Below are 243793 nucleotides of genomic sequence, written 5' to 3'. Positions count from 1 at the left end.
GTCGAAAATGTCATGTGCAGTCTTGAAAAATCAATAATAAATAAAAAACATTAATTAAAAAGGTAAATATATAGAATGCCTGATATATTTAAAACTCAAAAATCAAACAAGTAAAAGCACTAGAAATCGGCAGTCAATCATCCTGCATTTTCACAGTATAAGGTGAATTTGTGGCCAGTAGATGGCACCGGCGGCCTAATTACAATAGTAAAGCAACACTTTCACAGAGGACCGCTAGATGATAGCGGCCGTAAATAGAATCTACCACCGTAACCAGTATGAGATATTCGCACGGATACATGTGGCTGCACGCTCCTGAGTGTGTATGCTCCGTGGTAACTTAGAGTGCTGAATGAAGAAGATCGTCATCTATCGGTGAGTAGATGGGAATATTGGAGATAGCAGTAGTAGTGGTGAGAAATATATATATATATATATATATGTGTATATATATATATATATGCGTGTATATATATATATATATATATATATATACACTGTATACCTCACTAAAGGATCTTGTGCGGCTGAATTAACATAATTGAATGAATGTAAAAAACAGAGGACCTAGTGTAATGACCGAGAACGCTGTAAAAAGGGGATGTGAGTAAATACATGAAAGAATGTTATGGAGACTATATGACAGAAAAAACTATTAAAGGGGATGCAAATGCTGTAGATAATTACATGGGAGGATATTATGAGAACTATGTCACAGGGAATATGAATGCTGTAAATAATTACATGGAAGCATGTTGTGGCACTTGTGTATTGGGAGAGGAAGTATAAGATTAAATGGGAATTAATTGATAAGATCACTCCCGAGAGTTCATTTAGGCCCGAGAGCACCCAGGCAGCAAATCCAATATATTTCCTTTCGCTTCCGTTGTTCAAACCTGTTTGCTGCTTCTTTCGGAATTCTCTCCAGAGGTGTGATCTTGTTCGATGTTCGTTTTCGTGCGTGGCAATTGGCACAATGTCGGGAGACTCCATGCAATTGGAACTTGCTCCTGATGTTGTAGAGATGTTTGTTTAATCTATTGTGCAGGGGTTGAGTTGTTCACCCTACATACTGCAGAGTGCATTGGAGAACATATATCACATAATCAGTTTGACAGGTAAGATGAGTATTATTCTAAATGTTTCACCTGTTCTTTTTGAACTAACTGTAGTTAGAGCGTTTGTAATTTCCTTACAACATAAGCAGTTTTTTCTCTGTTTTAGTAGTAGCATCCGATTGTCCTTTGGTATCCGGCTGCTGTTAATGAAGCTGGCTAGGTGCCAGCAGACTTTTAAGGTTTGGTGCACGTCTATATGTAAGATGTGGTGCTGTAGGTAGAGATTCCTTAAAGGGGTACTCCAGCCCTGAGACATCTTATCCCCTATCCAAAGGATAGGGGACAAGATGTCTCACCGCCGGGTTCCCGCCACAGTGCCAGCTCACAAACAGCGGAGTGGCGACCACAGGGCTGGAGTATCGTGACATCACGACTACAAGATTGCAGGGGTCCCCAGCGGGACCCCCGTGGTGAGACATCTTATCCCCTATCCTTTGGGGATAAGATGTCTCAGGGCTGGAGAACCCCTTTAAGCATCCTGTTGGAGCACATGCCAATGAGTTTTTAGGATGTTTTTAATATATGTTATTTGGCTATTAAAAGTGGTAATAAATATGGCAGTATATTTCTAATCATCCAGTGAATTTGACTGCACTGTATCCTCTTTTTGTTTTGACTTTGGGTTTATACATCTTTATTGGTTAAGTTGTTTAGACCTATCAAAGACATTTTCAATGATTTGCTGGGGATATTTTTGGGTCTTAAAATGTTCCCTAACCCCTCAAGTCCCAAGGCATGATGCACGCTCAACAGGTGAGCGCTCAACATATCCTGTGATGTACCCACGGCTAATGCCGGACATCGCCAATTGGGCTGATGACTGGCATTAACCCTTTAGACGCAGTGATCAAACTTGATCGCCGTGTCTAAAACAAAGTTGCCGGCTAGCTCAGTGGTGCTTGCAATAGGCAAGGAGGATCCCTAACTGCCTCCTCACTGTCTGATCGCCGAATGACTGCTCCATGCCTGAGATCCCGGCAGGAGCAGTCGAGAGGCGATAACACTGTGTAAGAGATCAGTGTATGCCATGTTATAGCCCCCTATGGGGGCTATAACATTGCAAAGAAAGTGTAAAAAAAATGTTAATAGATGTGATTTAACCCCTTCCCTAATAAAAGTTAAAATAACCTCCCTTTTCCCATTTAAAAAAAAAAAAAAAAACTGTGTAAATAAAAATAAAAATAAACATATGTGGTATTGCTGCATTCAGAAATGTCCAAACTTTAAAAATACAATGTTAATAAACCGCACGTTAAAAAAATTCCAAAGTCCAAAATAACGTATTTTTTGTCACTTTTTATATAATGAATTCTTTTTATAAAAAGCGATCAAAAAGTCCGATCAACAATGGTATCAATAAAAACTTCAGATCACGGCGCAAAAAATGAGCCCTCATACTACCCCTTATACGGACAAATATAAAAGTTATAGGGGTCAGAAGAGGACATTTTTCAACATATTAATTTTGGTGCATGTAATTATGATTTTTTTTTATTAGTAAAATAAAATAAAACCTATATAAATTGGGTATCCTTGTGACCGTATGGACCTACAGAATAAATATAAGGTGCAATTTTTACCGAAAACTGCATTGCATAGAAACATAAGCCGCAGATTTTGTGGTGAAATTATTAATAGTATTTCAAAGTAAAATTGTTGGCGCAAAGAACAAGCACTCATATGGATTTGTAGGGAGAAAATTTTAAGTGTTATGATTTTTAGATGGTTAGAAGGAAAAAATAAAAGTGCAAAAATGAAAAATCGCCAAAGAGGGAAGGGGTTAAGGATGCATTAATTTTTTTGAATACGGCGGTATTGGCTAAAAGGGATGTTTTGTACCCATTTTTATAATGTCCACTAGAGAATTCCAGGTAGCTATTGGCATCAACAGACTTAAAATGGGTAAAAGTATAAAAAGAGCAATCATTGTGAGAAATACTTAAGTCTAAAAACTTAATGACTTCTGAAGTAGCTTCCGTGGTGAAAGAAATTCCCCAGTTGTTATTATTGAGGGATTTTAAAAGCAGACCCTCAGAGCCTGTAGGACCATCCCAGATAAAAAAAAAAACAGGTCAGCAATAAAATGTCTATATAAAATGATGTGGGGAGACAATAGTGGATTGTTCCAAATTAATTTTTGCTCAAAGGACCCCATGAAAAAGAGTAGCGAAAGCTGGGGCCGCTTTGGCCCCCATCGCTGTGCCGATTTCCTGGTGGTATATTTATTTGTTATAAGTAAAATAATTCTTTTGTAAAATTAATTGCAGACAGTTTATTAAAAAAATCTTTATGATGGCCACTAAGACTGGAATCATGGTCAAGGAACTCCCGTACACAGGTCAGGCCTCTTTTGTGATCAATATTACTATAAAGGGCCGTGACATCACATGTCACCAGCATCCATCCCGGTTTCCAAGGGATTTCCAATAAGGATTCAATAAGATGGGAGGAGTCCTGTAAATAGCTGGGGAGTGCTAAAACATACTCCTGTAAATAAAGATCCATGTAGTGGGCCATATTGCTCATTGTAGAATTTGAGCAAGACACGATTGGCCGACCAGGAGGATTATTTAGATCCTTATGGATTGCCTGCAAAAAATAAAAATACAGTTTATTTCTGTTTTTGATTGTGATGCATTTACATTCTTATTGCGTTAAGAGACCCTTGTCAAATGCTTCATTGATGAGAGAGTGTAGTTCATTTTCTAATTTAGGAAATGGGTCCATGTCCACTACCGCATAGTATTTTTCATTAGAAAGGATATGGTCTGCCTCCTTCTGATAATAATCCAAGTCCATTATCCCCAAACCGCCCCCTTTATTTGCGGGGTGGAGTACTATATCTTTATTGTTTTGCAAATTTTTTAAAGCTCAGAACCGGAGATATTCTGTTTATATGGCGGATTAGTAGATGCTAGCTTTTTAAAATCAGAAAACACTAATTTTGAAAAAAAACTCAATGCAAGGACCTTGCTTGTATACTGGGTAAAATGATGATGGTAATTTGAGAGATTGATGTCGTGTAGTGGGTAATGTCTTTACATCCTGATGGCCATTATCCCCATCTTTATTACTGGCGCTATTTGCATTGGTATTTTCATGCTCCATACCGGTTGTGTTTTTATTTTTATATTTGTTGTTTTTACTGTTGGATTGTTGAATGGAAAAAAAATCTCTGCAGGGTTGATTTCATAATAAATTTGTTAAAATCCAAGAACAGCTGAAAATGGTTCACAGCTGCAGTCGGGCAGAATGACAGGCCCTTTTGAAGCAAAGATGTTTCACAGGGTGTGAGATTGTACCTGGATATGTTGTAAATGTATACTAAGTTAGTTTTATTTCTTTTTATTATTGATGTGTTCCTGTTTGTACCTTTTTGGCCCTCTCTGCATCCTCGAGTTCTTCTTTTTTTCTTTTTTGGCTCCGTGGGCTGGAGAACTGAGTAATGCTCTGGTTTCTTTTTGGTCGTGCTCCTAAAAAAGAAGAATCACTAGTTAATGGAGTTGAATGCTCCACTCTTACAGGCAGAATAGTTGCTTCAACTGTGAATGGTGCATTATATGTGTGGTTATCAGTGTTATCTATGATCATGATGACGCTGGTGTCTGTCTCTACTTCAGACTCAGATTCCGAAGGACTGCTAGAAATGGTAGTGCCTGGTGATAATGCTGGCATTGGACACACTGAGATGTCCAGACGATCAATACGATCAATGTTTTGTGGTAATGGAAAATCAAAACCGAAAGACCAGGGAGTCAGGAGTTTGTCTAGCGCAGAGAGGAACCATCAGGCAGCCAAGTAAAATCAATGGATTTATTAGATGCAACGCGTTTCGCTGCACATGCGCAGCTTCATCAGGCATGACAAGAGAAGGCTGGTAACAGATATATATACCTCCAGGAATTAACCATTAGAGTACTTTTTGAAAGAGTTGTTACATAAAATTACAAATCCACATATGAATGTGACAATGTATGAAAAATATATAAATAGATATAAATAAATATAAATAGACAAAAGTCGCAAAAATAATAATGAAACAATAATGTAAAAACACAATGGAATCATATAAACATATATATATATATATATATATATATATATATATATATATATATATATATAATACAATTATCGCATGTGGTGTGAATATACCACCACAAGGAACTCAAGCAATCACACCGCCTAGTCACCGGTGCGGCATTCAACAACGCAAGTTGGATATTATTTTAATATATATAATATAAGAGACCTATAAGGTGCTATATATGTTAGTTCAAAAAAGTAAAAAATTGATTTGTATATCACTGCATTATTAAATGAAAGGTAAATAAACAGTGCGATAAAACAAATCGCAACTGACCAGAGGGTGATGTATGAACACTATTTAGAGAGAGTGAAAAAAATTAACTAGAATAACTAGTGCGGTATTGAATACAGCACCCGGCGAAAACGCAGGGTGTGAATATTCGTAAAGATCCAAATTTACAAACCTTATAAAAATAAAAAATGCTGTATGCAGAAAGGAAAGAAAAACAAAAAGCAGAACATGGATAATAAAACATAAAGAATAATAGATACCCAATGGGGCGCTCCAGGATGAACAGCACCGAAGGAACAACGAAAAAAACGATCAAGATATAATATTTTGGAGATTAGTACATTGGAAGAAATGGAAAGTTTTTAAACCCTAATTTATCAGATTATTTACAGTTAAATAATATATTATATATATTAAAATAATATCCAACTTGCGTTGTTGAATGCCGCACCGGTGACTAGGCGGTGTGATTGCTTGAGTTCCTTGTGGTGGTATATTCACACCACATGCGATAATTGTATATATATATATATATATATATATATATATATATATATATGTTTATATGATTCCATTGTGTTTTTACATTATTGTTTCATTATTATTTTTGCGACTTTTGTCTATTTATATTTATTTATATCTATTTATATATTTTTCATACATTGTCACATTCATATGTGGATTTGTAATTTTATGTAACAACTCTTTCAAAAAGTACTCTAATGGTTAATTCCTGGAGGTATATATATCTGTTACCAGCCTTCTCTTGTCATGCCTGATGAAGCTGCGCATGCGCAGCGAAACGCGTTGCATCTAATAAATCCATTGATTTTACTTGGCTGCCTGATGGTTCCTCTCTGCGCTAGACAAACTCCTGACTCCCTGGTCTTTCGGTTTTGATTTTACTCTTACCCAGGAGGGCTGCAGTGGACCTTCTTCTTTACTTCTTCTGCACTTTACCTTGTTGTGTGTGGGCGCACAACCAACTTTGGTAAGCGGCTTGGGAATTACCGTCCCCTACCCCCACCAACAAGATCTACTGATCCCGCACATGAGGCGCCTTCCTCCCTCTCTCTTGTGGTAATGGAAGAATGGATGTGGAAAGAAGGGGAGGGGGGAAGGATACATTTTAAGGAGTTGGATGGCTCCAGACTTGTTGGAAGGGCACTTGGATAGAATGGTTTTGATGGCCTGTAAGTAGAGGCTTCTTGGAGTGCGGGGTGTGCCAAATTTTTCTAAATGTCTAGAAAGTGGCAGAGGTATACCTACAATGTTGGTATGTCATTCAGTAGGTGGAGGTGATTCCATTTTATTAATAGATGTGACACTCTCAACCAGCTAATTCAGGTGAATCAGTTGTGATGGTTTTTTGTTGTTATTTACTGAAGGATTGTAATGGTGTGGTGGACCACCGGGTGTAATGACGGGACCACGGGTGTAGCGGTGTGAGTGGTGGGATCCGGTCGGATTAACCCCGGGGACTGGATGGTATTAACCCCTATTGTTCGTGACGCCAGTGTGGTTTCAGGTTCCGGAACACCACACGCCCTGATTCTCCACTATCCCAATTGCTAGATGTGAAATGAGACTCCACAACCAGTTATGGTCAAACGGAGGCTTTACTGAATATGAGACAGGTGTAATTATCTTCAGAATTCCCAGAGACGTGGCCAGGACCCAGAGGACCTCGCAGCTTGCTGGACCAATATACTTGTAGTTAATTTGACTTGAAATTAGACTTGACTTGACTATGTGCAGGACTTGACTATTTGTAGTTACAGCAGACATAGACTTGAGACTTACTAGAATGAATGTAGCTTTTGGGGACTTCCAGATGCTGTTCATTTGCACTGAGATCTCTGGTGGTTGCTGTCTCAGTAAAGACTGATGGTACAAGAGAGTGAATTGTAATGGCTGCCCCTTTATATAGTGGGGGACTGGACTAAAGCCCATTGGTCAAGCTGATGGTCATCGGTTAAGCCGGTGGTCTCTGTGAGAACATGGGACAACAAATCATGTGACTACATAACATAACATGTGACAGACTTACACAGGTCCTTGAGACCTCCCACAAGTCTTTTGTACTACCTATACATAAGGATGCTGTCTAGGCATTAAAGTGATATACACAACATTATGGAAACAAGAGGGGGAGACCTTGCAGGGGAGCCCCCAGGTCACTGAGGGTCACAACCTGACAAGGCCTAAAGGTAGTACAAGACCATGTCCTGTACTGGGACATTACAATGGTAATGATGAGAATCCGCCTCCCTGTGTTGTGAACGGGCATATTTATATTTACTGTTAGTAAAATTTCTTGTAGATCCCTTTTTATTTGTGTCAGCGCTAGTATCACTAGCCCCTTGGTGTGCATGAGGATTATTATGTTTATTTATTTCTTCATCCGAGTTGGATCTATTTTTATGCCAGGACCACGGGTCCGCCGAATTGTAATCCATTTTGTCCCTATTATATTTATTAGCTTTTGTTTCAATTAGATATGTTTCCAATTTAATCAGTCTACTGGATATATTATGGTTAATCTTGTTAAAATCACCATGCATATTAAACCGTTTTAAGTCATTTTGCAATGTAACAATCTCTATATTAAGTTTAGTGCAATGGGTTATTCTTTCATCACAAATGATTCTTAAAAAGTGAAATGTACAGCTATCTAACAGAAAGTGCCAATCATTCACATAGTCCATATCCTCAGGGAACATGAGGTAAAAAGTCAAACACAACCGACGAGGTGTAATTTTCTCTCTCAGATACCATTCCAAAAAGTTGTATAGTACTTTTCTGTCTGACCACAGTGCTCTCTGCTGACACCTCTGTCCATGTCAGGAACTTTCCAGAGCAGGAGAGGTTTGCTATGGGGATTTTCTCCTACTCTGGACAGTACCTGACATGGACAGAGGTGTCAGCAGAGAGCACTGTTGTCAGACAGAAAAGACATTCAAAAAGAAAATAACTTCCTTTGGAGCAAACAGCAGCTGATAAGTACTGGAAGGGTTAATATTTTTAAATAGAAGTAATTTACAAATCTTTTTAACTTTCTGGCACCAGTTGATTGAAAAAAATGGTTTTACACTGGAGTACCCCTTTAAGGCATACTGACTCTTACCAAGTTTTAAGGTATTGTAATGAGCTGTCTTCAGCACCTGTGCTAATCTGGACCAGATAAAAAAATCTAGAGTGGCTCATGAAGGAAAGAAGAGGCCCCACTACCAATCCTGCCTTTCATCCCATAAGAATCCAGGCATGATAACAGGACTAACAAGTTCTCTAGCAAGCTAAGTCATGTCAAGGATTTTAAAGGGGTACTCCGGAGGAAAACTTTTTTTTTTTTTAAATGAACTGGTGTCAGAAAGTTAAACAGATTTGTAAATTACTGCTATTTAAAAATCTTAATCCTTTCAGTACTTATTAGCTGCTAAGGAAATTCTTTTCTTTTTGAATTTCTTTTTTGTCTTGTCCACAGTGCTCTCTGTTGACACCTCTCTCCATGTCAGGAACTGTCCAGAGTAGCAAAGGTTTGCTATGGGGATTTTCTCCTGCTCTGGACAGTTCCTGATATGGGCATCAGGTGTCAGCAGAGAGCACTGTGGACAAGACAAAAAAGAAATTCAAAAAGAAAAGAATTTCCTCTGTAGCATACAGCTGCTAATAGATACTGGAAGGGTAAAGATTTTTTAATAGAAGTAAATTACAAATCCGTTTTACTTTCTGGCACCAGTTAAAAAAAAGGTTTCCACAGGAATACCCCTTTAACTAATTTCCCTGTGTCACCCAGCTTTCTCTATATGAGATATGTATCTTCTGACACCTGGTTACTACACATACAGGTATCTTGGGGAAGTATAGTGATCCCTGACCACCATTCCTGTCACAGTCTCACACCTGCCATATAGTAGCATTGCTATCTCGGAATAAATGACTGCGCCCCTAGACAACGTGTTACTAATGTTCATGTGATGTCACTGATTCTCTCCCAGTGTTGCAATCCAGTGTCTGTTCTATTTTGTTGAACTTTGCCCTTGTGTTTTATCTGCTGGAAAGTTTCAGAGTCCATTACATTCTCCTGAAAAATCACTGGGCTGCGAAGAAACATCTCGCCCTCTGTCAGGGGATCATAATGGATTTTATATCTAATCTCGGCGCTGGCGCTTTCAGGTTTGTCATTTTCTGTTCAATTGTAATGTAAATTGTGTTTCATGTGTCACAGTTTCTTTAGAAGTAAGCTGTATATTATCTGAAAACCTATCAGGATCAGGGGCTTAACTATAGGAGGGGGAGACCAGTTATATATGTTATCGGTGATAGTTGGGGGGGGGGGTATACATGTTTTCAGATTTTTTTCCCTGGGGCCTAGGAGCTTCAAACTAGGTACCTTCAGCATGACCAAATTTTATTTTTTCTTTTGTCACCCTATTATGAGCCTCCTTTAGACGGTTATAATGACCGATTGTCAAAAAAAAAAGCATTGGTATAAAATATATATATATATGTATATATGTATATATATATATATATATATATATATATAAAGGAAAATAAGAAAAATAACCCATTCAAGAGTTGCATTTATACAACGGACCATATCACGCGTTAGCGCTTCTTCAGGCCCCATAATGGGGCCTGAAGAAGCACTAACGCGTGATACGGTCCATTGCCCGGTGGTCTCCCTGCATGTCCGCTCTTCCCGTCACATGGTATCCTGGTGGATATGAATAAAGAAACCCTGATGCAGTAACACGGTCAGTGCTCCGTTGCTTTCTTTTTTCTATTGAGAGTTTACTCTAGCGACTGCATAACGTTGTAGCACTGCCCCATCTGCTGAACATACGTATTCCAGCACAACTGCATCTATTGCTGCATTATAGGCTCACCTGAGTTGAACATAGAAAGGTGCGGTGTCTCCCCCCTCTCTCTAGACTGTGTTATAGTGAAGAAGAGTTGCAGTATAAGATGTGTCCAGGACACTATGGGTCAGGATATATCTGATGTCATTGGTGTCCTCAATGTGTAATCTGCTGTGGTGGTCTCTGAGGACAGCCTCAAGGCAGGGATTATTAAGAAGCTACAAAACATAAGGTTATGAGGTTAAGGTTAAAATGTTTTATACAGAGTTTCATGGAAATCCCCAAAGTCTTTGCTTATACAGTCAACTCTGAATCTTAAAGGGGCTTCCATAGGAACCTTGGTATTGATGGTCTATCAATATCAGATTGGTGGGGGTTTGTCTCCTGACACCCCTCCAGCTGTTTCTAGAGACCCCTCAGCCTCATAAGTGTTTTTTGCCTACCTCTGGATCAAGTAGGACAGGAGGGACACAGTAGGTATATAGGTTGATTTTCATGAATGTTTGTTTTTTACAACCATACGAACTGTGTTCCTGCTATGTTACTATGAAGCATTATTAGCTATTTATACTCAAAGAAAAGTCATGAAGAAGACAGAGGGGTCATCTACATGTAATTGTTAAGCTGTATCTGCCATTAAGGACTACTGTACTGTATTTGTGTCTTCTAGGTCTGTCTCATCGGTAGGCTCAGAGATAACTCGGAGAGTGAAGACAGTCTCTGCACCACCACAGAGACCCTTCCGTGTATGTAGTCATGACCGATCTGTACGTAAAGGAGTCATTGCTGGCACCCTCCGAGAACTCATAGCAAAGGTGATTTACAAAAGCTCAAGGGACCTATTTAGGTTACATGTTGACACACACGTTTTATATCACAACAGTATATGGGGCAGTTTAAACGTTAACATACTTGTAATATCCCTGTCGGTGTAGAATTTTCTGTGGTTAAAAGGGGGGTTGTCCCACCAAGTGTAATATATGTACTTATATAGTGCTTGCTGAGACAACATATAACCCAATACTTTCAGTTTATTATTGCTTGTTCAAAAGGTTTTCCTACCTGTTTCCCCCTTGGTTACGTTCCACAGCACTCCTGAGAAGTTTGGGTCACCCATGCTCAGTTTGTTTTCCTGTTCCCCATCCTGTGCAGTCTTCTCTTCTGCTCTGTCAGTTTGCCTGGCACAAGCAGTGAGCACTGAAGATTAACCTCCCTTCCTGCTCTCACAAGCTGTCACTTCCCTCTCCTGCTCAGTCAGTCTCCCTCTTCCTCCATCCGACATTCTAACAAACTTATTGGCCCAGATTTATCAAACTGTGTGAGAGAAAAAGTGGAGATATTTTCCCATAGCAACAGCTTTCACTGGGAAAGTGAAAGCTGAACTGTGATTGGCTGCTGTGGGAAAATCACTCCAGTTTTTCTGTTACACAATGTGATAAATCTCCTCATATAGAAGGAGATTTATCATTCTTTTCCAAGGTATGGCTTTTATATGGCAATTTTTTGAACTTACTTTTTCGGGTGACACCCTGACTGGCCTGCCTGGCTCTTAATAGCTGCACTCCAACTATCCCACAACAACCTATCCACCCTCCTCGGAAATTAAAAAAATATTAAAAACATGCTATGCCGCACCATGAATATCTAATGTTAAACCTAACCAAAAAGCTTGAGGGTAATACACACAGGTAATGTAACATTTAATTCAATAGGGTCCTGTGGTAAATTACGTCAATAATGAAACCAACAAAGAAAATAACCACTCTAAATAAACAAATAAAATATATATAACAAACTTTATTAATATTCATCAAAAATTCATGTATAAAAGCAACATGGCATGGACACAAAAGAAAGGTGGGAACCAGGGAGCAGGGGGGAGAGAACAGAATGCTGGATGGTGATCCAGCACATATGAACTACACCACAGTTAGGGTGTGTTACAGTAGTAAGAGGTGTGTAATACAGAAAAAATTATGTGAATCACAGAAAAAAATTATCAAGAATGGCAGAGTAAATGGAGGGAGCCAGAAAGCAGTGCCAGCTGCCGTCCAGGCTAATAAGCCACAGGTTACAACAGAGAAAGGTAGGTAACAAAAGGTAACAAGAGATAACAAGAAGCCCCCACACACACTCCCCGGTAACCCACCAAACCTCCGACGCATTTCGCCCAGCGGGGTCTTGTCCAGGAGTCATGAATATCTGTAGGCATTTTGTTTAATTTTGAGGCCGCATTTTGTGACGTTGGTGGACGGAGTCTTGCGTCGCTGCGCTGAGGCCGGAGTTTACGTCAGGAAGGAAGACAGGAAGACAGCACAGCACCAACAGGCACATAAACAATAGTGAAGCCCCCCAAAAAACTTCTCTGTACGTTATGTGCTCCTGTTATGTGCTCCTCTCTGGCAGTGAGCAGTGCTGGGTTTGTCTGTGTTCCTGCTGCAGTTTGAGATTTAGGACTCCTGCATGAGTCTGAAATCTATAAAAAAAAAGACTGGTAGGGAGACCCCTAGTGGTCATTTTTCAAAGTGGAAAATTAAATAGAAAGAAGCATATTTTTTTTAATAACATGCTATTGGAAAGTTATTCTGCATACATTAATCTATAATATATCAAAAGTTTTTTTGATGAAAGGTACCCTTTAATGGTATAGGGAACTAATGGGCTAGTGCAGTGGTCTCCAACCCACGTACTGCCAGATGTTGCAAAACTACAACTCCCAGCATGCCCGGACAGCCGTTGGCTGTCCGGGCATGCTGGAGTTGTAGTTTTGCAACATCTGGAGGTCCGCAGGTTGGAGACCACTGCACTAGCCCATTAGTTCCCTATACCATTAAAGAAGGGAGGGCTCAATATTCGCGAATATGTGCATATTTGAAGAGCAGAGAGGGATTCAGTGATCACTGTGATGTGTAAAACATGAAAAGCAGAAGACTTGAAAAAAGCTACACTCACCCACTGAGAAGTATTTGCCAAACGATGCTTTATTCCAAGTGTCCATACAGCAGACGGCAAGTCAATAGCTGGAGGTGCGGGGAGCAAGAGCCAAAGCTCACAGGTGCGGGGGGCGTACCACTAGACATCACTGTGATGTGTACTGTGAACAAAGAAAAAAAAACAAATATTCGTAATTGCGAATATATAGTGCTATATTCGCAATATTCGCGAATTAAAATAAAAATTTCAAATATTTGTGAGCAACACTAGTCGTCAGTGCTTAGTGCTTGTGTCAGACTTCCCAGGAGCGCTGTGGGACATAGCCCAGGACACAACATTGATAACAGGGCATGCACATGGGCAACAGGTAGGGGAATAACTTTTGAACAAGGCAATAGACAAAATGTAAAGTATTGGGTAAGATTGTTGTTTCAGCAAGCACTACATAACTACATATATTACAATTGGTGGGACAACCCCTTTCATATATGGTATCTCTGGAGGTCAATGATGTTGAAGAAGATTAATATCCAATAACAATAGTAGCCTAGTTCATTACATGATATTATTATTATTATTATTATGATTATATGGTTTAGGAGACATAGTTATACAGGTAAAGGAATTTATACTAGTATTAAAGGGGTTATCCAGGAAAAAACTTTTTTTAATATATCAACTGGCTCCAGAAAGTTAAACAGATTTGTAAATTACTTCTATTAAAAATATTAATCCTTTCAGTACTTATGAGCTGATGAAGTTGAGTTGTTCTTTTCGGTCTAAGTGCTCTCTGATGACACGTGTCTTGGGAACCACCCAGTTTAGAAGCAAATCCCCATAGCAAACCTCTTCTACTCTGTGCAGTTCCCGAGACAAGCAGAGATGTCAGCAGAGAGCACTATTGCCAGACAGAAAACAACAACTCAACTTCAGCAGCTGATAATTATTGAAATGATTAAGATTTTTTAATAGAAGTAATTTACAAATCTGTTTAACTTTCTGGAGCCAGAAAAAAGTTCTTTCCTGGATAACCCCTTTAATAGAAGTACTAAATATTGCACAGGGATTTTAAGGGATCAGGCATAACAGTTTATGTGTAAATCTATAATACAGACGTATGAGTGACCATTAGTATGAGTGAACCCATGAGTAACTATGAGTCATTATAGGATGAGGTGTCGTTATGTGACATCACATGACATTGAGTAGCTGTAAAATCACTATTAGATATTAATAGATAATGTTACAGTTATATTAAATAAAGCCAATATACTCAACTCCAAATGAATAAATGATACATTCTAACTTATTGAGAATACATTTACTTATTTTCCTTTTGATTTTTGAAAGAAAAGAGTAATCGGAATCGCACATAAGCACTGATTTTCATTTTCTATGAATCTAGGATGCCAATATTCCATGTGTTGTTATCATTGCTAATGAGTGAAATATCCCACTTGCCCCCCAAAACATGCAATCCTTTTACCTTAGTCTCATTCTCACTTTTGGATCAGTTTTTTTTCATGTATGATCCATATCTGAAACAGAACATAAACACATAGGATATAGAAACAAAGCATGCACACTTCCATTTTGCTAAAAAACAAAACTAAGAAATAAAAAATACTGATCAAAGGGTTGTAATGAATTTGCCTGGCCTGGCCCCAGCACAGCCTTTGGTGGCAGCGTGTTCCTTATTGTCTTGATGATGGCCCTGCATGTCTCCGGGCCATTCTATACTGTTTGACATGGCCAACCCTGCCAATGAAAAGGTATAAGTTCTGGGCCAATCAGCTGTGGCATTGTTGATCTCACCTTCCAGTGGCAGGAAATTTTAACCTCTCTGTGACTTTAGCCTGTCCCTTTATTAGCATTTGTATCCACCTGACCTGACCCTTTGTCTATATTTTGACTATTCTTTTGCCTCCGGATTATCTACTTTGCTATCCTCCTGGTTTGACCCTTGCTTGCTTGACTTTGATTCTAGTTTTGATTTGTACTGAATGGCCCTCTAGGTTTTAACTTATTGGCTTTTTGCTTGTCCACTTGTCCACTATTTTTGTACTTTAACTGCCTGTGTGTTTCTGATCTTGTCTTTCTGAATTTTGTGATGCCCCTTGCACTTATTCCTGTGTAGGGGCTGTTGCTTAGTTGAAGGCCAGAGATATTGTTGGATTATCCAAGTAGGAAGGGACAGAGGTTTGGGGTGAGCTAAGATCTTCACTACCCCCTACCTCAATGTGACAACTGAATAGGGCCAAGGGCTCCCCCCACACACAGGTGTATATAATGATAGCAAATCCCAGACTGACGATGGGTCTTATAACCCAAACACCAGTCTAACTTGTCCTAGGCTAGGCCCGTCACTTAATGTCAATTCCCATCCAGTTAAGAGGCACCTGTTGACCTTTTCTTGATATCAAGTAAGGCACATAGTCCTGGAAAACACAACTTGGAGACCATCGGACAGCACAATTCTAAACTCTTTTTCAACAATGTGGTGGAGGAATATGGTTAGAGATTCTTGGCATTTGTGATAATTTAGGCCAAGATCACACATGGTACTTTAGCACCATTTTTAGCCAAAACCTGGTGTGGATCCAAAACTTAAAAAAATATATATTTATTTTTTATTTTTCTCTGCACCACTACTGGTTTTGGCTAGAAACACTGTCCAAAATGCTTCGTGTGAACCCACTTTGCATTCAGTTTACAGAACTTTGCATTGGGCACATTTTGAAAGGTGACATAAAACAATGACCATGACCTGAATATGAATTCATAACAGGCACATGGAAAGAATCACCCTCTAAAACAGTGGCTGTATCTACCAAATAAAGCACAAAAGTCATGTTTTTACCAAGTCCTTACTACGCAGTGAATACTTTTCACATTCAGCACACTTTTTCCTCTCTTCCAGGCTATGGATGCTCTCTTTCTAACAGGTATTGTGACATTGGTGTTGGAGGATGATGGGACAGTACTGGAGACGGAAGAATTCCTTGAAACCATTGAAGATGGTTCAGTTGTTATGGTTTTGGAAAAAGGACAAAAATGGATGCCGAGAAAGGTGACCTTTTTTGTATCTATTACTGACTGTGCCAGTTTGCTAATCTTTAATAAGTTACACCATTAGCCACTCCATCTAATAGTGATACAGGAGTCTTCCTCTCTGAGTTATTCAACATTATGTAAAATTATAATTTGCACAGAGAAATCATCAGAAACAAATCCCCCCCCCCCTCCAAATTGTGCAGATTTTGGTGTGAATCGTTGTTGGTTTGCTGTGATAAGTTTTAGAATGGAATATGCAAAATATAAAATAAAATAAAAAACACAAAAAACAATAAGGTACATATTCAAATACAAGTACCTTTTATAATAATGTAATCCATTTTACACTTTTTTTGTGTCCTTTTTTCATTCTCACTTTTTTTTTCGTGTCACCTTTTTTTTTTTTTTTGCCCATTTTTTTGTTTCATGCCAAAATTTTCATGTGATTTAAAATACATGCTGGATTTTTGGTGGCTGTATAATGACAATTTATGTAAAATCCAGAGTGCAGGTCAATTTCTATTACGTTACTTGTGTAATATGCCAGAGCATATCCTTATAGTTGATTTTTGAGACAATCTCTTGCCTTTAGGGTTCATATCTTTATAGGTTCTTTCCCAAACATTGATAATGTTGATTATATTTTCTGTATGCGCATGGACATGGAGCGTGGGCCATTGTGTATGGTAGGACTAAGAAACCGCAGTCTGGCTCTAGTCCTGAATATCAGATTTGTCCAGATAAGCAACAATGTATATTACAATGCAATATCAATGCAGAACTAGGCAAACAAAGAAACGTTTTTCTCCAGCTTTATGGTTACAATGAAAAGAAATATGGAAGTCTTGCTTTAGCATTCCATTGGGGAATTTAGCTGGAGTGTGATGTGTATAAAGAACAATCTAATTTCTTACCAGACAACTTCTATGTCAGCAATTCGCAATTCTTTGTTTTTCCTACAGGGTGTGTTGTCTTATTCTTTGCAACAAGAAAAACCAAAGAACAGTCGGGATATTGCACGAATCACATTTGATGTATACAAGCTAAACCCCCGTGATCTGTTTGGCAGCCTAAATATAAAGGCTACCTTCTATGGCTTGTACTCCATGAGCTGTGACTTCCAGTGCTTGGGACCAAAGAAAGTGATCAGGTCAGTAAGTAGAACAAATACTGAACAACAATATAAACCTGATGCACAGAATCCAATTAAAGTTCCAGTTAAAGGGATATTTTAGGATTTTTTTTCTTTCAGCCTTTAACCCCTTAAAGTCTCAGATCACAGGAAGTTCTTTTCTTTTTGAATTTCCTTTCTGCCTGACTACAGTGCCCTCTGCTGACACCTCTGTCCATTTTAGGAACTGTCCAGAGCAGGATAGGTTTTCTATGGGGATTTACTCCTACTATGGACAGTTCCTAAAATAGACAGAGGTGTCAGCAGAGAGAACTGGGGTCAGGCAGAAAGGAAATTCAAAAAGATAAGAACTTCTTGTGGGTCGTAAAGCAGCTGATAAATACTGGAAGGATTAAGATTTTTTAATAGAAGTAATTTAAATCTGTTTAACTTTCTGGCACCAGTTGATTTAAAACAAAATGTTTTCCAGTGGAGTACCCCTTTAGGCTAAGTTTCTACTTGGTTTATTTTTTGAAAAACACCAAGAAAAATGCCAGTTCTGCTGCATGGCATTTTTTTGGCCAAAAAACGCTGCGGCCAGATGTTAACTGTAAATCAATGAGAAATCACAAAATTCTTATTCCACTTGGCGTTTTTCACTTTGGCGTTTTTAAAATCCTTTTGGCGTTTTTTCACTCTTTTCTTGCGTTTTTGAAATCGTTGGTAATCGCAGCATGTTGAGCCACTGGCATTTTTTTTGTCAAAATTGTGGCGTTTTTCTCCCATAGAAGTCTATGGGAGTGAAAAAACGCCAAGAAAAACCATATGTGGGTTTTAACTTTGGAGTTTTTGCAGGCAGTTTTAATTTTTTTTTGGGACTTGAGCGATCCAAAAAAGTGATGGAGATACCTTTTTTAATAAAATGTTGTAGGGTACCATTAAAAAATAAAAATAAAGATACAGTAGTGAAGGGAAAAATTGTATCTAACGAAATGTATCTTTTTTATTACAAAATTTGTATTAATTTTTAAACAGGGATCAATTTATGTGGGCAGGCGGGGACCTGCAAATGTAGCCGACAATAATAAAAATGTAGTGTGTGTGTTTTTCACTTTATTTTCTTTCTTTTTTTTTGCTTTTATTTTTTTGGTAGTACTACTACTCCCAGCATGGAACACACTGTTCCATCATGGGAGTAGTAGTACCTGTACTAATTGACAAATTGCCCGTTGCGATCCTCCTGTTTAATGTATAGATGCGGTCGCTATGGTCCCCTGCACTGACGTATATATTCACCTATTCATATTTCCCGCAGAGAGCTGTGATTGGCCAGATGGTTCCAGTCAATCACAGCTCTCTGTGATCTTTCCTCAACTGCAGGTACTACTCCCAACATGGAGCACACTCTGCTCAATGCTAGGAGCTGTAGTACCTGCATTAATAGACAGATTGCAGCGAGTGTCAGAAGTTACACTTGCTGCGATCTGTCTATTAATGCAGATACTACAGCTCCCAGCATGGAGAGGAGTGTGCTCCATGTTGGGAGTAGTACCTGCAGTTAAGGACACATCACAGTGGATGTCACTACTGACACCTGCTGTGATCGTCCTGTCTATAGCAGAGATGGAGCGGCTCTATACAGTGCTCGCATCCCTGCTCTGTACTCCGGCCGGCCACTCATTGATATTTCCCTCAGAGCTGTGATTGGCTGCAACCATCTGGCCAATCACAGCTCTGGGTGGGAAATATGAATAATGTTCTATTCACATCACTTACCGGAGTACAGAGCAGAGATGTGAGTGCTGTATAGAGCCGCATCTCTGCTATATATATAATGGACGATCGCATCGGGTGTCAGACTGACACCTTGGGCGATATGTCTATTAGTACAGGTACTACTACTCCCATGATGGAACAGTCTGTTCCATGCTGGGAGTAATAGTACTACCTAAAAAATTTAAAATATAGAGAAAAAAAAGTGAAACACACACACTGTATTAAAAAATAATAAAACTATTGTTATAAAATATATACATTTTTTTTAATAAAATTTTTTCCATCACTGCTGGATCCTTTTTTTTTTTTTCTTTTTTTTTGGTACCCAACAAATTTTGGGTACCAAAAAAAAAAAACTCCAAAGGTGCCAAAAATGCAATTTCCACACAAATGAAAAAATGCCAAACGCAGGAAATTGCACTGGCGTTTTTTTTTCAGGCGTTTTTTCATGCATTTTTTAATGCCAAAAAACGCAGCACAAAAAAACAAGTAGAAACTTAGCCTTAAGGACTCAGCCCTTTTTTTTGCAAATCTGACCACTGTCACTTTATGCATTAATAACTCTGGGATGCATTTACTAATCATTCTAGTTCCGAGACAGTTTTTTCGTGACATATTCTACTTTATGTTTATTTATATTTGTATCATTTCTTGGTGGAAAATTCCAAAATTTCATGAAAATTTGGAAAATGTAGCATTTTTCTAAATTTGATACTCTCTGCTTGTAAGGAAAATGGACATGCCAAATAAATTATATTGGTTCACAAATACAATATTTCTACTTTATATTGCCATCATAAAGTTGATATGTTTTTACTTTTTGAACACACTAGAGGGCTTCAAAGTATAGCAGCAATTTTCTAATTTTCCACGAAAAATTCAAAATTTGAATTTTTTAGGGACCAGTTAAGTTTGAAGTAGATTTGAGGGGCCTTTCTGTGAGAAATACCCCCTAAATGACCCCATTATAGAAACTGCCCCCCTTACAGTATTCAAAATGACATTCACAAAGTTTGTTAACCCTTTAAGTGGAGGAGAACAATCTAAATCTGCATTTTTTACACTAACATGTTCTTGTAGCCCAATATTTTTCATTTTTACAAGAGGTATAAGGAGAAAAAAAAATAAAAATGTTTTCTTGAAATACCTCATACATTGATGGAAAGTGCTCTGCAGGCTCGCAGCATGGCTCAAAAGGGAAAGAGCAACTGTGGGATTTTGGAGAGCGAATTTTGCTGCCACGGTTTTTGTGGGCCATGCTGCATTCAGGAAGCCACCATGGTACCAGAACAGCATAAAAACATCCACATGGTATACTATTTTGGAAACTACACACCTCAAGGAACGTCACAAGGGGTACAGTGAGCCTTAACATCCCACAGTGTTTGACGGCTTTGCATTGAAGTTGGACGTGAACATGAAAAATTTGATTTTTAACAAATGAAATTTTTCATTTTCACAAGTGGTAATAGGAGAAAATGCCCCCCAAAATGTAAAACCCCATTTCTTCTGAGTATGGAAATACCTCATTTGTGGACGTAAAGTGCTCTGTGGTTGCACTTCAATGCTCAGAAGGGAAGGGGCAAAATTTGGCTTTTGGAAAGAGAATTTTGCTAAATCCCGAGGGTTCCAGAACAGCAAAAAAAAAAAAAAAAAAAAAAAGGGGTACAGTGATGACTCTTTACAACTCACAGATGAGGACTTTTCGTTAGAGTTGGACATGAAAATGAAAATTAGATTTTTAACACTAAAATGCTGGTGTTACCCCACATTTTTCATTTGCACCTCATATGTGGACGTAAAGGGCTCTGCTGGTGCACTACAGGTCTCAGAACAGAAGGAACGCCATTGGGCTTTTGGAGAGAGAATTTGGCTGGAATAGAAGTCGGGGGCCATGTGCGTTTACAAAGCTCCATGTGACCTCATTTTGGAAACGACACCCATCACAGAATGTTATAAGGGGTGCAGTGAGCATTTACACCCCACTGGCATTTGACAGATCTTTGGAACAGTGGGCTGTGCAAATAAAATAAAAATAAAAAAATTTCATGGAAGACTGTTCAAAAAATCTGTCAGACACCTGTGGGGTGTAAATGCTCACTGCACCCCTTATTACATTCCGTGAGGGGTGTAGTTTTCCAAAATGGGGTCACATGTGGAGGGGTTCACTGTTTTGGCAGCATGGAGGCTTTGTAAACGTACATGGCCTTCAATTCCAGCCAAATTCTCTCTCCAAAAAAAACAAATTTTGCTCCTTCTCTTCTGAGCATTGTAGTGCGCCGCAGAACATTTTACATCCACATCCTTACTGAGAAGAAACAGGGTTACAAATTTTGAGGAATTTTTCTCCTATTTACCTTTGTGAAAATGAAAAATTTGGGGTAACACCAGCATTTTAGTGAAAAAAATATGACATTTTTCATTTTCACATCCAACTTTTTAAAGAAAATTCGTCAAACACCTGTGGGGTGTAAAAGCTCACTGCACCCCTTATAACCTTCCTTGAAAGGGGTGTAGGGTGTAGTTTCCAAAATGAGGTCACATGGGGTGTTTTTTTTTTGTGCTTTTGTCAGAACAGCTGTAAATATCGCCACGCCTGTGCAAATCACCAATTTAGTCCTCTAAAGTACATGGTGCGCTCTCACTCCTCAGCCCTGTAATGCGCCCGCAGAGCACTTTACATCCACATATGGGGTATTTCCGTACTCAGGAGAAATTGTGTTTCCCAAACAGGGTGCCTCCAGCTGTTGCAAAACTCCCAGCATGCCTGGACAACAAAAGGGCATGCTAGGAGTTGTGTACCTCCTGCTGTGGCATAACTACAACTCCAAGCATGCCCTTTGGCAGTCAGTGCATGCGGAAAGTTTCAGTTTTGCAACAGCTGGAGGCACACTGGTTGAGAAACCCGAGTTAGGTTCTGTTACTTAACTCAGTGTTTCCGCACCAGTGGGCCTTCAGCTGTTGGTAATCTACAACTCCCAGCATGCACTGACAGCCAAAGAGCATGATGGGAGTTGTAGTTAGGCAGGGTGTAACCTGCGATCTTAAGTTGTTAAACCCATGATGCCAAGTTATAATATGTTCCTATTACCTTAGTACACTGCTTTGTCCTGTTTTCATGCACACGACCCACACCCAGAAGTTCTATAATGCAAGTCTTTTTATTGTACTGTTGTCTCTGACCTTTTCCCAACATTCCAATGGGCTAGAGACAATGGGGGGTATGTATGAAGGATTTTACCCTGTTTTTTTGACTGTGATTTGTCTCAAATTTCCTTTTATGTCACTTTTTGCGACAAACAATTGCGCCAAATGGTTTAGAACAAAATCACTGATTTCTCTTTATTAGTCGTGATTTCAGTTACAATCATTCTTTGGTCTGGAATTCATTAATTGCGACTTTTCAATTTGGTGCAAGTTTAGGCGCAAATACCTTCATTTAGGCGCAAATCTACACCATGAATAAAATGACAGAGAAAATAGCGACAACAATAGAATGTCCCAAAGTCAGATTCACTGCCTGGAATTTACATTTGTAAACATCCATGCCTTCTTCTTTACTTGGTAGATTTGAAACCTTCCCTTGGCCATTGGTGTAGCTATGTGAGGGCGGAGCCACAAAGGATGAGGGGCCAAATGTTAGTCATAGTTGAATATAACAGGATATATAAGGAAAAATAAATTATATACCGTATATACTCGAGTATAAGCCGACCCGAGTATAAGCCGAGACCCCTAATTTCAACCCAAAATCCCAGGAAAAGTTATTGACTCGAGTATAAGCCTAGGGTGGGAAATACCTCATCCCCCCCTGTCATCATCCAGACCCGTCATTAACATCCTCATCATCCCCTTGTCATCATCCCACACATCCCCCCTTCATCATCCCCTTATCATCCCACACATCCCCCCTTCATCATCCCCTTGTCATCATCCCACACATCCCCTTATCCCACACATCCCCCCTTCATCATCCCCTTGTCATCATCCCACACATCCCCTTATCATCCCACACATCCCCCCTTCATCATCCCCTTGTCATCATCCCACACATCCCCTTATCCCACACATCCCCCCTTCATCATCCCCTTGTCATCATCCCACACATCCCCTTATCATCCCACACATCCCCCCTTCATCATCCCCTTGTAATCATCCCACACCCCCCCCCCTTCATCATCCCCACCCCCCTTCATCATCCTCTTCTCATCATTCGCCCTCAGTGGTCTTCAACCTGCGGACCTCCAGAGGTTTCAAAACTACAACTCCCAGCAAGCCCGGGCAGCCATCGGCTGTCCGGGCTTGCTGGGAGTTGTAGTTTTGAAACCTCCGGAGGTCCGCAGGTTGAAGACCACTGCGGCCTTCAACATGCGGACCTCCAGAGGTTTCAAAACTACAACTCCCAGCAAGCCCGGGCAGCCATCGGCTGTCCGGGCTTGCTGGGAGTTGTAGTTTTGAAACCTCCGGAGGTCCGCAGGTTGAAGACCACTGCGGCCTTCAACATGCGGACCTCCAGAGGTTTCAAAACTACAACTCCCAGCAAGCCCGGGCAGCCATCGGCTGTCCGGGCTTGCTGGGAGTTGTAGTTTTGAAACCTCCGGAGGTCCGCAGGTTGAAGACCACTGCGGCCTTCAACATCATCCAGCCCCCTCTCACCCCCTTTAGTTCTGAGTACTCACCTCCGCTCGGCGCTGGTCCGGTCCTGCAGGGCTGTCCGGTGAGGAGGTGGTCCGGTGAGGAGGTGGTCCGGGCTGCTATCTTCACCGGGGGCGCCTCTTCTCCGCGCTTCCGGCCCGGAATAGAGCCGTTGCCTAGACAACGACGCATCTGCGTCATTGTCAAGGCAACGTGACTATTCTGAGGCCGGGCCCGAAGCGCTTAGAAGAGGCCTCCCCGGTGAAGATAGCAGCCCGGACACCTCCTCACCGGACCACCTCCTTACCGGACAGCCCTGCAGGACCGGACCAGCGCCGAGCGGAGGTGAGTACTCAGAACTAAAGGGGGTGAGAGGGGGCTGGATGATGTTGAAGGCCGCAGTGGTCTTCAACCTGCGGACCTCCGGATGTTTCAAAACTACAACTCCCAGCAAGCCCGGACAGCCGATGGCTGCCCTGGCTTGCTGGGAGTTGTAGTTTTGAAACCTCTGGAAGTCCGCAGGTTGAAGACCACTGCGGGTGGGGGGAGTTCACTCGAGTATAAGCCGAGGGGGTGTTTTCAGCACGAAAAATCGTGCTGAAAAACTCGGCTTATACTCGAGTATATACGGTATAAATATTATCACCACACATATTACCGTCGTACTTTTACTGACCAAATCCAGCATACTGAGACCAATATTACCAATAATACCAGTATACAAGGAGGATTATTATCACCATACATATTACCATCATACGGTTACTGACCAAATCCTGTATACTGAGACCAATATTACCAATAATACCAGTATACAAGGAGAATTATCACCACCATACTTATTACCATTATACTTTTACTGACCAAATCCTGTGTACTGAGACCGATAATACCAATAATATCAGTATTCAAGGAGGAATATTATCACTATACATATCACCATCATACGGTTACTGACCAAATCCTGTAAACTGAGACCTATATTACCAATACCAGTATACAAGGAGGAATATTATCACCATGCATATTACCATCATACTGTTACTGACCAAATCCTGTATACTGAGACCTATATTATCAATAAATAGCAACATTTACCCCCCTTCCATAGTGGTAGACATCAGCTCTACACAGGCTTTGTAGTGATTACATACAGTTACATCTGGTGTCGCCCAGGTGATGTCATCTCTGATTTGAGTCGTTCACTTTCCTTTTTCTTCTCTATCTGACCCAGACCATCATGACAATTTCTTCCAGCCACAATTCGTTTCCATAGCACCTGCCAGACAAACATTTTAGGCTCTGCATCTGGTATCTTTCTTCCAAACAGCAATAATAACCCTATGGTGTCCCACACAGTAGGGTGGGAAGATGAGTGGGATGGGAAAGAGTAGGTAGGTCCCCCATATTAGGTAGTTAGGCTGATCCAGTAGGTAGACAACTCCCTTCACTTAGTATTATCAACCCCCTCCCCTCCCTTGTTGGTAGTATTTGCAGCCCCACCCCTGTAGATAGTATTTGCAGTCCCCCTTGGGTATCGTGTAAGCAGGCTCCCCACCTGTAGGTAGTATTGGTAGCCCCCCCAACTGTAGGTATTAAGTAGCTCCCCTGTATATATTAGCAGCACCCCATATACAGTTGCCCCCTGTATAAAGTAGCCCCACCTGTATACAGTAGCCGTATACAGTAGCCTCTCCTGTATACAGCAAATTCCTGTGTATAGTAGCCCAACCTGTGTACAGCAGCTCCCCCTGTATGCAGTAGCCCCCCTGAAGGTAGTAAGTAGTCCCCCTTGTTTGTGGTTGTAGCCCCCTATGTATGGTAGCACCCCCCTGTATATAGTAGCCCCCTGTATATGGTAGCAGCCCTCCCCCTTCTTTATGGTAGCAGCCCCTCCTGTAGGTAGTAAGTAGCTCCTCCTGTATATAGCAGCCCACCCTGTGTACAGCAGCTCCCCCTGTATGCAGTAGCCACACTGAAGGTAAGTAGCCCTCCTGTATATAGTAGCCCCCTTGTATATATTGTATCAGCCCCCCTGTATATGGTGGCAGCCCCCCTGGATATGGTAGAAACCCTCCCCCTTCTATATGGCAGCAGCCCTCTCCACTTATATAGAAGCCCTTCCAGTAGGTAGTAAGTAGCTCCCCCTGTATATAGTAGCCCACCCTGTGTACAGCAGCTCCCCCTGTATGAAGTAGCCCCCCTGAAGGTATGTAGCCCCCTGTATATAGTAGCCCCCTTGTATATATTGTATCAGCCCCCCTGTATATGGTGGTAGCCCCCCTGTATATGGTGGCACCTGTATATAGTAGCCCCCTTGTATATATTGTATCAGCCCCCCTGTATATGGTGGTAGCCCCCCTGTATTTGGTAGCAGCCCTCCCCTTTTATATGGTAGCAGCCCCCCCCCATATATAGAAGCCCCTCCTGTAGGTAGTAAGCAGCTCCCCCTGTATAAAGTAGCCAACCCTGAAGGTAAGTAGCCCCCCCTGTATATATTGTATCAGCCCCCCTGTATATGGTGGCAGCCCCCCTGTATATAGTAGCCCACCCTGTGTACAGCAGCTTCCCCTGCATGCAGTAGCCCCCCTGAAGGTAAGTAGCCCCCCTGTATATAGTAGCCCCCCTGTATACATTGTATCAGCCCCCCCTGTATAAGGTGGCAGCCCCCCCTGTATATAGTAGATCCCCTGTATATAGTAGTAGCCACCCCTTCATATATGGTAACCCCCCTTATATAGAAGCCCCTCCTGTAGGTAGTAAGTAGCTCCCCCTGTATATAGTAGCCCACCTGTATATTGTAGCAGCCCCCTTGTATACAGTTGCCCCCCCCATATATAGTATCCACCCTGTAGGTAATAAGTACCCCTCTGTATATAGTAGCAGTGCCCCCCCCTGTATAAGGTGGCAGCCCCCCTGTATATAGTAGCCCCCCTGTATATAGTAGTAGCCACCCCTTCATATATGGTAACCCTCCTTATATAAAAGCCCCTCCTGTAGGTAGTAAGTAGCTCCCCCTGTATATAGTAGAACACCTGTATATTGTAGCAGCCCCCTTGTATACAGTTGTCCCCCCCGTATATAGTATCCCCCCTGTAGGTAATAAGTACCCCTCTTTATATAGTAGCAGTGCCCCCCTGTATGTGGTAGCAGCCCTCCTGTATACAGTAGCCCCCCTGTAGGTAATAAGTAGCCCTCCTTTATACAGCAGCACCCCTGTATACAGTAGTCCCCCTGTATATAGTAGCCACCCCCCGTAGGTAATAAGTAGCCTCCCTGTACATAGCAGTAGTGCTCCACCCTGTATATAGTAGCAGCACCCCTCCCCATAGAGTAGCCCCCCATGTATCCTAGCATCCCCCCTGTAGGTAATAAGTAGCCACCCCTGTATATAATAGCAGCACCCCTCAGTATGTAGTAGTGGCACACCAAAATACAATAGCCCCCCAGAGAAAGTAGTCCTCTGTTTATAGTAGCAGCCCCCCTGTATATGGTAGCAGCACCCCTGTATACAGTATCCCCTCCCTGTAGGTAATAAGTCCCCCCCTGTATATAGTAGCAGCACCCCCATATATTTTAGCAGCCCTCCTGTATACAATAGCCCCCCTGTAGGTAAGAAGTACCCCCCACCCAGTATATAGTAGCAGCGCCCCCGCGTATGTGGTAGCAGCCCCTTGTATACAGTAGCCCCCCATAGGTAATAAGTAGCCCCCTCTGTGTATAGTAGCACTACCTGCTCTGTATATAGTAGCAGCCTCCCTGTATACAGTAGACCACCCCCCATAGGTAAGTACGGTAAGTACCCCCCTGTATATAGTAGCAGCCCACCTGCATACAGTAGCCCTCTTTAGGTAATAAGTAGCCGACATGTATGTAGTAGCAGCGCCACCCCTGTATATAGTAACCCCGCTCTGTATGGTTGTTGCCCCCCATATATAGTTGCCCCCTCTGTAGGTAATTAGTAGTCACCCTGTATATAGTAGCACCCCTCCTGCAAACAGTAGCCCCCCTGTAGGTAATAAGCAGCCCCCCCTGCATATGATAGCAGACCCGAACTTCCCACACCCCCTAAGCCAAACCACCCCCCACTTCCCCTCCTGTGTGCAGCATCCCGTTGCAAATATTAGAAAAAACAGTAGGACAGATCCACAGCATGGTTGCTCTTTACCCTCTTCCTCCTCTGCGCTCCAGCGCACAATGACGTCACTCATCTGTACTAGAGCGTAGAGGAAGGGATGCTTAGACACTGAAGGCAGCCACAAGAGTGATTGACAGGGCAAGGAGCCAATGGCTCTTCGCTCTGTCAAACTTAGAACTGAGCGTTGTGGCAGCCCTGCAGGTGATGTGTCACTGACATAGGACACATCACCAGTTGCGGCCTGCAAGGGAGGGCCTGCTTTGGTGGCCCAGCCCACTGGACAGCCCGGCTCACCAGGCAAATTCCCAGTGAGCCCGATGACCAGTCTGGCCCTGGTTACTTCTGAAACAAAATAATTTTTGGAACGCTTGGAAAAAGCCATTACATCTTCTGATACCTCTGTGTGCAGATGAACACCGGTAGGCATCCACCAACAACCAGGGATACTTGATGCCGCTTTATTTTAGTGTTAAAAAGAATACAAAATCAGATGCAGTGTGGTTTTAAACAAGCTGTTGGTTACCATGGGTTACCACATGTTGCCGTCACTTTCACATTACTTTATCCTTAAAATTGTTTTTTGTAATACTGGTTCGTGAAAAACTTGTTCAAAATGAACCGAACATTTTCAAAAAGTTCTGCGAGCCTGGCAAACCAAAATTTGGAAAAGCTAGCTCAACTCTAGTTGTAATGTAACAAACCAGTAAAAACACCAAATGGGGTCAATGTTTTCACAAGGTATTGTATACTACTAGGGTATAAATGTTCTCTTTAATTTAGTGTTTCCCAACCAGCGTTGCAAAACTACAACTCCTAGCATGCCCGGACAGCCAAAGGCTAGAAGTTGTAGTTTTACAGCAGCTAAAGGCACACTTTTTGGGAAACACTGCCTTTATAGGATAAGGTTAATGTTCTGGACATTACAATTGTTTATGGTTTTCATTTGTATAAATTCTAATTATTTTTGGGCTTCTTATATTTGTGTAATGTTTTTTTTTTTTTTTTTTAACAGGGAGTTTCTCCGGCTTCTGTCAGCAGCTTTGAATGGAATAGGAAGATTATTGCTTTCTGCCTCCGGGGTGCTGAGGCGGCTGCTGGAAGGTGCCGATCAGTGGTCGAATCGAATCTGTGAATATGAAGGCTGATGCCTGTCCACATTTCATGTAGTTCCATTATTGTAGGTAGTCACTGGCCTTGTTTTATCAACTGACACATCGACTCTTCCACTAAGGCCTTCTACACAGGGCAGTTATACAGTCTTTAGGGTATAAGCGTCTGATTGTGGGGGGGAGGGGACTCCCGCAATCAGACACTTATCCCCCATCCTGTGGATAGGGGTTTTACCTATTGTCTTTCTGCCTATAACATTTATGAATGAAATATTTGTTATTACAGATTTTTCTGTTGTGTAAATCTGGCCTAACAATGTAACAATCATTTGAGTTCACTTAATGCACTCTGGTAACAAAAAAAAAAGTAGAATTATGAATTGGAAAACATCTGAATCTTGTTGCCCATCTTATGTGTTCTTTATTTGTAATTGTGGTGTTAAAAAGCGCTGTTCTCCTTTAAAAAGTCAGTAATGCTATGTTAATGCTCTTTAATAAATTATTGAAATTTAAAATGCTGACTGTAAATTTTTTTCCCCCCCAAGGTTCTCATGATATAGTAAGCCGTAAATAGAACAGTGAGAACCTGTAAAGACAAGGTGTTCACATGTAAGAAAATAATTAAAATGTCTACACTTCCAGTGGATTCCTAAAGATCAACTCGTATTAAAATTTCATTTTTTATTTCTTTTTTATTTCTATTTCCCAAAGAATAGTAAATTCAATCTTCCATGCTCATAGTACAGTAAATCTGAGTTCCGTGGCAAACAAATAAAGATGAGAAGGACATTGGAAGTCTATGAGACACGGTAGTATATAATGTTTAGGGATATTCAGAAAAGATCAAGATACTGACATAAATCAAAACCAAATAAGCAAAAAGCGGTTCTCTCAGGGATGTGTCACTTGGGATTTGGTGGACCAGTCTTTCTCCAAGTTGGTACGAAACTTGTGGGTAGACTGGTCCTTAGAAAAATCCTGAGACTATATGATCATATGCATGCAGGTTCCAATCCTCCAGGAGACGAAGAGCCTTGGCCTCTTTAGATCTTTTATTCATAATGATAAGTTTAATAGAAAAACTCCATTTAGGGTAGGGTCAGTCAGTAGAGGGAGCGTCCTTCTTTTAGTGACTGTGATGCAGGATCCAGGCTCCAAACCTTACTGCACACACAGGAGATAGACCTGTATGTCTGACCGTACCAGATCCGCAGAGGATTTCCCGCAGTGTGAAATATGTTGCGGATGCGATGTGCGTGACCCTACCCTTATAAGGGATTTTGTTGTCACAGTGACCTATCAGCAGGGGTTTATGCAGGGCAAAGTTGAAGGGGTTGGGGTTGTATTCAGAGCAGCGGAATGTAACTGCTGCAAGACAATTGCTCTTGCTGGTAAGTTAGAGGAGGAAGAAGCACTGTCCGATGCTACAGGAAAGTCTGAAATTTTTGATACAATTCCAGGTGGTAAGTCAGAAGAAAGGGGCCACATCTGTAGAGTAGGCTGGAGCTCATTGGCCCCATTTTGGAAAAAATTAGGTTATTTTAGTCACTACAAACCTCTTTTTGGCCCTTCCCATGGTACCAAAGAGTTGTCTAGAGATTCAGACAGAAAATGGGAATAGGTTGTATAAAGTGTTGAGTTGAGCTGCTACTTTAGCGGGGAGCAGAGGAGCAGAAAGACTATGGGGGAGATTTATCAAAAACTGTGCAGAAGAAAAGTTGCCCAGTTGCCCATAGCAACCAATCAGATCGCTTCTTTCATTTTTAACAAGGCCTCTGCAAAATGAAAGAAGCAATCTGATTGGTTGCTATGGGCAACTGGGCAACTTTCCTTTGCACAGGTTTTGATAAATCTCCCCCTATGTAACCAGCAAAATGCACATCCGGCAAACACCCCTGAATCTGCATTTTTATATTGTAATACTGATATGACACTTGTGATCAAAGCAGCTTACTGCTTTCTGAGTCTTCAGTTCCTTAAAGCGTACTTGTCTGATCCCACAAAAGAAAACTGTTATATGTTACTGAGTAGCTCATTCTGATCATGTACATGTAAATTTTATGTCTACGTCCTATATTTCTCTCAAAGTTACCTTTTATTTACTTGCTAATCTTGCTCCCTGTATTTTCAAGGCTTTCAGAAGAAGGTGGTGGGTCCCTCTCTTTTCCTCACTGTAGTGACTCCTCCCCCTCCCTCAGTCTGCTCTGACTCACTGATCTCCAGAGCGAGCCAACTAAAAACTACAACTTCCAGGATGCCCAGACATCTAAGTTAGAGAAAGAACATCTAGATGAATGTGAGTAGAGTGGTTGAACAATTACCCCCCCCCCTCCCTCCCCCCTGTGCTCAAGGAGCTCCCTCCAGTGCTGTCAGCTTATCACAAAAGTCACAAATAAAATAAAGTCCTGCACAGAGTTGGGCACTGATTTGTTACATTTGTGATAAGAGCTGCTGTGAGGCACTGGGGAAACAGCTGATCGGCCCTTATGGAGTTCAGAGCAGTGCTGTCAGTATATCACTAAAGTCCCGGACTGCCTGTAACAGACGATCAGCTGTTTTTGCCCTGTGCCAAACTTTGCAGCCACAGAGAAGAAATAGTAAAAAAACTGTAGCCAGTAGAGAACCTTACAGGAATATATAGTTGTGTCCCCCTGAGGTGATGCTCCTTACCCTGATGCTGTGGATCCATGCGCGCTCATAGGCAGTCAGACAGGCCAGGAGCACAGCAGAGGCTAGTCCCGGCTGCAGCCTTGTCAATCAGCTATCTGGGTCCATGACGTGTTCATGACCCCTGGACACGCTGTGCTGCTGCAGGACTCATCAGTGTCCCAGGAGGTATGGGGACCCCTTGTGGCCTAATTTTCAAACCAGTTTTCTTTAATAAAATGTGAAAAAAAAATGCCATAAGTATATTAGAAAAACTATTGTTTTGTCAAGATACATACATGTTTTTGTATCTGACAGTGCCCATTTCAGATGGGTTGGCAGATGTTATGTTTCATAAGTTGAATCATGACTATATACTGCTATAAAATAAAAGGGAAGGTTTACCAAAGTCTGTTCTTTTTTATTCTGGCATATAGTCATAGATTCATAAGCTAACTTCAGGGAACAATTTTAAAGACAATTGCATTATACAGCATTCGCACTATGATATATTTGTCTCATTTTTAGACTGTCTAATTGAAATTTACCCTGTCTCAATATCAAACAGCATTGATAAATCAGAGCCAAGGTCTTTTCATGGATCTACTAGAAGAGCACTCACATATCACTAAATTCCACTATTAATAGCTGCCCACTTGTCGGCTATTAATGTCACTTGAGGTTCCTAGCAAGGAGCAAGTTTGAGTCAGGAGCCCACTTCATACACACTTAGCAGCATCATAAGGGATTTGGGGTAACCAAGGGGTTAAAGGGAACCTGTCACCCCTTTCATGCTGTCTGAACCACAATACATTGAGGTGATCCCCGGTAGCTTCTGCCTGCCCCATCAGCCTTGATTGATAGATCTCTCCCTATACTCAAACAGATAGATATCAATGAAGACTTAGTGATGTGTGAAGAAGCAGCCGAGGACTTACCTGATGATTTGTGGTTCAGGCAGGATGAAAGTTTAAAGGTTCCCTTTAAAGGAGTTAGCCAGTGATTTTTTTCTATTTTTTATTTCTACCCTGGCTGCCACAATAAAACTTTAACTTACCTTCCGCTGCTCCCCCAGTGCTGTTCGATTTGTTCTCCTATCCTACAGCCTTGATTTTCTTCTGGCTCCTGGGGCCCCAGACCTAACTCTGCACTCAGTTAATCTCCAGCCGCAGTAATGTCCCTCCTAGGCCAGTGATAGGCTGAGCTGCAGTATCATGCCAGCCTATCACTGGAGCAGTGTAATGGGTTGGGCCCCAGAAGCTAAAAAAATAAATAAAAATGGTCCGGAGGACGAAGTTCGATATTGGTGGCACCAAGCGATAAGTTAAGTTAAAGTTTATCATTTTTATTGTGGCAGCCTTGGCAGAAATAAAAAAAAAAAAATGAATGGATTACCTCTGTAAGCTCATGTACAGTATCTCACGTAAGTACACCCCTCACATTTTTGTAGAAAAAAATACAAAACATAAGTTGAAGGGGTTATCCACCATAAAGTGATTTTAGTAGTACGTACCTGACAGAACTGGGTATTTTCTGTTGAATTCCATTCTCTAAACTACACATCCCATAGTTCCATAGTTTGTAAGTATGAGGTCATTTTCCTCCTTCCCACACATTAGCCACCACACCCATTGAAACTCACCTGTGATCCCTTCAACCAGGTGCCTACAGCTGTTGCAAAATGATCTCTCTTACACCCAGCAGTCACTCCACCCGTTGAAGGAGGATAGGCTCCCTCTAATCACCTGACTAGTGATGTCATGTCTGGATGCACTGCAACCTGGTCCCGAGACCTTAGTAATTTTGTATGCTGTTAAAAATAACCATTGGGGGATAATCATAGAAGAATTGTGAGACCACCATCACACACAGGTACAGACACTATATTATGAGCTACACTAACTTTACAGCCCCTGAAGCATAGTCAAATAAAAAAAATCCTGGAATACCCCTTTAATGAAAATACAACACACAGACTTGTATGCACAACAGTATTTATTAGATAATAAAGTACAAATTCTGTTATCTCTAAAATTAGCAAAAGTATAGTAGAAAACATACTTCTTTATGTTACATACTTGCCTAAAAATCAAGAGGAAAACATTGTGTGAGGGCAACTTTTTGTAATATTTTGTTGTGATATACTGTTAACATTTTTGTTAGAAATATGGGAGAAAACATGATAAGGGGAGGGGATTTATTAACCTAATTGGCATACAAAAGTTACAAAAATTTGCAACTTTTCCTCCTTTGCATGTCTCACATTACCTTATCAAAAAATGAGCGAGGCTTTGTCAGCCAAAAATTTGGTAAATTTATTTGTACAATAATGTGTTTTCAGTTAAAACTGCATGTAAAATGCTGGCCTTTAATACATTTCTGTAATATATCTGCTAAGAAACAGTAACAAGCAATAACAAAAACCACTTTAAAGAAAAATGAAATCAGCCATATATGCAATACATAGGTAACCGCAGGAAATTTAGGAAATCCTCCAGTCACTATTCTTCAGGTGTAGATGATTTCTCAGTATCAGCTGTAAATGAAAGAAAAAGGAACATATTGTAACAAGTAATTTATGTTATGGTTAAAGGGGTATTCCAGGAAAAAAAGAACTTTTTTTAATATTAACTGGCTCCAGAAAGTTGAACAGATTTGTAAATTATTTCTATAAAAAAATCTTAATCCTTCCAATAATTATCAGCTGCTGAAGTTGAGTTGTTCTTTTCTGTCTGACAACAGTGCTCTCAGCTGACACCTCTGCTTGTCAGCAGAGAGCACAGAGAGAACAGCTTCAGCAGCGGATAACTACTGGAAGGTTTAAGATTTTTTAATAGAAGTAATTTACAAATCTGTTCAACTTTCTGGAGCCAGTTGATATTAAACATTTTTTTTCCTGGAATACCCCTTTAAATTTAAACAAGTTAGAATTGTTTCTCCTTACACTCGTGTTGCTTTTTTCCATTTAGCGCTTATATTTTATATTTGAACTAATATATATTTTTCTCTTTTTAAAGCTAAAAAAAAATGCAATACAGATAAAGCTAAAATGCCATATAATCTAGACTAAACACAACACCCCGATCACTTTTGCAAAACTTGAGTGCATCATGTAAACTGTTTTTGATGTATACTGCACCATATATTAAGTGCACGCTCTGTTAAAGTGTTGGGAAAAGTTATGAATTTGTCTATGATTTATCAAAACTGTCTTTTTTTTCCCCATAAAAGCTCTCGTAAAATGAAAGCTGAGCTGTGGTCGATTGCTGTGGGCAAAATCAGACATATTTGGTTTTAGGCAGAATAAAGGAGATATCCAGTGCTGAAAAACATATCCCTTATCCTTAGGATAAGGGATAAGTTTCAGATGGCAGGGGGCCCGACCGCTGGGGCCCCTCACGATCTCCTGTACCGGGCCCGGCAGCCCGTGGGAAGGGGGCGTGTCGATCACCCCATGAAGCTGCGGCTGACACGCCCCCTCAATACAACTCTATGGCAGAGCTAGGGACCTTCTTTCCACAATCTCCGGCTCTGCCATAGAATTGAGCTTCGTGCAGTGGCTGTCGGGGCCCCGTACAGGAGATCACGAGGGGCCCCAGCGGTCGGACCCCCTGCCATCTGAAACTTATCCCCTATCCTAAGGATAGGGGATAAGTTTTTCAGCACTGGATATCTCCTTTAATAAACCTGGGTCATGGTTGTGTGCCAGGTGGTCAAAAATGTAAAAAATCATTACTACATTCGTTTTGCCATTTTTTTTTCACACGAAACCTGCATAGCCAATAACCCCATAACAAAACCGCATCAGTTTATGTTAATATTTGTATGGTCAACTGGCTATGGGGCACACAACACACGCCACCCCCCCAATGTGACTGCACTCAGGTCAGTTTCACTGTACTACTTGTCCATTTTGCTGATATTAGGGATGCAAGCTCTGGCTTTACTGTGGGTCAATGAACTAGCAATTGTCAGGACTTGTGCATGTAATATACTCATGTGAAGCCGGCCTTAGGCTATGTTCACCCACAGGCCCTGATAAAAATGGTGTGTTATAACTGTTGGTCCTTTTTTTCCCATGGTATTACGCCACTTTACAAGGGTGCGTGGTGCGTCGTCACATCTTCAGTCCTGGAAACAAAGAGGTTTCCAAGACTGGAGACACAAACACCCCCCCCCCCATAGAATGCGGGTGCTGCACATACTCCCCACGATCAGACATCTTATTCCCTATCCTTTGGATATGGGATAAGATGTATTTGGCCGGAATACCCCTTGAATTCTTTTTAATAACAAAACAATAAATCAGTGTGACGCAATGCTAATTCAGAATTCTACTTTGAAAATTGTACAATATATCTACAAGAAAAGAAGTGTGAACAGAAACAAATGTAATGCTAAAGAGCAGGAATTATTTTTAAGTTGAAAAAAATATAACATTTTAAAAATGTTTTAATTTCTAAATAATATGGAAGGAGATTTATCATTCTTTTCAAACGTATGGCTTTTACATGACAATTTTTTTTAACGTACTTTTGCTTACATGCGACCTATGTAGCCTGGCACTAAATAGCTGCTCTCCAGCTATCCCACAACAACCCATCCACCCTCAATTAACCCCTTAAGGACCCGGGGTTTTTCAGTTTTTGCCTTTTCGTTTTTTTACTCCTTACTTTAAAAAAATAATAACTCTTACAATTTTGCACCTAGAAAATAATTGTGAGACAAAAATGAAGAAAAAATGCCTTTTTGTGACTTTTGGGGGATTCCGTTTCGACACAGTAAATTTTTGGGTAATGACACCTTCTCTTTATTCTGTAGGTTCATACGATTAAAATGATACCCTACTTATATAGGTTTGATTTTGTCGTACTTCTGAAAAAAATCATAACTACATGCAGGAAAATTTATATGTTTAAACTTGTCATCTTCTGACCCCTATAACTTTTTTATTTTTCCGTGTATTGGGGGGGGGGCTCATTTTTTGTGCCGTGATCTCAAGTTTTTAGCGGTACCATTTTTGTATTGATCGGACTTATTGATAGTTTTTTATAAATTTTTTCATGATATAAAAAGTGACCAAAAATACGCTATTTTACATTTTGGAATTTTTTTGCACGAACGCCATTGACCGTGCAGTTTAATTAACAATATATTTTTATAATTCGAACATTTCTGCACGCAGTGATATCAGATATGTTTATTTTTATTTACACAGTTTATTTTTTTTTTTTATGGGAAAAGGGGGGTAATTCAAACTTTTATTAGGGAAGGGGTCACATGATCTTTATTAATTTTTTTTTATTGTGATAGGTCCCAGATCTTTTACATTGATCAATTGTTTCTCATAGGAAACCATTGATCGATGATTCTGCCGCTTGACTGCTCATGTCTGGATCTCAGGCACTGAGCAGTCATTCAGCGATCGGACACCAGGAGGTAGGTAAGGGACCCTTCTGTGGTCATACAGCTGTTCGGGATGCCGCGGCGATCCCCAACTGCCCACTGAGCTAACCGGTAACATTTTAGTTTCAACTTTGGGCACTGCGTCTAAAGGGTTAATAGCACGTGGCACCGCGTTATAGATCGGGTGTGGACTCAGGATGTACACGTATGCCCTGGGTCCTTAAGAGGTTAAAAAATATTCAAAACATGCTATTCTGCACCATGAATATCCGTACTCTGGAGGCTTATTTGCTTCATTTTGAGACCACATTTTGTTGAGTCTTGTGTTGCTGCGCTGGGGCTGGAGTTTATGTATGGAAGGAAGACAGCAAAGCACCAACAGGCACATAAACGATAGTTTATGTGGTGCGGAAAAATTAAACAGGTTTTTATTCTTACTAAACACTTTACAGCCACGGGCCTCAGGTACAGCACGGGGGGGGGGAGGGGGGGGGGGACACTATAAATACCATGTCCTGAACCCTGCCAGTCTTCACCTCCCCTCCACACACACACACACACACACACCCCCATTGTGAGTTCTAACCCTGTACTGTTCTATAATTGTACATTAACCTTGTACTGTGTATTATCCAACTACTATGACATCGCTGTGTGTGTTACCTCTGTACTGTGACATCACTGTGTATTATCCCTGTACTGTAACATCACTGTGTGTATTATCCCTGTACTGTAACATCACTGTGTATTATCCCTGTACTGTGACATCACTGTATGTGTTATCCCTGTACTGTAACATCACTGTGTGTATTATCTCTGTACTGTAACATCACTGTGTGTATTATCCCTGTACTGTAACATCACTGTATGTGTTATCCCTGTACTGTGACATCACTGTGTGTATTATCTCTGTACTGTAACATCACTGTGTGTATTATCCCTGTACTGTAACATCACTGTATGTGTTATCCCTGTACTGTAACATCACTTTGTATTATCCCTGTACTGTAACATCACTGTCTATTATCCCTGTACTGTAACATCAATGTGTGTATTATCCCTGTACTGTAACATCACTGTGTGTATTATCCCTGTACTGTGACATCACTGTGTATTATGCTTGTACTGTGACATCACTGTGTATTATCCCTGTACTGTAACATCACTGTGTATTATCCCTGTACTGTAACATCACTGTGTAGTATGCCTGTACTGTAACATCACTGTGTATTATCCCTGTACTGTGACATCACTGTGTGTATTATCCCTGTACTGTGACATCACTGTGTGTATTATCCCTGTACTGTGACATCACTGTGTATTATCCCTGTACTGTAACATCACTGTGTATTATCCCTGTACTGTGACATCACTGTGTGTATTATCCCTGTACTGTGACATCACTGTGTATTATGCCTGTACTGTAACATCACTGTGTAGTATGCCTGTACTGTGACATCACTGTGTATTATCCCTGTACTGTGATATCACTGTGTGTATTATCCCTGTACTGTGACATCACTGTGTATTATCCCTGTACTGTGACATCACTGTGTATTATCCCTGTACTGTAACATCACTGTGTAGTATGCCTGTACTGTAACATCACTGTGTACTATCCCTGTACTGTAACATCACTGTGTGTATTATCCCTGTACTGTAACATCACTGTGTGTATTATCCCTGTACTGTGACATCACTGTGTGCATTATCCCTGTACTGTAACATAACTGTGTGTATTATCCCTGTACTGTAACATCACTGTGTATTATCCCTGTACTGTAACATCACTGTGTATTATCCCTGTACTGTAACATCACTGTGTGTATTATCCCTGTACTGTAACATCACTGTGTGTATTATCCCTGTACTGTAACATCACTGTGTGTATTATCCCTGTACTGTAACATCACTGTGTATTATCCCTGTACTGTAACATCACTGTGTATTATCCCTGTATTGTAACATCACTGTGTATTATCCCTGTATTGTAACATAACTGTGTGTATTATCCCTGTACTGTAACATCACTGTGTGTATTATCCCTGTACTGTAACATCACTGTGTATTATCCCTGTACTGTAACATCACTGTGTATTATCCCTGTATTGTAACATCACTGTGTGTATTATTCCTGTACTGTAACATCACTGTGTGTATTATCCCTGTACTGTAACATCACTGTGTATTATCCCTGTACTGTAACATCACTGTGTATTATCCCTGTATTGTAACATCACTGTGTGTATTATCCCTGTATTGTAACATCACTGTGTATTATCCCTGTACTGTAACATCACTGTGTATTATCCCTGTATTGTAACATCACTGTGTATTATCCCTGTACTGTAACATCACTGTGTATTATCCCTGTACTGTAACATCACTGTGTATTATCCCTGTATTGTAACATCACTGTGTGTATTATTCCTGTATTGTAACATCACTGTGTGTATTATCCCTGTACTGTAACATCACTGTGTATTATCCCTGTATTGTAACATCACTGTGTGTATTATTCCTGTATTGTAACATCACTGTGTATTATCCCTGTACTGTAACATCACTGTGTATTATCCCTGTATTGTAACATCACTGTGTGTATTATTCCTGTATTGTAACATCACTGTGTGTATTATCCCTGTACTGTAACATCACTGTGTGTATTATCTCTGTACTGTGACATCACTGTGTGTATTATCCCTGTATTGTAACATCACTGTGTATTATCCCTGTACTGTAACATCACTGTATGTATTATCCCTGTACTGTGACATCACTGTGTATTATCCCTGTACTGTAACATCACTGTGTGTATTATCCCTGTACTGTAACATCACTGTGTATTATCCCTGTACTGTAACATCACTGTGTATTATCCCTGTACTGTGACATCACTGTGTGTATTATCCCTGTACTGTGACATCATTGTGTATTATCCCTGTATTGTAACATCACTGTGTGTATTATCCCTTGACATAATTGTGTATATTATCCCTGTATTGTGACATAACTGTGTATATTATCCCTGTACTGTGACATCACTGTGTATTATCCCTGTTTTGTAACATCACTGTGTATTATCCCTGTACTGTAACATCACTGTGTGTATTATCCCTGTACTGTAACATCACTGTGTATTATCCCTGTATTGTAACATCATTGTGTGTATTATCCCTGTACTGTAACATCACTGTGTGTATTATCCCTGTACTGTAACATCACTGTGTGTATTATCCCTGTACTGTGACATCACTGTGTGTATTACCCCTGTACGATGACATCACTGTATATTATCCATGTACTGTGACATCACTGTATATTATCCCTGTATTGTGACATCACTGTGTATATTATCCCTGTACTGTGACATCACTGTGTGTTTTACCCCTGTATGATGACATCACTGTATATTATCCCTGTACTGTGACATCATCGTGTGTATTATCCCTGTACAGTGACATCATCGTGTGTATTATCCCTGTACTGTGACATCACTGTGTATTATCCCTGTACGATGACATCACTGTGTATTATCCCTTTATTGTGACATCACTGTGTGTATTATCCCTGTATTGTGACATCACTGGCTGTATTATCCCTTTATTGTGACATCTTTGGGTGTATTATCCCAGTATTGTGACATCACTGGCTGTATTATCCCTGTACTGTAATGTCATTCGGTGTATAATCCTTGAACTGTGACATCTTTGGGTGTATTATCCCTGTTTTGTGACATCACTATGTATTATCCCTGTATTGTGACATCACTGTGTATTATCCCTGTACTGTAACGTCATTCGGTGTATAATCCTTGTACTGTGACATCACTGTGTATTATCCCTGTGTTGTGACATCCCTGTGTATTACCCCTGTACTGTGACATCAGTGTATTATCCCTGTACTGTGACATCACTGTGTATTATCCCTGTACTGTGACATCACTGTGTATTATCCCTGTACTGTGACATCACTGTGTATTATCCCTGTACTGTGATACCACTGTGTATTATCCCTGTACTGTGACATCACTGTGTATTATCCCTGTACTGTGACATCACTGTGTATTATCCCTGTACCGTGACATCACTGTGTGTATTATCCCTGTACTGTGACATCACTGTGTATTATCCCTGTACTGTGACATCACAGTGTGTATTATCCCTGTACTGTGACATCACTGTGTATTATCCCAGTACTGTGATACCACTGTGTATTATCCCTGTACTGTGACATCACTATCTATTATCCCTGTACTGTGCCATTGTCACGATGCCGGCTGGCAGGTAGTGGATCCTCTGTGCCAGAGAGGGATTGGCGTGGACCGTGCTAGTGGACCGGTTCTAAGCCACTACTGGTTTTCACCAGAGCCCGCCGCAAAGCGGGATGGTCTTGCTGCGGCGGTAGTGACCAGGTCGTATCCACTAGCAACGGCTCACCTCTCTGGCTGCTGAAGATAGGCGCGGTACAAGGGAGTAGGCAAAAGCAAGGTCGGACGTAGCAGAAGGTCGGGGCAGGCAGCAAGGATCGTAGTCAGGGGCAACGGCAGAAGGTCTGGAAACACAGGCAAGGAACACACAAGGAACGCTTTCACTGGCACTAAGGCAACAAGATCCGGCAAGGGAGTGCAGGGGAAGTGAGGTGATATAGGGAAGTGCACAGGTGAACACACTAATTGGAACCACTGCGCCAATCAGCGGCGCAGTGGCCCTTTAAATCGCAGAGACCCGGCGCGCGCGCGCCCTAGGGAGCGGGGCCGCGCGCGCCGGGACAGAACAGACGGAGAGCGAGTCAGGTAGGGGAGCCGGGGTGCGCATCGCGAGCGGGCGCTACCCGCATCGCGAATCGCATCCCGGCTGGCAGCGGAATCGCAGCGCCCCGGGTCAGAGGACGTGACCGGAGCGCTGCCGCGGGGAGAGTGAAGCGAGCGCTCCGGGGAGGAGCGGGGACCCGGAGCGCTCGGCGTAACAGTACCCCCCCCCTTGGGTCTCCCCCTCTTCTTAGAGCCTGAGAACCTGAGGAGCAGACTTTTGTCTAGGATGTTGTCCTCAGGTTCCCAGGATCTCTCTTCAGGACCACAACCCTCCCAGTCCACTAAAAAAAAATTTTTCCCTCTGACCTTTTTGGCAGCTAAAATTTCTTTGACCGAGAAGATGTCCGAGGAGCCGGAAACAGGAGTGGGAGGAACAGATTTGGGAGAAAAACGGTTGAGGATGAGTGGTTTGAGAAGAGAGACGTGAAAGGCATTAGGGATACGAAGAGAGGGAGGAAGAAGAAGTTTATAGGAGACAGGATTAATTTGACACAAAATTTTGAAAGGACCAAGATAGCGTGGTCCCAACTTGTAGCTAGGGACACGGAAGCGGACATATTTAGCGGAGAGCCATACCTTGTCTCCAGGGGAAAAAACGGGGGGAGCTCTTCTTTTCTTATCCGCGAACTTCTTCATGCGTGATGAAGCCTGTAAGAGAGAATTTTGGGTCTCTCTCCATATGATGGAAAGGTCACGAGAAATTTCATCCACAGCGGGCAGACCAGAGGGCAAGGGAGTAGGGAGGGGGGGAAGAGGGTGACGGCCGTACACCACGAAAAATGGGGATTTGGAGGAAGACTCAGAGACCCTGAAGTTATACGAGAATTCGGCCCATGGGAGGAGATCTGCCCAGTCATCCTGGCGGGAGGAAACAAAATGTCGCAAATAATCACCCAAGATCTGGTTAATCCTTTCTACTTGTCCATTGGACTGGGGATGATATGCAGAAGAAAAATTTAATTTAATCTTGAGTTGTTTACAGAGAGCCCTCCAGAATTTAGACACGAATTGGACGCCTCTATCCGAGACAATCTGCGTAGGCAACCCGTGAAGACGAAAAATGTGTACAAAAAATTGTTTAGCCAACTGAGGCGCAGAAGGAAGACCAGGAAGAGGGATGAAATGTGCCATTTTGGAGAATCGATCAACGACCACCCAAATAACAGTGTTGCCACGGGAAGGGGGTAAATCAGTAATAAAATCCATACCAATCAGAGACCAAGGCTGTTCGGGGACAGGCAGAGGATGAAGAAAACCAGCGGGCTTCTGGCGAGGAGTCTTATCCCGGGCACAGATAGTGCAGGCTCGCACAAAGTCCACAACATCCGTCTCCAGAGTCGGCCACCAATAGAAGCGGGAGATGAGTTGCACAGATTTCTTGATACCCGCATGACCTGCGAGATGGGAGGAGTGACCCCATTTGAGGATTCCGAGGCGTTGGCGAGGAGAAACAAAGGTCTTTCCTGGAGGAGTCTGCCTGATGGAGGCAGGAGAAGTGGAGATCAGGCAGTCAGGTGGAATGATGTGTTGCGGAGAGAGTTCAACTTCTGAGGCATCCGAGGAACGAGAGAGAGCATCGGCCCTAATGTTCTTATCGGCAGGACGAAAGTGAATCTCAAAATTAAATCGGGCAAAGAACAGAGACCACCGGGCCTGGCGAGGATTCAGCCGTTGGGCAGACTGGAGGTAGGAGAGGTTCTTGTGGTCGGTGTAGATAATAACAGGAGAACTTGATCCCTCCAGCAGATGCCTCCATTCCTCAAGTGCTAATTTAATGGCTAGAAGCTCTCGATCCCCGATGGAGTAGTTCCTCTCCGCTGGAGAGAAGGTCCTAGAGAAAAAACCACAAGTGACAGCATGCCCGGAAGAATTTTTTTGTAGAAGAACAGCTCCAGCTCCCACTGAGGAGGCATCAACCTCCAATAGGAAGGGTTTGGAAGGGTCAGGTCTGGAGAGGACGGGAGCCGAAGAAAAGGCAGACTTGAGTCGTTTAAAGGCGTCTTCTGCTTGAGGAGGCCAGGACTTGGGATCAGCATTTTTTTTGGTTAAAGCCACGATAGGAGCCACAATGGTAGAAAAATGTGGAATAAATTGCCTGTAATAATTGGCGAACCCCAAAAAGCGTTGGATAGCACGGAGTCCGGAGGGGCGTGGCCAATCTAAGACGGCAGAGAGTTTGTCTGGATCCATCTGTAGTCCCTGGCCAGAGACCAAATATCCTAGAAAAGGAAGAGATTGGCATTCAAACAGACATTTCTCAATTTTGGCATAGAGTTGGTTGTCACGAAGTCTCTGAAGAACCATACGGACATGCTGGCGGTGTTCTTCTAGATTGGCAGAAAAAATTAGGATATCGTCCAGATATACAACAACACAGGAGTATAACAGATCACGAAAAATTTCATTGACAAAGTCTTGGAAGACGGCAGGGGCGTTGCACAGTCCAAAGGGCATGACCAGATACTCAAAGTGTCCATCTCTGGTGTTAAATGCCGTTTTCCACTCGTCCCCCTCTCTGATGCGGATGAGGTTATAGGCGCCTCTTAAGTCCAATTTAGTGAAGATGTGGGCACCTTGGAGGCGATCAAAGAGTTCAGAGATGAGGGGTAAGGGGTAGCGGTTCTTAACCGTGATTTTATTAAGACCGCGGTAGTCAATGCAAGGACGTAGGGAGCCATCTTTTTTGGACACAAAGAAAAATCCGGCTCCGGCAGGAGAGGAGGATTTACGGATAAAGCCCTTTTTTAGATTCTCCTGGACGTATTCGGACATGGCAAGAGTCTCTGGGGCAGAGAGAGGATAAATTCTGCCCCGGGGTGGAGTAGTGCCCGGGAGGAGGTCGATAGGGCAATCATAAGGCCTGTGAGGAGGTAGAGTCTCAGCTTGTTTTTTGCAGAAAACATCCGCGAAGTCCATATAGGCCTTAGGGAGACCGGTTACTGGAGGAACCACAGAGTTACGGCAAGGGTTACTGGGAACCGGTTTTAGACAGTTCTTGGAACAAGAGGACCCCCAACTCTTGATCTCCCCAGTGGACCAATCCAGGGTAGGGGAATGAAGTTGAAGCCAGGGAAGTCCAAGGAGAATTTCCGAGGTGCAATTGGGGAGGACCAAAAGTTCAATCCTCTCATGATGAGATCCGATACTCATAAGAAGGGGCTCCGTGCGGAAACGTATGGTACAGTCCAATCTTTCATTATTTACACAATTGATGTAGAGGGGTCTGGCGAGACTGGTCACCGGGATGTTGAACCTGTTGACGAGAGAGGCCAAAATAAAATTTCCTGCAGATCCAGAGTCCAAGAAGGCCACTGTAGAGAAGGAGAAGGCAGAGGCAGACATCCGCACAGGCACAGTAAGACGTGGAGAAGCAGAGTAGACATCAAGGACTGTCTCACTTTTGTGCGGAGTCAGCGTACGTCTTTCCAGGCGGGGAGGACGGATAGGACAATCTCTCAGGAAGTGTTCGGTACTAGCACAGTACAGGCAGAGGTTCTCCATACGGCGTCGTGTCCTCTCTTGAGGTGTCAGGCGAGACCGGTCGACCTGCATAGCCTCCACGGCGGGAGGCACAGGAACAGATTGCAGGGGACCAGAGGAGAGAGGAGCCGAGGAGAAGAAACGCCTCGTGCGAACAGAGTCCATATCTTGGCGGAGTTCCTGACGCCTTTCGGAAAAACGCATGTCAATGCGAGTGGCTAGGTGAATAAGTTCATGTAGATTAGCAGGAATTTCTCGTGCGGCCAGAACATCTTTAATGTTGCTGGATAGGCCTTTTTTGAAGGTCGCGCAGAGGGCCTCATTATTCCAGGACAATTCTGAAGCAAGAGTACGGAATTGTACGGCATACTCGCCAACGGAAGAATTACCCTGGACCAGGTTCAACAGGGCAGTCTCAGCAGAAGAGGCTCGGGCAGGTTCCTCAAAGACACTTCGGATTTCCGAGAAGAAGGAGTGTACAGAGGCAGTGACGGGGTCATTGCGGTCCCAGAGCGGTGTGGCCCATGACAGGGCTTTTCCGGACAGAAGGCTGACTACGAAAGCCACCTTAGACCTTTCAGTGGGAAACAGGTCCGACATCATCTCCAGATGCAGGGAACATTGGGAAAGAAAGCCACGGCAAAACTTAGAGTCCCCATCAAATTTATCCGGCAAGGATAAGCGTATCCCAGGAGCGGCCACTCGCTGCGGAGGAGGTGCAGGAGCTGGCGGAGGAGATGACTGCTGAAGCTGTGGTAGTAACTGTTGTAGCATAACGGTCAGTTGAGACAGCTGTTGGCCTTGTTGCGCTATCTGTTGTGACTGCTGGGCGACCACCGTGGTGAGGTCAGCGACAACTGGCAGAGGAACTTCAGCGGGATCCATGGCCGGATCTACTGTCACGATGCCGGCTGGCAGGTAGTGGATCCTCTGTGCCAGAGAGGGATTGGCGTGGACCGTGCTAGTGGACCGGTTCTAAGCCACTACTGGTTTTCACCAGAGCCCGCCGCAAAGCGGGATGGTCTTGCTGCGGCGGTAGTGACCAGGTCGTATCCACTAGCAACGGCTCACCTCTCTGGCTGCTGAAGATAGGCGCGGTACAAGGGAGTAGGCAAAAGCAAGGTCGGACGTAGCAGAAGGTCGGGGCAGGCAGCAAGGATCGTAGTCAGGGGCAACGGCAGAAGGTCTGGAAACACAGGCAAGGAACACACAAGGAACGCTTTCACTGGCACTAAGGCAACAAGATCCGGCAAGGGAGTGCAGGGGAAGTGAGGTGATATAGGGAAGTGCACAGGTGAACACACTAATTGGAACCACTGCGCCAATCAGCGGCGCAGTGGCCCTTTAAATCGCAGAGACCCGGCGCGCGCGCGCCCTAGGGAGCGGGGCCGCGCGCGCCGGGACAGAACAGACGGAGAGCGAGTCAGGTAGGGGAGCCGGGGTGCGCATCGCGAGCGGGCGCTACCCGCATCGCGAATCGCATCCCGGCTGGCAGCGGAATCGCAGCACCCCGGGTCAGAGGACGTGACCGGAGCGCTGCCGCGGGGAGAGTGAAGCGAGCGCTCCGGGGAGGAGCGGGGACCCGGAGCGCTCGGCGTAACAGCCATCACTCTGTGTATTATCCCTGTGTTGTGACATCCCTGTGTATTACCCCTGTACTGTGACATCACTGTGTATTATCCCTGTACTGTGACATCACTGTGTACTATCCCTGTACTGTAACATCACTGTGTATTATCCCTGTACTGTGACATCACTTTGTATTATGCCTGTACTGTGACATAACTGTGTGTATTATCCCTGTACTGTAACATCACTGTGTACTATCCCTGTACTGTGACATCACTGTGTGTATTATCCCTGTACTGTGACATCACTGTGTATTATCCCTGTACTGTAACATCACTGTGTATTATCCCTGTACTGTGACATAACTGTGTGTATTATCCCTGTACTGTAACATCACTGTGTACTATCCCTGTACTGTGACATCACTGTGTGTATTATCCCTGTACTGTGACATCACTGTGTATTATCCCTGTACTGTAACATCACTGTGTACTATCCCTGTACTGTGACATCACTGTGTGTATTATCCCTGTACTGTAACATCACTGTGTATTATCCCTGTACTGTAACATCACTGTGTATTATACCTGTACTGTGACATAACTGTGTGTATTATCCCTGTACTGTAACATCACTGTGTATTATCCCTGTACTGTAACATCACTGTGTATTATCCCTGTACTGTGACATCACTGTGTACTATCCCTGTACTGTAACATCACTGTGTATAATACCTGTACTGTAACATCACTGTGTGTATTATCCCTGTACTGTAACATCACTGTGTATTATCCCTGTACTGTAACATCACTGTGTATTATCCCTGTATTGTAACATCACTGTGTGTATTATCCCTGTACTGTAACATCACTGTGTATTATACCTGTACTGTGACATCACTGTGTATTATCCCTGTACTGTAACATCACTGTGTATTATCCCTGTACTGTGACATCACTGTGTATTATCCCTGTACTGTAACATCACTGTGTATTATCCCTGTACTGTGACATCACTGTGTACTATCCCTGTACTGTAACATCACTGTGTATTATACCTGTACTGTAACATCACTGTGTGTATTATCCCTGTACTGTAACATCACTGTGTATTATCCCTGTACTGTAACATCACTGTGTATTATCCCTGTACTGTAACATCACTGTGTATTATCCCTGTATTGTAACATCACTGTGTGTATTATCCCTGTACTGTAACATCACTGTGTATTATACCTGTACTGTGACATCACTGTGTATTATCCCTGTACTGTAACATCACTGTGTATTATCCCTGTATTGTAACATCATTGTGTGTATTATCCCTGTACTGTAACATCACTGTGTATTATCCCTGTACTGTAACATCACTGTGTATTATCCCTGTACTGAGACATCACTGTGTATTATGCCTGTACTGTAACATCACTGTGTGTATTATCCCTGTACTGTAACATCACTGTGTATTATACCTGTACTGTGACATCACCGTGTGTATTATCCCTGTACTGTAACATCACTGTGTATTATCCCTGTACTGTGACATAACTGTGTGTATTATCCCTGTACTGTAACATCACTGTGTATTATCCCTGTACTGTAACATCACTGTGTATTATCCCTGTACTGTGACATAACTGTGTGTATTATCCCTGTACTGTAACATCACTGTGTGTATTATCCCTGTACTGTAACATCACTGTGTATTATCCCTGTACTGTAACATCACTGTGTATTATCCCTGTACTGTAACATCACTGTGTATTATCCCTGTACTGTGATATCACTGTTTATTATCCCTGTACTGTAACATCACTGTGTATTATCCCTGTACTGTAACATCACTGTGTATTATCCCTGTACTGTAACATCACTGTGTATTATCCCTGTACTGTGACATCACTGTGTATTATCCCTGTACTGTGACATCACTGTGTACTATCCCTGTACTGTAACATCACTGTGTATTATACCTGTACTGTAACGTAATTCAGTGTATAATCCTTGTATTGTGACATCATCCCTGGCTGTATAATCCCTGTATTGTGACTAGTGATGAGCGGCATTGGCCATATTCGAATTCGCAATATTTTGCGAATACAAAGATGAATATTCGTCCTATATTCGCGAATTTCGCGTATTCGTTATATTCGCATATGTGAATATTTGCATATTCGCGTAGTCAAGGAAGAAAACAGTGAGGGGGTAGGCAACTTTACTATTGGTTGCTAGGGATGTTGTTGCTAACCTCTGACAAGTGTATTTGAATCATTCTAATTGGCCCACAAGTGAAAAGAAAGAAAATGCGCATATGTGAAAAAACGAATATTCGCAATTTCGAATATATAGCAAATATATATGCAATATTCATGATAAAAATTTGAAAAGGGAATATTCGCTCCCAACATTATTGCTGTACTGTGACATCACTGGGTATTATCCCTGTAATGTAACGTCGTTCGGTGTATAATCCTTGTACTGTGATATCATTGGGTGTATTATCCCTGTATTGCGACATCATTGGGTGTATTTTCCCTGTGTTGTGACATCACTGGCTGTATTATCCCTGTACTGTAACGTCATTCGGTGTATAATCCTTGTACTGTGACATCACTGTGTATGTTATCCCTGTACTGTGACATCATTGGGTGTATTATCTCTGTACTGTAACATCACTGTGTATTATCCCTGTGTTGTGACATCATTGGGTGTATTATCCCTGTATTGTTACATCATTGGGTGTATTATCCCTGTACTGTGACATCACTGGGCATTATCCCAGTACTGTGACATCACTGTGTATTATCCCTGTACTGTAATGTCATTCGGTGTATAATCCCTGTACTGTGGCTGTATTATCCCTGTATTGTGACATCATTGGGTGTTTTATTGCTGTACTGTGACATCACTGTGCATTGTTATATTTCATATGTAGGGGGCACAGGGCAGGAGGCATTATTACTATATGTGATGGACACACAGTGTTTTGCATTTCAGAGGTATGGTGTATCATATAAAGTTTACTGTGTGGCAAGGTTATATTCAAAGGCGCAGTGTGTAATAGTATCAGATTCAGAGAGTACAGTGTGTTTTAGTGTTATATACACAGAATACAATGTGTGGCAGCATTATACTCAGAGGGTATAGTGTGTGGTATTATTATATTCTGAAGGTACAGTGTGTGGTAGTATTATATTCAGAGGGTACAATGTGCAGTAGTATCATATTCAGAGAGCGCAGTGGGCAGTAGTATTCTATTCAGAGAGTACAGTGTGAACCAGGTTTATATTCAGAGAGCACAGTGTGTAGTATTATATATTTTGAGGGTACAGTGTGGGATAGTATTCTATTCAGAGGATAAAGTGTGTGGCAGGTTTATATTCAGAGAGCACAGCGTGTGGCAATATTATATTCAGAGGATACAGTGCCTGGCAGCATTATATTAATTATCATTTTCATATGGAGGATCAGACTCTACTGACAAAGTGAGGAAGCATCTGGGCGTCAAGTTCAGCAGAGAAAAGATTTAGCTGTACCTGGCGGTATGTACCAGCTGAATTAGATAAGGAAAGACTATAAAGAAGATGTCACCTGTAATCACTGATATCATTGTGTATTCTCCTCACTATAGAGAAGACGTCACCAGTAGTCACTAATATCATTGTGTATTCTCCTCACTATAGAGAAGACGTCACCTGTAGTCACTGATATCATTGGGTATTCTCCTCAGTATAGAGAAGATGTCACCTGTAATCACTGATATCATTGTACATTCTCCTCACTATAGAGAAGACGTCACCTGTAGTCACTGATATCATTGTACATTCTCCTCTCCATAGAGAAGACGTCACCTGTAGTCACTGATATCATTGTGTATTCTCCTCACTATAGAGAAGACGTCACCTGTAGTCACTGATATCATTGTGTATTCTCCTCACTATAGAGAAGACATCACCTGTAGTCACTGATATCATTGTGTATTCTCCTCACTATAGAGAAGACATCACCTGTAGTCACTGATATCATAGTGTATTCTCCTCACTATAGAGAAGACGTCACCTGTAGTCACTGATATCATTGTGTATTCTCCTCACTATAGAGAAGATGTCACCTGTAGTCACTGATATCATTGGGTATTCTCCTCAGTATAGAGAAGATGTCACCTGTAGTCACTGATATCATTGTGCAGTCTCCTCACTATAGAGAATACATCACCTGTAGTCACTGATATCATTGTGTATTCTCCTCACTATAGAGAAGACGTCACCTGTACTCACTGATATTATTGTGTATTCTCCTCACTATAGAGAAGACATCACCTGTAATCACTGATATAATTGTGTATTCTCCTCACCATAGAGAAGACGTCACCTGTAGTCACTGATATCATTGTGTATTCTCCTCACTATAGAGAAGACGTCACCTGTAATCACTGATATAATTGTGTATTCTCCTCACCATAGAGAAGACGTCACCTGTAGTCACTGATATCATTGTGTATTCTCCTCACTATAGAGAAGACGTCACCTGTAGTCACTGATATCAGTGTGTATTCTCCTCACCATAGAGAAGACGTCACCTGTAGTCACTGATATCATTGTGTATTCTCCTCACTATAGAGAAGACGTCACCTGTAGTCACTGATATCAGTGTGTATTCTCCTCACTAAAGAGAAGACGTCACCTGTAGTCATTGATATCATTGTGTATTCTCCTCACTATAGAGAAGACATCACCTGTAGTCACTGATATCATTGTGTATTCTCCTCACTATAGAGAAGACGTCACCTGTAATCAGTAATATCATTGTGTATTCTCCTCATTATAGAGAAGACGTCACCTGTGATCACTGATATCATTGTGTATTCTCCTCACTATAGAGAATACGTCACCTGTAGTCACTGATATCATTGTGAATTCTCCTCACTATGTCCTATCAGTTGTAGTCACTTGATAGTTCTGCAGAAATAATGGATGAAAGAACACCTCCCAGCATACCCTTACCGCTGTTTAGGTCATACTGGGAGCTGTAGTTTTACATGGTAAAAACATTTTAGCACTTTTCCATTACGTGGCAATTGGTATATTTGAATATTATACTGACATTTTTTTTCTGCAATGTGCTTCACCTCTGGCATCCTTCAAAACAGGCTATAAGATTACTTTGGGGAGTGTTATATGGGGTGACACAATTTTCTACCGCACCGATTGACTCCAACTCTAGCAATGCCACTGCGTTCTAAGGCTTTGCGTGACTGTGCCATCACACAGAAGCAGAGAATGGTTGGAGCGGAGCAGAGGATCATGTTTCTGGTCTGAGCTGAAGTAAAGTCAGTAGCAGCAGAGTAGACTAGAGAGGCCAGAGAAGAGTATGAGTTTCATAAGATATATGGGGGAACTGTGTATATGGGTGCACTGTATATATATTGAGCACTATATGGGGGCACTGTATATATGGGGGCAGCCAGCAGGGGCACTGTATATATGGGGGCACTGAATATATTGGATACTATATGGGGGCTAGGGAAACTGTATATATGGAGCCATGGGCATTATAGGGGCACTGTATATATTGAGCACTATATGGGGGCAAAATGTAACTTTGCTTGTGTAGGTAAAAATCCTTGCACCATCCCTGTGTATATGCTGTGTGTGAGCCTATCCTAAAGCATTGCCTGCATATATATGTACTTACCATCTGTCTCCTGAACTTTCCAAGGTAGCAGGTCCATTGTTGGCATATCAGTGCAGTCAAGGAAATCTTCTGGGTAACTGTTGCTTAGAAAGACGTTTTGAGGGACTTGTTTTATGTTGGTATTAGCACATATGATATGGGCCAGAGTCACGCTCTCTATTGATCTTCTTTGGGCTGGACTGAATACTGAAGGATTTTCATAGAAAAACCTAGAAAATAAGAATGGACAGTCATATATTTTGTGGTCAGTTGTGGTCAAATATTCACACACACATTTTGAGAGGCTTTTTTTTCTTCAATTGCATTGAATGTCTAATCGCAGGGTAGTCTGACCGCAGGCACCCCTACGATTTCCGGTACGGGGACCGGCACTGCCATGGCTCTATGCAGCTAATGCTCGTCTCATCCACCTCACTAAGAGGTCGACAGACACGCCCCCTCCATTCAGCTCTATGGTAGAGGTGGGGATTCAGGAATGCTGCATCTCTACTTCTCCCCCAGAAATACATGGATGGGGTGTGTCAACTGTGGCATCATGCTGGGGCCCACACAGAGCCATGTGCAGGAGATCGCGGGGGTCCCAGCAATCAGACACTTATCCCCTATCCAGCGGATCGCACTTATTTTTATTTGTTATTACTTCTTTATGTAATTCTACTTGCTTGAAAGGGACATGTTTATGGTTATATACTTATTGTAAACCAATAGAGGGCGCTGTGCTATGGCTAAGAGCATGACACATTCTTTATTAGTCCAATAGATGGCGCTGTTTGCGCTTGTAGTAATCCTCTATATGCGCACACTCTGGGACTCCTGGTCACGTGCCCTCCATTGCTACGCAGTGGTTGGACACGCGATCATGGCCCCGTGCGTGACGCTCGCCGGAAGTACGCGTTGTGTTTCCTCATCAACTGGTTCCGGGTACCTCAGTCGCGTGATCCCGACGTCATACGCCGGAGGGTCATGCGTATGCGCTCCCGGACCCAGTCTGGTGACGGACACAGACACACCGCGTTGTTCATCCTTCACATCTAAGGTACACAGCTGTTTTGTATCTGTAATCTTACATCTGGGGCGTGATTGGGCACTGCCTATTATGAATATGTACCACTATCATGATGAGACCACTCCCGGAAGAAGGACGCAAGTCCGAAATGGACATAGGGGTAGACGTCTCTCAATTGTACTTTTTGTTTACACATGTCGGTATTTGTTTCTGCTATCTTGTGACTGTGCTTTACTTATACACTATGTGATTGTACTTCATGCACTTTATCTGGATATAGCACCTTACTATCATTATGCTGCTATAGTTAGCTACCATTTCCCCTCCATTTTTTTTTTGTTACATTGATATTTATTTGTAGTCTTAAATTGAGAGATGTTCCATATTTGTCAGACGCCATTCCTGTCTTTTATTTTATATTTTTAGTCAATAGAATTCTTTGTTATTTGCATCACATTGTTGTTTGCCACTGTCCTTTAGCAATGTAGGGTGTTTGTCTCGGGAACTGCACAGAGTAGAAGAGGTTTGCTATGGGGATTTGCTTCTACTCTGGACAGTTCCCAAGACAGGTGTCATCAGAGAGCACTTAGACAGAAAATAACAACTCAACTTCAGCAGCTCATAAGTACTGAAAGGATTAAGATTTTTTTTTATAGAAGTCATTTACAAATCTGGGAAAAAAAGAGAGTTATGTGTGCAGCTCACAACCAGAAAGTCCGAGGTATATGTGGTTATAAGGGTCAATCCCCACCGATGAATGCAAGAGAAAAGGAATAAATTGTATTAAACCCTCCTCAAGGACCTCACCATACCATTTGGTACACAATGACGATAGTTGGAGACAGTTTGTATGAGACAAATGTATAAAATTTTTTACACAATCATAAAACAATTGATCATAAATGAAATAAAAAATAACAAGTAAGATCTGGAATAAAATGGTTAGAATGTTGCACTACTTGACTATATCTAGAGGACTTTAGTTGCCCGTACCATTCCAACAGCCGCAGGACTTCATTCTTGGTCCGTCAAATAACGGGACCAGCGGCCGGAGACCCGGTGAGATATAACAACATCACACTGTAGGTGGCTAATTATAGTCATCTGAGAGACTGACCAGTATCTATTATATATTCATCTTTCAACAGCATATGCTGAACTAGTGGTGTGAATCGCCAAGAATTTGGCGATTCGATTCGAATCGCGATACCAGTGTGGCGATTCGATATATCCCGATATATCGCGATACCGTCTAGGTGACGATACATCGTGATATATCCCGATTCTGTTTAAAAAACAATGTCTTTTACGCTTTTATTAAAACTTTATTTTTATTTTAATTATTTTTTGTACACTTTATTAGTCTTTTAGGAATCATTAGATTCCTCAGACAGATGAATAGAGTTCTATTGAACTCCATTTATCTGCGATCCATTGATAGAGCCTGGTCCAGCCAGAATCTATCAATGACCGAGCCACGGAGAGCATACACATCTCCCTTTAGACGCCGCTGTCAGCTTTGACAGCGGCGATCTAAAGGGTTAATAGCCAGCCGCAGCGATCGTCGCATGCTGTTAGCGGCGGCCCCCGGCTACTAAGAACAGCAGGGGGCTGCAGAGTATGGAGCGGGCACGAGTCGGAGCCCGCTCCATACATCCAGAGCGCCGCCGCCGTGTCAGATCCGGCTGACAAAATGTGCAACTTGTATCTCCTGATGCCCGGGACATGCTTTCTGTGCATCAGGAGATACAAATTCCACATCACTAAAGCGATTTTTCACTTGCCGATACTGAATCGATTCAAAATATTTTTGAATCGATTCAGTATCGGCAAGTGAAAAATCGCGATAATCGCGGGAATCGATTTTTTCTTACATCCCTATGCTGAACTACTTTATTTTGCCGGAGCATTTCAAAGTGCCGGTTAATCAAAATTGCCGGATTAACAGATAATACCACCATTGCAAACGGGATATAACCATCATTAGCAGTGTTTTATTTTTACCATTAGGGCCCAATGGTAAAACATATAGTAAAGTAGAGCAACATTCTAACCATTTTATTCCATATCTTACTTATTATTTTTTATTTCATTTATGATCAATTGTTTTATGATTGTGTTACACATTTTATACATTTGTCTCATACAAACTGTCTTCAACTATCGTCATTGTGTACCATATGGTAAGGGGAGGTCCTTGAGGTGTGGTTAATACAATTTATTCCTAATTTACAAATCTGTTCAACTTTCTGGAGCCAGTTGATATATATATATATATATATATATAAAAAGTTTTTTCCTGGATAACCTCTTTAATTTCAATGGAATTCCACAGTCCCATTCACACTGCAGAATTTTCACTGCAGATGTTCCGCGGCTAACAGTCCACATTTCGCTTTCTGCAAAAAATAAGTCATGTCTTAACCTCTTAATGACCCCCCTCTTAAGGCCTACCTGTACGCCCTGTGCCCGCTCCCCTGCTATGACGTGAGGTCAGTGATCGGGGTGATGCCTGGTATTAACTCCTTAGACGTGCCGATCAAAGTTGATTGCCGTGTCTAAAATAAAAGGAAAAGCTTCCTGGCAGTTCAGCAGAGCTGATCGGGATCACTGCGGTAAGACCGCGGTGTCCCGATCAGCTTAGAGAACGCGAGAAGGGTCTCCACCTTCCTCCTCGCTGTCCAATCGGCGATCTACTGTTCGATCCCTGAGATCCAGGCTGGAGCAGCAGAGCGCCGATAACACTGATCAATGCTATGCTATGGCATATCATTGAACAGTGTATGCAATCAAAAGATTGCCAGTTATAGTCCCCTATGAGGGCTATAAAAGTGTAAAAAAAAAAGTTTAAAAAAGTTTTTTGCAATTTAAAAAAAAAATGTAAACAAAAATAAACATAAACATATGTGGAATCACCGTGGAGCAGCAGAGCGCCGATAACACTGATCAATGCTATGATATGGCATATCATTGAACAGTGTGTGCCCCCTATGAGGGCTATAAAAGTATTAAAAAAAAAAAAAGTAAAAAAATATGTTTTTCTCCATTTAAATAAAACATTTTTTAACAAAAATAAACATATGTGGTATTGCCGTGTGCATAAATTTCCCAAAATATAAATTTATAATGTTAATTAAACCGCATGGAGGAGAAAAAAACGAAAGTTCAAAAACCGAAAAACCCTCTGTCCTCAAAGGGTTAAATTTTGGCGGAATGAGCTGCGGAAGCTAATTAAAGTCAATGGGTTTTTTTTCTCAGGCTAAATGCAGAATTTGTGCGTATTTCGTGCGGAATTCTCGTTGATGTCGTGCAGATTTTGAGAAACATAGAACTTTTATAAGGACAAAGCACTTTTTCTTCTGTGCACTGTGTATTCATGCAGAATTCATGCAGAAATTACACATGAATTCCACAGAATTTTTCCATATGATTGCAAGGATCCAGAATTCAGGCCAAGTTACTGTGGCCGCGGAATTGACGCATCTATGTGGAATTTCTGCCATCTGAACATAGGCTTTGTCTGAAAAAACTGAATATTTCCGATAATAGCTTTAGAACAGTTTCAATCAGGAATGTTGCAGGCACATTTTTGTGTTTTGTGTCTGTAATAAGCTAGGTTTTTTTTTTTTGCCAGCATTTCTTTCCCAGGGAAGAACAGCAGAAAAACTGCAACAGTTTTTCAAGTGTTTTTGTGTTTTTTAATGGAATTTTTTGCCATTTTTGTCTTTGTGTGGAAACTCTTAAACAAAAAAAGAAAATTTAATGCTAAACCCACATTGCTTATTTAATGGTGTTTTATTTTAAATTTTTTTTTGCAATACCATAGACTTAAACATACGGAGGGAAACATAAGAAATGTCACCATAGAAAAAAAAAACATAATCTCAACCTGCTGCAATTATGAAAATCGTGCACTAAAAATGCTGTAAAACGCCAAAAATTATTATATATATTTTTTTAACCAAAACGTTTTTTTCTGTGTTTTTTTTTTACGCAAGTGGAAACTCAAGTTGCGAGTTTTGGCGTGATCGTGGGTCAGAAGACTCAAACTGTGACATGATAGGTAGTATTCTCATGGCTGCAGCCCCAGCATATTTACTTATTCTTTTGCTTCACCCTCATCACTTTGTAATGTAAGGAGAGAGGACACCAGTCAATGCATGCCCCATGGGAGTACTACACTCTTGATACTTCTTGTAATACTCTGCATCTACAAGAAGCCTGCTAAAGTAAGGGGAGTGAAACCTTAAAGGGGTATTTCAGGAAAAAAATATCTTTTTATATATCAACTGGCTCCAGAAAGTTAAACAGATTTGTAAATTACTTCTATTAAAAAAAAATTAATCCTTCAAATAATTATCAGCTGCTGAAGTTGAGTTGTTCTTTTCTGTTTGACAACAGTGTTCTCTGCTGACATCTCTGCTTGTCTTGGGAACTGCACAGAGTAGAAGAGGTTTGCTGTGGGGATTTGCTTCTACTCTGGACGGTTCCCGAGACAGGTTTCATCACAGAGCACTTAGGCAGAAAAGAACAACTCAACTTCAGCAGCTCATAAGTACTGAAAGGATTAAGATTTTTTAATAGAAGTAATTTACAAATTTGTTTAACTTTCTGGAACCAGTTTATATATATATATATATATATATATATATATATATATATATATATATATATATATATGTATTTTCCTGGATAACCCCTTTATTGTGGATCGTAGACATGTCCAAACCCCTGTTACATACAAGCATCCTTATAAGCTCTACACAGCCTTTACTCTTGCCCGCATTAATCTTCAGCACGATCACCGACACCTAGAGGACACGGAATCAACTTTAGTAATGCACTACCACACACATGAGCTAATGCAGCAGAAGAGGAGGAACCCTATCCCATAACCCAACCAGATTCAAATATAAAGGGTGCCACGTCGTTGCCAGCCACCCCCTACTACCAAGGCATAATGGAAATTCACTCTGCACAGCGATCTATCAGTAAATAGGTCAGGCTGACAATGTGTCAGCCCAGCACTCTTAAAGTGCAAGAAGCTGAAACAAGGTGCCGCCTGCCACATAAATCCCTACACCCAGAGCTGGATGTGAGCCCTATGCCTAGTGCTGGTGGTCCGCTGAAGGCAGGAAACTCCCTTCCTGTAGGTGACTAGTCACCAGGAGAGTATTGACCTGGAGGACATGACCTGTCCTTCTCCCCCAGCAAACCTTTGCACATAGATTACTGCTAATAGTGATCTAATGCCCAGCAGGGAGATTTCTTTTTTTTTACCTTTGATTGCTTATGAAGTTCAATGCATAACTATTGGATTGCATTAAATTATCACATGGGAGCAGAACAGGTAGGATCCTATCAGCTCCAGGGACAACCCCTTCAACAGCGCGTGTAAGCTGAAGATAGCAGCTGGCACCCACCATGTAAGGAGTAGACTCAGCTTCTAAGCTGACTACCAACCCATGGCATAACTGTCTGTCACGGGTCAGGATGTGAATGAAGGATTTTTCTGTCCTTAACATAGGTATTAACCCCATAAGGACCAAGCTCATTTTGACCTTAAGGACCAGGCCGATTTTATTTTTGTGTTTTTGTTTTTTCCTCCTCGCCTTCTAAAACCCATAACTCTTTTATATTTCCTTCTACAGACCCATATAAGGGCATTTGCTTGACCAATTGTACTTTGTAATGAAACCTCTAATTTTACCATAAAATGTATGGCGAACCCAAAAAATTATTTTTTTAGGGAGGAAATCTAAATGAAAACCACAATTTTGCACATTTTGGAGGGTTACATTTTCACACTGTACACATTATGGTAAAATGACATGTGTACTTTATTCTGTGGGTCAATACGATTAAAATGATGGAAAATCAGTAATATAAAATCGCCCTATTTTGACCACCTATAACTTTTTCATGTTTCCGTATATGGGGTGGAATGAGGGCTTCTTTTTTGCGCCATCATCTGTACTTTTTATTGAAATGACATTTGCATATATAAAACTTTTAGATCACTTTTTATTATTTTTTTTGGAATAAAATGTGTCAAAAAAGCAGCATTTTTGGAAATTTTTTAATTTTTTACATTTACGCTGTTCACTGTACAGGATCATTAACATTATATTTTGATAGTTCAGACATTTACACATGCGACGGTACCAAATATGTTTAAAACATTTTTTTTACGCTTTTTGGGGGTAAAATGGGAAAAGGGACAATTTTCGTTTTTTATTGGGGGAGGGGATTTTTCACTTATTTTTTTTACACTTTTTATGTCCCCATAGGGGCCTATCAATAGCAATCAGTTGATTGCTAATACTGTTCAGTGCTATGCATAGGGCATAGCACTGATCAGTGTTATCGGCGATCTTCTGCTCTGGTCTGACGGCTGGAGGCAGGTGAGGGGACCTCCGGTCAACATTACAGATGATTGGATCCCCACGGCAGCACTGCGAGCGATCCGATCATCTATTTTAACATGCGCATTGCTGCAGATGCCGTGATCTGCATTGATCACTGCATCTGAGGGGTTAATGACAGACATCCGCGCGATCGCTGATGTCGGCCATTACCGGCAGGTCCTTGCAGAGTATGACGCGAGCACCACTCTGATGCTTGCAGTCATACACAGGATGTAAATGTGCGTCCTTGTGCGCTAAGTACCGCCGTACCAAGACGTACATTTACGTCCGTGATCGTTAAGGGGTTAAATACTAGATATTTGGAGATATGACAGATGGGATCCATACCAGCCACCAGAATGGAGGCCTCAGGTAAAGTTGGAGTTTAGGAGTAGCTTTTGGGTATACACCCTGCAGCACAATTCAAAGACCATGATGAAAACAGTTGAGAGATGTACCCCCACAGCCTGATGCTGGGAGCTGTGTATGACTTACAAATGGCCTCTATGCTTAAAAATGCCAAGGCTTATTTTATTTTCCAGTAGATTTCCCACTAAATTTGGTCGTTTTGATTAGCATCACCCGCACTACAAGTCTGTGTGACGGCTTTAGTGCGGGTGATACTGCTGACAGATTTCCTTTAAAATTCAAATTAAAGGGATACCACTGACATGAAAGAAAGAACAACTTTCTCCATTAATATTACGGTATTGTATGGATTATTGAATTAAATCAATACAATGAAATATGTAAACATAGGCAGGCATCAGATTGCTTCAAAAAGCAAGTTTTAATTGGGCCTGCAAGTGGACATGTGGCTGAGCCGCTCAAGCGCCTCCAATTCACTAAAATTCTCAGTCTACCATCCCTCTCCTTTCATCTTGAGTGACAGCTGGGGCTTAGTTTACAGTGTCAATCTCAATCTTGAATTAACACGAGCTACATCTCAAAATCTGTCCTCAGCACTGTAAACCAAGCCCAAACTGTCCCTTATGAGAAAATGGGAGACAAATGAATTGGTGGCACTTAAACAGCTAGGCCACACCTCAAGGACATTTGCGGGTCTGAATAAAATTTGTATTGTAAAGTGATCCAATGACCTAGAGGATGTTTCAACTTGATTTTCAGGCAGCTATCTGCCACAGGCCCCTATTTTTTTCTAATGCCCTAAGAGACTTATTTTAGATAAAAAATTATATATATATATTACAGAAAATTGATACATACCGATCTCCGTCTCTAGATCTACGGAACTGGTCTCCAATTATACAAGATAACAGCTCTCCAGTCCTTCCTCCAGGAACCAAAGGCTCAGAGACTCCTCCAACCCAGAGATCAATGTTTTCAGGTGTCCCATACAGTTCCATTAGCTTTTCAGCAAGCTTTCTATTATTCATTACGATGGCCAATTCATCTACATTTTGTGGTGCAGAAAGATTGCAGAATCGTCTCCATGCATTGTATCCTTGCGTAGTAAAAAAAAAAGGAACATTCCTTTATAATATGGGTACAGTACATTTAAGCATTAAATCTAAGTTATGACAATTTGGGCTGTGACATATAGGAAATGTGCTCGGGGAAGGAGGCCACACCCCTCCTAAGCTCCATCCCCCTTTTTTATTCAGAGTAGTGAAAGCAGATTTCTGGCATACAGGGATTGATAACTCCCCACCCTGCAAATGTAAATCTACTAGGCTCACACTATTCTGCCAAGCATAGGAGAAATGGGACTATACCAAGTCAAACCAAAATCTTTATCTTTTTACAAAATATTGTTACTACCTCTTGTCTAATTAGGTTGTATACAATGAAGGATTATATTAGTATTTCATTTTATTAGATTTTGATGTGAAGTTAGGGTATGTTTAAACTGAGGAATTGGCACGCAATTGCGTGGGGGGATTTGCGTGTCAGAATTCTATGGTGGGAACCCCTAACATTAGTTTGAATCAGTCTTCCGCAGACCCGTTCATACTCCGGAATTTCAGTGGAGGACAATTCCGCTGCGGAGTTTGATCCGCGCAAAGAAAGAACATGTTCATTCTTTGCACATTAGTCCGCGAGCATTGCATTGCCCTCAATGGGGATGGTGCAGGGACACGCGGTCATACTGCTGAAATATTTTGGCGGTGACAGCCAGATGGAATCTCCGCTTGCGGGTTTATATTAAACTTTCCAATACTTCCTCTGTATTTGTCATCTCTCCCAATATATTTTTCCTTTTCATTTATTATTGCAATGCTGCTGAACAATTCTTACTGTACCTGGTAATCCATGTTCTCGACCTCTCTGCATATTAATAGCAGCTAGATCCAGACCAATATGATTGATCTGAATAAAGAGACGATCCCTCAGTTCATCAACCACCATCTGGTTCTGGGCATTTAGTTTGGCTTTATTGGCCATCATACCACGCATCAGAGGATCAATCCCTCCTGCATAAAAGGTATAATGTACATTAGCAGAATACAGTGCCATATGATAAGTACATGAACAGCATCCATTATTGAGCACCATTGAGTGTATTGAAGAGCACATTTAAGTTACCTTGTGTCAAGATTCTCCATGGGGCAAAGAACATCTGATGGAGTGGGACTGCTGGCTCTGGTTCATAGGGAACGTAACCTTCTGCCAACCTATATACAAATGGTTGGATTAAGGTATGGCCCATTCTGAAGGCGTTGGTGAAGGCATTTGACACTGCTGGATCTTCATCTTCATTGTATGATTTATATTCGGGTACAAGTTTTTCCTTGTCACTGCCCAACAGCAGTGGCAGCCAATCTTTATATGCTATTTTCTATCAACCAAAAAGAAAAATTTCAGGTACAGTACTTGGGAGAGATTTACTATGATTGTCTATTCTCCACAGTGCTTTAGACTAGAAAAGTCTCTGAGCCTGTGTCTATTGTCTGCTCAATTTATCAAACGTCACATGTCGTTTTAGTACATTTTGCGAATGGACTTTACTGTCTATTCTCCACAGCTCTTTAGACTAGAAAAGTCTAAAAAAAAGTCTCAGAGCTTGAGACATTTATAAAAAAAAGTCTCAGAGCGTGAGACATTTATAAAAAAAAAAAATCAGAGCTTAAAGGGGTGCTCCACCCTAGACATCTTATCCCCTATCCAAAGGATAGGGGAAAAGATGTCTAATCACGGGGCTCCCACTGTTGGGGAACCCCGAATCTCTCCTGCCGAGTCATCACTGCACAGAGCTAAGTTTGCTCCGTGCGTGATGACTCACGATACAGGGGTCAGAGTATCATGACATCCCGGCCCCGCCCCCTCATGACGTCACACTCTGCCCCCTCAATGCAAGTCTATGGGAGGGGTGTGGCAGCGGGACCCCCGCGATCAGACATCTTATACCCTAGCCTTTGGATAGGGGATCAGATGTCTAGTGCAGAGTACCCCTTTAAGACATTTATTTAAAAAAAGTCACAGAGCTAGGGACATTTATAGAAAAAATGCTCAACATCAAACATACCCTCATACCATTCCCTCTAGATTAGCTTTACACTTCAGGCTCTATGCCTTCACCACCTGTAGTCTAAATATTCTTCTCATGAGCTACCATGGTAACTAGCCTCATGACATCCATATCCTTCATGACTTTACAATGCTTTGAAAACATAACATTCTTCTCCTCATCCTACCATAGCCTACATATTCCTTCTCCTCATCCCCCATATCCTCCATAACATTATTTTTCCCTACAAGTGTACCTGCAGATTGGAACATAGCCTTAGGCAAAGTCATTACTCATCAGCATAGTAGTGTTGCGGATTTCAAAAAGGGGAGAATAATGACAACATGTGTAGAGGAAGAATGGTGCAGTTGACCAAAGCAACCAGATTGTTTGTTTCATTTTTTTTTTGCTTGCCGGTCTCAACTAAATTTCAAAAATGTTTAAGAAGGAATCTGATTGGTTGCCATGGGAGACTGCACCCTGCCTCCACTAATTGAGAATTCTCCAAAGAGGCTTAACTGCACCATGTGCATGGTGTGAATTCATATGCTTTATTCCAATCAGCCCCCAGAGTGAAATTGAAATACTAAAATCTAAAAATCCAAAACTGAAAATTTGCATCAGACATCTCCAAGGGAAACAAAAATGAATCAAACATTTTTAAACATTTGGAATCATTGGGATTAAATTGCATTATTTTAAATTATAATATATTATAGATTATATTACCCATCAGATTAAAACTAACATGTCATTAGAACCTTAAACTGCACTGTCGAATTGTACGTCCCAAAAAAATAAAAATGTAAATAAATAAAAGGCTAAAAGGCTTCCTACTATTTAGATTGGATTTCCGCCGGGTCTGACATGGTCTGTCATTACTGTGTATTTTCAGTTGATGAGACTTTTGTAAAACTTTCCAATAAAAGTCGCAGTTGATACATTTCTGACCACTGCATTTTATGCTCTATTGTAGACCATTATACTATTTCTGTGGAGAAGGGCTCTAAAGCAAAAGTTGCATAAAAGTCTTAACTAAAAAGACTGAGACTTTCTGAGAGACAAATATAGACGGTCTAAACTGGTATACACAGTTCGATAAATGGCCCCCCTTATCTGAACAGTAGTATAACTGTAGGAACATAGCTTGCATTCACAACTTGGCCTCCGCCTCTGAAATCCTATATACCCAAGTGCCACACAAGAGAAAAACTGCATCATTTTGTACTTATTGCTTGTATTTTGCTACAGCATATATACAATATACTGCACCTGTATCATGCTTCCTATTATTTTGCGGGCTCCTTCGTATAGTTTTTCTCCATTCCATTTTGGGTTCATTTCATGCAGCTCTGTAGCGATACGGTTGTGTTCTCGCATGAAGACAGTATGGAGCACTGTCAGCCCAGGTTGCTCACTAACTCGAGTGTCCCCTGAAACAAATGTAACCCATTACCAAACGGCACAAAGATTGTACTGATTTCTTCAAAATACAGCACTATACCTGTCCTTAGGTTGTGTGTGGTATTGCAGCTCAGTTCCATTGAAGTAACGGTAGACAAGTATAATACCACTACACAAGTGTGTTGTGTTTTTGGAAGAAATTATACTCTAGCTCTGTTTTCCCTTGATAGCTCCTTTAAATTTGGTACGTGGGACTGAGAAAAAAGTTTTTCTTTGATTTTCTGAAACAGTGCTACTCAGCCAAGCTGCCACACGTGAGAATGGGAAAACACTCAATTGCACCACTGGACCTTGATATACAGGGTGGGCCATTTATATGGATACACCTTAAAAAAATGGGAATGGTTGGTGATATTAACTTCCTGTTTGTGGCACATTAGTATATGTGAGGGGGGAAACTTTTCAAGATGGGTGCCATGGCGGCCATTTTCAAGTTGGCCATTTTGAATCCAATTTTAGTTTTTTCAATAGGAAGAGGGTCATGTGACACATCAAACTTATTGGGAATTTCACAAGAAAAACAATGATGTTCTGTATTTTAACATAACTTTATTCTTTCATGTGTTATTTACAAGTTTCTGACCACTTATAAAATGTGTTCAATGTGCTGCCCATTGTGTTGGATTGTCAATGCAACCCTCTTCTCCCACCCTTCACACACTGATAGCAACACCGCAGGAGAAATGCTAGCACAGGCTTCCAGTATCTGTAGTTTCAGGTGCTGCACATCTCGTATCTTCACAGCATAGACAATTGCCTTCAGATGACCCCAAAGATAAAAGTCTAAGGGGGTCAGATCGGGAGACCTTGGGGGCCATTCAACTGGCCCACAACGACCAATCCACTTTCCAGGAAACTGTTCATCTAGGAATGCTTGGACCTGGCACGTGCTGAAGTTTTTTCCAGCAAGATGGTGCACCACCACATTATGGGTGTTAGGTCCGAGCATTCCTAGATTAACAGTTTCCTGGAAAGTGGATTGGTCGTTGTGGGCCAGTTGAATGGCCCCCCCAGGTCTCCCGATCTGACCCCCTTAGACTTTTATCTTTGGGGTCATCTGAAGGCAATTGCCTATGCTGTGAAGATACGAGATGTGCAGCACCTGAAATTATGGATGCTGAAAGCCTGTGCTAGAATTTTTCCTGCGGTGTTGCTATCAGTGTGTGAAGAGTGGGAGAAGAGGGTTGCATTGACAATCCAACACAATGGGCAGCACATTGAACGCATTTTATGAGTGGTCAGAAACTTGTAAATAACTCATGAAAGAATAAAGTTACGTTAAAACAAAGCACATCATTGTTTTTCTTGTGAAATTTGCAATAAGTTTGATGTGTCACATGACCCTCTTCCTATTGAAAAAACAAAAGTTGGATTCAAAATGGCCGACTTCAAAATGGCCACCATGGTTACTACCCATCTTGAAAAGTTTCCTCCCTCACATATACTAATGTGCCACAAACAGGAAGTTAATATCACCAACCATTCCCATTTTATTAAGGTGTATCCATATAAATGGCCCACCCTGTAGATGGTGTTAAGACATGCCAGTAAGGAAGATTTCTGTAGGTAATTAATGATTGAGGCACAGCTTTGGTACATATTTCATAGTATCACCCATCGTCACCGTAAAGGAAATTTGTCATTAGTGTCATCTGCACTAACCTGTCGGTACAGACAGGTAGTACAGGTGACATTGATGACAACCATACTTACCTGGTCCTGTCCTGTGGTTCTCTGACTGTCCTTTTTGGTATCTTCAGCTACGGGCCTAACTTAGAGCATGGATGGAGCTTAAGGACGTCACCTCTGCTGTTCTCTACTGGGTCCCACTGCAGCAGCGGTGATGTCACTAAGGTCCACCCATGCTCCAAGTCGGGCCTGGGGCTAAAGATATCAAGCAGGGCAGCCGGGGCACAGAAAGGGACCAGGTGAGCATTGGTGTCATCAGTGTCACCTGCACTTCCTGTCTGTACCAACAGGTTAGTGCAGATGACACTGATGACAGATTTCCTTTAAACACGTTTAAGACAATTGCTCTGACAGAGAAAACATCTGGCAAACTGAGGCAGCTATTCTTAGGGGTACTCTGTTGAAAAACAATTTTTTGTAAAATCAAGTGGTGCCAGAAATTTAAACAGATTTGTAAATTAATTATATTTAAACATATTAATCCTTCCAGTACTTATCAGCTGCTGTATGCTCCACATGAAGATCTTTACTTTTTGAATTTCTATTTTGACTGACCACAGTGCTCTCTGCTGACACCTCTGTCCATGCTAGGAACTGTCCATCGTAGAATAGATTTGCTATGGGGATTTGCTCCTGCTCTGGACAGTTCCTGACATGAACAGAGGTGTCACCAAAGAGCACTGAAAACCAGAGAGCACTGTGGTCAGACGGAAAAGAAATTCAAAAAGACAGGAACTTCCTGTGGAGGATACAGCAGCTAAAGGGTCGGATTTTTTATTTTATTTTTTTGATGGGGTACTCCTGTGGAAAACTTTTTTTTTATTTTTTTAAATCAAGTGGTACCAGAAAGTTAAACAGATTTGTAAATTACTTCTATTAAATAATCTTAATCCTTCCAGTACTTATTAGCTGCTGAATACTGCAGAGGAAATGGTTTTCATTTTGGAACACAGTGCTCTCTGCTGACATCATGACCACAGTGCTCTCTGCTGACATCTCTGTCCATTTTAGGAACTGTCCAGAGTAGGAGAAAATCCCCATAGCAAAAATATGCTGCTCTGGACAGTTCCTAAAATGGACAGATATGTCAGCAGAGAGCACTGTGGTCATGATGTCAGCAGAGAGCACTGTGTTCCAAAATGAAAACCATTTCCTCTGCAGTATACAGACCCTAAAAAGTACTAGAAAGATTAAGATTTTTTAATAGAAGTAATTTACAAATCTGTTTAACTTTCTGGCACCAGTTGATTTTAAAATAAAAAGTTTTCCACAGGAGTACCCCTTTAAATCAACTTGCGCTAGAAAATTTAAACAGATTTGTAAATTTGGTGGCCCAGTACAGGAGTTGCACCCCTGTACCCTTGCTGCCCTGTCAGGCAGCCTCCCTACAGTGTCCCCTGGGCCCCCCTGGATCTGTTCCCCTTGCATATTCATTTGTATGTGTGTTATCTCCTGTAATATACCTGTAATGTGTTATAGCTTTAAGAATACAGTGGTCCCTCAACAAACGATGGTAATTCGTTCCAAACGAGCCATCGTTTGTCGAATCCATCGTATGTTGAGGGATTTGTGCAATGTAAAGTATAGAAAGCTGTAATCACCTGTCTCCGCCACTCGCGATGGTGTCCCCGCCGCTCCCGATGGTGTCCCCGCCGCTCGCCATGGTGACCCCGGGCCTCCGCTGGGCTCTCCTGGTCATCTCCGGTCTTCTGCTGTCTTACGCAAGGCCTTACTGGGCCTGCGTAGCGACGTTATTACGCCGCTGCGTACGCCATTCCTAGTGGATGACGTGCTCAGCAGCGTATTGACGTCATCGGAGAGGGCCGAGAAGACACCGGAAGACCAGCGCTGGACCCTAAGGGCACCCTGGAGCATCGTGGAGGGGTAAGTAATACTTACTGCACCACACAGGGAACATTAAGCTGCTATCCGGCAGCAGCTTAAGCATTTTGCGCTGCCGGATAGCACTTAATGCGATTGCCCCGACATAAAAAAGCATCGTATGTCGATGTTGACATCGACATGCGATGGTCTCTGAGAGGCCATCATATGTCGATTTGATCATATGTCGGGGCCATCGTAGGTCGAGGGGTCACTGTAGTTGACATGTGATTAACCTATTTTCATGTGATTGTAAACCAGTGAGGTATCAGTGACCATGTGACCTAAGGGTGACCTATGGGACTCCTCCTAGTCTTCCCCATATAAGCCCTGGGTGGAGCTAGCTCTCTTAGTCTTTGCTGAGGAACAGTGAGGTCAAGTCCTAGGTGTGTGTCTGGAGTCCAGAGGAGGTTTAAAGTCAGTCAAGCAGCCACAGATTCTCAAGTCCATTGCCCCACAGGTCAAGTCAAAGCCTGGTAAGATACAGAAGGGGTGAAGTCAGTCATAGTCAAGTCAGTCTAAGTCATCCCTTCTCAAGTCAGTGTGGCCTGCATTCAAATTGTCCAAGTCCACTATAAGCCCCAGCAAGCCCTAAGGTCTCTTAAATCACTGATCACCTCCGTTGGCTAGCCAAGCTGTATAGACTGTTACATCTGTCTGACTTAGTAAATCTGCCATTGTTCTGTAACTTGGCATCGGAGTCATAAACCACGCCCTAGCGTCATGAACACAAGGGGTTAATGCCATCTGCCCCTAAGGTAATTCCATCTGCCCATATCACACCCTCACCACATAAATTATGTCTATAAAACATTTTAATCCTTCCAGTAATTATCAACTGCTGTATGCTCCAGAGAAAGTTGAGTTGTTCTTTTCTGTCTGACCAGAGTGCTCACTGTTGACACCTCTTTGCCAGTAACTGTCCAGAGTAGGAGCAAATCCCCAGAGCAACCCTCTCCTCCTCTGGACAGTTACTGACATGGACAGAGATGTCAGCAGGGAGCACTGTGGTCAGACTGGAAAGACTTATCAGCTGCTGTATGCTCTAAAGAAAGTTGTATGAGTACTGGAAGGATTAACATTTTTAAATAGAAGTAATTTACAAGTCTGTTTAACTTTTTGGCACCAGTTGATTTAACACATTTTTTTCCCCACTGGATTAACCCTTTAAAGGGGTTCTCCGGTGCTTACACATCTTATCCCCTATCCAAAGGATAGGGGATAAGATGCCTGATCGCGGGAGTCCCGCCGCTGGGGACGCCCGTGATCTTGCACGCGGCACCCCGTTTGTAATCAGTCCCCGGAGCGTGTTCGCTCCGGGTCTGATTACGGGCGACCACCGGGCCGGCGGCATGTGACATCACGCCTCCGCCCCGTGTGATGTCACGTTCCGCCCCTCAATGCAAGCCTACAGGAGGGGGCGTGACAGCTATCACACGCTCCAGGGACTGATTACAAACGGGGTGCCGCGTGCAAGATCACGGGCGTCCCCAGCGGCGGGACTCCCGCGATCAGGCATCTTATATCTTATAAGATGTGTAAGCACCGGAGAACCCCTTTAAAGTGTAACTACAAAGTTAGCAGGAGGGCAAGATATACTTAAAAAAAAAACAGCAACTCTGTAGCCTGCTTCTTAAGCGTGCGGTTTACTGAATTGCTGACAGTCCCATGAACTGAGGCTGTTTTTATACTTTTAGTCCATTCGGATATATGTTTTTAATGCTTTCCTTAAACAGCCTGAATACTTTATGTATATAAATACTTGCCTGGGATCCTTCAGTAGGCTCCTTGCCATCAGGGAAATCTATCTGCATCCCATTGATCAATTCACCCAGGTGCAAATTGGGGGACAGATGCTCAGAAACCACTTAGATGCTGCAGATCAAATTTGCCCATGGCATCCAAGGAGTTAAACTACAAAGACAGTGTGTTTCTCTGCTCCTGGTAGTTAGAGCAGGAGCATTGCTGCCATGCAACAGCTGAGCTCCCACAGTATTTGGCACAGTAGGCCAGTGATGTGCTGTTCCTTCCCCACCAATAAAATAAGTATTGTAGTCAATAAGGGATTCGACATTAACCCAGGGGTTTAATAACAGATGGTTAGATATTTAATTCAGTTAAACACATAAAGGACCTGGTAAACTCACCTGCCAGGAAACAGGGAAGTCCTAATATCTGGTTGGTCTGTACACACAAATCATTTGGATCTTCACCAAAAGGCAGGAATGGCAAACTATTATCCATGAAATTCTGATTTACTGCCAACAGACCGAGTTGGTTTGTGTTGTTGCGAAGCGCAGTGGCTACTTTGAGTTCACTACCATACACTTGGCTGCCATCAACAAATGCCGTCAGGACGTTGATCTGTTCACGAACTGGAGTTACCAAACCGCACGCTGGGGCTGAGCGAAACATTGGGATGCACTCAGCGCCATTAACATATCGAGAATCATTTAATGGAATCTAAAACACACAAAAAATATGTCCAATGTTACCAGATTCAAGACTTAATGGGGGTTGTCCAGTGAAAATACACGGCTGATGTGGTGGCCTGTAGTGGAATTTGTGTGTCCAGTGGGTGGACAAGAAATCAGGAGGAAATCAGAGTCACCACCACTGACAATTGATTAACAGATTTTTAATCAATTGCTTTGGATGAAATATTTATTTTCACACATACTTTTGAAATACACACATTATTTTTCTGGGATACCCCCGTTAAATGTGATACACAATGTTATGTGAAGTTTGTCCTTTTAGTAATAATCAGTAGCTATATCTTAGTACTGTATTAACATAAAGTGTGACATTTAAGGCTAAGTTTCCACACAGCCTTTCTGGCCTTTTTCTTTTGTTGGAAAACTGTCACTGCAGTTTTTGAACCAAAGTCAGAAGTGGATCCAGTAGGAAGGAGATGTATAAGTTCCTCCTTTATATTTCCTATTCCCATTGAATTCACTTCTAACTTCTGGCTCAGAAACTGCAGGATTGTGCAGAATGGGATACTGTACATGTAAATACACCCTTACCGTATGTTCACTCGGACGGATTTTTAATTTTTTTTATGCCCAGGGACATGCTCTCAAATCACCGAAGTGCAAGTAAAAAGTGCAAGTGTTCACACTAGAAACCATGCACAAGGATGCGATCCATCGCAAGCCCTTCTACAACAGGAGAGAGGCCCCCCAACAAACCAAACCCTTCACCTCTGGGCCAAAAGGCACCTGCAAGGTTCCAGGTACGATGTCCCCTTTCGAAAAAGCTACTCAGGGACCGAAAAGTGTTCCTGGCGAACAACTAGGTGTTAACCAATTTGCCACAGAAGAACCTGTAAAACCGGGGGCATGGCAGGGAGGTGAGGAACCTGATAACCACCCCTAGACCAGCAGGAGGGACACCCAGAAAGGCCACCGCACCCGTACCAAATCCTAGTGTACATAAAAAGAACACAAACATGAGCACAGTGACAAAACATATAAAATAAATAAGTGGATGTGCACAGTGTGATACTGCCCGGACATCCGGCTGGATGTATAAAAATTCCTCTGCAGATCAACAGCCAGAATGCCGGAATGCTAGAGGTGAGTGCTTAGAAGAGTAAGAGAAAAGGTGGGTGCTGCTTGCCATCAGTCAAGTGGGGTTGCTACTCCCAAGTGAGTTCAGGCACCCTGGGGTCACCACTCCCAGGGCACTTTTGCACCTCGGCCTTCACTCTAACCGAACCTTAGGGCGAGATCCAGAAGATACAGGTCGCTTCACGGCCCGCCACCTGGCCATACAGTCGGCGCTGGTACACCTGCACCATTCTGTGTGGTTCCCGTATCATGTCATTAAACATGGGCACTGTCATTAAACAGGATTTGTAATTATTTTATTTATTTGATTCCTCATGCCAAATAAATAACTTTTATAATTGGCTTCCATAAATAAAAATAAATAAAAAAACAAAACAAAACATTATATGTTAGTTTTTTGGCTGCATACTTCTGGCCACTAGGGGTCTCCCTTCTTTGCCAGAACACATTCCATCTGGTCAAAATCTCAGATTTTGGTCTCCTGCTTGTAATGGCAAAAGTCCAAACTCAGGAAGTGTTTCTCTGCACTGAGATTGATTGACAGTTGCAAAGAGCCTCACCGAAAGCTGCATAGAGCCTCACTGAAACCAGCTGCACAGACTAAAAGCAGAACAGAGCCTCAATGAAAGATACACATTGAAATATGCTGCACAGAATTTGAGGTCTTCTATTCATCACAGCACTGCTACAATGTGAGGGCGAAAGTGGTCCCCCAGCAGGTTCAGTGATGTCACACCTGCTGGGAAATGCCCACTTTCTTCTGCTGGAAGATTTTACTATATGAGCAAGAAGAAAAGTAAGATACACAGCTTTTTAAAGCTCTGAATTTTTTTAAGGGTGGGAGGGGTGTTAGGAGTAGTTAAAGAACATAGCCTGAGTTTGTTAAGAAACAAAAAGAAACATAGCAAGCACAACTTCCTAATACACCGGTGCACACTGCTGTTGTAAATACAAAGTATACAGAAAAGAAGGTTGCAGCAGCACTATTGGTCAAAAAATGGAGACTCAGCGCACTTTTTGACCAAAACGTGTCCCCCATCCACCATTCGTAGGTGGCCTCATTTCGGATGGGACCCTAAAACTCATTTCACTCACCTCTGCTGGGCATATGGCCTCTGACTGGGTGACATGCTGGATCCACTATCAATTTAAAACCTCCTAAGAAAAAGGGGAGGGGTGCACGGCTAGAGAGGGTGACCCTCCTCCTAAATTGCACAGCAAAAACAAAAAGAAACATAACCAGCACAACTACCTAATACACGGGTGCACGCTGCCCTGGCAAATACAGAGTATACAAAAAAAAAAGTTTCAGCAGCACACTTGGTCAAAAAATGGAGGCTCATAGCACACTTTTTGATCAAAACGTGTCCTCCATCCACCATTAGTTTGTTTGGAAAAGTTTATTAAGTGACAGGTACTCTTTAATGCATTTTCTTACATAGAGCCATTTTGATAGTTCTATAGGGCAGGGTTGACCTGCCCTGTGATAACTTTAAAATCTGTTTTGTGTGACATTTGTGCTACGTTTTTTGCGGAACTTCACAATAAATCAGTAACCACTGCACAATGTGTTTTAAATAAGAACACTTAATTGAAATAAAATTTAAATGTTCTAAATTAAATGTTGCAGAAATTTTGCACGGGGCCAGCATGCGACAAAGTTAGACAAAGAAAGCTGTCTAAATGGTTTATGGTATAGGCATCCATTTTGGTGTATATATTGATGAATTTGATGTTCCCACACCATTTGTTTTTTTTCACATGCCTTGTGTGTATATGTTTTTAGGGAAACGAGTTATTGTTGTATGTGTATATCTATTTGTTACTTGCTGCATTTGCTGGTATCGGACATTGAGGAGTGTGTATTTGAGGCAGGTTCTATAAGTAACAAAGTGGAGCTTTTGCTACTAGATGGCGAACAATTAATTCAAAATTGACAACAAATGTGGCTGCATTTCCTGTAAAGGCTTTTGCACAAATGTCTGCCACACCTAAATAGAAAAAAAAGTAAATGTAAAAAAAAAAAATAATAATAAAAAAAAAAAGAATTAGTGAAACTTTGGCTACTGCTTTAACTACTGGCTATTAACCTGCATGCACTGCTCAAAAAATAGAGGGTACACTAAGATAACACATACTAGATCTGAATGAATGAACTAATCGTATGAAATACTTTCATCTTTACATAGTTGAATGTGCTGACAGCAAAATCACACAAAAATTATCAATGGAAATCAAATTTATCAACCCATGGAGGTCTGGATATGGAGTCACACTCAAAATCAAAGTGGAAAACCACACTACAGGCTAATTCAACTTTGATGTAATGTTCTTAAAACAAGTCAAAATGAGGCCCAATAGTGTGTGTGGCCTCCACGTGCCCGTATGACCTCCCTACAATGCCTGGGCATGCTCCTGATGAGGTGGCGGATGGTCTCCTGAGGGATGTCCTCCCAGATCTGGACTAAAGCATCCGCCAACTCCTGGACAGTCTCTGTTGCAACAGAGATGGAGCGATATATGATGTCCCAGATTTGCTCAATCGGATTCTGGTCTGGGGAATGGGCGGGCCAGTCCATAGCATCAATGCCTTCCTCTTGCAGGAACTGCTGAAACACTCCAGCCACGTCCTGCACGGTGTTAGGCTGTAAGCACAACCCCCATGTGTGGACATTGGGCCCTCATACCACCCTCATGGAGTCTGTTTCTGACCATTTGAGTGGACACATGCACATTTGTGGCCTGCTGGAGGTCATTTTGCAGGGCTCTGGCAGTGCTCCTCCTGCTCCTCCTTGCACAAAGGCGGAGGTAGCGGTTCTGCTGCTGGGTTGTTGCCCTCCTACAGCCTCATCCACATCTCCTGATGTACTGTCCTGTCTCCTGGTAGCACCTCCATGCTCTGGACACTACGCTGACCAACACAGCAAACCTTCTTGCCACAGCTCCCATTGATGTGCCATCCTGGATGAGCTGCACTACCTGAGCCACTTGTGTGGGTTGTAGACTCAGTCTCATGCTACCACTAGAGTGAAAGCACCGCCAGCATTAAAAAGTGAACAAAACATCAGCCAGGAAGCATAGGAACTGAGAAGTGGTCTGTGGTCACGACCTGCAGAACCACTCCTTTATTGGGGGTGTCTTGTTAATTGCCTATAATTTCCACCTGTTGTCTGTTCCATTTGCACTACAGCATGTGAAATTGATTTTCAATCATTGTTGCTTCCTGAGTGGACAGTGTGATTTCACAGAAGTGTGATTGACTTGGAGTTACATGGGGGGAGATTTATCAAAGTTGTCTATATAGACCAAACTCCAGAGCATTAGGCCGGTCTATTGTGCGCCTAATTTATCAAAGTTTGCACGGCTCTTGATAAATTCTGCGCGTGGACTACTTGATCTATGCTTTAGACTGTATTTAAACCTGCAGCATGGTCTGACATTTCGGTGTACTTTCAGCCGATGCGACTTGTTGCTGAAAAGTCGCTTTTGATAAATTCAGCACCAATGCAGTTTTCCATCTAAAATAGACTAGAATGCATCACGATCTAAAAATCCTCTAAAGCAAATGTTGCAAAAAAGTCGCGCATATATAGACTGCGGCTTTCTGTGTGATAAATTTAGATGGGGAAAAAAAACAGTCTTAATCCTTTGATAAATCTCTCCCATTGTGTTGTTTAACCCCTTCCCGCAAATGGACGTTTATGAACGTTCATTTTTCCTGTGACTTAACGCAAATGGACGTTCATAAACGTCCAATACATTTTCTATCACCATGTACGTTTGCATGGTGATAGAAACATCATTGCAGCTGTTCTGGACAGCTGACCATTGACACTATGCAGCAGGGGACCAATCAGAATGGTCCCCTGGTGCTGATCGTTGTCATTAGTTTGTCAGTTAGTGCCTGACTAATGACAATGACTTGTGGGGTTCCGGGCTGATTGGGTCTCTGGTGACCCGATAGCCCAGAAAATAGGGATAATCAGAGCTGTCAGAGACAGCCCCGATCATCCTAAGGGATAGGACGCGAGGTGACAGCTGCCACCTCGCTCCTATCCCCTGCCAGTAGTCAGTTATGACAACTGACCAATGGCAGGAGGGGGCAGGGGGATTACCATGGAAATCCCCACTCTGCCCACCCCTGGATGTTGGGTAGAGCAGGGGGAGAAGATGGCGGCGGGTACCGGGGGATCTGTGACCATCGGCGGGATCAGCGGGTGATCAGCGGCGGCGGGATAAGAGGTAAGGAAGCGACGGAGGCTGTGAAGGTAGCAGTAAAGATCGCCGTAAAGCGATCTTTACTGCTGCCTTCTAGGGGTTACCAAACTACAACTCCCAGCATGCCCAGACAGCCTTTAGCTGCCTGGGCATGCTGAGAGTTGTAGTTTTGCAACATCTGTAGGGCCACAGTTTGGAGACCACTATATAGTGGTGCCCAAGCTGTAGCCCTCCAAATGTTGCAAAACTACAAATCTCAGCATGCCCAGACATTCCAGACATGCTGGGAGTTGTAGTTCTGTAACATCTGTCCCTTCAGATGTTGCAGAACTACAACTCCCAGCATGCCTGGAAAGTCTGGGCATGCTTGGAGTTGAAGTTTTGCAACATCTGGAGGACTACAGTTTGGACACCACTGCACAGTGGTCTCCAAACTGTGGCCCTCCAGATGTTCCAAAACTACAACTCCCAACATGTCCTTCCGCTGTCTGGGCATGCTGGGAGTTGTAGTTTTGCAACAGGTGAAGGCACACTGATTGGGAAACACTGAGTTAAGTATCAAACTCTCAGTGTTTTGCAACCAGTGTGCCTCCAGCTGTTGCATAACTACAACCCCCAGCATGCACGAATAGCCAAAGGGCATGCTGGGAGTGTTAGTAGTATGCCTCCAGCTGTTGCATAACTAAAAGTCCCAGCATGCCCTTCAGTTGTCACTGCATGCTGAGAGTTGTAGTTTTTGCAACAGCTGAAGGCACACTGGTTGCGAAGTTTGTTACCTAACTCAGTGTTTCGCAACCAGTGTGCCTCCATCTGTGGCAAACTACAACTCCCAGCATGAACTGATAGACCGTACATGCTGGGAGTTGTAGCTTTTCAACAGCTGGAGGCACACTGGTTGGAAAATACTGAGTTAGGAAACAGAACCTAACTGAAGATTTTCCAACCAGTGTGCCCCCAGCATGCACAGTCTGTCAGTACATGCTGGAAGTTGTAGTTTTGCAACAGCTGGAGGTTTGCCCCCCCCCCCCCCCATGCGAATGTACAGGGTACATTCACACAGGCAGGTTTATAGTGAGTTTCCTGCTTCAAATTTGAGCTGTGGAAAATTTTCTGCTGCAGAAAAATTCCTAGCGGGAAACTCACTGTAAACCTCTGCCTGTGTGAATGTACCCTAAAAACACTACACTACACTAGCACATAATGAAGTGTAAAACACAACATATACACCCCCTCACACTGTCCCCCCCCCAATAAAAATGAAAAATGTATTGTGCGGCAGTGTTTCCAAAACAGAGCCTCCAGCTCTTGCAAAACAACAATTCCCACCATTTCCGGACAGCCACTGACTGTCCAGGCATGCTGGGAGTTTAGAAACAGCTGGAGGAACCCTGTTTGGGAATCACTTGCATAGAATACCCCTACGTCCACCCAAATGCAATCCCAAATTTAGTCCTCAAATGCGCATGGTGCTCTTTCACTTCAGAGCCCTGTCGCATTTCAAGGAAACAATTTAGGGCCACATATGGGGTATTTCCGTACTCGGGAGAAATTGCACTACAAATTTTGTGGGGCTTTTTTTCCTTTTACTCCTTATGAAAAGGAAAATTTGGGGGCTACACCAGCCTGTTAGTGTAAAAAAATTTAAAATAAATTTACACTAACATGCTGGTGTTGCCCCATACTTTTTATTTTCACAAGCGGTAAAAGGAAAAAAAGGCCCCCAAAATTTGTAACACCATTTCTCCTGAGTATGGAAATACCCCTTATGTGGGCGTAATATGCTCTGCGGGTGCAAAGCTCAGGAGTGAGAGCTCACTATGTACATTTGAGGCCTAAATTGGTGATTTACACAGGGGTGGCTGATTTTACAGCGCTTCTGACATAAACGCAAAAAAAGAAATACCCACATGTGACCCCATTTTAGAAACTAGACCCCTCACTGAATGTAACAAGGGGTATAGTGAGCCTTAACATCCCACAGGTGTTTGACGAATTTTCATTAAACTTGGATGGGGAAATGAAGAAAACATTTTTTTTTCACTAAAATGCTGGTGTTACCCTAAATTTATCATTTTCAGAAGGGAAAATAGGAAAAAAGATCCCCAACATTTGTAACCCCATTTCTTCTGAGTAAGAACATACCCCATATGTGCATGTAAAATGCTCTGCGGACGGACTACAATGCTCAGAAGAGAAGGAGCGCCATTGGGATTCTGGAGAGAAAATTTGTCCGGAAATGAAGGCCACGTGTGTTTAAAAAGCCCCCATAGTGCCAGAACAATGAACCCCCCACATGTGACCCCCTTTTGGAAACTACAACCCCTCATGTAATTTAATAAGGGGTACAGTGATCTGTAAAAAGCCAGTGGGGTGTAAATGCTCACTGTACCCCTTATTACATTCTGTAAGGGGTGTAGTTTCCAAAATGGGGTCCACTGTTCTGGCACCATGGGGGGCTTTATAAACGCACATGGCCCCTGACATCCATTCCAAACAAATTATCTTTCCAAAAGCTCAATGGCGCTCCTTCTCCTCTGAGCATTGTAGTGCGCCAGCAGAGCACTTGACGTCCACACATGGGTTATTTCCATATTCAGAAAAAATGGGGTTACAAATTTTGGGGGTAATTTTCTCCTATTACCCCTTGTAAAAATGTAAAATTTGGGGGAAAAAACTGCATTTTAGTGACATTTTTTTTTCATTTACACATCCAACTTTAACAAAAAGTCGTCAAATACCTGTGAGGTGTTAAGGCTCCGTGTACCTCTTGTTATGTTCCTTGAGGGGTGTAGTTTCCAAAATAGTATACCATGTGTTTTTTTTTTTGCTGTTCTGGCACCATAGGGCCTTCCTTAATGAGACATGCTCCAAAAAAAACATTTCAGCAAAATTTGCTTTTCAAAAGCCAAATGTGACTCCTTCTCTTCTGAGCATTGTAGTTTGCCCACAAAGCATTTTACATCCTAACATGGGGTATTTCCATACTCAGAAGAGATGGGGTTACAAATTTTGGGGGGCATTTTCTCCCATTACCCCTTGTAAAAATTGTAAATTTGGGAAAAAAACTGCACTTTAGTGAAAAAACTATTTCTTTCATTTACACATCCGACTTTAACGAAAAGTCGTCAAACACCTGTGGGGTGTTACGGCTCACTGGACCCCTTGTTACATGCCTTGAGGGGTGTAGTTTCCAAACTGGTATGCCATGTGGGGGTTTTCTGCTGTTCTGGCACCATAGGGGTTTCCTAAATGTGACATGCCCCCCAAAAACCATTTCGTAAAAACTCACTCTCCAAAATGTATTATTGCTCCCTCCCTTCTGAGCCCTCTACTGCACCTGCCGAACACTTGACATCCACATATGAGGTATTTCCTTACTCGAGAGAAATTGGGTTACAAATTTTGAGAGGATTTTTCTCCTTTTACCCCTTGTAAAAATTCAAAAACTGGGTCTACAAGAACATGCGAGTGTAAAAAATGAAGATTTTTAATTCTCTCCTTCACTTTGCTGCTATTCCTGAGAAACACCCAAAGGGTTAACACACTTACTGAATGTCATTTTGAATAATTTGAGGGGTGCAGTTTTTATAATGGGGTCATTTTTGGGGTATTTCTGATAAGAAAGCCCTTCAAATCCACTTCAACCCTGAACTGGTCCATGAATTCCGATTTAGAAAATTTTGTGAAAAATTGGAAAATTGCTGAACTTTTAAGCCCTCTGATGTCTTCCAAAAGTAAAAACATGTCAACTTTATGATGCAAACATAAAGTAGACATATTGGGGGAGATTTATCAAATGATTTAGGCTGGTTTTTCCTGTCTAAATTTGTCGCACAGAAAGTCGCAGTCTAAATATGTGCGACTTTTCTGCGACTTTTGCTCTAGAGGATTTTTAGAACATGATGCATGCTAGTCTGTTTAAGACTGAAATACATTGAAAAATGCATTGGTGCTGAATTTATCAAAAGGGACTTTTCAGTGACAAGTCGCATCGGCTGAAAGTACGCCGAAATGTCAGACCATGTTGGAGCAGGTTTAAACACAGTGTAAAGCATAGATCTCAAAGTCTGTGCACAGAATTTATCAAGAGCCTTGCGCCTTTTGATAAATTAGGCATCATGCCAATCTGAGGAAGGGTATGGACCTGAAACGTGTCATTGGTACAATAAAAAAAGGATTAACTTTTTATCTACCTACGTCTAAGTGAAATTTGTTGGGAAAAGCAGCGCCTAAGAGGGATCTCCTTTTTCTCGGTTTATCTTGCACTCTTGGTGGACAGACGCCCATCTGGATCCACATCCCGATGGCAGTGCAGCATTCCCGGCATTACCTCATCATCTTATACCCCAGACATCGGGGTGATATGCGCATACTATTGCGCTCAAGGTGAGCTCAATACCAGCACCTTTTTATTTTCTCTTGCACCTTAGGATAATGCACTAGACGCCCTGTGTGGTCCTTTTTGTTTTCTATTTCTATTTTGATAAATTAGGCGCACAATAGACTAGCCTAACCCTCTGTAGTTTGGTCTATATTGATGCAGAACATAGACAGCTTTGAGAAATATCCACCCTTGTATTTGTGAGTCAAAATATAATATATTTGGAATGTCTATTTCCCTTAGAGAACTTCAAAGTTAGAAAAATTTAACATTTTCAATTTTTTCATAAAATTTTTGAATTTTTCGCCAAGAAATGATGCAAGTATCGACAACATTTTACCACTAACAATCTCGGAATCAGAATGAAAAGTAAAAGCTTCCCAGAGTTATTAATGCTTAAAATGACAGTGGTCAGATGTGCAAAAAAGGCTCTGGTCCTTAAAGGTGTACTACCGTGCTAACAACTTATCACCTATCTAAAGGATAGGGGATAAGTTGCCTGATCGCGCAGGGTCCCGCGGCTGGGGACCCCCGCGGTCTCGCACGCAGCACCCCACTCTCATCAGGCCCCGGAGCGAACATCTTCTCCGGGTCTGATGACTGCCAATCACGGGGACGGAGTATCGTGACATCACGGCTCCGCCCCCATGTGACGTCACACTCCACCCATCAATGCAAGTCTATAGCAGGGGGCGAGACAGCTGTCTCGCCCCCTGCCATAGACTTGCATTGAGGGGCGGAGCGTGACGTCACACGGTGGCGGAGCTGTGACGTCACGATCACCGGCCCCGTCATCAGACCCGGAGCAGATGTTCGCTCAGGGGCCTGATGAGTGCAGGGTGCTGCGTGCAAGATCGCGTGGGTCCCCAGCAGCGGGACCCCGCACGATCAGGCAACTTATCCCCTATTCTTTAGAAAGGAGATAAGTTGTCAGCACGGTAGTACCCCTTTAAGGTCAAAATGGGCCTAGTAGTTAAGGGGTTAAGTGTTCCCTTTATTTTTTTGAGCAGTGTATATTTACTATCTGACCATTTTAAAAACTAAAAATACTCTTTAATATACATTCATATGTGACAAAAAAATACCTTTATTGGGAAACATGGGTGCGCCTGCACACAGCTGGTTTCACAATCAACACCTTTAAAAAAGGTTGATTTTGAAGGGATGTCAGGAGAGAGAGTTACATCGTGATCCAACCACTGACCATACTGCATGAACACGAGTGATCTACCTTCATCCAAGACCAGTGACTCAGTTGAGAACTTCACAATTTCATTTGACACTTTCCGAGTCTGTTGAAGAACATCTCAGTTAATGGTATATCATGGGGATGTGTTAGATCCTAGCTCACTAATAAGCTAAGTTTCTGTTTTCATTTAGCTTTAAAGAGAATCAGTACGTTGTTCGACCGCTCTAAAACCAATATGTTGGTTGATAGTATTGGTTAAGAGCTTTTAAATAAAGTGTTACTAAGGGTCTATTTACGCGACAAAATTTCCACGTGCGGAATTCCACACAGATTTCACATGCAGTTTCCACCTTAAATTAAAGGGGTATTCCGGGTTTATACATCTTTTCCCCTATCCCCTAGACATTAATGGAGGGGGCGTGACATCTTGGAAGCAGCACTCGGCACAGAATGTCGGGGGCTGCACCGAGATCGCGGGGGTCCCCAGCTGCGGGACCCCTGCGATCAAACATCTTATCCCTTATCCTTTGGATAGGGGATAAGATGTATAAACCCAGAATACCCCTTTAAACCCTTAAGGACTCAGCGTTTTTCCGTTTTGCCACTTTCGTTTTTTCCTCCTTACCTTTTAAAAATCATAACCCTTTCAATTTTGCACCTACAGACCCATATGATGGCTTGTTTTTTGTGCCACCAACTGTACTTTTTAGTGACATCAGTCAATTTACCAAAAACCTACAGTGAAACTAAAAAAAAATTTATTTTTTGTGGGACAAAATTTTAAAAAACTAAACAAAAACACCATATGTATCTTTTGGGGGCTTCCGTTTCTACGCAGTACATTTCTCAGTAAATTACATCTTATCTTAATTCTGTTGGTCCATATGATTAAAATTATACCCTACTTATATAGGTTTGATTTTGTCGTACTTCTGGTAAAAATCATAACTACATGCACGAAAATGTATAATGTTTAAAAATGTCCTCTTCTGACCCCTATAACTTTTTTATTGTTCCGCTTATTTTGCGCCATGATCTGAACTCTTGATCGGTACCATTTTTGTTTTGATGGGTCTTTTTGATCTCTTTTTATTAATTTTCGATGGTATAAAAAGTGACCAAAAATACGCTATTTTGGGCTTTGGAATTTTTTTTCTTTTTACTTGTACGCCATTGACCTTGCAGTGTAATTAACTATATATTTTTGTAGTTCATATATTTATGCATGCGGCGATATCACATATGTTTATATTTATTTTTATTTACATAGTTTTTTGGGGAGAAAAAAGGGGTGATTTAAACTATTATTAGGGAAGGGGTTAAATCACATTCATTAAGTTTTTTTCTTTACACTTTTTTACATTTGTATAGCCCCCATAGGGGACTATAACATGCAATACCTTGATAGCATACACTGTTCAATGCTAAGCAATAGCATTGCATTGATCAGTGTTGTTGGCGCTCCATTGCTCCAACTTGGATCTCAGGCATGGAGCAATCAATCGCCGATCGGATGCCGAGGAGGAAGGTAGGGACCCTCCTCGGGTGTCCTCAGCTGACTGGTTTCACCGCAGTGGTCTCAATCAGCTCGACTGAGCTGCCTGTAAGCATTTTTTAAAATTTTAGACGCAACGATCAGCTTTGATTGCCACTGCTAATGAGTTAATACCGGGCATCACCGCGATGGGGGATGTCCGGTATTAGCCACGGGTCCCGGCCATTGCGAAGTGCCGGGCACGACACACTATGACCAAATGACCCTGTGTTAAAGCCCTGCGTCCTTAAGGAGTTAAAGCCCAATAGACTTTTATGGGATTCTGCACTCCCATTCATACTTCCTAATTTCCGCACGGTTTCCGCACCAAGTTCGCACCAAATCCGCATAAGCCAGAAGCCACCCAAATGAATGCGTAAGCTTAATTGGTGCGGAATTGGTGCGGATGTGCGGAAATTCTGCCGTGTAAATAGACCCCTACTCTTATTGGTGGCGTGGGTTGAGCGTTCTGTCTTTTCAAGCTTTTATTCATGTTGCTCTCCAACACACATTGTAGACGGGGAGCCAGCCTGCCAAGCTCCCCTGCCTCATCAATATAAACTTCCCAGCCCGCCCCTCCCATGAAGAGTAAGTGACCCTTCATTTTAACCCCTTAAGGACCCATGACGTACCGGTACGTCATGAGTCCGCTCCCGTTCTGTAATAGCGCCATAGCGTGTCGGGTCCGGCCTCTAACAATGGCCAGGACCCGTGGCTAATAGCGTGCAGCACTGATTGCAGTGCCGCATGCTATTAACCCTTTAGACACGGCATTCAAAGTTGAACGCTGCATCTAAAGTGAAAGTAAATCATTGCCGGTTAGCTCAGGGGGCTGTTCGGGATGTCCGCGGCGAAATCGTGGCAGCCCAAACAGCTGAGACACAGCAGGAGGGTCCCTTACCTTGCCTCCTGGTGTCCGATCGCCGAATGACTGCTCAGTGCATGAGATCCAGGCAGGAGCAGTCAAGCGGCAGAATCATCGATCACTGGTTTCCTATGAGAAACCAGTGATCATTGTAAAAGATCACTGAGTGCAGTGTTATAGCCCCCTATGGGAGCTATAATACTGCAAAAAAAAAAAAGTGAAAAAAAGTGAATAATGATCATTTAACCCCTTCCCTAATAAAAGTTTGAAAAATGAATAAAAAGCGATCAATAAGTCTGATCAATGCAAAAAGGGTACCGCTAAAAACTTCAGATCACGGCGCAAAAAATGAGCCCTCATACTTCCCCATACGTGGAAAAATATAAAAGTTATAGGGGTCAGAAGATGACAATTTTAAACGTATACATTTTCCTGCATGTAGTTATGATTTTTTTCAGAAGTACGACAAAATCAAACCTATATAAGTAGGGCATCATTTTAATCGTATGGACCTACAGAATAAAGAGAATGTGTCATTTTTACCGAAAAATGTACTGTGTAGAAACGGAAGCCCCCAAAATTTACAAAATGGCGTTTTTTTTTTAAATTTTGTCTCACAATGATTTTTTTTCCATTTCGCCATAGATTTTTGGGTAAAATGACTGAAGTCATTACAAATTAGAATTGGTGGCGCAAATAATAAGCCATGATATGGATTTTTAGGTGCAAAATTTAAAGAGTTATGATTTTTTAAAGGTAAGGAGGAAAAAACGAAAATGCAAAAACGGAAAAACCTCGGGTCCTTAAATGGGCACTGTCATGAAATAAAAAAATGAATATGCTGTAGTACTTAAGTACTACATCATATCTCTAATATACTTTAATTAAAAAAAAGTGATTTTAAACCAGTTTAAATCACTTTTAAATGTGGCCACTAGGGTTCGCCCTCCTAGTGGCCGAATGCATTCGGCAGTGACGTCACTACAGAATTTCGACTCATTTAAGCCTGGCAACGAGTCGAAATTCAGTCACTGCGGTGCTGGCTCCCACCTTTCAATCAAACAGGCGAGAGCGAGCACGTTGATAGCTGGGGCTGCGCGCATTGGCCAGCTCCACTGGCCTCGCGAGCAGCCCCGCCCGCCCCTATTACCCTGTCCGGAGGCAGCGCGCGCACTCATTGCTGCGCTGAACCTCCGGATGAGTATGTCTGTTCTGAGATCTTATAATACCGGTCTCGGGTCTCGGCTGTAATATTGTGTACGGCAGGCCGGCGATGCTCCTCTACTCCTCCTCCCTGGGTAGCACATGCACAGCTAAACAGGGAGGAGGAGACCCCGGAGCTGCCTGCAGTGCTATTGGCAGATCATCTATGCACAGGAGCGCTGCATAGACGATCTGAGGGCGGAAGCAAGCGCCCAGCAAGGCGTCAGTGATGTCGCGCCTGTTGGGAAGCGCTGCTTCCTGCCCTGCTTTGTAGAGCAGATTTAGAAGCACTAAATCTGCTCTATTAAAGCGATAAAAAAAATTGTTGAAGCCAGGTAGGGGGTTAGGGCTAGATTACTACTAGGTAGGGACATATTAGATTATATAGTACTTGGTGGGAGCTACCCTTTAAGGGGTTAAAGCCCTTTACCCGCACTATAACCCAGTATATTAGGTTAAGTACAGGTGAACAGCTGTCAGATTCTCTTTAAAAATGCAGGTGAGAATTGTTTTTAGTACTCTGTATGTTTTTATCTATGTGTATTTTTAAAGGAGTAGTCCAGTGGTGAGCAACTTATCCCCTATCCTAAGGATAGGGGATAAGTTGCAGATCGCGGGGGGGGGGGGGGGGGGTCTGACCGCTGGGGCCCCCTACGATCTCCTGAACGGAGCCCCGACAGCCGGCGGGAAGGGGGCGTGTCGACCTCCGCACGAGGCGGCGGCCGACACGCCCCCTCAATACAACTCTATGGCAGAGCCGAAGCGCTGCCTTCGGCAATCTCCGGCTCTGCCATAGAGATGTATTGAGGGGGCGTGTCGGCCGCCGCCTCGTGCGGGGGTCGACACCCGCTATCTCGGCGGAGAGCCGGGGCCCCGTACAGAGAGATCGCAGGGGGCCCCAGCGGTCGGACCCCCCGCGATCTCAAACTTATCCCCTATCCTTAGGATAGGGGATAAGTTTTTCACCACTGGACTACCCCTTTAAGAGATACTCCTCCTAGTATGATAACTGGGGGTCCCAGCAGTGGATTTTGCTTTAGAATTCACAAAACTAAATCAGAACTAGTGTTGAGCAGCATAGGCCATATTCGAATTTACGATATTTCGCGAATATATGGACGAATATTCGTCATATATCCGCTAAATCTGCATATTCGTAATATTCGCATTTTATTTTCGCATATGCGGAAATTCGTGTATGCGAAAATTTGCACATGCGAACATTAGCGTATACAAAAATTCAGCATAAGCGAAAATGCGCATATGTGAAAATTAGCATATGCTAATTTCCGCATATGCGAAAATTCGCACGCCAGTCTCACACAGTAGTATTAGAGCCTTCTTTACACCACACAAGCTGGAAGCAGAAAGGGATGATCACTGTGATGTGTACTGTGAAAAAAAAAAACTAATATTTGTAATTACGAATATATAGTGCTATATTCGCGAATATTCGCAAATTAGCGAATATGCGATATTCGTGAATAAAATTTGCGAATATTCGCGAGCAACACTAATCAGAACCCAGCAAACTAGGGTTACTTGGTACATCATTTTTACCAATGGTAGAGTAAACCCATTGATGGGACGGCTTTGAGTCCAGCCTCGTGGCAGTGATACACCATCCTCATATTCTGCGCTGAGAAGACGTCTGTAACCAGTGTTGGATGCGCCAAGAATAGGATTCTTTCTGTAAAAGATATGATAAAATGGCAAAATGTATTTTATGCTGGTACAAAACTGCAATATAGATTTTGAATCTCACTAAAATTGAAGCAGAAGAATCTATATATATATAACTCGGAGATTTATCAAAATCTGTGCAGAGGAACAATGGTGCAGTTGCCCATAGCAACCAATCAGATCGCTTCTTTCATTTTTCACAGGCCTCTTTAAAAATGAAAGGAGCCGCCTGATTGGTTGCTATGGGCAACTGCACCACTCTATTTACTTATATGTCAACAACAAACATAGGATAGGTGATTTAACCCGTTCTCACCCCCATTTGCCAGGGGCGGGGTTTATGTTTAAAGTTCAATACAAGTCAATGGGAAATATATGTTACTGCCTAACTTCCAAGCGGCTGGAGATATTTCGATAATACTTGGTCACATGTTACTTATATGTCCACTTAAAATATAGGATAGTTAATTTAACCCTTAACTACCCCCAACTTCCGTACGGCTGGAGATATTTCAATACCTGGTACACATATTACGGGTCGAGATAGGAAGTCGGGATGGGAGGACAGGATAGGAGGACGGGATAGGAGGACCAGGATAGGAGGACGGGATAGGAGGTCGGGATAGGAGGTCGGGATAGGAGGTCGGGATAGGAGGTCGGGATAGGAGGACGGAATAGGAGGTCGGGATAGGAGGTCAGGATGGGAGGTCGGGATAGGAGGACGGGATAGGAGGTTGAGATAGGAGGTCGAGATAGGAGGACGGGATAGGAGGACGGGATGTGAGGATGGGATATGAGGTCGAAAAATGATTTTAAGATGCAAAGGAAATTGTACATGGACAATGGACGGCATGTACCTATAGGCTTTAAAAGAACAAACAAAACATAGTCTACCAGTAAATATGTCTGGTCTGGTTTATGCCAATATACATTTTATTTGCAAGACACAAGTGAATAGTCAATCATACCTTTGTGTCCTACAGATAAATCATAAACCAGTGTATAGCAGACAAAGTAATGACCAGTGTTTCCCAACGAGGTTGCCTCCAGATGTTGCAAAACTACAACTCCCAGCATGCCCGGACAGCCTTCGGCTGTCCGGGCATGCTGGGAGTTGTAGTTTTGCAACACCTGGAGGCCCCCTGGTTGGGAAACACTGGAATATACTATGCTTGGTCTATTAAAACCTAATAGAGATTTATTAAAACCCGTGCAAAGGAAAATTTGCTGAGTTGCCCATAGTAACCAATCAGATTGCGTCTTTCATTTTTCAGAGGCCTTGTTAAAAATGAAAGAAGCGATCTGATTGGTTGCTATGGGCAACTGGGCAACTTTTCCTCTGGACAGGTTTTGATAACTTTCCCCAATGGTGCCTGCACACCACTGTACAGTGATCCCTCAACTTACAATGGCCTCAACATACAATAGTTTCAACATACTTTTCCGGACCATTGTAACCAGACTCAACATACAATGTACGGACTGTCCAGATCTGCAAAACATGTCAAAGTCTGGAAGAACGGACCAATCAGAATGGGCATTCACTGGTAAAACACCTATATCACTGAAGTGTATGCACTGAATTCCTGTCTGGTAGTGCCCCCGACAGTACAGGGAGGTATTACATGTTCTGTACTACTACTTGCTTTTGAGGTGTTGTAGACTTCTATATGTGTATTTACTTGTATTTACACTTTATTACTCATTACCTGTTATTACACTCTCCTGTGATGGTCCGGTAGGGGGAAGTGTCGCACACTTGTGGCAGATGCTGATAGGCACATCCAGTCAGACGAGAAAGAATAACTTTTTGTTTTTCTGTTAGTGCATCTGTGGAGTAAAATGTGCACATTGATAAAATAGGCAAAAAGCTAATTCAGTAAAAGTGCAAAGAGTTGTCTTCTTGAATCTACAAACTTGTTTCTTAGGTCCTTTTCACATACATTCTTTGCACATATCAGACATATATATTAAATGTATACTTTTTAATGTAGAAAAAAATACCGTTCTTAAATATCCAGTCATGTTTTTCAACATTTACATTAAAGGGGGACTCCAGTGGAATGGAATTCTCTCTCTCTCTCTCTCTCTCTCTCTCTCTCTCTCTCTCTCTCTCTCTCATATCAACTGATCTCTCTCTCTATTTTTTTTATATCAACTGATCTCTCTCTCTCTCTCTCTATTTTTTTTCTATATCAACTGATCTCTCTCTCTCTCTCTATTTTTTTTATATCAACTGATCTCTCTCTCTCTCTCTCTATTTTTTTTCTATATCAACTGATCTCTCTCTCTCTCTCTATTTTTTTTCTATATCAACTGATCTCTCTCTCTCTCTATTTTTTTTATATCAACTGATCTCTCTCTCTCTCTCTATTTTTTTAGTGTTGCTCGCGAATATTCGCAATTCGAATATTATTCGCGAATATCGCATATTCGCGAATTCGCGAATTTCGCGAATATAGCGCTATATATTCGTAATTACGAATATTGTTTTTTTGTTTTTTTTTTTTTTTCTTCACAGTACACATCACAGTGATCATCCCTCTCTGCTTCCAGCTTGTGTGGTGTAAAGAAGACTGTAATACTACTATGTGAGACTGGCGTGCGAACATTCGCATATGCGAAAATTAGCATATCTAATTTTCGCACGTGTTAATTTTGCATATGCCAATATTCACTTATGTTAATTTTCGCATTCGCGAATTTTTCGCATACACGAATATTCGCATATGCGAAAATAAAACTAGGACATAACGAATATGCGAATATTCGCGAATTCGAATATGGCCTATGCCGCTCAACACTATATTTTTTTTCACATGGAGAAGGAGAAAAGTCGGCACTGCCGCACTCACGATTCTGCCGGAGTTACTGGATCACTGCACCTTCACGTCCAACTGCCACAAATCCGGTGCTCAGTCCGCCATAAGCATAAGCGTAGAAAACTTGAAAGAAGAGATCGCAGACGGCACTCACGGAAACAGCAAGAAGTTTTATTCGGGATCGCTGGTCCACGCAACAACAACGACAGGTAAGTCGACCGGTTTCGCGCTACACAGAGCGCTTACACGTGACCTCTATCAGAGGTCACGTGTAAGCGCTCTGTGTAGCGCGAAACCGGTCGACTTACCTGTCGTTGTTGTTGCGTGGACCAGCGATCCCGAATAAAACTTCTTGCTGTTTCCGTGAGTGCCGTCTGCGATCTCTTCTTTCAAACTATATTTTTTTTTATATCAACTGATCTCTCTCTCTCTCTCTATTTTTTTTATATCAACTGATCTCTCTCTCTATTTTTTTTTATATCAACTGATCTCTCTCTCTATTTTTTTTATATCAACTGATCTCTCTCTCTATTTTTTTTATATCAACTGATCTCTCTCTCTATTTTTTTTTATATCAACTGATCTCTCTCTCTCTCTCTCTCTCTCTCTCTCTCTCTCTCTCTCTCTATATATATATATATATATATATATATATATATTTTTTTTTTTTTTATATCAACTGATGCCAGAAAGGTAAACAGATTTGTAAATGACTTCTATTAATCGTAACCCTTCCAGTACTTATCAGCTGCTGTATCCTACAGAGGAACTTGAGTTGTTCTTTTCAGTCTGACCACAGTGCTCTCTGCTGACACCTCTGTCCATGTCAGGAACTGTCTGGAGTAGGAATAAATCCCCATAGAAAACCTCTCCAGTTCTGGACAGTTCATGAAATGGACAAAAGTGTCAGCAGAAAGCGCTGTGGTCAGACTGAAAAGAACAACAACAAAGGGCTCAACCTCCTCTGGTACATATAGCAGCTGTTAAGTACTAGTAGAATAAGGATTTTTTTTTTTTTATTAAGGGGGTATTCCAGGAAAAAAAAATGTTTTTATATCAACTGGCTCCAGAAAGTTAAACAGATTTGTAAATTACTTCTATTAAAAATCTTAATCCTTTCAATAATTATCAGCTGCTGAAGTTGAGTTGTTGGTTTCTGTCTGGTAACAGTGCTCTCTGCTGACATCTATGCTTGTCTCGGGAACTGCACAGAGTAGAAGAAGTTTGCTATGGGGATTTGCTTCTAAACTGGGCGGTTTCTGAGACACGTGTCATCAGAGAGCACTTAGAAAAGAACAACTCAACTTCATCAGCTCATAAGTACTGAAAGGATTAAGATTTTTTAATAGAAGCAATTTACAAATCTGTTTAACTTTCTGGAGCCAGTTGATATATAAAAAAAAGTAGTTTTTTTTCCTGGATAACCCCTTTAAGTAAAATCTGTTTAATTTTCTGGAATCAGTTAATTTTGAAAAAGGAAAAAGAAAGTTTTCCACTGGAGTACCCCTTTAAAGATCAAAGGGGTTTTCTGGGACTTTTTAATTGATGGCCTATCCACAAGATAGTCCATCGATCCCTTATCGATGGGAATCTGACACCTGGCACTCTTAAAGGGGTACTCCACCCCTAGACATCCTATCCCCAATCCAAAGTATAGGGGATAAGATGTCTGATCATGGGGGTCCCGCCGTTGGGGACCCCGGGATCTCAGCTGCAGCACCCACTGTCATTACTGCACAGAGCAAACTCTCTCTTTGCGGAATAGCGGGTGATACAGGGGCAGGAGCATCGTGACGTCACGGCTCTGCCCTTCGTGACGTCACGGCCCAACCCCTCAATACAAGTCTATGGGAGGGGGCGTCACGCCCCCTCCCATAGGCTTGCATTAATGGGGCGGGCCATGATGTCACAAGGGGGCGGAGCCATGACATCACGATGCTCCAGCCCCTGTATTGCCTGCCATTACGCACAGAGCGAGTTTTCTCTGTGCAGTAATGACAGTGGGTGCTGCAGCTGAGATCCCGGGGGTTCCCAGCGGTGGGACCCTGCAATCAGACATCTTATCCCCTATCTTTTGGATAGGGGATAAGATGTCTAGGGGGGGGGGTTCCCCTTTAAAGATCAGCTGTTTGATGCCTTGCACTATAGTATATATGCACTATAGTGACTATACAATGAACGGGGCCAGGAGCTCTGCACCATTCATTGCATAGTGGTGCTGCTGGGTAACTGCAGTTCAGCTCCCATTTAAGCATCCGCTTATATCTGTTTCTTTTTTGTGTGTGTGTGTGTGTGTGGGGGGGGGGGGGGTTCAAAAGTATATGTTTTTTAACTCTAGTCTTGCATCTTTTTGTTAATAAAGTTGAAATCATATGATTGTCCAATGCAAGTCTATGGATACAATTGACTACATGTATGTATTCTGTTTACATAACATGTAAAAATATGAAAATATAAAAAATCTAAATATGATGCAAATACGGTCAAAATACAAAGCACATGATAAACTAATGACCGTTCTATTGTATCCCCATCAGAGGCAAAACTTGTAGCCCCAAGGTCCAGTGCCAAATATTTTAAAGGGCCCTCACATAGCATGTACTATTTAGTGTAGGAACACACAATGCAGATACATTGCATATTTTCTGCAGCAGAAATTGTGCCAACGGTCGAACTGGATCCAACTGAATAGAGAAATATAATGGAATGTGTTATCCTTCCCCTCTCCAGTTGGATTCACTTCTGCCTTTGGCACATTTTCTGCTGTAGAAAACATGTAGGCTATCTGCAACGTGTGTTCCGGCCCTTATGGTGTCTTTGGCACAGTGGCCTTTGGGTCTCCAGAGCTAGGGGGTGACTGCCATCTCTGCACTGCCCTGTTCCCCATGTGTAATACCTGAGGCATTCACGGAATCTTGATGTTTTGCTTTCAGAGCTTCATTTACAAGTTGAACAGTCACATCCATGTAATCTGCTGATCGGATGATGTTTCTAGTTTTTCCTACTGGTTGCTTGTTAAATGCCATCATATCTTGATAACTTATAGTTCCTTTTTTCATTCGTGTCTTTAAACTAAAATTATGTTGAGAACATATTGGTTGTAATAACATTTAACTCAAAAGGCATAGAAGGTGGTCTTATATATGATATCAGCAAGAATTCAAAGAGCCCCATATTCTCACATTCTTCAGGCACATAGTCCAGAACCATAAGGTGTTTTTACATCTTCTTTAAAGCCACATTCGTGTTTGACAAATAGGACAAATAATATGCAGGCCTGTTTATGTCCTTAAAGAGGACCTGTGGTCAGTATAAAAAATTACCGGTATATATTTTTATATCATTTTGTAGCCACAGATGACTTGATTCCAATACTGTTTTCATTTTGTTGCTACGTATCCTAATCCTAAGGGATTTTACTATTTAGTTTACAATCTGCAGTTTTTCCAGAATGGTTAGGGTGGTTTCTTCATTTTAACAAGGGGTGTGACTGCTAGGCATAGGGGGTGTGAATATGAGGCTGAGGGGGCATGAATAACATTCGGGGGTGCAAATATGATTCTGAGGAGGTGTGTATCAGGCTCATACCCCCGTAATATATTTTACCATTTACAAATTTTTTCTGGCACACAAAAGTTGTACACACACACACACACACACACACACATATATCTATATGTATATACATCTTAAAATAAGTATTGAACACGTCACTATTTTTCTCACTAAATATATTTGCAAAGGTGCTATTGACATAAAACTAGATGTTGGTAACAACTGAAATAATTCATACATGCAAAGAAACAAAAACAAATAAGGTCAAATTAAATTATGTGTGATAATGTGAAATAACACAGGGAAAAATTATTGAACACATGAAGAAAGGGAGGTGCAAAAAGGCATGGAAAGCCAAGACAACAGCTGAAATCTATCAGTAATGAAAAAGGAATCCAGCCAATTGTCAGTGCAAATTAAGATCAGTTGGTTTAGTCCCAACTGATAGCTACAAAAAGGTCTCATTGCTTATGTGTCACAGAAGACACATCTCATGATGGATAAAAGCAAAAAGCTGTCTCAAGACCTTTGCAACCCAATTGTTGCAGGTGTATATCTAAGCTTCTAAATGTTCCAGTGAGCACTTTTGGGGCAATAATACAGAAGTGGAATGTTAATCATTTTACCATAAATTTGCCTTAACAGAAAAGTGAGAATAATAATCAGAAGAATCGTCCAGGAGCCAAGGACCACTTGGGAAAAGCTTCAAAAGGACCTGAAAATAGGAGGTACTGTTGTCTCAATGAAAACTGTAAGTAATGCACTTCGTCACCATGACCTATATGCACACTCACTACACAAGACTACCTTACTCAATAAAAAGCATGTCTAAGCACATTTAAAGTTTGCTGCACAACATTTGGAAAAGCCAGTGAAATACTGGGTGAATATAGTGTGTTCAGATGAGAGTTTAGATGCCATAATACACATCATGTTTGGTGGAAAAATGGCACTGCACATAACCCTAAAAACACCAGACCAACAGTGACGTTTGGAAGTGGGAACATCATGGCGTGGGGCTGCTTTTCAGCAAATGGTTCTGGAAAATGTCACTTAATTTAAGGATGGATGAATAGCAAATTTACAAAGACATTCTTGACAAAATATGCTGTCATCTATCAGGATGAGAAAGGGAAAACGAGGGTGGATATTTCAGCAAGACTATGATCCCAAACAAACAGCCCAGGAAATGGTTTCAAGGAAAGAAACTAAAGTTGCTAGAATGGCCCAGCCAATCATCTGACATAAATCCCATTGAAAATCTATGGAAAGAAGTAAAGAGCATGATTTATAGAAGAGGCCCACAGAACCTTCAAGATTTGATGAATTTTTGTCACAAGAGAGCAAATCACGCCACTAGTTTCTCCTTACAAAAAACTTTGTTTAAAAAGCATTTAAGCAAAGTACTGAAATAATATCAGTAAGTATGTTCAATACTTTGGTTAAGGCTTTGGTTTCTTTGTATGTATGGATTACTTTGGATGTTACCAACATCTGATGAAAATTTCATGTCAATAGCACCTTGGAAATATATTTAGTGAGTAAAATGGTGACTTGTTTAGTACTGGTGAGAGAGAGAAAGAGAGGGAATATGCAAATCACACCACCCTTTCAGGTTCCATTCCCTAATCATCATTAATGGGGATCTGCTCAAGGAGAGATACCCCATTCAGCTACACCACAGACCTCTCACAGCTAAGCCAGATCACCCTGCTATGTAGTGATGAGGGGCAACATTCCGAAACAGCCCTATCTACAGGTGAGTACTCTTTCCTTCTGGCTTGGCATTAAATCCCAATCAGTTTCTAAAACTCTGTAGCTGGAGTGAAAAATTGGTTTTCTCTACCAAACTTACGTTTCCCTAGTCTTTAAGTATGCTGCGTCCACAAGCATCTTGGCTTCTTTGGCACAATTCATAATAGTTGAGTCCTCTAAAGTAATTCCTTTATCTTGATAGAAGAAAAAGAAAACAGTCAATCCAAAGAAATATATGATGCAAAGTTTATATTAAATACCAATATACCATACAATATCCTTCAATAAAATATATTGTACAATGCAATATACTGCAAAGTATTCAAAATCCAGCAATACAATATACTGTACAGTTCAGCAGTGCAGTCAAAAGAAATATCTAATATAGAGCACATAAGCTATTTTTATGAGAAGTGTTCAGTAACAGCATACAGCTAGTCATATAACCCTATGTTCACTTCAATGGACATGTAAATTAAGCTTTTGGTAGAGTGAAAAATTACTTTACCATTTGATGATGTTTAAGAATCTATCCTGAAATGACAGGTCTTTCAGCATACTCATATGTGTTACATTATGCGCTCGGGCCACACACGCTGGCCGTGAGCGCATGGTCCCCTTACCTTCTGCTGCCGACGGGGCTGGGACTCGACTCGCGGGACATGCCCGCATGCGAGCCCCAGTCCGTCACTCTCCGGGTGTTTCTCCTGCCTCTGCTTTTCTACTCCGGTGCGTGTGTCCCCGTTCTCTTGCTCTTGTGACTTGACCTTGCTCCTCTGCCGCCTGCCTACTGAACTTCTGCTTTGCTTTGACTACGCTACTGTGCCGCCTGCCCTTACCTTCTGCTATCCAGACTACGAGTTGCCTTATCCCTCCTGTGCCTTGCATCTCCTCAGCCGCTTGTGTGGTCGAGCCATGCCAGGGGTAGCGAACTGGGTGCTGCCTGCAGCAGCAAGTCCATCCCGCTTTGCGGCGGGCTCTGGTGAAAACCAGCGGCACCTTAGACCCCGCTCCCTGGTATGGTCCGAGTCATCTGCCACACAGGTCCAGCGGATCCACATCCACCGGGGTTCCTGTCTTCAGAAACTTGAGTGTTACAATATGATGGTCATAGACATGAAAGCATGCTGACCAAACAATTATTCAGCTGACGTCTATGTATCCTGACTCCTCCTAAACATACAGGTTTGGCCCTGTTAATAATGAGTTTAAGATGCAGGAAAGTGTCTCATTGGACCCTGTGGAATGACTAAGAAGAACAATGTACATATTACTTATTAAAGGGGTACTCCACCCCTAGACATCTTATCCCCTATCCAAAAGGATAGGGGATAAGATGTCAGATCGCGGGGGTCCCGCTGCTGTGGATCCCCGGGATTTACCATGCAGCACCCACCTTTAGCGGCTTCCGGAACCGCTGGAGGTCCTCAGGCTGATTCCATCTCGACCACGAGGACGGAGTATAGTGACATGACGGATCCGCCCCCATGTGACTTCACGCTCTTCCCCCTCAATGAAAGTCTATTGGAGGGGCGTGATAGCTGTCACACCCCCTCCCGTAGGCTTGCATTGAGGGAGCGGAGCGTGACGTCACACGGGGGTGTAGCCGTGACATCACTTTGCTCCGTCCCCGTGATCGCCAGTAATCAGACCCGGAGCGAACGCGCTCTGGGGACTGATTCTAATGGGGTGCGGCGTGGAAGATCATGGGGTCCCCAGTGGCGGGACCCCCGCGATCAGGCATCTTATCCCCTGAGGCAGTTTAGTAGAAAGAAACCAGTGGTGTAAAGACGCTTTTATGTGTCCCGCTATGGAAGGTATTCTGGTACTTAAAGGGGTACTTTTTTTTTTTATCAACTGATGCCAGAAAGTTAAAGAGTACCCGTCAGATCCAACAATTTTTTTTAACCCCTTAAGGACCCAGCCATTTTACACCTCAGGACCTGGCCTTTTTTTGCACATCTGACCACTGTCATTTTAAACATTAATAACTCTGGGATGCTTTTAGTTATCATTCTGATTCCGAGATTGTTTTTTCGTGACATATTCTACTTTAACATAGTGGTAAAATTTTGTGGTAACTTGCATCCTTTCTTGGTGAAAAATCCCCAAATTTTATGAAAAATTTGAAAATTTTGCATTTTTCTAACTTTGAAGCTCTCTGCTTGTAAGGAAAATGGATATTCCGAATAATTTTTTTTTTTATTCACATATACAATATGTCTACTTTATATTTGCATCATAAAATTGACGTGTTTTTACTTTTGGAAGACACCAGAGGGCTTCAAAGTTCAGCAGCAATTTTCCAATTTTTCACAAAATTTCCAAACTCACAATTTTTCATGGACCAGTTCAGGTTTGAAGTGGATTTGAAGGGTCTTCATTTTAGAAATACCCCACAAATGACCCCATTATAAAAACTGCACCCCCCAAAGTATTGAAAATGACATTCAGTCCGCGTTTTAACCCTTTAGGTGTTTCACAGGAATAACAGCAAAGTGAAGGAGAAAATTCACAATCTCCATTTTTTACACTCGCATGTTCTTGTAGACCCAATTTTTGAATTTTTACAAGGGGAAAAAGGAGAAAATGTATACTTATATTTGTAGCCCAATTTCTCTCGAGTAAGCACATACCTCATATGTCTATGTAAAGTGTTCGGCGGGTGCAGTAGAGGGCTCAGAAGCGAAGGAGCGACAAGGGGATTTTGGAGAGTACGTTTTTTTGAAATGGTTTTTGGGGGGCATGTTGCATTTAGGAAGCCCCTATGGTGCCAGAACAGCAAAAATCCCCCACATGGCATACCATTTTGGAAACTAGACCCCTTGAGGTACGTAACAAGGAATAAAGTGAGCCTTAATACCCCACAGGTGTTTCACGACTTTTGCATATGTAAAAAAATTTTAAAAAAATTTCACTAAAATGTGTGTTTCCCCCCAAATTTCACATTTTTGCAAGGGTTAATAGCAGAAAATACCCCCAAAACATTGTAACCCCATCTCTTCTGAGTATGAAGGTACCCCATAAGTTGACCTGAGGTGTACTATGGGTGAACTACAATGCTCAGAAGAGAAGGAGTCATATTTGGCTTTTTGAGAGCAAATTTTGCTCGGGGGCATGTCGCATTTAGGAAGCCCCTATGGTGCCAGGACAGCAAAAAAAAAAACACATGGCATACCATTTTGGAAACTAGACCCCTCGGGGAACGTAACAAGAAATAAAGTGAGCCTTAATACCCCACAGGGGTTTCACGACTTTTGCATACGTAAAAAAAAAATAAAAAAAAATCACTAAAAGGTGTGTTTCCCCCCCAAATTTCACATTTTGCAAGGGTTAATAGCAGAAAATACCCCCCAAAATTTGTAACCACATCTCTTCTGAGTATGGAGGTACCCCATAAGTTGACCTGAAGTGCACTACGGGCGAACTACAATGCTCAGAAGAGAAGGAGTCATATTTGGCTTTTTGAGAGCAAATTTTGCTCGGGGGGCATGTCGCATTTAGGAAGCCCCTATGGTGCCAGGACAGCAAAATAACCCCCACATGGCATACCATTTTGGAAACTATACCCCTTGAGGAACGTAAGAAGGCGTAAAGTGAGCATTTACCCCCCACTGGTGTCTGTCATATCTTTGGAACAGTGGGCTGTACAACATTTTTAATTTGCACAGCCCACTGTTCCAAAGATCCGTCAGACACCTGTGGGGGGTAAATTCTCACTGCACCCCTCATTACATTCCGTGAGGGGTGTAGTTTCCGAAATGTTGTCACATGTGTTTTTTTTTTTTTTTTTTGCATTTGTCAAAACCGCTGTAACAATCAGCCACCCCTGTGCAAATCACCTCAAATGTACATGGCGCACTCTCCCTTCTGGGCCTTGTTGTGCGCCCCCAGAGCAGTTTGTGCCCACATATGGGGTATCTCCGTACTCGGGAGAAATTGCGTTACAAATTTTGGGGGGCTTTTTTCCCCTTTACCTCTTGTCAAAATGAAAAGTATAGGGCAACACCAGCATGTTAGTGTAAAAAGTTTATTTTTTTTACACTAACATGCTGGTGTAGACCCCAACTTCACCTTTTCATAAGGGGTGAAAGGAGAAAAAGCCCCCCAAAATTTGTTAGTCAATTTCTCCCGAGTACGGCGATACCCCATATGTGACCCTAAACTGTTGCCTTGAAATACGACAGGGCTCCGAAGTGAGAGCGCCATGCGCATTTGAGGCCTAAATTAGGGATTTGCATAGGGGTGGACATAGGGGTATTCTACGCCAGTGATTCCCAAACAGGGTGCCTCCAGCTGTTGCAAAACTCCCAGCATGCCTGGACAGTCAACGGTTGTCCGGCAATACTGGGAGTTGTTGTTTTGCAACAACTGGAGGCTCCATTTTGGAAAGAGTGGCGTACCAGGTGTTTTTCATTTTTATTGGGGAGGAAGGGGGGCTGTGTAGGGGTATGTGTATATGTAGTGTTTTTTACTTTTTATTTTATTTTGTGTAAGTGTAGTGTAGTGTTTTTAGGGTACAGTCACACGGGCGGGGGGTTACAGCGAGTTTGAGCTGCCGCGCAAAATTTGCTGCATTGCAAACTTGCAGCCCGATACTCACTGTAAGCCGCCTGCCCATGTGAGTGTACCCTGTACATTCACAGGGGGGGGACCTCCAGCTGTTGCAAAACTACTACTCCCAGCATGCCTGAGAATGTTTGGGAGTTGTGGTTTTGCAACAGCTGGAGGCACATGGGTTGGGAAACACTGAGTTAGGAAACAATGTTTCCCAACCAGTGTGCCTCCAGCTGTTGCAAAACCACAACTCCCAAACATTCTCAGGCATGCTGGGAGTAGTAGTTCGGCAACATCTTTAGAGCCAGATGTTGCCGAACTACAACTCCCAGCATGCTTGGAGTTGTAGTTTTGCAACATCTGGAGGACTAGTTTGCAGACCACTAATACAGTGGTTCCCAATCTGTGCCCTTCCAGATGTTGCAAAACTACAACTCCCAGAATGCCAAAACTGTCCAGGCATGCTGGGAGTTGTAGTTCTGCAACATCTGAAGGGCCAGATGTTACAGAACTACAACTCCCAGCATGCCTGGACAGTAAGGGCATGCTGAGGATGTGTAGTTTTGCAACATCTGGAAGGGCACAGTGGTCCAAAAACTGTGGACCTCCAGATGTTGCAAAACTGCAACTCCCAGCATGCCCAGACGCCAAGGGCTGTCTGGGCATGCTGGGAGTAGTAGTTTACAGGGTCCTATTACAGCAATGCATGTCGCTTTACGGCGACGTGCATTGCTGTAAAGGGCCCGACCGCGGCTGAAGATCAACTCACCTGTCGCCGCCGCCGCCATCTTCACCGCCGGGATCCGGGTCTTCAGGGACGAGGTAAGTACCGGGGCCGGGCCCCAGCACTCCCCCGTCCCCCGCCGCGTCCTCCGGTCTTCCTCCCGTCCTGTCCCGACTTTCAGGGGCCGGGCAGGACGGGAGGAAGTAACCGCCCCCCCTCCTGCGATTGGTCGGTTCACTAACCGACAGATCGCAGGGGATCGGAGGAGGTGGCAGGCTTGCCACCTCGCTCCTAGTCTTCAGCATGGTCCTGGCTGTCTGTGTCAGCCGGGATCATGCGAAATTACCGGGCGGTCGGGTCCCAGAGACCCGATCAGCCCGGTATCGCCGCAGATCGCAAGGGCGATTTCCCTTGCGATTTGCGGCGATCGCCGACATGGGGGGCCTACATGGCCCCCTCGGCGTTTGCCCTGGATGCCTGCTGAAGGATTTCAGCAGGCATCCAGTTCCGATCTCTGCCCGGCGAGCGGCAGAGACCGGAAAACGCCAGGACGTACGGGGACGTCCTGGGTCCTTAAGGCCCAGGGTGCGAGGACGTCCCCGTACGTCCTGGGTCCTTAAGAGGTTAATATATATCACTCAGTACCTAATCCTATTTTTTATGTGTCTAGCACCTTTATTTATATTTTTTATTACACTTTTAATTTAACTCACTAGTCTGAATTTCTCTCAAAGGGAGAGGGCATAACCTCACTGTGCAGTTCTCCGCCCCCTCCCTCAGTATGCTCTCTGCTCACATCCCTTCTAGCATTAGCAAAACTACAACTCCCAGCTTGTCCTCACTGGCAGTAGCGGGACAGAAGCTGACAGTGGGAGGAGTTTTCCTCCAGCTGTGAGCTCTGCACTCACAGCTGTCAATCAAGGAAGTGTGTCCATGACATAGGTGATGATGCATGGACACAGCAGGACTAGTATGCGTCCAAGCAGGCAGGGAGGGCAGTTGTTTGACTGGCTTTTTAAGTATGAAATACTGACAATTTTCTAATGAAAGCAATTGAAAAACCTATTGGTTATACATGCTTTACAACATATCAAAAGTTTTTGTGCCCATTTAAACAGATTTGTAAATGACTTGTTTATAATAATTTTAATTCTGCCAGTACTAATTAACTGTTGTATGCTACAGAGGAAGTTGTATAGTTCGTTGTATAGTTCTTTTCTGTCTTACCACAGTGCTCTCTGCTGACATTTCTGTCCATGTCAAAGACTCTCTGGAGCAGGATAGGTTTGCTATGGGGATTTGCTCCTACTCTGGACAGTTCCTGACATGGACAGAGGTGTCAGCAGAGAGCACTGTGGTCAGACAGAAAGGAACAACTCAACTTCCTCTGAAGCATACAGTAGCTGATAAGTACTGGGAGGATTACAAATCAGTTAAACTTTTTGGCACAAGTTGAAGTAAAAAAAAAATTGTTTTTCACCGGAGTACCCTGTTAAATTGCCCCAGTTACTTTCTGCAGAGCACCTGCAGTTACCACTAGGATATTCTGTTTTAAAAAGCTCACATTATGTTCAGTACTATAGATACATATATCTAACTATATATATATATATATATATATATATATATATATATATATATATATATATATATATACACACACACACACACATGTAAATGGAGATTAAATGGGCACTGTCACTTATAAAAACTTTTGACATGTCCTATCAACGTGTCAAAAGTTTTGATCGGTGGGGTCTGAGTGTTCTACCTTCGCCTGTCAGTAGAATGAGCCTGGAGCATGTTCTGGCTCTGTGTCACGTGATCGAGAAACAGAAAAGCACAAGGCACACACAAGAACCTATACATGTACTTATTTATTATTATCTAATAATAGCCTATGCTTTACTATACAAGCAGAAAAAACATTCCAATAGTGTGGAGTGCTTCAATAACTTTAAAAAGACATAGTATATTTGGTGGCTATTTCAGTAGGTCTTATTCTGAATTTTTCTATTTTCTCTTTTTACATTTTATTTGTGTTTCTTTTTTAAAAACTTTTTTTTTTTTTTTAAATCAACTTATGCCAGAAAGTTAAACAAATTTGTAAATTCAACCAACAAATTTAGTGGGAAAGGGGAGAGCACACAGGAAGCAACTTCACCTTCCACGACCTGCAATTACGTCTTTGGCGATCTATATCTATGTCTCCTGAAGGGTGCACATACATATGTATGAAGTATCAATACACGTACGTGCCCCTTTGTTTATCTTAGATTTGTAAATTACTTCTATTAAAAAAATCTTTATCCTTCCAGTACTTATTAGTGGCTGTATACTACAGAGGAAATTCTTTTCTTTTTGGATTTCTTTTCTGTCTGACCACCGTGCTCTCTGCTGACACCTTTCCAGAGCAGGAGAAAATCCCCATAGCAAACATATGCTACTCTGGACAGTTCCGAAAATGGACAGAGGTGTCAGCAAAGAGCACTGTGGTTGTGACAGAAAAGAAATCCCAAAAGAAAAGAATTTCCTCTGTAGTATAAAGCCGCTAATATGTACTGGAAGGATTAAGAATTTTTAATAGAAGAAATTTACTAATCTGTTTAACTTTCTGGCACCAGTTGATTTAAAAAAGGTTTGATTTAAGAAGGGTTCAAGTCACTGTGTCTTAAACTAAAACTGTAGGAACCCTCTAGAAAAGAGTTGTGTCTAGGCTTAGCCCAGCCCTCCCATAAGTAGTAGCTAGTCAGTTTAGTGAGGAGTTAGGTGTGGGAGAGAGAAGAATAAGGATCTGGAGAATGTCTGTCTGTGGAGAAAGACTATAGGAGCCTATAAGGAGAGACAAGCCATGGACATCCCAACGGCAGACTAGGTAGGCCACAGGCAGCTGAAGGGCTGCACATTTAGAGGAGCTACACCCCACGGCTGGGAACTGTATTATTTTGAGACTGACTGGAATCTTATTATTGAATCCAATTGAATACTAGAAAGAGAAATAGAATTTGGATTTTAGTAGACCTGCTCCAGCCTCAGCAAAAGCTAATTAGAACTTTAATAAAGACATTTGGGCATTTTTTTGGTATTGAAAATACACTTTTTTATGCAAAGGATTTGTGATAAAATTTTACAATCTGCAAAAAGCCTTTTTTTTTTACCCATCCATGGGTCCGTCGTAAAAATATGTCTATCATTTTTTTGTTTTATAGTTTGTGCTGCCCATGTGCCAATAGGTGATATATGCAGTGCAGACAGCCTCTCCTGCCACAAGCAGTCTGAATTAAAATGAGTAATTACCTGTTAAATCCTTGGCTTCTCCAGCATGTCCATGTCCAGCTCCTGTCGTTTTCAACAAATCATCATTTATACAGCATTTATCATTTCTATGATACTAGTAAGTACAATGTACTATGTAATCAAAGCATTTCCACAGAATCAGCTGGTGGTGATATAGGTGAGAATTGGGATTTCTTTATAGGCTGGAAATGTTTTCCATTGACAAAGGCAAATTTTGAAAAGCGCACAAATTCACTTTTTAACTTAGACAGTAGAATGTGTAGCTGCACCCCTGAATTAAACATTTTACCAAACTAAGAAGTCACAGAAGCCTGAGGTGCACACATACCTTATAATAAAGCTGATTCGGCCATCTGTAAAGGGCAGCTCTATTCCCGTTCTCCACCCACAGGCAGCTTCTTCCAACTCTCCACCGACAGATGATGTTGTTATAAAGAAGGGCCAGTCATGTTTTGCCACACAACCCTTTTGTTTTGGGAGGGATAAGCCAGCACCAAAGCTGTCTGGCTGAAGCTCCATAAATGAACAGTGATGTTACTGGACCTTTCCCATATATCTGTTAAATGAATGCCATACTTTGGCATTCGTCACCCCTAGGCTAATATGGTAACTATTTAACTGATCCTTTTGTTTTTTTTTAAAGGTATGGATTAGCGTATAGTCTACTACATTATTTTATATTTCGTTTTCTGTGGTATACTCAAGTACACAGGCCAAACAGTGGACAAAAGGACCTTCATCTAACAATAGACCCTAAGAATACTCTTAGCATTTATGTTGGGAGCCTTCCCAAGGACATACTAAATGTAGGACAAAAACTTGATGTGAATGTAACCTAACTGTAGTACCGCTTAAACTTATTTCACACATGCAGTGACAATATTATATGTTGTTACAATTTTATCTAAAGCACCCGGTGGGGGGCACTGCTTGTTTGCCTAAAGCCATCCATTTAGACAAGCGTATGTGTAGTTATCTATAGATATGCTACACAGCACAGTATATAAGTATCTTAATAGTATCTCCACACCCAACACAGCAGTCCTTTAAGGAGATGTTACAAATGCTTACTTCCCTGAAACAATGTCTGTACACCCTGCAGCCAATCAGTGGCCTCAGTGGTAGGTGGCACTAGATCACCAAGGCCAGTGGGGGGTGGGGGTATGTCTTCACTACAGCCATGTGATCAAAGCTGGTGGGGAGGACCAGAGTGGTGGTGCTGATTGGAGTAATGATGAAACAGGTGAGTAAAGCATATTTTTTGTTTTTATCACAATAACAGGATGTAAAAAAAAGTTTCCGACCACTGGGACCCCCCACGATCGCCTGTAGGGGGCCCTGGCTCTTCGCATGAATGAAGTGTGTCGACCACGGCATGAAGCACAGTACATGCATCTTTATGGGGGAGCTGGAGATACAGCGTTCGTGAATTTCCAGCCCATAGAGATGCATGAAGGGGCCCTGTTGACCACTGCTTCGTGCTGTAGTCAACACACTTCATTCATGCGGAGAGCAGGGGCCCCGTACAGGGTCCCAGCGGTCGCCCCCCTCACAGTCTAACTTGGGATATGTTTTTTTAACTAAAACACAAAAAAATGTGCAACACCTTCATTTCAATGGAGCAAGGTTACCATACCAGGACCATGGTACTGTGAAGCAAAGGAGCCACATTTTGTTCTTAGGCAATAACCCATTTAGAGAAGGAACCAGAGTCTGAATTGTTTTATGACATAATGATGATTGTATTACGAGTCTGTCTGAATTTTATTATGATGTTATAGCCCTGTGTGCTCAACAAACCTGTTTAATAATTCTATATTTTACAAATAAATCATCCAAATGAATTATATTTCTTAGTATATTTTGCTCTTAATTTATTTTCTATATATTGTAGTGTAATTCAAACAATATAAAAAGAGGTAAATTACCATGATTGGGAGCAGAATCTGACTCTGTCAGTATACTTGCTAGCAGAAACACAGCACAAATATGTAGAAAATTCATTGTGAGAATGACACCTGGAAAGATACGCAAAGTAATATAAATATACTAGTCATACATTGATCATTGATGCTCAGTATACAAGATACTGAGCATCACTTACCTTCCTAAGTCTGCTGTAAAAATGCCCAATTCACTTTGTAATTTATAGGCACTGGAGTAGTTAGTGTATACAGATACACCCCAGGGGCAGGTCTTTACCTATATCACTGTGCCAGCCAAACAGACTGAGACCTGGCAACACTAGATTAACATGCGATGGAAAACAGTAGATCTCTATCTCTACATGAGAATGAAAAAACAAAAAACAAAGGAAGAAGTATGTGGTAATAGTACAAGAGGTCTGTGTAGCTTGGTAATACTTTAATAATAAAAAAAAAAAAAATAACAAAACTCAATGTAAATGATATAAAAATTGAGATTATCCCAAGGCATAATTACCCCCCTACCTATAAGAGAGATGATAGCTAGCTGATTGATTAGGGTCCGACTTCTGGGGCACCCAATGATCTCAATAATGGAGGGCACTTGTTCCCCTGCACCGTCCATGCCTGGTCAGTACTTCATTCATTCTCTGGGGGACTTCTGAATATTGTAAAGTGCTGGGCTCGGAAACCTCATAGAGAATGTTGCCTTCTCATGCTCGGTGGTCTTGGATTTATGAGTGGGACCTACTGGCTCGATGGTATGAATTGACATAGTCATAAGGCTGTAAAGAAGACACTAATTTACAGAGATGTCCCTTGCACTTAGTGAAGTCTGTCTGGGAGTAAGGAGTGTGCAGCCATCTTGACTGCAAGTGACTCTATCTCCTTTATGACTGACTTTATCTATTTTTCATATGGCACGAATACTCATCAAATACGTTTTCCTGAAGAATGTGCCATCGCTTGGAACATATGAAAACATAATCAGAATGCAATTCCTCAGATGTATATGTGGTTTCGGGCTAATGGCATGTATGTTGACAATGGGTGAAGTGTCCTGGTTAAGTGTTCATGACGCCAGGAGTGTTAACCAACCACACTTTTAAGGATGAAGTGGTTGCCAGAGCCAAGCCAGTGGATTACCCATTTAAAAGAAAATTACAATATAAAGACATTAAATAAATGGAAATACATCAAAATACATTATAACGCATATAACATGTAAACCTGAGCAGGTGTCACGATTCGGCTTCCAGGTAGTGGATCCTCTGTGCCAGAGAGGGATTGGCGTGGACCGTGCTAGTGGACCGGTTCTAAGCCACTACTGGTTTTCACCAGAGCCCGCCGCAAAGCGGGATGGTCTTGCTGCGGCGGTAGTGACCAGGTCGTATCCACTAGCAACGGCTCACCTCTCTGGCTGCTGAAGATAGGCGCGGTACAAGGGAGTAGGCAGAAGCAAGGTCAGACGTAGCAGAAGGTCGGGGGCAGGCGGCAAGGTTCGTAGTCAGGATGGGTAGCAGAAGTTCAGGTACACAGGCTTTGGACACACTAAACGCTTTCACTGGCACAAGGCAACAAGATCCGGCAAGGGAGTGCAAGGGAGGAGACTAGATAAAGGCAGGGAGCAGGTGGGAGCCAATTAAGCTAATTGGGCCAGGCACCAATCATTGGTGCACTGGCCCTTTAAGTCTCAGAGAGCTGGCGCGCGCGCGCCCTAGAGAGCGGAGTCGCGCGCGCCAGCACATGACAGCAGGGGACCGGGACGGGTAAGTGACCTGGGATGCGATTCGCGAGCGGGCGCGTCCCGCTGTGCGAATCGCATCCCCAACGGCCAAAACAGTGCAGCGCTCCCGGTCAGCGGGACTGACCGGGGCGCTGCAGGGAGAAAGACGCCGTGAGCGCTCCGGGGAGGAGCGGGGACCCGGAGCGCTAGGCGTAACAGTACCCCCCCCCTTAGGTCTCCCCTTCTCTTTGTCCGGTAACTGCCTCCCCTGGGATGAGGACACCGGGAAAGAATGGAGGGTTTCCTCAACGGCAGGCAGTACAGCAGGAGTGGGAATGGGGAGGGAGGGCAGAGGGCGAGGCCTGGCACGGGGCAGTGTGACACCAGGACGGGGGCCATGGGGAGGCACAGAGGCTTGCCTGATGGGACTGGGAGGGGGGGAGAGACACTTCCTGTGGCAGGCAGAGTCCCAGTTCCTGATCTCCCCGGTGGTCCAATCAATGGAGGGGGAATGAAGCCGGAGCCAAGGCAGACCGAGGAGGACCTCAGAGGTACAGTTGGGGAGAATGAAGAACTCAATCTTTTCGTGGTGGGGTCCGATAGACATCAGGAGGGGTTCTGTGCGGTAACGCACGGTGCAGTCCAATCTGGCTCCGTTGACCGCGGAAATGTAGAGCGGTTTGACGAGACGGGTCACCGGGATGCTGAATCTATTAACAAAGGACTCCAACATAAAATTCCCGGAGGCACCAGAGTCCAAGCAGGCCACGGCTGAGATGGAGGAGTTGGCTGTAGAGGAAATCCGCACGGGCACCGTGAGACGTGGAGAAGAAGACTTAGAAGCAAAAGATGCCACACCCACGTGAGCTGGGTGCGTGCGTGCGTTTCCCAGGCGTGGAGGACGGATAGGGCAATCCACCAAGAAATGCTCAGTACTGGCACAGTACAGACAGAGATTTTCTTCTCTACGGCGATTCCTCTCTTCCTGGGTCAGGCGAGACCGATCCACTTGCATGGCCTCCTCGGCGGGAGGCCCAGGCGAAGACTGCAAAGGATGCTGTGGGAGAGGTGCCCAGAGATCTAAGTCTTTTTCCTGGCGGAGCTCTTGGTGTCGCTCAGAAAAACGCATGTCAATGCGGGTAGCCAAATGGATGAGTTCTTGGAGGTTGGCAGGAATCTCTCGTGCGGCCAGCACATCCTTGATGCGACTGGATAGGCCTTTTTTAAAGGTCGCGCAGAGAGCCTCATTATTCCAGGATAGTTCAGAAGCAAAAGTACGGAATTGTATGGCGTACTCGCCAACGGAAGAATTACCCTGGACCAGGTTCAGCAAGGCAGTCTCAGCAGAAGAGGCTCGGGCAGGTTCCTCAAAGACACTTCGGACTTCAGCAAAGAAGGACTGGACTGTGGCTGTGGCAGGATCATTGCGGTCCCAGAGCGGTGTGGCCCAAGACAAGGCCTTTCCTGAAAGAAGACTTACTACGAATGCCACCTTAGACCGTTCTGTAGGAAACAAGTCTGACAACATCTCCATATGCAGGGAACACTGAGACAAAAATCCACGGCAGAGTCTGGAGTCCCCATCAAATTTGTCCGGCAGGGACAAGCGGAGGTTAGGAGCGGCCACACGCTGCGGAGGAGGTGCAGGAGCTGGCGGAGGAGATGGTTGCTGCTGTAGCAGAGGCAGAATTTGCTGTAACATGGCGGTCAACTGCGACAGCTGCTGTCCTTGTTGGGCAATCTGCTGCGATTGCTGAGCGACCACCGTGGGAAGATCAGCGAGACTTGGCAGCGGCACCTCAGCGGGATCCATGGCCGGATCTACTGTCAACGGCTCACCTCTCTGGCTGCTGAAGATAGGCGCGGTACAAGGGAGTAGGCAGAAGCAAGGTCAGACGTAGCAGAAGGTCGGGGGCAGGCGGCAAGGTTCGTAGTCAGGATGGGTAGCAGAAGTTCAGGTACACAGGCTTTGGACACACTAAACGCTTTCACTGGCACAAGGCAACAAGATCCGGCAAGGGAGTGCAAGGGAGGAGACTAGATAAAGGCAGGGAGCAGGTGGGAGCCAATTAAGCTAATTGGGCCAGGCACCAATCATTGGTGCACTGGCCCTTTAAGTCTCAGAGAGCTGGCGCGCGCGCGCCCTAGAGAGCGGAGTCGCGCGCGCCAGCACATGACAGCAGGGGACCGGGACGGGTAAGTGACCTGGGATGCGATTCGCGAGCGGGCGCGTCCCGCTGTGCGAATCGCATCCCCAACGGCCAAAACAGTGCAGCGCTCCCGGTCAGCGGGACTGACCGGGGCGCTGCAGGGAGAAAGACGCCGTGAGCGCTCCGGGGAGGAGCGGGGACCCGGAGCGCTAGGCGTAACAGCAGGCAAAGTAAAGTGACATTCACCTGACAGGGCAGGTGGACAAGCATGTTCTGCACCGGGATACCACATATAAGGTACTGGGGGCAGTTTTTAAGGTAACATAAAGGTGATAGATTTTCTTTAGGTGGCAATTTACTTTTAATAGCTGTTGGCAGACTGCTCGGATGCCTGTAATGAATGCCATATAGTGGTGTCCATCACCCTTAGGCTGATATAGTATGTGTGGTGAACCAGGAGAGTAACGGTGACTGGGGTGTTGCAGTGGTAGTGTTGGGTCTGATGGTATTAACCCTTGAATGTCGTGACGCCAGGGTGAGATTTCCTCAATAGCAATGCTCCTACCGCCAACCGTCCCACAAATGGCAGGGAAAATAAATGTCCACAGCAGATTTTAGGAATAAACTGAAGAAACTTTACTTTATGAAACAGTCTTTAACATAAGTCTTTTCAAGAGAGAACCGGGATACAGGTTCCTCACAGATTTGCTGGGACTTTGAAGCAATGAGCTTTTAGGCAGACCACTGTGCTACTAATTTAGAAGATTTGAGCTCATAGTAGTCACACAGGATTTGATAGATTAAGCTTTTTAACTCACAGTTTAGTGGCTGCATGTTCTTAGGCTTTGGGCCTACATCAATTATGATTTCTGCTGAGATATTTGTGCTTCTTTAGTGTCCAGGAGATAAGAGATTAGAGAGAGAATTTAGTGGCTACAGCCCTTTATATAATAAGGGGCTGGACTAAGCTCATTGGTCAGCAAACCTGTAAGTTATGGACCCAGTGAACTCTGGGTACATCACATGAACTCTAAGGTCCTTGTACATTTTAGACATCACAAACGTACATCATGTGACCACTAAGGTCCTGTACATATAGGTTCTATACATTAAATGAATATAAACACACTTTACATGAGACGACCAAGAGTAAGCCCTGCAGGAGAGCCCTATGGGAATGAAGGGACTCTAGCTGAGGGGACTTTAGACAAGGGACAGGACAATGTCCTGTACCGGGACACCACATAAGTTTTCAACAGGATCCTATCTATGAAAATACTGTAGCAAAGCCTACTATGCTATTTCATTCTTCATTTTCTGCAGTATAATGGCATACACACAGATGGGGGCAAGAAGGATATTCCTTTGACCTTTATCTGACAAATGGACCCCCTATGGAACTTTCCTGACATACTGTACATGGTAAGTGTAGAGGAAAAACCTTTAAAAAACACAATTTATTAGCGAACAATCATCTCAGGTCTACATTTTATACTTGTTTGATTCACACATTCCTATTTTCTTTATTTACTAAGGCCTAAAAGAGCTGCCTCAGCTGCTGCTCCTATTCTAAAAGAGTATGGGGACATATTGTACCCTGACATGCCCAAATAGGCCAAACATTTCTTTAAAACATGGCAAAACCAGTACTAGAAAAAAACTAAACTGATGCTGACAAAATACCTGCCTGTCTGCACTACCTACTTTCCTGGCTGTCTAAACACACACCTGCCTGCCTGCACACCTACCCGCCTGCTTGCATACCTACTTTGCTACCTGCCTGCACAAATACCTTGCTATCTGCCTGCACACCTATTTGCCTGCCTGCACACCTACCTTGCTACCTGCCTGCACAGCTACCTACCTGCCTTCACGCCCAACTTGCTACCCGACAGCACAGCTAACTACCTGCCTGCCTGCACAGCTACCTACATACAGGCCTGCACATCCACTTGCCTGCACACTTACCTACTTTCCTGCACATCTACCTACCTGTGCCTGCACAGCTACCTCCATACAGGCCTGCACATCTACCTGCCTGCACATCCACATGCCTACACAGCTACCTACCTGCCTGCACACCTACCTACCTGACTGCACACCTAGCTATATACTTGCTTGCACCGCTACCTACATTCCCCTTCCTGCACAGCTACCTACCTACCTGCATGCACATCTATCTACCTACCTGCCTGACTGCACACCTAGCTACATGCCTGCTCAGCAACCTACCTACCTGCTTGCACACCTACCTATCTTCCCTATACCTACCTACCTATTGGCACTACCTACCAAGGGGCACTATTTACTACTAAAGTGGGTGTCCTATTCTGTGGGACACAGTAGGAGGCATGTCTAAGCCACTCTTTAGCCATTCCTCTCCAGAGCTCTCTGCAATTGCCTAAGTAGACCTTCCATCCTGGCTTTTCATCTTTTCCGATGCTAAGGTGGAATAAAGAGCAAAGTGAGCAGTTTAAATTAAAGGAAACTTTTTTACAGTAAATTCCAGTAATTTCTTGGTTCTGAGCTTCCTTGATCACTAGAAAGCAAGTACCATTACAAAAAAAAAAAAAAAACACAAAACAGGAGGAGAAAGTCCACCAGAAAAAGATGGAAAAACTAAACAAGGAGTGGGAGACCTACAGAAAGAAAATGCACTCAGAGTGAGGTACATAAATTAGAGTGGACCCCTTGTCCCTTGCCCCCCTTTAAATGAAGGGTTGGAGCCTTTTACATGCAGTAACCATTATATGTAGAATGATCCTTAGGAATCATTGCCTAAAGCAAGCTATCCACTTAAAGTAAGTTAAAGGGGTACTCCGGTGAAAAACCTTTTTTTTTTTAAATCAACTGGTGCCAGAAAGTTAAACTGATTTGTAAATGACTTCTATTAAAAAATCTTAATCCTTCCAGTACTTATTAACTGCTGAACACTACAGCGGAAATTCTTTTCTTTTTGAAACACAGAGCTGTCTGCTGACATCATGAGCACAGTGCTCTCTGCTGACATATCTGTCCATTTTAGGAACTGTCCAGAACAGCATATGTTCTCTATGGGGATTTCCTTTTACTATGGACATCTCCTAAAATGGACAGAGATGTCAGCAGAGAGCACTGTGCTCATGATGTCAGCAGACAGCTCTGTGTTTCAAACGGAAAAGAATTTCCACTGTAGTATTCAGCAGCTAATAAGTACAGGAAGGATTAAGATTTTTAATAGAAGTCATTTACAAATATGTTTAACTTTCTGGCACCAGTTGATTTAAAAAAAAAGTTTTTCACCGGAGTACCCCTTTAAACCCACCAATGCAAGGATTACAAGACACTGCCAGTGGAGACCGTGTCTTGTACAAGATGTTGTAGGTTGCATGTATGTTGTTGGCATGTGCATGCATTTCAATCTAAATGTATACAAAATGTTGTATTCCAGCGTGCCCTTTTGTTTCCCGGTGGACAAATTATGGACTGATTTCCCTTTCTGACTGAAAAACATGGACATTCTTTGAATCTCTGCTGGATTATAGCAGGTTTATTGGAGTCAGGGCAGGTTTACGGGATTCAGTTTACAGAGAGATATCCAGATAATTGTCTTATCCAAACATGTGTCCTGCATGCTCTAATATTACTTATCTTTGGTGCACTTGGACTGAAGAAATGATAATTAAAATCCCAAATCATAACACCCTAAACAATTACCCATTTGCCTTGATAAAGCCTCAGCTATGGTGAAAGGTCAAGGGGGTGTTTGATTTAGGATTAGAGGCTGAGGTCAAAAGGGAGAATGAATACACTTTGTAATATCTTCAAATGTCTTTTTCTCATGGATTTATTATTAAAGGGGTACTCCGGTGCTTACACATCTTATCCCCTATCCAAAGGATCGCGGGAGTCCCGCAGCTGGGGACGCCCGGCATCATGTACGCAGCACCCCATTTGTAATCAGTCCCCGTAGCGTGTTCGCTCCGGGTCTGATTATGGTCGACCACAGGGCCGGCGGCGTGTGACGTCACGCCTCCGCCCCCGTGTGACGTCACGCTCCGCCCCTCAATGCAAGCCGACGGGAGGGGGCGTGATCCCCAGTGGCGGGACTCCCGCGATCAGGCATCTTATCCCCTATCCTTTGGATAGGGGATAAGATGTGTAAGCACCGAAGTACCCCTTTAATGTATTCTGAAGTTCACTAAGCCCTTGACATTATAGTCTTCTGCATTTTCCTTATTGTCACTGATGGTTTAAATCGGGTGAGAATGTTGGGTTTAGAAAATAAACATTAAAGATTTGCTATAATCTTTTGTTGTCATTGATGAATTGTTAAAGCATTTTTGAGAGCAAAGTTATCTAACACCCCTAAGTTAACACTGTCAAGTCTGATAGTAGCCAGCCATGTTGAACAAAAACAACATATTTCAGGTTCCTACTGCAGTGGGAATAGGAATATGTTTTCACTATATAAATGAATAAAATAAATAAACAAACAAATAATAGCTTGTCTAGAAAGACATTGATGATAACAAAGATATTGAAGAAAACCGCAGGACTCTTTAGCCTCAACATAGCAGCAAAAAAGCTACCTTGCATAATGGTCTTAATAGATGTTCAAAGAAATAATTTCAATAATAAAGCAATGTACAGTGGTCCCTCAAGTTACCATATTAATTGGTTCCAGGTCGACCATTGTATGTTGAAACGATTGTAAGTTAAGACCATAAGTCTATGTAAACCTGGTAAATAGTTCTGAAGCCCCAAAAAGTCATCCAAAAAAGTGAGGATTAAATAAAAATAAGTAGATAACTAATACAAATAAAGCATGTCCTTACATATAAAAGTAAGAAAGATCTGCTGGGAGCTGTAAATCACTGTCTATGTAGAGGACAGGAGCTTCTTCAGGGTCGTGTACAGTACACACAGTGTCCCAAAAAAGTAAAATGGAGCAGGCCTCACCTAGTGTTCAAAGGAGAAGCAACCCTGGCACAGGTAAAGAGTAGTACAGAACATGTAGTACCACTACTGTAGTGAGGCGCTACCAGACAGACAGACAGTTCCTGCACTTCAGTAATACAGGGTTTTTACCAGCGAAACGCCCATTCTGATTGATCAGTTCCTCCAGCCATTGACACTTTCTTCAGATCTGGGCTGTCTGTAGCATTGTATATTGAGTAGGGTTTCAAGTTACAATGGTTACGAAAAGACCATTGTATGTTGAAAATATTGTAAGTTGAGAGACCACTGTACTAGAGAACACTAGACATAGCCAAACTGCTAGACAATGTTGGAAATGTAGGGGTTCTCCGCCCCTAGACATCTTATCCCCTATTCAAATGATATATTGGCATTTCGCGATTTAGCGAATACTTAGAATATAGCGCTATATATTCGTAATGAATATGATGCGTACAACAATGAGGTATACTGTGTAAATAAGCAAAAATGCAAATATTGAGGAATATCGGCACTTCCACAGGACACTGCTCCCTCCCTTCTTTTAGCTTTAGATAGGGTAGGTGAGTTTAGAAGATTGGTTCTAGTGTAGGATATAGTGTTAATTACTTGAAATATATAATCACGCATGCGCACTATACAAATTTCATTACGATTTTCGCATGGAAAAAAAGTGAACGAACATAGCGAATATGCGAATTTTGCAAACATTGGACGAAAATTCGACCATATATTTGCAAAATATCGCAGATTTGAATATGGCCCCTGCCGCTCATCACTAGTGGCGATACCACCACATATCTTTATGTTTATTTTTGTTTACAGATTTTTTTTATGGGAAAATGGGGGTTATTTAAACTTTTATTAGGGAAAGGGTTAAATCACATTTATTAATGATTTTTCTTTACTTTTTTATAAAAAATGTTGTCCCTATAGGGGACTATTAATTGCAATCATTAGATTGCATACACTATTCAATGCTATGTCATAGCATAGCATTGATCAGTGTTATCGGCACTCCATTGCTCCAGCCTGCTGAGGCTGACTGGAGCCTTAGAGAATTGGTCGGTTGTCGAGGAGGCAGGTAAGGGCCCTCCTGCTGTCCTCTCAGCTGATTGGCACATTTGATTTTGGATGTGGTGATCAACTTTGATTGCGCCGTCTAAATGGTTGATGCTGGGCATCAGCCTGATCGCAGGTGTCCGGCATTAGCCACAGGTCCTGGCTGCTGATAGCAACTGGGACCAAACGAATATGAAGCAAGCTCATTTCCTGAGCTCACTTCATAGACCTGCTGCACGGCCTCACTGTATATATACAGTGTTAAGGGGTTAAGCCGTGGCTTAGCGCTAGCCTCACAAACAGCTAGCGATAACCCACAATTATTACCCCAGTACCCAATGCCACAGGGGTACTGGGAAGAGCCGGTACCAACAGGCCCGTATCATCACAAATGGCGCTCCTGGGCCTGAGCGGTAACAGGCTGGGGTTATTTAGGCTGGGGAGGGCCAGTAAGAATGGTCCCCGCCCACCCTGGTAATATCAGGCTGTTGCTGCTCGGGTTATATCTGGCTGAGAATGAAAATACGGGTAACACCACACAGTTATTTCATAAATAACTAAAAAAAAGTGTGTGGTTCCCCTATTTTTATTCTCAGTCAAATACCAACCAAACCTCAACAGCCTGACATAACCAGGGTGGGCAAGGACCATTGCCACTGGCCCTCCCCAACCTAAATAACGTCCGCCTGTTACCGTTTAGGTCCAGGAGCCCCATTTTTGATGCTCTGGGCCTGTTGGTAATGGCTCTTACCTGTGGCGGTGGGTACCAGGTTAATAATTGGGGATTAGCACTAGCTGTTTTTGGGGCACACGTTAAGCCCCAGCATAGTAATAGACTCCATCTATAAGACAGCTTCCACTCTAAAGCCTGTAAAGTAAATAAAAATAAAAAAACAACACGTTTAAAAAACTGTTATTACAAAAAGGACTCCCCCACATGCCATCATTAACAATTTTGCTAATATTAAACAAAAAAAAATGATGGTCAACGACGTAGTCCACTAAATCCAAAGTAGCCCTCTACATACACGGATCTGAAATGAGAGGAAAAAAACAACAAAAATAGGTCAATACATTTATAGCGCTAAAGTCGACCAAGTTCCAGCTGTTGCTAAACTACAACCCCCGTTATTTCCTGACAGCCTTTGGTCAATGGTGTAAACCGCATGGCCAATGGCATGCACGAAAAAATACCAAAGTCCATAATTGCGTATTTTTGGTCAATTCATAGATCAGAAAAAAAAAAACAATCAAAAAGTCTCAGGAAACAAAAATGGTACTGATAGAAACTACAGATCATGGAGCAAAAAAATGAGCCCTCATACATCCCTGTATTCAGAAAAAAAGAGTTATAGGGTTCAGAAGAATATTTTAAGCACACTTATTTTCATACAAAAAATTATAATTTTTTACAAGTAGTAAAATAAAACAAAAACTACTGTATATAAATTTGGTATTTTCATTGTATGGACCTACAGAATTTTTTACTGCAATATGCACTGCGTAGAAACGGAGGCCCCCAAAATTGCAAGAAAGTTTTTTCCTTCAATATTTTGTTTCACAAATATTTTCTTTGTTTTAGTTATTGATTTTGTGATAAAATAAGTAATGTCATTACAGAGTAAAATTGGTGGTGCAAAAAACATGCATCTCTAGGTTGAACATTGAACAAACTGATGTTCTTAAGGGATTCATAGTGAGGGGTGGTGGAATTGAAAAACAGTACACTTTACAGTAAAACTGACATGTTCTCTTTAGTTTGTTGGTCAATACAACTGAAATATTTTTACATGCTTGTCTGTTACTGTACTACTTGTAAAACTTTTTCAAATAAAAGAATGTGCTTAAAATTGCTTATTGTGACCAGGGCTACAGGGCTACATGGGGCTCATTTTTTTTGGGCCATGGCCTGTAGTTTTTTTTTTTTTGGTACAACTTTTTGCTTTTATGTGACTTTTTGATCATTTTATATTCCCTTTTATTCTGGGGTATGTTGCAATTTTGGACTTTGGTTTTATTTTACATTTTACATGACCATTATTTTATATTTTGAAAAGTTGGTTGTATATTTAAAAAAAAAAAACCTTATTAGGAAAATGAAAAAAGGGTGTGATTAAATTTTTATTGGGGAAGATTCTTATTGATATGTTTAATACCTATTTATATCTTTTTAATGTTTAAGTCACAACATATTACTGTTCAATGCCATGCAATGATCAGTCTATTTGTCAGACTATACAAGAAGATCCCTTGAGAGCGGAACGGAGCAGGTAAGGAGACCTCAGGCCTCCATCTTCACTCATCGGACTCCCGCAATCGCACTGCGGGTGGTCCGATGAGTGTCTCCAAAGCCCCTAACTGCTTTAGATAACTTAGTCAGCATTTATCACATTATCTAAAGGGTTAATAGTGGGCATCAGCGTGATCCCTGATGTCCAACATTAGAGTGGAGATTCAGGACATAAATGTACCTCATGGTGCGCTAAGTACCAGAGCATCATTATGGGTCCTCTAGGGGTCAAAGCCTCCACCATTGCAGTGCTCAAATGATCCCACTAATCTCAGCAGTCCTGTGCAAAACATGGAAGCATCACCACTGAGGCCAGTGATTGACTGTAACAGGCCCATGGTTGTGTATGATGTAATTGCTGCCATAGAGTAAAAAAAAAGACTGTTGGGGGATGACTAATGAAACGGTGCTGGAGCTAAAGAGATATTTACCAGAGAACCATTTTTTTTATTATTCTATCACATGTTCTGCTATTATGCAAATTTTTTGGGATATTTACTTTCATAATCTCCCTTATAATATTACTCTTCATGAATTAAACCATTGTAAGTACCATATACAAGTTGGCAATGGTCAATGTATGGAACAGAAACAGAATGTAAAAACACTGAGTCTTTGTATCATGCCAACTGAACAAATGCATCTATTCAATACTAATTGAGCTAATATATCTGGGGAAATTTATAAACCATATTTCCTGCTGATTTGCTCAGGCTAGAACCTTGTTATGTAATATTGTTAGCAATAATAATTACTCCCCCTATAGCAGTAGGAGAAGACAATGCTGGACTGAGGAGAGATATGTAGCATTAAACCCCTACCTCATGATTACCCTGGTAATAGGATCAGACTTCTAAATTTGCCCTTTTTTTTTTTTTTTGCATTACATTCCTCATTGTTTAGCATTGGCAAGTGTACACACAAATAAAAAAAATAAAACTGGCCTTACTTATCTATTGTCTCTAAAAAAAAATATTAACAATTCACTTCTCTGTGTGCAGTGTGCATGTTTGATTCTTCTGTTACTATAGCCTCTGTCTTTAGATGAGTTATCCATGTTCAACTTAAAAAAATATGTGGTGTCCCGGTACCGCATCTTATACGGTACCTATGTAAGCGTGGGTCCCCATAGCCAGAGTCCCTAGGACATAGGGATCCCTGTGATGTAGTTTACCCCTTGTCGCCTCTATTCCAACTCATAGACCAGTAATTTATGTAAAGGTAATGTAAATAAAGTAATATAACTGTAAATAAATGGTTAATTACTGGTTCCATTGCGTTGCAGGACCTGCGGGTCACATGACAAGGTAAACTCTATGGTATTAAGCTTAAGGACCTTTGGAGGCCCTGTGACTTAAGCAATCCCATTACTCTCTGTAATGGTGAGTGACAGATGTTCGGACCAATCGGATTCACCCTGCCCCCTGCCCATATAAGGGAGCAGCGGCCATCTTCTCTCTCTCTTGCTCCTGTACTCCTGACGTGGAAAGACCTGTACAGCAACTAACACAGTGAGTTAGGCCCGAGCCTTGCGGCAACGGCTGAGTTATTCAAAATATAGAGTGTATCAATTCCCAGACACTCTGCAGCATCACCGGACCTAACATAACCCCTAAATCCGGACGGATCTGCAATATCTAACCTAAATTCAGAGACTTTCTAAATAGCTCAAGGTCCGCAACAACTGTCAGTCACTAAGCAATATAAGGACTGTTTGTACGAGACTGTTACTGTGCCTTGGCTGTATCGCAAGCACTTAAGTAAAGTTGTTCAAGTTCAAGTTCAATCTCCTTGTGGACCTTCAGTCATTTCATGCACCACCACTACCATACACCCCCCAAGGGCTACCACAAAGCCTTTTTGTCGTTGCACGAACAGTATTCTGGTGTGTGCCTACTATTGCCACTAGTGAAAGTGTACTCCCCCCCAGAAAACGAGCTTTATTTATGTGTTGCAAACCGTGTTGCTGTGTACAGGAACGGTGCTTGTGGTGCACCATACAAGGGGGCCAAGAGAAAAGTAAGGGGGATGTGAAGATCTGTCTACAGTTGAAATGTGTAAACTGCGCAATGAGTTCATGCTGTGATCCTCTGGTCCGGTTGGCACAGGCGGAGCCGAACTGCTGCCGGAAAAGCGCGCAAAGAAAGCCTGCGCTGCGCCCCGCCCCTGGACGTGGAAGCCAAGTTGCTGTATCCCGGCGGAAAGGGAACTCAGAGATGCAGGAAGGGAGGGACCGGACCGGAAGTAGGGACCGGAAGTAGGGGCTGCACCGATAGCATCCTTCCTGCCCAGCACCATTTTGGAGAAGCCTACTATAAAAGACGACACGCAGAGCAACCTCTTCAGTCTGCAGAGAGAGCCGGAGAGTACAGACATGGCGGAGAGCAGTGTTCCACGTGGTCAAGTTGGCAAAATGGTGCCGGAAACACGGAAAGTGGTGGCAGTCGCAGCCCAACTTTTTCAAGAGCTTGCTGACCGTCTGCAGCGGTTGTCATTAGATGAAAAGGGGGCCTGCAATCTTCCCCCCACTGCCTGATGATGACGACGATTGGCCAGAGACACCTCCAGCGAACAGTGCAGGGACACCTGGAGGTGCATCACCAGTGAGATTGTCCCTTCACCACAGAACCTGGGAGTCTGCTGTGAGTACCCCGCCAGAGGCGGCCTATCTTCCTCCTCCAGCCCTGAGGTCATTCCCCAATGAAGCTTGACAAGTGCACGACCGTGCTCACCAAAACTGCCGCAACGGGTGTTCGAAGATGAGCCGGAGCTGATCGAATACATGCACAGAGTACTTCAACCGTTACCTGGGAAAACACTCCCACCAATCCCAACTGCAGGAAGGGAAAGGGCCGTCAAGAAGCCGAGCTGGCCGAAGTGATGGAAAAGTTAAAGGCACGACACAAAGAACTCTATGCTCCAAAGCACATACAATTGCCTTAGAATACCAAAGAAATGGAGGCATTGTACATTCGTAAATGGGATCACCCCCGAGAAGGAGAGGAGCCATTAGAAAGGAGAAGAGCAACTGTGGCCAAGTTCAGCAAGGTCAGAGGTTATGGGACACTCCTTGACTGCCACACTGGGCAGACCATCCTCGTAAACCGGCGAGCAGTGCAAAGGCCATATCTCCATAAGAAGTTCTACACCTTGGAGGTGGGTGAAATTGTGGAGTTCACCCCCGTCCAGAGCCTTCGTGGAGAATGGGCTGCAGCGGTCACAAGACCAACAGCCCCAACACAGCTTCCTTTCAAATATTTCCCGTCAACGGATTGGAAGTCCGATCCCTTCGACTTGAGGCCGAAAAGGTCTGCTCCTAAAGCCTCCACCAGCGTACCCAAGGAGGAGGAGCCTAAAGAGTCAAGTTCATCATCTTCTATGTACAACAAAGAATCAAGTTCATCATCTTCTATGTACAGTAAAGAGTCAAGTTCTTCATCTTCTTCATACCGTCGAGAGTCAAGCTCTGCACAGGGTGAAGAAAACAGGCCAAAGTTGCGGCCACCCAAGTCGGTACCTAGGCCCTCTCAGAGCAGTGAGAGTTTGTCTAACCCTGGGGTACCCACAGATGTACCAAGGCCCTCTCGGAGCAGTGAGAGTTTGCCAGTTCCTAAGGTATCAACGAAAGGGTCATGGGTTGCTCCTAATTTGGAGATGGTGCTCAAGACTTATTGCCCCACTGTGATCCCGGCTAGTAAGCCTATAACCCCTTCTCAAGCTGCCTTCCACCACTCCATCCTCACCAATGTGGTGTGGAAAAGCTATGTCAATTCTAATCCTGCCCCTGATGTTGGCAGATATAGGGGAACCAGGAGAGGCACTACAAGAGTAAAGAAGAACATCTTCTTTTTTTTTTTTTTTATTTAATTACTTCTTTTTATTTTACATCACAAAACAGAACAGACAAAATTACAGACCATGCAGTTATACAAGACCAAACAGAAATATAAAATACAGGGTTCTATTTATTATCCTATATCTCTCTATATTAATTATTAACAGCATAGAACCCAAAGGATACCTGTCTTATAGTTACCTATGTACATACCCACTTCATACCCCACCCACCCACCCCTTCCACACAATCCTTATTCTAGTGCCATGGAGGGAAAAAAAAAAAAAAAAAAAAAAATATATATATATATATATATATATATATATATATACTTTTTTTTATATATATATTCTATTCTCTTCACTTGGAGATATTATACACCATTAAGCCAGCCTGCCCATATTTGAGAAAACAAGTCACTACATCCTCGCTTAAGATAAATCCTCTCCCAAGATATAACTCTTTCCATTTTTAATCGGAATTCCTCTATGGTTGGAGCTTTTGCTTCTTTCCAGTTCCTAGCTATAAGAACTCTGGCGTTAAATAGTAATCTGCTTAAAATAGTTTGTGTAAATTGGCCTAGCTCATGATTATCAACACAACCCAAAACCCAAATTTTTATATCTACCGGGACTTTAATTTTAATTTTTTGCTCAATATGTTCCAGTATTTGCCTCCAATACCTCTGTATCTCTAGTAAGCTTCAAAATGTATAATAGGTTTGATAAAGTTGTATAGGAAGCTAGAAGCTAAAGTATAGATAGCTTCTTTAACAGTCTAGATAGCTTTAAATGTCTAGATAGCTTTAAATGTCTAGATAGCATTAAAATGTCCAGATAGCATTATATGTCTAGATAGATTTCTAATAGCCTAATCCAGATACTAGGAGAGGTATCAAAATAATGTAAATGTGTTTAGTCTACTTAGGATGTATAGCAAAAGTACAGATCATCCTGTTCTATAGCATCCTGTTCTAGTCCTAGTCCCTCTGTCTCAGGGGACAGACGTCGAGGCCGACTTATCTTAAGTAAGGGGGTTTGTGGTGTCCCGGTACCGCATCTTATACGGTAACTATGTATGCGTGGGTCCCCATAGCCAGAGTCCCTAGGACGTAGGGATCCCTGTGATGTAGTTTACCCCTTGTCGCCTCTATTCCAACTCATAGACCAGTAATTTATGTAAAGGTAATGTAAATAAAGTAATATAACTGTAAATAAATGGTTAATTACCGGTTCCATAGCGTTGCAGGACCTGCGGGTCACATGACTAGGTAAACTCTATGGTATTAAGCTTAAGGACCTTTGGAGGCCCTGTGATGTAAGCAATCCCATTACTCTCTGTAATGGTGAGTGACAGATGTTTGGACCAATCGGATTCACCCTGCCCCCTGCCCATATAAGGGAGCAGCGGCCATCTTCTCTCTCTCTTGCTCCTGTACTCCTGATGTGGAAAGACCTGTACAGCAACGAACGCAGTGAGTTAGGCCTGAGCCTTGCGGCAACGGCTGAGTTATTCAGAATATAGAGTGTATCAATTACCAGACACTCTGCAGCATCACCGGACCTAATATAATTCCTAAATACGGACGGATCTGCAATATCTACCCTAAATTCAGAGACTTTCTAAATAGCTCAAGGTCCGCAACAACTGTCAGTCACTAAGCAATATAAGGACTGTTTGTACGAGACTGTCACTGTGCCTTGGATGTATCGCAAGCACTTAAGTAAAGTTATTCAAGTTCAAGTTCAATCTCCTTGTGGAGCTTCAGTCATTTCATGCACCTATCGTTACTGGGAAGGGCGGCGATAAGCCGGAGCATTGCCTCAACATACCAGCCCTCAGCCTGGCATCACGAACTATAGGGTTAACATTAACCCCTCATATACCGATACCATACCACCACTACCATACACCCCCAAAGGGCTACCACAAAGCAATAAAATAAAAAACACCAACAAACAAATACCATAGCCCCTTAATGGGGTACTCCACTCCTAGACATCTTATTCCCTGTAAAATGTCTGATCGCTTGGGTCCAGCTTGTAGGACCCCCCCGTGATCCCCAGGCCGGCACTGCAACGTTCTGAACATGGAAGCTTGGGGATTCAGTGTTTGTGATTTCACGTCAGGCCCCCCTTCCATTAATGACAGCTGTGTACTAGCCATAATGCCCACTCCCATAGACATGAATGGAGCAGGCGTGGCTTGACATCACAAACACAGAATCGCCAAGCTTCTGTGTTTAGAATACTGCAGTCCTTAGGATAGGGGATAAGATGTTTAGGGACGGAGTACCCCTTCCTCCTAGCTTTTAGTAGCCATAACTCTTATTTTTGCATCTATACACTCATGAGGGCTTGTTTTTTTTTTTTTGGAGGACCAATTTTACATTGTGATGACATTCTTCATTTTTCCTTAAAATATGCAGCAAAACTGAAAACAAATTATTTGCGAGCTGAAATTGAAAAAAAAAATGCTATCAAACTAATGTTATTTTGCTTCTTTAGGTCAGTACTACTACAATGATATTCAAGTTAAACAATTTTTAATGATTCACTCATTTTAAAACATTACGTTTTTGAAAAAAAAATGCTAAAATGCTTCTTTCTCATGTTAACATACTTTTTACCACCCCCTCCATCTCCTGCTCAGACTTTTTTCTCTGAAAATCAGCTCAGCTTTGTCCCGTGTCTACAAGATAAGCAATATAAGTCTATAGGTAGGAGGAGGGACCTACAGAGCAGAAATTTGCCTACAAATACTATATACAAGTTATATAATGAAAGCTTATCCTGAAAAGTCACCTGAAATGACTAGTATACTTTAAAATTGCCATGTTTTGACCCCTATCACTTTTTTTTTCTGCCTATGGAGCTATCCAAAGGATCTCCGGGCTGGCAGCGGCGGCATCCGGAACAGTCTATGGGAGGGCGTGTGACGGCTAGTACATAGGTGTCAGGTTTCCTCCCATAGACGTGAATGGAAGGGGTGTGTAAGATGGCATCACCAGTCATTCGCTTTGTGCACCGAATGACAAGGGTGCAGCAGTGCCACGCCTCCTCCATTCATGTATATGGGAGGAGGCGTGACGACTATATCCCGGTTGCCGCCACTGCCGGTCCGGAGATCATGTGGGTCCCCTACCCTAAAGGAAAAAAATTTCATTTCCTCCTTGGGTGCTTCATGTATACAAGCTAAAAGTCTTCTGTCCTTTTTAAAGGGTTAGTCCAACAATTAAATTATTTTTAAAAACTAGTCAGGGTGGGATAAAGTAAAAAAAAGAACCCACTTCTACCTTCCTTGATCTTGTGTCCCGCTGTAACAGAGCTTTACTATTCGGTGCTTCCGGATTTGGGGATGTGATGTTACACACCCGCTCACCCAATCAGCGGCTGAGGTGAGACATAGCTGCGGCCACTGATTGGAACAGTGGGCATTTATGTGCGAGGCAGAGGACCTATATAATATTAGGGAGGTGCTTTTAATGTTATGGCTGTTGACTGGTGCTTGCAAGGCAGCCACAATTGGCTTTTTGGCAATTATTACATTTGCATACAGGATTTTCTAAGGTCAAAAATTAACAAAAGGCTGTTATGATGAAATAACACGTGAAAACCGGATTGCTTCTTGCTATGGCAACTTCCTCAAATGGTACTTGTCAGATATTTCATCAGTATGTCATAGTCAGTTTCCAGCTGTTAGGACTGTGCCAAATATTCCTTTCTGTCTGTATTTTTAGGTTGTTAAAGATGTCACATATGCTGAGGAGCAAGTACAAATTTATTTCAAAATACATCCAAGCAGTGTGTGTTACTTCTACCTAGCGTCATTGGGAGCATGAAATCATATCCAAAAATTTACACAGGGATCTGCAGGGTTTAATTTTTTTTTGTAGCAAACCCAATAGTAGACTTGCCATAAAGGTCTATTCAGACATTGCATTTGAGGTGCAGTCACACAGCCAAAAATTAATCAGCAAAAAAAGTTTTGCAATACAGAGGTTCTGAAGCTGGTACTGTCATGAACGGGGGACAGGGAGAAGTGAACCCTAAGCTGTCCCTAGAAACAATCTCCCTGCCTAAGAGCCCAGACAGCCTAGCGGTGAATAACAACTAGAAGCCGGTCCCTTCCTGCACTAAAGTGCAATGGCATCAAGATCAACAAAACAAACAGAACTGTACATAGTCGGGGAACAGGTCAGGAACATAACGGGAATACAATAACCAGAACAGATATCTAAACACTAACAAGCAAGCTATAGCATACTAACAAAATGGGTTAGGAAATCAAGAACACTGTTCAGACTGGACTCAGAACAAAGAACACACTAGACTACAAACAAATACAAGTTCAGAGGACACAGATCCGTGTTAATATACAGAGTACACTATAGATCAATGGTAATTTACAGAGGACACTATAGATCAGTGATCATGTACACTATGATCAGTGACCATGTACTGAAAACACTAAGGATCAGTAATCAAGAACACACTAGACTCCCCACTCCAAACATCATGGGACATCAGTACCAAAGCCAAATAAACTCCTAGCCAGCAGCCACTCTCCACCAAGTGATAAGAGAACTGGCCTAGAAGGAAACAGAGATACTAAATACAGTAAACACTGTTACAGGACTGATATAATACACAGTGTGAACACAGACTAGGATATATAAAGATGAATGCAGAATGAACATACAAAATACTAAAAGCTGACAAATGTACTAAAACTAAGTAGGATAAAATCATCTATATCTCAAACAGGACAGGTAACCATGGTAAAAACTCAGGAAATATACTAAAACAGACAAAACATAGCTAAGGTGCATAATAAACCAGACATAATCAGAGTAAAGCTCAAACCAGCAGAGAATAGCACATAAAGAGGCCTTTTATACACTCCCAGGGCTGGAGGGTTAACTCTTCCGAAACCAGGGAGAATTAGCCCAGAAATTGTTCAGACACAAAAACAACGTCTGAACAGGACCTAAAACCGAAAAAGGCAAAAACCACAGAAACGGACAATACAGGAACTGGTGACATTTCTTAACACTGCACATATTATCTGTAAAAGTACATGAGGTTACAGCATGGTTTTTGGCTGTGTAGCTGAAACACAGTGTATGGAACCTAATGGAAAACACGTTATAGTTGTTGAACAGTGCCCAGGAGACAAAAAGCAAAAGAGAGCAATGGATTGATGTCACACATGGCATTTTCTGGAAAAACAGCAGCAAATCTGCACCAAAAAAAAAAAAAGTAAATTCGGTGCAAATCTACTATTGCAAATCTTCCTATGATTTTGCAGTGTGGAAAACCTCCAGCATTTCCAACTCATGCAAAAGTAGATTAATGCAATAAAAAAAATATATATAAAACCAGATGTGCAAAATTACATAAGTGACAACTTATAAATAACCAATAAAAAATGTCCATCTTATTTTTTTTTTATTATTATTGCCCCATGCCCCACTTACATCCGACTACCCTTTTTGCTTGAAGCCAATAGATAAAAAAGACATGGGCTGGACTTATTTGGGCTCTTTCCATACTGTGGAATGCCCCCTGGGCACTTAAGCCTCATTTAGATATTAACAAATAGGCTGCTGCTGCACTTCCTGCTTTGTCAACCCTATCCACAGCCGCGAACCCGCTGGTAATGGTGGACATTCACGATATGCATAGCACTGAACAGTATTAGCAATCTGATGATTGCTATAAATAGTCCCCTATGGGGACTAAAAAAGTGTCAAATAAGTGTAAAAAGAATAAGGTTTAAAAAAAGGATTTTTTTAAAAAAAGCCCCTCTCCCAAGTTTTAAATCACCCCGATACCTGCACTGCTGCTGTGTGTAGGGCTATGTCCGTGAGTCAGACGTGTACCTCTGCTATAAGGCTGTGCGGCATTCAGACACACGAAAACATCCACCTCCTTAAGCGGTGCTCAATCCTTCCAGCATTGCATAAACACAGTTCATAGAAGAAAAGAAAATGAGGAGGCACTCACGTACAGTTTTGTGGGAATCGGTTTTCTTTATTTTCGGTGCAGCATTGGACAGCAAACGTGGGACGCCAGAGCGAAGGACAGCGGACCGTGACAATTGTTTCACGCCCCTCTGGGCGTTTCTTCAGACAAGTCCACCTCCGGATCTTCGTGCAGGTAAGTACTCTCACCTTGCCTGACGTCACGGAGGGGAGGTAGCTATTACATACATAGACAAATTAAAAACAAGATACCGTAAGTGCGAACAAACTTCAATACATGGAATAAAACATGTTATTATAGAAAAACACTAAGGTCTAACCAGTCATTAAGTCCCAGATTACCTTGGGCGTTCATTTCTAAAATGATCTTGGCTTCTCGTTGCAGTCCCCACCCGGACGCCCCATTGTGTCCGGTGTGGGGACTCTAACGGAGCCGATCTTCAAATTTGTTGACTGGCTCCTTCACCCGCTGTTGGGAGAAATCCCATCATTGGTGAAGGATACCAATGAGTTTTTGGTTACACTGGAGGGACTCTCGCTGCCCGTGGATTGCCTTCTGGCATCTGTGGACTTCGAGAGTCTCTATACCAGTACTCCACAGATGGAAGCTGTGAAAGCAGTGCGTGAGTTACTGACACCGTCCGGTAAAAGTGAGGCCTATAGTAACTTCATTTGCGACTCCCTGGAACTGATCTTGACTAACAACTCCTTTAAATTCGGTGATCAATGGTATAGCCAAACCGGAGGAGTTGCTGTAGGGACGCCAGTGGCGTGTACACTGGCCAACCTATATGTAGCGTTATTTGAAAAAAGGTTAATTTTTTCAGGGAAAAATAAGCATCTGAAGTCAATAGCATGCTATAGACGCTTTGTTGATGACGTGTTCATTGTGTGGACAGACACGGAGTCCTCTTTTGAGGACTTCGTGTCTGACCTGAATGACACGAATGATATGAATTTAAAGTTCATCCATAAAATTGGAGGTAGAGAATTGGAGTTTTTTTACGTTCTTGTTTGCCTAGAGGGAGATAGTATTAAAACTAAAGGGTATAGGAAACCCACTGCCTGCAACTCCCTCCTCCACTTCAATTCGTACCATCCTGAACATGTGAAAAGAGCTGTCCCTTACGGACAGTTCTTACGGTTAAGAAGGGTAAACAGCAACGAGGAGGATTTTAAGTTGCAGGCACTGGATTCATAAAGGGAGCTGATTATTAGAGGTTATCCAGAACATGTTCTGGATCAGGCTCTAGACAGAGCCTCAAAACAAAAAAGGGGAGATTTGTTAAAAGAAAGAAGTTTTTTTTTACAAAAAAAACGTAACATAAAAAGAGACACCATCCTTCGCCTTTTCATTCCGTTTTAGCCCAATGGCAGATAGGATCAAAAAAGTAATCCATGATAATTGGTTTTTAGTACAGAATGATGTTGGTTTGAGGGAATTTACTAAAAATAAACCTCTTATAACATTTAGGAAGTCAAAAAGCCTCAAAGACGAGCTGATCCAAAGTAAGTTTGAAACAAAAACTAACAGCAACTGGTTAAGTAAGACCCTTTTACCAAGAAATTATAAATGCAACACTTGTAATTGGTGCTATTACCTATGTATAGATAAGGTCATCAATATTGGAGGGAAATGTATACAATTTAAAGATACTATGTGTTGTAGGACCAGCTTAGTAATCTATGCTATTTTATGTCCATGCAAAAGATTTTATGTGGGCTGTACTAAACTAGCATTAAACATCAGATTCAGGGAGCACTTTAACTCTATCATAACTGGCCATGGAAGCCCCAGATTGATAAGCCATATTTTAGAAGAACATCAGGGTGATGCGACCTGCTTAACATTTTAAGGCTTAGAAAGGATTAACCACAGAGAGGGGATAGATCGTCAAAAAGCCCTTCTGCAACAAGAAGCCAAGATCATTTTAGAAATGAACGCCCAAGGTAATCTGGGGCTTAATGACCGGTTAGACCTTAGTGTTTTTCTATAATAACATGTTTTATTCCATGTATTGAAGTTTGTTCGCACTTGCGGTATCTTGTTTTTAATTTGTCTATGTATGTAATAGCTACCTCCCCTCCGTGACGTCAGGCAAGGTGAGAGTACTTACCTGCACAAAGATACGGAGGTGGACTTGTCTGAAGAAACGCTCAGAGGGGCGTGAAACAATTGTCACGGTCCGCTGTCCTTCGCTCTGGCGTCCCACGTTTGCTGTCCAATGCTGCACCGAAAATAAAGAAAACCGATTCCCACGAACCTGTATGTGAGTGCCTCCTCATTTTCTTCTCTTCTATGAACTGTGTTTATGCAAAAATAAAATTGGCTGTGTCCTTAACCTCTTCAGGACACAGGGCGTATGCATACACCCTGCATCCTGAGTCCTTAAGGATGGGTACGCCCGTGGGAATTCCGATCCCCGCCGCTAGCTGGTTGGGGACAGGACTGGGATGCCTGCTGAAATCATTCAGTAGGCATCCCGGGACATCACCGAGGGGGGTCCTGGGGGTCAATTCAGACCGGCGACTTTTGGCGATTCCGGGTCATATGCGTCTCCGATGCCACCCCTCCTATTCCTGCTATTGGTCGGTCAGAAGCGACAGACCAATTGCAGATCGGGGGCGGAGGGGTTCTAGTTTGGTTTGCCCGTTCTGGCCACCGACGGTAATCCGGGCAGAACGGAGGAACTGTAGCGTGACCAGTGGCGGCGGTGGAGGTCCCTTACCTGTGATCATCGGCAGTGGGCGGCGATGACGTGTGGCTCCCTGGTGCGGCTCCCTGGTACAGACTACGGAATCCAGTGAGTAGTTGACTAGCAACATCTGGAGGGCTACAGTTTGGAGACCACAATACAGAGGTCTCTAAACTGTAGCCCCCTTAGATGTTGCAAAACTACAACTCCCAGCATCCCCAGACAGCAGTTTGGGCATGCTGGGATTTGTAGTTTTGCAAGATTTAGAGGGGTACAGTTTGGAGATCAATGTACAGGGGTCTCTAAACTGTGGCCCTCTAGATCTTGCAAAACTACAACTCCCAGCATGCCGGGCAACAGTTTGCTGTCTGGGCATGCTGGGATTTGTAGTTTTGCAACATCGGGAAGGCCACAGTTTGGAGATCACTGTGCAGTGGTCTCTAAATTATGGCCCTTCAGATCTTGCAAAACTACAACTCCCAGCATGCATGAACAGCAAACTGCTGTCTTGGCATGCTGGGAGTTGTAGTTGTGTACCTACTGCCATTAAACAATCTCTCTGAAATATAATGCTGCATTGCCTGGTCGCAAGATGGCTGCCGATTATATAGGGCTGTGACATCACAGCGGTGGCTGGCTGCTGACAGGCTGCATCCAGCATGTGATTCAGGGGCATCTCACCTACCCTTGTTCCTTGCCTCATGTCCTCACATGTGGATCCACCAATTTATATGCCCTGGTGCCTGGACCGCACTAAATGGAGTTTAATGAAGCGATTTGTGCAATCGAATCGCGTCTATATTCGGATCCGTTTCAAGGCAAATTTTTCCTGAAATTCATTACAAATTTGCATTCGTCAGATCCGATTTGCTCATCCCTAGTCTCTGTCATCTTGTGGAAGTGCTAAATATCTGTCTTAGAAGATTTTTCTATTGGTTGCATTACAACAGAACTACAGGATCAGGTAAATAAACGTACTTAGGGATTCCAGACCGCCCTATGCTTCATACCTATCACCTAGATTACATAGTTATATACCTTCTCTCAGGATCCTCAGAATGAGGAGGAAAATAAGCTCTATAATATGTTTTCTGTTAAAAGGGCTATAACTACTGAAATGGACACTGTTAGAATCAAAAACTTCTGATATGTTGTACATCTTGGCGAAACATTGACCTTTCTAATATACTTCATACATTTTTTTTAAACTCCTTTTTTATAGAAATCATGGCTTATTAACAAAAAAATATATAAAATAAAAATGTCCTCTAGGGGTCCTCATATCATCCAGAACATAATCCTAATTTTATTAAATGTGCAGAGAGGCAATTTAGGCCTTTTTTTTCCAACTTTGTCAACTACTGGTCTGGAATCAGCCATTTACAGGGATTCAGCATTCAGCAGACCAGTGCTTGGTGCGGCTGTGTCTTCCCATCCCTAATATCCATCCCTAATATTGCTTCTCAGATTACATACATATTGTGCTGCCAAGGACATTAGGGAAAGTTAAAATTTGTGTACTGGTAATATGCCAGAAAAACTTTACTACCTTCCATAAATCATATTACTGCATATGACAAGAGTTGCTATTGTCTCAGTGGATGGTTTGCATGTCTGACTTTGTTAGATAATTCAGTAATTGTGTTATTGATTAATTGTTTAAGCAATAATGCTTTTCCTTTGTCCCAAAGAAATAAGGCAAAACAACCCCATTTGTATTGTGTTGCCATTGATTTATAAGTTTTAGCCAGCATTTTATAAAAACATTGGGGGGTATTTTCAAATAATGCCTGTGGTATGTGTTTTTTTTTTAATTTTTTACTCCTTTTTTCATGGGTGGCTTTTTAACTCACTGCACCAAATTTACAAAAAGGCGCAACTCGGGCTATAAATTTGATGCAATTTCAGAAATGACTGTCATATGTGGGAATTCACCCACATTTCAGTTCCAGGAAGCTCTTTCTGAGGTGATTCCTTGGGTGTTACTACAAGGCGGTTTAGTAGATTCATTGTGAATGTCCTTTATTTTACATCTTTCCATTAGCTCACAGGGTTAAAAATCTGATTTGGGAAAGGGGGCGTGTCCCTACCATGTGGTGGTGGAATGGGATTGGGGCACCTGCTCGTGCATTTGCATCCGTAAAATTTAAATTTAAAAGTAATAATTTGGATAAACATGTAAACAAGTATGGTTTTTAAATTTAAAGGAGTACTCCAGTGGAAAACTTCTTTTTTTTATTTTTTTTATTTTTAATCACCTGGTGCCAGAAAGTTAAACAGATTTGTAAATTATCTCAATCTTTCCAGTACTTATTAGCAGCTGAATACTACAGAGGAAGGATAGGTGCAGACAGCTCCAAATCTCCAGCAATCACACCTGTGCCCGGACTGGCAGTTAGCTCACCCGCCCAGTAACTGATACAAACAGGAAAGTCCAGCACACGGTGTCCGATGCTATTAGGTTTATTAAGGCATAAAATCTGGATGCAGGATACAGGACAACAGCCTACGCGTTTCGGGCGTTAGCCATGGCATAAGAAACATTAAAATTTTAAACATTTTATAACACACACATTGGTCATGTGATTTTAGTTTCAAGTAAAATGCGGAATGGATTCTTGAACACATGATGGAATTACCTCCACATTCCAAAACTGGATTACAGGCTCTTACACTATGGTCTGACTTACATTCTTGACAAACCAAACAAGGGAAACAACAAACCACTAAAAATAGGGGAATAAATATTGCATAATAAATCGTTTTTCATATATAAAACAAATTACAAAAAAATCTGTTACATAAAGAAAATTATTGGATTTATTGGATATAACTCTAGGATTCAGTACGTAAGGATGAGATCCTGATGTAGATTTAAGCAATTTGGTTGTCTGGTCCCCAAAAGAAAAATCCAAAATGATTCCCTATTCAAAAGGGTACATCTGTGATCTCTATTCAACCTCTCAATCCCTGTCACCCTAAGGGAATTAGTATTACCTTGATGTTGTTCCCTAAAATGCCTCATCAGGGCTGAAACATTGAACTGATTGTTAGTGCAGTCTGATACGTGTCTTCTGATTCTAACTTTTAGTGGTGTTGTGGTACAACCCACATATTGACACCTGCATGTGTCACAGGAGGCCAGATAGACAACATACTTTGAATTACAATTAATATACTCTTTTATAGTGTAAGCTTTATTATCGTTGTAAGATCTGAAATCCCTAGACACTTGCATGTATTTACATGTTAGACACGTTTTATGACCGCACTTCCAGTTACCTGGAGTGTGAAGCCACGTAGTATTCAAATTTGATTTGTTAGAAAATAGACTGGGGGACAATTTATTATCCAAAGAGGGACCTTTTTTAGATACCATTTTGAAACCCTGTGATAGGATTCCCCCCAAAATCGGATCTTGGTGTAATATAGGATGGTATTTCCTCATTATGTGACCGATGCTACCAAATTGTCTGCTATATTTAGTGATGAAGTATGGAACAACATTGTCTAATATTTTATCCTTATTCTTGGTAGTATCGGTCACAAAGAGTTGTTGTCTATTTAGACTGTCTGCTCTCCTCTTAGCTGTAAGGAGGTTGCTGTTAGAAAAACCTCTTTCTTTCAATCTACTGTATCATTTTTTGGATTCCACCTCGTATTCTTCTATACGTGTACAATTGCGGCGCAATCGGCACCATTCGCCATTCGACTTGGTTTTGTTCCCTCTGAGAATGTTAGCAATTTAGATTTTATGATTGATTGATTTCCATAAGTTTTGCAGATTGCTTCGGCTCAGAATGTACTTTGGTAATAGTGATAGAGATAGAGAACAAAATGTAGTAGATACACTTAAGAGTAAATTGAATAAAAAAAGGTACATTTGATCCGATTGTAAACTGCAACACTTTGGAAACGTTTCAAAGGGTAGTGACTAAAGAAATAACAGAGGAGTGGAACAAAGAGAAATATAGAAATAAACCTAATTTATCTAGAGAGGAAAAAAACGCATTGCAGGAATTAAAGAAGGAAACCGCAGTGATTATAAAGAAAGCGGATAAAGGAGGGGCAATGGTAGTTCAAGATAAAGAACTGTACATGACAGAAGCGTTTTCTCAGTTAGATGTAGTAACTGTGAAAGTTTACATAGTGCTCCAACTAAAGAGTTTAAAAAAGAGGTAGATGGTGTAATAGAAGAGGCTTTTTTACAGGGTATAATAACTAAAGAGGTAAAGGAGTTACTTGTCAATGATCATCCCCGTGTTCCCCTTCTATACTTGTTACCGAAAATACACAAAGACATGAGTCGACCCCCGGGACGACCTATCGTCTCGGGGGGTCGACTCTGTCTTCTACCCTTTAGCGGCATATATCGATACTTATCTCCAGAAGGTTGTTAAGAAATTGCCGAATTGTCTGCAGGACACTAATGATTTTTTGGATCATATTAATGACATAGACATAGAAGGGGAAATTCTACTCTGTACCCTAGACATCAAAAGTCTGTATACTAATATTCCCACAGAAGAAGGCATATTATGCATAAAAGAAGAATTTATAAAATATGTGACTCTGAGCAATGCTCAGATACAGTTTATAATGGATCTGCTGGAATTAATTTTGTATAAAAATTATTTTCGGTTTGGACAGGATTTCTTTTTACAGCGGTAGGGGACCTCGATGGGGTCCCCTGTTGTACCATGTTTTGCTAATATTTTTATGAGTAAGTTTGAAGAAAAGTTCATTCTAGGACATTTATTATAGACCCATGTCAAGAAATGGCTGAGGTATGTTGATGATTGCTTCGTTTTATGGACGGGAACCTCAGAGAAGCTAATGATCTATATACAGTACCTAAATAAGTGCCATCCGCTAATTGAGTTTACATGTGAATTTAGTCCAAACCTTATTCATTATTAAGACGTCGAGGTACGTTATGGAGGAAATATGTTTGAAACCACCCTTTATTCAAAAAAGAGTGACCGTAATAATTTATTACATAAAAATTGTGGTCATGCTCCACAGGTATTCAGAGGAATACTTAAAGGCCAATTGATATGAGCTAAAGAATCTGTAGTACAGAAGAGGAATATAATAAAAATAAAGAGATGCTAATTAGAAAGTTTGCCCAAAGGGGTTATGAAGAAAAAGAACTGATTAATACAGCAGAAGAAGTAGATCTAATTCCCAGAGAAGAATTGAGAAAGAAGCATGAAATGAAGAAGAAGAATAAAGATAGAAGTTTTGTATACCTATCGACTTATGACGGTCACTCTAAACTAATAAAACGGGTGGTTAATAAGTATTGGAACTTACTCAGGGCAGATGAAAAATATGGTAGTTTAGTTAGACAAAAAACAAGATTCGTATATAGAAAAAATAAATCTATAGCCAATCACTTGATCAGAGCAGATATAACAGAGAAGAAGGAAACCAGACAGTCCTTTTTAAAAACACAAAAAATAGGGACGTTTCCATGTAGGTCATGCCAAAATAGCAACAGCATAATTAGAGGAGAAAATGTAACACATCCATCCCGTGGCAATAAAATTAAATTGAAAGGTTTCCATACATGCGACTCTAAACAGGTAATATATATGCTAAAATGCCCATGTGGAATGTCATACGTGGGGCAGACAGTTCGCGCAATGAAACTTAGATTGAATGAACACAGAAGTTCTTTAAGGCTGTTCAAAAAGAAAATGGAGAGTGGAGACAATGTATCCGGAGAACATAATTGTAAAGAGAAGTTTGGGGAGACAAGTCTAGCTAGACACTTTGTAGAGAAGGGACATCAGATAAGTGAGTTGAAATGGTTAATACTGGAAGAGATAGAGGGTACCAATAGCGAACAAGTTAGAAAGAGATTAAATCAAAGAGAAGTTTTCTGGATACATTGTCTCGATTCTTTAACCCCGAAAGGGATCAATGAAATATGTAATTTTAATGTGTTCTTATAAATACTGTCCGATTAGAACCTATTGTTTTAACTGTTTTATGTCACTTTGTATGTAGAAATGAAATCTCGCGAGAGACGTACCTGTATAATAGGTGGTGGTGGGTTCACAGGAACTATGTTGAGAAAGGGAGGAGACTTCTGAAACATCCAGCTCAGCAGCTCGCATGACGGCGAGCACTTCCACAACCCCTCAGAATTAGCATCCACATGGCCAGGAACATGCTGTCCAACAAGCGGCAAGTCTTGGATGTGAAGTTCTGAAGACACCGAGTGGATCTCTCTGAGCAGTTTATTGAGCACCGGGTGATTATGTTCTGTTATTCTCGCTTTAAGTCTTTTGTACATGAATGAAAAATCGAGATAAAAGAACTTTTTAAGTGCAATTCCCAGTTGTATGTCTATTTGTACATTTATGGCATCATAAAGTTGACTTGGTTTTACTTTTGGAAGACATCAGAGGGCTTCAAAATATAGCAGCAATTTTCCAATTTTTCACAACATTTTCAAAATCGAAATTTTTCAGGGACCAGTTCAGTTTGAAGTGGATTTGAAGGGCCTTCATATTAGAAATACCCCATAAATGACCCCATTATAAAAACTGCACCCCTTAAAGTATTCAAAATGACATTCAGAAAGTGTGTTAACCCTTTAGGTGTTTCATAGGAATAGCAGCAAATTAAAGGAGAAAATTCAAAATCTTCATTTTTTACACTGGCATGTATTTGTAGACCCAATTTTTTGAATTTTTGCAAGGGGTAAAAGGAAAGAAATCTTCCTAAAATGTGTAACTCAATTTCTCTTGGGTAAGGAAATATCTCATATGTGTATGTAAAGTGTTCGGCGGGTGTACTAGAGGACTCAGAAGGGAAGGAGCGACAGTGGGATTTTGGAGAGTGAGTTTTTATTAAATGGTTTTTGGGGGCATGTCACATTTAAGAAGCCCCTATGGTGCTAGAACAGCAAAAAAAAAAAAAAGCACATGGCATACAATTTTGGAAACTACACCCCTCAAGGAACGTAACAAGGGGTACAGTGAGCCTTAACACCCCACAGGTGTTTGACGACTTTTTGTTAAAGTTGGATGTGTAAATGAAAAAAAAAAATTTTCACCAAAATGCAGTTTTTTCCCCAAATTTTGCATTTTTAAAAGGGGTAATAGGAGAAAATGACCTTTAAAATTTGTAACCCCATTTCTTCTAAGTATGGAAATACCCCATGTGTGGACGTCAAGTGCTCTGGTGCCGCACTACAATGTTCAGAAGAGGAGGAGCACCATTGAGCTTTTGGAAAGAAAATTTTTTGGAATGGAAGTCAGGAGTCATGTGCATTTACAAAGCCCCCCGTGCTGCCAGAACAATGGACCCACCACATGTGACCCCATTTTGGAAACTACACCCCTTACAGAATTTAATAAGGGGTGCAGTGAGTATTTACACCACACTGACGTTTGACAGATGTTTGGGACAGTGGGCTGTGCAAATGAAAAATTACATTTTTAATTTTCACGGACCACTGTTCCAAAAATCTGTCAGACACCTTCTAGGGCTTAAATGCTCACTGTACCCCTTATTACAATACATGAGGGGTGTAGTTTCCAAAATGGTCACATGTGGGGGGTCCATTGTTCTGGCACTATGGGGGCTTTGTAAACACATGTGGCCTTCAATTCCGGACTTATTTTCTCTTCAAAATCCCAAAGGCGCTCCTTCTCTTCTGAGCATAGTAGTTTGCCCGCAGAGCACTTTACATCCACATATGGGGTATGTTCTTACTGCACAGTGATCTCCAAACTGTGACCCTCCAGATGTTGCAAAACTACAAATCCCAGCATGTCCAGACAGCAAACTGCTGTGTGGGCATGCTAGGAGTTGAAGTTTTGCAAGATCTAGAGGGCCACCATTTAGAGATCACTGCACAGTGATCTCCAAACTGTAGCCCTCCAGCTGTTACAAAACTACAAATCCGAGCATGCCCAAAATAGCTGTTTGGGCATGCTGGGAGTTGTAGTTTTGCAATATCTGGAGGGCTACAGTTTAGAGACCACTGTATGGTGGTCTCAAACTGTAGCCCTCCAGATGTTGCTAGGCAACTCACCGGCTTCCGTAGGATCCAGGCAGCCAGCTGCACAACATCGCCGCCCGCCGATCACCGCAGCCGATCGCCGCCCGCAGCCTCCGCTGATGGGTAAGTGTACCTTTGGCGCCGGTCCCTGTCGGTTTCCCCGTTCTGTCCCGCCTATTGTGGGTGGGCAGAATAGGGTAACCGAAAGTAAACCCCCCCGCCCCCAATCTGCTATTTTTCGTTGTCGCTACTTAATGACAGATAGCAGGGATAGGAGGGGTGGCACTTCAGGGGGATCGTGGGTGTCTTGGACATCCCCAATCCCCCTTATTTTCTGGGTCACCAGGTCACCATAGATCCGTATGACCCGAAATTGCCGCAAATCGCTGCTGTGAATTCACCGGCGATTTGCAGCGATCGCTGACATGGGGGGTCTGATGACCCCCCTGGGCATTTGCGCGGGGTGCCACCGGTTTCCTCCTCAGTGCGCCTGCGCAGAGCAGCGCGCAATCAGGTTAGTTCTCGATACTAGGTGCAGAGAGGAAGCACGCTCTCTGCACCTAGCACTGCGCAGGCACACTGAGGAGGAAGACGGTGGCAGGAGCGAGCGCTTGCTGGGTGACACACAGCAGCGCGCAGGTTTGATTAGCAGAAGGGCACATGCGCTGGGACCTGTGTGTTAATCACACAGAGGTCCCAGCGCGGACATACGGGGTAGGCGTGGTGATGGGCATGGTGGCGGCGGGGCATCGCGTTCCTCGCGCCACGCCTATCCGACCATCAGTGGCTTTGAATAAAAGCGGATTTTGCAGTCATGAAAGCTGCCAAATTTCAGGTAAAAACATTGTTATACCCACCACCTGCACACAGTACAAAGGCTGTGTGCAGGTCATTGCACCAAAATGTCATGACAGTTGTGCTTTAAATACCAGAACACAAGGGAGTACCTGTGTGCCCTTCGTACTAGAGGGGTTAAAGCTTTCTTTGTTTCTTTGATGAAAATTGGCTAAAAAACAGATAGCTGGACTGTCGGGAACCAGAGGAACATATCAACACCTCATTTGCAAAATTAATCCTTTTTCTCAGGCCTACAACACCTGCAGAAGCTGGGGACTACATTTTCAGCTATGACCTTCAGGCTGCTCCCAGTCACCACCAGGAATCCTCAGCAACACTCCGGAGGCCTGTCTGCACTAATACTCTTCATACAGTTCTCCTCAGCTCCCCTCTCTGTACCTTGGTGCGTCAACGACCTATAGTTGGCAAAGTTCTGTCTAGTAGTCATCTATAGTGCACTGCCCAGTGCAGAAAGAGTTAATTTACTAAATCCAAAGGAGGTGTTTGTGTTTTGCATATTGTTGGACTGTGTGCCTTTCATCTATACTACATCACTGCCACCTAGTGGCCATATTCAAGATCTCCTGCTTTTTTCTGGTTAGAGGTAGAGGTGCTAGGCCAACTATATGTCTATTTTGTGCTTCCCACACTCTTTAATTTGTTTCACCAAGCAAGAAGACCACAGATTTCTGATTTGGAGGACTCTGTTTAATCTAACTCTTCCCGTCTAGAGGACAAGCTTTAACTGGGAAAGGCTCTGGAAAAAGCTAGATGATTTGGAAAATCCCTTCGTCAAGTGGGCATCACTCAATCTGCGAAAGATCCTGTAGACTTCACTTCTGATTGGCTGCCCAGAGAGCTGCAGATTTTGAAGCTGTCTTATACCATGATCATAAAAAGTTCTCACCGAATTGGTCCTAAACGTTCTGACCCTCATTCCCAGCTTCAGCAAGTAATTATAAAAGTTCTCATTTACCAAGACTAGCTACAACGGGGAACGGGTCAGTATCCTCTCTCAAGTATGAACCCTGACGCTGTTCATGGTTGGACTGGCCTACCTGGATACCTGGAAAATTCCTGGTAGGCTGCCCACCCTGTGGGCTGGCATAGGCCATCCTGCTGACCGCACCTAGTGTTGAGCCAGTTAGAGCCAGGAGGACTGCATTGAGTGCTGCACTGCGACCGTCCTCAGCTGGGTTGCTTAGCCCCTATCTTACATTCTCCAGCCCTGACCTTCGGTAGCTCCACCATCGACCTTTGATAGCTCCACCCCTGACCTCAGACATCCATCTGCCACTCAGTATTGGAAGTGTTCAAATGAAGAGCTTCCCCATCTCTTTCTAGGATCCAGCCACCCATGAGTTGACCTCACGCTGGTTAGGTAGTGTAAACACTGTTACTCAGGGTGCCTCCAGCTGTTGCATAACTACAACTCTCAGCATGGCTGTCCATGGCTGGGATTTGTATTTTTGCAACAGCTGGAGACACTCTGGTTAGAAAATACTGCTGTGGGGGAATTGAATGGATGATAAGCATAGTGGGGGATGTGACAAACTAGAGCTATAGCTTTAGCACATAGTACCCATACTCAGAGGGCTTCAAAATATAGCAGCAATTTTCCAATTTTTCACAACATTTTCAAAATCGAAATTTTTGAGGACGAGTACAATTTTCTTTTTCCCTCTTCGCCTTTTAAAATTCATAACTCTTTTATATTTTCGTCTACAGACCCATATGAGGGTTTGTTTTTTGCGCAACCATTTGTACTTTGTAATGACACCTCTCATATTACCATAAAATGTACAGCGAACCCAAAAAATTATTATTTGTGTGAGGAAATGTAAATGAAAACCACAATTTTGCTAATTTTGGAGGTTTTCCTTTTCACGCTGTACACTTTAAAGTAAAAAAGACATGTTTTCTTTATTCTGTGGCACAAAGAAAAATGGGGGGCTCCACTACAACATATGTAAGATGAGGGGTGCTACACAGCATTGAAATGGCAACCATAGTAACTCAAAACAAAGACCAATGCTATTGCAGATGCACAACCAAGAAGAAAACTATTTAATAAGCAATAATAATAATTAACTTTATTGAAATAAAGTGAAGTATAAAATCAGAAAAAAGACATACAAGAATAAAAACACTTAAAAAGGCTCATACTGAGCCACACTACAGCAGACACTGTATATGTCTCCCCAGGATATGGGTATGAATATGATAGCAGCTAGAGATGAGCGAACTTTTGAAAAATTTGATTCAGCCAATTCGCCAAATTTTTCGAAATAAAATTGTTTCAATCCGAATTTATTTGCTGCAAATCTATATTAAAAACGGCTATTTCTGGACTACAGAGAGCCTCAATAGGGGTGTAGAACACTTTCCTTTGTTCTAAAATGCATATGGAGTGTGCTGGGGTAGAGAAATAATACTGTTATTCAAAATGACATGCAGATTACAGGCATCGCTTTTAGAATCACTGTCGCCGAGTGGCACAATGACAGAGCCTGGAGGTGGCATCAGTGTCAGGAGACCATGTAGTGACTGAATGACATAGCATGGAGGTGTTGGCAGCATGAGGAGACCATACAGTGGCTAAATGACACAGAGTGGAGGTGCTGGCAGCATGAGGAGACCATATAGTGGCTGAATGACACAGCTTGGATGTGGCTGAAGCATGAGGAGACCATATAGTGGATGAATGATGCAGCTTGAGGAGACCAAATAGTGGCTGAATGACACAGCGTGGAGGTGTTGGCAGCATGAGGAGACCATTTATTGGCTGAAGGACACAGCCTGGAGTTGGCTGAAGCAAGAGGAGACCCTATAGTGTCTGAATGGCACAGCCTGGAGTTGGCAGCAGCATGAGTAGACACTAGGGCTTCACAATCCCTAAGATTAAAAGATGAATTCTGAAATATAAATTGAAGATTTTGGGTAGCTAGTGCTACCATAACAAAATGTTTAGGCCAGACCAAGGCCCAGCAGCATCAATAAACTATATATTGCCTGAATGACACAGCCTGGAGTTGGCTGAAGCATGATGAGACCATATAGTGTCTGAATGGCACAGCCAGGAGTTGGCAGCAGCATGAGTAGACACTAGGGCTTCACAATCCCTAAGAATAAAAGATTAATGCTGACATTAAATTTAGGGAAGCTAGTGCTACCATAACAAAATGTTTAGGGCCAGACCAAAGGCCCAGCACCCAGCAGCATCAGTAAACCATATATTGGCTGAATGGCATAGCCTGGAGTTGGCTGAAGCATTAGGAGACTATATAGTGTCTGAATGGCACAGCCTGGAGTTGGCAGCAGCATGAGTAGACACTAGGACTTCACAATTACTAAGATTAAAATATGAATTCTGAAATATAAATTGAAGATTTGGGGTAGCTAGAATTTTAAATGGGTAGTAAGAATTTTAGATAGAAATTTAAGATTTTGAAATTGAAGTTTTAACTCCCAAGTTTTAGTGCCCTGTGGGTACAAAGTTTAGTGGGTACAAAGTACCAAATCTAACAAGGAGTCACGTGTCACATGGCAGCACAATGACAGAGCCTGGAGGTGGCAACAGTAGGAGAAGACCAAATAGTGGCTGAATGGCACAGCCTGGAGTTGGGGTGAAGCAAGAGAAGAAACAATATCGTGGCTGAATGAGACAGCCTGGAGGTGGCATCAGTATGAGGAGACCATACAGTGGCTAAATGACTACCTAGAGTTTGTGGCAGCATGGGGAGAACATATAGTGTCTGAATGGCACAGCCTGGATTTCGCTAAAACATGAGGAGACCATATAGTGACTAAATGGCACAGCCTGGAGGTGGCTGAAGCATGAGGAGACCATATAGTGGATGAATGGCACAGCCTGGAGTTTGTGGCAGCATGAAGACACCATATAGTGGCTGAATGGCAAAGCCTGGATGTGGCTGAAGCATGAGGAGACCATATAGTGGGTGAATGGCACAGCCTGGAGGTGGCTGACGCATGAGGAGACCATATAGTGGCTGAATGAGACAGCCTAGAGGTGGCATCAGTATGAGGAGACCATATAGTGGCTGAATGACTGCCTGGAGTTTGTGGGAGCATGGGGAGACCATAAAGTGTCTGAATGACATGACCTGGATTTGGCTGAAGCATGAGGAGACCATATAGTGGCTGAATGGAAGACCCTGGAGGTGGCTGAAGCATGAGGACATGATATAGTGGCTGAATGGCATAGCCTGAAGTTAGTGGCAGCATAAAGAGACCATATAGTGGCTGAATGGCACAGCTTGGATTTTGCTGAAGCATGAGGAGACCATATAGTGGCTGAATGACACACCCTGGAGTTGGCTGAAGCATGATGAGACCATATAGAGGCTGAATGACACAGCCTGGAGGTGGCTGAAGCATGAGGAGACTATATAGTGTCTGAATGGCACAGCCTGGAGTTGGCTGAACCATGAGAAGAGACCATATAGTGGCTGAATGAGACAGCCTGGAGGTGACAGCAGCAGCATCAGGACTCTTGAAAGTGACCCGGTGACAGAGTGGTGTGGTCGGTGGCAATACCAGTACCCGGTGACAAAGGTGGGTGAAAAAACGTCTGATGCAGAGGAATGTTTGCAGTGCCTGTTTGGCACTATCCATATTTGAGAAGTGTTGGTGTGGCACCATGGTCTATCTACTCATGCATCAGGCATTGGTATAGAAGGTACAAGCAAGTAGAACCAGCTCCACCCCAGGCTTCTGCACGCGGACAGGTCCAAACATATGCAAGAAAGGAAGAATGTCCAGCGCACACACGTGTAAAACCGAGCTGCTTTATTGCATGGTTGCCATAGGATACATCAGACACTCAGGTAACGTGACGCGTTTCGGCCCGCAGGGCCTTTGTCATACACTGCGGGCCGAAACGCGTAACGTTACCTGAGTGTCCGATGTATCCTATGGCAACCATACAATAAAGCAGCTCGGTTTTACACGTGTCTGTGCGCTGGACATTCTTCCTATCAGGCATTGGTGGATGGAAATCATGGCTGATCCATGCCTGATTCATCTTCACAAAGGTCAGTCTCTCCACATTTTTCGGACAGACGAGTTCTCCTTGGGGTGACTATGGCCCCTACTGCACTAAACACCCGTTCTGATGGCACACTACTGGCCGGGCAGGACAGCTTTTCCAGGGCAAACTCTGCTAGTTGTGGCGACAAATCAAGTTTGGTTGCCCAGAAGTCTACTGGATCTTCAAGATGTGTTGGCATGGGCATGTCAAGCTATGCCACCACCTGCTGGTTCAGGTCCTGCTCCAGGTGTACCTGCTGCTGATGAGTTGCTTCACTATGCGGGGGTAGAAAGCTACTCATCAGCGACTGTAGACTCAGGCTGTTGCTGATGGAGCTGGTACTGTTCCTGCCACCCCACCCCTCCCCAGCAGCCATGGCAGTGGAAGGTGAGCCCTGCGCTATTCAGACCTGTGAGAGGATGGACGATGGCTCCAATAGGCATTGGCCAACTGACTACATAGGATGCCTCTGTAGTAGGTCAGTTTGTCCTCCCTCTCAGTGGGTGTAAAAAAGGCCCCTCTTTTGTGGCGGTAGCGAGGGTCCAATAAGGTGGAGATCCAGAAGTCATCCTGCTACCGAATGGTGACAATTCGGCTCTCACCGCGCAAGCAAGTTTGCGTGCATCCTGCCATTTGTGCAATTTACTCAGAGGGACTCCCTGCCTCCATCTCCACTGCATACTGCCATGGTGTGTCTGGGTCCTCTATCTCGCCTTCCTCATCACCCCCTAACTCCTCTGGCTGCTCCTGCTCCTCCTCTCCTGTCAGATTACTAGAAAAACCACCCATTTGTCAAAACCTAAACTGTGCTCCACTGTGCTCCTCCCCCTCCTCCTCCTCCAGTTCAGCCCCCACAGGGCTCATGTGGCCGTGAGATGTAGGCGCCTCATCGCCAGTGTCCTGACCAGACATCGCTTCCAAAACGTGTTGTAAGAAATGAAACAGTGGAATTACGTTGTTCATCCCGTAATCCTGGCGACTTACTAATAATGTGGATTCCTCAAAGGGCCTGAGCAAACGGCAGGTGTAACGTATGAGCTGCCACTGGTTCAAATTGAAGTTACATAGGGTACCCCTATCCGCTTTGATCATCAAGAAATCGGTGATGGTTTTTCTCTGTTCATACAGTTGGTCCAACATATGGAGGATGGAATTGAAACACGTGGCAACGTCACAAATCAGACTATGTTGGGGGATATCGTTCTGATGCTGCAGCTCAAGGAGGGTGTGCTTTGCGGTGTACGAGTGGCTGAAGTGCATGCAAAGTTTCCCTCCAATTGTTAGGATGTCTTGCACATGGGGGAAAAATTCAGGAACTGCTTCACAACCAGATTGAACACGTGTGCCACGCATGGCGCATGGCTCAGCCTTCCCAGTCACAGCGCATGCATGCAAGATGTTTTTCCCGTTGTCAGTCACCATGGTACTGGGAGCTTATGCCTCTCGCTGCAATTCCTGCTGCCACTCGCCCCTAGTCTGCTGCGACCTCTGCCTGAAGAATTTTGGCCTCTGCCACTCCTCTGTGCATGTCCTGGCACTACTCTGCCTTACATACTTAGTGCGTATATGAGGGGAGTACAATATGATTCACTATGCTTAAAACAGTATTTGTCCAGAACAGCAGCAGGTGTTTACTTTTTCCTGGAATTTCACAGTATCTAGGCCCTTGACAGATTAACAGGTTTAAAATAGTTCACTGCTTAGATGTAGGTATGTGGTATGCACTTATGAGGGCAGAAAAATGCAGTACAGTATGCTTAAAAGAACGCATTTTACTAAAACACCAGCCGGTGATTACTTTTGGCTGTCCTTTCACAGTATGTAGGCCCTTGACAGATTAACAAGTTCAAAATAGTACACTACTTAGATGTACGTATGTGGTATGCACTTATGAGGGCAGAAAAATGCGCTACTGTATGCTTAATAAACATATTGGAGTAAAACACCAGCCGGTGATTACTTTTGGCTGTCCTTTCACAGTATGTAGGCCCTTGACAGATTAACAGGCTCAAAATAGTACACCACTTAGATGTAGGTATGTGGTATGCACTTATGAGGGCAGAAAAATGCAGTACAGTATGCTTAAAAGAATGCATTTTACTAAAACACCAGCCGGTGATTACTTTTGGCTGTCCTTTCACAGTATGTAGGCCCTTGACAGATTAACAGGTTCAAAATAGTACACTACTTAGATGTACTTATGTGGTATGCACTTATGAGGGCAGAAAAATGTGGTACAGTACGCTTAAAAAAAAAAAATATTTTTTCACACCACCAGCAGAACACAACAGTGATGCAGCACAAAACAAGCTGTGTACTAAGCAGAACATTTCACTCTATCAAAGACTATTAGGAATGGACTGCTGTGTATTATACCGTCTACAGACTAGTATAACCAGCAGATGAGTTGTAGTGGAATAAAGACACAGAATTGCACTGAAAAATTCTTCCTGCCTCTGCTAAGGTTTATGAAGCTGAGGCAGCTTGTTGAAATGTATGAGGCAACACACAGCTATCTGCCCCCTTTCTGTAATACAATGCTAAAGAAAGTAACTGGGAGGTTAATGGCTGTGAAAAAATCCTTTTCAGCGAAAAAAAAAACTGCTTTCTGTCCACCAGAACGCTGATGTGACTAGGACTTGTAACGATGCTGGAATGAGCTTTTCAGTGTAACACACACACACAGCGATGTCCATCCTATCTATATGCAGTGTAATGAATTATATGACGAGCCACAAAATGGCTGCCGATTATATAGGGCTGTGACATCACAGTTGTGACTGGCTGCTGATAGGCTGCATCGTGCATGTGATTCAGGGTCATCCCGCCTACTTCCCTTCCTGTCTTGCCTTCCCGCCTTCTCAACGTTCCTTGCCCCATGTACTGACATGTGGATCCGCCATTTTAGATGCCCTGGAGCCTGGACCACAGGAAATGGAGTTTAATGAATTTGCATGATAGAATTGTGGCGAAATTCGCATTCGTTGCGAAGCGAATATTTTATGAAATTCGTAAAGAATTCGGGTTCGTCAGCTTTGATTCGCTCATCTCTAATAGCAGCCCCCTGTCCAATTGACTAATACCTGTGTTAAGCCCCTTAAAGGGGTACTCCGGTGGTTACGATTTTTGGCTACATTGCATCTTCTGTTAATGTTCATGTTTTTCGCAATTGACATGTATTATATGTTTGTGTAGCATGTGTTTTCTCAGCCTTTTGGCTAAGATCAAGTGTAGTATCTGTTCTTATCAGTTTAATGCTGGTGGCAGGCGACGCCAGTATGAAGCTGGTGGGGATGGGTGCTGGATGGTAGGCAGCAGGTGTACCAGGGCATTCTGGGGCTGGTTCTGAGGAATCAGCTTGACGGCTGCCCTGATATGAACTGCTTCCTCCGGGTCTCCCCATGAGGTAGAGGGGTGTAGAGCCGAGGTACTTCTGTGCCTCGGGGAGTGAGCCGAAACTCACTGGGTGTTAACTCACTGAGTGAACGCACTGCACCATACTCTTCACTTTTGGCACTCACCCTTTGTATCCCGGCTTTCTGGCTAGGATCAGGGCAATTTTTTTAGATCCGGACGGATGACCGGGCAGTATATCTGCACTCGTCCACTTATTTATAATTTTTTTGTTTGTCACTGTGCCACGTTTGTGTCTTTATTTGTTCACAGGATTGTCAGGATGCGGTAGCCCTTCTGGGTGTCCCTCCTGGCGGTCTAAGGGAGGTGTGTGTGGCCATTAGGTTCCTCACCTCCCTGCAACCCCTGGGCATCTTGGCTTTGGTCAAGATGCCACCAGTATATGGCTCCTTGGCTGATACCTTGGCATTTTCGTCCGCTTAGTAGCTTCGGCGAAAAGGGGCATTGAACCTGGATCCTTGCAGGTGCCTTTTGGCCCGGAGGTGAAGGGTAGGTTTGTTGGTGGGCCTCTCTTCTGTCAGAAAAGGGCTTAGCGATAGACCGCATCCTTTGTGCACGTTTTTTTAGTGTGACACGTTTGCACTTTTTCTTGCACTTTGGGTGATAGAGAGCACTCTTAAAAAAAAAAAATGTATTATATGTTTGTGTAGCATGTGTATTTTTTCTTACCTGTTTGTAGGCCAGGAAGTTCTGAAGTTCTGTGTTGGATCTCTTACTGTTGTCCACTACGTCGGCCCTGTTAGGATTAGGCTGTGGACAACATGTCATGGCTTTTTTTTCTCTGTTCTTTCGAACTGCATGAGAGAAAGAAGCCACGCCCCTCATCTCCCCCTCCCGGAGGATGCAGGTGTGCATGAGAGAAAGAAGCCAGAGGCGGTTAAGAGAGAGGGCATACACAGCTCCTCATCTCCCCTCCGCTGTCTTCTGGTAAGATAAGAGTATTATTTGAAAGGAAGGATAACAAAGTGCACAGGCTGGGGATGTATAGACTGCAGGGGCATAAATCTCGGACTGGGGATGATTTCTATGTGTGAAGGGGGGACTCCTGAATGACACATGCTGGGAGTTGTAGCCCCTGTTATGTGTGTATGCTAGTGTTTACAAACCAGTGTGCCTCCAGCTGTTGCAAAACTACAACTCCCAGCATGCCTGGGCAGACTTTGGAAGGATTCTGTAGGAGAAAAAAGAGAAGACCGATACCGGTACCTAGTGCATTACCCTTGGTAGCAAGAGTAGGGGATTCAAGGGTTGACAGAGGAGACCATATAGATGGCGGCTCACCTTGAGTAGGATGAATTAAAGCCTGTCACCCCAGTGATAATGGGGTAGTCAATGTGCGTGGAGTCGTTGCTGGCCTTCTGGGTTGCAGTCTAGAGAGAGGGAGGAGGGCGCCTCATGTTCGGGATCAGCAGGTCTTGTTAGTGGGGGAAGGGGACGGTAATTCCCAAGCCGCTTACCAGAGTAGGTTGTGCGCCCACACACAACAAGGTGAAGCATAGAATGAATATATGTAAAGGTCCACTGTAGCCCTCCTGGGTAGAAGTAGAATCAAAACAGGATGACCGTAAATTCAGGAGTTTGTCCGGTGCAGAGAGGAACCATCAGGGAGCCAGATAAAATCAATGGATTTATTAGATGCAACGCGTTTCACATGCGCAGCTTCATCAGGCATAACAAGAAGAGGCTGGTAACAGGTATATATACCCCCAGTAATTAACCTTTTAAGTGCTTTTTAAAAAGTTGTTACATAGAATTACATATATAAATATAAAAATATGCAAAAAACAAGCAATAGGCATAAATGCACAAACAGAAATATCACAATAATAAAGCAATAAAACAATAATGCAAACATACATTGAACCGCAATGAACATATAAATATCGCATGCGGTGTGAATACACGCCGCATATGACTCAAAAAGTCACACCCCTTGGAGAGATATTTTTCCAGAGTGTGTAATATAGAGGAAAGCGTGTGAACCTTGAGGATGCTGTATGAATTAATTCAGAAAACGATATTATAAGATGATTTGTATAACAAATATATATATAACTGCACCATCCGCATGAACAGTAAAGAAAACAATACATAAGAATATTACAAAAACAGGAGGAAGGAAAGGAAGAATAAAATAAGAAGTGCGGTGTTAAATACTGCACCTGGCCAAACCGCAATTCGTGAATACTCTTAAAATAATAACAACATCAGAAAAGATCAGACTTTGCATACAGCGGACTATATAAATCTGTGGGAAATGACCACACAGAGGTTCCCGCATACAGAAAAGAAATAAAGCTTAAATAATAAAGCCTAAATAATAAACACTTATAAAAAAAGAAAATTATAAGCATATAACACGACACAAGGCATACATATAAACCCATTTATATAACAGAGAAAGTGAGAGACAGAATAACAATACCCTGATTAGGACGCTCCAAGATGAACAGCAGAGGGGGAACGATATAAGGCGGATATTGATGTTATATGTAATATTATGGAAATTAATCTATCAAATTATTAAAGAAGTGTGATGTTATAAACACTAATCCATCAAATTATTTGACTGCGTCGATACATTCATTGAAACCTTGAGGGTTCAGTGTGTGTAGTTTATGGATCCAGAATGATTCACGGTTATTTAATCTTTGTATTCTGTTAGGTAAATGTATGGGGATAGTTTCTAAAATGATTAATTTCAATGTTTCAGTATTTTTTTGATGATGAAGAGTAAAATGTCGAGACAAGCTATGTAACATAAAACCATGTTTTATGTTCCATCTGTGCTTGTTCATCCTGGAGCGTACAGTTTGTGTAGTACGGCCGACATATTGGCGGCCGCAACCACATGTTAATAGATAACTAGCAAATGTAGTGTCACAATTTAATGAGTCTTTTATTTTAAATGTTTGTTGTGTGGAATGGGAAGAAAAAGTATCAGTTTGAATAATCCACTCGCAACAGAGGCAGCGGCTTTTTTTGCAGGGAAAACAAAGGGGTTTAGAGGTAGGAATATTCTGAGATATCGAATATTCAGAAAATCTACTAGGGGCTAACAGATTACTAAGATTTTTGGAGCGTCTATAGGTGACGTTAGGGACTGGGGGAATTATTTGGTTTAAAATGTTATCATTTTGAATAATGGGCCAATTCTTGATTAATATTTTTCTAATATCAGGTGCCTCAATATTGAAATTTGTGACAAAATCATATCTAAAGGGATCATGAGGCTGATTGGGACTGGATTTTTTGGGGATTGATATAACTAAATCAGATTGTTTTTTGTCCTTCACTTTTGTGTATGCCTTAGTTAGAAGGGATCTAGGATAACCCTTCTGAATGAAACGCTCTTTTAAATATCAGCTTGGGAAATAAAATCTGAATCAAAAGTACAGTTTCTGAGAATTCGCAGATACTGACCGAATGGCACCCCTCTCAACCAGCTGGGATAATGTGCACTGTCGAACTGCAAGAAACTGTTAATATCAACTGATTTAAAGAAAGTCCTAGTGGAGATGGTACCATTATCTGTCTTGTGAATATCAAGATCTAAAAATTGAATGGAGCTTTCTGCATAGTGCATAGTGAATTTTATGCCCCATGTATTAGTATTAAGCTCATTTACAAAAGGATCAGCTTCATGTTTGGTTCCTACCCAGATCAAAAAAAGGTCGTCTATATAACGATGAAAGAAAAAAACAAACTTAAAATACAGGGACTGTGCCATAATTAGGGACTCAAATCTGGGTTGCAGGGAACAGATGCACTGCTGTCCTGTTGCGATAGAAGAGAAGCTTTTGAGAAAAAAACCTTTGGAGATGGCGCTGTGGCTTCCTTGGAAATGAAGGAAATGGACTGGATATATATTGTAAAAGGTTCGCAGTGGAACCACTTTTATTAAATCAAATAAAAAATGGGGATGACGTGTTTTGGGAGGTGCTCTCCCTTCCTCAGATAAGGATGCTTACAGTCAGATCAGTGAGCTTATACATACACAAAAAGAAGCGCCAAAGTACAGGTGGTAAAAGGGGCGTGGCTTGATGACATCATACAGGTTAACATGTACACTAGATGCTTTACACATAAAAAATGCTCATTCTATATGTTTTATACACAACTATGAGGAGGAACACTTACATAAACATATATATCATATCAGAATTCATTTGGAATATTTTAATTGGTGTGTGCATCGGGCGCAGGGCCGGAAGTGCGCGCCTGTCAGTGAGAACGAACAGGCGGCAGCTTCCGGGAGCTTGCCGGCAGCCAGTTACTAAGGACGCGTTGCTATGCGCGGTGGTCATGTGACCACGCATAGCCAATAGATGACAGCGTGGATCGCTGATGTAAACAGGGCGATCCACGCTACTGCAGTATACTGCAGTATAGCTGTCATACAGTGGCTGAGAGCTTGCTGAATAGGGGACAGGCCATCAATAATACTGGTTGTTCATGGCGAGTGACAACTGTCCTAATAGGTGCATTGTTGTCACTGGTGTGGATGCAGATTGGTAAATGATGTGTGGATGAATGATTAGGAAGATGGCCCGGGTTGCTTAGCAAAGTGGTAGACGGGGAGGATAAATATATGGGGGAGCATATGACCCATGACTACGATATTAGGACAGTGTGGGCACCATAATAGGTATTGAAAAATGGGCCCTACTGTTATACTATCCATAAATAGACATTAGGTTTATAGGCTGCTTAGACTAGAGGATGCAAAGTATACACAATACACATGATATTCAAACAATGCGGGCACCATGATAGATAATAGGATGGGCCGTACAGTTATACTATAAATGGATATTAGGTGAATAGGCTGCTAGAGGATACATAATACACATAATATACATTATTATTGTACGTGTGCACTCATAAATAAATATAGCAGTGGTAAAACCAGATGTAACCGAATATAAATATTATATTATGTTTGGAACTCATACATTTAAAAGGGACAGGGGGTAATAAAATAAAATAAGTTCACATAAAACCGGTAAAGGGTGTTAAAGTATATCTAATATGTAATATTAAAACCGGTAAGGGGTGTTAAAAATTATATCTAAAATATATGAATTCCAAGTAATACAATATAATAAATAGTACCAAAAACTGCTAAAAAATAAAGTACGGTACTGCTAAAATATTAGGTGGATAAAAATGCACACATTTATAAAACTGATATAACAAGAATAGTATGTACCGTATTTATCGGGGTATACCACGCACCGGCCTATAACACGCACCCTCATTTTACCAAGGATATTTGGGTAAAAAAAGTTTTTTACCCAAATATCCATGGTAAAATGAGGGTGCGTGTGTGTGCGCGTGTATACCCCGATACACCCCCAGGAAAGGCAGGGGGAGAGAGGCCGTCGCTGCCCGCTTCTCTCCCCCTGCCTTTCCTGGGGTCTAGAGCCCTGCTGCCGGCCCTTCTCTCCCCCTGGCTATCTGAGCCGCTGCCCGTTCTGTCCCCCTGACTATCGGTGACAGCCAGGGGGAGAGAAGGGGCAGCGGCACCCATTGCCGGCGCCACTGCCCCGTTGCCTCCCCCCATCCCCGGTTGCATAATTACCTGTTGCCGGGGTCGGGTCCGCGCTGCTTCAGGCCTCCGGCGTGCGTCCCCTGCACATAGACTTTAGGCTAAAAATTGTAGCCTAAAAAGTGCGTGTTATACGCCGATAAATTCGGTAGATAAAATTACTAAAACAATTAAAAGACGGACATGTCGGGTGTTCATGCCTAATGAGGATCACAGGGAACATTCTATCAGTTCATTAAGGCCAGACAGAACTAGTGTTTTTCATTTATATATCCAGTAGTTCTCTTACGTGAGTTCTCGGACCTGACACCCATAATGTGGTGGTGCACCATCTTGCTGAAAAAACTCAGGGAACGTGCCAGGTTCGAGCATTCCTAGATGAACAGTTTCCTGGAAAGTGGATTGGTCGTCGTGGGCCAGTTGAATGGCCCCCAAGGTCTCCCGATCTGACCCCCTTAGACTTTTATCTTTGGGGTCATCTGAAGTCAATTGTCTATGCTGTGAAGATACGAGATGTGCAGCACCTGAAACTACGGATACTGGAAGCCTGTGCTAGCATTTGTCCTGTGGTGTTACTATCAGTGTGTGAAGGGTGGGAGAAGAGGGTTGCATTGACAATCCAACACAATGGGCAGCACATTGAACGCATTTTATAAGTGATCAGAAACTTGTAAATAACTCATGAAAGAATAAAGTTACGTTAAAACCAAGCACATCATTGTTTTTCTTGTGAAATTCCCAATAAGTTTGATGTGTCACATGACCCTCTTCCCATTGAAAAAACTAAAGTTGGATTCAAAATGGCTGACTTCAAAATTACTTCAAATGGCCGCCACGGTCACCACCCATCTTGAAAAGTTTCCCCCCTCACATATACTAATGTGCCACAAACAGGAAGTCAATATCACCAACCATTCCCATTTTTTTAAGGTGTATCCATATAAATGGCCCACCCTGTATAAGGCATGATTTATTGTAACACCTCTACACCCGAGGAAGTAACATTCTGTGATGGAACGCGTGGGGTCCTTGCTGGACATGGGTTAATTTACCTCACTGTTCCTACTGTCCCGTTGCCGCCTGGTTATACTCCCCTTATGAGATGATTGTATGCCAGCTAATGTTACTCATCTGCTATTGCCAATACCTTCATCATGTTTGTCTTTAATTGTACATCATTGAGCTTAGCTGGTCTCTACGATTTTTGATTCCCTCTACAGGTCTCTCTATCACCACATGTCATATTATTTCAGTGTGTTGTTATTTTGTATTATCTTGCACATCTTATTTGAAGAAATTGAGAGTATCCATGCAGTATTAAAGGGGTATTCCAGGCAAAAACTTTTTTTTTTTATATATCAACTTGCACCGGAAAGTTAAACAGATTTGTAAATTACTTCTATTAAAAAATCTTAATCCTTCCAATAGTTATTAGCTTCTGAAGTTTTCTGTCTAACTGCTCATTGATGATGTTACGTCCCGGGAGCTGTGCATGATGGTAAAATATCCCCATAGGAACTGCACAGCTCCCAGGACATGAGTCATCAGAGAGCAATTAGACAGAAAACAACAACTCAACTTCAGAAGCTAATAACTATTGGAAGGATTAAGATTTTTTAATCGAAGTGATTTACAAATCTGTTTAAATTTCCTGAGCCAGTTGATATATAAAAAAAAAGTTTTGGCCTGGAATACCCCTTTAAGGAGCTAAAACAGATATTAGTCAATTGGACAGGGGCTACCATCATATTCATACCCATTTCCTGGGAGACATATACAGTGTCTCTCTGCGGTAGTGTGGCTCAGTATGAGACTTTTTAAGTGTTTTTATTCTTGGATGTCTTTTTGCTGATTTTGTACTTCACGTTATTTCAATAAAGTTTATTAATATTATTGCTTATTATATTGTTTTTTTTTTGGGTGTGCATCTGGATCACCTATAACTTTTTCACTTTTCTGTATACGGTGCTGTGTGAGGGCTAATTTTTTGCAACATGATCTATAGTTTTTTAGTACCACTTTTTTGTATCTGTGACTATTTGATCACTTTTTTGTGACTGATGTGATCAAAAAGCAGAAATGTTGGATTTTTGTTTTCTTTTTTACTATCTATAGCAGGAAGGTATATAGAAGATCAGCTTCTATCTTCGCTGAATTGGGCGCTGGAGGCGGGCCCACCAGGTGAATTTGAATATTCATGGCCGCTGGTCATGTGAGTGCTTGTGCCTACTGAGTGATCACGTGACCAGCGTCCATGACTATTCAAATTCACCCAGCGGGCCCGTCTCCAGTGCGCAATTCAGCAAATATAGGAGCTGATCTTCAGAGAGAATGGGTGCCGGACTGAAGGTAGGTATCTTAGTCAGAGACCCCGCATTGGTCTCCTGCTCACCTGCACTATAACCAGGTGTATTGGGTTTAGTGTGGGTGAACAGGATGACTGTTTTCCCTGTTAACAGCCTCTAGTCTGAAGTCTAAAATACTTACTGGAGCATCTGGTCTAAATTTAGGGATCTGCCTGGCGTCTAAATGGATTCATTTGCTACAAGGGTATGTTCATACTGTTCAGCTTTTTTCCCTGCAATTTTGTTATTATTTTGGTAAAATTGCAGCAAAATGGCACTATTTTACAATAAGAAACTCAAAATATATGGTAGAAACCCCTTAGGTGGCGTAATAAAAATGAAACTTTTAATAATAGTTTTTATACCCAAATACACACAAAAGTGACTCCTTCAAAAGGAATGTAACCAAATAAAGAACCGAATGACCACAGTTATTAAAACATGATATATCAGCCTGCCATTAAATTAATAGAAATGCTACATTATAGATGATAAACATAATAATATTCTCATGTAGAATATGGATTAACTGTACAGAGAAATTTCCCCACACAACGTGTTTCTGTGCATATGCACTTTAAATCTTGTACATGAACTTCCTCAGGGGAAGAGAATAGGGGATAAGGACTGCAAAAAGCATATACACGTTACATGAGATGCATATCAATAGATAAGCCGTACACTTAAATCAGTGCCTATAATGCAGTGTCTCCAGCCAGATAAAAATATAAAAATAGCTCAGGGTTGACTATAAAAAAAAAAAAAAAAATATATATATATATATATATATATATATATATACATAAATAAACAGGCTACCATTGATGCCCAGCAGGTATCAAATCATCATCACCCTGTTTTTTCCCTGCGCCGATATGACTCCAGCGGGTAGCCACCTACAATAGATAACAATAGTGCCCGATAGTCAGGACTTACCAACTAAGCTGAAGAGTATTCATGCATGCTATCAATGAGACCAGGGGATGAAAAGACTCTGCCTAGAGTAAACATGCATACACATATAAATTACAGACTGGAAAAGAAGAAATATGTAAGCTGTTAGAAGTTATTGTGACAAAAAAACTCACAGGCTCATAAAGGGTGGTTTTACATAGGTGTATGTCCTGCAGTGGCAGATCTTCCGGGAGTTCTCCAGGAAGGCGCGCTCTGTTCAAGACCAAGATTTAAAGTGCACGTGTACAGAAACACGTTGGGAAGTAGAATTTCTCTGTGCAGTTCATCCATATTCTACATGAGAATGTTGTTATGTTTATCATCTATAATATAGCACTTCTATTAATTAAATGGCAGGCTGCTGTTTCATGTTTTAATAACCATGGTAATTCGGTTCTTTATTTGGTTACATTCCTTTTGTAGGATTCACTTTTTTTTGTATTTGGGCATTTTTAAACTATTATTAAAAGTTAAGTTTTATTACGGCACCTCAGGGTTTTCTAACATATATTTTGAGTTTCCTTTAGTGTCAGGAACTGTCCAAAGTAGAAACAAATCCCCATTGCAAACCTCTCCTGCCCTGGACAGTTCCTGTCATGGACAGAGGTGTCAGCAGAGAGCAATTCCTGTGAACACAGCAGTCCAGAGAAGTTTGGTGTGTGCAGCTGTCGGGTGTGTCCCTTTGTGCTCTGCAGACTTCCAGGCAGAGAGGCAGTTTTTTTCACCAGCCTTCCCAGGAGTGTGGCAGGCTCCGAGGGAGGGCCTTCCTGCATGGAGCCCCAGCCTTCTACCTCTCATTCCCGGCTGGCGAGGGGGGGGGGGGGGGAGACAGTGTCTACAGCCGGATCCAAGGTTGGGGTGAGACGTTCCAGCAGGGCCCGCAGAAATGTGGAGCCCACTCCCCCGTCCGGATGCAAGAATATTGGCAAGAGCAGCGGAACTTCTGCTACTCCAGAACCCCAGCAATGGGGGGTGCAGGGTCCAAGAGAGTCCCTGGAAACTTATGGGCCACTGATCCAGGCCAAGATAGCAGAATATGAGGAGCTGGGCAGAAGACTTCGGAGCCTGAGGGAAGACCTGAAGTTTTCACGTTACCAGGCTGACCATGCCTCAGGAGGTAAGAGGCAGAAGTTTTCTGCTCAGGCGCAGGCTCTGAAGAGGGAGGTGGCTGAGGTGGAAGAGGCCAGAAGGAGGGTTGCTGAAGGTGCAGGAATCTTTGCAGAGAAACTATCTAATAAAGATAGATTTAAAGCAATGCAAGTAGGTGCAGACAGCCATGAAGACTGCTGTGAGGAGGAAGATAGAGGGGAAGAAGTTGATGGAATGTCGGGGGAAGGTGAACCTGTGGAAAGTGAGGGGGATGTCGCCACTGGTGTGTGTGACCCCCGGCCCCCCCAAGATAGCTACCCTGAGCCATATCAGGTAGCGCTACCTTCCAGTGATGGTTAGACAGAGGATAGCTGTGAGGAGGATGCGGCCAGTGGGGGTATGTTGAGAGCCATCATACAGCAGGAGTCACCTACCCGTTTGGAGGATTTTACCTTCGGTGAGGAACTTGGAAAAGATGAATTATTGAAGAAAAGGAAAAAGAAGCAGAAAGTTCAGGAAACTGTGTCTTTTGTGTTTCGTCCTTTCCAGCAGTGTGGGCCAGCTGTGAAGTTGGATCAGGCTGCTGGGTCCCCCAAACTGCCAGACCCTGTTCTTGTGGTGGAACGGGGCCAGAAAGGGGGGTACAACATGGTGTCAAAGATGGCTGCGGACGCAATAGATGTGAAGCCTACCCATCCTGTCAGTAGGGAAGGGCAGGATAGGCTCATGGTGGGCAGCTCTGGCGCTGCAGGACCACCCCAGGGTGGCGGGGGGCGGGTCCGAGCACCAGAGGCAAGTTATGCTGCCGTGTGCTTGGGGGGCGGTTCCCCGAGTGCAGTGGGCATTACTGATGTTGCAGGACACTCCCCTGTGAGGAGTGGGGAGTGTCCGGGAGCCGGTGGCAGAGAGTGGTGGGTTCAAGTGCTCGGGGGGCGGTCCTCCGAGTACTATATGTTCTGTGGAACGGAGGGGATTTCCTGCATGTCAGAGAGTGTTGGAGGAGCAGGGGTGCGCCCGGTGGGGCAGCTCCAGACTCCAGAATGGACATCGCCCATGGAGGAGCCGTTAGCATCAACCCCAGCTGCAGCCAAGCCAGAAAAGAACATTATAAAACCAGCTATACTACAAGTCCCAGCCAGCCCAGAATCTATTAGGCAGGAAAAGAGTGGAGGATGTGATAATGCTGAGTGTAGTAGTGTTGTGGATGAAAGGAGTGCATGTGGGAGTGTAAGTGGAGTGAATGATAGTGGGAGTAGTAGTGGTAAGAGTGAAAGGTCTGGTATGGATGGGAATAAAGATGGGAGTCCCCGTCTCCGTCCGGCTCTGGAGGCTCTACGCAGGGGTGACAGGTCGATCCAGGTAGAGGGGAGGGGTGAGGTCGACATGTCTTTCTGGATAGAGAGACACGGTTTGGGGGCTTTTTGAGAACGGAATGGGGAGGTGGTCTGGTCCCTCCCAACACCCGGGCAGGACAATAATCATAGGAATGTGGTCCGTCTGATTTGGAGGGGCGAGGATGTGTGCCCACCTCGCGCCAAAGAGGTTGAGCTCCTCCTTCAGATGGAATTCAGGGCGAGTGACATCTTTGCCCTGATTCACCCCTATGGTTCGTATGAGTTTGACGTCAGTTTCTTTCGACCAGAGGGTCTTGAACTCTTCTGGTCAAACTACGAAGTGGCGAAAAACGAGCCCGGCTGGTGGGATTTCGCCGTAAAGGCAATTTCCTTTCAGAACTCTGTCAAGAAAGTGACCGTTTTGACCTGTAACGAGTCGCTTTCTTGTTATGACATCATGAACTGGCTCGGACGGTATGGGGATGTGACGGACATGCCCAAGTAAAACTTTGATGAGCACGGGATCTGGTCTGGGGCCTGGGCGTTTTCAGTCAAACTCAAGCGTTGAGGGAGTACGGTTGCCCACATTCCATCAGCCGCCTTCCTTGGATGTGATAGGATCCAGGTCTTCTACCAGGGGCAACCTAAGGCCTGTCACAGGTGTGGCAGCCCCACTCACTTTAGTGCAGCCTGTACTGAGCAGGTCTGCGCTTTGTGTGGTAGGGTGGGTCATCTGGCCGCATCCTGTCGGCAGATCCGGTGCCACCTGTGTGGTGTCTTCGGACACCCTTTCAGCCGTTGTCCTAGTGCCTTCGCCCGTGCAGCGGCCGCTCCGGCTGAGGAGAGCTGTGAAGTTGCCTCGGCTGGGGATGGTACGGGCAGGGATGGGGGCGCAACAGGGCTAGTGAGGAGGAAAAAGGGCCCTGCCAAACTAAGGTCCTCCCTACCGGACAGTCCTGCAGCACCGGACCAGCGCCGAGCGGAGGTGAGTACAGAACTAAAGGGGGTGAGAGGGGGCTGGATGATGTCGAAGGCCGCAGTGGTCTTCAACCTGCGGACCTCCAGAGGTTTCAAAACTACTACTTGCTGGGAGTTGTAGTTTTGAAACCTCTGGAGGTCTGCAGGTTGAAGACCACTGAGGGCGGAGAGTTCACTCGAGTGTAAGCCGAGGGGGGTGTTTTCAGCAGGAAAAAATCGTACTGAAAAACTCGGCTTATACTTGAGTATATAGTGAGTGTGTGTGTGTGTGTGTGTGTGTGTGTGTGTGTGTGTGTGTGTAATTTTTATTTTTCTCCCCGAGTATGGATGGTTTTGAGTTACAGCCAGGTAGTGCTAATTTTATGTTTATTTTGATAAGCCAAGTTGTGCTGTTTTTATGTTCATTTTCGGTATGTGTGTCAGTGTGTTTTTGTTGTTTTCTTTTTGTTTTGTAAAGCTGGGCTGGCCGGTTAGGCAGGGTTATGATTTTGATTTATATTACAGATGGTTAAGCTTGTTTTTGTTGTTGTATTGGATAAGTTTTGTATTTTTATAATAAAAAGAGTGTCAGCAGAGAGCACTGTGATCAGACTGGAAAGAACTACTCAACATACTGTGGCGCATACACAGTGGCGTACCTATAGAGGTCGCAATGACAAGCAGGCCTCATAGCCACTACACTATACTACAGTCATGGCCGTAAATGTTAGCACCCCTGAAATTTTTCAAGAAAATGAAGTATTTCTCACAGAAAAGGATTGCAGTAACGCATGTTTTTCTATACACATGTTTATTCCCTTTGTGTGTATTGGAACTAAACCAAAAAAGGGAGGAAAAAAAGAAAATTGGACACAATGTCACACCAAACTCCAAAAATGGTCTGGACAAAATTATTGGCACCCTTAACTTAATATTTGGTTGTACACCCTTTGGAAAAAATAACTGAAACCAGTCGCTTCCTATAACTATCAATAAGCTTCTTACAACTCTCAGCCTGAATGTTGGCCCATTCTTCCTTTGCAAACTCTCTTATTGGAAGGGCGTCTTTTCCCAACAGCAATTTTAAGATCTCTCTACAGGTGTCCAATGGGATTTAGATCTGGACTCATTGTTGGCCCCTTCAGAACTCTCCAGCGCTTTGTTGCCATCCTTTTCTGGGTGCTTTTTGATGTACGTTTGGGGTCATTGTCCTGCTGAAAGAGCCAGGATCTCGGACACAAACTCAGCTTTCTGACACTGGGCTGTACAGTGCGACCCAAAATCTGTTGGTAATCCTAAGATTTCATGATGCCTTGCACACATTCAAGGCACCCAGTGCCAAAGGCAGCAAAACAACCCCAAAACATCATTGAACCTCCACCATATTTCACTGTAGGTACTGTGTTCTTTACTTTGTAGGCCTCATTCCGTTTTTGGTAAACAGTAGAACGATGTGCTTTACCAAAAAAGCTCTATCTTGGTCTCATCTGTCCATAAGACGTTTTCCCAGAAGGATTTTGGCTTACTCAAGTTCATTTTGGCAAAATGTAGTCTTGCTTTTTTATGTCCCTGTGTCAGCAGTGGGGTCCTTCTGGGTCTCCTACCATAGCGTTTCATTTAATTTAACTGTCGACGGATAGTTTGCGCTGACACTGATGCTCCCTGAGCCTGCAGGACAGCTTGAATATCTTTGGAACTTGTTTGGGGCTGCTTATCCACCATCCGGACTATCCTGCATTGACACCTTTTATCGATTTTTCTCTTCCGTCTACGCCCAGGGAGATTAGCTACAGTGCCATGGGTTGCAAACTTCTTGATAATGTTGTGCACTGTGGACAAAGGCAAATCTACATCTCTGGAGATGGACTTGTAACCTTGAGATTGTTGATATTTTTCCACAATTTTAGTTCTCAGACAGTTCTCTTCTCCTCTTTGTGTTGTTCATGCTTAGTGTGGCACACACAGACACACAATGCAAAGACTAAGCAAACTTCTCTCCTTTTTATCTGCTTTCAGGTGTGATTTTTATATTGCCCACAAATGTTACATGCCACAGGTGAGTTTAAAGGAGCATCACATGCTTGAAACAATCTTATTTATCCACAATGTTGAAAGGGTGCTAATAATTTTGTCCAGCCCATTTTTGGAGTTTGGTGTGACATTAAGTCCAATTAGCTTTTTTTCCTCCCTTTTTTGGTGCACTGTGGTTTCTAGCTACACCCCTGAGCATACAGCAGCTGATAAGTACTTGAAGGATTAAGATGTTTTAATAAAAGTAATTTACAAATCTGTTTAACTGACACCTGTTGATTTGAAAAAAAAAAAAAAAAATTCCACCGGAGTATCCCTTTAATAAAAATGATTGGCTTCCCTAAACCACTTTGTTCTTTACAAACCCTGCCAAACTTTTTACGGACAGCAGATGTCAGACTCTTTGACAGACTCTTTAGACAATTTATTTGGGTGTCTAACTTGGGAAACCACATCAGCCTCTATAAAAAATCATTAAGGTATTAACCTATAATAACCAAAAAAAGAGGGGCACAAAGTACTGACCTATGGTCCAACCTTGTCTATGGTAAACAGAGAAAGACAGATAATACCCAAGAAAATTACACAGAGACATAAAATAGTGAAAAAGTATATATAGTCTTTATTATTAGTGACTGAATTTAAAAACAAAATTTTAAAAGGAACGACAGTGGACAGACTACTAAGGCGTCTGGATGAGGGACAGAAGCAAAGCTGGGCTACAGAACATCAATAAGAAATGGGAGATACTACAGTGACCCCCATCCGGGTGTATATACACGTAAAAGGTATAGGCTGTACAGAAACATACTAGCAATTAAATACCAACATATGTAAACATATACACTCAGGATAAATATATAGATGTTAATCCCATATTGCACAATGCCCAGGGAGAAAAAGAATGACCGCAAAACAAGACAAGATAAAGTATGCAATTATGAGAGTGATAAAAGGGTGAAAGAGTAAAGAGTCCCAGGAACCGGGATTAAACCATACACCAATGTTCAGCAATCACAAAGGTCCTGGAAAATATGACTCAAATATAAATCACCCATCTCACATCACAAGGGCATACAGCGGACATCTTACCCTAATGCAGATCGCCACCCCTACAACGTTGTTTCGCAACAAGCTTCCTCAGGGAATATAATTTTTTTTTTTTAAATTCAGTCACTAATAATAAAGAATATATATACTTTTTCACTATTTTATGTCTCTGTGTAATTTTCTTGGGTATTAAAGGTATTAACCTGCCTAATCTAAAAGTTCACAGAATTGTGGTTAATTTAAGCTATGCTATGGACTGGATATGGGAGATGAACAAATTTGTCAATTTTTCTTTTGATAGTGATCTTGCTTCTCCTTTAGCGCTGCTTACCCTACTGCACTTAAAATCCTCTGAAGTCCCTTCTATTCTCAAAGATAACCCAACTTCATATGATGTACCATTGACAGATGGAGGCTTTCTTGTGCACTGTGTAAACTTGATCCTCATTCTTCAGTATTACTTCCTTTTCGGAGTTATCTTTTGTTTGTTAATGGTATGCCACCCCTTCTATAGCTTCTTAGAATTCAGTAGATGTTTTAATGTGTGCGGCCTCTTGTCTTATAGGTTTACTGCTCTCTCTTTTGCTGAGGCCTTTGGTAAATTTACACTGCTAGATGGTCATCACTTTAATTTTATTCAACTATGAAGAATCAGTACTTGGACTCATTCAGCTTGAAGTTAGGGATCCCTTAAACCCTCATCTCCTTGTTCAGAAAGGTGGACATCCCAACTATTCGCCAATTCAGTACAAGACAATAGCCATGGTTTAACCAAATATCCTACAGCATTGTGATTTACTTATCATTAAAGGGGTAGTCTAGTGGTGAAAAATGTATCCCCTATCCTAAGGATAGGGGATAAGTTTGAGATCGCGGGGGGTCTGACCGCTGGGGCCCCCTGCGATCTCTCTGTACGGGGGCCAGGCTCTCCGGCTAGATAGCGGGTGTCGACCTCCGCACGAAGCGGCGGCCGACACGCCCCCTCAATACATCTCAATGGCAGAGCCAGAGATTGCTGAAGGCAGCGCTTCGGCTCTGCCATAGAGTTGTATTGAGGGGGGCGTGTCGGCCGCCGCTTCATGCGGAGGTCGACATGCCCCCTTCCCGCGGGCTGTCGGGGCTCCGTACATGAGATCGCAGGGGGCCCCAGTGGTCGGACCCCCCGCGATCTCAAACTTATCCCCTATCCTTAGGATAGGGGATAAGTTGTTCACCACTGGGTTCACCACTGGACTACTCCTTTAAGGGAAATCATTCTGATTGTATTTGGTTTGGTAGATACCAGGAGTAGGGGTAAAGGGGGATTTGTTGGGTGTTAGGATGTACTCCAATAAGGTTGGTTTCTCCTTGTCAGCTATTGTCAGCTATTTGAAGAATTCAGCAAAAGTGGTGCAGGTGAACGTTTGTGGTGGAAATTATGAACCTGCACCAAATTTATTAGATGGTGCAGAGCATGTGATAAATCTGGTGCTGATCACATTTCTTACTCCAGTACCCAACTTTGTATGGTTCTCCCTCTGAGACTTTTTGTGCGACTTTTTAACCTGTGCAAAAAATGTGCTACTTTTTAATAATGCGGTTCACAGTCACTTTGTAAGCCAAGTCAGGACTGGTGTAGAATTGCGCCTCAGTCAGCACAGTTTTGCCAAACGATGCAACAAACTAAAAAGTCGCACATCATAAATTCCTGACCACTGCATGATATCAACTGAAATCACAACTTGGTATGTTCTTTTTTTAAAAATGCAATAGAAAGTCTCTAAACAGCATCTGAGACAAACTGTGTGATTAGTTTACCCCACAAAACCAGGGTAAAACCAATGATAACTTCCTACAATTGTTCTGACTTATTAGTAGTATTGCTCTATTGGTGATTGGCCTCTTTGACAAAAAATAAAATAAAAATAAAAAAAGTTATGGGGTCAGAACATGATGCAACACAAAGTCATTTTATAATTATTTATTAAAAGTATTAAAGCATAAGAAAGACTATACAAATAGGATATTTTTTTACTAAACCCTTCAGAAACTTGCAGAATTGATACAATTAATTTTTTATTTTACCCCACATTATTTTATGTTTTGCATTATATTTAATGGTAAAATAAAGGATGTCCTCCAGTCATCAATTACAAAGAACCATTGGTTATGGTTAGAATCTTCACAGATTTTGATAACTCTCCCCATAGGTCTTTTGATGGATGTGCAAGGAAAGATGTAGTCGTTCAATCGTAAGAGGCAAAGGTTTTTAGTGGTCCTGTAGCTAGGTCTTATGATGGCAAGGTTCCTTTTTATGTATATGGTTTTTATGGGGCACTGTTCTTAAAAATAGAGGCTGACCAGGAGATTAACCAGCTCTCCAATTCCAATTCTAGCCCTTTTTACAGATGTTATTGGGTGCAGAAATGCATCCCCATTAAGCAGAAATGTATCCCTATATATATATATATATATATATATATATATATATATATATATATATATATATAGTGGTCGTTACCTTGAGCTAAAGCTGTTATCTATAATAACATGCCAATGCTGCCAGAATAAAAACTATATTAACCTCTAACTCGGACCTATCAGCCTCTGGTATTGTGTCTCCCAGTGTCCACCAAGCTAAGGCCATGTTCACACATCAGAATTTCTGTGCAGAATTCCACATTGGAATTCTGCACGGAGATTCCGTGGCAGCAGAGTCCCATTGAATGCGCTGTGCACATGGTGGAATTTCTGTGTTTCTGGCATGGAAATTCAGATTTACACATTCCACAGAAAGAACTGACCTGTCCATTCTCTCTGTGGACTCTGCACGGAATGCATAGCCGTCTATGAGATGGCGGCCACTGTGTAAATTGCATAGGACATCAGTGTAAAAAAATTCAAAAAACCTCTTTCAAAATTATAAGAGATAAAGAAAGATTGGACAATTAAAAATAATTAACAAAATACCCTTTCCCACACAAGTAAAACATAAATATAATGTATATACTTGTATGCACAACAGTATCTATAAACTGGCAACCTTGTCCGTAATAAAATAAACATTTATTATCAGCATCAGTATATTACATACAAGACATTTTTGTTACAAATTTGTCCAGAAAATCAAGGGGGGGGGGGGGGGGCTTTTGAAAGGACATCTTTTTTGTAATACCGTATATACTCCAGTATAAGCCGAGTTTTTCAGCACGATTTTTCATGCTGAAAACACCCCCTCGGCTTATACTCGAGTGAACTCTCCGCCCTCAGTGGTCTTCAACCTGTGGACCTCCAGATGTTTCAAAACTACAACTCCCAGCATGCCCGGACAGCCGGTGGCTGTCCGGGCATGCTGGGAGTTGTAGTTTTGAAACATCTGGAGGTCCACAGGTTGAAGACCACTGCCCGGGCCTTCGTCATCATCCAGCCCCCAATCCCCCCTTTAGTTTTGTACTCACCTCCGCTCGGTAAGACGTTCGGGTGAGCTGGTCCGGGCATCTGTGCTGCAGGATCGTTTGGTGGGGAGGGATAGTAGTTCCGGGCTGTCCATCTTCACCGGGGGGGCCTCTTCTCCGCGCTTCGGGCCCGGCCCCGGAATAATGACATTGCCTTGACGACGACGCACAGGGACGTTGCGTCCCAGTGCGTCGTTGTCAAGGCAACGTCATTATTCCGGGGCCTGGCGCGAAGCATGGAGAAGAGGCCCGTGAAGATGGACAGGCCGGTGAAGCTGGACAGCCCAGAACGACTATCCCTCCCCACCGGACGGTCCTGCAGCACAGATGGCCCGGACCAGCTCACCCGAACGTCCCGCCGAGCGGAGCTGATGCTGGGAGTTGTAGTTTTGAAACATCTGGAGGTCCGCAGGTTGAAGACCACTGTTAGACATTGACAAGCAGTGATGATGAAGGGGGTGGTGTGGGATGATGACAGGGTAATGATGAAGGGGGGGGGGATGATGACAGGGTAATGATGAAGGGGGGGATGATAAGGGGGGATGATGAAGGGGGGATGATGACAGGGTAATGATGAAGGGGAGATGATGAAGGGGGATGATGACAGGGTAATGATGAAGGGGGGGATGATGAAGGGGGGATGATGACAGGGTAATGATGAAGGGGGGGTGATGAAGGGGGGATGATGACAGGGTAATGATGAAGTGGGGGATGATGAAGGGGGGATGATGACAGGGTAATGATGAAGGGGGATGATGAAGGGGGGATGATGACAGGGTAATGATGAAAGGGGGATGATGACAGGGTAATGATGACAGGGTAATGATGAAGGGAGGGATGATGAAGGGGGGATGATGACAGGGTAATGATGAAGGGGGGGATGATGAAGGGGGATGACGACAGGGTAATGATGAAGGGGGGGATGATGACAGGTGATGATGATGATGAAGGGGGGATCATGACAGGGTGATGATGATGAGGGTGTTAATGACAGGGGGCCTGGATGATGACAGGGGGGATGATGTATTTCCCACCCTAGGCTTATAGTCGAGTCAATAACTTTTCCTGGGTTTTTGGGGTGAAATTAGGGGCCTCGGCTTATATTCGGGTCGGCTTATATTCGAGTATATACGGTATATTGTTGTGATATAAAGTACATTGATTATATATACTTATTATATATACTGTAGCTATGTTAGCCAGATGGCTTTACTGTAGAAATATGTTGGGAAAAGGATGTGTTTTTGATTTGCCAAGAAATAGCAACGAATAACAAGACTTAACAGCAACAATGAAAAAGTACAAACTGTAAAAAAATTAACAGTCTTATATAAAATTCACAGGCAACTTGAAAGGCAGCAAATCCTCCATTTACTCTTCTTACTCTTTAACATCTGTAGTTAAAAGAAATAGGAATATGTATGAAAACATCCTGTTGCGGTAAATTACATCTAATAATAAAAACACATTAGCCCTCATAAGAGTGGAGTGTAGTTTTCTTTGTGTAGTTTTTTTTTTTTTATGGGTGTGCTTTTCCCCCCCGTGGTATTTACTAATTTTCCCAACGTTTTGCTTAGTTAGTAGAGTTGTTTGTATTTTTTGCTGAATATTCTTACGCACATAACATGTGAAAAACCCTACTAAGGCTAGGTTTTCACACAGGTTTTCCTGGCGTTTTTTTTTGAAAACTGCCACTGCAGTCTTGGAGCCAAAGTCAGAAAAGTATCCAATAGGAAGGAGAAATGTAAGGCTGGGTTCACACCACGTTTTTAAAATACGGTAACCGTATACGGTTTTCTGCAAAAAAACGTATACGACCGTATCCAAAACCGTATGCATAGAGAATGCATTGTAAACCATATTCCAAATGTTGTGTACGGTTGCATCCGTTTTGCCTTGGATACGGTTTTGCCGATTTTTCAACCGTAGGCAAAAACACTGTCGACCGCGTTTTTGCCTCCGGTTGGAAAACCGTATGCGAACCATATGCGGTTCTTTTAACATTGTTGTCTATGAGAACCGTACACAGAATTTCAGAATACGGTTGCACGCGGTTTTTCTAATCCGTTTTTGGAGTTGACACATGCGCAGATTGGAATTTCAATAGAACAATAGTAACTTTATTAAATTGCTGGAAAACTAATTCCAACAAAATAGCAAAACCGTTGGCAAAAACTGATGCAAACGGATAGAAGCGTACGGGGAAAAACCGTATACGTTTTAAATTGGAGTCATACGGTTGTATAAGGTTGCATACGGTTTTTGCCATACGTTTTTTTGCGGAAAACCGTATACGGTAACCGTACTTGAAAAACGTGGTGTGAACCCAGCCTAAGTCTTTCCTCTATATTTCACTTTTCCTTTTGAATACACTTCTGGCTTTGGCACAAAAACTGCAGTGGCAGTTAAAAAATAAAAAAAACACCAGAAAAAAAACCTGTGTGGAAACCTTACTTCCTAAGGCTTTTCTGCGTAGATTTTTGTCGCATGTGTCATGAGCCAGAATTTCCAACAAAGAATCCAAAAAACCCTACTAATCTCCACTTAACTAAGAAAGCTAGGTTTCGAAATCGTTCCAACCAGAGATCGTTTGCACTAGTGTTATAGATCTTCTCATCACAAATTCATCTGGATTCTTTAATGAGTCAGGGCTTCTGATCTTCAATTGACAGCAGGGGTCAAGTCCTGGGAAAAAAAAGTACAGGAACTCACCCAAGATTTCCACTCAAGGGCTGGTCCTGCTAATGGGAATGGTGTTCCTGCTGTGGAAAAAGTGCAGGAACTCAGTTCCCACGTGTTCCTGCAGGACTTGAGCCCTGATTGACAGCAATTGATCAAACACTATGACACTTACTTCCAGTAATAGACGGCTATATTACAAAGAACAGAACATCTCTGAAGCAGTCTATATGAGTCATCAGGGAGGTACTGGATGTACTCCACTAATTTGGAAAGCTTCTCAGATATGTCAGTTGATGAAATACCATCTTCCTCTTACATTAAAGAGCCCTCAACATTCTGGCAGATAGGTGAGCAAAAGCTTGGCATTGCCACAAGAATGATTCCCAAATCCAGAGATTTTTGGACCCTTACAAACCCTATGGGCTTGCTAGAGGTGGTTCTCATGGCCACTTATGTGATATTTATAGGTGATATGTCATGATGAAAAACTGAGGATAGGGGATAAATCTTAGACTGCATGGGGTCCAACCGCTGGGACCTCCCAGAATCTCCTGTATGGGGCCCGGCTTTCCTCGGGAATGCAGCGTCACAACCCCCCGCACAAAACAGTGGCCAACACGTCCTCTCCATATATCTCTATGGGAGAGCCGTTCGGCTATTTTTTGGCATGAGACTTCTCCTCTAAGTGTCTCTTCTTTTGTTCCCTGTTTGAGAAATACAATGCCCTGGCATTAGAAGCCAGCACAATTCCATAGAATTTCAATCTGGCATACATTTTTCCTTTGATAAGAGCGACACAGTGTGTGCTGAATAATATCCAGCAAAACCAGACACCTGCAGCTGCAATAAATTCTTATTCTCCTAACTCATACGGATGTGTAAATATCAATATCTGATTCTGTAAAGCAGTATTTGGAGTCCCAGGACAGCCAGCTTTGTCCAACCAACAGCAGCTCCGGCTGACTGCAAAGATCTTGTCAGAGCCCATTTAGTGCCCACAATAATTTTTTAAGGAGTAGGGGGTTGCCAAGGGACTTTGTCCTTTTACCATTGAAGTTTGTTTGGCAGCACTATCTACATCATTGGGGTTTGTTACCCTTCTGATCCTAAAGTGACTAGGCTCAACAGAGCTATAACCAAGTTAAGTCCTAATGTACCTAAACCGGTGGCTCCTTGGTACCTACTTGTAAAACTTAAGCATCCAGTTGGTCAACCAGTTTATCATTTGATGTCACTAACTAAGAAATTGACCTTCCTATTGACTGTTGTCTTAGCCAAATGAGTGGTAGCGCTTCTAGCCTTTGGTTCTAAGGGACTGTATGTGTGTCTTCTAACAAGATAAGGTCATCTGAATGTATCTATTTTCTTCCTTATTTTAGGTCAACCAGGTTGTGTCTTTCCCTATTTTAAAAGAGTATTCCTCTTCCGGTCATGTCGTTCTTTGGAGCTTGTGGACTTAACATGTCCTATATGCGCTTATTTTACAAAAACATCCTTATTCAAGGTAGATAAAATCTAATCCTTTCTGTGTCTGGCTCTTAAATAGGATAGAACGGGTCTAAAACTTTTGTAGGTGAATTAAAAGGTTATGGTCCTGATTTATTAAGAATAAAATGTAGTTTTCTTTGAGGATTTTTTTTCCTGACAGGTATTTTTCCATGGTATTTACTAATTCTCCCTGTGTTTTCAACTTTGTTTTGCACTATGTTTTGTACTTTTTCAGTAGGACAGGGAAGTATACTGTAAGTCTCTTCTTTATATTTTCTAATTCATTTTAACGCACTTCACCCTTTGTCTCAAAAACTGTAGTGACAGTTTTAAAAAAAAAGGCCAAACAAAAACCTGTGTGGAAACCTAGCCTGAGCTCATCGTGGTCCTCTCCTAACAATATTGTATTTTATTACAAACTTTCAGAAAGATCTTAAGAGGAGGTGGCCTGTGAGCAGCCAATTTTAAAGTCGGCAAGACGTGTCCTTCCCTAAGGGGTTTCTTGCTCCCCATATGTTGCGCTACTGAACAGGGACATCAGTTACAGTAAGTGTTGGTTTTAATATAAACCTTCTTTCCCTTAAACCCTTCAGCATTACAAGGCTTTTGGGGGTTTGGGTGTCATTATATAAGCTCAGGCTTCACCCTTTAAAATTCCATTTGTCCCATCAGTTCTCAGGATGGGGAAATTCCCAATGTGTTGTGCTGCTGACGGAACTTAGGGAAGCAAAGTTTACAATAAACCCAACACTGTTTTCCAGCCTTTCATTATGAAATTATTTTTTACAGCTGAAAATTCAAGCCGTAAACAGAATTTCCACAGCGGAAACATCTTTTAAGGAAATTTAATCCATTAGGGACATCGGGTGTACAGGTGCGCTCTTGCCCCTTAGGCCTTAACGCACCACTTGGGGAGGTTCAATGAGCGCCTCTAAGCTGCTTTTACTTTAGATGCTGTGATCAATACCGTTCATGGTGTTTAAAGGGAAAGTAAAAGAGGACCAAAATATGGCACTGTTACGCCGAGCGCTCCGGGTCCCCGTTCCTCCCCGGAGCGCTCGCCTCATCCCTGTTGCTGCAGCGCCCCGGTCAGATCCACTGACCGGGTGCGCTGCGGTCCCGCCTCCTGCCGGGGTGCGATTCGCGATGCGGGTGGCGCCCGCTCGCGATGCGCACCCCGGTCCCCGTACCTGACTCGCTCTCCGTCGGTCCTGTCCCGGCGCGCGCGGCCCCGCTCCCTAGGGCGCGCGCGCGCCGGGTCTCTGCAATTTAAAGGGCCAGTGCACCAATGTTGGTGCCTGGCCCAATCTTCCAATTACCTATTAGTGTGATCACCTGTGCACTTCCCTATATTACCTCACTTCCCCTGCACTCCCTTGCCGGATCTTGTTGCCTTAGTGCCTAGTGAAAGCGTTCCCTTGTCTGTTCCTAGCCCGTGTTCCTGACCTCCTGCCGTTGCCCCTGACTACGATCCTTGCTGCCTGCCTCGACCTTCTGCTACGTCCGACCTTGCTTCTGCCTACTCCCTTGTACCTCGCCTATCTTCAGTATCTTCAGCAGCCAGAGAGGTGAGCCGTTGCTAGTGGATACGACCTGGTCACTACCGCCGCAGCAAGACCATCCCGCTTTGCGGCGGGCTCTGGTGAAAACCTGTAGTATCTTAGAACCGGTCCACTAGCACGGTCCTCGCTATCCCTCTCTGGCACAGAGGATCCACCTCCTGCCAGCCGGCATCGTGACAGTAGATCCGGCCATGGATCCCGCTGAAGTTCCTCTGCCAGTTGTCGCTGACCTCCCTACGCTGGTCGCCCAGCAAGCTCGTCAGATCGCCCAGCAGTCGCAACAGATAGCGCAACGAGATCAACAGCTGGCATACTTGACCTCCGAGGCACTGCGTATTCAGTCACAGATACAGCAGCTGCAGCCGCAGATACAGCAACAGCTCCAGCTGCAACTACCATCTCCTCCGCCGGCTCCTGCAACTCCTCCGCAGCAACCGGTCCTTCCTAACCCCTGCTTGTCCCTGCCGGACAAATTTGGCGTAAAGATCGCCCAACGAGATCAACAGCTGGCATACTTGATCTCCGAGACACAGCGTCTTCAGTCACAGTTACAGCAGCTGCTGCCGCAGATACAGCAACTTCAGTCACAGCAGCTGCTGCCGCAGATACAGCAACTTCAGTCACAGCTACAGCTGCAACAACCATCTCCTCCGCCGGCTCCTGCAACTCCTCCGCAGCAACCAGCCGTTCTTAACCCCTGCTTGTCCCTGCCGGACAAGTTTGATGGGGACCGCAATGATTCTGCCACAGCCACAGTCCAGTCCTTCTTCGCTGAGGTCCGTGGTGTCTTCGAGGAGCCTGCCCGAGCTTCTTCTGCCGAGATTGCCCTGCTGAACCTGGAACAGGGTGTTTCTTCCATTGGCGAATACGCCATTCAGTTCCGTGCTCTTGCTTACGAGTTGTCCTGGAATAGTGAGGTTCTCTGCGCGACCTTTAAAAAAGGCCTATCCAGCAACATTAAAGATGTTCTGGCCGCACGAGAGACTCCTGCTGACCTACATGAACTCATTCATCTTGCCACTCGCATTGACATACGTTCTTCCGGATGGCGTCTGGAGCTCCGCCTGGATATGGACTTTGTTCGCACGAAGCGTTTTTTCTCCCCGGCTCCTCTCTCCTCTGGTCCTCTGCAATCCGTTCCTGTGCTTCCCGCCGCGGAGGCTATGCAAGTTGACCGGTCTCGCTTGACACCTCAAGAGAGGACACGACGCCGCATGGAGAATCTTTGCCTGTACTATGCCAGTACCGAACACTTCCTGAAGGATTGTCCTATCCGTCCTCCCCGCCTGGAAAGACGTACGCTGACTCCGCACAAAGGTGACACAGTTCTTGATGTCAACTCTGCTTCTTCACGCCTTACTGTGTCTGTGCGGATATCTGCCTCTACCTTCTCCTTCTCTACTATGGTCCCCTTGGATTCCGGATCTGCAGGAAAATTTTTTTTGGCCTCTCTTATCAACAGGTTCTACGTCCCTGTGACCAGTCTCGCCAGACCCCTCTACATCTATTGTATTAACAATAAAAGATTGGACTGTCTCATGCGTTTCCGCACAGAACCCCTCCTAATGTGCATCGGACCTCTTCACGGAAAAATTGACTTTTTTTTCCTCAGGTTCTTTGGCCCCAAGAAGAGGGGGAGACCCAAGGGGGGGGGTACTGTTACGCCGAGCGCTCCGGGTCCCCGTTCCTCCCCGGAGCGCTCGCCTCATCCCTGTTGCTGCAGCGCCCCGGTCAGATCCACTGACCGGGTGCGCTGCGGTCCCGCCTCCTGCCGGGGTGCGATTCGCGATGCGGGTGGCGCCCGCTCGCGATGCGCACCCCGGTCCCCGTACCTGACTCGCTCTCCGTCGGTCCTGTCCCGGCGCGCGCGGCCCCGCTCCCTAGGGCGCGCGCGCGCCGGGTCTCTGCAATTTAAAGGGCCAGTGCACCAATGTTGGTGCCTGGCCCAATCTTCCAATTACCTATTAGTGTGATCACCTGTGCACTTCCCTATATTACCTCACTTCCCCTGCACTCCCTTGCCGGATCTTGTTGCCTTAGTGCCTAGTGAAAGCGTTCCCTTGTCTGTTCCTAGCCCGTGTTCCTGACCTCCTGCCGTTGCCCCTGACTACGATCCTTGCTGCCTGCCTCGACCTTCTGCTACGTCCGACCTTGCTTCTGCCTACTCCCTTGTACCTCGCCTATCTTCAGTATCTTCAGCAGCCAGAGAGGTGAGCCGTTGCTAGTGGATACGACCTGGTCACTACCGCCGCAGCAAGACCATCCCGCTTTGCGGCGGGCTCTGGTGAAAACCTGTAGTATCTTAGAACCGGTCCACTAGCACGGTCCTCGCTATCCCTCTCTGGCACAGAGGATCCACCTCCTGCCAGCCGGCATCGTGACAGGCACATAGGGGGAGATTTTTCAAATTTTTTTTTATCACAAAAAGTGCATAGGAGAAAAGTTGCCCAGTTGCCCATAGCAACCAATCAGATTGCTTCTTTCATTTTGCAGAGGCCTTTGTTAAAAATGAAAGAAGTAAGCTGATTGGTTGCTATGGGCAACTGGGCAACTTTTCATCTGGACAGGTTTTAATAAATCTCCCCCGTAAGGAATAGTAAATTTCCCCCATTGTCTGCATATATATTTACTTACTATCTGTGTTTTTAGCTTTCCATGGTTTCAGGTCCATTTTTGGCATATCAGTGCAGTTAAGAAAATCTTTAGGGTAACTGTTGCCTAGAAAGACATTTTCAGGGACTTGTTTTATGTTGGTATTAGCACATAAGATATGTGCCATAGTTACGTTCTCTATTGATGTTTTTTGTTCCAGACTGAATACTGAAGGATTTTCATAGTGAAACCTGAAAAAAAACAAAGTGTGATCAGTCATACATTTTGAGTTCAGCTCTTTAAATCCAACAATTAAAAAATGGCATTTTGTTCTACAGTATATTCAGACTACATGCTACACAGTTAGGCTGTATTCACATTTCTTTCTATGATGTCTGTTTTAGGATAGAGCTAGATGGCAATATCTGGTCTAGTCTTTTCTATGGACCATGTTAGGCAGTGTAGCTCAGGCAAGTATATTTAGGCAATTGAGAAAGCATCTGGAATGGGTTAACAGCTAACAGAAGTGGATTGACACCTAACAGCATTAACCTTTTGAGATATGCTTGTAGAGTGGATGATGCTGATAACAATGATATTTACTGTTGGCTGATGTGTGGCTCCATTGCTGCATTATTTCTGGAGTGACCTTGTAAACTTGATTTTGTCAGCAGCTATCTGTCAGCAGGCTCCTTTTAAATAGAAATATTTACTGTATATATTCTTACTGTACAGAAAATTGCTACATACCGATCTCCGTCTCTAGATCTACGGAACTGGTCTCCAATTATACAAGATAACAGCTCTCCAATCCTTCCTCCAGGAACCGAAGGCTCAGAGACTCCTCCAACCCAGAGATCAATGTTTTCAGGTGTCCCATACAGTTCCATTAGCTTTTCAGCAAATTCTCTATTTTTCATTACGATGGCCAATTCATCTACATTTTGTGGTGCAGAAAGATTGCAGAATCGTCTCCATGCATTGTATCCTTGTAAAGTAAATAATCAGCACTTAGAAACATAGGAAAAGGCAATATACAAAAGGGATCTCTATAATAACCGCAGTAAAACGAAATAGTAGCAGATAAAGGCTATGCACATATTGAGAGCTATTAGTTGGGGACACATACATTAAATTGATCTCGGAAAAATGATCACAGGCAGTGTGGGTGCATTCTTTCCTTTTTGTCCATGATGGCAAATATTGAAATCCAACTATAAACTGGGGTACATTTTAACAAAAGTTCATGACAATTTGTGGTTTACAATATTGTAAATCCAATGGGCCACAAGACGCCATGTCCCTCCACCTAAGCCCTGGCCCCTTTTAGTTATTTATTATTTTTTAAGAAAGTTCCAAGATTAGGTTTCTGGTTTACTGTGGTGGATAACTTCCCCTACCCCATATGTAAGTGTGCTACACTCACATTAATATGCCAAGGATATGGGACAATAATGTATATATATATATATATATATATATATATATATATATATATATATATATATTTTTTTTTTTTTTTTAGAAAAATTTGTTCCAGAGCATGCCCGACAAGAATGTGTGTATACAAGAATGGAATCTAACAGGGTTTAAATTAATTGAAATGTGGTGTTACATTAGGGTTAATTGCCCCCCCCCCCCCCTCCACTTGCCCTAATTTTACACCACATGTAAGGTTTCGACTAACTTCTCTAAACTTAAAATATTGCATTGCTACTAAAAATTTTTTACTGTACCTGCTAATCCATGTTCTCGACCTCTCTGTATATTAATAGCAGCTAAATCAAGACCAATAGGAATGACCAGCTTAAAGAGACGATCTCTCAGTTCTTCAACCATTATCTGATTCTGGCCAATTACTTTGGCTTTATTGGCTATCATACCACGGAATATAGGATCAACCCCACCTGCATAAAAGGTATAATGAACATTAGCCGAGAGAATGCTAAATGGCAAGTACATGAACAGTATGCATTATTGAACAAAAGTATCAGTATGTGTACTAAGGAGTAAACTTAATGTACCTCTTGGCAAAACAATAGTTTTCTGATATACTTCTTTAAAAATGTTTCACATTTTATTAGAGAAAACTGCCTTTGAAAATACCATCACTCTGGGTCCCCATACCTTCTGGGACACTGATGAGTCCCACAGCAGCATGATAATGTGTAAGGGTCATGGACAAGGGATAGATGATTGACAAGGCTAAGGGAGGAACACAGCCTGTAGAAACACTGCTGTAACACAGAGTTTTACCAAACATGTGCCTTCAGCTGTTGCAAAACAACAACTCCAAGCATGCCTGGACAGTCAAAGGATATCTGGGCATGCTGGGAGTTGTAGTTTTGCAAAAGCTGTAGGCACACAGCTGAAGGCAAAACTGCTGTAAAAACAGAGTTATCCAAACACTGTACCTTCAATTATTCCAAAACTACAAGTCCCAGCATTACAGGACTGGCTAAGGATGACATTCATAAATTACAGGAAGTTATACACTCACCATATTGTCTATGGTGGTAGAGTACAGGCAATCCCCAATAATCATTATGTGTTTGTTTGTGTGTGCGTGTGTGTGTGTGTACAGCATAAATCCAGAGAGGAAAGGGTTACAGAGCAGGGCTTCCAGGTTCCCAAGAGCAGTGAGTCAGCAGAGTGAGGGAGGGGGAGGAGTCATCACAGTGCAGACAAGAGAGGACATGCCCCCTCCCATTGACAAGATGAAAAAGACATTGGGCAGCTGTAATATGCAATTTTTTTTGTGAAATATGGGTAATAGAGACATAAAAATTACATGTACATGATCAGGATGAGGTACTGAGTAATATATAACAGTTTTGTTTTTCTTTTTGGGATCTGACTGGTACGCTTTAAAATAAGTTACCTTCTTTCGCTACTATCCATGAAGCAAAGAAAGTCTGATGGATTGGGACTGCTGGCTCTGGCTCATAGGGAATGTAACCTTCTGCCAATCTGTATATAAATGGTTGGATTAGGGTATGACCCATTCTGAAGGCGATGGTGAAGGCATTTGACACTGCTGGGTCTTCATCTTCATTGTAAGATTGATAGTTAGGAAGAACTTTAGACATCTCACTACCCAACAGAAGTGGCAGCCAATCTTTGTGCATTATTTTCTGTCAACCAAAAAGAGAAATGTTAGATATAGTTGTTATCTTAAAAGACAGACTGAACAGTAGTGTAGATGTATGAAGACCATTTTTGGAGGCCTTAATACCCACATGCCAAAAACAGTAGCATTATGTACATATTGCTTGTGCTTAGCAGTATTAAATATGCAATATACTGCACCTGTATAATGCTTCCTATTATTTTGCGGGCTTCTTGGTATAGTTTTTCTCCATTCCATTTTGGGTTTAGCTTATGCAGCTCTGTAGCGATACGGTTGTGTTCTCGCATGAAGAGAGTATGGAACGCTGTCAGCCCAGGTTGTTCACTACCTCGCACATCCCCTGCAACAAATTTAAGCCATTACTAAGCTGCACTGAGAATTAACTGTTCATAACTCACATTTCATAGATTGTGAGTTAAATCCCACAAAGAACCCTACACAAATGTTTTAAACTCACCTAGCATTGTATAGTTGCTATTGCAAATTTTACTTTACTACTAAGTTATATGAAGAACACCAGTATTCAAACATTCAGACTACTAAAGTTACAAAAATATTTGTGAAGATCTCCACAATACAATGACTAAAATGGCAAGAACCTTATGGAATGAGGTCACTACTTGATACTTAAAGGGGCATCCCAGGCCACAACTTTTTTATATATATCAACTGGCTCCGGAAAGTTAAACAGATTTGTAAATTACTTCTATTAAAAAATCTTAATCCTTCCAATAGTTATTAGCTTCTGAAGTTGAGTTGTTATTTTCTGTCTAACTGCTCTCTGATGACTCACGTCCCGGGAGCTGTGCAGTTCCTATGGGGATATTCTCCCATCATGCACAGCTCCCGGGACGTGACATCATCATTTAGCAGCTAGACAGAAAACTTCAGAAGCTAATAACTATTGGAAGGATTAAGATTTTTTTTATAGAAGTAATTTACAAATCTGTTTAACTCTCCGGAGCCAGTTGATATATATATAAAAAAAGGTTTTGCCTGGAATACCCCTTTAAAGGGGTAGTCCAGTGGTGAAAAACTTATCCCCTATCCTAAGGATAGGGGATAAGTTTGAGATCGCGGGGGGTCCTACCGCTGGGGCCCCCTGCGATCTCTCTGTACGGGGGCCAGGCTCTCCAGCCAGATAGCGGGTGTTGAGCTCCACACGAAGCGGCGGCTGACACGCCCCCTCAATACATCTCTATGGCAGAGCCGGAGATTGCCGAAGGCAGCGCTTCGGCTCTGCCATAGAGTTGTATTGAGGGGGCGTGTCGGCCGCCGCTTCGTGCGGAGGTTGACACGCCCCCTTCCCGTGGGCTGTCGGGGCTCCGTACAGGAGATCACAGGGGGCCCCAGCGGTCGGACCCCCCGCAATCTGCAACTTATCCCCTATCCTTAGGATAGGGGATAAGTTGTTCACCACTGGGTTCACCACTGGACTACTCCTTTAAGTTTGGATTCAAGTGATGGATATGATCACTGCAGATTCATTTGTTTTCCTTCCTATTTAGTTGAAGGAAAGAATGCCAGAATCGTGGTGCTTTATGGGATTAAGAAAAGGGTTACATTTTTCTTTCCCAAAACAATGCTACTCTTTTCTATGGACCATGTTAGGCACTGGGAAAGCATCTTGAATGGGTTAACACTTGACAGAAGTGGATTGACCCTTAGGGTAGGGTCACAAGTAATGGATCAGCAGCATATTTTAAGCTGCGGATCAACTGGTGACTCAACCCATATTGGGCCTTCAGGTGTTGTCGAACGCACCTGCTCCCCCTCGCCCAACCACATAGCCTGCTCGCAGCGGCAATCCACCACTCTGAGCAGCCACACTGAGGGCCTGTGAATCGCTGAGTGCACTCAGACATCGCAGCTACACAGCAATGTCTGAGTGCACTCAGCGTCTCGCAGGCCCCCAGTGTGGCTGCTTGAAGCAGCGGATTGCCGCTGGAAGCAGGCCAGGGGGCAGGGTGAGGGGGAGGCAACAGCTGAAGGCACAATATGCTTGGGGTCTCAGGCGTATCCACTGTCTAAAATACGCTGAGGATCCGTTACGTGTGACCCTACCCTTAAAGGGAACCTGTCACCAGCATCAACTGCACTAACTTTTTGAGATACACTTGTAGAGTGGATGATGCTGATAACAATGATGTTTACTGTTTGCTGATGTGTGGCTCCATTGCTCCATTATTTATGGTTTTCTTATAATGCAAGTTAAGTAGCTTGGTGCATGTTGGGTGTTCTCAAGTCACGAGTTCCCTGTGACATGCAAACTGGATCTCCTCCTCTGTGGCATCTCTCTCACAAGCATGGGGTTTCATCTCATGTGACCTGTGGTTGCGGCTGCGCATGCACAATTGTGAAAACTCTCTTCTTGAGATAGAGATTTCACAGGGGAGGAGGATTAGGCCGAGGGAGGAGGGTTTTTACTCTGAATATCCAGGCCGGACGTTACTGAGAAATTGGCTCTTGGGAACACCAAAGTGCACCAAGCATATATTTCTTTATATATCTTATATTGTGTTATGTAAAATGAAATCTTATAAAAATGCACTACAAAAAAAAACAGGTATGATGGAGCAACTGAGCCACACATCAGGAAACGGTGAATACGATTGTCATGAGCGTCACCCACACTAAAAGTCTTCACCAATAAGTTGCGGGTAATGATGATGGCAGATTGCCTTTAACCCCTTAAGTACACGGCCCATTTTGGCCTTGAGGACACAGCCAGCTTCATTTTTGCATATTTGTTTTTTCCTCCTCACTTTCTAAGAGCCAAAACTCATCTTCAGACCCATATAAGGGCTTGCTTTTTGTTTGACCAATTGTACTTTGTAATGACACCTTTTATTTTATCATTAAATGTATGGCGCAAAAAAAAAAAATATCTTGTAGGAAAACTGCAATTTTTCTAATTTATGAGAGTTTAGTTTTAATAGAGTGCATTTTACTGTAAAACTGATATGTTATTTTTATTCTGTAGGTCAATACAATTCAAATGATACCAATCATTATATGCATTTCTGTTATTGTACTACTTAAAAAAAAAAAAAAAAAAAAAAGAACTCAAACTTTTCAAACAAAATTAGCATGTTTTAAATTTTCCTATTTGGACACCTATAATTTTCTCATTTTTCCCTATATGGAATTAGGCTTTTTTTTCCAACCTTTACACCGTTCATCTTATGGGATCAACTGGTGCCAGAAAGTTAAACATAGCAGGAGCAAATCCCCATAGCAAACCTATCCTGCTCTGGACAGTTCCTGACATGGACAGAAGTGTCAGCAGAGAGCACTGTGGTCAGACAGAAAATAAATTCAAAAAGAAAATAATTTCTTGTGGGGCATACAGCAGCTGATAAGTACTGAAAGGATTAAGATTTTTTAATAAAAGTAATTTACAAATCTGTTTAACTTTCTGGCACCAGTTGATAAAAAAAAGTTTTCCCCTGGAGCACCCCTTTATAATTATATATATACATATATACATATATATATATATATATATATATATATATATATATATATATATTGTATTTTTATAATTTTTTTACACTCTATTTTGTAAAATGGGAAAAGGAGGATTTTAAAATTTTTATTGGAGGAGGGGCTTATTAACATTTTGTTTAAATAAACATACATTTTTTTATGTGCCCTAAGGGGACTATTTATAGAAATCACTTGATTGTAAATACTGTTCAGTGCTATGCATAGGCATAACACTGATCAGTCCTATCTACTTTTTTGGTATATCAGAAGGCATAACACCAAAGAAGAATGCAGCAGAGCAGCAGGAGGCAGGTGAGCAGACCTAGTCTGCCATCTTGACTTATCAGACTCCCGTGCTGGTGGTCCGATAAGTCTAACTAACCCCGATAATACTTCAGATGTTGTGACCAGTATTGATTACAGCATCTGATGGGTTAATGGTGGGCATCAGCGTGATCGCTGATTTCTGCCATTATCAGTGGGTCCCTGGCAGCTGACAGCTGCAATCGCAGCTCATGCGGTTGCTTCATGTACATCCTGGTGGGTTAAGTACCAGGGCTCCTGGACGTACATTTAGGTACAATTTACTTAAGTGGTTGATATAGAGGGTTTTAAATCGTGTCAGTACGGACAATTTCCAGAGGCAATTTCTACAGATTTAGGGACAACATAGTACCACACATCATCACGTTTAACACATTTAAAGGAAAACTGTCACCCTGATCACCCACACTAAATCCAATACACAGGGTTATAGTATGGGTGACCAGGAGTGAAAAGAGGGGTCACTTTCCAAATTCCATCCAGTGACTCCTATGATATTGCCCGACGTAATTCCCATTCTCAATTCAGTTTGTAAACTAACTGTGCTTGCGCTCCTGCCTACTAATAGAGGCAGATTGTTTCAGGGGGCAGAAAGAAGCAGGGGGCGGACAGCCATCCGGGCCCCGCCTGCTGCGCGCAGGTAATCCAATTGAGAACGGGACTTTCGTCGGGCAATATCACAGGAGTCACTGGATGGAATTTGGTAATTGACACCTCTTTGCACTCCTGGTCACCCACACTATAACCCTGTGTATTGGGTTTAGTATGAGTGACCAGGGTGACATTTTTCTTTAAAGACAATTATGAAAGAAAAGACAGCTAGTTTACAACAGGAAGTAATGAACTTTTGGTATATCATAGAGACATAAAACCTACTGTAGTCAAAGATGTATTGCACAACGTGTGACAGGTGAACTGTGGTCTGTATCCAGCACTTGCTATATGCAGCATTTTTGGGGGAAATGTGCAATGATCTATGTTTACTCAGGTTTCTGGGCTATGTGGAGTCCTGCTAATGTAGTTTATTGGTACTTTGCACCTTTTTGTATTGCATTTATATTATTTTGTATTAACCCCTTCCCGCTATAGGACGTATGCATACCACCGAGCACCCGACACGTTCGTGCGCTGGGACGTATGCATATGTCCTAGCAATCTCCGGCAATGCCGCAGGCAGCGCAGGAGATCGGCGGCGGGACCCGGCTGTAAATCACAGCCGGAGTCCCGCCGCATCTGCCAGAGCCGCGATCGTGCCAGTCCCGCCAGCATTAAGCCCATAGATGCCGTGCTCAGGATTGTGTTGACAGGGGGAGCACGCTACGTTCGCAGGTCACAGTTGGTTGCTATGGCAGCAGGAGGTCAGATCATGACCTCCTGTCTGCCTGCTACGGAAGCCTGTGAGATCCAGCCACATGTGGGATCGCACAGGCTGTAGTGTCTGCAGCTCATCAGGTTATACTGTGCTGCAGTATAAATGTTTTGCAGCATTGTATAACCTATAAAAAGTGTAAAATATTTAATAAAAAGTTCTTCAACAAAAGTATGAAGTGTAAAAAAAAAAATAAAAAAGATGGTCCTTTCCCAATAAAAGCCCTGTATTATCACCAAAAAAGATCAAAAACACAAATCATATATATAATAGGCATTGCCATGTCTGTAATGACGTGTACTATAAAACTATATGTAAATGTAAATTAGCCCGCACGGTGAACGCCGTACAAAAAAAAAAAAGCACAAAATTTGCCAATTTTGGTTCAAATAGCGGAATAAAAAAGATCAAAAAGGTAGCACGTATTGCAAAAATTATACGAATAAAAAGTACAGCTCATCCCGCAATGAGAAATGGCATCAGACAAAAAAATAAAAAAGTTACGGCTGTTGGAAAATGAATGGCAGAAAAATAATTTGGCTCTGAAAAGGAAAAAGAACATAGAAAGCTATATAAAATGGGCATCGCCATAATTGTACTGACCCACATAATAAATATAACATCACTTTTACCGCACAGTGTACTGAAATTTTCCAGTTTTTCACAATATTTTGGAGTTTTTCACAAAAAATGCTGCATGTGTAAACAAAAATGCACCACTTATATAAAGTACAATATGTCACGGAAAAACAATGTCAGAATTGCTCCGCTCAGTAAAAGCGTTCTACAGTTATTACCATTTAAAAGATACACGTCAAATAAAAAAAAAGTGCCTGGTCATTAAAGGGGTACTCCGCCCCTAGACATCTTATCCCCTATCCTTTGGATAAGATGTCAGATCGCCGTGGTTCCGATTCTGGGGAGCCCCGGGATCCCCGCTGCGGCACTGCGCTATCATTACAGCACAGAGCGAGTTCGCTCTGCATGTAATGACGGACGATACAGGGGACAGAGCATCGTTAAGTCATGGCTCCGCCCCTCGTAACGTCACATCCCACCCCTTTCAATACAAGTCTATGGGAGGGGGCGTGGTGGTTGTCACGCCCCCTGCCATAGTCTTGCATTAAGGGGACGGGCCGTGTTGTCACGAGGGGCGGAGCCATGACTTAACGATGCTCCGTCCCCTGTATCGTCCGTCATTATGCACAGAGCGAACTCGCTCTGTGCTGTAATGATAGCGGGGTGCCGCAGCGGGGATCCTGGGGCTCCCCAGCAGCGGGAACACGGCGATCTGACATCTTATCCTTTGGATAGGGGATAAGATGTCTAGAGGCGGAGTACACCTTTAAGGTAAAAAATGGGTCCGTCCTTAGGAGGTTAATAATATATGTTTTTATAATACTTTTGATGCAATCAAAGTCGTCTTTAACACAAGGCAAAAAATGCAGCTGCCCTGGGCACAGTCATTTCCGGGGGTTTCAAGCAGCTGCCCTTTGAGCCATCTGCCCTTTGAGCAGGCTGCTTCTCTCCTCTAATCTGCTGTCAGAGCAGAATTTCATCTGTGAGGAGAAGAGGACTTGCAATGTCTCTTCATGTAGACCCCCTTGTGCTTATATTTTATAAAAAAAATATGTGTGCTTGTGTGTATGTATACTGTGTGTGTGTGTGTGGGGCTATATATACACAGACTGTGTGTATATATTGGGTGGGAGCTATATATACACAAGTTATGTGTGTATATACTGTGTGGGGGCTATACTGTATAAACACTGTGTATATACTGTATGGGGGGCTATACATACTATGTTCGGAGTCCACAGATACATACATATATACAGCATCTCGCATAAGTGAGTACATTCCACACAATTTTGTAAATATTTTATTGTATCTTTTCATGTGACAACATTGAAGAAATGACACCCTACTACAATGTAAAGTAGTGAGTGCACAGCCTGTATAATAGTGTTTTACTCACCACACAGCCATTTATGTCTAAACCTTGGAAATTTCCAAATTGGACCGAATAAGCCATTTTTTATCCCCAGTAATATGTGACTTGTTAGTGTTACATTATTTCAGGTATAAATGGGAAACAGGTGTCTTAAATTTGGTGTTATTACTCTTACACTCTCTAATACTGGTCACTGGAGGTTCAACATGGCACCTCATAGCAAAGAACTCCCTAAGAATCTGAAAAAATAATAGTTTCTCATAAGGATGGAAGAAGATTGCCAATACCATGAAATTGAGCTGCATCTAGGTGGGAAAGATCAAATAGCAGTTTTACAGGACAGGTATCACTCAGAATAGGCCTTGTCATAGTCAACTAAAGAATGCAATAGATGTAAGAATGCTGCCAGCATTGCTGCATAGGTTGAAATTGTGGGGCCAGCCTCTTCTAAAGATGAAGCACAAGAAAGCCTGTTTGCTAAAGGCAAGCTGACTAAGGATATAAATTACTGGAACCATGTCCTGTGGCCTGGTAAGACCAAGATAAACCTATTGGGTTCAGATGGTGTAAAGCGTGAGTGGTGGCAACCAGGTGAGGAGTACAAAGACAATCGTGTCTTGTCTACATTCAAGCATGGTGGTGGCAAGAATGTCATGGTTTGGGGCTTTATGAGAGCTGCTGGCACTGAGGAGCTACAGTTCATTGAGAGAACCATGAATGCCAACATGAACTGTGACATACTGAAGCAGAGCATGATCCCCTCCCTTCAGAGACTGGGCCGCAGGACAATGTTTCAACATGATAACAACCCAAAAGACACCTCCAAAACCACTGCCTTAATAAAGAAGCTGATCATAAACTCCATCAGTTCCATCAGTGCTAGAAAATAATGGTGGTTACACCAAATATTGACACTTTAAGCCAATTTGGACCTTTTCCACTTAGGGATGCTCTCACTTTTATTGCCATGGTTTAGACATTAATGGCTGCGTACTTAGTTACTGTATACAGGCTGTGCCCTTATTACTTTACATTGTAGTTCAGTGTCATTTCTTCAGTGTTGTCATATGAAATGATATAATAAAATATTTACAAAAATGTGAAGGGTGTACTGACTTTTGTGAGATACTATATATGAATATCATAATATATATAAATAAGATTTCATGTTTTTTTCATATATCCTTTTAGACAAAGTAGTTTTTGCCGCATTGGTTAACTTTTTGTTGTCTACGTCATTGAGACATATCAAAAGTTCTGAATGGTTGGGGTCTGAACACACATATATTTAGTTCCATCAAGCTCATTATAAGACCTGGCCAAACCTTACCTGATAGAAAACATTGAAGTGCTACTGACTGATTTATCTTTGTACAAATGTCCTCAGGATCTCCACTGAAAGGCAGGAATGGGAAACCATTGTCCGTGAACTGCTCATTTACGGTTAATAAGCCAAGTTGGTTTGTGTTGTTACGAAGTGCAGTGGCTAGTTTGATGTCACTACCATACACCTGGCTTCCATCAGTATATGCGGTCACAACGTTTATCTGTTCACGAACTGGAGATACCGAACTGCACATAGGTGCGTGGCGAAACATTGGGATACACTCAGAGCCATTAACATATCGAGAATCATTTAATGGAATCTAAAACAGAAAGTAAAATTGTATAATGTTGTCAGATTCAATGTTGACAAAAGTACTATGAATGTAAAGCCGATCTGCATTGTGTTAACAATCATTAAAAAAACATTTGATGTTGCTGTAAAAACAATTTAAACATAAGAAGCAATTTTATGTAAAAGTGTGCCTTATTAGTAATAATTTGTAGCTATATGTTATCATAAACAGATCTTAAAGAGGACTTCTACCCAAAACATTAAATGTGACATTTTGGTTTCAAATCCTCCTAAATAGAAAAAAATCTGCATGTTGATGTCAATATTTAAGGAGATCTCTGTTGAAAATTAACTTATCCCCTATCCACAGGATAGGGAATAAGCAGCTGTCAATCCCAGGGTTTGGACCTCCTGTGATCTTCGGCACAGGACCCAGCTCTCAGTGAGGAGCGTGTGCTTCAGCCTGCACAAGCTCCATACATTTGTTTGGGAGCACCAAATAGACCCAAGTACAGCACTCGGGTATCATCAGCACTCCCATAGAAATGAATGGAGCGCATGCCGTCTACCAGTAGACAATAGTGTTGAGCGGCATAGGCCATATTCGAATTCGCGAATATTCGCGAATATATGGACGAATATTCGTCATATATTCGCGAATATTCGCATATTCGTTATATCCTTGTTTTATTTTCGCGTATGCGAAAATACGAGCATGCGAAAATTAGCATATGTGGAAATTCGCATATGCGAAAATTAGCATATGTTAATTTTCGCATATGCGAATTATCGCACGCCAGTCTCACACAGTAGTATTACAGCCTTCTTTACACCACACAAGCTGGAAGCAGAGAGGGGTGATCACTGTGATGTGTACTGTGAAAGAAAAAAAAAAAAAAAAAAACGAATATTCGTAATTACGAATATATAGCGCTATATTCGCGAAATTCGCGAATTCGCGAATATGCGATATTCGCGAATAATATTCGAATTGCGAATATTCGCGAGCAACACTAGTAGACAACACACGCTTTTTAAAGAGAGAGCCAGGATCTAGTCCCAGGGATCGTGGGGGGTCCCAGAAGTCAGGCCCTCTGCTATCAGCTACTTATCCCCCATCCTATGGATAGAGGATAAGCTAGTTTTCTACAGAGTTCTCCTTTAAGATGTACTTTACAATTAAATATGACTTTTCCCATTTTAGCAATCTAGTCAGGATAGCCAGACTCAGTATTGTCACCCTTCTGTAGGGTTAATAGTTATGAATAGAGTTGAACAAAACAAGCCCCCTGAGCTCAGATTCGATCCAAACTTTTGGGGGGTTCGGGGCTCACTGAACTTTCGAACATTGCCATGTTTGGCTCGCACAACTGACAATGTTGGGGCTGTGCTGTGCTCGCAGCTGACCACCGCGAGTACATCTCAGCCCAGCAAGGAAGGAGTTAAGCAGCGCTGCTAGTTAACTCCTTGGAGGGGAGGGGGGTGTATACATATAGATGGCTGTATAATGTATACAGTAAAGAGAGTGATGCTTATTATCTAGTTGCTGATCCTGGCCTCTTCTTGTGTAGTTCCCCCCCCCCCCACCCCCACACACACACACACACACCTTTATGACATTATTGCTAGATTTCAGCGAACCAAACACTTTCTGAAAGTTTGGCAAGCCAAACTTTCATAAGGCTCACTCAATTCTAGTTATGAAACAATCATTTAACGTGGGATCCAAAAAGCCACCTTTCTTAGTTGATCATGGTAAATAGCAGTAAGAGGTAACCTGTTGGCGCTAAATGGCTTTTGTCAAGCAAAATATTTTTTGTTCGTATAAAAACAGGGGCATAGCAAATATGGTCTATTTTGGGACTGATATAGTTGTGTTCCCATGCTGGCATATACAATAAATAGGACATTTTCACACAATGAACCTTAAAGGGGTACCTCTGCCCCTAGACATCTTATCCCCTATCCAAAGGATAGGGGATAAGATGTCTGATCATGGAGGGGCCCACCTCTGGGAACCCCCACGATCTCTCCTGCAGCACCCCTATCATCTGGTGCACGGAGCGAGCTTCGCTCCCTGTCTGATGACTGGTGATGCAGGGGCCAGAGGATTGTGAGATCTCGGCCCCGCCCCTTAATGCAAGCCTATAGGAGGGATGTGGTGGCCATTACGCTCCCTCCCATAGACTTGCATTGAGGGGGCGGGGAGTGATGTCACAAGGGAGCGGGGCCGTAACATCACGATCTTCTGGCCCCTGCATCGCCAGTCATCAGGCATGGAGCGAAGCGCACTCCGTGCACCAGATGATAGAGGTGCTGCAGGAGAGATTGTGGGGGTTCCCAGCGGCAGGACCCCTGCAATAAGACATCTTATCCCCTATCTTTTGAATAGGGGATGAGATGTCTAGGGGTGGAGTACCTCTTTAAGGGAAACTATTAGTAAGGCTAGGCCTTGCTAACCTGCTGATTAGGACATGGTAGAGTGAGGATGAAGTCACCTTTATAATGTGTCCAGGATTAGCCATTATCCTATAAAATAAATTTTTATAACCATGCAAATTAGGGTGTTCCTTTTCACCGAGGTGCACCGAGTCACCTGCCTGCTACAAATGAATATTCATTCTCTGCAGTGACATAACTCATGGCCACTCTGCGCTTGGTGGCGGCAAATGACGTCACTGCAGAGGATGAATATTTATCAGTAGGCGTTATACAGGAGCAGGCAGGTGGATCTGTGCACCAAAGAGTAAAGAAACGCCCCAGAGCAAAAAATGCCCCCAAAAAAAGGAATTTTACTGAATTTGGGCTAATCATGGACATATAATAAAGGTGACATCATCCTTACTGTACCATTTCATGCAGCCAATCAACCTGTCTAATAGGGCCTTCAGTTGGTTTCCACTAGGTTTCCATTGCTTTTTGTAATGCTGCAGTAACAAGAGATAGTGACCTGATGAAAAGTCAGCTTTACTTTATTCAATAGATAAAGGGATTGTCTGGCATGCTATGTATGTATATTTTTAAAGGGATCAGACTGAATTAAAAATAAAAAGCATTACTCGACTCCCTGATGTCTCAACACTGCCCTTCCACTGCTCACTGGATACCCGCTGATCTTCCCTTCTTGTTCCCCACAGAGGAAATGGCTGGTCATGTGGTCATTGGCTGCAGCAGTTACCTGTATTCCCGCCATTTACTCTGTGTCAAGGTGGGGCCAGGAAGTGATGATTAACGTGGCAAGTATGGGAGATTAGCAGGTGTTAAGCAATGTTTTTTTTTTCTTTATCCCAGCCTGACCCCTTAGAAAAAGTTGGACAATCCCTTTAAAGTAGCATCATAGTGTGTTTCTAAGGTAAGTTCTATCAGTAATCTGCCAAACCAGTTTGTCTACATTTGTGAACTTTCGGTTCAAATCTATGTATATAACTATGTGGCCATTTGTTTCAATTTAAAATCTTAAAAGTTAGATGTGGTGATAAAATACTCATACCATTAATGGGAAACATGGGTGTGCCTGCACACAGCTCTTTTCACAATCAACACCTTCAAAGAATGTTGTTCTTGAAGGGACGTCAGGAGTGAGGCTGGTATCGTGATCAATCCACTGACCCCATTGCATGAACATGAGTGATCTATCTTCATCCAAGACGAGTGACTCGGTAGGGAACTTCACAATTTCATTTGACACTTTCCGAGCCTGTTGAAGAACATCTCAGTTAATGGTCTTTGTGTGCATTTATCATTAAACGTAGCTGCCAACTGTACTAACTACCCATTAAGTACATTATGTATATGTATTTTTAAGCCAGTCTCCTGAGTGATACATTAGTGGTAACACCTGTTTTATAACACGTAATAATAGAACTTCGCACACCACTTATTCACTGTGAAGTAGATACTGATTTTATTAGCAATCCAAAAGCAAACAATATGACGTTTCGGTCCTACCAGGTAGGACCGAAACGTCATATTTTGTTAGCTTTTGGATTGCTAATAAAATCAGTATCTACTTCACCGTGAATAAGTGGTGTGCGAAGTTCTATTATTAAGTGTTATAAAACAGGTGTTACCACTAATGTATCACTCAGGAGACTGGCTTAAAAATACATATACATAATGTACTTAATGGGTAGTTAGTAAGTGGTGTGCAAAGTTCTATTATTAAGATTTATCTAAGGATAACTAACTCCAGCACCCACGACACTTTAGAGAGTGACGTATTTCTACATAACCTGTTTTATAACAGTCATTGACTTCAATCGGATCTGTGTAAAGGTTGCTTTACCCTTTGGTGGCATGCAGGAAAATTGAACACTTATATGGACATTTATCAACGGGTTTAGTCAGGTTTTCTTTACTATAATGGTCGCAAAATTGTTGCAACTGCGACTACACGATTTTTCGTGCGACATTTTGACTGAAAAGCGAGAAAAGCAAGTTTTCCAAAAATTAACTATGTAGTAATAATTTTAAAATGGACTACGGGTAGTCAGGTATTTATTAACTGCGACAGTCGCAACTGCGCAAAAAAAAGTCGCAACAGCGTTAAAAATTGACTAAATTTACTCCAGCTCAAACATGGAGCAGAAAAAGCTACTACCAAAGTAAAAAAGGAAAAAATGCTTACGTGAAAGAAAATTATCAACAGGCTGAAACCAGTTGATAAATAAGTCACACGTAAGCAAAAAAAAAGTAAGGAAAAAATTAATTAAAAAAAGGAATACATAAGCAAACATTGATAAATGTCCCTCTTAGTGCCCAATCCACCCACATAGATGACTACTGTAGATCCCAGCATTGGAAGCCATTGTGTTCGGCTTACTGTCCAAAGTGGACCCCTTAAAGGGTCCCTTTTTAGGTATAGTGTGACTATTTAGTCTACTTTAGCCTTAATTAGTGTGGTATATATATAAAGTACATTATTCAGTAGACAGGGCTTGATGCACAGTAACGTGACATCTGTCTAAAATGATACTGACCTAGAATCTCTTGCTGACTATTACATTACGGGGCATTGCAAAGAACTGTACTGAAACAGTGGGATTGTCAAATTGGTAGTTGTCGGCAGAGAAGTTAGTGGAGTAGAAATTCCCACTGCTAATAATTTAGAACCCAATTAGATAAATTACTTGCTAAGTTATTCTTACCAATGGTAGAGTAAACCCATTGATGGGACGGTCTTTAGTCCAGCCTCGTGGCAGTGTTGCACCATCCTCATAATCTGGCTTGAGAAGACGTTTGAAACCAGTGTTAGATGCACCAAGAATAGGATTCTTTCTGTAACAATATAGTAAAAGGACAAATAGTACTTTATTTACGAGCTGCAATGTAGTCTTAAAGCAGCCTATCCCTACTGGATCCATTTGAATGAACTGGATGGAGTCACATATTGACTCTGGTCAGCTAATTTTTGGACCATGCCGCGATCCCGCATCATATCGCGTCGGTCACGGCGCTAATCAACGGCCGGGACCCGCGGCTAATACCACACATCGCCGATCGCGGCGATGTGCGGTATTAACCCTTTAGAAGCGGCGGTCAAAGCTGACCGCCGCTTCTAAAGTGAAAGTGAAAGTGACCCGGCTGCTCAGTCGGGCTGTTCGGGACCGCCGCGGTGAAATCGCGGCGTCCCGAACAGCTGATCGGACACCGGGAGGGCTCTTACCTGCCTCCCCGGTGTCCGATCGACGAATGACTGCTCCGTGCCTGAGATCCAGGCAGGAGCAGTCAAGCGCCGATAATGCTGATCACAGGCGTGTTAATGCACGCCAGTGATCAGCATTAGAGATCAGTGTGTGCAGTGTTATAGGTCCCTATGGGACCTATAACACTGCAAAAAAAATGTAAAAAAAAAGTGTTAATAAAGGTCATTTAACCCCTTCCCTAATAAAAGTTTGAATCACCCCCCTTTTCCCATAAAAAAAATAAAACAGTGTAAAAAAAATAAAAAATAAACATATGTGGTATCGCCGCATGCGTAAATGTCCGAACTATAAAAATATATCATTAATTAAGCCGTACGGTCAATGGCGTACGCACAAAAAAATTCCAAAGTCCAAAAAAGCGTATTTTGGTCACTTTTTATATCATTAAAAAATGAATAAAAAGTGATCAAAAAGTCCGATCAAAACAAAAATCATACCGATAAAAACTTCAGATCACGGCGCAAAAAATGAGTCCTCATACCACCCCATACGTGGAAAAATAAAAAAGTTATAGGGGTCGGAAGATGACATTTTTAAACGTATAAATTTTCCTGCATGTAGTTATGATTTTTTCCAGAAGTGCGACAAAATCAAACCTATATAAGTAGGGTATCATTTTAACCGTATGGACCTACAGAATAATGATAAGGTGTAATTTTTACCGAAATATGCACTGCGTAGAAACGAAAGCCCCCAAAAGTTACAAAATGGCGTTTTTTTTTCGATTTTGTCGCACAATGATTTTTTTTTCCGTTTCACCGTGCATTTTTGGGTAAAATGACTAATGTCACTGCAAAGTAGAATTGTCGACGCAAAAAATAAGCCATAATATGGATTTTTAGGTGGAAAATTGAAAGGGTTATGATTTTTAAAAGGTAAGGAGGAAAAAACGAAAGTGCAAAAACGGAAAAACCCTGAGTCCTTAAGGGGTTAAGGTCAAAGAAATTTTTGCCTTGGTTTTGACCTTAATGTCTCTGTATAATTGTTACTGATGTAGCAATTGTAGCAATTGTTATTATCGTTCTATTAAAGCATAAGGATATACCACTGGCACACCACTGTTTACATGAGAATACCTTTTTTACAGTATCCTAATGTATACAAGTGTCAGAGACTGGAAAAATTACGTGAGTGGGGCCTGGATATAGCTGATTGAGGACTTTCATATTTGTATTTACATTATGAAGGATATTGACAGCGACTTCATGACTTATTACCTGTTATTACACTCTCCTGTGATGGTCCGGTAGGGTGAAGAGTCACACTCTTTTGGCAGGTGCTGATAGGCACATCCACTTAGCTGAGAAAGAACAGCTTTTTGTTTAGCTGTTAGTACATCTATGGAGTAAAATATGCACAATGATAACTTATTTCTATAAAATGAACATATGTCAGATGTATACATTAAACCTTTTTAAGTGTAAGTGTATCCTTTTTTTGGTTATTTATTTATGTTTTTTATGCATATGGGGTGTCCTGGAGCAGGATCACCTTTTTCTGCTCTGAACACTGTTCAGGTGGTTGTAGCCTATTTCATTAAATGTATATCTATGCAAGTGTATTTATCTTTGTATTTATATATTTTATGCAAGCACCAAACCTATGCAAGTGTAAGGGGTTATCTTTTTTTTTTACCTAAAAGTCAATGCTTTCTGTGCAAGAGCTAATTAATGGTTGAGGGTCTGTCCTGTCTCCAACCCAGTCCCTAAGGGCAGAGAAGGGACCTAAAGCACATGTTGTAGTAAAATTGACATCACCCACACTACCATGAATATACAGTAGTATAGTGCAGGTGCAGGAGATCCCCTTTAAAACACTCTTTACCTTGCTCTGATTTGTTCAGGCAGCCCTGAGATATCTTTCCTGTGGCTGGTATGCTAATTGTATTAACACTCTTGAGCCTGTTTAAATTGGACACATGCCAGAACAGAATTACAGTCCTATGCCAAAAGTCTAAGTTGTATAATGTTATAGACCAATGTTATCTAAGTACTGTCAGGGTCAAGCCACTAAGGGACTTAGTCCTTAGTCTCAGTCAAATCTAGTCTCGAATCAAGTCTTAAGTGGTAGTCTAAAGTCTTAAGTGTCAAGTCTCATCTGCAAGTGCAGTGTAGAAGAGGCCAGAATCACCGCACGCCAGTAGGGATGGAGAACCAATCTACTTGTTTGTTAAATTACTAAAGGACTGTGACAGTGACATGTTACCAGTTACTTATTAACTTCTAAAGTGTATACAGAGTACTATATTCCAAGTCTATGTCATTACAAGTATATTCTACTGTATTGGATTTTCAACATCAGTAAAGAACAACTGGTATCCATAAATCCTTGCTTTTGAGGTATTTACCTCCTGGGGCTTTGATACAGATACTGTAGCTGATTTATTGAAGGAGTCTTAAGTAGGAACTGTCATCTTACTATGGGGTTGCTACACTCCGGCCACCTGACAACTACAACCCTCATCATCCTAATTACAACCCTACTAATGACATTACACAACTGACAACCTTGCTAGCTAAGTATCCATGTTGACTGATTTCTTCCTACTACACGTACATCAACTATTACGTATAAGCTTGTGTCTGTTTTTGTGTCATAAAAAAGTATACAAGACTGGAATGGGCTACAAGGTAATTGCTTTGGGGGTGTTTTTCTGCTAATGGGACAGGACAAATTCACAGCATCAAAATAACCATTGATGGGATCATGTACTGTCAAATCTTGGGTGAGAACCTTCTTCTCTCAGCCAGGGAATTGAAAATGGGCCGTGGATAGGTATTCTAGCACGACAATGAACCCAAACACACGGCCAAGGAAACAATGGAGTGGCTGAAAAAGAAGCACATTAAGGTCTTGGGGGGCCCAGCCAGTCTCTAGACCATAATCACATGGAAAATCTGTGGAGGGAGCTGAAGGTTTAAATTGCCAAAAGTCAGTCTCGAAACCCTAATGACTTGGAGAAGATCTGCAAAGAGGAGTGGGACAAAATCCCTCCTAAGATGTGTGCAAACCTGGTGTCAACTACAAGAATCATAGGACCTCTGTGTATGCCAACAAGGGTTTTGCAATCAAGTACTAAGTCATGTTTCGCAAAGGGATGAAATGCTTATTTTAAGTAAAATGCAAATCCATTTATAACTTGTTTAAAATGTGTCTATTTTTTATTTTTTGATGTTATTCTGTTGCTGACTGTTCAAATAGACCTACTAGTAAACTTATAAATTGATAATTTCTTTGACAATGGACAAAGAAACAAAATCAGCAGGGGATAAAATACTTTTTTCCTTAAAGGGGTACTCCGGTGGAAAACTTTTTTTTTTTTTTTTAATCAACTGGTGCTAGAAAGTTAAACAGATTTGTAAATTACTTTTATTAAAAAAAATCTTAATCCTTCCAGTTCTTATTAGCTGCTGAATACTACAGAGGAAATTATTTTCTTTTTGGAACACAGAGCTGTCTGCTGACATCATGACCACATTGCTCTCTCCTGACACCTCTGTCCATTTTAGGAACTGTCCAGAGTAGGAGAAAATCCCCATAGAAAACATATGCTGCTCTGGACAGTTCCTAAAATAGACAGAGATGTCAGCAGAGAGCACTGTGATCATGATGTCAGTAGAGAGCACTGTGTTCCAAAAAGAAAATAATTTCCCCTGTAGTATTCAGCAGGTAATAATTACTGGAAGGATTAAGATTTTTTAATAGAAGTAATTTACAAATCTGTTTAACTTTCTGGCACCAGTTGATTAAAAAAAATAAAAAAAAGTTTTCCACCGGAGTACCTCTTTAATGACACAAGTAAAAGAAATTACCTGGCTAGTTGCTGATACTAAACTTTAACTTCCCCCCCTAGTTTTCATTAGTAACCATTGTCCTAAAAACCAAAACAAAAAATACCTCACCATTGATTTATACATTCTCACTGGGAATCCTGAAAGGACTGTCTGACAGTTCTTGCGTTCTATCAACTAATGGTAGTCCTATTGTAACCTCTGGGCCTAATGTAATATCATTAAAATGGGTCCCACTTATCATGTACCATTCATGATATCTTTGGCTAAGCGTCCTTTGGGTCTACTCAGACACTCGAGCTAGGGGGTAATACCTGAGACATTGAAGGGTCCTGGATGCATCTTTTTCAGCCTCTCATTTACGAGCTGGAGAGTCAAATCAAAGTAATCTGCTGATCGGATGAAATTTCTACTTTTTCCTACAGGTTGCTTGGTAAAAGCCATCATATCTTGAATTCTTGGTGTTTTCGTTTTCAGTCGTGTCTTCAAACTAAAATTATGTTGAAAGGGTATTGGTTACAAAAACATTCTACTCAAAATACATAGAATTTCTATAAAGGTTTCCTGGCCCCGTTGACCAGACACAATTATATGTCATAAGTCATTCAGCAATCTCCATCAAGCTACCGCAAGCATATCCCGACTCATTCTGTGTGATATGTCAAAAGTTTTCTTTTTCAATGAAATGTCCCTGTCTTTAAAAAAAAACAGAGTTGCAGAGTGGTTGATCAGGATATGAGGTTTCAGACCCACCAGTCACTAGAATGAGCAGGGAGAAGCTAAGCTAAGCACCACTCTTCCAGTCTCTCTCTTTACTTCAGGAGATGGGTTTTTAGAAAGTCTGTGGCGCACATCGTATGTAGTGAACAGAAAGAAGGGAAGACAAGCACTTAGCTAAGTGATTCACCACACTCATTCCAGCAGTCCGTGAGGGTCTCAGCACTAGTGTTGAGCGGCATAGGCCATATTCGAATTCGCGATATTTCGCGAATATATGGACGAATATTCGTCATATATTCGCTAAATTCGCATATTCGTAATGTTCGCGTTTTATTTTTGCGTATGCAAAAATTCGCGTATGTGAAAATTTGCTTATGCGAAAATTTGCATATACAAAAATTAGCATAAGTGACAATTCGCATATGCGAAAATTTGCATATGCAAATTTTCGCATATGTTAAACTTCGCACGCCAGTCTCACACAGTAGTATTAGAGCTTTCTTTACAACACACAAGCTGGAAGCAGAGAGGGGTGATCACTGTGATGTGTGCTGTGAAAAAAAACAAAAAAACGAATATTCGTAATTACGAATATATAGTGCTATATTCGCGAATATTCGCAAATTTGCAAATAAAATTTGTATTGCGAATATTCGCGAGCAACACTACTCAGCACACACACCTCGACTGATCAAAACTTTTAACATTCACAGTCGTGAATGGTGAGAGGTGCATATTCCTCTTAGTGTGAACTGTTGGTATATTCTAAATGAGGGGCAGTGCCAATGTGTATGAATTGTCTTTTGAAGTTACTGGACACTTGATTGCTTGTACACTGTGATGTTGCTGTATGTATACTTCTATTACTGTATTGCAGCATCATGTCATTTGCCTATCTTCTATTTCATCAAGCCTTGGCAGGGTGTCCTAGTCATACTATCATGGCTGGCCAGAAGACCCTCACTAGTACCCGCACCTCAAACGGCACCTCGCTATCTGCTATCCTGTGTCAGCTGCAGTGAACAGTCAGCACCCATCATATATGCAGTGGGCTCTGCCCCTGAGCCACTCCATACTTCCTGAATGCCACCATGGGCATAAGGATTAACGGGGGATATTCAGGCTAGGTGCCTGAGGAAATAGGGCCCAGGTCACGAGATGGATCTTCCCTGGTCTGAGACTAAGTCTAGACCTAAGGATGGCCATCAATATAAATGTTCCAGAAAACCCCTTTAAAGCTATTAATTATTTTCTATTTCTTTTGTTTTTACTTTGTTCTAGTATATAAATATGCTGTGTCCACCAGCTTCTTGGCTTCTTTGACATAATTCAGAATAACTTCATCCTCTACTGTAATATCTTCATCTAAAAGAAAGAAAAACATTATTCCTATAACACTACAATATAAAATGCAAAGTATACATTATACAGCTCTACAGTATACAATATATTATCCTAAAATACAAGATATTATATAATGCATCATACAGCAAAATATACAATATACAGCAATACAATATTCAGCGTATCAGTGCAGTCAAAAGAGGTGTCTTATGAACAGTACATAAGCTATTTATATAAGGAGTCCTTATATGTATGACTAAAGGTCAGGTTATGAACGCATACAGGTATTCACTTTGCTGTTTGTGTTAAATGGACATATAAGTTTAGCCTTTGGTTTAACTTAAATATTTAAAATGACTTACCCATATGATGGCCCAAGACATGGTACCTGACAGCTATTGGTCCTGAATCCCCATGAATGTGCACATAAAGCTCAGGGCTTTTTCTGTTAAAAAGATCTGTGGCCAACCTGAGATTGCATTTGCATTATCATTCCATAGCTTAGGCTGCCCTGATCATGCATCTTTTTTAAAGGTTTCTTGATACGCCCTTCCGTTCCAGAGATATGAGGGTTTATCATTTTTTTGGCAATTTAGGAAATCAGCCAGATGGGCATTAATGAAATGGAGCAGTTCAGCTTAGAAAAATGTATCCCCTATCCAAAGGATAGGAGATAAGTGTCAGATCTCTGGGGGTCCGAACGCTCCAGCTTGGCGCTCCGGATCTCCTCCTGCATGGAGCTGTGTCAATCACCGCACAATGCAGTAGTCAACACGCCCTCTCCATGCATCTCTATATCTCATCTCAGAGATACCCGAGTACAGCGCTTTAGCTCTCACATAGAGATAAATGGAGGGCATGTGCTGACCCTTGTTCCATGCAGGAGGACAGCCGGGGTGTTGGTTGGGAGATCGTGGCGATCCCAGCAGTCAGACTCCCCGTGCTCTGACAGGTGACGAGTAGTATTCTTTAGTCAGGGGGATATGTTTTAGGCATACACACCCCTCAATGTTAAACAAATGCCCCTCTTGACTGTATAATCCCACCCATCACATGATATTCCCTTCCATTACTAAAATTAAGTTCACATACATCTGACTGAGTCCCTAAATTGAAACAAACTATAATCCCACATATGTCAGAAACGGAAGGGCATATCAAAATACTGTAAAAAGGTGTGTTATCGGGTTTGGGTTGGCCACAGGTCCCATAGGAAAACAGTAGTCCCACCGAAGATCCTTGCCTTAAAGAGTACTCCGGTGGAAAACTTTTTTTTTAAATCAACTGGTGCCAGAAAGTTAAACAGATTTGTACATGACTTTTATTAAAAAATCTTAATCCGTCCAGTACTTATTAGCTGCTGAATATTACAGAGGAAATTATTTTCTTTTTGGAACACAGTGCTCTCTGCTGACATCACGACCACAGTGCTCTCTGCTGACATCTCGGTCCATTTAAAGAACTGTCCAGAGTAGGAGAAAATCCCCATAGCAAACATATACTGCTCTGGACAGTTCCTTAAATGGACAGAGATATCAGCAGAGAGCACTGTGCTTGTGATGTCAGCAGAGAGCACTGTGTTCCAAAAAGAAAATAATTTCCCCTGTAGTATTCAGCAGCTAATAAGTACTGGAAGGATTAAGATTTTTTTAATAGAAGTAATTTACAAATCTGTAACTTTCTGGCACCAATTGATTTAGAATAAAAAAGTTTTCCACCGGAGTACCCCTTTAACGTATGCTGTTGTTTGCCAAAAGATATCCGTTGTGCCAACATAGTCAAAAGTCTACAAATTTTGGCTACATTTTGTACCCTGTATTATTGTCCACAGTTTTTTAAGGTATAGAAAAGTTAAGTATACATTCCTTTCCTGCACCACAAATAAGTTTCTTTTTCCCTATAGAAGAGTATTAGGGACGTATGGTATGGTGTAGGTCAAAGTGTGTACATGTTTAGTGGGAGCTAGGCAAATAATAAAAAAACATTACTCAGAGACAGTAACACAAGTATAGGATTAAACAGGGCTTCTCCTTTTTTATTTTTAGCACAAAATAAAAGTACAGCCTTCACATTCAAGCACAATTATACAAAATAAACGATTGTCAAAGTACTAACTAATTACAGTGTTCCCTTACTATGGCGATGACTTCCTAACAGTCACCCGACAAAAACAAGATGTGTTACCCATAGAGTCTGCAGACCTCAGACTCTCCAAACCCCCATCAGAGTTTAAAGAGGTACTCCACTGGAAAAAAAATTATTAAATCAACTGGTGCCAGAAAGTTAAACAGATTTGTAAATTGCTTCTATTTAAAAATCTTAATCCTTTCAGTACTTATCTGCTGGTGGATGTTCCAGAGGACCATAGTGATCTCTGCTGACACCTCTGTCAATTTTAGGAACTGTACAGAGCAGGATAGGTTTCCTATGGGGATTTGCTCCTACTCTGGACAGTTCCTAAAATGGACAGAGGTGTCAGCAGAGAGCACTGTGGTCAGACAGAAAGGAAATTCAAAAATAAAATAACTTCCTGTGAAGAATACAGCAGCTAAGTACTGGAAGGATTAAGATTTTTAAATATAAGAAATTTACAAATCTGTTTGACTTTCTGGCACCAGTTGATTTATAAATAAAAATGTTTTCCAGTGGAGTACCCCTTTAAGTTCCACACATACTCCCTTTCAGACTGTGTTAACATTTTTGTTAGCCTGGTAATAGGCAGCCTCCAGCACCTGAGGTTACGTGGGACAAAATAAAAAACCTGGACTGGCCAGGAAGGGAATGACTGGCCCCACTACCAAGCTGCCTGTGATTCCATGAAACATGAAAAGTCCCTTAACATGAAAAAGTCCCACATTTATTAACTTTTTTTTTAGTTTTAGTTTGGTGGGAGGGAGAGCTCTAGGAAATGTCCTGGTTGTTCCCAATGTACGTGTAGGATTAAAAGAGGCCGTGGTGCTCTTGAAAAGGTCCAGTGCAGCAGAAATGTTTATCTCCAGAGCTGTGCTTCTATACAATCTTGTCTCTGAGCTCTTCAGGCCATTCTTTCACCTTATGGCTTGATTTTTGCTCTGATATGCATTGTCAGCTGGGAGACCTTATATAGACAGGGCTGTGTCTTTCCATATCCTGTCCAATCACCTGAATTTACCACAGGTGGGTTCTGATCAATGTGTAAAAACCTGAGATGATAGAATGAAAAGGGAGAACCCCCAGTGCTAAATTTCAAATGTAAGGGGTCTGAATACTTATGTCCATGAGAAATTTTAGTTTTTCCTTTTTAATAAATTTGATAACATCTCTAAAATTCTCATTTAACATTCTTATTAGAGGGGAGTGCAGAATAAAAAAAAACTTTGTGGGGGAGATTTATCAAAATGTGTCCAGAGGAAAAGTTGCCCAGTTGCCCATAGCAACCAATCAGATCACTTCTTTTATTTTTAACAAGGCCTCTGCAAAATGAAAGAAGCGATCTGATTGGTTGCCATGGGCAACTTTTCCTTTGGACAGGTTTTGATAAATCTCCCCCAATATGTTTTTTAAGCACAGGGCCACAACATAACAAAATTAGAAAAAAGTGAAAGGGTCTGATGACTTTCCAAATGCATTGTATGGGCATACAGTGGAATACAACATCAGCTCAAAGATGGAAGCTCCAGGGGTAACTGTCCATACATAGATAACTGCCATTTATCGACAGTCCGCTTTTTCACGTCCCTTAAAGGGGTACTCCGCCCCTAGACATCTTATCCCCAACCCAAAGCATAGGGGATAAGATGTCTGATTCCCAGTGGCGAGACCCCCGCGATCTCATCTGCAGCCCCCCTAGACATCCGATGCACAGAGTGAACTTCGCTCTGTGCCTGATGACTGGCTATGCATGGCGGAGGCTCGTGACGTCGCGGTAACGCCCTGCTCGTGACGTCATGGCCATGCCGTCTCATTGCAAGTCTATGGGAGGGGGTGTGATGGCCGTCCCATAGACTTGCATTGAGGGGGCATGGCCATGACATCACAAGCGGGGCGCGGCTCAAGCCTCTGGCTTTGCACCCGATGCTCTAAACAAACGCCAGGAGCAGAAGGGAGATCGCAGGGGTCCCCTTTGAAAAGGGGATAAGATTCTAGGGGCGGAGTACCCCTTTAACTATCGGCCAATCATCCAAACATAATCTTAGTCACTCTGATAAAGCTAGTCAGTCTGCCCTCAGTCTGCCCAAACTTTGTCATCCGTCACCAATAGACTAACATGATATCTGTTTCCCAAATACATTTTTGAAGAATCTGGAGGTATGGAATAGCATATTCCACTACTATCTTTTTTGTGCCATATACAGTACTCACTTATACTGGACAAAATTTAGTTTAACAATAGACCCTTAAGGACCGTTTCAGTATGAATGAAGAGAGCTTTCCTAACAGACATACTAGATGAAGGGCAATATCTATATCTGAATATAACCTTACTGAAATATCAATGAAACACAGTTTACACATGCACAAATATGTCATTTCAGCCCAAGCATCCTATGTGACAGTACTTGTTTGCTTAATGTCCGTCAACATGAACAAGTGTGTATGTAGTTATCTACAAATATGTTGCTCTTCAATGTACACTATAGCACCTCCACACCCACAATATATGTCCTTTAAGGACATGTCTAAATTATTTAAAACAACTTTATGATTGTTATTATTATGGTACAATAATAAATACACTGTTTTATATTCAATGTCTCCAGTGCTGCCTTTCCGGTCATTCCCGCTGGCTTTATTCCATTCTGTGCAGCAATGACATGTCTGTACTCCCTGCAGCCAGTCACTGGCCTAGGTGGTAGATAGGATTAGACCACCAAGGCCAGTGATTGGCTGCAAGTTGAGGGAGTAAATTATAATTGCAGTGGTGTAAGCTAAGAAGAAGGGGAGGACCGGTGTGGTGGTACATAACATGCAGTAAAAAGAAATGAACTGATTCAACAAACTTTTTAAAGGGGTACTCCGGTGGAAGACAATTTTTTTAAATCACTTGGTGCCAGAAAGTTAAACAGATTTGTCTTAATCCTTCCAGTACTTAAATAGAAGTCATTTACAAATCTGTTAAACTTTTTGGCACCTGTTGATTTAAAAACATTTAAATGAATAGCCCAAGGTTAGAAAGACAGGGGTATTTATATAAAAACATTTAAAAAAAAAAACAACAAAAAACTTAAAACATTGCAACACCAGGACCATGGCACTGTTTCTGTTTTCTTATCCTGTGCAGCAACCCATATATAACAAACACCCAGGGTTTGAATAGTAGCATGATGTTATAGTCACATGTGAGCAGCAAAAGTGTTAATAATACTATAAAAATTCTAGAACCATATTATTGACTAAATAAGAGAATAGCTACAATAATGTGATCATCCAAATACATTGTATGTCTTAATTTAGTTTGCATTGCTTTTAATTTGTTCCAGTATATTGGGGTATAATTCTAACAATATAAAGGCAAAGTAAATTACCTTGGCTGGAATCAGAATCTGTATCTGCCAATACACTTGATAGTAAAAACACAGCACAAATAACTAGAAATTTCATTGTGAGACACCTGAAAAAGATATACAAAGTAATATAAATATACCAGTCATGCATTGATCATTGATACTCAGTATAAAAGATATCGGGCATCACTTACCTTCCTAGTTCTGCTGTAGAAGTGCCTCATTTACATTGGTATTTATAGGTACGGGTGGCAGTGAGTATATAGAGATACACCCCAGGGGCAGGTCTTTATTTGTGCCAGTCAAAGAGACTAAGATCTGGCAACACTTGATAAACATTATGTGCCAGTAAAGAGTATTGCATCTACGTCAGAATATAAAACAAAGGAAGAACAGAGAACAATTAATCTGAATTCCTCAGATTAGATTTCATAATTAAATGGCAGAAGCTGTAACAGGTGTTGCTTCACAGGTGTCAGCTCATACAGGTTAATCCCATACAAGAACAGTTGTGACAGTTCTGCCACAAAGTTTGCTGCTTCAGTCTTTTTAGATCTTGTAATGTAATGTTTATATGGCTACTGAAGTACGATAAGTATTTCATTATTTTTTATTTATTTTTTATGGAGAAATACATCAAGTTTATGCAAATACTCAATATTTATAGCGTTGACCCTTCTTGTTCTGCAATTCACCCTGATCTGAGGAAGGGGGTGGCTCCCCCGAAACGCGTCATCCTTGTTTATTTTATTGTTTTTATTTACTTAAATAAACCACTACAGTGTTTTATAATACTCCTGGCTTGGATCCACTTCTTACTTGAACCAGCAGCGCCTTTGAAAGGGTTTTTTTTTCCACGTATTGGTATACTACAGAGGAAATATTCTTTTCTTTTTGGATTTCTTTTCTGTCTGTCCACAGTGCTCTCTGCTTACACCTCTGACTATTTTAGGAACTGTCCAAAGTAGGAGAAAATCCCCATAGGAAACCAATGCAGACCTGGACAGTGCCTGACACGGACAGAGGTGTCAGCAGAGAGCACTGTGGACAGACAGAAAAGAAATCCAAAAAGAAAAGAATTTCCTCCGTAGTATACAGCCGCTAATAAGTAGGATTAAGATTTTTTTAATAGAAGTCATTTACAAATATGTTTATTTTTCTGGCACCAGTTGATTTAAAAAAAAATGTTAATGGTTGATTTAGAGGCAATCTTACAAGCAGCAATGTCCTTGCCTATAAATCCTGTATGAGGCAAAACAATGATGACGGCATGTGTTTCATTGGAAGTAACTATGGTTAACAGAAGAAATTAATGATTTCAAACACCTTCCCTTTTTTATAGCAACTAATATTTTTTAAGCAACTAGTAAGCAACATGACAGAGGGATATCACCTGCCTTGTCCTCTTGATCTTTTTCCTGAGCTAATGATATCACTGACATGATGTTAGAAGGTCATTTTGTTGTCAGGGCTGAAGTGCAGTGGAAAGTGTGTATTTGTGATTAAAGGCGTATTCTGGCCAAAGACATCTTATCCCCTATCCAAGCATCCAAGCATAGTGGTCTATAATAGAGCACAAAATGCAGTGGTCATTCATTTATCAACTGGGCAACAAAGTCACATTGATGCAAACAAAGCCAAAACCTCAGACCATGTCGACCCAGGCGGTAATACAAACTAAATAGGTGATGGGAAGTTTGTGCGCCAAATTTATGAAACAGCGTGTGACTTTTGCTGAATTTGACGCACGTTAGATTAAAACTATGCACATTTCAATGTCTAAACTACTGCGGAGAATAGATAAGGATGATAAATCTCCTCCAATGTGTTGCTTCTGTTCTGCTATCCTGCATCTGACCTGTACGTGTTTGCCTGACATTGCCTCTTCCGTACCCTTGTGTACCATGCTGCCCTCTTGTGCATGACCTGGTCTGCTGACAGTGAACTTGTGCTATCTGCCACAACTCATGTTCCAGAGCCAGAGGCTGAACCTGTGCCACCTGCCATGACTTATCTGCCTGAACAAAACTCAGCTACCTGACTGCCCAGCTATTACTCTTGTGTGCATCAGTCCCACCTTTGCCTGTTTCCCTGTGTTTGGCACTGGGAACATCTGGTCCACTGGGCTAGTAGCTACCCACACTAGTTCCTGAAGATGTAAAGGAGCAGAAGGCTAGCTACTGTATCCTGGAGATGAATAAAGGGTAAAAACCTAGAAGGTACTTTGACTCCACTCCTAGCAGGGCTGGACTGAGACCAAAAATAGGCCCAGCATTTTGGACTAAACAGCCCATTTCGGTCATGGGTGTGGTTATGTGTAAGCAGTGCCACAGAGGAGGAGTCCAAACATCAATTAGAGTTCAGTAAAATAGGTTAAATAACTGGAATAAAAAATAAATAATTAAAAGAATATCTAACATTAACACTACCTAACCTCACATTAATAAAACTAAAACAACTTCCCATGATAGACACATATACCTCTAAATAAATCATATAGTCCCCAAATAATACCAGTATATAAAGGAGGAAAAATACTGGTAACAATAGTACCAAAAATACCAGTATACAAGGTTTCCCCCATACAGTGACCATATAGGAGATATCAGCTCTACACAGGCTGTGCAGACACTATAAGTGATTACAGTGCAGTTACTATGGGAAACTCACAAGTAATGTCTACTCCTTTTTCACTTTCCTTTTGTCTTCTTCCTCCGACCCAGACCATGATGATTTCTTCAAGCCACAACTTGTTTCCAGAGAACCTGCTAGATAAACATTTTAGGCTCCACTTTTTTCCAGCACCTATAGCACCAACCAGTAATAATAACCTACTTGGCATCCCACACAGTAGACGTAATGATTCTGTGATATGGATTGAGGGAGCCATAAGACTTTAACCCCTTAAGGACACAGCCTATTTTGGCCTGGCCTTAAAGGGGTACTCCCCTGGTCAGCATTCGGAACATTTAGTTCCAAATGCTGTGTGCACGCTGTGGGGTCGGCCATGTCCCCTCGTGATGTCAGCCAAGCCCCCTAAATGCAAGTCTATAGTCCCCCTCTCAGGGACTTTCATTAAGGGGGCATGGTCTGACATCACGAGGGGGCGTGGCCGGCCCCCGCAGCACGCACACAGAATTTGGAACTAAATGTTCTGAACACTGACCAGTGGAGTACCCCTTTAAGGACACAGCCAATTACATTTTTGCGTTTTCGTTTTTTCCACCTCGCCTTCTAAAAATCATAACTCTTATATTTCATCCACAGACGCATGTGAGGACTTGTTTTTTGCATGACCAATTATACTTTGTAATGACATCACTCATTTTACCATAAAATGTATGGCAAACCCCAAAAATTATTATTTGTGTGAGGAAGTTGAAAAGGAAAGTGAAATTTAGCTAATTTTGTAAAGTTTTGTTTTCATATCATAGAGATGTAGACTAAAACTTAACATTTAATCAGTACTATTAAAATTGTCCTCTCAAAACTGGACAACCAAAGCATAACACACAGTGCACAAAACCAAACAAAAAAAGGTAAAGTGATAATGAAGGCTTTCTCCAATGTAAACAGGCAATTGATGCCTCGGTATGGCTGGGTTCACATCACGTTTTTCCTCATACGGGAGGACATACGGCAGGGGAGAGCTAAAACCTTGCACTCCCGTATCGTGCTGTATGCAGTCCCATATGTAATTCATTTCAATGAGCCGACCGGAGTGAACCGGTCGGCTCATTTTTCCCGTATGCGCGGTTTTCTACCGTACCTAAAACCGTAGTCAACCATGGTTTTAGGTCTGGTAGAAAACAGCATACGGGGGAAAATGAGCCTGGTTCACTCCGGTCGGCTCATTGAAATGAATTACATACGGGACCGCATACAGCAGGATACGGGAGCACAAGTTTTTAGCTCTCCCCTGCCTTATGTGCTCCCGTATGAGGAAAAAAGTGATGTGAACCCAGCCTATTACTGATAAGGTTACGATAGCAAAACACAAAAAATGTCAGCCTGTGGCGGTACCAAATATGTTTATAATTTAATTTTTTTTTTTTACGCTTTTTGAGGTTAAAATGGGAAAAAGGGGCATATGCATTGCAATGATCAGTATTATTGTCGATCTTTTTTGGTCTGCTCAATGTCAGACCAGAGAAGAAGACCCCAGGAGAGCAGTGGAGGCAGGTGAGGGGACCTCCATCTCCCATCTTGGATGATCATCCATCAGAACACCAGCATTGTCGCAGATGCCATGATCTGTATTGATCATGGCATCGGAAGGATTAATTGCGGACATCAGCGCAATCTCAGCAGCGATAACAGCCGAGACCTGCTGTACATGATGCGAGCACCAATCCGTTTCTCGGGTCATGTACAGGACGTCCTGGTGCGTTAAGTCCCATCGCATAACATCATTAAGGAATACACCATTTTACAGAGATTTTCCCGTCACCTAGGGATGTCAGCCACTCCTGCCTGGGAGTGAGGAGAGTGTGACTATTATGACTGTGAGTTGCTTTACAAACATTTAGACACTTGTGTATTGAGGTTATAAATGTTTATATTGGACACTACTGTATGTAGGCAGATAAGTTCCCTATTTTTTCATATACTGTAGTAGGTAATAATATGTAAGCCATTTGACAGCTGCCTACAGACTCCCGCAGCCAGGGGTACTACTATTCCCATAATGCAAAAGACTTGTTTCTATGATGGGAGTAGTAGTTCCCCCGGCTGCAAGAGTTTTCTAGCAACTGTAGTGACTACAGTAGAGCTTGTACTACTACTCCTATCATGTAACAGAGTCTCTACAGGGGCTGAGGGAACGATCGCATGGGGTCTTAGCAATTATAACTTATATATAAACTATGGGAACTATGAGGAACTATGTCAAACCCTGCAGTCAAAACGCGTTGTCTATATGCCAATAAAGCCACTTTTATCAGTTTACTCCTTATGTCCGCGGTTTTAACTTACCATAGTGGTGTTCGTCCTTAGGAAAACACGTTTTGACCTCTCCATTTGAGCCTTCCAAAGGAACCAAGTCTTCTCTGCAAACTCCGTGCATCTACGGAACCGGGTCCTGGCTGCCATGCAACCACTCATGTTTATGAAAAAAAAGGTGTTGAGCTCTGAGCCCAACACATCCAGGTACGTGGGCAATTTACAATGTGAAAACTGCTATTGTGTTGCCCTTGGTAACGGTACAAGGATAGCGCCATCACTGTCTGTTTTTTCTTTCCATATAAACCCTGCAGTTGATATTCATATTCCCCACCAGGAGCAGCTGGCAACAACTGCCCATTCACAGCTCTCGGCGGGGTATTTGAAATTATTCAGTGACATTCAATGCCGTCCACATCCCCAGCAGAAACTGTCCCTCCTAATACTGCTCCCATCATGGAACAGTGCCTCTTTCATGATGGGAGCAGTAGTAGGAACTACTACAGCCAGGTGAACTACTACTCCCATCATAAAAATGAGTCTTTTCCATGACGAGAGTAGTAGTAGCAGCACCGCAGCACTGCAGGTGTCCTGGGCGGCTGTGTAAACTTTAAAAAACAGTACATAGAGGTCTACAACACTGTTATTGACCACGGTTTTGTGCACAGGAAAAAAACAAAAAATGTACAAAGACTTACACAACCAGATACATCTTGTTGTGTAAGTTTCTGTATAGTAGGTCAATGTATATGGTTCTCTATACAGTTGCATATGGTTTTCAATTAGAAAATGTATATGGCAACTGTATAGCAAAATCATGATGTGAATGAACCCTAACTCATAAAGAGGAACATAATAATACAGTATTAACAATAAGAATGGTAGGACATGATTAATATCCCCATAGAGAACAGGTAAGTATTTCAATGCTGATATCACAATAGAATGGAATATCATAAGTATATATTTTATATAGCTTTTTTTTAAAGCTAATCCAGTTCTATGAGTACATTCAGATAGTGAGGATTGGTGGGGATTCGATTCAGTTTTTAGAAATAATATTTATTTAACATTGCAGTAACGTGGGGTTACAAGTAGTAAGGTGGGGTACAAGTAGTTGTTGGGAACAATTTTGTCTCCCAGTCTTTTTTCATCCTGCCCAGGACCTACACTCACTTGGCTTTCCCATGTAGGAAAGTGTAGACACATGTTATTTTATCTGTGTCTTCGTGCAAACTACAAATCACTTTACATCTTTGAGTTACGACATAAAGAGTTATTTTAATTGCAACTCTAAAAATGTAATATATCTTGTTACATGCAGTAAATGTTCACTGCAGTATGCAGGACAAAGTAATAGTACTCGGAAAGTAAGGTTCACTCCCCACTGGGCAGACATTTCCATGAATGCCATTAAGGTGATGTCAGTGGACTTCACTGGGCAGAAAGGGTTGTTGAATCATCTTGTAGAAATGTACTCCATAGGGATTACTCTAGTAAACCCAGAAGAGTTGCATTTGGTTTTAATTCTAATTTATCTTAAGGAAGGAGGAAGTCTTAAATGGGCACTGTCATTTGCAAACAAATAAAAAATAAATAAATACATATATAATGTAGATCTCAACATTAGATGGATATTTGTAATATAGACTGGTTAAAAAGTAGTATATTTTTGGGTGAAAAATGTTGTCTTGTCCCTGCAGCTTTACCTGTGTGTGTTATCTTGGACAAAATACAGGAAGTGTGGGTGGGACAAGTAGGGCTCTGTTCAGGCTCCTGGCTTGTCAATCAGCCTGCTGTGTGAGCCGGGGGCCTGTAACAGAGCCTCAGTGATCAGAACAGTGGCAGTGCCCATTTACATTTATTTAGTCTGTATCACTAATGAGACTCACATTTTCAATAGAGGTGCAAGGCATTGTTGATTATTTCTACAGCAATAGGAATGTCAAAGAACCTATTAAGAGCATTTAGAAAACCTAACAAATCTGATATACCAGTAAGTAATTTTTTTTTCTAAATAATGGACTACAGAAGCATTGACCAATTCCCTCTCGACAACCAACTGAATAAATCAAGAAAAAGACTCCAAGTAAAGACTTCACAAAGTAAATCTCATTGGGACACTGTGTAATATAGTATAATTATGTAATTATCAGGACAATCACCTCTTAAGAGAACATGTCATACTAAAATACTATAAAATGCAGTACAATCTTCAAGCATCATTTATTTATTTAAGGAGAAATGCCAGAATAACTTGTCATTGACTCATGCACACATCTGCTTATTCTGGACTAAGTAGTCATGTGGGCGGTCCTACTCACAGACTGACAGATATTTTTGCGTATAAATGTGTATGTATAGTAGGTATGTAGAGAATTGCCCAAACCTGATTAGGAGCATGCACTTCACTACATTGCTTATTCTGAGCTAAGTACTGTATTTTCTGGCATATAAGACTACTTTTTAACCCAGGAAAATGTTCTGAAAAGTCAGGGATCGTCTTATACGCCGGTAGTCGTCTTATAGAGTGAGTGCTGCAGCCGGCCAGGACGCCCAGGGAATGGATAGAGATAGAGCGGGACACCCGAGTATGGATAGAAAAACAAACATCTTTCAACCGTCCGGCCCACCCTTGTATGTTTCCCTTTACTGTACCTTTTTCTCTGCCTCTCAGATCTTGCTCCTGAGGACTGCAGTTAAGCAGTGCGCATGTGCGAAATCTGAGGCGGCGCAGGCGTGAATGTGCAAGATCGGAGAGGCGGCGCAGGTGCGCATGTGCAAAATCTGGCAGGCAGCACAGGTGTGCATTTGTGAGATCAGAGAGGCAGAGAAGGAGGTACGGTAATAGGATACAAGGGCGGGACAGATGGGTGAAAGAGGCCTGTACCGCTCTGATAGTCTCGGAGAAAGGGAGGGCTGGGCAGACAGGGAGAGCTGACCAATTCAAGTAGGCTTTGTATACAACAACCAGCCAATAACTGGTAAGGTACTGTACATCGCGGTAGAGGGGTAGTCTTATACAGTGAGTATATCCCAAACTCTATATTTTAACTCTAAAAGTTGGGGGTCGTCTTATACGCCCAGTCGTCTTATACACCGAAAAATACGTTAGTTAAGTTGGTGGTCCTTTGTGCTCTTTATATGCACACATATACACACAGCTAGCTGGCAGTCACTGAGAAGGACCACCCACATGACTACTTAGCCCAGAATGAGCTGAGATTGACTTGAATAAATGACAAAGTTATCTGTGAAATTTCCCACAAAATTATAAGTTAATTTGCTCAGCCACTTCTGCTTTATAACAGGACACTTGTAGATTGGATTGTATGTGACAGGTTACTTTTAGGTGAGAGATCATAACTTGACAGATACAGATTTAAAGAAAGTTACCAGGGATGGCATATGTAGGGGTGACATATGGCTTGTGGTCACCCATAACTCTGGCAAATGTTTATTTTCCTGCCATAGCAGTGTAGAAGAAGGGATGTACTGATGGTGGTAGTCTTTATTACCTGGTGCACACCCTGGATAGCGCGTCTGGTGGATAGTAGTTGGGGGTGCCTGCTGGATGGTAGTTGGGGTGCCTGTGGTGTTCTAGGTGCAATGATGTAGCCAGACATACAGTAGATGCAATGAAATAACCAAACACATACTGTATGATGACCTAGTCAGTTGTCTATTTGGCAGAGAGGCCAAGAACAAGGCCTTTCCTTATGCCTCCTCTCAGTTAATGCTGAATGGGCATTTGATAGGGTCAACTGAGAATCCTGAGGGAGGTTTTCTGTTATAAGGGTGTAGAAGATGGCTGAATTAACTGAAAATGGTATAAAAAATACTTAACTTTCCTGAAAAAAAGGCCATACTCACTAGTTTCTGGTACAAAAGCAAGTTCACCATGATTCACCATGAGCAAGATCAGCCACAATTCTGTATGGGCGAGATCGGACAGGTTAAAATATGCTGCATTGATGATACGTACTGCTGGCAGTGGAGATGCAATTTTCAGCAGTGGCGAGTCCAGGTGCCATTGGGGAGTCTTCAGCGTTAGTGGCTAGCTGTAAGTTTCTAGCGCTCAGAACTCCCTGAAAAGGAGAACGCTATAAACTCTGGCGAAGCAAGCCCCCTCCTATAGACTTGCATTGAGGGGCATGGCTGTGACCTCACGAGCGGGGCACAGCCGTGATGTCACAAGCTTCCGGCGCTGCACCCGACACTCTAAACGAATGCCAGGTGCAGCAGGAAGATCTTGTGGATCCCCAGCGGCGGGACTCCGACAATCACTCATCTTATCTCCTGTCCTTTGGATAGACAATAAGATATCTAGGGGCGGAGTACTCCTTTAACTCCATACAACAAATGGAGCAATAACTTTCTGTAGACCTATTTTAAAAAGTACTTGGTAAGATAACTTACTCCCTCTTTCTCTCCAATGCATGTTTGTGCATTAATATTACATCTTGTGCTGTTTGTCTGGGTGCATATGTGTGTAGATATTTGTATTTGTCTCTTAGGTCATTTTAGTCTTTGAACCTCTGCGCTTATAGACAATTGAACGGTATTGCACCACTGCTGCTGTACAACTTGTTCTTTGTTAAATAACAACCTTTGATTTAACTAGAAATAACCTAACACTTCCTTACTGTAACAAACTTCACAGCTTTTATAGGTGTAGTCTGCAGTACACTCTGATGCAATAGGGCACATGACTGGGTATTCTTTGGTAGGATATATACTTGGTGGATGATAGGTAGCTTCATCAATCCTTTACCCTTGAGTGCAGTTGTAATGAAGCTTCCAGAAAACAAGCAAATGGGGTAAGCAAGTGGAAAAGGGGTGCAATAAAACATCACTTTTATTTTATATTAATAAAATATTTAGAGTATGTCTTGTTTTTTTCAGAGAGAATTATTGGCAATAAACATGATATTATACTTGTATTCCTGTGTTTGTGTGTTATTTATAATATAAGTTCCGGGATCTATGTCTCATTATTTCTTAAATAGATCCCACACACTCTGTGTTCGTAGTTCTGAACACATTAACGCTTCATGACCAAGCGATTTTTTAAATTTTTTTTTTGCTCCTCACATTCTAAGACCCATAACTTTTTTTATTTTACCACTGACACAGTTGTATTAGGGCTTCTTACTGTATTTGAGGGACAAGTTGTACATTTCATTACCACACTTTATTGTATCATGTAGTGTTGCTCGCGAATATTCGCAATTCGAATTTTATTCGCGAATATCGCATATTCGCGAATTCGCATATAGCGCTATATATTCGTAATTACGAATATTCGTTTTTTTGTTGTTTTTTTTTCACAGTACACATCACAGTGATCATCCCTCTCTGCTTCCAGCTTATGTGGTGTAAGAAGGCTCTAATACTACTGTGTGAGACTGCTGTGCGAATGTTCGCATATGCGAAAATTTGCATATGCTGATTTTCGCATATGCGAGTTTTCGCTTATGTTAATTTTTTTATATGCTAATTTTCGCATATGTTAATTTTCGCAAACGCAAATATTCGCATATGCGAAAATAGAACGAGAATATTACGAATATGCGAATATTCGCGAATATGACGAATATTCGTCCATATATTCGCGAATATTCGCAAATTCGAATATGGCCTATGCCGCTCAACACTAGTATCATGTAATGTATTAAGGAGCCCTAAAAAAATATATGTATATGTAAATGTGTGTATGTGTGTATATATATATATATATATATATATATATATATATATGAATGTAAATTGCGCAATTTTGTGGGGCAATAATTTTTTCAGGGTTAACAATACAGTAAATCTGACATGCTATATTTATTCTTTTGGTCAGTATTACTTGGGTAATTTTTGTTGTCAACGGGCCACACGGTGATAGTTCATACCCTGGTGGTGTACCGTTAATTGGACACTATCAGAACCCTAGTCAGTGTGGGAGGACTCAGGATTAAGTCTAAAATCCCAAGTAGAATTCTTCAAGTCATTTTTTTTCCCAGTTAAATACCCTATCACACCCAATTAGGACTAACGTTTGTTCCCTCTCCCATTGTGGCTCTGCCCTCACATAGCCACTCCCGTGGCAAAATTGGTCTGCTTAGTCTAAAATGAATGCTCAGGCCTATTTTTGTTCCCAGTCCAGCTCAGTTCTATAGGAACAACAATGGTGCTGTAGAGAATGCATGGAGTGTGTGACGATCTGCATTCCATGCAAAGGAGAGATACAGGGTCCTGTTATAGAGATTGCGCGGTATCCAAGAGGTAAAACCACTATGCTCTTTTTTGGTGAAAAAGTGACAACACTAAATTTTTATGAAACTCATTTAGACTCTTTCAAGAAAACAACTTGAAGGTAGTGTGGCAGGGTTAGCTTTTTTCAGTGGTCAGTGATTTATCAACTGCAATTCTTTTATTTTTTGAATTTTTGCGCAAGCGCTCACATTTTTGCGCTATCTCATGCCAGTCTGAACCACATGTAAAAACTTGTCTGCATCTAAGCTATTTTGCAATTTATGAACAATGTGGACCTCTTTGATAAATGTCTGAGTAATATAAACGATTTGCACCCAGGCAAACAAGGGTAAAATGAATTTGATTTACACAAACAGTGCATTGTTTGCACAGGTAGACATATACACATAACAAAGTTAAATCTCAGCTCCATAATATACATCCATACTTCGTCGTGATGCACACCTATTAGTCCTTTCCTGAATGTATGCTATAAATAACACACAAACATGTACACAATGCAAGTACAATATATTTATAATTGCCAACACTTCCCATTCTCTAAAAAGTAAGTTACCAAAACAAGAGAATGTGAGGTTTCATTTTCTTTTATCACTGAATAAAGAAGACACTCTAAATATTTTATTATTATAAAATACATTCTATTTGCCGCCCTTTTCCATTTAGCCATATCCCTTGTTTTCTGACAGTTGTAAGGAAAAACACACTCCTAAAATGCTTTGCTAAGGGGATATTTACTGCTTGACATGTTACATGTGACATTAAATGTAATACTCACAAAAGCTGAGCTGCATTTTCCTTTCACAGGTAGCAGGTAAGTAGATGACATGATAGCCACGAAGCCTTAGGTACGGCCCACAGCCCATGCAGGTACCAGGAATGTATAGAGTTACTTCTAAATCTTCTCCTGCTCTGTAATGACTTTCTTAAAGGAAAGAAGAGATAGTTTCATATGCCTTAGACAGGACTGGAAAGGACATTTGTTATATAGACCACAACTGTTCAGGTTTTTCCATATTTTACTCCAGTATTTTAATCTATGTGTTTATATTCTGTAATAAAGTTGATGTGATTTTGTTAGTAAACTCCTGACTGGGCTTGATTTTGTAGGTAGGTTTTGGTTGTCAATTACCAGTAATCATTATGTGGCATGTAACATCTGTTTGGCATAATGGAGATGTACATTTATTTATTGAGAAACTTACTGATCCAATATCACATATCTGAGAGAGGAAAAAGTATTTGAATCTTTGCTTACAGTATCTGGTATGACCTCCTTGTGCAAAAACTGCATCCAAATGTAACTTGTTGATTAGTTCTGCACATCGGTTTGGTGGAATTTTAGCCCATTCCCTCAACCAAACAGCTTCAATTGTGTTATGTGTTTTTAGTTTGCGGCAAAGAAAAGGTAGATGATCCAGCAGTTCCTTAAAACTTCAATGTTTTATTGCAGACATTTAAAACTGTAAGAAGTACATAACATCCTGCTAAGCTAGACATTCAGGTAAATGTGCTCGAAACGCGTCCATTTGCAGTGTGTTACCATCTTGGTGGTGTGATGTTTTGTATTTCTTACAGTTTTAAATGTCTTGCAATAAAACATTGAAGTTTTAAGGAACTGCTGGATCATCTACCTTTTCTATGGCGCAAACGTATGAAGCCGGGCCAGGCGTGCAGACCAAAGAGAGGTGAGCTGAAGATTTTTGGCACTTTTTCATTATATGTGTTTTTAGTGCCTGTGCCTCAGCTTCCTTAGCCAGGAGACCAAAGGTCTTTCTCAGCCCTCTGGTTGCCACAGCTACCATCCGCACATGTGGTCGCTATTGCATCTAGGGTTAACTGCTAGGATCAGATGAAGCTCTAGTCATGGAGCCCAACAACACATGACAGCCTGCTTCCCCCCCCTAAGCTAGACATTCAGGTACATGCAAATGCAGGGAGGGGTTAAATAAAATTGAGGAGCTAGTGCAGAAACAACTCAAACACAGCAAAGAGTGGCAGACTGCCTGAATATATATATATATATATATATATATATATATATATATATATATATGTATATATATATTACCTGAGAACATTAAAGCCTCCTGATTGGCCTGGGCATTGTCACCGCAATGCAGGATACATCAGTGTTTTAGGGTTAATCTGGCTTGGCCTTTTCAAGTGTATTTAAGGAATTTTTTTACCTTGTAACCTGGATGTGACAGTACATTTGCCTTTTCAGCTTATCTGAGATTTCTGCTTGTTTGGCCGGTATAGCCAGTATCCAGTTTGCTATTCATGATCTGCTACTAGTTTGCACTTGTCTTTGTATTTTTTTCTGTATGAGTCATTTTTATTCTCTACACGTAAATGATTTGCATGAAACAACATGACTAACATGACCCAACATAGCCCCTTAAGGACCAAGACAATTAAGCCTGTACCCCCCCTTAAAGAACAAGCCAGTTTTTTCAAATCGGAGATTTATGACTTTATTAGAAAATAACTCTGGTAATGTGTTACCAATCACAACAATTCAGACATTTTTGTCACAAGTTGTACTACATGTGCATAGTAAAATGAAGCCAATATCATTTGTTGTTTTTTCTTTACAATGCAAAAAATCTGGACATTTTCAAGAAAAGCATTTTCTAAAGTATTTACCTAGATCAAAAGTGAATACTTTGAGTGCTTTTTGTGTGGCTGGAATTGTAACAAAGTCAGAGAAAAATATAGAAATTAGCTTTTTCCCCCCCAAAAAATGCATCATTTGTGGGACATATTTTTTGTACAGTGCTATTTGTTCTATGTTCAGCAGTACCCCCACTTGGGCCATGTATGGTTGCTTTGCTACATGGTGGGACCCTTAAAGGGTTACTCCGGCCCTAAGACATCTTATCCCCTATCCAAAGGATAGGGGATAAGATGTCTGACCGCGGGGGTCCCGCCGCTGGGGACCCCCACAATCTTGCATTCGACACCCATGGCCTTCAAGACACCTCCCATAGCAGGACTTGCATAGCAGGAGTGGGGCGAGATGTCACACGGGGCGGAGTCGTGACGTCACGATACTCCGGCCCCCTGGTCGGAACCCAGCAGTTTGTGAGCTGGCAGCGTGGCGTGCAGCTCAAAAAGGTGGCTTCCAAATGCAAGATTGCGGGGTCCCCAGCGACGGGATAGGGGATAAGATGTCTTAGGGCCGGAGTACCCCTTCAAGGAAAGGATTGCCATTTGGATTTCAGGACATCATTATAAAAATTATAGGTCCCACTCAATGCCTGCAAATGATTGAAACTGGCACAATCGTACTGCCCCTTTTTAAAAATTACACCCCTAAAGTATGCACTTGGGTTTGTAGTGTTTTCGAGGTCTTTTTGTGTTGATTGTATTAGCATAAATCAGAGTAAAATATTTAAATAAGAAATTTTTTTCACCTATGCGTAATTTGTGGGATAACTTTTTTTTTATACTAGCTTCTGAAATGAATGAAATGCACCACAAATTTTATTACGCTGCTTGTCCCATGTTAGGCAGTACCCCCGTTTAGGCCATATTTGGTTGCTTGGCCACATGGTGGGACCCAAAAGGAGAGGAGCCCCATTTGGCTTCAAGGATATCATGATACAAACTATAGGCCATACGTCATGCTTGCAAAGCATTCTAGGTGTCAGAACAATACCGCACCCCCAGAAGTGACCCCATTTTCAAAGCTACACCTAGTATTCACCTAGGGCAGAAGTGAGTACGTTTATTGTTTGGCTGGAATAATTTCAGAGTCAGTGGAAATTTGCTTTTTATTTTTTACTAATGCTTTACTTATGGGTTACATTTTTGGTACATCGCTTCTGAAATGGAGGAAATGTTCCCCATAATATATCACGCTGTTCATCCCGGGCTGGGCAGTACCTATATTTGGTTGCCTGACCGCCTGGTAGGAATTAGGCTTTCAGGACATCATTATATTAATTATAGACCCCACTCCATGCCTGCAAAGGATCAAAGCTGGCAGAACCATACCACCCCCCCCCCTCAGGCGACCCCATGTGGACCGCAAGATTTTTAGCTCAGAAACAAATATGTATTAGCTGGACCAGGGACCACTCTGATCGGGGGGGGGGGGGGGGGTATCAGGAAAAAGCAAATATATTAAACAAATTCTTCTCACATGTATTGACTGAGGAAAATTAAATGCCAGATGAAATACAGAGAGATAAGGTAAATTCCCCAGTACAGGTCACCTGTCTAACCCAGGAAGAAGTACAGTGCCGCCTACAAAAAAGAAAAATAGACAAATCACCAGGTCCAGATGGAATTCACCCCATGTTCTAAAGGAACTAAGTAATGTAATAGACAGACCCCTATTTTTTATATTCATGGACTCTATAGAAACAGGGACTGTTCCCCAGGACTGGCGCATGGCAAATGTGGTGCCAATATTTAAAAAGGGGTCAAAAGGTGACCCTGGGAATTATAGACCTGTTAGTTTAACCTCTGTTGTATGTAAATTGTTTGAGGGTTTTCTAAGAGATGCTAATTTGGAGTATCTTGATGAAAATAAATGTATGACCCCATATCAGCATGGCTTTATGAGGGATCAGTCCTCTAAAACTAACCTGATCAGCTTTTATGTGGAAGTGAGCTCCAGACTGGACCAGGGGGAATCGCTGGATGTCATATAGCTGGATTTTTCCAAAGCATTTGATACGATTCCACGTAAATGATTGGTGCATAAAATGAGAAGGATTGGGTTGGGGGCGAATGTGTGTAAGTGGGTAAGTAACTGACTCATTGATAGGAAACAGAGGGTGGTTATTAATGGTACTTATTCTGATTGGGTGACTGTTACTAGTGGGGTACCACAGGGGTCTGTCTTGGGTCATGCCCTATTTAATATATTCACTAATGACCTTGTAGAGGGGTTGAATAGTAAAGTAGAAATCTTTGCAGATGATACTAAACTCTGTAAAGCGGTAAACACTATAGAGGACAGTGGACTGTTAAAAATGGATCTTGATAGGTTGGAGGTTTGGGCTGAGAAGTGGCAGATGAGGTTCAACACTGATAAATGTAAAGTTATGCATATGGGGGAAGAATAATCCGGGCTGGGATTATGTATTAAATGGGAGCACACTTGGGACTACTGAAGTGGAAAAGAATTTAGGAGTCTTAGTTAATAGTAAATTTAGCTGTAGTGACTAGTGTCGGGCAATTGCTGCCAAGGCAAATAAAATCATGGTGTGCATCAATAGGGGCATAGATGCCCATGACAAGGAAATTATTATACCACTGTACAAATCACTAGTCAGACCACACATAGAATACCATTTACAGTACTGGGCACCAATGTACAAGAAAGATATAGTGGAGCTGGAGGGGGTTCAAAGACGGGCAACCAGGGTAATATGGGGAATGGGAGGACTACAGGACCCAGAAAGGTTATCAGTATTAGGGTTATTTCATTTCGAAAAAAGAAGGCTTAGGGGAGACCTAATAACTATGTATAAATATATCAGGGGACCGTACAGAGATCTCTCCCATGATCAATTTATACCCAGGACTGTATCTATAACAAGGGGGCATGCTCTACGTCTAGAGGAAAGAAGGTTTCTACACGAGCACAGACGGGGGTTCTTTACTGTAAGAGCAGTGAGACTGTGGAATTCTCTCTCGGAGGAGGTAGTCATGGTGAACTCTGTAAAAAAGTTCAAAAGGGGTCTGGATGCATTTTTGGAGAATAATAACATTGCTGGTTATGTATACTATATTTATAGGGACAGAACGTTGATCCAGGGATTTATTCTGACTGCCATATTTCGGGAAGGAATTTTTACCTCTGGTATGAGAGTTTTTTGCCTTTCTTTGGATCAACTCACTAGGGACTCATTAGAGTTATAAGTTGAACTTGATGGACTCTGGTCTTTTTTCAACCTTATGAACTATGTTACTATGTTACTTGGTCGGCTAGCAGTGACGCAAAGCTGTCTATGAAGTTGAAGTTCCTGATGGATATTAATCCGTCATGTGGGAATAAGCACCTGCACACGACAAATTTATCCTTATTTGGGCATGAAAAAAAATTATGATTTTTTTTTAAATTATTTTGTTGGGGGTGGGGTCTACATTCATACTCATTTGTGCAGTATGTTAGTGGTGTCCGTTGGCGTCATGTCAAAAAAGGGATGCCAATGTATACTGTAGCATACTCATTCATTTTGGTGCCCTGAACAGTGTCATCTATTAGGGCTCCCTTTCACTTGTATACACAAATTTGGCAGGACAAAATAGCACAGCAGACTATGCTATGGTATATGTACTATTAAATTAGCATATGCTAGCGAGAACGGCTCTAACAGAGCCAATAGCTGACTTTGTTCAGGCCACATAAATGAATGGAGCTGCTACAGTATACGTAGGCATCACTTTTTTGACGTGATGCTGACAGATACATATAACATACTGCAGAAAGGCTGTATGAACAGGGCCTTTGTAAAATAACATTTAATAAGGGTAGGGTCACACGGAGCACTGCTGGCAGTCACAAGAGCGAGCTCACTGCTGTGGCTGGGTTATTCAGTGTTTCTGCTCCTGAATGCAGGTGGGAAATTTGCCGATAAGAGCTACCCAGCCGCAGCAGTGAGCTTGCACCTGTGACTACCGGCGGTGCATCGGCTGTGTAAAATAAGGTACGGATGCTACCTGCTACCCTACCCTTTATGTATTTTAATTTTTTATTATTTTAATTTAATAAATGTATATTTTATTTTGTTTTACACTTAACTTTTTTAATGCTTTAGAATACTTAGTATTCCAAAGCATTTGAGTAGTATGCTGTCTGTCAGTTTTAGCCTGATAGGCAGCATATCAGGATGTCCTAATCCCGACAGTTACCTGAGGCAGACCTAGAGGGCCTTTTTCAGGCCCCCCAGCTGCCCGAGTAAGCCGCAGCACCCCGCAATCATTACAGGGTTCTGCAACTTTTTACCATTTCTTGGCAAAAAGTCCACAACAGCCCACATTTATTAAATAACATCATCTATATATCATAAAACATCTTACCAGGGAAAAGCCATTTTAAGCAATGCAATAATAGGAGGAGGGGAACTTGAAGGCAGCTCGACTTCTGGTCTCCTACTTTGTCCTTGGTCGTTCAGCACCTAACCCAAGGGAGCCTCATACAGAGACTACCTTCCCTTTGGGTTCTTACCTTAGGGATTTAAACCCCAATCAACTAAGTACCGTCCGTAATCCACCATTCAATTGACTCTGCTGTTCTGACTCCTTTGCTAAAGTGCCTCCAAATCCCCCGATAGCATCTTCCACAACAACCGAGTGGGACACCATACACTCAGCCATCCACCCACAAATGTCCACTCTACAGCATCCCTGATAGAAACGGTCCACAAATCAATTAAAATGGCGTTCAGATGAACCCAAATGGACAAGGGAAAATCCGACAATGCCACATCTAAATCCACATGCTGGACCACCAGGCCCTCATTATGGTCCACAGCATGACCCGCCGCTCTGTTATCCCGGGCCTGTGCTCTATTCAAATATATGTATGCAGTGGTCATGTAGATATACATGATGGTATCAGAGAAGCAAAGTAAGCAAAGACTAGTGGGGACCACCAGTGTACCAGTGCTAAGGCAGAGGACCAATGTTTTTTTATTTTAATATGTTCCCTGCTGTTATGCTAATATCTTTTAACTCTATGAAAGAACAATGGAAAGAAGAGCCCATCAATATTTACTACCTTCAGGAATTTAATCCTCTGGGTTTTTGCATACCATCCAGAGTTTTAAACTGTATATCTGGAGTGGAGGTAAGTGCATAAACTTCAGCTTGGAACAACCATGTATCTACATGACTATGCTAGATGACCTTGGCCTGGGCAATCATTCTTATATAATAGGAGGAGGAAGAGACCCTCTTCCATATTAATTAGATTTTCAATATAAATGTGTCTGTACAGCTTCAGTATTCAGTAAAGTGAAGAAACGATCCTATGGCGGCGCTCACCCGTGTGGCAGAAATGGATGTCATAAGCCGATGGTAAGTAAAGACATACTTTATTTTCAACATAAAACGGGACTACGCGTTATGAAGGGACACGCTCCCCTCTTCCTCAGGTCCAATCCTTCAAGGATTGGACCTGAGGAAGAGGGGAGCGTGTCCCTTCGTAACGCGTAGTCCCGTTTTATGTTGAAAATAAAGTATGTCTTTACTTACCATCGGCTTATGATATCCATTTCTGCCACACGGGTGAGCGCCGCTATTGGATCGTTTCTTCACCTTACTGAATGCTCCACGTAGACCGTCCTGCCAGACGGGAGGATCCAGGCAGCACACCGTGACCATTGACCCACACCAGTTGGGCTCCTGAAGCAGCTATAGATGTTAGGCTCTAAGCATAACATCACCAGGTGAGCACATTCTCTTTTTTTGTGAGCACCCCCCTGTTGGTTGGGAGTAACGGCACAGAGACGGGTGCATTGTCCTTCTTTTGTTTTTCATATTCCACTGTACAGCTTCAGTAACATAGTTCACTACATATTATTTAAAGTGTTACTGTTTAAAAAATGTCAAAAGTTTTGATCAGCCTGAGTCTCCCTGCTGAGACCCCATTGATTGTTAGATATAGGTGGGGAAAAGCATCTGATCAAACTCAATGTAGCAAATGAGCTTCATTATAAGTCTATGGAGCCCAACTATTGCAATCCGATGGACTGCACGCTGGGCCAGGGAGTGAAGGGTGCCAGTACACTCTTTTCTTGCATATATATATAGAGAGAGATTGGTGAGGGTTGCAGCACTGAGACCCAACTGATCAAAACTTTTGACAAGTCAGGATTACAAGTCAAAAGTTTTTCCCAATGACAGTAACAGTTTAAATCACACTTTATTTATGTGAAAAAAATGTGTCTGTAAGGGAACAATCCACTTTTATGTAATATGTAAATGAGCTGTAAGTGCCCATTGATCAGGCCGGATGGGGGCAAGTGCTCCATATGTCCTCTATTGTCCTAGCCCTATGCCTCCACCTTTCACTCAATTGATCCACTGAACTCTAGGTTACCTTTTGTCTGAAGAGAATAAGGAAGTTTCTTGAGCCAAGTCCAAGAGAATGTTTGAAAAAGGTAAACACTTCCTCTTTATAAACATCATGGTCACTTTGTGTCTGCATTACACATGATAATACAATAATTGTGATATTCAATCCATTTATCAATAATGATGTATGGTCAGATAAATTCAAGAGGAAACAGTTTTTTCAGGTACTTTAGTTCTTGTAATTGTAATACAATATTGTTCTTAAGTCCAATTATCTAATGTTAATATATGAATATATTTCGTAATAGTATATATCTAGGATAATGTATAGTACTTACCTTGTTTAGCGTTGCAGAACCTTTGGTCATGTGACCATGATAATCTCCTCTATGGTATGTTGGAGGTCCTTGGGTCACGTGTTACCCAAAAATCTTTGTAATGGTGATTGACATCAGTAATGGACCAATTAGCACTAGTCCAGCCCCTGTCCATATAAGGTAGCTGTAGCCAATTATCGCTCTCTTGGGTGGCTGCTCTCGTGGATGCCGAACTAGCAGGACGGATCTACGCAACTTTCAAAGACACGCTATGCCTCAAAAACCTACCGACATTAGCAGAACCAAAACCGTGAGTTCTAATCTACCCCCGCTAAAGCTAGCGTGACTACTGGACTGCAACTAATCCCCTAAATCCAGTGGAACAGCGCATAATACTTAAAGACTCTAAATTGCTAAAGTCCCAACCTTTGTAAATCTCCAGAGAGAGCACTTTAATGTATAGAGACTGTTCCGTTATTGAAGCTTGCAGAAAATATTCAGTAAAAGTTATACCTGTTATCAGAAAACTCTCTGGTTGTGGACATTCTATTTTTCTCTACCTCCCTATCGCTCTTGGGAAAGGTGGCGGTAGGACAAGCATTACTGAGGAGCCCTCACCCTGGCGTCACAAATAGCAAGGGTTAACAAGCACCCTTTAACTACCGCACAGCTACACTCCCCATACCCTACATCCCCCAGGCTATCACAATACAACAAACTGAAGAGTTGCACATCATGGATTCCAATTAACTGAAATCACCACTTGGTATGTTCCTTTTCAAAAACCTTCTAAAGCAAAAGTTGCAATGGAAAGTCTCAAAACAGCATCTGAGACAAACTATGTGACAAATGTACACCACAAAACTAGGGTAAAGACAATGATAAATTCCCCCCAACATATAAGAGATGTGTTGGCAAACCAGTGAACATTTTGGCAGGACTGGCAACCAGCCCACTTGCATGGTTTTCTCCCGACTATTCTTTATCAGAAAATGCTGTAGAAGAACGAATAAGGCATTTTGAATTTCAACTGTCCGCTCCTTTGGTGTCTGGGTGACAATCTGCCACCATGGGAGAAATAGCTGTTAGACGAAAAATCTTTGGTCAGTTTTAGGCTATTTTATCACTTGTTATGGTTTCTGTGTACAAGTGAAATCATAGAGTATTACAAGCTCAGTCACATGATGGTTTCCACCAAGTCAAAATGGGTATGTTTTCAGTCAACTCAATGCCTACAGCACTATTTTTCCTGTCAAATCTTCTAAGAATGCTGACTAATCATAGGCGTGCGCAGCCTATTGCATTAGGGTGTACACCCTAAAGCACAAACTCACTCCGCGCACGCGTGTGTGTGTTTATGTATATAGATATATATATATATATATATATATATATATATATATATATATACATACATACACACACATAGCATAGTGTAGGAGGATTGGATCCAGGGCCGGTTTTAGGCTTAGCATGGCCCTGGGCAAAATCAGAAGTGGCGTCCCAAAAGTTGTAATAGTGCACTAATCAGATTAGCACATTTTTGGTCACTTCAAATACCATAAAAAATATCTAAATAGCAAAAAAAAAATAAAAAAAAAAATGGGACCGATAAAAACTACAAATCACAGCGCTGAAAATGACCCTCATACATCCCCATATACAGAAAAATAAAAGTGCTATAGGGGTCAGAATAGTACAATTTTATATTTTTATATTCACATTAGGTTGGCAGCATATTTCCCCACATTAGGTTGGCAGTATAAATCTCCCACATTAGGATGGAAATCTATTTCCCCCACATTAGGTTGGCAGTATAGTTCGCCCACATTAGGTTAGTAGTACAGTTCCCCCACATTAGGTTGGCAGTATAGTTCCCCCACATTAGGTTGGCAGTACAGTTCCCCCACATTAGGTAGGCAGTATAGTTTGCCCACATTAGATGCAATATAGTTCCCCCACATTAGGTGCAGTACAGTTCCCCCACATTAGGTGCAATATAGTTCCCCCACATTAGGTGCAGTATAGTTATAATTGTAGGGAGGAGGGCAAGTCTAGACATTACCATGAGGCTTACGGGACTAATTCTACCCCTGATCTTACATTTGCCAAGGGGTTCAATGGGCGGAGCCAAAGGGTTGTCAAAATTAGGTTTTGCCTAGAGTGTCAAAAATCCATGCACCAGCCCTGACTAGACCTCCCACTTGTGTGTATGTTTGCTGGTGTTTATAGGGATGCATTTGATGTAGATTTGAAAAAAATTGTAAGTTGAATGGTAAAACTCATGTTTTTCTTTACTTGGCAAACAGAAGAACGCTTTTACTATAAGATGGTGGCACAGAGGGGGGAATATTCCAAATATTTTTTTTTGCACCAGATTGGTTGAAAAAGTGATGCGGCACCCAGCAAGCTTGGAGCAGCGTGCACGTTGTAGTTTTGGGTCTGCAGCTGACCCAAAACTAGAACTCCCAGCATGTTGCACCATAATCTAAATTGTACTCCTATATAGTGCAAGATGTGTGGAGTTGTAGTTTTGGTCACCATAGATTGTATCAGGGCATGCTGGGAATTGTAGTTGGTAACTGCACCTCCCAGCATTGCATTCCTTCAAGGAATGCAATGCTGGGATTTTCAGTTACCAACTACAATTCCCAGCATGCCCTGATACAATATATGGTGACCAAAACTACAACTCCCATTATGTTGCACTATACTATAATATAGGTTATATGGTGCTACATGCTGGGGGAGCTGTAGTTTCGGTTCAGCTGCAGAGATATAGGCTGGAATCTGGATCAAGGAAACTTCTTGATCCAGATTCCAGCCTATATCTCTGCAGCTGAACCGAAACTACAGCTCCCCCCCAGCATGTAGCACCATATAACCTATATTATAGTATAGTGCAACATAATGGGAGTTGTAGTTTTGGGTCAGCTGCAAAACCATAAGCTGTATCAGGGCATGCTGGGCATTACAGATAGTAACTGCAACTCCCAGCATGTCCTGATACAATCTTGGTCTGCTCTGCAGCTGTCACAAAATTATTGCATTGCTTCCCCAGGACTCAGGAGTATAGTGCAACATAATGTGAGTTGTAGTTTTGGGTCAGCTGCAAAACCATAGACTGTATCAGGCTGATACAGCCTATGGTTTTGCCGCTGACCCAAAACTAATTTTGGGACAGCTGCAGAGCGGACCGAGATTGTATCAGGGCATGCTGGGAGTTGCAGTTAATACTAACTGTAATGCCCAGCATACTCTGATACTATCAGAGCATGCTGGGCGTTACAGTAGTAACTGCAACTCCCAGCATGCAACTCCCAGTATGCCCTGACCACACCGCACATGCCCAGGCTCACAGCTCAGGACTACATTCCCATCATGTATGATTGTGACTGTCTATTATATGTAGCCTACATATAATAGACAATAATACATGATGGGGATGTAGTCCTGAGCTGTGAGCCTACATAATGTAGACTCCAGAGCTGGGGCCCGGGCTTCTCCTGTCTTGGAAGCGGGCCTGTCCTTGCCCTGGCAGCGGGCCTCTCCTGTGCGGGCTCTCCATACACAGTGCGCGCCTGCGGGCTCCAGGCAATGCGCACTATGGGGGGGGGGTTGGTTGACGTTGGTGATGTCGGGCGGGTGATGTCGGGGATGTCAGGTGGGGCTGGGGTTTAGTATTGAGAAAAAAATAAAGTCCTGCAGCAGCGGTGCCTGTGCACACCCGGCACACCCTGTGCGCACGCCTATGTGACTAATGCTCCTAATGGACAATGGTGACAGTGTGAACATAGCTTTACAACAGCCTTTGGACTTTAGAAAAGTGTTGAGTCTAAGGTGTAGGTTTTTTTGATCTCCTAAGAGTGGCCTCAATACTAAAACTATATCAGGATCCCAAAGAGGTCATCAACGCATCAATGTCACATCTCCTGTGGTGGGTATGTTCTTGTTGTTCTACTTTAGGCCACTTCGGGTGTTCTGACTCTCCTTTTGCAAGGTTCCCAGTGCACCATAGGTGTAGTGCAGGATGGATTTCAGCCAGTGGTAATGGGCATGCCACTTAAAAGGGACAGAACCTGTGGGCTGGCAGGTGGGGGCTTCTTTACTTGGCTCTGAAAAGCAAATGCTATTACAGTCTTTAGCATATATCTTCACAGATAAAAAGAACAACCATTCTGACCCAGCCTTACCATGGATTGGCCAGATTTTAGGTGACAATGACAACTATATTTGGGGCCCAGGTTTTTACCATCAACTCTCACATAAAGGTTGTTTGATTGATCATGTTTTCTTTTGCATTATCCAGACAAATGAATGTTACATAACTGGGGCAGAGATGACACCAGGACACACTATGTGAGCTAGGCAAGGCAGCAGAGGTAGTGCTATGCTCTGGGAAATGAGCTTTTGGAACCCTTGGCTCCTGGCATTAATGTGAATGTTTAAAAAAAATGCCACCTACCTAAACATTGTTTAGACCAAGTACACCCGTTCATTGCAGCTGTATTTCAGTTATACAGTAAAATCTCACCTTAGTGGATACCTCCGAATAGGGGACACCTGCCAATTGTGGACAGTTTATAATTGCATGGCAGAGTCCCATAAGACATGAATTTGCACCCTCCGAATAGGCGGACATTACCAATAGCGGACGCGGACATACCCAGTAGGGAACAAAACACTACCATTAGGGGACAAAACACTTCCAATTGGGGACAACCAGGCTTATGTGCCGGCCCTACCTTGGAGGTACAGCCAATACCCCAGTAGGGGGCCCAGGCCATCGCTGCACCCCCATGCAGAAGCCCCAGCACAGAAGCAGAAGACCAATGTTTAAACAGTGGTCTCCTGCTTCTGTACGTCCGCCAGCCACATCACTCACCCCCTCCCTGATCCCCCATGCCACTTTATCCCCTTGTGCCAAATCATCCTTCCCTTTATTACCCACTGTGCCACATAATTTCCTCTTGATCCCCCCTGTGCTTTTTAATTCCCCCTTCATTGCCCTCTATGCAAATTCCCCACCCCCTCTTTACCACCCCCTGTGCTATTTTATTCCCCCTTTATCCACCTGTGCCACTTCATAAAGGGAGGGGAGTGATGCATTTACACAGAGGATTAAGAAGGGGGAATGAAATGGCACGGGAAGGGGTATCAAGGGGAAATTATATGGCACAGGGGGTAAGGGGGAAGGATAATTTGGCACAATGCATGTAGGAATAAGATGGCACAGGGTATCAAAGGGGGTATGGAATGATACAGGGGGGTGATAAGGGGAGATTAATCGACACTCGGAGATTGTACTGTAAAATTGCTTTTTATTGTGTTTTATAGGTAATTACACTTTGGAGTGAGTACAGTACAGTATTCTGTTATTTAGGAAGAATTTTGAGCCTTTTTCCCAATAAGGGACATCTCTCAATAGCAGACACTTTTTTATTCCCTGTGAGCGTCCGCTATTGGGAGAATCTACTTTTTCTGGATAATGCATCCACTGGAACTCTGCAAAAAAGGAGGAGTTTGAGAAATATGACAAAGAGTATATGGCGAAGACTTGAATAAAAAATCTCCCAAATCACAATCCAGCCACATATGTGGAATGTTCTGCAAAAATTTGATCTGCTGAGACCTAAGATCGTGATGTCAGATACCACAGAAAACCTTCAGAAGCATTATTGGGTCCATGAATCAGGATTGTTTGGGTACCAAGAGGAGGACTGGTACAGTATTAGGTATTAATAATATGGCTGTGTACTAGTACTTGCCAGCCAGCCAAAACCAGCTTTCTTGCAACTAACATATTTGCATTGACGATTTAAGGAAAGGCTGTTATGATGAAACTTTCCTGAAAACCTGACTGCTTCCTGCTACTACAACTTCCTCATATAGGATTGGTCAATCCAGATATTTCATCAGTAGGTCATAATGCATTCCCAGGATCTTGTCAATGATCTCATAGCAGCTGGAACCATAGTCACCAAGAAAACAATTGGTAACACACTATGCCACGAAGGACTGAAATTCAACCAATTTTACCAATTGTTTTCTTGGTGACTATGCCACCAGCAGCATTGAGATCATTGACAAGATCCTCCCATGTAGTTCTGGGCATATTACTCACGGTTCTCATAATTATTAAAACTCCACGAGGTCAAATCTTGCATGGATCCCCCGACTAAGGGAGAGGGACAGTTAGTTTGTGTTTGTGCGTCTTTACCGCTACCTGTATAAAAGACAAATGCCCACATTTATCATTGTAGGTGTAAGTGAAGCATTTTTTACACCCTTTTTGTGTGTGCTGATAATGTGTAGGAGCACCAAATGTATTAAATGGTCACAGAGCATTTGATACATTTTGTGCAGGTAAACATTTTCTGAAATTTCTCTCTTCACATACACTAAAAAGCTACGCCAGGTCTGGGATGGTGTAGTTTTAGACACTTTCAGTGGCTTTGCGCCTTTTTTGCGCCTTTTTACAAAAAGGCGCAGTTCATAAATTTCAGTCCATGGCATACGCTGAATTGAAAAGCAAGTACTGCTACTCCAAAACATCTGGAATGACTAAAATATTCTACCACCAAAAGGGGCAAAATAACACACAGTGCACCAAAATAGCGCCTTTTGTACGGAGAAAAAAAGGTGTAAACTCATTGATAAATGTCGGCCAAAAATCTTTCAGATTGATAGGGGATGAAATGTCAATAGATTTATAACTTACCTTAAATGCTTTTTTCTGGACTGTCAGTGGCCAATGTACAAAATGTACAAAATTTTTGGTTGCCACTAAGTTTGCTGCTTTAGTTTTTATAGTGGCAATTTGTCAGTAGCATCATCCACACTTACCTGCTGGCAGGGCTGGCATCAGAAATTTTGGGGCCCCTTACACAGCTTGTAGTCTGCCCCCCCCCCCCCCCCCCTGTGGCACACACTGGATTTTATCTTAGTATCGGGCTTAGAAACATAAAATAATATCACCACTCTATATTATTTCTGGAGTGACTAAATAATACCACCATACTGTAAGGAAATAAAAGCCACTATACACAGACCAGTATTACTAATAACACCACAATACAAGGGACATATAATTCTGCCACACCATGACCACTACCATTACCACTAACACTGCTATATTGTTACTGAATAAAAACCACTATACAAAAGATCAATAACCCCTATATAGAGGTAGATTTGAGCTGTACACAGGTGCTGCAGACCTTATAAGTGATTAAGGTACATACTCACGGGGGCGTCTTCTCTGATCAGAGTCATTCACTTTTCTCTTTCTTCTCCATCTGTCCTGGGTCATCATGAAGATTTCTCCCGATCACAACTCGACTTCACCGAATCTGCCAGACAAACATTTTAGGCTTCTCGCTACAGCAAAATTCTCAACTCTATACAAACCACCTATATGTATTACACTGCCCCAAATAGTATTAGATCCCTCTGAGCAGCTGTATAGTATTAGGTCCCAACATTGTCCCTATAGATTAGCAGGCCCAAACATTGCCCCCATAGGGTATTATGCCCCTCACATTACCCCATAGTATATTATGCCCCTCACATTGCCCTCCATTGTATATTATCCCCCTCATATTGCCGCCATCGTATATTATCCCCTCATAGCATGAAAAAAAGTAATCACTCACCTTTCCTTTGTTTCCCTGCAGCTGCTGACGCTCCTCTTCTCTCTGCTTCCTGTACGGACAGCCTCTTTGATAAGCCGCTGCCACACAGGAAGCCGGGGCTGGAGTGACAGGATGAAGCTGCTGGCTCCTTCCTGTCACTCCATATTGAATGTGGTGTGCATCTTAATGGCGCACACAGTGCTGCTGGGCAGGAGCAGTGATGAAAGAAGCGCTGTGTGAACTGCACTTTTTCTTTTTCTCTTTTGAAAGCAGCAATAGAATATGGGGGTGGGTGGGGGGGGGGGGGGGGGGTGATGGACCAGCCTGGCAGGGGCAGAGATTTCTTTCAGGGGATGGAGCTGCATCCCTATATAGAGAGATGCAGCCTATACCTGGCGCCAGGGGCGAACACGGACAGCAGAGGGCCCCTGTGCAAAGAATGTGCCTGGGCCCCCACTTCTCCTCTCCCCCCCCCCAAAAAAAGAGTACTATGCCATAAAATTGCACTGCAACTCACATTAATCTGCATTAGGTAGGCACCAGTTCCCGCACATTAGGTAGCATAGTTTCCCCACATTAGGTAGCGTAGCATAAATTCCCCACATTAGGTCGTGTAGCATAAATTCCCCACATTAGGTAGGGTAGCATAAATTCCCCACATTAGGTAGCGTAGCAAAAATTCCCCACATATGGTAGCGTAGCATAAATTCCCCACATTAGGTAGTGTATATATATCCCCCACATTAGGTGTAGTGTATATAAATTCCCCACATTAGGTGTAGCGTAGCATAAAATCCCCACATAAGGTAGCATAACATAAATTCCCCATATTAGGTAGTGTAGCATAAATTCCCCACATTAGGTAGTTTATATAAACTCCCCACATTAGGTAGTGTATATAAATCCCCAACATTAGGTAGTGTAGCATAAATTCCCCACATTAGGAATCACCCCCCCCCAAAAGACACACACAAAAGTCTGGTTGCCCCGTCTTATGTCCCCCGGTAGGGCCAGCCCGGTGTTTGAGGGGGCCGGCCGCCTTTTCAAATGATTCTGACTGATTGACTGACTGTATGTTGTCAGTCAATCAGTCAACGAGCAGTGTACAGGGGCGGGCCCCCAGCGGTCAGTGAGTGACAGACACAGTCACTAACTGACAAGCTAAAAAAAAAAAAAGGACAGGGCCCCCCTCAAGCTCCGGGCCCCTTAAAAGTGTGTGGGTTGTACCCCCCTGATGGCGGCCCTGCCTGCTGGTACTACTTGTTAGTACAAGTAACACTGATCAAAGTGGTCTTTACATTATCTCCCCAGGTGCCACCGTCCTTAAGATATTGCTAAAAATCCAAATAGGTAAATTAGGCTATTGGTGTACTTGGTGCGTTCACTAGTCCTAAGGTGCACTGCACTTGTTCTTCTTTCCTTACTCCCGCACCCTGGTGAATAGTCATGTGTTCAATCTTCTGAACGTTACCGCTATTCGCTGAGGTTCCGCACATCTGAGATATCCAGCCCTTAGTGACTCTCAGCACATAGCGGCTAGGTGCAAAAGAACATAGGAACATTTATTAGGGGGCGCAAAAAGGATTGGCTGATAAGAAGAACCAGTGCACCTCGAAGCCTCATTAACATATTTGGATTTTTAACGATATCTCGAGAATAGCGGCACCTAGGAAGATAAAGGCAAACAACCCTCACTTACAAGCAGCACCAGCAGGTTAGAGCAGGTGATGCTGCAGACAGATTTGCTTTAACTCAGTATTCTCATGGAACGTGTGAAGTGTTGAAACAGTACCCAGAGACAAATAGCAATAGGAAGCTATAGACAGGTGTCACACATAAAATTTTCAGCCGCATTTCTCTAGAGCTCCTGGAGGGCTGTTGATTAATAAATGGATTGCTATGGGTGGCAGACACCTTGACAAAAAGAAGGATAAAGCTCTGCTGCAACCCCTCACCTCATCTCACGCCATTACAGCGTATTTTCAAGCTCCAAACAGGCGGAATGGACTGGGCACGGGAGGCCGCAGCTGCCTCTTCAGCCTCCGACGCAGCAGGTACCCACCTCCTCCTCACAGGAGCTGCGCGCTAGAGACTCCAGGGGAACTCCCTCTACCCTATGGGTCCCTCAGCCACCGGCAGGTACCCTCTCTCATAGACACAAGGAGTTACACCACCTAACACTCCCATTGACGGGCGCCACTGCCCGCAACATGGCGGACTGCCCTCCCTCCATGGTCCCACCTCTGCAAAACTCTCCTGTGCTCTCCTCGCAAGCCTCGGCACCTTTCCCTTCCAATCAGACTCCCCCTGTTGTAGAGGTTTGTCAATCATCCCAACCTCCCGCTGCAGCTGTACCTCAAAGAGATGATATGGCTGCATGCAGAGCTGTAGCTAGCTCTTTTTAGTCCTAAGGCGAGAACAGAAAATTGTCCCCCCCATGTTGGCTTGGGGCTCCCCTTGGGAAAAAAATTAGCGGGACACCCTTACAGAATCATTTTTTTAAAATATGTTTCCTAATCAGATTACAGTACGTTTTAATGCAGTGACTCACAAATGACATATTCCCTGATCAGAGTCATTCTCTTTTTTTTTTTTTTTTTTTTTCTTCCCCATCTGGTCCAGGACATCATGATAATCTGTTACAGCCAAAACTCTTGGCCAGAACCCGCAACACAAACATATTTTTCACGTTATCTTGCCTTTTTCCCCACAAATGACTCCAGCCTCCTCCAAACACAATGGGGGTATGCATGAAAAGTGAAGGAGGTACACGTCTTTTTACTCCATTCATTCACATGGTGGAAACTGTGTACCTGCTCCAAATTTATTACATGTGTAGAGCATGTGATAAATCTAGCCCAGATCACATTTATCTGTGGCTTTATGTGTGACTTTTAACCCGTTCGACAAAATGTGCAACTTTTTAATAATGCTGTCCACAGTCAGTTTCTAAGCCAACTGAGGACTGGTGTAGAATTGTGCCCAAATAAGCGTAATTGTGCCAAAATATGCGACAAACTAAAAAGACTCAAATCATAAATTCCTGACCACTGCATGCAGAGGCGGCTCTAGACTTTCTGAGGCCTTAGGCAAAAATAAATCTGAGGCCCCCCAAGCGCGATAAAAAAGAAGAAAAAAAGTTACAAAAAAAAAAGTTTCCGCAGGGCTCCCCTGCCGAGGTCGACGAGCAAAAAAAAAAAATGGTAAAAATGATTTAAAAAACCTGCAATGCACTATATCTATTTATCAGTGGGTATGTAGTTTAAAGTACTGTTTTATACAGCAACTCACAAATGACGTCTTCTCTAATTTGAGTCGTTGCCTTCTCTTCTCCATTTGGTCTTGGCCATCATCACGATTTCTTCCACCCATAATTCTTCACCGTTAAACCTGCAAAACAAACCTATTAGGCTCCGGCTCCTCACTTTTTTTTTTACATGGGTGACAGAGGGGTGTAGAGGAGTGTACATGGGTGACAGAGGAGTGTACATGGATGAAAGAGGGGTGTAGAGGATGGAACAGAGGGGTGCAGAGGAGTGTACATGGGTGACAGAGGGGTGTAGAGGAGTTTACATGGGTGACAGAGGGGTGTAGAGGAGTGTTCATGGGTGACAGAGGGGTGTAGAGGGGTGTACAGAGGGGTGTAGAGGAGTGTACATGGGTGACAGAGGGGTGTAGAGGAGTGTACATGGGTGAAAGAGGGGTGCAGAGGAGTGTACATGGGTGACAGAGGGGTGTAGAGGGGTGTACAGAGGGGTGTAGAGGAGTGTACATGGGTGAAAGAGGGGTGTAGAGGAGTGTACATGGGTGGCAGAGGGGTGTAGAGGAGTGTACAGAGGGGTGTAGAGGAGTGTACATGGGTGACAGAGGGGTGTAAAGAAGTGTACATGGATGAAAGAGGGGTGTAGAAGAGTGTACATGGGTGACAGAGGGGTGTAGAGAGGTGTACATGGGTGACAGAGGGGTGTAGAGGAGTGTACATAGGTGACAGAGGGGTGTAGAGGAGTGTACATGGGTAACAGAGGGGTGTAGAGGAGTGTACATGGGTGACAGAGGGGTGTAGAGGAGTGTACATGGGTGACAGAGGGGTGTAGAGGAGTGTACATGGGTAACAGAGGGGTGTAGAGGAGTGTACATGGGTGACAGAGGGGTGTAGAGGAGTGTACATGGGTGACAGATGGGTGTAGAGGCGTGTACATGGATTATAGTGGGGTGTAGAGGGGTGTACATGGGTGACAGAGGGGTATACAGCGGTGTACAGGGGGTGGACATGGGTGACAGGGGGTGGACATTGGTGACAGGGGGGTGGACATGGGTGACAGGGGGGTGTAGAGAAGTGTACATGGGTGACAGAGGGGTGTAGAGGAGTGTACATAGGTGACAGAGGGGTATAGAGGAGTGTAGATGGGTGACAGAGGGGTGTAGAGGAGTGTACATGGGTGACAGAGGGGTGTAGAGGAGTGTACATGCGTGACAGAGGGGTGTAGAGAAGTGTACATGGGTGACAGAGGGGTGTAGAGGAGTGTACATGGGTGACAGAGGGGTGTAGAGGAGTGTACATGCGTGACAGAGGGGTGTAGAGAAGTGTACATGGGTGACAGAGGGGTGTAGAGGAGTGTACATGGGTGACAGAGGGGTGTAGAGGAGTGTACATGGGTGACAGAGGGGTGTAGACAGTGGCGTAGCTATAGAGGTCGCAAGGGTCGCAATCGCAACCGGGCCCCACAGCCCGGGGGGCCCGCAGGGCCCCCTGCCACTTCACTATACTATGCTGCAGCCAGGGCCGGGCTGGATATCGGGCACACCGGGCCGTCCAGTGGCTGTCTGCTTCAATGCAATGTTTAAAAACTTTTTTCTTTAAGTTTGCGGCCACTCTTATCCCTCCTCCTGCCGCAGCAGATTGACTTCTGGAGGCAAACGTGCGCCGCGCAGGCACGAACGTCTTCTTGCTACTGGCGCCGAGGAAGACGTGGAGGCTGGCAAGCAGATAGGAGCCGGTGCTCTCTATCTGCCTCTGACCCCAACATCCGCGGCAACATATTCTTGGTGGCCGGCGGGGGGGTTGCCTTTCGTCTATGTAGGGGCCCCCAGCAGTGCCCCCCCCCCTCCGAACTAAGACCCATAAAAACCCGGAACCCCAACCCCCTGCACCCCCGGCCAACCTCCTGCACCCCTGGGCCGCGCTGTAGCACGGGACTCTGCTTTGGCCGGGGCACTAAAGCTTCCGTGCGGCCTGCTGCCTCCAACACTGGATTCCCGGGACCGGATCACCCTGAACTCACGCCGTATGCAGGTGAGGAGGCCGAGGACCTGGGGGGGGGGCGGGGTGGGGGGGGGACGTTATGTGTGAATACATGTATCATGTGTGTTTGTATTATTGCGTTTGTGTATGTATGTTGTGTGTATGTATATGTATGTAGAATGTGTGTAATGTATGTATGTAGGTGTAAGCGCGATGTATATATGCATAGGGAAGGGGGGGTTTGGGGTCTAGAGGCAGCGTGTGTTTGAATGATGTGTGTGTATGTATGATGTATGAATGATAGATGTTGTGTAAGCAAGATGTATGTATGATGTGTGTAAGCTGGAAGGATATATGTATGATGTGTGGACATGTATTATGTTGGGGGATCTGGAGGTAGCAGGTGTATGTATGATGTGTTTATGTATGATGTATGTGTATGTATGATGTGTATGTATTATACATGTGTGGGGGGACCAGAGGTGGCGTGTGTATGAATGATGTGTGTGTATGTACTGTATGTATGATGTATGAATGATGTGTGTAAGCGAGATGTATATGTATGATGTGTGGAGATGTGTATAAGCTAGAAGGATGTATGTATGATGCGTGGAGATGAATTATGCAGAGGGATCTGGAGGCGGCGGGTGTATTTATGTATGATGTATGTGTATGAATGATCTGTGTGTATATATGTATAATGCATGTGTTTTGGCGGGCCCGGAGGTGGCGTGTATGAATGATGTGTGTATGTATGATGTATGTATGTATAATGCATGTGTTTGGCGAGGTCCGGAGGTGGCGTGTGTATGTATGATGTATGTATGTATAATGATGTGTATATGAATGATAGATGTGTTTAAGCAAGATGCATGTATGATGTGTGGGAGGGTACAGCGTATAGCATGGTTATTTTTGAGGTTTTATATTTAGGGGCACAGTGTGTGGCAGTATAAGGCTGCATTCTCACAACGTTTTGTACATACGGGTGCCGAATCCGGCGGGGGGAGGGTCAAACCAGGCACTCCCGTACCCCAGCCAGATCAGCCTGTGACTCCATTTACTTTAATGAGCCTACCGGAGTGAAACGGTAACTCTGGTCGGCTCAGTTTTGACCCGTATGCGGTTTTGGACCGGACCTAAAACCCCCCCGTAGGTGACAGGGGGTGGAAATGGGTGACAGGGAGGGTGGACAGGGGTGGACATGTTATTATAACATTATTACGGACAGTATACACACCTGACATCCTAACTGGCCATGATGTGGGATGAGTATGAACTGGATCGGTTTTTCCCAACCAGGGTGCATCCAGCTGTTGCAAAACTACAACTTCCAGCATGCCTGGACAGACTTGCAACAGCTGCAGGCACCCTGGTTGGAAAACACTGGACTGGATACTTATATCATAGAGTATATAGCTATATATACATCCAGAGCTACCAGAGTAACGGGCCCCTGATCCTCGATGAGCCAGCAGGGCTCCAAGGGGTTTCCCAACACCACAAAATGAATGGCCATGGGTGCATGGGTGACAGGGGGGGTGGGTGGGTAGACATGGGTGACAGGGCTGGACAGGGAAGTAGACAAGGCGGACATAGATGACGGGGGGGGGTGGACATGTGTGACGGGGGGGGGGGCAGAGGGTGGACCTGGGTGACAGTGGGGGGTTTGGACAAGGCTGAGAAGGGGTAACAGTACGGTACCTTAAGCAAGCCGGCCCGCGCAGCATGCAGTTCCACAGCAGTCCGGCGCAAATGCAGCTCGCTCCGCCGTCGGGCACCATTTACGGCTCACTGCGCCGCAAGGGGGAGGGGGGGGGACGCAGGGGATGCAGGGGGATGCTATGTGAGCAGTGCGCAAGCAGGCTTCCCTTCCCCCCTGCGCGCAGGCCGGGGCGGGAAATTTAATAAACAAATTAAAATCTCGCCAAAATCACTGCTCTAACAACACGATTGAGGCGACCGCGAGGCCCTTTTTAGCGCGAGGCCTTAGGCGGCCGTCTATATCGCCTAATTAGAGAGCCGCCTCTGACAGCATGTCTTCAACTGAAATCACGACTTACAATGTCACTTTGAAAAAAAAATTCTTTTTGGTTTGCTGCAATTATTTGTCTCTAAAAAGCTACTGCACCAAAAATAGAGACAAACTACAGCCAAAATAATGGAGTAAAAGGTTTGATACATACCCCTCCAGCCTTCCCACGATGCAAAAGGGGGAAGATTTATCAAAACCTGTGCAGAGGGAAAGTTTCCTAGTTGCCCATAGCAACCAATCAGATTGCTTCTTTCATTTTTAACAAGGCCTCTGCAAAATGAAAGAAGCGATCTGATTTGTTGCTATGGGCAACTTTTCCTTTGCACAGGTCTTGATAAATCTCCCCCCAATGTTTCCATCCTCACACAAATGCCTGACTATGATACTGGTCCATATGACATCTTCTTGTAGTCCCCTTGTAGCTGTCCTCTTGTGGCTGCTCCTGTCCTTCTGGCCTTTCACCCTACTAATCCCTCTGCTTTTTTCTTTTTCTCTTTCTTCTTGCGGATTATCTGATCGCTCCCTGGATCTTTCCTGTGAATCGCCCGTCTCCTCGAGCCTCAAGGGTTGTGGTGAGTTGTATCTCCTCCGATTTCTACAATATTGTTGAGCACAAATATTCAAATTGCTCATTTTTTCAGCGATTTATACGGCACTTCGCGATTTTGCGAATATTTAGAATATAGCACTATATATTTGTAATGACAAATATTCGTTTTTTTTTTTTTTTTTTTTTTTTCATGGTACAACATCACAACAATGATGTGTCCTGTGTAAAAAAGTGATCATCCCTCCCTGCTTTCAGCTTGTGGTCCAAAGAAGGCTCCAATATTATTTACTGTGTGAGTCGGTGTGGAGCGTGAATATTTTGTATATGCGAATATACAAATATTCGCGAATATCGGCACTTCCAGAGGACACTGATCCTTCCCTTCTTTTAGCTTGTGGGCCAGTGAGAAGGATGCAAATACAGTTGTCAGAGGTCAGCAACATCCCTAGCAACCAATAGGAAAGTTGCCCGCCAATTCACTATAAAAGATTCTTCCCAGCAGCGTTTTTTTTTTGCAGTTTCACGTGGTTGTGAGAGGAGATTGAACACTGTCTGTGCTGTGCTTTTTTTTTTTTTTTTTTAAAGCAAATCAAATTATATACTGAATTGATAGTTAATGTTAGATAGGGTAGGTTAGTTTAGTAGAAAGGTTCTAGTGTAGGGTATAGTGTTAGTTACATGAAAGATATAAATGCGCATGTGCACTATACGAATTCCCTTACGATTTTCACATGGCAAACAAAAGTGAACGAACTGGTAGGTACCAGTCGAAGCAGGTAACTGGTGCCTGCGGAACGGTCGTCGTCCCAGGTTACCGCTCTGTTTTTCTGGCCTTGTTACCCCACAAATAAAGCTTACCTACTTCTTCACTGCAAGATGTGAGTGCCATCTCGTTCCTCCTCTATTGGTTGGACTGTGATGGGTATGATGTTCAGTACACTAGTATACATGGAATGTGGAGAGAGAACGGGGTCACTGGGTCTGCAAGATATGTGAGGAGAAATGATAGAAATTACATTAGCACACCAAGGAAGGAGTCACTTTAAGCACATAAACCGCTGCTGAGATAAGAGGGAATCCACCATGACTTACCCTTTAGGTAGATTGTAAGAGAAAATGTTCCCCTAACAACATGCAGCGCAGAGCAAATTGCAGGGAAGAGAGACGCCTTATAGTGATCAAGACTTTAGAGCTTTTTAATCTGGGTAAGGAGTCATTTTTGGTAAAATAATGATTTACAAAGTGCAAATGACATTGAAACAATAGTGACCATTAAAGAAGGCTTTAACATTTTCACAGAACCAATGACTTTAAAGACATATATGTTCTCTTCATCCAGTTTGAAGGTAAACAGTAAAGGCAGTAGATCACCACTGTCCAGATGGTTTAAAGGGGTACTCCACTGGAAAACATTTTTTTTTTATCAACTGGTGCCAGAAATTTAAACAGATTTGTAAATTAATACTATTTAAAAATATTAACCCTTCCAGTACTTATCAGCTGCTATATACTCCACAGGAAGTTCTTTTCTTTTTGAATTTTCTTTCTGTTTGACCACAGTGCTCTCTGCTGACACCTCTATCCATGTCAGCAGGAGAGGATTGCTATGGGGATTTGCTCCTACTCTGGACTAGTGTTGCTCGCGAATATTCGCAATTCGAATATTATTCGCGAATATCGCATATTCGCGAATTCGCGAATTTTGCGAATATAGCGCTATATATTCGTAATTACGAATATTCGTTATTTTTTTTTTTTTTTTTTTTTTTTTTTTTTTTCTTCACAGTACACATCACAGTGATCACCCCTCTCTGCTTCCAGCTTGTGTGGTGTAAAGAAGGCGCTAATACTACTGTGTGAGACCGGCGTGCGAAAATTCGCATATGCGAAAACTAGCATATGCTAATTTTCGCATATGCGAATTTTCGCGTACGCTAATTTTGTATATGCTAATTTTCACATATGTTAATTTTCGCATACGCGACTTCGCATATGCGAAAATAAAACGAGGATATAACGAATATGCGAATATTCGCGAATATATGACGAATATTCGTCCATATATTCGCGAATATTCGCGAATTCGAATATGGCCTATGCCGCTCAACACTACTCTGGACAGTTCCTAACATGGACAGAGGTGTCAGCAGTGAGCACTGTGGTCAGACAGAAAGGAAATTCAAAAAGAAAAGAACTTCCTGTGGAGCATTTAGCAACTGATAACAAATGGAAGGATTAATATTTTTTAATAGAAGTAATTAACAAATCTGTTTTACTTTCTGGCACCAGTCTATTAAAAAAAAAATAAAATAATAAGTTTTCCAGTGGAGTACCCCTTTAACCCCTTAAGGACGCAGGACGTAAATGTACGTCCTGGTGCGGTGGTACTTAACGCACCAGGACGTACATTTATGTCCTGTGCATAACCGCGGGCATCGGAGCGATGCCCGTGTCATGCGCGGCTGATCCCGGCTGCTGATCGCAGCCAGGGACCCGCCGGCAATGGCCGACGCCCGCGATCTCGCGGGCGTCCGCCATTAACCCCTCAGGTGCCGGGATCAATACAGATCCCGGCATCTGCGGCAGTGCGCGATTTGAATGAATGATCGGATCGCCCACAGCACTGCTGCGGGGATCCGATCATTCAGAACGCCGCACGGAGGTCCCCTCTCCTTCCTCCGTCTGGCTCCCGGCGTCTCCGGCTCTGGTCTGAGATCGAGCAGACCAGAGCAGAAGATGACCGATAACACTGATCTGTTCTATGTCCTATACATAGAACAGATCAGTATTAGCAATCATGGTATTGCTATGAATAGTCCCCTATGGGACTATTCAAGTGTAAAAAAAATGTAAAAAAATGTAAAAGTAAAAGTAAAAAAAAAGTGAAAAATCCCCTCCCCCAATAAAAAAGTAAAACGTGCATTTTTTCCTATTTTACCCCCAAAAAGCGTGAAAAATTACCCCCAAAAAGCGTGCGTAAATGTCCAAACTATTAAAATAAAATGTTAATGATCCTGTACGGTGATTGGCGTGAACGAAAAAAAAAAAAAGTCCAAAATTGCTACTTTTTTAATACATTTTATTAAAAAAAATTATAAAAAATGTATTAAAAGTTTTTTATATGCAAATGTGGTATTAAAAAAAAGTACAGATCATGGCGCAAAAAATGAGCCCCCATACCGCCGCTTATAAGGAAAAATAAAAAAGTTAGAGGTCATCAAAATAAAGGGATTATAAACGTACTAATTTGGTTTAAAAGTTTGTGATTTTTTTAAGCACAACAATAATAGAAAAGTATGTAATAATGGGTATCATTTTAATCATATTGACCCTCAGAATAAAGAACACACGTCATTTTTACCATAAATTGTACGGCGTGATAACGAAACCTTCCAAAATTAGCAAAATTGCGTTTTTCGTATTAATTTCCCCACAAAAATAGTGTTTTTTGGTTGCGCCATACATTTTATGATATAATGAGTGATGTCATTACAAAGGACAACTGGTCGCGCAAAAAACAAGCCCTCATACTAGTCTGTGGATGAAAATATAAAAGAGTTATGATTTTTAGAAGGCGAGGAGGAAAAAATGAAAACGTAAAAATTAAATTGTCTGAGTCCTTAAGGCCAAAATGGGCTGAGTCCTTAAGGGGTTAAAGATATTATTCCCAGTGGAACTTTCTACCATTCTAGCCCATTCTACCCTCTATATATGTAACGGCTGTGGTTAGGTGACCTGTTGAGGAAGATGGCTTGGGCTGTACCAGGGAGCAGAGTCTAATGTGCCACTGGTTTTCACCAGAGCCCGCAGCAAAGCGGGATGGACTTGCTGCGCAGGTGACACCCAGGTCGCTTCCCCTGATACGAATCGTCCCCTCAGGCAGCCGAGGTATAACGTGGCA

The 243793-nt window shown here is 42.5% G+C and overlaps 3 protein-coding genes, 1 long non-coding RNA gene and 1 pseudogene across 11 annotated transcripts; 2 read left to right on the top strand and 3 right to left on the bottom strand.

Annotated features, from left to right (window-relative positions):
* Positions 1-316: 316 nt before the first annotated feature.
* CIDEB (cell death inducing DFFA like effector b) lies at positions 317-29522 on the top strand. 2 transcript variants are annotated; one of them, XM_056560766.1, is made up of 5 exons: positions 317-375; positions 10975-11119; positions 16159-16308; positions 17255-17442; positions 28965-29522. In XM_056560766.1, the coding sequence occupies exons 1-5, from the start codon at positions 353-355 to the stop codon at positions 29095-29097; spliced, it is 639 nt and encodes a 212-aa protein (XP_056416741.1). In that variant the 5' UTR covers positions 317-352; the 3' UTR covers positions 29098-29522. The 2 variants fall into 2 exon arrangements, with proteins under 2 accessions (XP_056416741.1, XP_056416740.1); XM_056560765.1 differs by lacking the exon at positions 317-375 and adding an exon at positions 9440-9615.
* Positions 4491-11600, bottom strand: LOC130357972 (uncharacterized). The gene is made up of 3 exons (XR_008889346.1): positions 11367-11600; positions 10332-10522; positions 4491-4591 (listed from the first exon to the last, which is right to left on the bottom strand). It is a non-coding gene; the product is annotated as an uncharacterized LOC130357972 (long non-coding RNA).
* Positions 29523-33696: 4174 nt separating the features above from the next.
* On the bottom strand, positions 33697-139871 carry LOC130357970 (myeloperoxidase-like). Of its 3 annotated transcripts, none has more exons than XM_056560762.1 (17): positions 139807-139871; positions 136591-136843; positions 106047-106225; positions 105871-105960; positions 103943-103984; positions 95465-95558; positions 92951-93126; positions 88942-89062; positions 87110-87239; positions 81844-82050; positions 70732-71047; positions 64823-64983; positions 62629-62881; positions 62346-62516; positions 61309-61546; positions 52669-52877; positions 33697-34243 (listed from the first exon to the last, which is right to left on the bottom strand). In XM_056560762.1, exons 4-17 carry the CDS (start codon positions 105944-105946, stop codon positions 34209-34211), a joined length of 2229 nt encoding a protein of 742 aa, XP_056416737.1. In that variant the 5' UTR covers positions 105947-105960; positions 106047-106225; positions 136591-136843; positions 139807-139871; the 3' UTR covers positions 33697-34208. The 3 variants fall into 3 exon arrangements, with proteins under 3 accessions (XP_056416737.1, XP_056416738.1, XP_056416739.1); XM_056560763.1 differs by lacking the exon at positions 139807-139871 and adding an exon at positions 139668-139698; XM_056560764.1 differs by lacking the exons at positions 106047-106225; positions 136591-136843; positions 139807-139871 and adding an exon at positions 123098-123165.
* Positions 139872-147655: 7784 nt separating this feature from the next.
* Positions 147656-147746, top strand: LOC130359205 (U2 spliceosomal RNA; annotated as a pseudogene).
* Positions 147747-167417: 19671 nt separating this feature from the next.
* On the bottom strand, positions 167418-235427 carry LOC130357969 (myeloperoxidase-like). 5 transcript variants are annotated; one of them, XM_056560757.1, is made up of 18 exons: positions 235357-235377; positions 231676-231783; positions 215854-216000; positions 212682-212741; positions 204062-204231; positions 203889-203974; positions 198312-198405; positions 196635-196810; positions 193747-193867; positions 191972-192101; positions 190315-190521; positions 186537-186852; positions 178250-178410; positions 177822-178074; positions 176677-176847; positions 175691-175928; positions 174983-175191; positions 167418-168010 (listed from the first exon to the last, which is right to left on the bottom strand). In XM_056560757.1, the coding sequence occupies exons 6-18, from the start codon at positions 203962-203964 to the stop codon at positions 167997-167999; spliced, it is 2166 nt and encodes a 721-aa protein (XP_056416732.1). In that variant the 5' UTR covers positions 203965-203974; positions 204062-204231; positions 212682-212741; positions 215854-216000; positions 231676-231783; positions 235357-235377; the 3' UTR covers positions 167418-167996. The 5 variants fall into 5 exon arrangements, with proteins under 5 accessions (XP_056416732.1, XP_056416731.1, XP_056416733.1 ...); XM_056560756.1 differs by lacking the exon at positions 231676-231783 and having other exon boundaries at positions 235357-235427; XM_056560758.1 differs by lacking the exons at positions 215854-216000; positions 231676-231783; positions 235357-235377 and having other exon boundaries at positions 212682-212832.
* Positions 235428-243793: the final 8366 nt, after the last annotated feature.

Source organism: Hyla sarda, chromosome 2, assembly GCF_029499605.1.
Source record: "Hyla sarda isolate aHylSar1 chromosome 2, aHylSar1.hap1, whole genome shotgun sequence".
Taxonomy (NCBI): Eukaryota; Metazoa; Chordata; class Amphibia; order Anura; family Hylidae; genus Hyla; species Hyla sarda.
Note: the sequence above shows the minus strand (reverse complement) of the source record. Positions and strands in the feature narration are given on the sequence as shown.

Coding starts and splice junctions, on each gene's coding strand:
- CIDEB (XM_056560765.1), top strand. CDS start 9,578: ATGGATTTTATATCTAATCTCGGCGCTGGCGCTTTCAG. Junction 9,616..10,974: donor CTCGGCGCTGGCGCTTTCAG/GTTTGTCATTTT, acceptor TGTGTCTTCTAG/GTCTGTCTCATCGGTAGGCT. Junction 11,120..16,158: donor TCCGAGAACTCATAGCAAAG/GTGATTTACAAA, acceptor CCTCTCTTCCAG/GCTATGGATGCTCTCTTTCT.
- LOC130357970 (XM_056560762.1), bottom strand. CDS start 105,946: ATGAATTTTCTACATATTTGTGCTGTGTTTCTGCTAGCAAGTATACTG. Junction 89,063..92,950: donor AGATTCCGTGAATGCCTCAG/GTATTACACATG, acceptor TTTACTCCACAG/ATGCACTAACAGAAAAACAA. Junction 82,051..87,109: donor ATGGGTTTACTCTACCATTG/GTAAAAATGATG, acceptor GTTCTTCAACAG/ACTCGGAAAGTGTCAAATGA.
- LOC130357969 (XM_056560756.1), bottom strand. CDS start 203,964: ATGAAATTTCTAGTTATTTGTGCTGTGTTTTTACTATCAAGTGTATTG. Junction 176,848..177,821: donor ATGGATAGTAGCGAAAGAAG/GTAACTTATTTT, acceptor CCTTTTATGCAG/GTGGGGTTGATCCTATATTC. Junction 175,192..175,690: donor AGATCTAGAGACGGAGATCG/GTATGTAGCAAT, acceptor GTTTTTTTTCAG/GTTTCACTATGAAAATCCTT.